We start from the raw sequence: 277,643 nt of genomic DNA on the forward strand, positions 1-277,643 counted from the left end.
AATAAAAACGTCTGTGCCTTTATAGTATCATCTTAATGCATCTATAATCTCATCTTCTTGTTTATTACTATAAAAGAAGACAATAACCGTTTAACGACGCAAATAAAAGTACAGCGCAAGTGTTTCCATTCTAATATGCCAAACGAGCGATACGTGCCAGCCACATTTTGCGACCATTTGTTCGGGATCAGTGATTTTTAAAATATTCAATTAAACAATTCAAGTCACTTGTTATTTCCACTGCAAAATATTTTATATACTTTAAATTTTGTTAGTTATAACTTTTTTAAGGCATAACAAGTTATTACTATTTTATTAAATTGTTTTAGAAGCTTTACGCCTTTCTGATCATTGTGCTATGCATTTTATACATTTGTCTCTACCTTAATACATTCAATTACATCATAGGAACGAGTAGCAGTTTTTAAAAATGAAAATACAATAAACTATTGCTTGATTCTGAAAATAGATTTCCATTGTAAGCATAGTAAATCATTTATTAAAACCATGTCTTTTACCGAAATTTCTTTGACAAATAGCAGAGATGTAAAATATATAGAATTTAAATAGAATTTTTCTTTAGCTTTCCGCAATGTTTACAAAAAAAAACAGGCAATTATATGTTTGTCGAAACAATGACACTGTTCTACAGTGTTCTATAAAAAAGAAATATAAATTAATGAGTTAATCAAGTCTAGACAACAAAAATTTACACCAACTACATTGGTTTCTTTAAAAAGATGAATTTTAGAACTTTCAAAACAGTGCAAAAATCTTTTTTGCGCTGGAATATTTTCAGAAATTATCGCGAAAATCTCGCTTCATTTTTAATTAATTAAAATTTAAAAAAACCTAACTTTAATGTGCGCATTCCCATTTTCCAAGGTATATTTGCATCAAATTAGGTAATTCTGCATCAAACAATCTTGCCAGTAGAGTGCGCACATAGTCACACATGCGCGCGCATATACTCTTCTTAATCATTAGTAGAGATTAAACATGAAAACTGTCTGATAATCTTTCTAGTAATTGAAAAGAATCTGTAAGCAAGTCGCTAGAATGCACAATTTTCTTGCAAACGCCAACTCTATTGGCATTTACCATTTTCAGTGCTAAATTGATTTGAAGCCTTTGAATTTGACAATAATAATTTTCTTTTAAATTTGAATCAAATCACCAAAAATTTAAAAAAAAAAAAAAATTGTAATGTTTATATTCATTTTTTTAAACGGAAAACTTTTCGGTGAAGTTGCAAGCTGTAGCATTATCCAATCGTTTTTGTAATGTTTTCTGCCCTATTTTAATTGTAAATGCTTTCCTATGTTATTGAAGGGGATAAAGAATATAGTAGGCATTTGATGCGATTTGTTTATCACTAGCATTATTTTTGTGATAAAATTATCAAAATATTCTAAATTCTGTACATTGAACATCCGTAATGATAATAGTTATTATTATTAATCGATAGAAGTTAAACTGATATATTCGATGAAAGATATTTGCTCGTTGTCTTTTTGAGGCTTTCATTTATAATTTATATCAGTTTCTCAAAATTGTGCGCTTATAATGTTTAGCAAGTACTGATTTTATTTACTTTTATGGGCGCGCTCTGAAATCAATTAATTTTGGCGATCATTCGAAATTATTTCTTCTGTAACTTTTCGATTGGATAAATCGAACATCGGTCACTTAAACATACGTAGGAACGAAAAGAGAGGAAATATATAAAACATTTGAATGACGATAAACATTTCTGAAATTTCCCCTAAATGTAAACGCAAGCTAACATAGTTCTTGGAAACGCACGGATTCTTCTTAAAGTATGCCGACGATACCCTTTGCCAAGCTTACTCAGTTTTTGCATCTGATTTCATACATGGAAGCAATTCATTCTAAGAAGCAGCATTATTTAACACCATTCTGACCTTTTGGTTAGTAATCGTGATGATCCGAATTACCACGCTTCGTCATTCTTAGCAGCCGAAGTGCGAAGTTTCCTTCATGAATCATGAGTCACATCTAACACTACGACCGCAGAAATTTCACGCCTCACCTGCCAATGTCACATTCAAAACTTGCTACATTATTACTAATTTCACCCCTTCTTTAGCAGTCGGATGAAATAAATGTATATCCGCGACTTTTCGGGGCGGAGCAGCGCATCTTCAGGTAATTTCATTTGCCAACATCCTTTGATACCGCCTTCAAAACTTATCCAAACTCCGCCTCTTTCCGTCTGTTTTATCCAATTGTTAATAGTCTCTTGCTGTTTTGATTCAACCGTGTAACTTTGTATCAACGCATGCGTGAGTTAAAAAGTTTCTCAACCTGCAATTGTGTTCGCAGGGCGCCATCTATTGGACGGGAATGAAGTTGACTTTAATTTAGTGCTGTGCAACAAATGATAAAATCGCTAATAGCAATGATTTACGACTCGTTCAAACAGAAAATTAAGTAATTACGCAGAATCAGTTGAATTAATTGCTATCGCTGTTGTTATTTGTTTTGAATTTTCCAGTCCCTTTTTGGAAGAACATAAAGTCGCATTATAACTAACTGCCGTAAAATTTCAATTATATTTAAATTCAATTTACCGTTTACTTATGTATCATTTTCCATTTAAGAGCTTTGCACCAGAGAAATTCGCATGATATTTCTGTGTTTGTTTTTAAAGCATACTTTTGTGTATGATAGGTGCTTCGTTCACGCTGTTATCTTTAAAATTTTATACATTTGTTTATCTATGGAATGAATCAACAATTATAATCTTGAGTGCAATTTACTGAGTAGAAATTGTTAATAGTTGTAACCAATGTATTAAGATTTCATGTTTTGTATTTTTCTTCATTTAGGTTCAGGATAGATAATACAGATCACATAATCGATGTGAATAAGGGTAACATTCCTTTTGAATATGATCAAGTCAATATCATTTGTCCTGTCTACAATCCAGGAACTAAAGAAGAAGATGTCGAAAGATACATCATATACAATGTAAGCTCTTAATCTTTACATTTGATTCTTAATTTTATATAAATTTTATTATTATTAGATGTATTCTTTATATACATATTATTACAAATTTATATATCTATCTGCTGATCTAAGAAATGTAATAAGATTTTTTCCATAATACTGGATTATTTCTTTAACAGGTGTCCAAAGAAGAATACGATTCATGTCGCATAACCAATCCAGCTTCTCGTAAAATTGCTCTCTGTGATAAGCCCCATCAACTAATGTATTTCACTATAACATTTCGATCATTTACTCCACAACCCGGAGGTTTAGAATTCAGGCCTGGTCAAGATTATTATTTCATTTGTAAGTTAATGCTGCGATCATATAATCTTTTAATAAATTATTTACTTTTAAGTGCAATATGCTGTATAGTATATGAATAGTATTTTGCAATTATTTAGGATAATATTTAGTGCAAAGACCTTTAAGGGGACAGTGGACTGTATTAGACATTTCTAAGAATTATTCTGTAAGGGTTATGAAATTCTGTATGCATATGTATTAAAATTTACATACGCCAAATTTCTTTTTAAAAAAACATTTTAAAGCAAAAAATATTATTTCCAAAAAATTTAAAAGATATATAGTTTTTAAAAATTTCAATATATTCCAGGTGATTTAATTTTTAATTTTTTTGCTAATTTTTTAGAAATATTTTTATGCACACTTACTGACTTTTCATTAGAATTTTGTTTTTCTGAATTAAAATTGACTTTTAACAAGCTAAAAAAAACATAAAATACATACACCATTTTCTTTTAAAGTTTTATACCGAAATCTTTATTTTCAATTTCATTTAGACACCTGGAACCTGGAATATCATTGCAAGAAAAGTCATTAAGATTTACTTTTTTTTTATCTTAATCCTTCAAATATTTATTTTATAGAACAATACATTTTATAACACTATTTTAGTAGAATATAATATATATTTTGATCATGAAACGATAAAAATAAAATTATTTTCGTCCAATATTGCTTAAAGTTCACTATCCTCTTAATCATACAGAATGAATTTTTATTATCTTTTGATAGTTTTGGATCTAAAGCCTTTTTTCATCTCAGAATCTTCAATACAATTCATAATTAGTTAATAGTTTGATACTTGTGTAAATTGTGATGTAGAAAAATTAATGCAATATGGGCATGACACCTTTTCATATTAGAATAATTATATTATGTTTTAAAATTGTTAAAAATCGATTCATGTTATCAAATAATAATACCCTTCGAGAGTTTTTCTTAAAGAATTATCTTAACAGCAGCAACAAAATTTTGATTATAAGAAATCATAAGATTTTAAAATGATGAATTTTTCAATTTTAGCAACGTCAGCTGGTGGTGAAGGGCAGCAAGCATTGGAGCAAAAAATTGGAGGACGCTGTGCGACACACAACATGAAAGTTATTTTCAAGGTTTGCTGTGGACCTCAGAAATGTAAGTTGAAGTAATTTGTATTTTAGTTTCAATCTTTAATTGTTTTTGAGAAATGGTGGAAGACAGAAATGCTGCCAATCATTTATTTTTGCTGTCATATTTTGTTTTCTATTTGCAATCTAATTATACATTTAAAAAATCCTTAAGGGTCTTTTACATGTGCCTCATTTCATGTACTTTTAGTAGCTTAAATGTGAAAGATTAATTAAATTCTTTTTAATTTTAACTTATAGAAAATTAATTTTACTGTGCATGTTGTTTTAGAACCTAAAAAAATTTCTCACTGTGTTTTGAAATTTCTTCAATTATAAAAATAATAAATAGTACTCATTGTTTGATTTTAAAGTAAATTTGGTTAATTTAAGCAGTTTTTGTGCAATTTTCTACAACTGCTTATTTATTCAAATTTATTTATTTATTTTGCAATTAATCTTATCTGGATGATATTATTCAGGGAATTGAGTGGGGCAGAAATATATGATTTATTGCATGAAAAATTTTCTAAAGCAAGATAAATTTTTACATATTTATATTTTAGCTGTTATAAAATGTTTTTCCCCTTATGTTTATTATTTTTTCAAATGTCTTAAATGAACAAAAATTGCATCCAATATAATAATTTAAATTTATTTTAGCTACTACCAGGGCATTGCCCAGTATCAGTACAACTACAACATCTGTTGCTCCTCCCACCACAACTCTCTTGCCAGAAAAATCCACTTCTATATATCGCTTCTACCGACCTACAATGCCTCCCTTTAGGCCACCCCCACCAAGTATCTATACCAGTAAATATCCTCCTGTCAAATCGTATGACTTTCCAAGGGAAGAAGAACATGGCAAAATGCCTTCTAAGAAAACAGGTAAATATTTTATTTTGATAAATGTAGTTAAGTTACAAATTTTCATTTTAATCTTGAAATACTGTTTTGATATCCATATCTTTTTGGTTGGTTGCTTATACCAATTTCATTTTCAGCATATACAAATTCGTTATTGTATTATTTATAATTTAAAGTACTGTTCCAAACAGATATCTTTTTAAAATTTATGTATTAATAAGGAACATCTTGTCATTTTTATTATACATTAACATCATTATAAATTTTCTGCCTTTTGTTACTGAATTTATTGAATTATGTACTAAAATGACAAATTACTACAAAATAAAAGCATTACATGAAAGTTGTGTCATCCTTATTATATATATATTTTTAGAAAGTTCTTTGAAAATTTCTATTTTCTAAAATAACTTGTCTTCCTACATAAATCATATCAAATGTATATCAGAAACATTTTCCCATTTAGATTTTCTTCCTTCTCCTTTAAAAGCAGCATTTTTAGCTTAGAAATAATTATCTAAGCTAAAAATGCTGCTTTTAATATATATATAATGAAAACTCTTAATTTCCTAGTTTTTATCTTAATCTAGCCCATATTAACTTCATTCTAAAAGGTTCTCATATTTTCTGATCTTCTTTGATTTAATTAGTTTTACACACACCATATAAAACTGCTTACTTCAGTAGTTTCTCATGCTCTAAGCGGAGAAATAAAAATCTTTAATGTTTTACACATTCTTTTAAATATACCTAAATATCTCTTTCCCAAGACTGCACATGTCAAAGAAATCCTTATCAAAATCTCATAGTAAAATTAATGAAGTGTAAAATGTTGTTCTCTTCTGTTCTTATGTCAATCTACATCATGACACGTCTCATTTTCTTCTTCTTTGTACATAATATGCCTCTCCTGATGAAATAAACCAAAGTCAATCAAAAGTTTCTTCTTCTCGACTACACATCTGCTAAAAATATATGTTTACACACACAGAAACGTAAGTGAGCATATAATTACATAAGGTTCAATTTTAAGTAATTATTTGCATACTACCAAATCTTCATGAAAAATTAAATATATAATAAGTTATTAATCTTAGAAATACTTTTTGTTACATTTCTTTTCTTCTTTTCTTTTTAAAATTTATTAACTCTATTAATAAAAAAGATATACTTATAGGCATTTTACAGGACAAATCGTTTGATCTAAAATCTAAACTGTTATTTCAACAACTGTTTAAGTCATTTCATTTTATTTTACCTTCATTGTTATTCAAGGAGAAGTATCCTGTTTAAAATCTGTGTAATTACAAGGGAAATAAGAAAAGGAAATTTCAGAACCCTAAATAGTAGACAATAGACAATTTTGAAAGTTGCATTTTAATAGTATTATGATGCCATGCGACTTGACTATTAGCAACGATTTATATATACAATGAACAAAACATATATAAGGCTATTTAAAATAATGCTTTGATTCTGTCATAATTGGATGCTTAAATTTTTTTTTCTTTACAAAATTATGAACATTAATTTATTCATAATAGAATTAGAAAGGACAAAAATAATATTTGTGATGTACCAGCTAGTTGCTAAAATATGCTAATTTTTTAAACTATTGAAAATCAAAGTTTTAATTCATCCAGCACATTTAAAAAAATTTCTTTTATATCATACTCCATGTAAGTAAACTCAACAAGAATCATAAATATCCAACAAGTTTTGAATGAAGTGAATAAAATTATATATATATTTTTAATAAATTATAATTGTTTGATTTCTTATTGTGAAATAAAACTGTGTTTCTGAATATGAGAAATTGTAAATAGATGAAATTTTCATTTCTTTATAACTGTTTTCAGTTTATTATTATGATCTAATCTACTGTAAAAAAAGAGAGATTTTTATACTAAAATATTTTTCTATGAATGGAATTATATAGTTTTGTTTTATATCTTTTTGAATTAATGTATAATAATAAAGTCCTTCAAATTATATAGTATAGCTGGAGCATAGTTTGAATATTTTGATGCAAGAGGTTTTAGTTTATAAATTTAAGTACAGGGTTCTTATTCTCTTGAATTACATTTTAAAAACCAAATTTCTATTGGCTGGTTTTGCAAATTGAAGTATCTCAAGACTTTTTTAGTCATCATTTTATGAATGACATATAAAATATCTATATAGTTTACTTATAATTTAAGTTTTTTTATAATGCATATTTTGAATCATATATCACATTGTTCTAATGTATTTTTTCATCCCTTTTTCAGAAGACAGAGATAAATTGCCAAATGAAACAAGAGCTAAAAATGAGGAGTTGGTAAAGAATAATGCCAACATTGTGAAATTGCAACAAAACTGTGTTACGACAGTGGCTCTGCTGCTACTAATCCTTTACCAGCTGCTTAGTAGGTGAACTCCAGGAAGCTTCCGTTATGTAAATTAATTTGTAATTTTATGTATAAAGAGGAAGAGAAACGAGTCGAATATTTTCCTTGGCTGTGATAGCTGCAGGAAGCCTACTAAAAATTGCGGTTGAATTCATCATCTGGTCATGAACTTGTATACTTTGATATACAGTTTTATTGTGCTGAAAGTTTTTACATTTTCTTTTTATCCCTGGTAATGAAAACTGGTTTACAGAAAGGTGCAGTATGGCCTGCTGGCAAATTAATAAAACAAATAAAAGTCCTCTGGGAACTTTTCATTTAAATGTCCAGTCATTAAAGTGACTAAATCAAGAAAAATCTGTGATTATGATCTAGTTACTGGAAGCAAAGCAGCATGCTGCAACTTTTTAAATACATTAACAAAAAGAAATTGACATTTATTTATTATGTAAATGACCAATGTATAAAGGAAAAAAAAAGATGAAAAAAATTCTTTGCTTTCAAACTGGTTTTGATTTGCCATGTTGGGGATTGGAAATTAATCTGGATCCCTTTTATATCAAAGCATTTCCGTGCATCTCTACAAGCTAAGTCATTTTGATGCAACAGGCTCAGCTCACTTCAATAGTGTAATTATTGTTTCCTTTGTGTGACTAGTGTTTATGTGTTGTGGAACTGGAGCATTCTGTGTAGCTTCTTCAGTGTTACTCTGTGCTAAGTGATTGCTGAAATAATTCAGTGTTTACGTAAAAGTGTACAATTTAAAAATTTATATTCGAGAAAATTATATTATTATAGTTTATGCATGTCTACTCTGGAATATGCAAAATAATTTAATGTGCTTTTATTATGTTTGCTTCATATTTATCAAGATTATGATTTTTTTTTATTGCAAACAATTTTTTTTGTTTGCTTGATAACTTTTTTCCCCCCCGAAAATATTTGTTATTTGCATTAACAAATTTTTGTACTTAGTTGTAATTATGAAATTTTACAAAATCATACTTTATCATGCACTTCTTAAAAATTGGATTATAAATTCTTTTTTAAGAAATTGGAAAATTCTACTTAAATTTAAATAATTAAGATGCTTACATCTACCAAGACTAAGTCAATAATGTATGCATTTTAAACTACCAGTAAATAATACAATAACAAATTTTTTAAAAAATAACACCCAAATATCAAATAATTAAATAAATGGCTGATAATACCAAAACATGGTAATTCCATTCACCTCCTGGAATATATTATTGAAGATTAATTTTTCTCTATCTTTGTTACAACTCATTTACTTATAAAAATACCCATTTGAATTAAGAGTGATATTTAGAGTTTAGTAATTAAACAAGTCTGTATTTCTGAATAATTATCATGTTTTTTTCACTATTTTAATTTCATTACATTTTTTGATCTAGTTATTCAACTCCTTGATTAATGATTTTCAACATGTCTCCCCTCCCCTCAGTTACCCATAGTTTTAATTTTAGGATTTATGTATTTAAATATTTTTTAAGAATATATATTTGTAATGATAAATTATATTTTTATGTTTAAAGTCCCCCCCCTTCCATTTTACTCATCCCCCCTCCCTCCACATAGGTTGAGAATTATTATTTAGCATAAATTTTTAGATCTCATCCCCCCCCTTCTTTTAAATTCTACTTAATTTTCACCATGTTAATCATTTCATAAATTTGATAGTAAAAGTAATGTGCCAAATTTTTTCAACAATAAACATATAGCTTCTGGGAAGTGCCTTAATTAGCCATTAGAACAAATATTGATAGAAAACATTAGAACATTCCAAAATCATCTTTTAGAAATAGCTAAACATGTGCTAATGGTAAGGTAGATTTTATATAAATCTTTAAGAATTATATATTTTAAGACTGAAGATAATTAAAAAGGATTTTAGGCTTTGATGCTCGACTTTTCTCAATCTAGAAAGTGCCAAATTTATCTTGAGCCTTGAATTCTAAATTATAAAAATTATTACAAAAACCTTCCAAAATCTACAGAATTCCATAATTTTTCTTAGTAAATATCTTATAAATACATTATCATTTCAGTACTTTATAAATTTGGTTTGCATGCTACAGTACATTTTTAATACTTATATATCTGTGGGAAAATTATTGGTGTATATATTTGTAAAAACCATTGGAAGTAAATGTTTGTGAATGATGTCCTCGTCATTCCTTCGATGTATATGTACTTCCTATAACAATTTGCTGTTATATGTCTGTAACAGTTTAAGAAGTTCTATGGTTTGTGCGGCAAATAATCCACCATGTTAAAGAATGTTTGTGTAACATGGATAAATTTCGAGAAAGCAGTTCTTTATAATCATTTTTTTTTTTTTTTAAATCACAGATGTCTGGTATAATGTATAAAAATAAGTTGTCTCATGAAAGGGCACTTTTGAGGTGTTGAATAAAGAACACCATACTTGATGTTCAGTAAATGGTTTCCATAATTGTGACAATATTGCTGTTCACTGTTATGAATATACTTCTATGATGGATGCTGACAAATTATATTTGTGACTTGTTGAAATCTGTTGTGTTGTTTTCAACAGCTGATTGGGCTTGCAGTAACATTATAGGATTTTTTTTTTAATAGCTTGGGAAAAATTAAGTTTCAAAATTGCAGTTGTATAAGATGTCAAATAATAGTAATGACTGTTGATTATATTAGCTTTTGGTATTTTACAATTTGAATTAATGATACAGAGTAAGTGTCTGGAGGAAAAATTCAATGGAAATTGAGGACCCCCTTTTTTGTATACAGTATCTATTATCAGAGTTTAAAATGGCACTGTCTTTGATAATTAGGTATTTAAAAATAAAACAATATAGTTGTATTCATGTCGAAATTGTTATCTCCATTACATATGTCCTGTATCTGAAGTCACGTGATTTTGTACCAGTTTGGCATGGACATGTATGAAAACTTTTGGAACCTCCAACTTGAATTACTATTTACTATAATATTTATTTATTTCATGTTATATTTGCTCTAAATTTTCTCACAGTTAAAAAAAAATTAGTGAGAAAACCAACAATGATTGAAGAAATACTCTGTGGATTTTTAATTATTAACTTTTAAATTAAAATACAATATTTTATGAACATTTTCTCTTTGTTTATTAAAGGGGTATCAAATCTTTTTTTAGCAATTTAAATATTTAAAAAAAAAAACTTATAAATATTTACACTACATTCTTTGATAGAATACTTATCTGTCAGTAATAAATATCTTGTCAGAGATAATTGTTAATATTTGTGTATAAATTCATTAAATGTGTTGATGGGCTTGTTGAATATTTAATATGTGCTGGAGCATTGAAATAGATATCTTCCTATGAAATTGACTACTTAGGTTTCTGAGCTTGTTAAAGAACCCATTTTTGTTTTTGTGTGTATTGTATGTTTAGTTGTACATATTTCCAATTTGTATCCATAATTTATGAAATGTGAAGTTGAAAATGTCCATTATCTTCTGCCATATTTCTTGCTGTTTGTAACTTTGCATTTGCTGGAAAAAGTGAACGTTTTGTATTTCCTCGAACAAATAAAAGTTGTTTTCACTGTAATAGTTCATTCCTTTCATTTGACTCCTTTGCAAACTGTGCATTGTGCTGTGGATTTAAGTTTTGTACTGTAATAATGTACTTTTGACTGCTACTTATTTTTGATTGGATGATGGTTGTGGTATAGTTAATGTAATCACAGTAAGGTCATTATTATCTTGCATTGAGTATATTTTCAATTTGCAGTTAAAAATTGTGTTAATTTTTCCTTTTAGTAAATGAATCATAGAACATGTTTGACTAAACATTAATAGGAATAACAAATATTTTCAGATATAATCAGAATTACTTTTGCCTTAATCATTAATGCTCATTCTATTTACTAATCCTTCATGCGTGGATGTATTAGTGAGTGATGTAAAGAAACTTTGCAATAATGATCATTAGTGCTTTTATGTAATAAACAATCATATACTCTTCCCACTTTATTTTATCATTTTTTTAAAGCTTTAAATGTTTATATTTTACTATTACCAATACTGAATTTTAAAATTGATTAAAAGATAAACCACAACCATCATGCAACATATACAAAATATGCAGTATACAATTTGCAAATTTCTTTACAAAGTATAAATGTTATTGTTTACAAAAAATTTGAGATATTTAAATTAATTATAATCCCAAATTAATCTTAGAAAAGGGACATTATTGTTTGCATATTAAACAATAAGCCAAATGATTTATTTAAACAGAGATAAAGAAAATCATACATTAAAAAATTAACTACATTATTTCTTTGTTTCATATAAACAAAAAATATTATATATAGAAGTTCACCTTCAGTAGAAATTAATTCAATTTGCTAATAATAATCTGATGGAATGTCTCCATCAAAACTGTCTGTAGCAGATTTATTGTTAAGAATATGATGTGTTCCTCTTCTCAAAATTTAACCATTGGTGAAAGTTTAAACTGTTTAACTTCGAATTAACACCTAATTTTGCGAGATGTTGAAAAACGTTGAGGTTCAACAACGATATTTCATTTTTATATTGAATCCATTTAATTTATATTCTAATTAGTGTTGTAAAGCTTTTTACATTTGTATATGCTCTTTCTCTTGTTTAATTTTTTAGTTAAGAGACATTTATATCTTATAGGAAGAGTCTTACGATTTCATTTCATACAGAATGGCCATAGTATGTCATCTCCCGACTAATCGGCAAGGTTGCTATAATTGCTCTGAGTTCGATGTATAATGTAATGTTATTGTTTGGAGTAATTGTAATTAATAATTATTGAAAGAAATGAAACCATATTCCATACACATTCTACGGAAAATGTGGGTAGACCGATTCCACATAAAAATTTGATTATAAAAGTGACAATAGAACTGATATGTCAGTATCGCAACCAAATGGCGGGGGTGGGCAATCTTTATACGAATGTTACGGATTACACGGAATCAGTTACAATGAATTACATACAATTTTTTTGATATTCGAGAGGTATAAATATGCACTTATTAAAATGAATGGCATTGCAATATATAATTTACTGAAAGTATGGTTATTAAAGTATGAAAAATTACTTACCATCTCTTCATACTAGATGTTGTAGCGGTGACTTTCGGCATTTCTTTTATGTGGAATTCTTTGTATGTGAAATTTGGTTCCATTTTGTTGATGAATTTGAGTTTTAGATGCCTCCAAATATTGAAAGTTGATACATGACCACCCTATAAAAAATGAATTTTAATTAAAATAATTGATAAAAAGCTCTTGAAAGAAAATCAAGTTATAAAATAAGACTTTCATTCCAGGTAATTGGCTTTACCGCCGGCGAGTGAACTTTATATTCTTGAGGTGAGCTAGGTCTGCATAGAAAATAAAAATAGCGTATTCATAATCGCATTTTGATTAAAATCTGTTTTTAGTTATAGTTCCATTGCCAAGAACATATGAATTATGTAGCCAATCCCCCCCCCCCTCCTCTGTAAAAAAAAACCACCAAAGGTTAACCTTTTTTTTTTTGTATCTATTTTGCTTTTTACCAGCCTTTTACGGCCATAACAGAGTAAATTTCACCCTTTTTTGTCATCTAGAATTTTGAAAAATGTTCATTTGACTTAAATCATTGAAATCAAATTATTTCTAGATTTCTAATAATAAATTTTAAAAAAATAACCAGCATGGGTTGTCTCCCCAAAACTTTCTCGCATACTCTCTGAAAACTGTTTTATTCTAGAAAACTTCACAATAGTTACGCAGGGCGCACAATAGTTACTAAATATTAACCTTTGACGTGAATCTTATCATTTTTATTGAATCTTATTTGTGATCCTTGGCGAACTTTTTGGCGATTAATCCCTGCCACGGGGTTAAAAATATCTGAAAATCGAATTTGGGTTTTAGACACGATTTTTCCAACCGATTGAAACAAAAATCAAATACCAAATTTGATATATTTAAGTCTGCGTTTTTGTGGTATCGCTTTTGCATATTTCTAAAACTATAGACCGACAGATTGTCAACCACTAGCTGGATTTGGCCAAAAATTTAACAAGTGCCTACACTGTAGATGTCAAATTTGTGCATACCGAATTTTATCCTTCTTTCCCTCTTCGTTTTGTAGCTATCATGTGGACTTACATTTGAAAAGCTGGGTAGATAGACTTCTGAATTGATTTTGTTCAAAAATTGATAGAAATCTACAAATTTGGTGTAAAGATGTTATATTGAATTTCTTCCGTCTAGCTCAAAGCGTTTTGTCACAGACAGACGGGCACTTTTCAAAAATGTGTTTTTCGATCTCAAAAGACGTGGAGATTCGCCAAAATCTCGACTTCGAATATTATGATGATTACAATACTTTCTCTGTACTTCGTATACGAGAAAATCAAAACCGCGGTGCTGTAATCAAATACATATTCAGCCTTGGATAATACTAATATCTATTCCTTAGTAGCTGCCTATGGCGACCATCTGGTTTCGCCAGAAAGTTTTTTTTTTAATAAAATTTTTAAATAAATATTAATGTATCTTGATCTTTTAATAGTTTCTTCAGTAAAATATTTTTAAGTTTCAAATTTTTTTAGTCACCTAATTTATATTATTACAGAAACCTTACGATATTTTTTTTATTGCACTTTTTTTTTCTAATTTTCTATCCGCTGTTGTAAGATTTAAATTTGAATATGAAATAGAACGGGCGAAACTAAAACAGAACGAACAGAAAAACATTTTTTTTTTTTTTTTTTTTTCAAAATATGACTACAGAAAATCAAATCTTTCAACATTGTAATCTTATAAGAAACATAGAATATTTTTTATGATTTATGCAATACTTCAAAGAATTATTCAATACAAAATTCTCTGGTTCATCATAAAATTTTTAAATGCAAAAAGATTCAAATGATTTAAATGCAAAAAATAAGATTTTATTTTATTTCATTCACCAAAGGCACTTCTGAATTACGAAGTCTAAATTTTATACAATCTTCGATCCTATAAATTTTATTCTGTAAAATTATCTTATCTTATTAACGTTTCAATCATCTGCTATGATGTCTGACCGAGTTATATAGCGTTGAATATTATATTTTAGGACTATCAACAATTTCATAATTTTAAACAATCTTAGGGAAAATCGAAACTCTGCTTGGCATATTTTCTTCAAGATGATCGATGGAAAAGTCTAAAATCGCGCGTTTTTATAGAACGCATTTAAATTTTCATAACAGCCAGTTTTAATTGCAAAAAAGTGAACCTTTTTTTATTTAAAATGTTAGTGTCTTAAGAAGATTTTATTAAATACGACTCACAGAGCAGAGGATCTGTATAAAATCAAAATTCATAATTTATCAGAAGAGTTATTGATTTAAAACACATAAAATATAATTATTTCATTTTGACCATTTTTTTCTTAGATATATATGCTAATTAATCAAGTTTCAGAAATAAGCTATTAGGTCCTATTTACAGTAGATATTCTGCATATATTAAACTATGCATGCCTTAAGTAAAACTGAATTATTAAATTAATAATATAGCTATTTTAAAATGTCATAAATATTTTTTTTTCTTGAATTCATTTTTTAAATGTCGCATTTTATATTTAGGTTTAGATTACAGCAAGAGTTAACGTAATGGTTCAATTTGAGTTTTTGTCAACATGATGGCAACGCGATAGAAAAGTTAATATTTCCCGCCACTCATAACAAGCATGCGGAGTCTAAATTATATTTTCTTTTTGTGGGAAATAAATTGTTGGAAAATATGTCTAAAAAAATTTCATTAAAAATATAAACTTAATTTATAGGTTAAAATATTGATATCATTGAGAAGATTATTTTTGGTGTTTTAAGATCCTGTAAACATTAGTTTTGTGCTGCAATATTTTCGGAATTTGACGAGGAAAAAGCAAAAATTTCGCTTACTGTTGAATTAATTAAAATTCTATTTAATATTTCAAAAAAATTACTTCGAGGTGCACATTCCAATCAACCAAAATATATATGGGCCAAGTGTGGTAGCTCTAGTCATATGGCGTGTAGAGTGCCAATATATAAACAACAATCAAACAAAACTCTCAAATATACACGCAAACATAAACACACATTCATCTAATAATCTTGGAAAACTCCGGGCACTGATTGGCTATTTTCTTTAAGATGGTGGATAGAAAGGTGTAAAATCGTGTATTTTTATAGAATGGTGATATTCAAATATACCTAAATCATTTAATTTTAGTAATTGGTTAAGTTGATTATAGAGCGCCTCTTTTTTTTATTTAAAATATTAGTACCTCAAGAATGATTTGTTAATTATCATTCACTGGGCAGAGGATATATGAGCCGTTTATTTTGAAAGTGGGCAAGTCCATTTTTGAAAAAAATGGAGATAATGGCAGTTATATATAAAACTTGTTATGATCTTTTATGAGTAAAAAATTTATAGCAAAAATATATTTAGATTCTAGTATTTTGGAGATGGAAGTTTTAGCTCTTAACAGTATTGAAAATCTGTTTATTTTGAAAGTGGTGCAAGTCCATCTTAGATTGAAATTATATTTGACCGAATATATTACGGCAAAATTTAGCTCCGGTTGTTGGTCTATGGTGAAGGAAATGTGGCCGTTTAACATCATGTTTGAAATCTAGGGTGTTTCTATTTATCTATTTTTGATGAAAATCGGTGGTTGTACAGTATTTTATAAATAATAAAAAGTATATCTTAATTTTGTGTGTCGATAATAATGTTTACTTCCATCACCGATTATTCAGTCCAGTTACAACGAAATAAATATCATTGATCACAAATTTTTATTGTCAGGACATTCATTTCTACCGAACGATCGTGATTTTGGAGTGGAACTATCCAGTAACAATTCAATCCAGAAACCAGTTTCTTGCATATTCCCCAGGACTAATAAAATAATGCAAAATTATCGAAAACATATTAAATTTTTAGTACATGAAATCAAACATGGAAATTTATTTTCAACCCAACCTCTGGAAAAAGCGGTTTTAAAAAGAAAGAAAAATACCAATGGAGAAACTGTGAATTGATTAACTATATGCTGGATCAGATTTACAAGGGATGCACCATACAAAATGTTCAACAAAACTTCCATAGAACGAGATTTTGAATTTAAAATTATCTATTTGTCAACACAACGAGGAAAGAAAATAATTCCAATGAATTTCAGAAATATAAAATTATCTTTTATGTAAGAAAAAAGGAGATTTATTACATCTGAAAAATACAAGGATATGATGGATTTATTATCATATATACCTCCCGTTCATCATGAATTTTTTTAAAATGTTAAATTTTGAATAAAATTCAAATTGATTATACCTACATATAAACTGAAATATATAATTTTATTGAAATTCTTAATAAAACTGAATTGTTTGTTATATTATATTTTCTACTAGAATATTCTTGGTTTTGTTTCCTTTTTTATCAAATGAATAAATATTTATAAAAATTTGAATACTATTTTGTTTTTATTCTTAAAAAAAGACTGATGCAACTGAAATATTATTTCCCAGTTAAATGAATGATTGCAACAATTCTTTAATTTTGAAAGTGAGGCAAGTTCATTTAATTATAATAGAACTCTTATTTTTTTTAGTCAGCATTGTAAACACTATTGGATTATAAGCCTACATTATCTGGTACCACAAAATACAAAAAAATATATCTATTAATACTTACCAATATTTTTAAATTTATTGAAACGCAAACCTTTAAATATCTCGCAATAACAAAAAATGGACTTGCCCCATTTTCAAAATAAACGGCTCATATGAAAAAATTTAAAATTCCTACTTTATTAGGCTATTTATTGACTCATATAAAATATACTAGCCGCCTTTGGCGACCAGCCGGTTCGCCAATCTTAATGTTCGTTTAAATTTTAATAATTAAATAGGTTTAACCGGAGTTTAACCCCCTTCTTCGCCAAGTTGCGATAACGCACCAAAGCTGGCAATCTTTATTATGCACTATAATTGAACATCTGCTTCTTTGCTTTTGAACATTTCGCAAGGCCGTTGTTTGCGATTTTTAAAAATTTCGCCAAGCAGGGGATAAAACTCCGGTCGTACCATTAAACATTTTACGCAATTCCAACTTTAATAGATTCTTCAGCAAAATATTTTAAAACTTCAAATTTTGATAGTCATATAATTCACTCATAATATTATAAAGGCCTTCAGTTATAGCGTGATATATATCTCTCTAATTTTCTGTTACCCCTCGTAGAAATTATGCTTTAAATTACAGTGTAAATGATTAATCTGCAATTAATATAATATTTTTTACTGAAACAAAGCATTTTTTTTAATAATATGATTACTGATAATAGAGTCACTGAGCGTTTAAACTTTATGGTCACTAAAGAATATCTTTCTTAATTTATGTAATATCTCAAGAATTTGTCAACAAAAATTTCTCAGATTCATCATGAACAGATCGATTCATTAACAATGTTTCATTTTAAATGCATCAAACACTAAGAAAATAAAATGAATCGTTTAAAATAATCGGTCGAAAACAGGTTTAAAAAAATCTACTTAAAAAACGATGTACTTAAAACTATAAGCATATACAAAAAATATATAACTAACATAAATACATTTTACTTACAAAAGCATGCAACTAACCTAAAAATAATTTAAATCGTCCGTTGGTTGTCATGCCAACAATCAGAACAATGCGCATGCGTGGATTTTCTTCGCCAGTTACGTCAACGCAAATGCGTAAATTTTTCTACGCCAGTTGGGGTAACGCTATGCAGATTAGACATTTTTAATTTCCTTTATTCTGTGTTATTTTAATTCAAAAGTACTTCAGAATGAATCTGAAACATGGATTAATTAACAATGTTTAATTTTAAATGCATAAAACATTAAGAAAATAAACAGAATCGTTTGAAATAATCCGTCGAAAAATGTTAACCCTAGCCTAATTACTGTTGGGAGAAAAAAACAACTGATGCCTTACTTATTTGGCGATGGGGAAAATGGAAGATTTTTTTGGCGGAAAAGTTGGCGTTGGGAAAAATGGAAGATTTTTTTGGCGGGAAAGTTAGTTTTTAATTAATAATTGACTACCCCTAACATTTAGGGGGATGAAAAATAGATGTTGGCCGATTCTCATAGATACCGGATATGCACAAAAAATTTCATCAAAATTGGTCAAGCCGTTTCGGAGGAGTATGGCAACGAAAACTGTGACACGAGAATTTTATATATTAGATTTATTTCATTCAGACCATTTTGTTAGCAAATATATGTCTATTATTAAAGGATTGCAAATTAGATGTTGAGCCCCGATTAGAATGGATATCCTGTATATATTAAACCATATTTCCTTTAAATAAAATTGATTTATTGAATCAATAATAAAGATATTATAAAAGACCGCAGAAAATGTTTTCTTGCATTTACTGCTTAGAAAATACCATATTTCAAATTTATTTCATTTCGTACTGACACGTACTTATTTTCTAATTTGAGCATTTAGACGATGTGATGCATGCGTAACGTGCTCGTGCAGGTTAAATTTTATTTATATTCCATGCGAAATAAATTGCTGAAAAATATGGTTAAACTATTTCTTTTCAAAAATTTATTGAAAAGAGAAACTTAATTTATAGTTTAAAGCATTGGTATCATTGAAAAGGTTATTTTTTAATTTTCTAGATAGTATAAAAATCAATTTTGTGCTGTAATATTTTCAGTAGTTATCGCGAAAAAACACCGAAATTTCCCTTAATTTTTAATTGATTAAAAATCTTATTAAAAATTCAAACAAATTCATTCTCTAGGAGATGCACATTCTTAACCTCCAATGCATACATGGACTAGATTTGATAGCTCTAGGCCGAACGGTCTGGCCTATAGAGCAATAATACATACACTGTCGTTCCTACTAGGATTAACTTAGAAAATAAACGTAGGCAGTTTTGTTAATTGATGACAACGCTGAAGGAAACATGAATAACATATATTTAAAACAAAACAGCACAGCACAAACATTAAACTATTTTCTCTTTAGCCATATTTTCAAAATCTCTCTGACTGCTGTTGTCACTCCCGAACAGATAAACTTATGTCTCACAGAGTTTGATCATGACGCAACACACACATTAATCTTTATTATAAGTATAGATAAGAACATTTGTTTTAACAGTCTATATTAGTTTTTTTTTTAAATTCTTCGGCAGCGATGGAGAGGGCGTGTACTGCTAGAGCATATTTTCGTATAAAGAGGAACTAGCGAAAAGGTTCCTAAAAAGATCCTACATTTATAGAAAATGTCACTGATAATGAATTTCTCTCATCGAAAACGGAATTTTATCGTTGCAAAAGTGACCGTTTTGAAGATTAATATTTCTATCTAGATTAATTTAAAGCAGCACTCGTCTGTACAAATTGTTGTTGTTGTTTATTTTGGCACTTGCCACGGACAAGCCCGCTGTTGCGAAGACAGCGGAGGGGGAGCGTCTCTTGTTTTTATAGTAGCGCCAACTAGGGCCAAGAGTACGCCTTTGCTACTCACGCATCACTCATTCGCTTGCACAACCCCTTTTTACAGGAGGGCACATTCACTCATATCAAAGATAGAACAACGGAAGAACAACCATGCCCAAACCGGGACTCGAACCCGGGATGCCCAAATCACGGGGAAGATGCGCTACCCCTATGTCCTACAAATTGTATGTCTTTGAAGTGCAAGACTTAAGGCAGAGCCCTATTATGAAACTCTAGACATGGATCGCGCAGTTGTCTATGAAACTGTTGCAATAGTCCGTGGACTCCATGAATACTATATGGATGCCATATAGTATTCATGCACGTCAGAATGCGACATCAGAATATGTCAACGTTGACATATTCTCAATATTGTCGGTCTTGAATGTTGAATTCTGAATTGACTATTCGTCTCCTAGCATGAGAGTAAGTTTTAAAATGAGCGAAAATGTCGATTTCTGACATAATAACGTCTCGTCTTCTCAGTTTCTTTCTAGAAAAGAAAGGATGATGCTTGTCGGTTTGAATGGAGACCAAAAAGCGCCAACAAAAAATTTCGCCAAATTATAAAAATATACTCACGTGCATTATTATTTACTATGAAAAATTTTGAATGTGTAAATCACATGCTATATAGTTTAACGAATAAAATCGCCAGATTGGCGATTTTTTGGCGCTTTTTTGTCGTTACGACCAACAAGTATCGAAAGGATCGTATAATTTGAAAGATTGTTTGCCCTTTGTCTAAAATTGATATCAAAGTAAAAAAATTCACTTTTCTATTTGTTATGCCTTAAAAACATGAATTCAATTGAATCAATTTACAGCAAATTAAAAAGAACACATACTTTGAAATGAAAGCGGAACGGAAAATTCTATTATGAAGTTAATGACTGGCAAAAGCACGCGATTGAATATTTTGATGGATGAGTTTGAATTCCATCATAACATTTAAAAACTTGGTTAAAAATTATGTATCAAATTAAAAAATACTATGAAAATTCAGGAGATAATGTACTGAAATGAAACTGATTTCATTAAAAAAGTAATTTTTTGGGTCTTAAGATACTCAACGTGGTTTTGTCATGGTTTAATGACATGGTTTCTCATGTCATTAATTCTCAAGTACCGGCATTCTTTAGTGTACTATAAAGCATATTATTTTCATGTGTAGGACTGAAAATAAAAATCTAAACAGTCGTAGCATTCACGGTTTTGCCCAAGATCTACGATTTTTTACGGGAGAAAAGGAATAGTCTAAAGAGTTTGCTAGAAATCATTAACTCATAACTAAACACAAATATACAATAGCACAACACAGTCCAAGCATATATACATAGAGACACACGCAGAAAAAAAAAAGCAGCGTTTTCAATTAATAATGACATACAAGTAATAAATCAGTATTTAGCAACCGCAACATTACAAAGACTTCAGAGAGAATTCGTTGCGGTCTTTGCTCAATGACTCGTTTAAGCTGAGCTCAACTGACTTTCGTCTACGTGGCTTTGTTTTTATATTCCCGTGACAGGGCATAGAATGTTCTAGAACAAGGTAGGAACTCGAATCCAAATGGGGTTACCGCCAAAATGACCGAATATTCCGAGTCTTTCATTTTTGTCGTCAAGGTCTTGACACAGCATTCATTAATACATCTATAAAACCTTTCTATACTACCTTTATACATCGATACTACCTTTCTTACTTGGACAATGTATCAAAAATTCTTAATAATATATTGATTATATGATGTTTTAACTACCCTTCTCTTGGCCACTGGATAAGCAGAGTTATAGAGAAGTAGAAGAGTATTCATAATGGATATTAATTTGTGACAAATATCATGAATAAGAGCGAAATTCTGTAATGTGTATCCGTGAAAAAAATTTTTTGGGGGGAGGGAATTTTTATCACAGTAAATAATTTCCCGCCATTTACACCAGTATCCCTCTAGTTCTTTTAAAAGTGTAAATATTGTGACAATTTTGTACTCTTAATAAATTGCTATTAGCAGAAAGTACTATTACTATAAATTTCATGCTTATTTAACTGGACGTAATAAAACATCTTTTTCCAGTATGGTCAAACACATTGCTTTCGTTCCTTTAATTGTGAATTTTTTAAAGTATTTCTTATATTGTTAACTTCTATCGATCGCAATAAGTGAACTGTGTTTTCGGCGCAGCATATCCTAGGAAAGGATCTTGCGCCAGAAAATTACCACATCCAATCCAATCTACAGATCGCAACTTTTTAAATCAGGCACAACAAAGATTTATTTATGGTTCCATAATTTGAGAATTGCAATTTCGATATACAATTCTGTCAAAAGTATGTCGGTATAAGGACATAAAAAAATTCCGTGTACGAGTTCAACTTTCACTGGTGTGTTTAGTGTGAAAGTTTAATAAGCGAGGTTCAAGTTCAGGTGTTGTTTTAAGCCTCTAGTCAGGATTCAAAATTACAACACCTGGTCCAAAATATTTTTCAAAATGAAGTATTTGAATCTGGTAATTGTTTCACATATATCCTTTATTAGATAGTGATCATTCTAAGAAATTTATTTTAAAACTCTGCAGTCTTATAAATTAAAGCATATTCAGTGAATATTTTCCCCTTTATTAATTTATGCCACGGTTTCAAGACGTTTCAGTCCACGAGAAATCGCTGAGAGATATGAAAACGTGACGAAAATTCAAATATTTCTGCATAGGAAAATGACGCTAAGACTGCATTTTGACGATTTGGTGCACAAAATGAATGACATGCAACTGTTGGAAGGGGTCGAAGAAGATTTTATCAAATGCATTCTTAATTCGATGACGATGAAAGAGAAATATGATAAAACGAAAGAAGAACTCAAAAATCTGAAGAAAATTCTTGCTAAAAAGAAGAAAGAAGTTGGCGGACTTAAATCGGCACTCAAGACTGAATGGTATTCATTTATTATTTCATATATTCCTAATTTGGTACTTTTCCATTATACCGACGGAAGCGATAAAGTCGCCAATAATGATGCAACCAACGCCAAGCGGAATATCGCCGTTGGTAACCTTTTGCTTGGTGTGATATGTTCCGACGATTGTGAATTGTCGCCAAAAAGTCTGCTTGGTGAGATTTACACCGGTATAATGGAAAAGTACCCCTAATTTCTATATTTTCCAAGAAGCAAGATAAATGCTAATGTAATTTTAGTAAAGATGTGGTGACTAAATGTAGCTTAGTGGAAAGAGTTTAATGATTTCTAGAATCCGAACTTTAGCAGTTTTTGATTCGAAACAAATTTAGAATAATCTTTCGGTTGAAATCTATATTAATGCACGTCTTCATTTAATCGCCAAGATGGCATTTAAAATAAGCGAGCTGATTAAATCCGCTAGCAACTCTACGACCAATATTCGTTATTGAAATGTACATCTGCTACTCTTATTTAAAGAAAATTGAAAATTAAAAACGGTTTAAAAAAAATAGAATAATGTAAATGTGATTTTTTTAAAAATTTAATTTCTTTTAAGATTATTTTAAATAATAATAAGAATATTTTAGAATTACTTTAAAATGTATTTTAAAGAGTTTTTTTTTTCGTTTGTTTGTGAACAAATTTCTGAAGTTATTATTTTATTAAAAATCGTCTGTTCTCAAACTTTTTGTATTCATTTCAATATAAAGTATTCTTCATTGGATATACAAAGAATAGTCTTAAAAAATTGAGACTTACAAAAAAATCAAATTAAAAGATTAAGAAGTTAATTCTCACTGCAAATTAAACTTAGAAAAATGTAATTTTTAACACTTGTCTGTATGAATAAGATAAGTATGGAATATAACATTTTCTAGAAAAACAAATGCAAGGAAAAACAGCTTTGATTTTTAAAACATTTGTATAATAATTCAATAATTCAGCATTATTTATGACAAACATGGTTAAATATATAGAGGATATACATTTTAATCAGCGCACAATGGCCAATTTTTGAACCATGAGTAGTAGGAATAGGCATTTAATAACAAATATTGTCTAAATGATTATATTTTATGTAGTTTAAGTCAATAAATGTTCCAATGAATTACAGAATTTCATTTTTGAATATAAACTCTTGAGTCTTGTTCCTATTATTTAATCGAATAAAATATTTTTTTTAGACTACGACAAAAAAAAAAAAAAAAAGCTGCACCCTTTTACGACAAAATCTGATTTCAGTTATGAAAATCTGGATATTACTAATTTATAAAAACCCTCAATTTTAGACCTTTTCATTGACCATTTTGAAGAAGAAAAGCTAATTAGAGTACGAAATTTCCCCAAGTCTCATTGGCCTAAAATAATAAAAATATTGATTGACTTAAAATAACAATATCCTTCATAACTTGGCCTGATTATATCGTTGAATATTAAAACATTTTAAAGATTTTTTTATTTAAAAGTTATAGCATCAAGTATATTTTATTGAATATGGTTCATAGGACTGTTGGATTGTATAAAATATAACCTTCATAATTTTGAAGAAGTATATTTAATGAGTGAAACAAAATAAACTACTATTATTAAAGTTCATTTAAACCCTTTTAAAAATGAATTGCACAATGAGACAAAGAAATTTATGAATCATCGTAAAGAAATCATGCATCTTTGTAAAACTGCTAAAATTATATATATATATATATTCTGTTGGTATTTCTATAAGACTTCATGCTGAATATTTTCTGCTCTCAAATATATCTAAAAAACAAGTTTAATTTCATCAAAGGAAGAAAAATTTTTTCATCAGTTGAAATTTAATCACTTCCGTTTCAAATTTTAGGACAGATGATAAAAAAAAGTTCGGAAATGCTTAGTGTACAGAAAAGAGTAAAACTTTTAAAATAATACAATTTATATAATCATCTCAGTTTGAAGCTAAAAAATATCTTGCTAAAGAAGCAGTAAATAATTAAATAAAATATTTAAATAAAAATTTTAGGGACAAGTAATGCCAGCGTATCAGCTAGTCGCCAAAGACGGCTAACTCTCCAAATATTTAAGGGTATTTTTTAATTAATGGAGCACGAATTATCACTAATCTTGGATTTTTGGGGTTAACGGTAAGAGAGCTATCATAGAGACGAAAGTAAAAGCTGTCTAATCATAGTGGTATTAATAATTTAATATTTTTAAGATATTCATTTGGAGCCTCGCGAATATAAAAGCACCAACCTACGATTGTATTTTTAAGATATAATTTCTTTTTAGCTCAAAATTCAAAGAAGAAAGAAAGAAAACTCACCAAATAAAAGAGCAAAGAGCTTCTCTGGTATGTTTTCTAAATCTAAGTTATTTATGCATTCTTTAGAAAATTTGATTTTTACTTTTTCATAATTACATTTTTTTTTTTCTGTTTACATATGTAGTATAGCAAAAATCCGAAAAATTCGGAATGGAGATTTTGACGAATCTCCACTTTCTACATCTGCTTGAGTTCGAAAAACGCACTTTTGGAAAATATCTGTCTATATGTGACAGACAACTCGAAAACGCCTTGAGCTAGACGGATGAAAGAATCAATGAAGTACTAAATCCCGCCAAAGGTTGATATTTCGTAACTATCGCACGCCAATGCCATGCAAAACGTTCTCTGGTATAATTACTTATAATAGAGTACGCGAGAAAATATTTGGAAGACCGCTCCCGCTGGTCATAAGAGTTTCTTGAAGATGTTATGATAAGAAACTGAGCCCCTGAAAGGTGCGAATTAACGTTGAATTAAAAAAAAAGTTAAGGTTATTAGTTAAGGGGATAATAAGTTCCAAATTTCAAAAAAAAAATTTCCTTTGTATTGGGATTTAACGTCTTCACTTGTTTGGTATTTCGATAAGACTTAAGATTAGTGCCTAGTTATTCGCTAAGAGCGAAAAAATCGAGTGAATGGCTACAAGATATGGTAACAAGCGACTTTTAAGATTCTAATAAATTTTTCAACATTACATTTGATAAAAAAACTCGTCCTAAACATTTTTAACTTTGGCGGGCATTACATTCAAGCCATGCAGATATTTCTTTAGAAATTTTCATATTTGAGATACTCTTCGCTATTGTTTGCTTGTCCCGTTCAACACGCAGTAGCCAAAAACTGCATCAAGTATTGCAATCTGATCCTGCAAAACATTGCAATTTTTAACAGAAGTTTGCCTACTTGATACTTATTACATGTTCTTATAGTTTACAGGTTAAGAAAAAAAAAAGTGATTTTGCACCAATGTTTATGCTTGGTGACTACTGCTTACATGATTATAGTAGAAATATTTTATTGCTCGTAACAAAGAAATATTTTTTTTTCTTTTCAGTTTGAATTATCTCTTAAAAATCATTGAAATTGTGCGAGGAAAAATTTAAGGAGATTGTATTTAGACATTTTATTGAATTTGACCCAAAATTCTTAAAGCATATATAAGGTCTAATTGTAAGAAATTTTTTTACACAGTTTTTAAAACAATGTATATTTATTGATAAAAAAATGATAATATCTCTAATGCTGTCTGAAGTATTGTGAAATAATATGCAAAAATTTATTCGCTCTGAACTTATAATATCAATATTTAAATAAAAAAAAATCCAATTATATTGCTGATAAATTGTCTGCTTTAATTCTAAAGAATTTACCAATTTATGTCTCTTATTTTCAATATGCAAAAGAAAAAAAAACTCTTTACATTTAATATGATTTAGTTATTTTTTATTTAATTAACTTTTTAATAACACGAATGTTTTTATTATCAAATCAATGTTTAGTCAAGGGTACAAAATTTTATTTTGGAATCCATTTCACATTTTGCAGACGAAAAAAAAAAGATCCTGATGGGATGCTAAGTAATTACACTTCAAAAAATAGCATTATATATTGAGAATCCAGCGCTATTTTTGTTTATTTAAGAATTGAAAGGGCATTTGAAATGCTTGCAGATTGCTGAAAATATTTTTGTTACAAATGATAACTTTCTATGAATGGTCTAGTTTCAGTTTAAGAGTTAAATTGCGATGATCTAATGTGCTAATCTGATTTTTCAAAACTTATTACGGTGTTAAAATATGTTCGTACTGTTTTATGCAAATTACAGAAAGGTTTGCTGTTTCAGGTTCTTAGCAGCAAATTATAACAACAATTGATTCATTCGAAAAACAAAAAATGCGTTCTTATTTTAAACAGAAATTTTTATTTCCAAAACCAGTTAAACAAATGCGATGGGGGGGGGGGACTTACCTTAGTTGATAAATGGTTTGAAATACAGAAGATAAGATTAGAGATTAGAGAGATAAGATTGTCAAATTGGTGGCGACGCTTTCGTGATCCATTATACTGCTGTGGTGACTCTTTATAAGCCAGATAACAGCTACGAGACATGAGAAATTTCTTTTGTCTAGTGGTCTTGTTACTCGGCTACGAACCCAAAGGTTGCGAGTTCGATCCTCGCCTATCGCTAATAGCAACATTGGTGACCCGATGACGTGATACGCAAAAAAAAACACCTGCATACAACTGTTGTAGCGCCCTCTACCAGAAATAAATAAAATCAAAGCTGATAAATAATCAGCCAATAAAAAATGAAAAAAAAAATGAAGCTGATAAACAATCGGCCAATAAATAAAATGAAGCTGATAAATAATCGGCCAATAAATAAAATGAAGCTGATAAATAATCGGCCAATAAGAAAAAAAAAAATGCAGCTGATAAATAATCAGCCAATAAATAAAGGAAGCTAATAAATAATCAGCCAATAAAAAAAAAAAAATGGATAAGGCGCAACAGCCAATATATCACCACTAATAACAGCAAAAACAGGACAAAAAAATCGTTCGTCTCACCTCCGACGAACTGAAGGGGGAGTAATGTGGTGACTCTTTATAAGCCAGATAACAGCTACGAGACATGAGAAATTTCTTTTGTCTAGTGGTCTTGTTACTCGGCTACGAACCCAAAGGTTGCGAGTTCGATCCTCGCCTATCGCCAATAGCAACACTGCCTATCATCATCACAGTATGAAACGTTTTAACCGACTGAAGTGGTCTCCCAAAACTTTCTCGGATACTAACTAATAAACTAGTTATGCCAAAAAACGCCTTGCCTGGCATTGGCGTACAATAGTTACGAAATACTAACTTTTGGCGTGAATTTGGCATTTTTACTGAATCTATCGTGGCATCCTTGGTGAGTTATTTGGCGATTACTCCCTGGCATGCCGTTAATAATATTCCAAAATCGAATTTTTGCTTTAGATACGTTTCTATCAACCGATTGAAATAAAGATTTGACATAAAACTGCACTTATAGTTGCAAAATCTAATACCAAATAATATATTTAAGTCATTGCGTTTTTGAATTACCACGTTTTATTTTTCTGAAAGTACAAACCGACAGACAGTCTATCCTTTGATAAATTTGGCTGAAAATTCGATAGGTGTCTATTCTATCAATTATAAATCTGTATACCGAATTTCATCTATCTAGCTCTCTTCATTTTCATGTTAATTTATATTCGAACAGCCGGACTTCATTTGAACAGATTTTACTGAAAATTCGATAGAAATCTGCAAATTTAGTTATGTGACCAAATTGTATACCAAATTTCAATTTTCTAGCTCAAAGAGTTTTTGAGTAATCTTTGTCACAAATGGACACTTTCCAAAAATATGCTTTTCGATCTCAGGAAGCTCTAAAAGGTAGAGACTAGTCAAAATCTCGAGTTCTAATTTTTTTACTATTACTATATTTTCTCTGTACTACATATAAAAGAAAATAAAAATTACGCCAAGTTTGGCGAATTATTGCTTTAATAAATGAAAATTCCCTAATGTTTGGGAGCAATATCTATTCTAGAATCTTAATATAAAAATTTAACCTATAACTCAAATAAGCATTTATTAAAAAAATTAAAACTGGAAAAGTTTAAAATGTTTTATGTTCAACATTATGAAATCATTACAAATTAATTGATTTAGAGGTAAATTAAATTTTTTTATACATTATTCATTTGTTTCCAAGTAATATTGTCACTTGAACGATTTACCGACAACTAAACAGATTGTTTAAAGCCGCTGGGAGTAGCTGGCAGGGCTATAAATGAATTTTTTACTCTAGTTTTCAAACAAATTTTCATAAAAAAAGTCCCCGTGAATTTAGAATATCAGGACTAAAACTGCTTTAACACTAAATTATTCAAATCATTTTAAATTAAAATAAAATAATTTGTTGATAATGGAATATTATTCATTTAATTGATTATGTTATATTCCACTTGATAAATCCAGAGAAATAATGGTTTTTAGTATTATATTTGCTTGAAGTTTGTTTCCTTATATCCTATCAAGATAATTAAATATTTTTATTTATAAGTAAAAAATCATCACTAATAATTATGGTATTTTAGCAAATAATTATCTATACACATAAAACGTTAACGTATGTAACACAAAAATAGAATTATTACATATTGTCACTTTTACACTTGCAATTATTAAACATTTTTCTAATTAATGAAGCTGCAAAATTTTATTAGAAGTGTTTTGTTGAATTCTTAACAAAACACTTCATTCACTCAAAGAAAAGATGTAAATAAACTTAAAAAATAAGTATGAAAGTTTAATCAAGGGCTAGAATTGCTGAGAAGGGATTAAACATTGCCAGAAGGGTAATGGCTATGTCTTTCCTAAGGGAATCGATGACATTTCCAAAACGAAATGAAAATTCCACAAAAATGATTTATGCGTTATATTACAATTCGGAATATTATTTTTATTGACATCAATTTCAATTCTATTTTATAAAATAATTTTTTTTAAATGCAATGCATAATTTTTAATAATTAATTTTTAATATTATGATGAAAATCACACTCATCCAATAAAACATTTAACCGCGTCCGTTTGTCAATATAAATGCCAAAAATAACATAAAAAAATACTTTTTTTGGACATTAATTCAGAAGTAAGATTTTCAATTTTTATTTCGTAGTATAGTATATAGTTTTTTCGATATTCACGTTCCATATTATAAATTGTTTCGCTTTTAGATATTCACGTTCGATATTATAAATTGTTTTCAATTTAATTCAATTTTTTCCATATTATCAAATAACAAAGTCAATTAAAAATAATACGTATTATATTTAACAATCTAAAAAGTTGGACACCTAAGACAGCTAGTTTTTTTTATTACTTCAGTCAGTTTTCCTACAGTAAGCATTAATAAAATAATTTAATTAGGATAAATCATTAACATGTTGATTGAGGTAAAAATGTGTTGAAATACGAAACTAAATGGACTAATTATTACAAAAGGGGCCTTCATAATGTGGACTGAATACGGTCGCAAATTGTCAAAATGACCACCACTATCAAACACTCTAAGGTCTAAATTAAAAGTAGAAATATATAACAAAAATTGTTTCAATGTTTAATGACATCCCCGTAGGAAACTGGAATGGCTTAATAACATTAAAAAATATATTTATACCAAGATAATTATTTAAAAAAGCAGAACAATGCCAAATACAATAAACAATAAGGAAATGACATTAAAAAATTAAGAACAAGCCAATGCATCTAAATACACGATGTTTCGGTTTCTCAGATATAGTGTTTTTCCTATCTGTAAAATATACTATAAGTTCCAAAATTAAACTAGTGCACCTTATTTAATTCGTATAACATGAAGATGAATTAACTTTATATTATATTTTGTTGCCATTTAGTCACAATTTTATTATATTATATTTGTAATATTTTATACAAAACTGAATTCAAATTATTTTTCAATATCGTTTGCAAAAGATTCATTTGAACTATATTCTTTTCTAAGTATGGATCATAACATTAATTGCTCACAATATTTCATTTGGATTTTCAATGTAAAATATTAACAATTAAATAAAAATAGTGTTAAGTATAAAAAAATTAAAGTAAAACTGTTTAAAAATTAATTTGATTATAAAATGATTAGTTCGATTATTTTATTTCATAACATTTTCTGCAAAATTGGATTAATTTTATTGTTCAATATCGTCTGAAAATGTTTTATTAGAAGTGTATTCTTTTCTAAGCAATATATATAATTACACTTACATTATTATATTTGATTATTTATAATAACTGAATAAAAATAACTCAAGGCGCATCTTTAAATTCGAAAAATTAAGTCTAAAATTATTTAATATTTCTAAATAATTTCTACAGTTATTACAAGCATTAAAATAAAATATTACAATTTTTATAACGTATTTATATTTTATTCCTAAAATAATTATGTTCTTTTAAACTTTTTAAGTATAAAATATTCATACTTTTTTTTTTGAGTGAAAATATAATAATAGTATATTATATTATTATTAAAGTGATTATATTGATATATATTTCCTAATTAAATATTAAAAAAAAATGCTTTATAAGATCAAATAAAGATTTTAAAAAGCGCTCTGTATGAATTGTGCTAACTTTGCTCAATGAAAATATCAAACCGTTTTTGATATTTTCAGATTAATCGAAGACATACAATTAACCTTTATGTTCATTTTGTATAGTATACCATACATACATTTTTATAAAAATATACTACCACTATAAAATAAATATATATAAAATATATAAAAAATATAAAATATGCTACCTATATACATTTTTTTTTTTTTTTGCTTTTCTTCAAAAAAGCAATCTTGCCACGATAAGGGTTAATATACAAGTACTCTTTCTCCTTTTTTAAAACTATGTAATAAATCTAAATATTCTTAATTCATTCATCAATTTAGTACAATGCGTTAGATAAATCAGCGATTTAATATCAGTGGAATTTATTTTGAGTTTTCGATTTTATTATCTAAACATTAATTCTAAGTTTCATTGAATTCAAGTTCGTATACATCATTAAAATATAATTTGCTTATTTTTTAGGAAACAATCCTAGAGGATGTGCGCAACGTAATATCGGGGCACAATACAACAAAAGCAGATCTATGGTCACTGATCGAATCCGCCAATAGCATATCATTTAATAGCAGTAACAGTCAGTAAATTTGACTTCTGAAATAGTGCGAAATGTGTTTGGAACTCTAGGGAAATAGTACCTGCTTTTGTTTTAGTAAAAGGTCTTTATCTTCCATAATAAGCAAAAAATATATCTTACTATTAAATTACAGAGAAAAATATATTAAATTTTTAATAAAAAAATGCATTGTTCTTTTTGATGACTAAAAGCTTTTATTTTTTTTCTCCAGGATTTTGTACATGAAATTAATGTATCTTCAAAATGGCAGATATTTTTTTACTGTGTTATAACAACATATAAAACATTTAGTAACATTCAAGGGTATATTAAAGAGTTCCATGACTCTAAACATCTGATCTGGCTTTGCACAGGGTTACCACATAATAACACGACATTTGGTTTCCAACGATAGAGATCTGCTGTCTTAAAAAAGCATTGTGTAAAATGCCATTCATAAGCTAAAATCTGGAATATATCATATGATTGCTAGTTTTTGACTGTTTAAACAGCATTTTAGAAATGAACTTGATGATGAATTAAAAAAACTCCAAGTGTTAACATGCTTTATTAAGATTGCAAATCTGTATTGCTGCATGCTTAAATTTGCTGCCATCTGATGACATTCCTCAGAACCAACATGGAACACCTACTTGCTATGCATGAATTAAATAGGTAATTTTTTTTTTTTTCATATTAACATTGTTACAACGTTTATACTCCAAAATTCTGGAATTTTAGTGTTGACAATTCAGAGCTTTCAAGGAGATTCCAAACCTTTTTTTGCGTTAGGATACATCTGTATTGTAATGATAACATATGTTGCCATCATGCCAACGCACGTCATGAGAAATCCCCGATTTAATCTGGCTATTTTCCAGAAAGTTAAATGTGTTGGATTAAAATTAAATCTCGTAAAAGCAGCCAGGACTTCTTGGTACACAGGAATATCCATAGAAGCTCTTTCTTCTCTGATAAAATTATCCAATTGAAATATAGTTTTTGCCGACTTTTTGTAAATAGAATCTGCGATGAAGTTCATACCAATCAAAGCTACCGCAGCTCGTCCGAAAGAAAGTATGATAACAGTAATCATTTGGTCGGTGGTTGCTAAAAATGGATTTAAGATTGATACTATTCGTATGCAAAGTATCACGAGTATCATCAATAACCAAACAGCAACTGGCAAGGAGAAGATTTCATCTAGAAGTTGGACATGTCTTGACAACTGATCGAACTTCGAGCAGAATTTTCTTATTTCAAACAACCTCGAAGATCTTTCTTTGTTGGAAGATCGATATTTCAGATGCTGAAACCACTTCTCACAGGTTAAGCATAAAAGCAAGTACAGTGCAATTATAAAGGTCAGGAATCCTTGAATAAAAAAGCATTCCAAACATGCATCCAGCCTTAAAAGAGTCAGTTGTTGGGTCTCTGGTAAGTTTAGTGACATATAGTCTACGAGGTTTACTGCATGATGCTTGTTGTATTCTTTCTCAAAGGTAAATATGATGTTTTGGGCCACAAATATCGCAACAAATATCCATACCAATATAAAAGTTAAAAAAATGCTTCTCTGGTGTTTTTTCTTAGCTTTTTCGCTTAACAGGAAAGCCTCTGCTTCAATTATTTTCATAAATTCACGTACATTTTTCCGCTTCGTCATCAAAATATCGAACGTGACGACCGTCACCCAAACAGTGACGCTTTCACCCAAGGCATTTTCATGTGCTTTGTTCCGGAAATACCAGCTGACATCAAATAGAACCCAGAAGTGATAACAAGCGAACATTATGCATGTCCATGTTTTGGAAATGATACTGGAAAATGAATTAATTTTATCCTCACTTTCTAAGTCTAGTCCAAAAAGCCGAAATGTTATCAACAACAGGTAGAATGGATGTTTAGATTTCTGTCTACCAACTTCAGAAGAATTGTCAACTGTTACACTGGTTGAATATTCCATTGTCTTTTGGTCTTTTTCTTTAAAACCTGTTTAAGGATTATGATAGAAATATGTTATCCAAGTAGGGATTTTAATAAATAACTGAATATTCCACTGTTGCTTTCCAATCCAAAGTCAAATATTTGCAGTTTTGAGTTTAAAAAGTAGAAAGAAATAATTAAAAAAATTTTTATACACATCCAGATTCTAAAAATAGTCGAAAGTAAATTCTTATTGTTGTTGTATTTTAAATCCTGAGACAGAAAATTTTAAACGACTTCAAAAACAGTAGAATATTTCTTTCTACCTCTATACTGCTATCGAAAGTATCATTGGTTTTGAATGCTCACATGTTTGCAGAATTATCATCTTCTTCAAATGCTGAAATATTTCTTCAGATTCTTAAGTCCAGTAAGAATTGAATCGAACTTATTAATAAAAGTTTTCATATGTAATAGGCAAAGAAGTTTGTTCATTCATCTTAAGCGATGCGAAAACTTCATCAATTAAAAATTTTCTTTTCAAAGGTAATAAAAAAAATAGCTCATCAAATAAGCTGCATAAAATATCATTCAGAAAACTGTGTTAAAAAGCAGAGCCATCTGAATTCAAAGCTAAACACACAAAATATCTTTTACAAATAACGAAGATAATATTAAGGTTTCTTATCTACTGATTCAGAAGTTTCAAAGAATCAATCTTACAATTCTTATATATTTTATCCATTTTTGAGATCAATGAAAAGTGATTCTTAAGGAGCATGTTTATAGTACATGCACTCTGCTTTAAAAATTTCACTAAAAAGTGCTATGAAATCGATAACTTCTGTGTAATCTGAAATTATGAAACCTCCGGAAGTGGTACAGTAAAAGTATTTAAGCTTCTTACCAGTCCATCATATCACAGATTCTTAAGTATTGGTACATTCCTAAAAGTAGTCTTATTTTAGAAAGTTTCACACGGTTGGTAAAATCAACCAAAGATTATAAAAAATCTACAAAAATTTCAATTAGTTTCGTCAGTTCTTTAGCAGATTGAAAATTCCATCAGATATGATATGTAAGTTTAATAAAAAAACCAAGAGCATTAATTTTAAGAACACACATTTTCGAACGAGGAAATCATTCAAACAGAAGACTTAAATCCCTTTACACGCGCAACGAATAAATGAAAAACCAAAAATGTTCTATAGTCTTAGTTCTTATTTAATAAACTATCAAGCATTCATCTAAGCTGTCTTATGATTGGCTAAATATTTTTTTCTTCAGATTTTACTTCCAATAAGAGCACATTAATACTTAGAATCTTCAGAGGCTAAAGGTTATCTTTCTGCGTGCAAAATAATTGATGAGCAGTAAAACATTCGAAAGAATAAAATATTATCACCATAGAAAACAAGTTTCTAGTGAAAATGCTATTTCTTTTATATAGGAAATACATAATAGCTATTAAATATGCAATTATCTGGGAGGTAACCCGAAATGTATCAAATTAGATACAGAATGCCAAACAACTGGATCAAAATCAATATTATCGAACTCATTACTGTCATTTATCTTCATTAAAATCATCCATCTGGTGTTTTGTCAGACAATGAAAATGCCCAATTCTATCGATTTAATGATTCTCGGTATCACTGAACTCTTTTAGAGCTTTTTAGCATTGCGTTTTGGGATTTCGCGTTTAATGTCCGGGCCGAATAATGTTACTCACATCATTACATAATATTGTTACGAAGTGATAAAAACGTATCCCTGACATGCCGACCTTGGCGACAAAAGTTGGCGACTTGGCGGGAAATTTGGCGGTCTTCGCGACAAATGTTGGCGACCTTGGTGTCGAAAGGAATTTTCTAGAAGACTCCAGATGGTCCCAACATTATATCACCGAGACCAGTTTCTCCTTGAAACTTGGAGAAAGTTCTGGGACTTTCTCAAGATTACGCCACTTCCTGTAAATGACATCACTTCCTTTGGGAAGGCTATAAAAAAAAGCAAGCACTCGAGACCGAGAGGTCTTGGAGGATTAGACAACAAGAAAGCTGCTGAACTATAGCAATTAAATGTGCTGCGCTATTACAATTGATTAGCGGTATTTGTTGTAGAAGAAAAATTTTGTAACAATATCTTTGAAGTTGAAAGGTTTGATCATATGAACAATAAATCATAACAATATTTAAGTCAGTATATATATACGGATAGATATAAGTAAGTACTTTATTTCCTCTGCAGTTAAAATTAACATTATAATAAAATTAATATTCATTTTACTTTAATAGTCAACTGAAATTTATAAGCGTAAACTGAAAATAGAAATAAAGGGTCGTATCAACTGTCATGCATTAATGAAACGTTCACGCAATTTTATTTGATAATAGTCTCAACTAATAATGAAGAAGAATTTGTGCCTACATATGCGTCTGTCTATTGATGCATTACAGGCACATCATTAAACACAGAAATACAAAATTTGGCATAAATATACTTTGAGAGGTAAAAATAAGCACTTCCTTGAATTAAAAAAAAATTATTTTAGTTAACTAAAATTGAGATCACGCGACAGCTTAGGAAACTATAATAACACAAAAATAATGTTTACATCATTTTACAATTCAAAAAATTGTCCTTTTAAATATATAATTTAATTAATGTAATTTTTTTTCTTGAATATGATAAGTTTTTGAATAAATATGCATATATTTGCGTAATTTTCAGCAATGCATTTCAACCCATCTTCACTGTTTCTTTAAATATTCAATATTTATTTATTTGCCTTATTGAAAGCTGAAGAAAAAAGAATTCCGATTCTAATGAGCATATGGGGGTTATTTTATTGCAAGATCCAAGATTTGTTCATTCACCGTGAAGTTCACATTCAAAATCTGAAAGTGAATTACCAATACCGCGAAAGACAACATACAGTTAGAAGGTGAATAATATATTGAGTTACGTTTTTAATGTCATGGGACTTGACTCCATAAGGAAGATGTTTATGCACCCTATAAACGAAAGTGTTCATGACTGTTAAAATAACGCAACTTTAACCCTCTGACTGCATAATTTTTTTAAAAATCACTATTTAGATGCGTTGTTTGCAAATAAGTTCAAATGTTTTTCAAACGAAGTGATCTGAGGCTATATGTTACACGATAATAATATGATATAATAAAAATCTGTAATCGTAAAACTAAACACTCTAAACTGCGAAAAACGGGGTGGGGGATGTTGCAAAAGTAAATGGACTGATTGCAAACACGCGGAAATCGCGGGATAAGGAATTGGAGGGTTAATGAGTATCGTAATATGTTCCTAAAAATATTTTTACGAATCTATAACATTATTTTCTTGCAGTGACTTTCATCACTGAGGGATTAACATATATTCCTAATGTTTACCGGATCAATGAGCCAGATCTTTGCTACGAATTTGGAAAATACAGGTTTTAGTAAATGTACAAGTTTTGGTAGTATGTCTATCAGGGCTCGAGATCCGGAGATTCTTCTGGAAAATATCCTGTCCTCTATTTGTAACAACGTTACATGCGCAAAAAAGCTAAATCGAGTGCTACTAATGAATTTTCTCTTTGGATTGATTATCACAGAGCAAGTCCTCTACCTTCAACCTGGGCGTTACTACTGCTTCCTATATATGTTGAGTTTTTACTAAAATTGATTTTTCTGTAGGCCTTGTCTATGTTTTTGCTACATATTTTAATGTGGAATAAAGCCTGTTATCTATTTCTTTTGTTGGACGTCTCGCCGTACACCAAACCGAACAACTGCAGTTACATTTAGTTGACCGTATCAGGGGCATCAGATTATATTTTGGAGTATTAATTTAAATAAAACATAATCTCGGAAACCCAGTAAAGCTGTCAAAGACAGTTGGTATTGAAATAAATGAAATCAACCGTTCCCCCCCCCCATCAACTTTCTCTCTGCTTTATATAATGTACAGTCAAAAACATTTAATATTTTTTACAACGAAATGTTTTCGAATGACTTCATTGAAATTTTATAGAAGGCATTATAAATCAATGATTCTCCAAATAATTTTTTAAATACTCACATTCGATAAATTTAATGCGTTTTGACAATGATCTAAGAGCAAGCTATATTTGTTCAGTATTTTGAAATTTTAAAAATTTGTCTTTGTATCATTTTGATTGCTGCTTACTCTTTCGTGATTTCCACATAATTTTAAAAATTTATTTAAACTATATATTGAATAATGTGTACATAAATTTCTTATTATTTTCAGTGACCAAAAAGTTATTTTACAATATAAATTAACCTCCATCGTGTCCGTATGTCATAGCATCGAATTATCACTTCTCAGATTTAAAACTAAAGTTAAAAGCTTCAGATGCTTTAATTTGTTACAAAAATTACATGTAAGCCACGAATATTTCATGTAATCTATGATTCTTAATTGTATCAAAAGAATATTACACCTTCGCAATTATAGGTATTATCCAATAATGTGATAAAAAATTGAAAAAATCACTTTAAATGATGAAAAATATACACATTCTTCGTGAACTTAAATGGCAATGTGAAGATAAGCAAATGTAATTATTGAAAATGCGTTTAATTCTTCCATTCCGATAATGACAGTTTTAACTTTAATACTTGACAAATACTTTGCAGAAATTGCTTTAATTCCTTAATACAATTTACAAAAAATCAACTATGAAGTGCGTATGAAAAAGCATCTTATTTCCAGATTTAAGTCTTAAATTTGAAATTAATCTTCGACATTGTTATATGCTAAATATATATTTATAAGGGGTGCTCAAATGAAAAGGTGCGAAACGACACTGTGGGTATAAACGAACACTTTATTCAAAGTATACACCATAGGCCTGGACACAACGATCTTATTGATAAACGTGCCGAAGGATTCCTATGTTCCCAGAATTTCTGTTGCCATGACGAGACCCAGTCCTTCACAGCGTCCTTGAGTTCGGCATTCGAGTTGAAGCGCTTTCCTTTCAGATGTTTTTTCATTGGACGAAATGCATGAAAATCACAGGGCGATATGTCCGGACTGTAGGAAGGATGGTCGAGCTGTTCCCACTTGAACTTGGCCAGTTCAGCGTGTGTAACCCGCGTTATCATGGAGCAGAACCACACCCTCCGTGAGTAGCCCCGGTTTTTTTGTTCTTGATGGACCTGCGTAGTCTCCGGAGCGTCTCACAGTACACATCAAAGCAAACGGTTCTTCTGTGCTCGAGGAATTCAACAAGTAACGGATCTTGGAAGGTGAATTCAAGGACTGGGTCTCGTCACGGCCACAGGAATTCTGGGAACAAGGAATCCTTCGGCACGTTTATCAATGGGATCTTTGTGCTCAGGCCTATGGCGTATACTTTGAATAAAGTCTTCGTTTATACCCACAGCGCCGTTTCGTACCTTTTCATTTGAACACCCCTTGTAAATCATACATTTTTGGGTTATATTCATATATATATGGATAAACAAAATAAATATAATTCATATTCCTTCCTAAGCTTCTATATTAAGATGGTCTCAAGACCAAATATTTTTGATTATTATAATTATATATGTATGTAAATAGAGAGAGAATTCTTAATTAAACAGCATCTATTTAAAAATTATAAGGGGCGTTTCAGTTATAGTCATGAGGCAATTCGAAATTTTCATTTTTAATAGTATTCTTTATGGATTAAGCAAACATTTTCCTTGTGATATAGTATGTAGATTTTTTTTAACGTATTGATTAAATTTTTATTAAAGTTTGCACCTAAACGAAAGGGAAAAGAACTTAGGAATTTTTCAGAAAGGCTGGTGCACAGAATGACGAATTTTTCATAACTTTTCAGACGATAATTGATTTATTAGATTTTATATATAATTTTTATATCAAAGACAGTGTATTCATATATTATTTCATTTAAGAGATGTTAGTAATGCGAGTCAAATTACCAGAATTACACCACACCGCCATCCCCCCCCAAAAAAAGCGTATTTACAAAATATACTCCATAAATTGACAAGGAAAAAAAATGCAAGTAAAATTTATGAAATGCTAACTTATTGAAACTATTAAAAAACACTGTATTTAAAAAAGCAAAATGAAAACGCCTGCTTATTTAAAACAATCCAAAGAAAAAAAAATATCAAATATGAAAGATAAAAGACTACTGTGAGGCGGATTTTCAATTAAGCATATTAAGTGGTTGTCTAGGACCACTAGGTCAAGAGAAGACCAAACAAGTTCGATTAAAAAGTTTTGCTTTCAAATGGGTAAAAAACACACATTTTATGAATTATAAAATATTTGGATAATGAAAGTGATCAGGTTCCTAGTATCGTCCTGAACCTGATTTTTAAGGATCTGATTTTATTAACTGAGTAATGGAACTACTCAGTTAATTAAACTGGACCTCTGTTTCATTATTATTGCATTTAAATCTAGAGTCATAATGGTTAAGTAAAAGGATATATATTCAAAAATTTAATAAATTTAAAAGGTTTAATTTAAAATAACGATATGTTAAAAATCTGTTGAAATGAGAAATTAAATTGGCCATCTTATCAAAAGTGAGGCCCAATATTGTGCACTGCATAGGATCGCAAAAATGCCTAAATCTACTTTTGCCTATAATGAAATAAAATAATAATCCGGTTTAAAGACTTTATATCAATGAACATTTTCAGATAAGGATTTTTTTTTTTTCCGTCCAACACCTGACTTCAAGTAACCCAAGAAATCCCATGAAATCCACGTTTGGGAAGAACAAATATTAACAATTTGCACTTGAATGGTGACTCTCACTCACTATTAAAGACAGTGAATCATTTTGGCATTTTATTTGTTTATTTTTTAAATTTTAATTGTTAAAAATACCTGCAAAATGGTAAGAAGATGTGGAAAATAATTCGGTAAAATATAAATAAAAACAATTATATATGTATATATTTATTTTTCGTAGCAGTGAACAAGTCCTCGTCTTAAGTGAATAAATATGCATCGAATTACTTTTCCAAGTGCAAAGAGTTAATATTTAAAAATTCAAATACAGTAAAACAGTTTTAAAAAATTCAATTATAATCTTGTAAAATTATATAAGGTGAAAATACGAACAAAAACATATGAAACGTTTTCAAACATGTACAGTAATTAAATAGTAAATATATAGCTTACCCTTGAATCTAGGTTGCGAAAATTCATATTTGAAAAATGGCGCGCATAAGACGGAAACACCCACAATATTAGTTCAGAGCGAATCGTCATCATCTAACTCAAGTCTGAAAAATCCAGCGCCATCTATTAACTTAAAATAAATCCAAAAGAGAAAAAGTGAAAAATAAGCTAAGTAAAAGCCGAAGAAAACCCTAAAAATTAGGTTGCTTTTGTTCTTTAATTAGTGAAAAGAACTTTTCAAATACTAATAATTTTTAAGCTTTTAGAAAATTAATTACTATATAAATTTTTAAGAAGATTGTTTCTTTTCTCTATATAAGAAACTTTATTATTCTATTTTTTTAAAATCCTGTTAAATAACAAAAAGAAAAAAAAATTGAAAAATGAAACAATTTCTGAAAATTTTGATATTAGAAAGAATAAAAAATACTTGGGTTTAATGACCTTGGAATCAAACGATTCTCTTATAACAAAAACACTTACCTATGTTTTTCTGTTAGAAATCAATTTTAATATCAAAGTAGGTTCCTTTTCACTTGTTTTTAATAATTTCATTTAATTTTAAATCTTTTAAATAAAAATTAATTATGAAATCCTAATTACCTACTTTTGACAAAAATAAGGTATCTATATATCTGAATTCATTTATTAAATTATATTTAAAAATTTTATTTGCACAGAAAAGGTAGAAAATATTAGCCAAAGCCCTCTTTGAAAAACGGCCTTTTAATTAGTATTTCTCTCAATTATTTATAAAAACTGATACTTTTATAAAGATAATTTTTCAAAATATTAACTTACATAATTCAACCCAATTAATTTTTTACCAATAATATCCTTATTTAAATACTCGCTATATATTATAATACACATTTCTATTAATTTTTCGTGTAATAAAATAGTTGAAAATTTTTCAAAACCAATAATTTTATGTTTACTGAAATTGACATCGTTTAAAAATTCCAAAATTTCTCTGGAGCTTTTAACTATGAAGGTATCCTCATTTCTAGTTTAGTTTCATGTACAAACAGACAATTTTCTGTAGAGTGAGAGCATTTATCGTCGGTAACATATATCATGATTTATATATGCTGATTAAGTTTTTATTAAAATTAGCACTTATATGTAAGTGAAAAGGAAATTAAGAAATTTTCAGAAATGCTTATAACATACACAAATGAGATTATTCATTTCAATATGATAATTTATTTTTTATTACATTTTAAATTTGTTTTTTACATCGAAATGAATATATTATTACATTAATTCGCTGTAGGTATTCTGGAAATGTGAACCAAACCACTAGTTACATCATTTATAAAGATCACAGTACACAGTTACATCAATAAAGCAAGTTCCATAATGTCATTTGTTATACGAGCAGAGTTTTTATACATATCTTAATAGATATCTGTTATCTTACAACATATAAAGCATATAATCAAAATAAAGACTATTTATATATTGATAAAAATTACAATTTCCAAACATAGTATACAAAATCTTTAGTTTAATAAGTTATTATATCTTGTTTTAAAAATTTTCAAAACAATATCGAAATAAAAACAATTTTTAGATTAATGATTCAAAATATAATCTATAGAATTTTTAAAAAAATATATTGTATAATTTCGTCTTAAAACTTTTTCATAAAACAAAATGCGATAGATAAGAATGTGAGATTTTATTAAAGGACGGCTGCTTAGTTCTTCAGCTTTAACAGTGTCTTTCTGGTTCATGGTCAAAAATAAGGCACTTTCAGTTTTTCTGTCCATTTCTTGCAAACAAAATCTAAAAAATAATTATCTCGTTGTGAAAGGCGAAATTGGTTTGAGAATCAGTGAAGAATGGTTTCATTTTCAAAACCTCCGGGACTTTCCAATGACTGTCCATGCAACGCCATCCTGTGCGGAGAAACAGGATAGTCATTGTTGGAGTCCGGCCTCGGAGAGGACAGTCCGGGTTCGGGGCTGTCTCCGGTCTGGCTCTGTGTTAAGAGGAACGGCAAGGCGTTGTGCTGGCCAAGTGAATGCTGTATGATTGTTGTTTTGGAATCTTTGGCACTGGTGAACATGGGCAGAGTTCTCGGGGTAGAAGCAGGTGGGTTTGGGTAGACATAGAAGTTGTGCCCCAACATATTTGCTTCTGAATACTTAGGAGACAGACTGAAGCCGGAATCATCTGAAAATAATTAAAAATTAAGAAACTTTAATATTTTTTTATAATAAATACAAACTGTCATGTTTTCCAATGTGATATCCACCAGGAAAATAAAAGGAACAAATATCTACGCTAACAATCATAAACCATGTTCTACGTGCAAATTTATGTGAGGGAAGAAAATATAATGCCAACTGTGGAAGGCACCATACAATCTGGATCTGTAGACAGCACACAAGTAAACTTTATTTGTTGGGAATGAGTAGTATCAATTTGCTAATAATACATTATTACAAGCCATGAACATTCCAATAGAAATACAACCTCACAACACATGACATCATATGTGATTCTATGTATCTTATGGCTATAGAAAGAGCTCTACGTATTTAACTATGAATTTTAAATGCAAAATTTCATTACACTTAATTCCGATTTCTGGTGCTTTAAACTAAATTATATTTAGATTCATCGATTACTTTTAAGTATAGTAGTGTGGTGAATAGCTTATAAGCCAGTTAACAGCTACGTTAACCGAGCAATTGCTTTTGTATCGTAGTCATGTTACTGGGCTGCGAACCACAAGATCCCAGGTTCTATCTTCGCTCATACCCATTCGCCACATTGGTGACCTCGGACAATGCACCTTCAACCTTCGTACAGCTGTTGTGGCGCCATCTACCCACAGCAACCAGAGTCGTCAGATTCACTTGACGCAGCAACCACTCACTCACCCACACACGCTTTGCCATAACGCTTGGCGCTACTCAAATGGGTACAGGAGCATTAGAACCAACAGCTAATACATCACCACTCAACAATCCTATCGTTCGACTCACTGGAGGGAGAGTCTGTGGTGAATTGCATATAAGACAGTTAACACCTACGCTGCCCAAGCAATTGCTTTTGTATCGTGGTCATGTTACTGGGCTACGAACCACAAGGTCTCAGATTCTATCCTCGCGCATAACAATTCACCTTAGTATTATCATATATGGAATTTTTGGTGGAATGATATAATTTTCTAAACCTTTTGTTATACATTCAATTTGAATTGTCGCTAAAAATAGTAAGAAAAGCATTTTATAAACGGATATGCACTGCCCATTTAAAAATATCGAAGCATTGAACCACAAGGATCAAATAAAAACCACAATAGAATTGTTGCATTGAAATTGAAAAATTTACGGGCTCACAGAGAATAAACTAGTCTTTTAGACGTCCAACAACCTTCTTTAAACTTCTTCGCCACGCACGCTAAGAAAGGCATTTGGACTTGACGGATTAAATATGTATTAGCACTATTTGCAAAGCAGTTTAATTGGTGAAATCCAGATTCGAATTTGGAACCATCCAGTTCTGAAGCCAGAGCCTTGCTATTAATCCTCGGTATCCTCGCAATAAGCCATAAAAATGTATATTGATAATTATAATTTAATGTTTACCCTAACATGTTCCCAATGATACTCGAGAATTACAGAATATATTGTAATCCAAATTAGAAATAAATAAATATAAAGTTTAACAACAAACATGAATTAAATGGAATAAAAAGAAGGAAATAAATAATTTGGCCTAAAGATTTTATCAAGCGACAATCTCAGACAGGGTTTAAACCAGAGATTTTTTCTGTGAGGGATTTGATTTTCGTCCAAGTATTAATCTCTCGTGACCCGAAAATCCCAAGAAATTGAGATTTTTGAAACAAGAATTAATATCAATAAAGCAGACAATAAATTACAGAATTATGATAAGCAAAATATTATTTCAAAATTCAAATCTTAGCAAAATTGAATCGAACCGAAAGATTGCAAAACCACTATTCAAATTATCAACCAAAAAAACATCAATAAAATATAAAAGCGAAGAACATACCAGTTAAAAGCAAAAATAATCCAAAAACTTTTATAAAGAAAATTAAACTTGTCACTGCAGACAATTTAATTCATGCTTGTTTTTAAATTTAATATTTATTTATTTCAAATCTGGATAAGTTCATTTGTGTTTTAGATGTAGTAGCACTAGGGCGCTCTAAATACAATGTATCTTTCTTTTAATAATTTCCTCAGGAAATATTTACTTTTGAGTTAGTTTTATAAAAATGTGCTTTAATTTTTGGTTAGTAATATCTCAGAATATATTTTAAGTGAATCTGATACAATATCATGCTTTTTTTTATGGACATTTCGAAAGGGTCAAGAAAGTAAAGTATAAAAATTCAAGCAATTCTACATATCAAAAAGTAAATTGAAAAACAAATATGTATCTTAATCATTCTTATTATAAATACTTTTATTTTACGGAAAGACTTCATTAATGTCCTCGATTAGGTCAATTCATGGATATGCCATAAATCCAAAATATTCCATACAAATTGAAAATTTAGGGTCGTCTTGGTTTAAATTTTCAAATTCGCATCTTATTGCTATATGTTTGTATAGCATACCCAATCTAAAACCTGATCATGCAACTAATGTCACTTGATGAACGGTTAGTTCATATGATATTAGTCATACGAATTAGCTTCACTTCAAATACAAAATAAAAAATAGGGCTTAATGGCATTAAATTTCTTATATATCTCAATAAAGTACAATAAACACGGATCGAAAGCGAGTTTTTTGAGCCAGACATTAAGAAAGGGCCATTATGATCACTGATTTCCTTCTCTATCAGACATTAGAAATAAATTTCATCAATGGTGATATTTATATAGAGAGAGGATTTGATTTCAGAGGTAACGGTAGCAAATGGAAAAATAAGGAGGAAATAACGCGCGAGTACTTATCAGGAGTTTTAGCGAAAGATTTTAGAAAGTAAATACTAATATATTCTAAAAATAATGTTGAGATTTCTACACGAATAATTTTTAAGTGCATTTTCACCTCATTTAATTCTAGAAACCTTCCCATATTTTGCTTACTATCGCTGTTTAATTTACAGTTATCATCATTTTTGTTTGTTTGTAATTTAAAAGGCACAAAAACGTAAAAATATCTTTAGAATTAAATTTTGTTTCGGGTTTGGTGTGGATTCATATGATCCTGAAATTGCGCAACTCACACATCTCTAAATTTGAATAAGTCTTTCGAGAAATGAAATAGAAGAAAGGAAAGAAAGGGGTAAAATATGATAAAAATATTTTAAATAAAAAATGGTTTTTACTTAAACAGATAGGATTTAAATAGTATTTGAGAATGTGTAACAAAAGTTTTAGTATAAAAAAATCACACCATTATTTATAATAAATACCAAATAATCCTTGAGTCCGATGTAACAGTCGCATTACTCTATCTTCTCTTTTGGATAATAGATGGCGGTGCTTGATTAGGTACGCATCCTATAGTGCACTGTGATTGTTATTATAAGGAAATGAGATGCTGTTCTGTTGAGGTGCGCACATTAATGTCTTGCCTTTCATGTTTTGTGTGAAATGTGATCATTAAAGAAATGTTCCTGACAACATACGTCCTCTTGTTTCCACTGCACGGATCATAATGATTTTCATTCCACCACGCCATTATAATACTTTAAGGCTAGCGTGCTCGTTGTAAAATAAGTGATAGGGATGTAAAAACCATTCGTTATATTAAAAAAATAAAGAAACGAACTAATACTATAAAAAGTTGTTATAATTTCTATTAATTTTTTCAATTTTTCTGTAAATTATTAAATAAAATACAGAAATAGTCAAAATCGTTAAGCATCGAATGCAAAGATCAAGCTAGGCTAAGACAAGACAGATAAATCAAGCGTAAAATAAAATTATGCAGCCATATTTCGAACTAAAAGTTCAAATTTTTTTTTTCGTTCAGCTAATAGCAATGGCTGTCATCAGTCTGACGGTGCTGTTACGCCTTTTAAAGGATGGGAATTAGCATTAGTTTCACCGCTTCCTACATGTCAGGGACCAGAACCAATCGATAAGGTTTGAGTGGTTGTTGATAACTATGGAAGTCCTTGGACATAAATATTATTTTTAAAGGTTAACATTTAGAAGTGTAGATGCTTTCGCCCGAATATGTCTCGGGACAATTCGACGCGATTTTGTTTCATGCACTTGATTTTTTATTTTCTGCCATTCATTGGATTAGTTTCTTCGTTTCAAAAGCGTACTGGGTCATGACAAATTGGATAGCGAAAGACGTTACATCAAGTACTTCTGCCTGTTTCTTCAATAATAGAAACACAATCAAAAAATAATCTTATTTTGAAACATTACATTCAAATTTGCCGAATATTTCAAGCTAGATTTTTTTTTTTGATTAATTCTCAATCCAAGCACTTTATTTTTACTTTCTCATGTACGAAGCATATTATAATTGTCAGAAACAAACGAACTTAAGATTTTGATTAATCTCCATATTTCAGACCCCCCCCCAGAGTTTGAAAAACAGATTCCTGGCATTTTGTTTGCTTGTGAACAAGATAAATAAAAAAAATGTTTTGAACTAAATGGATGAAATCTGATATACAGTCTTTTACACTAAATTTATAAATTTCTATATTAAATTTTGAACGAAATCCATTCAGAAGAAGTCTGTCTGTTCGGCTACCTTAATAATATAACTTAGCATGATAACTATAAAGCGGATAGAGCTAGATGGATAAAATCTGGTACACAGATTTACTATCTAAAATGTAGATACCTGTCAAAATTGGAACCAAATCCTTCAAGGATTTGAATTTCTGTCTATTTGTACTTTCATAAGCATGCACATTCAATAACTGAGATACGCAGTGAAATTTGTTATGTGATCTTTTGACTACAATTGTAGTTTTGTGTGAAATTTTAGTTTCAAATGATTGGAAATAATATAGTTTGGAATAACTGGTTGCCTCTTTAACACAAATTTGATTGTCGCGTATTATGAACTGCATGTTACGGACTAATCGCCAAAAGAAATAGGCCAAGGATCACATGATATATTTAGTTAATATGCTAAATTCATGCCAAAGATTAATATTTCGTAATTATTGCTCGCCAGTGCCATGCAAGGTATTTGTAGTCTCACTCAAGCTCCACAATTTTATGCAAGGAAAGGAAAACGGGGGGGGGGGGCACTTTTATTAGAATATCTGCGAGAAAGTTTTGGACTGAGTACTTTTGCTGGTTTTCCGTCAATTTTGATTTCTTATAAGAGACCTAAATGAATATTTTTGAACATAATTAAAAGCATGAAAAATCTTTGCAGATAAAAAGGCAAAGAATAAGGATAATAATAGTAATAATAAAAAACAAAACCTTTTAATGATGATGATGTCGTGTCCGCGTTACCACGGAAAGAGGGTGCAGTAGCTTCTGAGGGTAAAGACCCCTGAGCACCCGAGGGCAGAAGTCTGACTTCTAGCTCATATGAAGATGAAACGCATACATTCGCTTGCACAATCCCTTTTTACAGGGGGGCACATTCACGCACCTCACAGATAGAACAACAACCCTGCCCGAACCGGGATTCGAACCCGGAACGCCCAGATCACGGGGATCACCCAATGCCAGGACGCCGGCCACAAAACATTTTAAACAGCCTTTATAGAATTTGTAAATTTTTGTTATATCCATATTTGTGTGACTATTATCTTATTTTTTATTTACTGAAATCAATGCTTTACTTTTTTATATAGTTTTTTTTTTTTTGTTTACATTCATTTTCCCCACAGATAAGCCTTTCCTTTTCCCCATATTTGCTTCTTTCTTAGATTATATTCTAAATGCTTAATAGAATTGTGAACTAATTCCAACATATACATTTCAAAACTGTTTTTGCAAAAAATAACAGAAGAGAATTAAAATAACATTTTTTTTTAAAATTATGATTGGCCTGCATTAGTCCTTGCTCAATACGAAAACAATAAATCAATCTAAATTATTTATAGTGCAATTGTTCAAAGGCGTCGATTGTTCAACGAATTAGAGTCGCTTCATTTCGGCACGCCACACTACACACAGTTTACAACACACACTTAATTCTTACTAAAAAACTGGCCTGTTTCAATACTCTTTAGCTTCTTTTCATAGAGAGAGTCATTACTAGAAGAAAAGGGCGGAGAACTTTAGTATTAAACAATCAAAACAATCATATATCAAAAGTACCAATCTTATAAATAGCTAATACGAAAATGTAATTTTTAAATCTTTCTCTTATATACCTTAAAAAATAAAATTATGTTGCAAAAACTTCAATATCATAATGCAGTCTTTTTTATAAAACACTTTGTATCTGATGCAATTTTCTATTTCTGAACCTTTAATGAAACTTTGAAATTGTGTTTTGTTAAAAATAACAAGAACAACAAATCTTATCTATTGATCGCGAATTTTTACAGTTGTACCGAGTAAACAGAGGTTGCGAAATTGTGCTTAGTATTAGAAACAGAAATAAAAAATTCATACCCCTACCCAAAATAAGCTGTGTTGAAATGACAAATCAGACTCATTATTAGAGTTTGTTAGAGGATTTTATTTTTATTTGTCAGGGCAAGAACATTGGTCAGGCATAAACGGTTATTCAGAATTCCAAATTTTAAAGATCTGCAAACAAGCAAGAAAAGTTTTTTTTTATAGAGTATTTAGTTGAGGATAAGAAGCTTCCGGCATAGTGGTTGATTCTCGCCAACCTGGTGGGTACAGGAAAAGGCGGGGGTCGGCTCCTCCCGTCGATGACGGGATGTACTTCCCAAGGGAAGGGTTGTACAGTGGCCCTTGAGGGCCCTTAAGCCCTTTTCCAATGACCCGTGCACGTCTGGAGACAGGCACACTTTCCCCTCTTTTCTCTCTCCTGATTTTCCAGAGTTCTTTGATGTCTGTTAAGTTTATTGACAATTTGCGGGTAACTGCTGACTGACATCCACAGGCGAGAATGGTCATACAATGGGTCAGTTGACGATCATCAGAACGCGGCTTTAGGACTCAACCAAGTTCCCGCCAGTGTTGGTGTTGTAGCGGTCCGGTCATTCAAATTATTCCATGTACCTTCGGGCAGGTCGGAGTAGCCGGTTACAGGTTTATTCCCATACAGATTCATAATGAAGTAATAAGCGTTTATTTCAGCATATTTATGCATTCTATGTTAAAGCAAGCATTGCATGTCTTGTAGTCCAGTGCTTAATTTGCTTGCAAAATGGCAAAGTTAATTGACGACGAAAATTGGGGAAATCGATTGTTGAGATTGGGAAGTTTGTCTAATTTATAATTTATAATATCTTTCTAAAGTGAAGGCGAAGGAATCAGACAATCGTTGATCTACGGGACATGATCTTTCAGAAGAAAGAAAGATTTGCAAAAGAGCTAACTTAGATATTTTATTTAGAGGCAATGACTGGAGAACCCAATTAAAGGTTATTTCCACTTTTCACCCGATTTTATAAGAAAAATTCCCAATTTTATTTGAGAAATCAAATCATACAAGAAACAAGAATTTACCAGTTACTTCTTGCTTGATGGCTGGCCAGGGTTGTTTAGGGCTGTTGTCACGTTCCCCCCGCATTTCTGATGCCTTTGGCTTCCTCTTCCTCCTTTGGATGTTATCTTTCTTCATGGTCAGAGGGCGATTCAACTAAGGAGGAAAAGTGAAAACTTTTGCATAAAAAAAAGAGTTAATTAAGTACTAGCCGCATTAAGTGACCAACTTGTTCGTCTAGATTATTGACTTATTAAACGATTCATTTGGAACAATTAAATCATACAGACTATCTATTTGGTGATGGTTAAGCGTGTTTTAGCGTTTGTTAAACTTTCTTCTTGACGTCTATTTCTTTATTTCTGTTACATCTTGTTTCATCTGATTTAATGGAATGCCGGCCTACTACAAAACATTTATTATAATATTTTGTAATTTTATTATTCAAAAAAAAATTGAATCAAGAGCAATAATAAAACATCCAGTGAAACAGTCTGAAATGTCCACATAGTGATTTGTTTATATTTCGTCGTTGCTATTCAGAATAAGTAATAAGAATGATATATATATATATATATATATATATATATATATATATATAGAGAGAGAGAGAGAGAGAGAGAGAGAGAGAGAGAGTGAATAAGACCTCGATTATCCGAGTTCAATATGATAGGATAATCGAAAATTCGATTAATAATATTAGAATTTTAAACCAAATTTTTAAACCAAAATAATCATTTTTTCTTTCAATAAAAAGTCAAAATTATTTATCTTAAATTGTTAAATTAAAGCAGAAATGAATAGCATGTATTAACTCTTTAACAAATTTTTATGAAATTTTTTACTTCTTCAAGAATATGCATAGAATTTGATGCTCCACTATAGAAGTGCTAAAAAAATTGAACTGCAGTTATCCTTTTTTCTCCTCTAAATAATTTCTTGAGTTATAAAGAACCATTTCCCGTCTTTCATAAGCGTTCTCACCTTGAAAACCAATTTCAAACCAACTTTAATACCTTTTTCTACAGAATTCTGTAAATAATGAAAAACGAAGTTCGATTTGTACGATCGTTTCGAGTGAGAAAGATTTTGGTTAATATAGGTCCGTATAATAGAAGTTTACATTAACAAACTGAATTCATAAAGAGAAATGCTTTAATTACCTATAATATGTCTAATATAAAATATTTTCCGTTCTGAAGTCTGTACTTATTGGATGCTTTGTACTGGAATAATTAATTTCCCAACAGTTTATCCCAAGATTTGGTAAGATTAATGAGTTTTTTTTATCATTACAGATTTTGATTATATCATGATACTATCTGTTAGGCATATAAATAACAATTCGCTCTATTTTAAAAATATTTGAACTTGTTTGCAGACGTTGCATCCAAGCAGTGACTTTAAAAAAAATCAAAAGTTTGAAAGTTAATGTATTTTTTCCTGAGAAAGTTTTATAATTAAAATTTTTGTTTTTCTTTTAGTGTTACAACCAAAACCATAGTACTCTCATGATAGAATCTCGGCATAACGATCAGAGAATCGCGGGTTTGAGACCCGAATCTTTCAAAGATTCTGATGCTTGCTAAACCAATAACAATCAAGCATCCTCTGTTGACCCCTTCGCATACGATGACGTGTCTGATACGCACATTGAAGGAATGAATTTTTTAGTTTTTATGTCTGCAATCAAGCGGTAAAATTGTATTTAAAAATGCAAAAATCATTTAGAAACGCTTCAGTATCTCAAATACTCTTTATAATATTGTAAGAATCAAAATAACAATAAATGCCCAAAATAGGATGTGTTATCTAATTAGAAAGTTCAATAAATCAGATGTTAATAAATATGTTAAGGGGTTAATGTGGTGTGGAAGTTGGAAGAGAGCGATGATAACTCGGAGTCCTCATTGCTTTGCTATGTTCAAAATCCATTTTAAAATAGTGTTATTGTTGTCTTAAAGCGTAATATCTAACTAAACTAAAATCATTACTGCTGAATGATTTTTTTTTACGATTGAAAGAGCTTAATTGCAGTTTCTGTATCAGCAAACACGAACAAATATGTTGTTGCATATTTGCCGTGGTGACAAACCTTAAAATATAATTCAGTTTTCTAAGAATTCATATTTTGATCCCGTAATATTGTTTAAAAATAGAAAAGATTTAGTTAAAACAATAGAAAATACGATCTATGATCTTTTAAAGTTGCCTATGTGGTTATATATTTTTTCAATACTTTTAATCAGAGAAAAATTAGCAATAGCATTTGGGATTTATCAATGAAATTGCAGAAAAAGAATGAAACTGCAGGTGAAATGGTTAAAAGAAAAACAAATTAATTCCGCGAGGGATGTAAAGTTACAAAATATTCATTCGTAACGTAATATTTGCAGATAAAACAAACTGTATTGGTGCAACATCCAAATTCAGGAAGATCCATCTGTCCATCTGTCAGACTGCTCGAATTAAAGCGAACACAATTATAAAATGTATGGAAACAGAGGAATCAAACTCGGTACATAGTTTTAGCATATCCATATGAAAGTGTCAAATTTTGAACCTCAGGGGGGGGGGGTAATGAAGGGTTGATCGTTAATCGTTCTATACATTGGCATATATGCAAATGTGATAATTCAAAAATACAACGAACTTATATGAATAAAATTTGGTACGTAATGTTATTAAAATTGTTATGAAACCAAATTTTGGTTTCATTATGTGGCTTTCAAGAGAGTACGCGAGAAAGTTTCGAAAAGACCAATCACAATGGTTTTAAACATGGTACGTGTAATGATTCATGTATCAAACTAATAAAAATCATTTATCAATAAAATCCCTCCTCTCTAACTAAATATATTTGCTTAAATTTATTTTGTCACTGTACAGTATTATGATTGTTACATTATCTGGAATTGCTCAAATGCTGAAAATATTCTAGTAGTTAATGTTCGCAATTTGAATAGATGGATTTTATTGACGGGAAAAAGGGCCTTTTGATAGAGATATGAGATAAAGTAAGATGTTATATGAATATCTCTAATGATGTTACTCATTGTAACTGTGATATCATGAGAATTTATACCAGAAATACACATTGATATAACATGACTCCTAATTTATAAAAGATCAAAAATAGCTTGCATGCATATGTAATTAATATATTACTCACAAATATTCATTGGAGAATATTTCAAAAGGAATAATTAAGTGATTAAAAAAAGAAAAGCATTTGATCTTTTTGATGAAACAAAAAAAGGAGCAAACGACAGGTCAAAGGAAATTGTTCGATTATGCAAATGCGATTCAAAACTCAATTATCACGATTGAATAGCAAATGACATATTGATAGCGTTGAACCGAAGTAAGTTAAATGAGATTGCCACACATTGACTGCTCATTAGTGCGTTCAGTCATTCAAGACTGTCACAATAGACAGTGACGATACATGGACAAGATAAGAATATCTGGTAATTCTTGTAAGATCCTTTACAATATTTGCTTCAGGGCAAGTTCCAGCTCAAGAAGTACTACGACAGCTTATCTAATATCTTCTTATAGTATAATAAGACTTTTTTCTGAATTGTCTTGTGTTTTTCTGCTGTTCTTGTTTAATTAAATAAACACATACACAGAATCAAACGCTCCTTTCTTACTTTCTCCTATACAAAGTATATAGAAAGTATTGCAATCGTCATAAAATTCGAACTTGAGATTTTGATGAAACTTCACGTTTTAGAACCCTGAGTTCGGAAATGCATTTTTGGCAGATGTCTATCTGTCTATGACAAAGATAGATCAAATACGCTTTGAGATAGAACGATGAAATTTGGCATTTGGTTTTTACACCAAATTTGTAGATTTATATCAAATTTTGAGCAAATTCCGTTCTAAAGAAGTCTCTCTTTTCGATTGTTCAAATATAAACTAGCCCGATAAGTGCAAAACGGAGAGAGCTGGATAGATAAAATTCCATACATAGATTTACCGTCTACAGTGAAGTCACATACCAAATGTTGAATCAAATCCAACAAAGAATTGACCGTCTGTCGGTCTCTACTTTTAAAAACTTATAAACGTGATAACTCAATAAACGAAATGATTTAAATAAATCAAATTTGGTATGTGATGTCTATCTCAATCGGTTCTGGATAAACGCGTCTGAAACCCAAATTCGATTTTTGGATACTTTTAACCGCATGCCAGAGATTAATTGCCAAAAAGCTCGCCAAGATCACACGATAGAATCAGTAAAAAAAGATAAATTCAGGCTAAGGGTAAATATTTCGTAACTTTTGTACATCAATGCCATGCACTGCGTTCATTGGGATAACACCCTTAAGTGTACGCGAGAAAATTTAGGGGAGACCTCCCCCACTGGTTTATTGTTTCATGTTCACTCTGAAATGTTTCTTAATTTTTGTGAGTCATGTGTTTTTAATTCATAGTTTACGTCAATGGGAAGCCTTGTAATATAAAAAGGGAGTTCAATCTTAATAAGTATTGAATTAATTATTTTTATTTCCTGGTTAGGAAATATAAAAAAATATTGCAACTGTCCTAAAATTTTACCATCACAGTTTGATAAATGTCCCACGTTTTGATAATCCAGTTTTGAAATTATATTTGTTTGGCAATATTCATGCGTGTACTAAAAATCTACATGGATAAAATTAGATATATTATCTTTACTAAAAATTTGCGGATGAACATTCAAATGAAAACTGCCTGTTCTATGCATAAGAGTACGATGACTCACAACCATAACATGCAAGAGATATGATGTTTAGAATGTTTGTATTATGTTAAATCTTTAGGTCTATATCAAATTTTAGAATAAATCTGCAATGGGAAATCTGTAATCGATTTTTGAATTGAAAATGTGAAAAAAACACTTGTAAGCTGGAGGATATGAAAGAGTCGGGTGTAGTACATTCTAGATTTTCTTAATCTATAACAAAAACAAAATTGAAACTTACTTTATGAAGCTTGAAATATAAACCGCAAGCATTGCACACTGGCTCTCCCTGGTTGTTTCTTCTCCAGAGAGAAGTGTTGGTGGTTTGGCAGTTTGAGCAGTACAGACCCATTCGCCGCGAAGCAGACTGGAAGAGAATACAAACATCTGAAGAAGACAGAACGCCTAATAATATGAACAAGCTCGTTGAGATTCATTCAAAAAGTGCAGGGTTCCTCTTCAATAGAGGACCCACTATTAATTTCTAAATTCTTAGTGATGGAATATACTTCCCGTTTGAAAAATGCTTTAAATAAGGAATTACTTTTTGTTATATTTGTATCAGTAAATAAATTTTGAATCTTGAGGAATCTATAAAGTAACGATGATCTCTTCGAAATGACCTAAAATAACGAAACTCAATTGTAGGTGTTGTCGTTTCAAATTTTGTAGCATAATGGCTGGATTTAGCAATATTATGCCAAACATATGATTGGGTCATAAGCAAAGAGTGAAAATCTGAAAATCAAAAATAAAAGGATGACCTAAAACAATGAAAATGTCTGAGTATAAATAATGATAAAGTTAATAAAAAATATAAAAGCCGCGAAATTTAGAAGTGAAGATAAAAAAATCGATGGCCTTAAAAAAAACTAAAAAGGTTTCGACGTATATGTTCTACCACCAATCGACCAAGCTAGCACAGCTATGATATTCAAAGTTTAATAACGGCTAATTTTTATCTCAAAAAAGTAGAAATATTTTTCATATAAGATGCTAGTTGATCAAGATTATTCTACTAATTAAAATTAAATGATTATCTTTTACAATTTAAAAAAATTTTCAAGCATGTATCTATTATTTATCTTTGTTCCATTTTAAGCATTTTCCCAAGAGGAAATATATGTCTACCTCTAATGGTTTAGATATTAGGTATCGATTAACAACTAGAGTAAACGCTCTGTATATTTATGCTGAAATAAAAAAAAAAAGAACGATCATTAAATGTTTACAATCATAACTCTTCAAAATGAATTGAGGACGATTGCTCAGGTGATTATTTCTCAATAGCTTAGTTGAATAAACTACATTCGTCTTTGATATGATTTAAAATAAGCTGTAAATCTCAGACTGAACTAATTTTACATTTATTTACACCATCTGTCAATAGCAAATATCACCAACAGATGAATAACGTAAAATAATATTGAAGGAATTAATATAAGTAGAAGCTTAAAAAATAAGGGTATTTTGAAATTTTATAATTCTCTTTCTATGAAATTCTATAATTTCTTTATTTCTATGCTTTATTTGGAATCTATTCAGTGGATGCGCAGGAATGGGCATTCAGTTTTGAGCTAACTATTCTTTTTTTTTGTGTGTGTGCGTGTATGTGTGTGTTTGTGTTTTAAGAGGACACATACTAAACGATGATTATGATAGAATTGAGTACAAAATCATCGTTTCCAACATTAGCAAAGAATAAGTTTCTGTCAAGCCTTTGCGGCAAAACAAGAATTACATATTACAAGAATACATTGCAACAATGGGAAGAAAATGTATTTGTCAGGCTACCAGACACGTTTGAACTATTGAAATCTGGAAATCAAATCGAATCCTCTAAAATAAAAATATAAATAAAAGTGAATGAATGACGATATTTCTTTAGTGACAATAAATATTAGTTTTATTATTAGCGAATTTTAGATCAGTTCTCAACTTTTGTTACTTGCGATACTACGACAAAGAAAGATTTCTTATTTAATGCTTATTAAATAGAAAGAATGCAGTTACAGAATGAAACTGAAACACTTTTTAATCATGGCTCTTAATATTCATACGGTACACGATATTTTTATGAGTGGATACCCTTATCTGAGTTTCGTTGACAATCCGGAAAAGGCTATTTAATTTACTCATAGAAATTAAAGCGAAGTGACACCTCTGTTATAGTCTGTGTATTTTCTGTAGGCAGTTCAAGGTCACATTTTCTACCTCGTTATTGGTTGTCTGGTACCAGCAACGCGGTAGAAAATGTGACCTTGAACCGCCTATAGAAAATACACAGACTATAATAAAAACAACTTCTTTTGCAAGAAAAAGTATGAATTGGTCTGATGCTTAATAAGACATGTGATTTCTCACTTACCAATCTTTTCTGGTTTTTGACCACAGGCCTGTTCATGCCGTTCATGCGATGGTAGAGGCCGCAAGCGTTGCAGAGATAGTGTCCCGTGCCATCTCTCCTCCAGAGGGGCGTCGATATAGCGCCGCAGTTCACACATTCGCGACTTTCGAGGCCGGTGAACAGATCGGAATCGCTCGCTGGGGACGCTGAATGAAAAAAACATACTCACTATTTTACAACCGTTTCGACAAAAAGCAATTTCATATTATTTATAAACCAAAAAACAAGAACAGCATATAACATACATTTGGTATTTAAATTTCAAAATCAAAATAAGAAGTCAAAGAAATTATTTGTTCACTTACTTTGAATAGCATATAATTTTTTTTTTAAAGAAATGAAATCTGCTATTTCAAATTTCATGTGAGAACATTATTTTTTTAAGTCACGTGATTCTCGTTTTCTTCTTTGTTCGTCTTCGGGCGATAACTTCTTACGATGCTGCCCTTTATATTCTGCCCGTGTGTTTTGAGACTTCAAAAACCACAAGTCGAAACGACATCATGTTCTCGCACGATAAAAGGCAAAACAGAAGCAAAATAAAAGGCAAAAAAAGGCTACTACAGATAGACTTGACTATTCATTTAAATTAAACTATACAAATGGATTCTGAAACATTCGCCTTTGAAAGAATCATGAACAGAACCTTAAAAAAAAATCCTTTTGGAACAAAATTTACTAGCCTTATTCGAATCGAGTTTCTCGAAAAAGTAAAAGTCATGCTAAAATCAAAACTTAAGAAAGGAAAATGGCATTCTTTTCGAGGCTTTCTAGAGGAGGTTCTGCTCAAATAATCTGGAGACATCGTTTCCTTCCCAAGGAATGTCATCAATGAAGGACGGAGAAAAAGGACAAGTTAACTGTTTCCTCAGTATCGCTACAGGCATCGTTGGAAAGTATTACCCATACATCAGCAACTACAGATCTCCAATGAGAATTACAAAGAATGAGAGTACTAAAATATGCTTCTCAGCTTAATTCACTCTTAAAATTGATTACATTCTTATCATGTTGAATATCGCATTATTTTCACATGACTTGCCCGTCTTGCCAACATGAATTTCTCGTTACACACTGAATATTTTGATGAAATATTAACTAGAACAAAAAAGATAATTTATATAGTCATTTATGTAGCATTTATTTTACTGAGGTGACCGGTGATCCCTCCCCCCACAGTGTTTAAATTCAATCGTCCGTTATATTTATATGTTCTATATGGCATTAATTTCTTAACCCCATTTTAGTAACGATGATAATATTGAAAAATTTAAAAACATTGAACATTTGCTCGAAGTACATGTTTTTAGTTTGTTTCACCGTTTTTAGTTTGTTCTTTGTTTCACCGATCATTGGTGATCCCTATGGCTCTAAGAACAAACTCAATGCCACTCACCGGTGATCCCATGGCATTCAACATGTTAATGAGGTTATTTGTTAACATGTTATTGAGGTTAATGAGGTGCCCCCATGAGGTTTCTCAAGTGTGGAGATAGTTTTTTTACCTATGAGAAAGTGTATTGGTAACTAAATTTTGACTGAATTTCTACCAAATTGTAGTTAAAGGCATTTAAAATTGTTTCTATAGATTATAAGTTTTCTTTGTGGGTCAGAGGTTATTCAAAAACTAAAAAAAAAAGTAAAAATCTGAATAGTCTCTCTGATTTTAGATATTTTATTTCCATCGCTTGCGTAAATAGTTTTATTTAGGTTTACTGATTGAAATGTTTTATTCTTAAAGCCTGACATATTAAATTCGGACTTAATTAAGACCAATTTATATCTCTAAGGGATACATTATTTTCAGACGCCTTCTGTCGATTCAGTAGACATTCTTCTTGCATCTGTTATAATGATTCTTTTGTCTTTTATTCGCATATTTGACTTTATTTACCAGGTTCTGAAAAAAATTATTCTCACCGTTTTCTAATTCTATCGCTGGCACTATTTCTCTACTTCGAGATTAAGACTTTTTGTTATTTCTTTTCCAATAATGAATTAAAGTGAGTTGAAGTGCTTATTCGGAACAAAACGCTTGGGGAAATTTGGTTCTTATTCTATTAAACACCATCATAAAACGATAGAATAACGTAAGATCATTTCAACCTTGTCATTTTATATTTTGATCTGATTCTTTCTTTACAGGAAGAAACTCTTCATCGATGAAAAAATGAAGATGTCCATCTGTAAGTTAATTGCATTCGTGCTAATTGCAAATTGCATTGTATGAATGCTAATTGCATTCAAATGTGTCAAATATGGACGAGAAGAAAAAGATTGGAAAGAATCTGATCTCATCTTGCTTCATATTATGTAATAATTTGGATTGCAAGGACGCTTTCATACCTTTCAGCTCATGAGGATATCAATAAGAAAAGATGATCCAAATGGTATTTTCATTAGTTTTACAAATTTTAATTATTTGACAGATGTTTTTTAATAATTAGAAAAAGAAGAATAAAAATTCATGTGAGAATTTAATTATTTTCCTTAAAATTTCAAAAATTGTTATTTGTACGTGGAAATAAATTTTTCATAAAATTAATTGCAGTTTCTAGTTTGAACATACTGTGATAATTTGACATAAAAATTCATATTCTCCTGTGAAAAAATCTTGAATTTGATACCTCATTTTAGAGTTGAGGTAATTTTTAAAAACAAAATGCAGCAGTGTATTCTAGAATAAAATGCATATAGTGCAATTGAAAAAAAAATTATTTTCATGAAATAAATTATCATTGAGGTAATGCTGTTTCCCGAATGGATTTTCTTTATAACATGCACTAGAAAATCTTTTCTCAAGATTTGGATAAGATTTTTTTGAAAATTTAATGGCTTATGCTAGACCATTATCTAGATTATTTATCATTTTGATCTTAAAATCGTTTTCTTAACTATTAAGTCATGATTGAATTTTTTAGTAAAATGCGCAAACACACAAATAAATAATTAGCATTAAGAATATTTTTATTTCAGTCGAGACAAAAAAACTTTATTAGTCAGTTCAGTTATCTTAGTTTATCCGATTTTATTCGTACAGCCTCAAAAGATTATATTTATAACTTCATCTGAAAATTTATACTACTCAGAATAATTTAATTTGAAAAAAAATAAATAATAAATAAATCACGCTATCAACAACTAAATCGGCATAGGAAATTTCAGAAAATGATAACATTGATTTCAGTGTTTATATATAATATAGATACAGTCTTTTTACAAACTTAGATTTATCTTTACAAGATAAGCTTTCATATGCTTACAATAATTTCGTTCTGAACTCATTTTTGAGACAAAATATATAATATTTAATTAAAAGTTTAAAGCTATTTTAAAAAAAAATTATTTTATCACATAGTGCTTTTAAACGACTCACAAAAACAGTGTATACTTCAAGAAAAATATATATATATATATAAATCATATTTATTTAAAATATTTTTTAAACTAAATATTGTTAATAAGATGATCAAAAATTTCCATTAAAAATCTTCGTATAAAACTTCCAAATAGAATCATATCAACCTTTGTCATAAAAATGTGAAAGCCCCAGAATCAAAAATATTTTTCTTGAAAATAAATATTCCAAATTAACAAAAAATGTTCTTATTGAAATTTATAAACTATCCTTATACTTGGTTTTAATAAATATTCTGGGTGAATCGGTCTGTCTCTTAGCTCTCTACAAGCAAAGCTTACATATCTAGTTGTTTAGTTAGCGTTTTACAATATAAACCTAGTTTAGTCTTTTAAATATTTGACCTTGAACTACCGTTGACCAAAATATACTTTGGATTGAAGCAATATGTAATATTGCTTCAATATTTCTAATCATCTTATAATAGTAGCAATATTCTTAAGCGAGTTTTAAATATCTTATTTAGAATTTTAAATAATTAAAAACAAAGCGAGATTTCGGCGTTTTTCCACGATAGTTTTCTAAGATACTGGTGTTCAAATAGTTCAAAATTCAAAATGATTTTAAGCCATTTTAAAATTTAAAAAATTGCCTTTTTAATGATACAAATTAATTTCCGTGCAATATTTTCTATATTTCTAAATTCCTAAGATTACCTTTTTTGCGCAATTTTCAATAAAAGTTTTCATTTTTGCAATGGAACCATTTTCATTGTTTTATCAAATATTTAATTGTGTGGTTTCCTTTCATTGTTGAAAACGTAGGAAGAAAGATTTTGTCTGCAGTTTACGTAAAGAACAAGAAAGTACACTTGGGTATCGCAAAAGATGGCATTCATTTAGAAGATAGACATCTGTACAGTTATCTTAAATTTATATCTGTACAGTTATGTTTAAATTACTCCATGAAGTCATAAGACTTAAGGTCATCAGAATCAATACAAAGCATATGTATTTATTACTAAAATAATACGCTGTTAAAAAAATACGGCTTTATCTTCTACAATATAATGTTTAAAAATATTTTATTCAAGAAATCATGTAATTCAGGTTATGAATAAGAAATTTTATTGAAATTTAACACAATGAACATTCTTAGCGAGCCAGTTTATCATGTCAAAGACACATGTATAAAATGGTGTGTACGTGTCACTCATAAAAATATGCAGAGTTTAATGAAATTGTGTGTAATGATCTCTCAGAAATTTATATCTACCCAAATTTAATGAAATTTAATCCACTTGCTCTTCATAACAAGGGAGAAATAAATGTTAAATTTCAGATATCAATAAAAATTTTAGTTTTTTAAAAATAAGCACGATTTCAGCTCTCTTCAGCAATATCTTCCGAAAATATTTCCCTCACAAAAATAATTTTTTGTACCATCTGAAGATTTAAAATAATAATAACAAAAATAATAATTTTTAGTAATACTTTTTTTAGTTGTTGCTTAGTTTATTTTTTTTTTAATTTTAGCTAATTTTTTAAAATATTTTTTATTATTATCAAAATGCTACGAACAATAATAAAAATCAAACTAATTTAATAATTTTGTAACGGTACATCTGCGAAATATTACACTCCGTATCATTCATGTTACGATAAGTAAAATCTTATTTCATCCCAATGATAATTTTTTCATAACAGACGATATATTATCTTTTTTTTTTAAATTTTTATTTATTACTAGCTGCTTTTGGCGACCAGCCGGTTCGCCAGTATTACCGCTCGCTACAATTTTCAATTAAATATTTAAAGTAACTGGTTTCTTAATAGATTTTCAAACAAAACATTTTTAATCTTCAAATTTTGATAGCCATACCAAACTTATACTGTTGTTTAGATCGTTTCGTTCAGTTTACTATATATATTTTCCTAATTTGTTGACATTTCCGGCAAAACTTCAACTTTAAATTAAAGTGGAAATGATGAAATTGCAATTAATATAGAGATATTTTTTAATAAAACCAAGCGTTTTATTTTATTTATCATCTTTATTGTTATTTATTTATTATTATTATTATTGAATATGAGTATTGCAAACAGAATCGCTCGGTATTTAAGTCTTATGTGAACTACAAAATATTTTTCATAATTTATGTAATATCTCAAAGAATAATTCAACAAATATTTCTCAGATTCAGCATAAAATTCAGTTTTTAGTTTTGCTTTCAAAAGGATTGAAATGAAATCAATAATAATATTTTGTTTCGGCCTATAAATATATTTCAAAAATTATGAAGTCTAAATTTAATGCAGTAAGGTATCATATTCTGAGAAATATTCTGGACACACCAATTTTAAATAAATGAATGAATGTTTCTATTTTCCACGATCAACTAAGACTCATTTATGAAGTTTTGAATGTTAAAAATTTAGAAAAACTCAACATTTTCATAATCTTAGGCCAATTAATCTTGAGAAACCTGTGCGCTGATTGGCGGATTTTCTTTGAAACGATCGATGGAAAATATAAAATCATCCTTTTTTTTTTATTGAATAGTGATATTCAAATTTTCCTAAATCAGTCAGTTTAAGTGATTGATTTAGTTGATTGGAAATTAACTCTTTTTATTTAAAATATTAGTGTTTCAAGAACATTTTGTTAATCGTGATTTCAACAGCAGAAGCTTTATGTAAAATCAAAAATTCGATATTTATTAGAGCATTTATTAAATCAAGTTACATAAAATATAATCATTTTCCATTTAGACCATTTCAGCAGATCTGTGTCTTACTAAAGGTTTACAAATTAGCTGTGTGGCCCTGATTTGAATGGATATCCTGTTCATATTAAACAAAACTTGAATTAAAATAAAATTGATTTGTTGGATTAATAATATAGAGTGTGTAAAAGATCATAAAATAATTTTTCTTGAATTATATTTTTAGAAAAAATAATATTTCATATTTTTTTCATTTCCTACAGACACGTGCCGAAAATTATATTTTTGCAGATTTCATTTCCAAAAAGATTTAATTTATTTTTAATTGGAGCTTTAATCAATGTGATGGCAACACTTTGAAAAAAGCTAATTTTTTCCCATGAATGTGAAACGTGCTCGTACAGCTTAACTTTTATTTTTATTTTGTACGAAAAAAATTGTTGAAAAATATAGTTAAAATATTTATTTAAAAATTCATTAAAAATAGAAATTTAATTTTAAGGTTAAAAAATTGGTATCATTTAAAAGATAAATTTTTGATATTTAACTTCATGCAAAAATCTTTTTCGTGCTGTAATATTTTCTGAAGTTATAGCAGAAACACACCAAAATTTCGCTTAATTTTTAAATAAATAAAATTCTAATTAAAAATTCGTAAAAATAACCCCCAGGTGCACATTCCCGGCCTCCAAGGTATACACGTGCCAAATTTGGAAGCTGTAGGTGTAATGGTCTGGCTTGTAGAGCGCCAACACACACACACACACACACACATTGAGCTTTATTATAAGTATAGATTTTGTCTTCGATGTTTCTTTTTGTAAATATTTTTGACAACGTTTTTATTCATTCCACAAATTGCAAATAAATAAAAAAACATTTTAAAGATGATACTTTTTTTATTATTCACCGAATTAAAAGATATCGTTGAGTTATTGTCAACGAATAATAAAAAGTAATACTTTCACCCGATTCTGCATTTTCCTGTTTCAGAAGTATATCTGAACAAACAAAGATATGGTGTCTTCTGAAATTAGTTATTACTACATTGTTTGTTAATATTGTATGCAAAATTCCTAAATTAAACCAAAAACAAAATTAAAATAGGTACTTGTCGGTTGTAACGGCGACCAAAAGTGCCAAGAAAAAATATCACCAAATTATAAAAATATACTCAAGTGTATTATTATTTATTATGAAAAATTTTCAACTTGCGAATCACATGCTATATATTTGACGATTGAAATCGTCAAACTGGCGAAAAAATTTTTTGTCGTTTTTTGGTCACCGTTACAATCGACAAGCACCTTAAAACATAATTTCTAATTTACCCCAAGTATCTGCTTGCTAAGCACTCTTATGTACCTCTAGGTTGAAAGCATTCTACTCTTATATAATATTATAGACATTAGTGATTTTTCATTCGAAACATTTGAACCCATGTGAACTGCCTGCCTCTGTCTGATTTCTTTCAATTTAAAATAATTTAATTCAGCTTTAACCTCATTATAGTATCTATAAAACAATGGTTTTGACCCTGATAATGTTGAAATGATAGAATATTAATTAATTTTATGCTGTTTTTAGTAAGTATTGTAGCACCTCTTTTTCCCTTTGAGAAGAGAGCGTCCCCTTGTGCCGTTTTACAGAAGACAAGCAGTTGGATCTCATACCTGCATCCTGAGGTCGACTTTTTTCCTATGCGCAATTCTTGAGCTAACACCGAAGGCTTTAGGCTGGAAACCGTGGAATCCATACTGTTTTCTTTAACCTAATTTTCTATGTGTGTAGTAGATAAGTGTTTGAATTTTATAGTGTAGCTGTGTTTATGAAGATTAAAAATATTGTATTTAAAATCGCGCAGTACTTTAGAAAACCACAGCACACCCACTATAGTATATAATATTTATTTTCATTGATATTGAATGTAATATTTACTCGCACTGTTACAGGATATAATAAGTATTTTCATTGATATTGAATGTAATATTTACTTACACTGTTATAGGATATAATATTTATTTTCAGTGATATTGGATGTAATATTTTATTACACTGCTATAGGATATAATATGTACTCAGACTGTTATAGGATATAATATTTAATTTCATTGATATTGACTGTAATATTTATTTACACTGTTATAGGATATAATATTTATTTTAAAACAGTTTTTAAAATAAGGTATAATATTTATCTTAATACTGTTTTAAATATTGGATATAATATATGTCTATATAAACTTAAAGACAATAACGTTTGTTAACTATATGCAGGAAAGCAAAAATGGCAAGAACAAGTAACCACTCTCAAGTAACTAATATATATGTTAATTGTTTCCTCAACAAAGAATTTTTAAGCACCAAACTGTGATAAATATTAGAGGTGAGTTATTTTAATAATCAGCTATATTTCTGCTTATTATATATATGAGCCATTTGTATGAAATGAATAAAATAATTTCATAGAGTAATTAAAAACAAAATTATCTGGGTAATTTATCTCTGAATTGAATTTTTTATTTTATGATAATGTAAATTCAAGTAAATTGAGCAAGAAATAAAGGGAATATTTCTTTCTTAACTTTCACTAATAGAATAAAATCATGCGATTAAATATTTGACGAAATTATTCAATGTTCTGATCTCATTACAATGATGAAAAATATCGTAGGGAACATTACACAAAAGTTTTTCAAAATTCAAAAAAAATTTCACTACAACTAAGCTGATATGATCGCTATTGCAATTTTTAAATTTTAAGATGGTGCTATTATCATTTTTATCAATACATTTCGGAAGTTATCTCGAAAGTTATTGCAAAAAATGAAAGATTTCGCTTAGATTTGGCTAGTTCAAATTTCATGAAATCGTTCCGCTCCACTCTTGAGATCAAATTTTGCAGCTCTAGGTCAAATGGTTTAGCCTGTAGAAAGTCAGACACACACACATACATAAACACATTTTCTAATTTATTATTCGTTTTATTTTTAACTTGAAAATGTTTATAAGTTGGCATGCTATTTGTGAATAGAATTATGCGAGATGCATTACATAAAAAATCGTTCTAAATTCACCTAAAGAACAGACCGTTGGATTTAGAGCTACCAAATTGGGCACATAGTTACTTCTTGGGTGGTAAGGGCTAAACCAGAAAGGAGTTTTTAAAAATTTTAATTAGATTTTTTAAAATTGAAATGATAGGCTTTTCCTCGAAAAGAACCTATCATTGTACAAACAGTTTTTACTCCACTTTAAAATTCCAAAAATTAGCTTTTCAATAAAACCCATTTTTATTTCCGTACAATTTTTTTTGCTAATTTTAATACTTTTTTTTGTATTTCACAATAATATTTTAGATTATTTTAGTTATTGCGTTTGCATTAGTGCATTGCAATGATAGTAAATATATGTTTTTTGTGGATACTTAATCATTACAGCTAATTGAGATTTAATTATTGTGTTTAATTACTGCATTTACACATATGTACGTTGCGACGATATAAAATATATTTTTATGGACATTTAATCCTTACAGCAAATTAAGATTTAATTATTGCGTTTAATAACTGCGTTTACACAGATGTGTGTTGCGACGATATTAAATATATATTTTTAGTGGACATTTAATCATTACAGAAAATTAAGATTTAATTATTGCGTTTACACATATGTGCTTTGCGACGATATTAAATATAATTTTTATGGTCAGTATTTAATATATACGACAATATTATATAGTCAACGATATTAAATATATATTATCGTTACAGTAAAGTGAGATTTAAGATTTAAAAACGAAGTAAGAATGGGTGAATCAAGTCTGAAACATTATTATCCAAAGATTTTTTTGGACTAAAAGTTCCAATCGTTTTTAAATTATTGCCCATACAGTTTTATATACTATTAGTTCATATGCGTTCATTTATTCATAATAATTATAAAATTATTTTTTACTACATTTCTTTCAAAGGTTCGTTAATTGCCACATTCATTCTAAGAAGAAAAAAAAAAAATTTTTTTTTCATTATTATGAGTGTGAAATATTTCATTTGCAATAATCACCAAGATTACTTGAAATTTTGTGAAAGCATCTTTTGTATTATACAAAAACGGAATGAAGATGAAGAGTTTTCAGCATCCCCGATAAAATTTGAAAGTGTTTTCTGTAGTATTTGCATTTGACGCAACGATGTTATCGAAATGCAAGAGAAAATTGGACTGCACATCAATAAATCAACGAGTATAGCTTTCATCATGATAACATTGTTTACAAAATGGAGGAGCGATAAAGCTATAAAAAACGATATCGACACTGCTTTTTCGAAAAAGAAGAACAGAAAAAAAAAAAATGAAAGAGTGTCTTATTGATTGTGCCACACATCCGACCTCCAGGTCCGTATCTGGAAACATGACTTTGGGCTTTTAGATCAGAACGTGGATTGTCTCTATTTTCGGTTTTCAAATGTCAGAAGTTTGGAATAGAACTTTGGTTGCCCTTCAGTATAAAGTTTCATATTAATCCAATTCAATTTAGCACAAAATTATACATTTGCAAGCCAATTTCAGTGAAAAATAATCCGACATGGGAGGTTTAAAAGGAAACAAAAATTATTCATAGAGATATTTTTTTAAAATAATGGAATCTTTCAGTAAATTCTAATTAAAGTAGTGGTAGCAGACTACTTTAATTAGTAATTCTAATTAACTACTACTTTAATTAGTAATTCTAATTAATTACTACTTTAATTAGTAATTCTAATTAACTACTACTTTAATTAGCAATTCTAATTAAAGTAGTAAAGTAGAATCTACTGAAATATTCGATTATTTTTTTAAAAAAAATATCTCAATGAATAATTTTTGTTTCCTTTTAAACCTCCCATGTCGAATTATTTTTCATTGAAATTTACTTGCAAATGCATAATTTTGTGCTAAATTGATTTGGGATTAATATGAAACTCTATACTGAAGGGCAACCATAAAATAACTTCCCCAATTTCGAGACATCTGCAGCTAAAACTAATGAGCGGAATGAAGCCAAATTTCACAAACAGATTGTGGTGTCAGAAGGAAATAAATTCCTTTGGTGAGGGGGGGGCGATCTCCTCCAAAAGAATTGCAACTAAAAATAGTTGCATCGATAGGTTGATTTCGGCATTGTCAGAAAAAAACTGCTGAACTAGGTAATTATAAAGAACACAAGGAATATAAACAATGCAAAATTTTATTAATGTTCTATAATAACATTATCGAACATTAATTAACATAACATTACCGAACATTGATACCGAACATAAATTTCATTAATGTTAGGTATCATGATTAAAAAAAACCTGATACCGAAATGAATGATATTCAGTATGAAATTTAGAGATAATATTCCTTTATTAATCATCATTGTGATTATATTTTCGATATGTTGATCTTATCATTATGTATAAAATTTTGCATAATAAACTCATCTTTTCAGAACTCATTGGTACTTCTTCCTTCTTTAATCTTCAGATGAAATTTGGTTTTATTTTGGTCTCTAGTTTCTGCAGCAGATGTCTCTAATGACGGTAGGTTATTTTGAAACCACATTGTTCAAGTAATTGTAGCTGCGAAGTTATATTAATAATTAAGAAGCAGAATAATCGGAACAAATTATATTTTATTGTAGGAAGCTACAACCATTTGCTGTATTTTTCACTGAATTTAAGATTATCACGCGAACTTTTCCCCCCCTATTTTCATGAATAGTTAATTTTTGTTCACTTTCACAAATTTCTTTCTACGACTGTTTTGCATCGTCTGCGTGGCTCCGTAAAATTAAAATACTGAGCAACTTATAGCAAAATGTTGTTTAATATATTTATTCAGTTTTTATTGAAAATAAACAATTAAACAAAAGATTTATAACAGAAAATATTGAGCCATTCTATTCACCTCACTTTTTTTAATGAAAGTAAAAACTGCTATTTCGAGAGTTCGTATTTTTGAGCATTTGCAAAATAATATCTAAAAAATACGTAAAATCATAAATTCATCTTATTCAATACATTTATTAAGTGTCTATTAAAAAAGCAAATATTGAAAAATTATTTTTATATTTGATTAAATTTTCTTTGAAACAGTGCTTTTGCATATACTTAGATATTTATGAACGGAAAGGTGATATTTTAAAAGCTCTTAAAATTAGTAATTTATGTTTTCAAACATCATTAATATAAAATTATTATTATCTGCACCACTTGGTACTGCAGTATTTACTTTAAGTAATAAAAACTGTTGATTCCTAAATTAGTATTTTTTTAAAAAAAGAAAACCTACTGAACGTATCATTTTTACATTTATTTTTATTTGTGTTAACGAAAAAGAATATATGGAAGTATAGTATTTTTCAATATATGGATAATGATTTCAACTGATAATATATACTAAAAGAAAGTGATATTAACAAGCAAGCTATAGCTAGAATTAAATTGATTTAGCGGAGAGTCTGCAGAACATTTAAAATAATCTGATAATCTGCAAACATTTTTAGTACCAATTATGACGTCTATAAGTTTCATTTTCTTTTATAAATTTTGAAATATTTTTCGTATTTTAAAAATGATAAAAACATGATGAATCATTGAAACATGTGAAACATTTTAGTTTATAAAAAATGAAACGTGGTGAAATCAAAATGTGAATATGAAATGTGAATGTGAAACTGCAGTAGAGAAAGACGCCTTCAAACTTATTTACTTATTTTTTAACTTTTTCTTGCACTCCAATTTCTTAACTCATTATCATAAAACTTTTAATATATATATATTTTGAAATAAATTTGATGACTTGATATCCATACCTTTCGCATCAATAGATTAATTCTTACAATCCGTAATGAAATTTATGTCCGAAATTTTGTTTTCAGAATATTCAATATGATTTCATAATTATTTAAGATTAAAGTAATATTACCTAAGCAAAATTTTCCTTTGACGGTATTAAAAAAACACTTTCTCTGTTTGGTGATGAAAATTTGAAGTAGGAATTCACTCTAGTATGGTGAAAGATTTCATATGTTTTCATTAAAACTATATTTATTATATTCTTTAAAGGACAGATAAATTCTCTGTGCTTAATACTGAAATACTTACTTAATACCGCATTTATGAAAGAATAAGTGAAATTTTTTAACCTTATATCTCAGATTTTCTAATTCCAATCGCACATTAAATAATGTTTTATTGCAGCTATCGTCCCTTTTTTCCTTTATACATTAGCAACCAAATCTTATGATGAATGTGACGTCATTGAACAGTGTGATATAATGAATAGTTAAATGATCATATTGTTTGTCATCTGGCTATAATGTGAATTGACTTTAATCATTTTATATTCGTAAGCAAATATCGTACCTTAGGAAACAATACGTCACTGCACATTATCATCTTACTTTTCATTAAAAAAAAAAAAAAAAAAAAACTCTTTTTCATAAAAGTGTATTTTTTAAAGAGAGGAATTTTTACGTTTAAATTTTCTTTAGATACATATCAGACTAAATTAAAAAGATTTTTTTTTAAATGAAATTTTGTTGCACAGATAAATAATAAATCTTCTGCGACATATTTTCTGTAAAAGTACTTTTATGAATTAAATCTACTTTTTGACACTGCTTATGCTTTTCATTTAAAAAAGTGTTTCTAAATTATTCAGATTTTTCTAAGAGTAAATAAATTTAACTCTATTTCCACGTACCAGAACCATATTTTTTTTGTTAAAAAAGAATGTTTTCCTTTCCTTTACTTTTCATTAGCATTATTATTTTCTTAAAAGGTTAAAAAGCCAACTAAGTAATGTCGATATTCCAGAATGACTTTTATTAAAATATTTAATATTAAATTAGCCTAATTTTGTTACCTAAGAATATCTGAACTTAAATCCACAAACGTATTTTCTTGTTTAGAAATATTATATATATATTTAGGAGAAAATCAGGCCGCTAATAGGAAAAAAAAATTTCTTTTTCGAATCCCTGTAATAAGATGACTCTTGATAAAGTCTTTAGAGTGGATTAATTTTTTTCCGATTTTATTCCTATTTGTTTAAGCACTTTAATCTTCAGTAATCTGTGTTTTTACTTATAATTTATGTTGGGACTAGTATATTTAGGAAAATTGTAATATCAATATAAAGCTAAAAGAATGAATACTTACCCCCTGCCGAGTGAGATAGCTGCACTTGAATGTTCTGTGCTGTATCATATCCTGGCCAGGTGCTTAAATCTGAAACATATGAAGATGCATGTCCTGACACACTGGCTCTGGACAGCATGCTTGATCCAGATATAGATAGAGGTAATGGGGAGGATTTGGGTACTAGTTCTTCACCCACTTGTCCCCACATCAGAGAATTAACATTATTATTATCGTGGTTGCGATAAGCCGATAGCCCCAGCAATTTGGAAGACGAAGCATTCACTCCAGTACAGAACAGTGGGCTATTAGTCGGAGTTACAGGATTATCGTTGCTATCAGGTAAGTGATGATAAGTAATTGATGGATTTGTAACAGCATGCAGACCATTGGGATCGATTCCCAAATCACGTTGAGTAACCATAGGTGTTGGTTGGAGGTAATTAATAGTAGATGTTGTTAGGATACTTCTCAAAGGCAGATTTTCGACAGCAGTATCTGGAGAATCGTTGAGATTTGAAAGCGTCCTACCAAAGTCAGAAGACAGGTTTGTGTACCCCAGCCTTTCGACGAAGATATCTCTTGGTGAGGATGGACTTCTTATGTGCGGAAAGGAATTGTGGGAAGTGCCAGATAAGTCCAAACTCAAACGATGTGAGAGATCCGTTCCGTGGTGTATAACTTCGGAGGATAAGTCTTTGTCGTGGATGAGAGGCACTGCTTGATGTTGAGCATCATCTTGGTCATGATCTATGTGTTGGAGGTCACTGTCTAGACCAGTTCCAGAGTGCAGAAGTTGACGGTGGTGTAAGACAGATGAGTGAGCATCAACGTCAGCATTGTCTTGCATAGAAGGCTCGTCTGATTGTTGCAAATGCACTAAATGGGATTCAACATTAATGTCATTGCACGAATCCATGCTTTGTCGATGCAATGCGTGTTGCTGCGCCATTTGAGACTCTGGATTATTTTTTTCTGAATTTGGAAGACTCAAGTTATGAACATGGGGTTCGTTGTCTTTTGGGGAAGAATTGTGACTCATTTGATGCATCTGAGGTGAAAGATCATGATTCTCTTCTTCACGTGTTTGATGGTCGCCTTTGTCATGGGATGATAAATTTTGACTTTCTTGATGAACCATTGTTGGCTGGTGATTCTGCAAGTTAATTAAATGTGTGACGCCATCGCTGTCCGTTATGGAATATTGATGCTGGATGTGACTTAGATGGGCGTCTTCTTGATTGTTCCCGTTTTGGATATGCTGATGGGAAAGAGAAGCGATATTCTCCTGAATGGAATGTTCATAATGGCTATTCATCGAGGAAGATCGAGCATCCAAATCATTTTTAATCTGTTCTGAATTGGAGTGATGGAAGTTCGTGTACATGTGATCTCCATGGCGTAAGTGAATATGTCCAGAGTTTCCAGAATGGGCAGGAGGATGATGAATATGAGGCTGCTCATCACGGAAATTCGAATGATGATCTAATGATTTGTCATTAGAAATAAATTTATGGTAATGAAGATGCTCACTCATATTAGTTAGAGTTGCGAGATGCTCAGAGTGAGCTGAAAATGCTTCTTTATGCTTTGAGTCGTTATCAGATGACTCTCGCATTTTTTCAGAACCAGAAGATGAATCATGGTTCATCTCCTGTTTGACTGCATTCTCTTGTTCATTGTTGGATCGATCCTCGTTTGTTTCAGCATCCTCCTCCTTTCTTTCAGAAGATATCCTTTCTCTATTATAAACATCAGAATGAGATCGAGCCATTTTTAGTGCTACTTCCCGAACGTTACGTTCTAGCAAACACTCTTTAAAGCTTAAAATATTCAAAAATCAAAAGAAAACATTCATAATGTATTGATGCTAAAGATTTCTTGAAGATATCAAGCTTTGTGACTTATTAGAATTTTGCTTCTTATTTTTGCATTGCCAAAAATTATAAATTAGAACTCGTTGTAATGCATTATGGTTGCCATTTCAGGAAGACAAATTTCGACTGAACATCTGTTACATTTGATGACGCAAACCAAAATTAGAGCTTTAATCCAAATGAACAGAACAAAAAGTGGAATAAAATTCTTTCACATTCTCTCTAAGAATTATTACATACTATTCTTAGCCATTTAAAAAAACTGATAGCTAACCAGACTTTTTGACGAGTATACAGAAATCTTTTAATCAGCTGTGTCAGTATTACAACGATGCAAATTTAGCTAAAAACCAATATCCTGGGGGTGTCTTCTCAAAATGATGCACCTATAAGAAGAAAGTGTTTATCAGTTATTTGCAGGTGTTACCAGTTCTCGTTGATAAGAGTTTTATCAGAGTACTACTTGAAATTCTGATAATTTAACCTAAGATTATGATAAGTTACTCGAACATAATTAAAGATTCAACACGCAGCATTATTTTATTTTTTTGTATTGTTTGTTACGTGTCAAGTTTCACAAGTCGTACTGAAAGTAACGGCTTAACAGACTTGTCAGATTTATAGCAATTTTAAAGATCCAAATGTTTTAATAAGAAATTGAAATTTTAAGAGAGCTTATAGCAGTATATATTTATTCGTACCAATATTAGTACAACTATGTTACACGAATTGTAAGGAAGTTAGTATAGTGTCTTTATTTATATATGTTAGGAAAACAAATTACGTAGAATTAATAAATAAATGACAAAAAAATAATTAGAAATCAATGAAATGTCAAAAGCCTATTATTCTTCAAAGAGCAAAAACATTGAATTCATAAACCTTGATATGATATTATCTATGCCATGGGATTTTTAGCTGCATTATTAAAAAATAGTTGCCTCCAAGCGAAATAATTCCATTGATTTTTTTGCCAATGGCATAAGGTTAGTAATACACAAAAATATTTATTAGAGAATATGCGAGAAGTATTCGGGAAGACCAATCACACTGGTGACATTAAATTTTTCTGACATAATTTATAAAATGCCATATAAAGAAAATATCATGGCAGCGATGATTGGAGATAAATGGTATGCACGAAATGCGCTAGCACAATGTAGATTCATTCATTTACTTTTTTTATCAAACCAGCGTGCGTTGTCTCCCCGAAACTTTCTTGTTTACTCTCTAATAAAAGTATTATCATTTTTATATCTCGCATAAAAGTTGTGAGCTTTGATTAAAGCCGTGTTCAACACGAGTATTCAGATTTTTATTTTCAGAGTCCCCCGCATGACAATTTAATATCGTCACGCAATGAAGAAACCCAAGCAAGGATATCTATTTGTTGACTGATTTAAATCAAAATCCGACACTGAAACTACGGCTTTAGTAACAAAATCACATACCAAATTTCATTTATCTAAATCGTTGCTTTTTTTGTGTTCTTACATTTATGTGCATGTGAAAATATAGACAGGAAGATATAACGTAGACGACATACAGGCATAAGGCGAATTTCGCATAAAATTTGATGCGGGCCTATTCTTTAAATGCCACATCTGTGAATTAAATTGTATCTCTGGCTCTTCATGCTTTGTTCTAAACCTCTCCACTGATAGTCGGACAGACAGACTGTTTTCTTGTGAATGGACTTCATTCAAAATTTGTCAGAAATCTACGAATTCAATGTGAAAAATCTCATACTAAAATTCAATTCTTTTGCTCGAAGCGTTTTTGAGTTATTGTGTTTTGAGTTCATTCAAAATTCGCCAGAAATCTACGAATTCAATGTGAAAAATGTCATACTAAAATTCAATTCTTTTGCTCGAAGCGTTTTTGAGTTATTGTGTTTTGAGTTCATTCAAAATTCGCCAGAAATCTACGAATTCAATGTGAAAAATGTCATACTAAAATTCAATTCTTTTGCTCGAAGCGTTTTTGAGTTATTGTGTTTTGAGTTCATTCAAAATTCGCCAGAAATCTACGAATTCAATGTGAAAAATGTCATACTAAAATTCAATTCTTTTGCTCGAAGCGTTTTTGAGTTATTGTGTTTTGAGTTCATTCAAAATTCGCCAGAAATCTACGAATTCAATGTGAAAAATGTCATACTAAAATTCAATTCTTTTGCTCGAAGCGTTTTTGAGTTATTGTGTTTTGAGTTCATTCAAAATTCGCCAGAAATCTACGAATTCAATGTGAAAAATGTCATACTAAAATTCAATTCTTTTGCTCGAAGCGTTTTTGAGTTATTGTGTTTTGAGTTCATTCAAAATTCGCCAGAAATCTACGAATTCAATGTGAAAAATGTCATACTAAAATTCAATTCTTTTGCTCGAAGCGTTTTTGAGTTATTGTGTTTTGAGTTCATTCAAAATTCGCCAGAAATCTACGAATTCAATGTGAAAAATGTCATACTAAAATTCAATTCTTTTGCTCGAAGCGTTTTTGAGTTATTGTGTTTTGAGTTCATTCAAAATTCGCCAGAAATCTACGAATTCAATGTGAAAAATGTCATACTAAAATTCAATTCTTTTGCTCGAAGCGTTTTTGAGTTATTGTGTTTTGAGTTCATTCAAAATTCGTCAGAAATCTACGAATTCAATGTGAAAAATCTCATACTAAAATTCAATTCTTTTGCTCGAAGCGTTTTTGAGTTATTGTGTTTTGAGTTCATTCAAAATTCGCCAGAAATCTACGAATTCAATGTGAAAAATCTCATACTAAAATTCAATTCTTTTGCTCGAAGCATTTTTTGAGTTATTGTATTCATAGTCAGGCAAATAGGGAAAACGACAAAAAAGCAACTATACTTTCCAAAAATGTGTTTTACAGACAATCGAATTCGGCCCTGACATACTTTAGAAATTAAAAACCGATTTTTTAAAAGTTTGATTAAAATAAAAAAGAATTCTGGAGTTTTCCGCCGTAACAATTTAACTGCCGTGCAATTTCCTCCCCCCCCCGGAATTTTGATAGTTTTTCACTTTTTTTGTAAACGAAGTGTATAAAGAAAACATACTGCAAACGCCGAAAAATTCGAACTCGAGATTTTTACAAATCTTAAGACTTTTCTGAGCCCCCAAAATCTCCGTAACTATACCTCCTTGTCTATGAACACAATAACTCAAAAATGCTTGGAGTTGGAACAGATCAAATTACACGAAATTTGTATATCTACATCAAATTTGTAAATTTCTATCAAATTTTGAACAAAATGTGTTTGGAAGTCTGACTATCTGGATGTTTAATAAAAATTGCCTTTTAGTTCATTGATTTAAACCGAAAATTTGACGTATAATTAGAATCTTACTAACAAGCTCACATACCAAATTTCATTTATCTAAATCATTACTTTTTTTTAATTCTACCAAGTTTTATTTATCTAAATCATTGCTTTTTTTTAATTGTTATACTTACACGCATGTGGAATTACAGTTTGATACACGGTTTGCCCTTAGGCAGATAAGATTTGAAATACGATAAAGATCTTCTCTTTAGATATTAAATCTATGCATCAAATTCTACCTTTCTATCCCTTTATGTTTTGCTGTTATCATGTTCATTTTTTGTAGTTATCACTTCACTTTTCAAAATGTGATAAAAATCTACAAATGGATTATAAAGATTTATGCTAAATTTCATACATCTAGATTCAAACAATTTTGGGTTATCGTATTCAAGGACACGATAAAAAATTTCAAAATGTATTTTTTTAAATTCAGGAGTATCTGAAAATGGAAATACGTCAAAATCTCAAACTGATCTTTTTAGCGATAACATATACGAGACAATTTATAAATTTTAACAATACTAGATGTACGAGAAAGTAATAATTAAATAAAATTATTTTTTCCAAGTTATCGTTATTATTATTTATTCCTAAGCATCAGAAACGTCATCTCTCACACTTGCCTCGATCTGCAGCTCCATTATATCAGTTTCGAAAAATGTGTTCGAATCTTAAAGGGGGGGGGGGAGGATCGATTATTCCTGGTGAATAGATAAGCTTGTCCAAAGTATAATGTGTTTCGAAAGAATGGAACGGATAATTTCTAATCTTCTATCACAATTACCTTCCCCTTACGGCAATGAATGAATGTGAAAGAAGTTGGTGATAACATGTTGTGTGTTTAACAGACTCAGATCTGTTGGATGTGTGTTGGACATGACCCATAAATATTTTCATCCGATAATTTGAAAAGAAAAGAAATATTTATAGAAGAATCGAACATGTAAACTTACATATCGTAGCATGATAAATGTTTTTAAGCTTGCTTCGAACCTATTTATTTTATTTTCAATATTTACTTTTAATTGCAAAGTAGTAATAATTTGCATAATGAATAAAAATGTAATGGTATTAAAGTCATAACGTGAGGGAGTATTAGTTCAGTTACTAAAGAAATAAAAAAGTATTGTTCTTAAATATACTTCGAAAATATTTTTAACAATTTATTAAAATTAGAAAATAAAATTTTACAAAAATAAAATTGATGCACTTAAAACTTTTTTTGAATTTTAAAATGGTTTACAAATAGTTCTTGTGCAATTATTTGCTTCAGAATTAGTGAGAAAGAAAAATAATATTTTTATTAATTTTGAACTAAGAATTTAATTAAAATTTTGAAAAGTGCTTTCTTAGCGAACACTCAGCGCCCAAAGATTAATTTTAAATCAAATTTGATGACTGTAAGTCCAACGCTCTGCCCCATAGAGTGTTTTGGATTATTATTATTTTTTTCATTGTAGAATTCAGATAATTTGTCAGTTTCATATTTGTGGGAAGAAGGCAATATTTATTTGATTTTTTTTTTCGAATCCGCAAATGCGAAGATTTTTTTCAAAATTTATCATATCCACTTTGTACTAGCGTCCCATATTATTTTATTAATGAAGAATTATTTAAAAATTTATTAAAATTAGAGACAAAAATCATATGGAAATAAAACTGGTATAGCTTAAAAGCTATTTTTTTTTAATTTTTAAAAAGGTATAAGAAAGATTTTTATGTAAAAATGTAATCTAAATTTAATGAGAAAATATGTTAAAATTTCATTTAATATTTAAGTATAATTCCAGTTAAAATATCGAGATAATTTTTTTTGTTAAGCATGTTCTAGGTGCCAAATTTTAGAGTCCCAGATTTCTTAGTTTGCCTGTAAAGCATCTTAAGTTATTTATAGGATTTACCTTTAAATCGTTTGGAACGATACCGTATGTTGCATTATAGGTCATAATTAATACATAATTTATTAACAATAATTTATCAATACATAATAAAAATAAAAATAAAAGTGTAGTTTAAAATGTTATATTAAAAGGATTTTTACTCTTTTCCTTGTGATTGGTGCCTCAAAAATCTTAAATTCTTATTTCACTTTTGAATATTTAAATTCAAAATTTTCTGAAGAATTTTTTTTTCTTCTTTCCCACTTAATAAACGCCGTATAGATTAGCTCATTTTTTATATATTTTTATTTAACTTCTTTCATGTTTGTATATTTCATTTTTGGAAAAATGAAATTATATAATCTATTTTTCACTCTCTTTCTGAAACAGTAGAGTTTTGCAATTATGCATAAACAATGTGTTTCCGAAGACAGCAAAATTTTTATTACTTTCAGAATTCATACATCAAATAAGAGTTAATTTGAAGCAAACTTTGAGAGATGCCATCAAATAAGAAATACTAGGAAAAGAATTTGAAATATTAAATATTTATTTATAAAATGAATTATGTAATATATTCATAAAAATAGAAAATAATTATTAATACAATGGAAAGAACAAGCATGCGATTACGTAGTGTAATGTTATCTATCTGTAATCTTATTTCTGGATGCTAATAGATGGCGCTATATGTGCTTATTTAATACGATCTAGATGATAAAATTTAAGTAATAAAAACTAATTTTGTTTATTTATCAAGAACATAAGTATATATGAAGAATCCTTACATCTATTAATAACTTTCTGCCATATTTTGAACGAATTGACGATATTAAAAATTATTCTGTTATGCTTATTATTTTAAATAGCGAAAACAATTCGTTATTATTATTATTATTTGTAAATTAAAAGAAATAAATTCTAAATATATAGGAATCTGAACATTATTTTTTAAAAAAAATTCTTGACTGGATTTTTTTCAGCTGGCATATAATTCCAAGTAATATTACGAGTTTAATATTATTACGAATCCTTAATTTTTATATAATCATTTGGCTTTTACGTCATCATCTTTTCCCAACTAATCTTATTGATTATGTAATTTGATACATACCGATTCTAAAGAACTGATATACAGTGGCTCAAAAAATTGAGAGTACACCTTACTTTTACTTCATAAATCCGACTTTCAATATAAATAACACATTACCGGGAAGTACAAACATGATTTTATTTTTACGCATAACAAATGGTTTAATTTAGAGTAAAAATAAAGAAAAATCAACGAAAAATTTCTAAATTGAAAATTTTCAGAAGCATTTTAAATAAATATACGCAGAATTTTGCCTCAAAAAATTGAGAATACACCTATAAAATTCTTGTAATATCTCGCATAGAAAGAAAGTGTCAGTATTTAGTTGCATGTCTTTTGACTTTTATACTGACCTCTAAACGTCGTGGTACCGATTCGACCCATTTCTGGTAGTATCTGAAGACATTTTTACCCCATTCTTCTTGCACCACTTGTTTTAAATGGGTTTTATTTCTAATTTTCTGTTTTTGGACGACTGCTTCGAGTGTGGCCCACAGATATTCAATGGTATTGAAGTCGGGGTACTGTGGTGGTTTGTGTAACTGCTGTTTACAATGAAAAAGACACCGCATTTTGACGTTACGTGCATTCTGTTTGGGGTCGTTGTCTTACTGGAAAATGAAATTTCCATCTAAACCCAAATTTTTAGCACTTTCCTTTAGATTGCTGCGAAGTATATCCAAGTAAACCGTATCATTTATAATGCCATCTTTAAAAATTAAATTTCCTACCCCGGATGAAGCCATGTAACCTCAAATCACCACGGAGTCACCATCATGTTTAACTGTAGGACGTAAATTTTTTGGATACAAAGTAGTATTAGGCTTTCTCCATACAGTAAGATGGTTGTCACTGTCAAAAATGTTGAGGTTTCTTTCATTACTAAATATAGATTTCTTCCAAAGGTTATTGGTCTTCAATTGATGAGTTTTTGCAAACTTCAAATGCTTTTTCAGAATTTGCAAGCTGGCGAACGGTTTCTCTCTAACAATGCTACTTTTATATCCAGCTTGTTTAATGGCATTTAGCACAGTTTCAGCACTTACACTTCTGCATATGATTTGAAAAGTTTATGCAACAAGTTGGATGAACCATATGGTAGCAGCAATCTAAAGGAAAGTATTAAAAATTTGGGTTTAGATGGAAATTCCATTTTTCAGCAGGACAACGACCCCAAACAGAATGCACGTAACATCAAAATATGATGTCTTTTTCATTGTAAAAAACAGTTACACACACCACAACAGTACACTTGACATCAATGCCATTGAATATTCGTGGGGGATACTCGAAAAAGTGGTTCAAAAATACAAAATTAGAAACAAAACCCATTTAAAACAAGTGGTGCAAGAAGAATGGGCTAAAATATCTTCAGATACCACCAAGAATTGGTCGAATCGGTACCATGACGTTTAGAGACCTTTATAAGAGCCAAAAGACATACAAATTAACAGTGACACTTTGTTTCTATGCGCGATATTGCAAAAATTTCATTGGTGTATTCTCAGTTTTTTGAGGCAAAATTCTGCGTATGTTTATTTAAAATGCTTCTGAAAATTTTTAATTTAGAAAGTTTTCGTTGATTTTTCTTTATTTTTACTCTAAATTAAACCATTTGTTATGTGTAAAAATGAAAACAAGTTTGCACTTCCCGTTAATGTGTTATTTATATTGAAAGTCGCATTTATCAAGTAAACGTAAGGTGTACTCTCAATTTTTTGAGCCACTGTATATTAATCAGCGATATGCGTTATCAGCTCTTGAATGCAAAATAACTTATTAAAATCGATTTTATATTTACATGAAATCGAATATTTTTCTCTCTTGCAGCAAGACAGTTTCCGCCTATTTTTAACCTAGAAAATAAACTTTGATATAAAATATTATAATGCATCAAATCCTCTTATCTTCTAAAGTATTTTTCCCTTAATTAAAATGAGAATATCAGTTGAATCGAGAGAATTTCAAAAACTGTTGATGATAATTTTCGCCATAAGTTATAAAAATTTAAATAAGGATACAGAATTCAATTACACTTTACTAGTGGTATTTAAATAAAACGGTTTAAAATATCTTTAATAATTTCCTTTCAATAGAAATGACAAAAGATCAAATTCAATTTTTAAAAATTAATTATTTATTTCACAGCACAAAATCTTCCGTAAAACCATTTTAACACTTTTCTGTATTTTGGAGCAAAATTTAAAAAAAATTATCAATTCTTTTGCTTTTCTATAGCATTTATAAAAAAAATGGTTGCTCGATTTTATTTACGTAGAATCGACAAAGAAATCCAATTGCATAAAAATAATATTCTAAATTATTGAAAATCTGTTAATTTTGGGATCTATACCGGAAATTACATTTTCGCATGATATAATATCAATTCTTCATATTTGTTTACGCAGAAGTCAAATATGAAGAATTATAAATATGATGGATAAGTGGTGATTTTTTAGTAAAATTATACATTATATTTAAACTTTACATGAATATTATTGTAAATAGGCTGGTGCACTGATATCCATGGTTGAGAACCTGCGTGAATATAGATGTTAAAAATAAATTGCATATTTTTCAGAAGTAACTAAAATATTTTTATTGGAAATCATAGTTCAGCAAACTCACGACGGTGCACATCAAACGCATTCCGAAAAAATAATTAAATCAAAATATGAAAAAAAAAGAAAAAAAAAAAAAAAGAAAAGAAAGAAAGAAAACATGTTTCAAAGGTTTGAGGTTTTTTGTTTGTAAAAAGTATTGAGACTAAACTTAACAATATATCAATAAAAGTAAATTGAAATTAAAAAATATATGCATTTGGATTTACATTTTCGAAACAAAAACTAATTTCCAAAATAATCGTATTGATAAAAAGTCGACTTTGTAGGCATTAGCAAACTGAAACATAGGATTTCATGATACAATTCAAATAAATAAGAAATTAAATTTGTACATTTTTGTGCAATTATAATATTATTATTGAATTATTATATTCAATAAATTAACCAGATATAGTGATTAACCCGTAATATTTTAAATCGGTTTCTGATATTTTATCTAGGATGGAAAAAAAAAATATCGCGATTTAATCTGGAATTTGAATAAAATGTTCTGGATTTCTCTGCTTTTTATTTAAAAATAAATAGTTTGCGTTAGAAAAAAATTATCTAAACTACTCGAGAAAATATTATCTAAATATTATCTAAACTAATATAAAAATTTCTTTTGAAAAATTATCTTTCCATTATTTACTGTGAACAGAATATGATCAATGTTTAGAATCCAGAATGTCAAAACATCATCATAGTTCCTTTTCGAATAGTTTCTATTGTAATGTTTCTAATATCTCGTTGACAATGTAGACAAATTCAACTGTCTTGAACCAACCGATGCAGTACTGTCTTTCACTATTTATTAAGGAGTGATATCTCCTCTTCATCAGTACCTAGAGTATTCAGAATTTAAAATCTGGGAATTTGGTCAGTCTTTGTTCGTACTACCGACATATTTACAAGAATTATTTTATGCGCTCAATTTAGATTACTTACAGAAAATAATAGCAAAATCTTTAAGAAATTATTAAGAAAAATATGTAAAAGAAATTTTTCTTAAAAGAAATGAAGATATTATAGATGTTAGGTTGAAGCAGCCAAAAGATTTTTTTTTAAATAAATGAATTTTTTTTAAATAATATGATTATTTTCTAAACTAAATTTTAGATATGCTAAAAGCTTGGAAACACATATTTGTTATATTATCTAGATTTTTGAAATTGTTATCAATCCTACCAAAAACTGTTTCCTATATTGACAAAAAGCGATAACTAAAAACAATACATAGAATCAATAATTCATTTTTTTTACTTGCAAACGGATAAAGTAGAGATAATTTATTCCTTTCAAAAAGGTCGTATCAAAATTTGAAGAAAAGTGATTATCTCATTGAAGCTGATCGAAGAGAAACATTTTCATATTTCAAAAAGTTTTATTAGATGAAACATTTATAAAGAATGATTTATAATAATTTTAGATATGCTAAGAGCTTGGAAACACATATTAGTTATATTATCTAAATTTTTGAAATTGGTATCAATGCCACCAAAAATTGTTTCCTATATTGACAAAAAGCGATAACTAAAAACAATCATAAAATAATACATAGAAACAATAATTCATTTTTTTACTTGCAAACGGATAAAGAAAAGATAATTTATTCCTTTCAAAAAGGTCGTATCAAAATTTGAAGAAAGGTGATTATCTCATTGTATCTGATCAAAGAGACACATTTTCATATTTCAAAAAATTTCATCAGATGAAACATTTATAAAGAATATTTAGTTATATATATATATATATGTTTAGTTAACATATGAATGAATTACATAATTTAATTTAGTACTATAAACATGCATGTCAGTTTTAAATCCGGTACTCATACAATGATAGAAATCTTTCCAGCAAAATTTCATTGTATGCATGCACGTAGCTCCCAAATAAAACTGAAAATAATTCTACCATTGCTTCATTTATAATATTATGAAATAATCTTATTCATTTTCTATTTTTCCCCTTAGGTTTTATGGATTCCATAAATCATCGATGCATTAACCCCTTAACAATGGTTCCCTGGCTTGTTTCGTGTACGAAATAACTATATTTTTAAACCAACAAGTGAGAATCAAGTCATTCGCAGACGTTATAATTTGATATATAAATTACTTAAAATTCCTGAAGAGTTCGGAGGATTTTAATTGAATCAATACGATAAAATCTTTCAAAAGCAGAAGATTTTATCCAATTTGATAATTATACATAAATAACTACTCGAATAAGCTCTTGTGCAAGCTAAGCCTGCTACGTGTATTACTGTGTACCAATATAATTAAAACCCATTATTCTTCACAAGTGAAATGCGCTACAAACAATTTGTAATCGACTTCTTCCGAATGGCAAAACATAAATGCTGAATTTGTATTTTCATTACCTTCGAGCCTACATATTTAAGTGAGCAATTGTTTTTAGCTTAAATTTTATTAAATGCAAATTTATAAAACAAATGACTAATGCTTACTTGAAATTGTGCATTAAATCAAAAATGATCACTTACTGCAAATTGAACGTAAAGGAATTGTTTCATTCCCTTAAATATTTTGCTTTTTTCATGATCTAATTAAATGATATTTTCCATTTTGAAAATGTGCTGTCTTATTGATTCAATAAAGAATTTATAGAATAATTAAAAGTTTTTGCGGATAATGTGCAATTTTTGAATAAAATTATAGTGTATTTACATTATTTAAGTAATTATTAGCTTATAATTTTGGGAAGCGATAATTCGATGCTTTATGATGCGTAGGCACGACGGTTAAGAGGTTAAGAAAGGGGACTTCAGTTCAGTGATCGCAAATGGTTTCAACCAACTGTTGAATTATTCCTTTCCTTAGAGAAAAATATAACTAGATAATAAAATAACTTATTTTGCAATAATGTTTAAAAGTTTCCGTAACTGAAAAAAAATATTTAAAATTATCTAGCAGATCATAAATTATTATGCGAAGAATTATTTTTCACCAATAATCTGGTATTTATACCTATGATCACTGTTATAAAAAATTTACGAAAGTCTCGTGCTGGATGTAAAACTTTCCCCTTTTTAACGAGGGTTATGATGATGAAGTAAAAATAAAAATGAATTTATATTTCACAGTTCTTTTATCCAGATCAGAAATATCACTTTCTTATTAATTATATGGATGATAACATGACAAAATATAGAAAAACTTTGTAGTATTGATTATCTAGATGCAGATAGATAGAGAAATTATTTTTAATTAGTTTAAAAAAATTAAGATATTTCGGGTGAGTAAATCTCACAAAAAACTGCCGATGAAGACTTATAAAATTATTTTCATTCCATGAATTATTCTTTTTTTTTTTTTTTTTTAAATTTTATTTTGTGCTAGCAATTTCTCGGCTTTAACACCTGTTGATGTGCATCTACAGTTCTATTTGAAATTCAAGGGAAAAGTCATTATCTATAATATATTAAGGTAATTAATTAAACGTATAATTTATTTATAATGCTTCGTTCATCATATTAAACGTTCAAAAGAAGCAAGAAAAATTCAAGAGCACAATTATCAAAAATAATAGCAACTCAAAGCATTTCCTTAAATATATAATATTAAATAATCAACTTGGTAAGTTTGTAAAATACAAAAATGAGAAAAAAAAAGTGAATAATTATCGATATTTTTAATAATACTTTTTAAGATATAAAATTGAAAAAATTTAAGAAAAACTGAAAATTCTCACAAATATGCATGTACTTGCATCATATTACTATTCTGAATTAATTAAAATTATCAGATTTTTCTTTCATGGTAACTCAACTTTCATTCAAGTCATCTTTGTTCTGTGGACTATAAAAAATTACAATAAAAGAGCTTTTTTATCATTTATATTTACATTTCGCAATTTTTTCCAGCAGACTTAATCTGCTCGTGGCTCAGTTATAGAAGTTAGCTGTCAATTTCTGCACATTTAATCAAGGGGCTTATTTCAATGAAAGATCTCTTCGAGAATCTTTTGATATTAGAAATAAGTAATACACTTTGAATATTTCAAAAAGATTTAAAGGACATAAGAGAAATTGAACTGAATAGCATATTCTTATGGACCACAAAATTCTCTAAAATTTTATCTGTAATTGATATACAGAATACCTTTTCGATTCAATGAGGTAGTCTTCCCAAAATTTTCTCGTATATTCTCTAATAAAGGCGTACTTGCGCGTTATTAAACTCTTGCCATTGAAGAAAAATCGTCATGAAATAGTTTACTGGAGCGTGATCTTTGGCGATTAAATTTCTGGGATGCAGTTAATACACAAACATCGGAAAATCAAATGTGAATTTTGGATGCCTTTTTTCCGACCCATTAAAAGCAAAATTTGGCATCGAAATACAATTGTAGTCACAAAATAATGTGTTAATTTCACATATATTAAGTCACTGCGTTTGAAGGTTTGAGTGACCAAGATTTTAAAATTATTGTTTTGTTTATAAAATTAAACGAAAGTACGACAGAAGACATAATTCATATAATTAAAAAAACGTTTAGAATAGCGCGAAATTGTTTAAAGTTGTTACAGAAAAAAAGCATATAAAAACCTAAATATGTTTATGAAAACTACCGAATAGACAATAAGAACACTATATAATATCATTACTGATTATCCAAATTAATAGCAGCATAAGAACTGTTGATTTTAATATTGAATGTAATATTTCTGAAAGTTAATGAATCCTATAAAAGAGTGATAAGCAATTTAAAAAATATTTTGGTAAGAGCAATAAGAAATTAAAACTACTTAAAACAATTCGTTACTTTTACTGAATCTTTAAAAGTATTGCCGAATTTCACATTATCAAAATGCCATTGTATTTCGAATTAACTAACTTTCCACTTTCATAAGAACTATAGACAAGGAATTCTCCGTAATTATCTAATACCACATAGATTTTGGAACGAATTTTTAAAGTTAAAATGGTATTCAAAAGACATTGCAACAGTCATCTGACATAACTGGATACTTCGAAAATTCGAATTTCTATCATGAAGTTGATGCCAGATTACATCATCAAAAGTTATATCTTTGATAACAAAAGAAATAATCTTGCTATAAAACCGTAACAACCTAACCAAATACAGAAGAACAAATATGCTAGGTACCTGTTAAACCGAACTGGATCTCCATTTGCAACTGATATTCGAATATCTCCACTGAATGAAGTCCGTTATTTAATTATTTACCGCTTCCTTGGTTCTTGAGAATTCTCATTAAATTAATTAATTGCATCATGTTCAAATAACAACTCCCCTCCACTCGACTTTTCTCATCATGGACACATGCCGATGCTTGGACTTCAATCTTCTCAGTTGGTACGTTAGACGTAAGACGTCACAAGTCAAAGATTAAAAACTATGAAATGGTCAGAGGAGATGGAAGGGGGGGATGAGGCAATGAGAAAGATCAACACAAAGGTCAAGAACGGCGACGATTAACGAACAGCTAAGCAACATCTCAGCCTATACCAATACCCTAAAACCCCAAATTCTGACAATTCTGGACGATGCAGTTTTTTTTCCTCCTCCTTTTAATTATTTTATTTTTTGTCTTTTTTTAGCTTTCGCTTCATGAATCTTAGTCGTGGTTTACACTTGCAACTCATCTTAACTCTCGAGATGGTTGAAGTAATGGCCACCGGGAGGTCAGCCCGCTAAAAGACGAATGTAAACACCCATAGGACACTCTCCCCCTTCTATGATGCTTTTTTATTTTTCTCGTTTCTGCAGTCTACAATCTTCCATTGCCATAAGCCATGGTTCCGTCTTCCAAACCACCCGATTATCATCAACTACGTCGATAGAGGAGAGAAGTAGATAAATAAAGATTTTATTGGATGGGAAATGGCTTCGTTATGGGATTTTTTTTTTCTTCCTTCGTAGGAAGGAGGTGGTTTTTATGATAAACATTTATCTTAACTATGTTTGCATTCTCAAACGAGCACCGCATACACGGTGGCTGTAAGACCTCAGTGGAACATGCAATCGACCTCCGTGTTTGAAGAAGTCAGTAGGGCCAATTTAAATGCTCTTGAAATTATAATTCCCTATTTGTGCCAAAGAAATATTCATTTTTAATTCTTCATGTTCAAAGAACGCATGGAGTAAATGTTGTAATCAACAAAAATCGATTTTTTGATTTAGCTTTTCATCAAATTTCGAAGTTTTAGTCTCTTCGAGTCCGAAAAAAAAAAAAAAAAACGTTTTGTAGCTATATCTGTTTTTCTGTGCTTAGTGTTCTACCTGTTTAATAATACGCATGTGAACATGACAATTCAAGAAACTCAATGAAATAGATAGATGAAATATATAGTGGTCCTTGCACTTAAATTGTACAACTACATCAAACTGAATCCTATTTACCAATGTAAATATTTATTTTTAAAATTTTACTAATTTCACAACAAAATTATACGAAACAAGAAAGCACCTTATTAACAAAGACTTGACTCGATCGCGTGTTATTATATGATATTTTAATGGACCAAAATAATACATTTAAATATTGCATTTATTTATCTTCAGGATGTTGTTCTGTACTAAGGAAGTTACGCATACATTTTAGGTTATTGCAATTATTTACATAAGTTTTAGCATTCTGTGATATGAAAATAATAAATGCAGCTATTTGTAAAGAAGTTATTGCAGCTCGAATTAAAAATAAAATTTTTAAAGATTATAAAAAAGAGAAAAATAATACAAAAGTTGAACTATTAAAAGGGGCATTTTATTTTCGTATTTTAATTATACCTAAGCAATGCGATTTTCCCTTAAATTTTTTAAATAAAACTGATATTTTAATGATAATTACTTTACACTTATCATAAAACAATAAATCTAGTTTTCTGTCGTAACAAAAAAATCTTCTAAAAAGATAGTTTTCTTTTACAAAATAAATCCGTTACGATGGTGGAAAATTGAATTTCGTATCAGTCCCACAATTATCGCCGGTCATAAAAACAGAAAACAACAATAAACTCTGTGGAAATATAATATTGATGAATTGGTATGATTTTTACAGTTGTGCAATTCGATATTCTTTTTTATAATTTTGTAAAAATATAAAGGAGTTCTAAGAAAACAAATTATAATTTTGGATAAAATTACAGAAGTTTATAGATGCAAAAAGTAATTTGATGTTATAGATTTAACAAATTTGATGCCATAAAAATTATTTTTCATGCCAATTTTAACAGGATTTTTTTTTCAAGTTTGGATAAATTTATTGAATTTTTAAAATTGCAAAAAAAAAAAAAAAAAAAATCCTTAAAGAAGGGTTACATAGGTTAACATATAAAGGTTAAAAATATTATGGATGCAGATTTGAATTTTTACAATTTTGGATAAATTAACTGAATTTTTTTAAGGATTTAAAAAAATTAAAATGGATTTACAAATAATTGTTGCTGCAAAAGAAAAATAATTTCAAAAATTTATAAGATATTTATACGCGCGGTTTTATATCAGGATTTTTATAATTTTAGATAAAATTACCCAATTACCCAATTTAAAATTACCCATTTTTGACAAGGCCTTTTTAATGACATGATTATTTAGAAGTAAACGAGATGATTGAGATTAGAACACAACTCATTTTTTTAATCTTAAAATCGGATTTTTTAAAATTATTTCTACTATCAGTTACTACTACTGATACATCTTTATTTGCAAAAACTATAAAAGTTTTATTTGATCATTACATTCTAGTACTAATCATATGTACAATTATTAATATTTTAAAAACTATTGTATAAAAAAATAGTAAGTACCCAGTAATTAAATTAATATTTCTTTTACTGACACTTAAATCACTTCTTTATAATTTGTTTCAGCTTTTATGTTGCTTTGTGTAATGATAAGGAAGGTTAAATATCATTTCGATATTTCATGCATAATCTCTTCTTTATTTAAATATATATTCACAACCGTAATAATTTATCATGTAAATGTAAATGTGGTCAGTTAATGGGTCTAATTAGTTAGGTATAATTAATCTATTTACCATCGATTTTTATAAAAATTTTGATTGATTCATTTAGAACATTCGATAATAAATAAGTATTTACATCGTTACATTACAAAAATTTTGATTGATTCATTTAGAACATTCGATAATAAATAAATATTTACATCGCTTCTTTATGTGCAATAATAAAAACGCGTTTCTCTTGCTTCTTTCTATGGTGTATAAACTTCGTGAAAAAAACTAACTTTTATAAGCTTTATCATATAAGCATTGATTATTTTTGTATGTAAATGTAATGTGATCAGTTAATGGGTCTAATTAGTTAGGTATAGTTAATCTATTTACCACAGATTTTTACAAAAATTTTGATTGATTCATTTAGAACATTCGATAATAAATAAGTATTTACATCGTTTCTTTATGCGCAATAATAAAAATGCATTTTTCTAGCTTTTTTCTATGGTGTATAAACTTCGTGATAAATTCCTTTTTATAAGCTTTATCATATAAGCATGGATTATTTTTTAAAAATAAATCCAGAAGAGCATTTATAGAAATTTAGAAGGAAAAAATCAGCTACTTAATCTTTAAAAAAGGAAAGTGATGCAATTGCATGAAACTTTTCTCAGAAACTTTTTTAAGCATTTGAAAATTGGTCTTTCTTTAATTCAATCTCGCCTTGATTTCTTTTTTCATTTGTCCATCTGACAAATTCATTTTTGAGTCCACAATTTTTTCCTTAATTTTCTATATGGTGCCGTCTATGGATGATTGCAAGATATGATTAATATATACTTATCGTTATACATTCTTATGTTTCCACTGTAAGATATTATTTATTTTGAAACTTTAATCAAATATATAAAACCTTTTAAAGCAAACTTACTAATTATTAATATTAGTGTCATGATTTCCCCCTAGTGTTATTTCGTTTTTCTCATATAATTTCATTTTTAGATTTATGGTTTATTTTATTATTACATTTGTACCTTTTAAAATTTAATATAAACAACACAGCCAAAAGTCGATTTTAGCTCTCGAATCTCCAACGGATAAACGAAATTGTCGTATAATAAAACTCATAAATAAAATTCTTCTAAAAGAATGCTTATTTTCCGATTTTTTTCAAGATCTCGAAGCTGTTAACATACCAACCGCTATCTTCATTATAAAGATAATTGATATAAAATGGGATATCTCTTTGAAACTTATAGATCTATTTTCTTTCATAAAAGTAAGTACCTCTTCACTTCGATAAGAGCTTCCAGCGCATGAAAATAATTTCACTATCAAATATCCCAATATTTTTATAATTCAAACGTTCCAAAGAGAATACATGTTTATCTTTAAATCAGTATCTTACCGGATAAACATTATCTTTATTAGCATTAGATTGTTCTATGTTTATGGAGAAATGATCAAAAAAAGAAGGTTAGTCACATAAAATGAAAAAAAATTCAGATAAAAATGAAAAATTGCTATCTTTAATTGAATTATTCAAAACTAGACAATAATTTTATTAATTTGGAAATTTTTGAAAATCAGACATAAGGTATGTTTTTTTCTCATTAAGTTTGTCATTAATAGATTTTACACAGAAAGCACAAAAAAATTCGTTTTGGTGCCTTTAGTTTTAAAATGGCATCAAAATAAAAGTTTATTTAATATTTATAAAAAATGTAATAGTTGCTTCAAAAGTTGAATATTTCTAATATAATTGATTGCATTTTAATTTCTAGCATACGAAAATTGACACAGAAATTTTAGTGACTATTAAAAATTCATTGTTGAGATTTTGATGGTATTCATATTTATTTAAACTTCTTTTTGTTTTAATTATTTTATTTGCTTTTTGGATTTAGAAAATGCATTTTTTTCCTTATGTCTGGCCGATCCTATTATGCCTTATATTTTTATCTATTATGTCAAGTTGTATGTTTATGTTCATAGCCTTGGGCAAAGATTTATTACGAGTGAAAATTCTATTTTCAACGGCAAGGGAAAAGAGAAACTACTCTTTTTTCAGTTATCAAACACGATAGAAAGTATTATGTATTAAGCATGTATTTTATGAGGTGCATTTACTTGAAGTTGTAATCATACCACAAATCTGACTCCGCTTGTTATTTAATATATAATTGCCCATTGTATACTAAGTTGTGACGTCAAATATTTAGCATTCTTATGTATGCGTAATAGGTTTCAAAATTAATACGATACTACGCATTTAATGTGAGTCCCTTGAGCAAAGTTTGAGCTATTAATAAATACAGTTAGTCACTGTTACTGGTAAATTACTAGATTTGTATTCATGCTATGATAAATTGCTATGATTTTAATCAAAACATATAAGTGACAGATTTTTATAGATAATTTGTCTTTCTTTATAAAGTTTCTTTTTGTCCTTTAAATATAAGTGTTTTTTTATGATTATAACTATTGTATGAAATTAACAAATTAACTATCATATAGATAATTTGGTGCAATTTCTCAGTTATTTGTTAGTTGTCTACTTAATATGAAATTAAACTATACCTTATACATCAAACCACAGCGATTTGCTCTGAACAAAATTTAAACACAACTATAATTTTTTTACATAAAATTGAAAAAAAAAATTGTTAGACTATAAGTTATACAACTCATATGCATACATATGTGAGTATTTGCAAGTCAAAATATATGTAAAAATCAGAAATTGGAAAGTTACATTACACTATTTTAATGTCTCTACTTATCACAATGAATGAATGAATATCACAACGAATATAAGATCAATTTTTTTCACTTATATGATATAAATTTACATTAAAAAATGTACTAAAAAACTCTAAAGACAAACTCTATAGAGATAACTCAAAGAAGCATTCCTCTTAATGATATCAATTTTAAATTAGAAAAATATTTGTCCTTGATGAAAAAAATCAAGTCAAAGGTGTGTACTCTTTCATTAACTTCAATTCTAATTTTCATTTGTATTTTTGAACTTAATATTGCATTTTTGTTTCCTAAAATGTAAGTCAGTCAATAATGATAATTTTAAGGAATTAATTTAATTGCTTACTTTAAACGTTGGATTCTTCATTTGTAACAAGAAATATTGTTATGCTAATTAAAGTATTAATAATAAAAAAGAATTAGAAGATGATGTATTTTCTATTCTTTTGTATATATATATATATATATTTGAAGTCCGGCAAATTTATTTGAAAAAAGTCTTTTATGTGCATCATTCAGTAACTTTGATCGGAATTCTTTTAGATAAAAGGTCACTTGGAAAAAAATTCATTTGTTACTTTTCCAATCATTGTTTTAAACATACATGCAGTAAAATTGCTTTAACTACGATTCGTTTTGTCATTAAATTTTTACCCTTATTTAGACTGAAAAAATGTTGTAAAACATTTCATAATTCTTTTTTTATGATTATTTATTATAAATTTTGTAAGTCGCTTGTTTGCAAGCTTTAGAAGAAAGATTTATGATTGAAAAAAAGAAAAAGACAAATAAAAGTAAAAAAAGAAGTAAAATTAAACGCTCGAAATAAAATGTTTAGAAATACAATAACTAGATTTCATCGCAAGTAAATGGCATTAATGCATAAGTATAAAAAATAATTTTATTTCTTTATAAAACAAAATAAAATTGCTAATTTTTTTTTAATTGCAGGAGAGAAAACATTAAAAACATTTAAAAGAAACATTTTTTTTTTTAAATTTTTGGTTTTTTATATATATTATCTTGTATAGTTTTATTTATTTTCATAAATAAAACTGTTTTAGATATTTTGAATAATAAATAAGAGTCTTTCATTTCGTTCTATTTCACTACTAGATAAATCCAAACGGTGTAATTAAAATTTTTATTATAGGAATTTTGGATGAAAATATAAATAGTATGTTGAATTATTAGGTTTATTTCAATAGTTGCTAAGAATGTTCTTCATAACTCTCTTTCCAGTGTAAATGAAATTAAAATGACGCAAATATTTTTGATTTTATTGCAATGCAAGTGAATATAAAAAATGGATTCTTTTTCTTTTAATTTATTGATAAATGGAAGAAAGAAAGAATCCAAATCTTCTGAAGGACGGGGGAAAAACAGCTTGAGAAAATATTATGCAGTAAAGAGTTATAAAAACTCATGATATTTAGTATTTAAAATAATAAATTTTAAAATTGTGGATAAAATTTCACGAGAATAGATTTCAAAATTAAATCATTCATTTTTAATAGCAATTATTCGTAGTTTATCAGTTCTCGAAAATAAACTTTTAAAAATATGCTTAAAACATAATGAATTAAGCATTTAAATATTTAAGCTCTCTTTCAACATTTAAGAACATGATAGCTTAATTTTATCAAGCGATTCTGATAAAATCAGTCAATGTCACGTTATACTCACGTGATACACATCACTACTGTCTCTATTTTGCTATATGCTGTGAGCTGACATTAAGCTTCAAGAAACTTACTAAATGCTGAAATTGGTGAGATGAAGATAGCATTTTCTCCATGAAAGCACGAATTAATATTGTTGGTTTTCGAAAAATGATTTATATAAATTTTTTATTAGTATTAATAATCTGTTAAAAAATTTATACACATACTACATCATTCATAAAGCATTATTCATAAAGTTCCAATTTGAAATATGTTGTTATAATTTTAATATGAAAATAACTTTGGATTTAAAAATTATTCTTTATTCGTTTCATTTTATAAAGCAAATTTTAAAATTTTCAGATTAGAAAAAGAACATTTTTGAACTAATAGACTAAAAATATGAAAATGAAGTATAAATTAAATCTAGAGCAATACATAAAGTAATTCATTTTACCACGTTTGGAAAAATATTTATCTATCGTTTTCATCTAAACAGAAAAGTAAGAATTTTTTTCCCTTGAGAAATGTTTTTTTTTAAATCTAAATTGCCCAAACGATTTATTTAGTTTATCAGCTTTCTATATTCAATCAATATTTATTATTCATTTGCTTCAACTAAAGTACAATATCATTTATAAAAATGTTCGGTTCGTTAAAAAAAGACTGACTTAAAAGAAAATATTAAAAATCGAAATATTGTTTAAACATAAAGTCTTGTGACTAATTTAATTATGGTTGCCATGTTCAATCTACAATCATTATCAAAAGATTTGGAACACTAAAATATTTCATGAATTAACGATATTTCCGTACAGTTTTCCTGCCTTTAATATGTAAAAGTTAAATTTTTGCAAACTAAAGTATTAAAAATTCATTTTTCATATCACAAATATATCACTAGAGAGTAACAATACTTAAGATAATTGTTGATATTTTCTTAACCAAACGGAATTATTTAGTATTTTTCTTAAATTTTGCTTTCTTTAATGTCCATTTAAAAGTGTTCACCCACTTTTTGACTAAATGGCAAGGAAAACTACACAAAAAATGTTCATAAAATAAAATATTTTGAACTTTAATAATGGTTATTTATAAAAGTAAATTAAGTAAATATTAAAGCAATTAAGTAAATATTAAATATTTTCAGAATGCATATTTAAAAAAAAAAAAATGTGTAAGCATATAAAAGTGAGAGAAGAGTGAATTGCAAAATGTTCTCTTCACAAAGAGACTGTTATCATCTTACTTTATCTGCTAACAAGAAATATTATTAAGAAAAATATTTGGCATGTAGAAAACATTTTCCTTTTCCTTTTTTTTTTAAGAATCAGTCTAATGTCACCAGTCTACAAAGACGAAAATCATTTTGAAATTAACAAATGTTTTTATAGCTTTTTGGATTGTTGCATACTGAAAAAGTAATTAAAATTTGCGTCACATACTGTTTTATCAAAAACCACTAGTTTTATGTATATGAATTCTGTATATTTCAATACAATATACAATTACTGGCATGATCCTATTAAACAAATGAATCGATTTTAAATAAATATCTGGAAGATCAAGCTTCGTTCGGCATTTTTTTTTTATAAAATCGTAAATAAAATCCTATCCTATGGCTCTATTAAAGTTATATGAGAAATCTAATTGAATTGTATATCGAGCATGAGTTAGTTATATGAGAAATCTAATTGAATCTAATTCAATTGTATAACTGGGGGATCGAGAATGAAAAAAATGCATGTACTAACCACTACATCTCTGATACGCTTATGCAGTTCCTGTATAGCCACGTGTCAATATTAAGTTATAGAAAAAATTTGTGAGTAAAATCACGAAGAAAGACACCTATACAAATAAACTTGAAAAAGCAAAACTTTAAATATGCAATTTGTTCCAAATCGTTAGAGCTGTTTCCGTGATATACGAAATAAATAAATTTATATGCATATAGGAATTGCTCGTTTAAAGTTATAAGATTTGCTTTATACAGATTTAAATGAAAAAAGGGCAAACTAATAATTATTTAGAATTTTCTTTTAAATTGGTGAACTGTTTATACTACATAACAGTACACCCAAAGGGAAACAACATTTGGTCACAAGCCTGTTGGTGCATGTCTGTTCTCCTATCCCATTCTCCCTCATTTCTCCTTCATTTTCTGGAATTTTTTTCCTACTCCTCCATCAATATCTTTCTTAATCCTTTTAAATTAATGAATGAAAATCTCTAAATGATAATAAAATTTCGCATTCAGAACGCTAATTGATTGGTTGATATATATGTATGTACGTATGTTGGTATGTACAAAGCTCCCACAAAGTAGTTACTTGAAATTATATGAAAATATTTCAAGGATGGAATACCAGCTAGATGGCAAATTATTGCTGGATTTCGAACAAAAAAATCCTCAATACGTTCACAAGAACAAAAGTAAAAAAAGATGTTTTGAGAAAAAGAGAAAATTTAACAATTAGGATGTTTGTAACTGTTTTCGTAAGTATATATATCCTTTAAAGTGGGCATTAAGTCGTTCACGATTGATCGGTGGTCCACCAAGACATTTTGAGGTGACCGCCTTTACTAAGACTTAAGACGCGCATACTAAAAGAAGCTAATTGTTACATTCGTGTATTTCTCATTTGGCAATATAGATAAAATAGCATTGTGAAAATGAAGTTTTTCTCCATCAAAGTGGCATAATTTTAAAAGCATCTAATTCAGAACCTAAGAATAACTTTTGGAATCTAATGGATGAAATAAAGTATCTTATTTTTAAAAAGTTCCATACCATTTAACATCGTTCTTTGACTCTACTTCATATGAGAATCTGTATTTTCAACGATGAATATAATCATATTGTTCGCGCCTCACAGACAACCACTTAGAATCAGTGCAAGATTAGCAGCTAGTAATTATATTCTGAAATATTCAAGGTTGGCGTACAGTATGCAGACTAAGTCGTCTACTAATTATAACAATAAGAACTAACTTTAAATGAAAATGATTTATTTTTTAATGCATTTTGAATTGTTTGATATTAAATGCATCATCTGATATTATATTCGTGGCTGTTATTATTGTGCATGTATCTTACTATTATAATTATGTTTGTAGTTATGTAGTTAAGTACATATTCCGTATTTATTATTAAGTTATCATAAATATTGTAGACCTACGCCACTAGGTGGTCCACAACACCTTGAAAAAATTAGAAGTAGCCAGTACCCTGGAAAAATCTGTCCACCCTTGATTTAAAATATGGTTGGCATAGAATATAAACGGAAAGTATATATTTTTGGTACGCTGGAATAAAAATATATTGCTGAATGAAAAATCTTTTGCTTTGAGGTATTTCTTTCATGCTTAATTCCTTAGACAAATTTCCTTATCTTCAGAATATATAAATGATCTCAAAAATTTAATATTTAACAGGTTTCATTAAGAGGAAACTTTTTAAAATTGTAAAATATTTAATGTGAGGAACATTTTTACATAGTTCAGGTTATTTGTCATTTTGTCAAAAGCTATATACTTAAAATAAAAATTTAAAAGAAAAGCTACCAAGAAATGTAATTAGATATCCAAATAACACTATTTAATAGATAAAAAAAATTATTTACAAAAAGTTATTTTAAGTGTAACAAGTACCTGTGATAGGTATTTTAAACCACTGCTAAAAATAATTTTCTAAAAATGAAATTTAGAAAAATATCTTTTATAATAAATATTGATTTAAAGAAAATAAGGCATAAATTTGTCTAAAATGGCCACTTGTACTCTTAAAGTCAAAAATATTTGTGAAATTATGAGACATTTTGAAAATCCCCAAATTTAGTTTAACACTTTCTAGGTTTAGGCTACTAATATTCAAGTTACCGTACAGAATAGTTGAAATGCAAATTATGAGTAAAATACTGTTTTCATGATCGATAAATTTTTGAAACTATTTTTCTTTGAATAAATTGGTGAAAATATTGGTAGAAACTATACAAAGATAAGGCACATGGCGCCTTTAGATAAGATAAATAAAATTATCAGATTAGATAAATCAAAAATTCTTTGAGTATTTAAATTTTTAAGACATAAGAATGAATTTTGTTTGATTCATTTTTTTAAAACTTCTGCTCAAAGTAAAGATTCCAGTTTACTTTTCGAAACTAACAAAAGCGAAAAATTTAATCTTTATTATCTTCAAACCAGAAAATTACTATTGCATCGAATATTACTCTACAGAAAATTGACATAGTTTATTTCCTTAATTAAAAAAGTATAAATTCATTTTCTATGCTATATTAAAACTTTTTTTATAATTATTCATGATGTCTACCTTTGAAAAAAAATTCTGATTTCAATAAAACGTACATTTCCTATTATTATAACATTTTCTTTTGTTTTTTTTTAAAGAAAAGAAAACTTAAAAGCAAGCATCAATAACTTCGATTTTTTTTAAATCATTAATTCATTGAAGGAGGTGTGCTCTGCAAGATTTAAATTAGAAAATATGATTTTTTGGTAAAAAAAAAATGTTTTTATAATAAAATGATGACAAAGGCTAATAAATTTTTTTTCTATTATTTTAAATCAGCTCTCCCCTACTTGTTTCTTTCAATGTACATTAATATAAAAAACAGGATTGATTTTAGGGGTATGCAGCTTGTGCGGTAGCACATGGCACTTACTGCGTGCCAATTCCTAATCATAAATTTAAAAATTCGGCTGCATTATATGACAAGAGCAAAAAAAAAAAAAAAAGGGGGGGGAAGGGAACTGAAACCACCAGAAAATGTGAATAAAATCGATTAGAGTATTGTGCTTCCTAATATGTAGGCCAAAAGGAAATAAATAATAAAACAGTATGATTGTAGGTTGTCTTCCTAAAACAATTAAATCTTTTACTAAATTTGGAAAATCATAAAAAAATTAAAGCAAAAAATTATGTATCTACAGATATACACCAAAAGATTTTATTTATTTATTGTATAAAAAAGCTTATATTGGGTGTATGAATATAACTCCGCCCTTTTTCAAGTAAAAAAAGACACATTTATTTGTTGTAAAAATTAAGGATCGATTTATTCAAAATATTTCGCTTAGAAACGACAACATTTATCCACCTTTCAGACAAAAACGAATTCTGCGAAGAAGAAACCATCATTTTTAAATAGTCTAAATCATTCTTTGTAAGTTGTATTCGACGGGGCATTCTCACCATAAATGTCTAACAGCTACCGATGCGTTTCAGCCTCGATTTTCTTTGCAATGACATAATGTAAAATACTTTCCCCAAATGGTATAATGGTATATTTAGTATAAAACTTGACCAAATATATATAAGTAGTTTAAACGACATAAAACACCAGTATCATCAGTATACTATCTATCAGATAGTATACTGATGATAGATACTATCATATCTGTCATTTTTAACGCAACATGGTTTTTCTTTTAACACTTCTGCTGAATTTTAAAATAAATATTAAATTGAAAAAATATATGTGTACTTTTGATACTAAGTTTAGAGATATATATCCATATACGATAAATACAAGAGGGGAGGGGGTGCACAATAAGGCACAGGGCGCTGAATATTCTGGAATCGTTCCTGTCTAAATCCCCATGTAATTTGTCTTTATTCCTAATTTATGCCTTACATATAAAATTAAAATCTTCATAAAAAGGAGACTAACTGTGAAAATTTTATAAAGAATTATTTTACTATAGCTTGTATACATTCATTTAATATTTTTAAATTCGGTGAAATTAAACTATTCATTCAACTTTCGTAAAAAAGATAAGTATATTTTAGCTCAAATTTTAGCTCAAATAAATAGTTTTTATTTATTTATTTGTTACATGAAAATTGTCTTTGGTATAAGCAACAAGCCATTTGCAACAATTTCATTCTAAAAGAAGTACTTGAAGATTTTATAAATCGTCTACTTTTTATCGCATCGATTCTCAACAAATTTTAGATTTTGTATGAAAAGTTTCGTATTGTTCAAATAAATGTTAGAATTTTGAATCTTAACTGAGTAACAATAAAATGTCATATTTATTTTATATATTACAAAATATATTTATTGGGTTGTTAATACTTATTTTATTATTTTAAAGATGCTATTTTACTAGGAACAGAATGTACTTACAAAAAAAAAAAAAAAAAAAAAAAAAAAAAAAAAAAATTAAATCCATAATAAAGAAAAAAAGTCTCATTTAGGGCTAATTAATATTTTTTAGAAATCATTTTGCATTTTTAAAAGGTATGCGAAATAATTTAATTAATTTTAAAACTTTTTTTAAAACTATGAAATATTGATACTAAAAAAACATGAATTAATTGAAGATGTTATTTTATTTTTTTAGAGTATTTTTAGAAATTAAATTGGCAATACAGATACAGTCTATGAAATATGCTACAGAAGTAGATAAATAACATCTTAATCGATTACATAGATTATCTTATTTTTACCATTTTTATTTTTTCTCTTATTTCTTAATCTTTTTATCTGTCAATTTTTTAAAAAAAAATTTGCTCAAAATTAAGCTTTTACTGCCACCAAAATTTTTGAATAAATAATTAATCAAATTCATATATTAGTTCCGTGGAAATTTATTATAATTTTTAAAATGGCATTCTATAATCAACGCATGAATATAAAATGTTAATTTAGAAATTATAGTATCAGTTGAGTATTTGTCTGAAAATATCAAACAACATTGTATTTCCAATATTGATTTATTTTCCTGGTATATGTCTTGATACGTTGTATTTTATATGCATTATAAGCTTTGACAAGTTTCAGTTTTGGATTTAATTTAAAGATTCAATTAATTAATGCTAAAAAATTGAACTATAAAATGATTTATTTTTAGTCATTAGTCAACAACTAGAAGATTTCTTTATAAATAATAGTTTGGAATAAATTTTTTGTTATATCATGCTAACATTTTAGTATATTTCAAACGATTTAACAAATTATGTTTTAGAATTTTAGAATTATCGAAATGTACACCGACTAATAAAGCAGTTAGATAAAAAAATAATTGTTTTCTTAAAATTTTTAAATATACAGACTGATATCAGAAAAAAAATCTAACAAAATTTTCAAAAGAAAATGTAGAAAAAAAATTTGCTAAAATTCAATTGAATTCACTAAGTCTATCAAAGTTTTAGAATATTGTTTAGAATAATTCTTAACTTACTCTTTTATTCTATCTCCAACCACTAACTCTATTCAATGCTGAAATTCTACTTTAAAGTTCTAGATAAAATAATAAATATACATAGATAAATATAAAAAATCCAAATGATTAAAAACAAAGTATGATAAAGTAAATATATGATAATTATTGTAATTATCATATATTCTATTTTATAAAGTTATTAAACTTAATGAAACATTAATTTACAAAAAAAATCAAATCACTAAAACGTTGTTTTTATTAAACTAAAACTAAAAATAAATTGATTAATCATTTTAATTACTATTTTCAGCTAACTTTCTTAATTATCTTCAAAAAATTAATTTTTTCCATTCATAAGAGCTTGAGTAAAGACTTGACTTAAAATTCTAAATTGGATAACTTTTTTTTTTTTTTCGAAATAAATTTCAAATTTTCTTCTGTAGGAACTTTCAAATAAAAGATATTGAACAATTTTTTTTTCTTATACCTAAACAATAACTTTATCTCAGCAACTTCTCCAATGTTCGAAACAAAAATTATTTCTTCTAACTCGACTGATAGAGTCTTGCTATAGCATAAAAGCAAGAAAATGAAAAGTTTTATATAGATCGCATGGGTATTTATACCGTTTGTTCATGCTCTTTCTTTACTAGCTATCGATTCAAATTTTCTGATAGGCTCGATAGAAAATTTGTCGAAATTTTCGATAGAAAATCATAGAATGTTGATTGTGTGCTAAAATGTTGATGATAAAAGATAAGAATTTTACAATTAGTCAAAATACCTTATCGTTTTAGAATAGCTTAGTGACTATTATACTGCCTTTCTTTTTTAATACTGTGCTATACTGACAGTACTATACGACGAAAATATATTAATTTTTAGATAAATAATAAGTAATTATAAGTATATTTCTAAACTGCTACATTATGAATTTAAATCTCCACATTTTTAAAATAAATAGTGATAATAATTTATTATTATGTTGTTGCTGTTGTTTCGTATGGCACTTGCCATGGACAAGCCCGCTGTTCGAAGACAGTCGATTTAAGCCTGAGGGGGAGCGCTTCTTGCTTCTATAGGAGCGCCATCTAGGGCCAAGAGAACGACTTATCTACACACACGTCGCAACCCTTTTTACGGGGCGGGCTTCATTCACGCATTTCATTCACTCATCCACAGATCGTAATTTAGACCTGAATCAGAGAACAATCACCCCTGATCCAGTACCCTGAGTGGTATTACTCTCTACATGGAGGACTTTGTGACTACGACAGATTTAACGCGCGTCAGTCACCAAGCATGCGGGGAATCTTTGGCCGGTGGGGTTCGAACTCGCAACCTAAAGGACGCGAATCCAACGCTCAACCAACCAGGCTATCCCGGCCTTTATTTATTATTATAAAAACATTTAATAATAAATGCAAATTACATGAAAAAAACACATTTATCCTTGATTTTTTTTATACTTCTCCGAAATGTTGTATTTTGTGTTTAGTTTCCTCGTAAATGAAAAGAATCACCCATGCATCACTCTTTCTTTAATTAAATACAAATTTTGTCATTGAATCACAATTTTGGTGAAAAACTCTCATTCTAGAATTCATGCAACTAGCTTGTGGTATTTTTGAGTTAATACGTTCACGTATACTATATGAATATATATATGAATACATATAAATACATAGCTTTTGAGTTATTATGTTCATAGACACTCAAACGCAAATAATGATAAACTGTCTAATTCAAACAATGTGTTTTCTGAACACGGGGAATCTGGAGTGTTCAAATTAAAATTTCGAAGTCGAATTCTTCAACAATTACAATACTTCCCCATTGTACACTTTGCTTAAGACAAAGTAAACATAAATTATTAACTTGTGACTATAAATTCTTGTTTCCAATAGCCCAATCTAGTTTATACTGAATTGTAGATTTCGAGCTTAATCTTAAGAAAAATATTGTAGTCGTGCGAACAGCTAAATTGCTGAAATCTTTTATTAAATACTTTAACGTTCTCGTAGAAAATTCTGAAGAAAATTCATTTTATTTTTATGCAATTAAAAATTATAGTATAATTTCCTCGAAACTGGCTAATACAATTTCATTTTAGATATTTTAAGTTATTAAATAATGTTGTTTTACACTTTTACTATTTTTGCGTTGCTTTAAAATTTTTGTCAGAAAGAAATGCGTGCGAGGCGTTCCTCTCCCCAAGAAAGAAAGAGAGGGGGGGGGGAAGAAAAGATAAAGAAGTCAAAAATGGACATGCTAATTATTATTAAAAAATTCATGTTAATTATTATCACAGATATTTTGGATAATATCTAACAATTTTTTTGATAATAATTAACATAAAACACGGCTTTTTTGGACAATATTTAACATGAAACACAGAGTGTTAGATGATAATTAACATGAATGAATTGAAATTAGTTTATACAAATTAATTATTTAATTAAAAATGTCTAATAACATATAAATATACTTTGGATATCTTACTCAATTTGTATATGGACCAAATACTTTTTGCTACAGTTTTTCACCATTTACCAGTTAATGGATTAAACGCAAATATATATATATATACTTTATTCAATTTCAATTTCTTATTGCTTGGAATTGGAAGGTATTGAAAATATAATTGCTTTCTTTAAATAATGATTTTCATTCGACGACAAAGCTGTTTTGCCAAATGTATACAAAATTTGTCAAATCTCTAACACAGTCTTCTCAACTATCAAATGTACTACACTCTGAAAATATTTCAATTTTCCCAATAAAACTTTCAGAATACTTAGTTTTTATTTTTTCAAAAGATATATTTAATAAATATAGGTTATTTTTAAAGTGGTAGTTTTATATTAACCCGTAACTATTGATATCACTACATAAAATGAAATATTTCTATTCTAAGTATCGCATTTAGTACATCTGTCACGTGGAGTGATTCAACTCGTGGGGAGTTAGTCCTTATTAAATAGCGTACAAGGATTAAAAGGAACTAACTCGATGATGAGATAAAAAATAATGAATCAAATTATTGAAAGGAAAATAATCCATTGATATACAAGTAAAAGTAACAGTCACTCTTGGAAAGAAATAATTAATACAAAATTACTTTGATATCACATTTACGTTTTTAACTTTCATTTTTTCTTGATACTTTTTGTTGGTTCCTAAGGATTTCCAGAGTATTTTTACCTATTAAGTGGTTTCCCATGAATTGCGCTTCCCTCTGATTTACATTGCTCTTCCTCTTATCTCTCTAACACATGTGATTCACACCTACTCGCTAATGATTCACATCTAATTTGACTACCTTTTATCTCTCTAACACATGTGATTCACACCTACTCGCTAATGATTCACATCTAATTTGACTACCTCTTATCTCTCTAACACATGTGATTCACTCTTACTCGCTAATGATTCACATCTAATTTGACTACCTCTTATCTCTCTAACACATGTGATTTACGCCTACTCGCTAATGATTCACATCTATTATCTAATTTGTTCACATCTAATTTGACTACCTCTTATCGCTCTGACACATGTGATTCACACCTACTCGCTAATTATTCACATCTAATTTGACTACCTCTTATCGTTCTGACACATGTGATTCACATCTACTCGCTAATTATTCACATCTGATTTGACTACCTCTTATTTCTCTAACATATGTGATTCACACCTACTCTCTAATGATTCACATCTATTACCTAATTTATTCACATCTAATTTGATTACCTCTTATCTCTCTAACACATGTGATTCACACCTACTCGCTAATTATTCACATCTGATTTGACTACCTCTTATCTCTCTAACATATGTGATTCACACCTACTCTCTAATGATTCACATCTATTACCTAATTTGTTCACATCTAATTTGATTACCTCTTATCTCTCTAACACATGTGATTCACACCTACTCTCTAATGATTCACATCTATTACCTAATTTCTTCACATCTAATTTGATTACCTGTTCTCTGCTACAGTTAAGAGATAGCAAAGAAAGAATCGTCTGATTAGATTGGTCAATCGAACCACAAGCTTAGAACTGTGGCAGAGAACTTCTAAAAGAAGGGTAATATTTCATTTCAGTTACATTGGAGAGGGAACAATTTGGCATGGAAAATAAGATCTCAAACGCTAAAACGCGATTTCTTATACATATTACAAAACTCATTCCTTTATAGTTGATGCTTCTTTTTTCTAATATAATGAATTTCTTGATGATGGTATAATGAATTTTAATTCTTTCTGATGGCATAGTAAATTCTATCGAATGTCTTTTCTGCTTAAGCATATGTCATATTCTTCGATATAATGTAGAAAAAAATGATTCGTAAAAAATCATGTAGGTTTGTATCAATTCATTGAAATTTGTAAATAATTAGAGCTAATTAAAATGATTTTTGTTTGTCTTTAATAGGTTCTTCATTGACCTTTTTAATTTTATTGCTTAAATCCACATTATTTTGTCTATGGATTTGGTTTTCCCGATATATGCCTCATGACTAGGGTTTGCAATACCGGTATACCGGGATACCGAATACCGGTATTTTGAGCCATTTGTACAATTTTGTAATACCGGTATTCACAAGTTTAAATACCGGTTTTTCGGTATTTTCTAGAAATTTTTAAAATTGTCTCCACTGTATGTTCAGGGATCGCCAACATGACAAAATAGCATACGTTTTTGTTTTTATGTCTCCCTAACGGGCAAAAATTAATTAGCTAATTAATGGCTTAATTAATTGCTTAAATCTAAATTAGCGAAACATGGATTATCCCTGAAAGCAGAAATTGTATCCATAACGACTGATGGAGCAACAGTTGTGAAAAAAGTTGGAAAGTTGATTGGTGCAAATCAGCAATTGTGCTATGCACATGGATTCAATTAGGAGTAATAGATGTATTATACCAAAAAAATAAAGAACAGAAGAATTCAAATACTGTGGATATAGAAACTTCAGATTCCAACTTTGAAGAGAGTAAGAGTGTGAATGATATTGACAATGAAGATAATGACAATGTAATTGTTGAAGAAGATATTGCTATTGAAGATGAAATATTAACCTATCAAGAATTGCTTCCTATAATTTATAAAGTTCGAAAAATTGTTAAGATATTTAAACGTTCCCCTATAAAAATGGATATATTACTAAAATATATACTAACTGAAAATAAAACAGAATATATGTTAATATTAGATTCTAAAACACGTTGGAACAGTTTACTCCTAATGATGGAAGCAATTTTTGAAACTGAGAAATCCAATTCAAAAAGCAATAATCGACTTAAACCTGTAAATTAATTTTTCAGATAGTGAATTCGACTTAATATCCAGAACTATATCAGCTCTACTTACAATAAAGCTGACTATTGAGGCATTATGTCGGAGAGATTCTAATTTATTAACAGCTAATGCAACAATAAATTTTATGTTGCAGTCACTGAAAGAACAGCACACATCACTATCTGAAGAATTATATATTACATTGAAAAATCTCACAGAAGAAAGGCATGCCGAAATAGAAAATGTCTTATGGTATTTAAATAATTATAATGATTTTAAAAATGAAAATAAAAAAGAAGAAAAGAAAACAACCAATTCAAATCTGATAAAGTTTAGAGTAACTTTTCTTAAAACCTTTTACCCACAAACCTATCCACATTCAGAATTCGGTTCAATTATCGAATATTATTATGTTTATTTTTACATAAAGAAAGTAACTCACTTTAGCTAATATATTCCCACAGAATTATTTTAATACAAAAGATAAGGATAATGTAAATGTAAAATGTAAATAACATTGTTTTTATAATTTTTAATTTAATACATTCTAAATAATTTAAGACATTTTTGCATAAGAAATAATTTTTTTCAGTCAGTTAATTAGTTATCAATATCAAGTAATTAGATAATAGAAATTAATTTTTTGCAATCACAAAGTTTTCTTAATTTCAATTTTTTTACTTGATTTCAATTTATCTAAAAAATATTAAAATATTGAGAATTATCCTCAAGGAAAAATGGATCAACCTTATATCCATATGGATTTGCTAGTTATCTAGAAAAATAAAATATAGTACAGTTTGTTTACATAAATAATCGGTTTGCAGTTAAAAGAAATATAAAAACATGAGAAGATGAAACGTGTAATAAATATCGTTTTAGAGGAACATTTCAAGGCTTTATGTTAAAAAAAAATAAACTTTGAAATTATAAAATTTCTTTTATTTTTACATACTGATTATGGTAAATATTGAATTTTTAACCGTTTTATGTAACCATTAATGAACATTTTATAAAAAAAATTAGGTACATATTCTTTTGAAAACAGTTTTATCAAAAACATAACTGTAAAATATGAAACAATGCATAATATAGAACTGAATTTGAGCGTACAAAATAATTTTTTTAGTAATAGTTTAATTTTTTATAGTTTACGGAAGTGTGAATTATAGTTTTGAAATGCAGAAAAGGTTTTATTTCTGTAAAAATAAGAAAAAGGACTTAAACTATAGTTAGCAAAAGAAAATAATTTCAACAACCAAGCCTGCCGGTTTTTAAAAAAATCAATTGATGGCAGTTTTTTAATTTCCCATTTTTTTTTAATAAATATCCATTTGCACTTTAAAAAATTATAAATAAATGGCGGTTTTAGTAACCTAAAGAGTTTTTACGGAAAACAAAAAAAAATTTAAAAAAATATAATTTGTGATTTGTTTGTCAAGAGATGCATGAACAATTTTTAATTTGAAATTTCTTTTCAATGTTCGTTTAAATATGATTTATAGTTTAAGCCACAGAAATGTTTAAAATGATTGCATTATTAGTTTAGCTTTCTAAAATGTGAAATGACGTATATAGAATTACATTAGTTGGATTTAACTTTTTTTTAAAAACACTCTTATAATTAATTTATAAAATCATTACAAATAATGCAAATTTGTAAATGTATATAGAATATATAGAATTTAAATCCATCAGCGGCTGAGCTTATACAAATAATTTTGAAAAAAAAACCCAGTAAAAATTATAAACAAATATATTTTTTTCAAATTTTTCGTTTAATGTTCAATAAAAATATTCTCAAATATATTTCAAAATGAAATTAAATGTATTCAACTAATTGGATATTTCTTTCATTAATTTTTTGATATAACTGAAATGATCTAACATTGTATGTATATGTTTCAACTTTTTATGTGCAATGCACAAATCAATGTTTTGAATACAAACAGAGCTACATAAGGCAAGTGAAGTATTTAATGTGTGCCATTTAATAAATGGGCATTAAAATCAATCGAGATTACTTTATTTTACATTTAAAAAAAAAATTCTTATTTATCATAATCTCCACACAGTTTTCATTAGAATCATAGTAAAAGTGTTAATTATAACAACACAACGTTATATTTACGCCATTGCACTTCAATTTATGATAACTAGTTATTTATAAACTAGATAAAAAGCTTGTCGCATTCATCAACTGCATATATTTAGAAAATTATATTCATATTATAATTTGGATGGGGATAAATTTTCTTAATTGGAACAATTATTGAAACACACCATTCAAATCACTTACCGTTTTAGAAAAACTACTGCAGAACATGAATTGAATTCTTCATAATTCGAGAAAGTTTTAAACATTGAACCATTACGAAAAATTTATATTTTTGTGATTGACCATAAACAGCTAAGAGGGACTAAAATATTCATTTTTTTAAAGGTATTTAGACATCTTGAAACAATATTGTTTTTTCAATTTCTCATTCAAAATCCATCTTAGTTACCACTGCTTTCTGTCTTAGTATCAAGTGTACATGCATTTGGTTTTCATTTCAAAACTGCCTCGCTCAAAATAGCAGTCGAGTCAGTTGAATGACTAGGTGGTTCGAAGGCACAGTTTTCTCCGAGCAACTCTAGACCATTTCCGAGCCTAAATTCGAGCTAAATGACGTCCTTGGGGCAAGCTGCTTCCGCTGACCGGACACCGAGACCGGGCAGCCTTTTCCGCTGACACTTTATCTACGGTGGACGGCGGCTGGCGGGAACGACCAAGAAGCAAACCGGTGGGAAACTGCTCGGCTATTTCGGTACTTTTCCTATTTGTTGCAATTATGAATGAGGGGGACAATATCAGTTCTTGACCAGTTAACTGTTTTCGACGAGTATACTCGTCATGGAAAAAGTACAACATTTTGAGTCACCACGAGTTTATTCGTCAGGAGTAATAAGTAGTGACAATTTACAGTTTGAATTATAATTTTAGTAAAAACTCAACCAAATTCGTAAATTTCAAGATGTTTCAAATATTTTGAGGCCAAGTCGAAATCAAAGGAACAAATAAACGTTTATTAATAATTATTATAAAAAATCCCCGCAAATAATATGAATTATTTTTCTTAAAAGTATCGATGTGCTGTATTAATCATCCCAGAAGCAATTAGGCAGCTATAAACTGTTTTAGACTATTCAATAAGTGGCGCGCCTGGTAATAAAAACCTGGATGAGGATCCTTTTGCATCCTTTTTGCATGTTTTCAAAAGGCGGCATTTTCTTATGACTCGTGTGCTGATTCATCCAATGTTTTCATCCAAAATAAGCCGTGGACTACCTACCAATATATAGTTCCATTATGTGTTGTACCATGCTTTACTCAATAACATACTTTAACAGCAAATTAAAATAATAAATTAATTTTTTATGCTTCTTTTCGTTTATATGCAAAAAAATGTATGTTAGTATAAATAAATGTGATTATTGATATAAAAATAAAAGTCATTTCATTACAATATAATTTCACATTACATATACTCTGTGTTTGACGAATATATTCATCATCGCTAAATTTTTGCGACACAATTTAGGTATGCATTTTCCGAAGAGATCGAAACAGTTAAATGGTTAAAAGAACTACTTTAAAATGAACATAAAAGTCATTTCCCATGTTAAATCATCCTCAACAGGTCTTCATCCTCAGTAGAGGATGTTTTAATAATGGAATTTTAAAAAATTTAATTTGCAAAGTGAACTCGCTATTGAAGGATTTATTGGAACCTCTGGAGTTGTTTTTGAGAGAAATATTTTGTAATTAACTAGTTGGTTTTTGAGGTTTACAAGATTATATTACTTGGGACGACAAATGCTTTTCGGAAGAGAATGATCCATTTATTTCAATTCATTAGTCGAGCTAATAAGTAGATTTAGATATTAGAGGTAATATATTGAGTTGTTTTTGGATTACCGTTCATAAATTTTTTCAGTTAATTTTAATTTGATTTACAATGATGGTATAGACTGTTTCAGAGTATTATATGGTATATAATATTTCTAAGAAAGATTTTAAAATTCAGTAATAAGAACATTTTAAGACGATAAGTCTTTCGGTCTCTTAATAATTTTTAAAGCACAACGCATGGGATAGAATTCTAAACGGCCTCAAAATAATTTAGAGAACTCTTTGTAATTGTAATAGAATTGATAAAATTAATTATATTCTTCTACTTAAATTAAAAATGTTCACATTCATTTAAGAAAAATTTAATTACCCCCCCCCCCGATTAGATAACTGATCTATTCTATTATTCGACGCAAGGGTCATACATATATACCATTGTAGCGAAGAGGTTAAAATATGTCAGTGAGATTTTGTATATAGAGCTGAGATGATAAGACATAATTATTTTTCAAAAAAAAAGGGGGAAGAGGGAATCAAATTATTATTGATTAGAAATTTTAAATAAGAACAATAAAATTAATTTTTTTAATTTGTTCAAATTTCGACATTAAGCGTGCCAGTATCTTTTTACAAAGGTAGACTTAAAGTCGCAAACAGTAAATCTCGGTCTGTGTGAAAGTATCCAGTTCAAAATCACGCTGCATGCAACTAACTTAAAGAAATAATATCAAAACTGAAACTAAACACACACACAAAAAAGCTCAGAATGATAATTCATGACGTTTTGGGCACCATTTCTGAAGTTATCATAAATCGGCCTGATGAAACGACGATACGATATCGGCCGCATTCTATTTATTCGGCCCCCGCTATCATAAATGGGTCTCGAGTAGAAAACCCGCGACCAACACACGCTTGCAGATCGCCATGTTGTTTCCGATGGATCGCTGATACTGCTTCAGATTCGGTACCGATTGTGATATCTATAACAAAACATATAAAACTACGAGTCGGCCTCCAGATAAGTACAGTAACTGCTGCAAACGATTCCGAACCGGAGGTTATTGTTGTGCGTTCTCATGCTTCTGTTTTGATAACTTTTAGGACATCTGCCTGCTCAGTGGTTTGTTTCCCACTTTTTTTCATAAACTTTAGAAACATAAGTTTAAACTATAAAAGAATTTTTGTTTATTTAAAAATATTAAGTGTAATGAAAAGCATTTTTATGTCTATTTTTTGAATAAATTAAATTAAATATTTATGCTTTTACACAAAAATGTCCAAAAATATGCGTTTAAGATACAGTGACTGTTAAAAGTATTTTAGGAAAACTGTGATATATTTTTAAAGTTAATAATAATAAATAGTATTTTATGTAACGCATTGAAGTTGGTTCAAATTTACATAAAAAATGAAACATGTTAAATTCAGTAAACAATGGAAGTCTCGACATCCATAAAATGATAACTAGCTACCAACTGCGTAATTCCGTTCAATTAACATATAAAGAGTGGAAAAACGTTCATCAGATGTCGTGAAAATATATATTTATTAAGGAACTTAATTTTGACTTTTCCCTAAAAAAATTTCGAATTTGTTTTCTTTTGTTTTTAATACTAAAAGCTTATTTTTTGAAAGAAAAAAATTCCATCTAACTCATTTTAATTTATATAATCTTTATGAATTTGCTGACTAATTTAGTTTTTACAGATTTAGTAAATTTGATTTATATACAATCCTTGTTAAGAAATTTCAAACTAATGATTACTGTTAACAGATTTTTTTATATCAAATTATCTTTAGAACTGAAAACTTTCTTTGTGTAAGAACTTAATTTTAACTAGGATGAGAACTGAGACTCTCTTAAATTGAGTTTTAATTTAAATGTTCTTTACAGATTTTGTAAACAAATTTAATTTTCGCGAGTTTATTAAATTTGATTTTAAATTCAGGTTTATCCGTATCATTTACATTTGCGGAAAATCATTTCTGAAAGACATTGCCAATAAAACAGTTTCTGCTCTAAAATATTTTTTTTTTTTTTTTTGTTGCTACCAGAACTATGAAGAAAAATTATGCTAATGTAAAATTTAGTGACTACTTTTAGTTGCATAAAGAAATTCTTCAAATGCATTTTTTCTTATATTAAGAACATTTATATAAAACTAGTTATAAATTATGAAGTTGCCTTTTTAGCATAAGAATTTTTGAACTAAGCAATAGATTTGTAATTATTGTTTGAATTAAAAAGGTTTTGATATTTTCCCCCGTATTTAAATATCTTTCTAAAGTATGAATTGTAAGAAAATTTCCATTCAGCTTTTTTCAGCAGCCATCTCCAATAATATAAAATTGTTATACAATATGGAGAAGTCTTGCGCTATATGAGTCAGATTCAACGAAAATTTTTTTCAGTATATTGTTTTTTTTCCCGTGATACTGATGCCTTCCTACAATTTAATACGGTCGAATATTTTTAACACTAGAAAAACCGATGTTAAATTTATAACTAGTTTTACCACACTCATCAAATTGACGTTTTTTTTTTTTTATCATCTTGGCTTCTATTATAACTTTTGACTTAGTTTATGTAAATAAAAGAATATAATTTAACATTTAATATAATAATAAAATGATTATTAATAAAAAATCCATGAAAAACAGTTTGTATTTGCATTTATAGGTTATCCAATTAGAGCTTTTAATTCTAAATTGAATCATAATCGGAATAAAATAGATCCCATTATAACAGCTGCCTAACACTTTGGATCGATCAATATAATTTCATATGAAAAATGTAATTCAATTTTTTTCCAAGAAATGTCTGAAAGCGATATACACGTATATAAATACATATTGATGTCCATCATTGCATAGATGATCCATAAAATATTTTAAACTTCGAAATTTCTAAACCCATTATTTTGAAGGGTCTTGGTATGAATAAGTACAGATCATACTGATTACGGAAGTTAATATGATTGAGTGGGAATCGAATAGGAATATGTAATGGTTCTTATATTTCATTAAAAGTCGTCGTAAAGTTCTAGAACAATACATAAATTATATCAAAACTTTTATGCATGAAATTTGAAAACCATCAAAATGACCCCCTAGGTAGTTCTAGTCTTAAGCATCTAGACATATCTTCTATAAATTAATTATTTCATCCTCAATGAAGTATATTCATGTCAAATAAAAATCACAATACTTAGCACCTCTTTTCTTTCTATAGGATAGGCATAATGGATTTCAAAATCGAATTCATGTAGTTCCTTTGAGGTGTTTCGCGTGATTCTTGATCGAATCCGTTGAATTTTTGAAATTCTTTGGTATCCGACACAGGTCTCGAACTTTCTGAAAAACAAATGGCATGGCTAGAGGCCATCCTAAGCGATCCTTTGTCCCCTGTAAGGGCGTGTCTGATTTCTGTCACGTAATCTTTTCCACTAATGTATAGCAGCTATTCAAAAGATGCCCTCTAAAGTACCTAAAGTGTGTTTATTCCCATGTTTATAGAAATCTTATCTTCACCAACGCTGCCAAGTCAAGCCGAAAATTGAAGACACTTAATGCTTATTCACTTAGCAGTTGTTGACACCTTCAGTAGGTGAAAGAGATGTTTGGAGCACTTGCTTCCTCTCGTAAAGTTTCGGAAAAGCGAAACTTGAGAGCAAAAAAATCCGCCCAATTGGCATTTCTTGGTGAACTTTAGGAAAATGAATCTCTTGAAACGGGTGAGAACTTTAGTTTGTGTTTATCGAAAGTATCAAAATTCCGCTTGTCCTATAGGAAATTTGGCAGTTCTTTTGAACGAATCTCAGTAAATTGTGCTTCGTTAACACTTTTTTAAGATGTTCACAGACACATTACAGTCCTGCAAGATTACTAAATCACAGCATATAAAATTTCGAGAACATTTATAATAAACAATATATTCAAATGAAGAGCTTTATCAATCAAAATATGTTAACATTTATCGCGGGAGATTGTCCCTGAAAAATTGGTTATTGTCTGGAATATCTAAATATCTGGATCAATATCTAATGAACTCAAGTAAACGCTTAAATGAATCAAATCTAGACATACATGAAATGCATATAATTTCTTCGTTTCTTTTTCAGTATATTATTTATACAAACGTTACATAATAAAATATTTTAGGGCACTATAACGAAATTAATACTTTTTTTTCGAAAATTTCATTGAAATTCAATATTTTGTTTGAAAGAAAATATCTGCTATCAATATAAATTAAAGTCATTGTGGCTACGTTTATATATACGTTTATCTATATGAAGGTATGCATGTTTTATGTCTTCTAAACAACAGGAAATTCAACCAAATCCAATGAAATTAATCAGAAACTAACCAAAATTTTGCCTTTTTCCTTAGTAACTTCGGAAGAAATTACTAAAACTAAAAGAAATGTTTTTACTCATACTCAAAATTCAAAATTTTGCTTTTTAAAAGACATAAATTTCATTTCTGAGCAATTTTTACTTCAATCTTTATACTTTTTAAAAAAATATTTTGAAGACCATTTTAAAATTAGAAGACAAAGAAAAATTACTATTATTTCATTACTATTTTTCAACTTTCTCTTTTATTTTATACATATCTTTTCCCAATTTTTCTATTGATATTAAAGTAATTTAAGTTGAATAAAAGCAAACGAAAAACACCCTTAGGTGAAGGAACAAAAAGTAAAGCCTAGTGAGCGAATGGAGCATTTTCAAGGGCTACGATATCAGGCTATGAGAAATTAACCGGAATTGTGGATTTTTTCAATAGTAATTTCGAAAAAATATTTCTACATCAATCTACAAATTCAAAAAATTACCTTTTCAACTATACAAATTTCATATTTGTGAACTTTCTTCAATTACAAACAAACTTTTTAAAAAGAAAAATATTTAACACAGCGTTTTGGAATAAGAAAACTTACATATTTCTTTTATTATATAACATTGAATTACTTTACCATTAATTTAAAATATCTTCTTTATTTTAATAAACTTCTTTAGAAGCTGTTTTTGCTCGTTTTAAAGAAATGGTTTAAAGATGTTAAAAAGAAAATTGTAATTTCGGTTAGAGAAGAAAATGAATAATAATGAAATATTAGTTTATGAGATACAAAAACAAATTAAATTGCGAAGCTTTCATGATATGAGAAAAAGACGTCTTTCTTAATTATTGTTCCCTACTTAAACTGAAGAAATTGACAGAAACTCGCTATTTCCAAAGAATATATATGCACCTACTTCCAATAGATCATCACAGTTTATAAAATCTTTACAAACAAATACAAAATATAATTAATACAAAAAAAATCTTTATTACAAGTTATATATTGTTTGAAACACTTAGACTTTTTGAAACGGAAAATTACATTCCGTAGTTTTTGCAATTAGTATTTTCAGATATTCATGTAGATTCTGTATTTAATAAATTTTTATTATATTTTTATATAAAAGTATTACTATTTTTTTAACCTTAAGTATTGAATGCACTCTTTCGTAACTCAGATTGATTTTTTGTGCTATTTAAGTAAGCTTTATATATTTCATTTATACAAAATGAAATTTGATGCCCTGGGAACTGATAAGACATTAAACCGGTGATAAGGTCACGGATGATAGAGACAGGAATCATTTTCGGTTAGGATGAGGAGGCGCCACAGTTTGGATTGCATCCCCCCCCATCCCTTATCGCAAGCTTCCGCCGTTGAGGTCTTCAATGCGTAACTACGAAAGTGATGATGCAGGATTTAGTGGTAAATCATAGGTTTAAGGTTCGACGTTATCAGATGCTAAATCCGTTTTAAAAACTGCAATGGTGGTCTGCGTAAGCAATAAATTTCTCAATGGAACCAGAACTAATTTTATCCACACTCTTTGTGATTTTAACAAATAATACAGTAGCCCTACAACATTCAAACACCGTTATGATACAGATATTTGGCCCAAAAAGGCTATAATACAGATATTTGGCCCAAAAAAGCCATGATACAGATATTTGGTCCAAAAAGGTTGTGATACAGATAATTGGCCCAAAGTGGCGAAAAGGACATGTTGCACCAAGGAGGATACGAGAGTCAAAGGAGTGCAATGCCAAAGATCTCCCCCTTATGGCCTTGGTTACTATGTTAATTTTGGTTTCAAGCACAAGGATTAGATTTGTCCACATTGAAGCAAGCTTATGGTTTGATCTACAGCCCATGAAAAAAATCCAAATGGGAAAAAATATTAAATAAGTAGATACAAAGGAATGTAGATCTTAAAGATAAAGAGAAGAATGTGATATATCTGAATTTAAATAAAATGATAAAAAAAACAATGACTTTGAAAAATTAAAAATGTTTAGTTAAAATATTCTCCCATCAAATCACAAATGTTTGAAGAGGACAAATGTAAAAATATATGATAGCTGAATCTTTCTCGAAGTGGCCACTGAAATGGTCTAAGTCAGGATATTCAATTTTTTTTCAATAATTTGGCCAGTTTTAACTGCAAAAGACTGAAACTTTTTTTCCGTTAAAATTTTAGTGTGCCAAGATCATTTCACTATTAATTAATATAAGGATTGGAGTATTATATAAAGCTAAATATTTTTTTAAACTTTTTTAGCAATACATTTATTGGTTCAAACAACACAAAATATAACGCTTTACGTCATTTAAAGAATTTTTTTTTCAACATGAAGTGTATACCTGTTTCTAACAATTTAAAAATCAGCTATTTAGCACGATGAGAATGAATACCCAGTTTATAGTTTATCGTTGTGTAGCACTATTAATAAAATCAAATTTAATAAAAACTGGTTTGGAATCCCATGCCCTTGTTAATTTTGTTCTGTACTGACACAAGGAGGTAAAATATTTAATCCTTTCAAGTCTGATAGGATATTTTAGTCGCACCATTAGGTAGGTGGCATATATTTATGTAGTACCATCTTCACAAAAGAAATACGTGATATCTTTAGCTATGGAGCTTTGTTCATAGTCAAATTAATGGCATTTGAAAGAAAGCTCATTCTTTAAACTCATGTTTATTCTTGAATCACTGTTATACTCGCAAATCTTTAAAAAAATTCCTCCTTGAATAACTATTTAATTTTATAAATAAATAGATGAAACTTTGAAAAAAAATTTCAATTCCGATTCCAGAGATTCATGAAATCAATTTTAGATTTAATGAATTATTTTCAAATCTTTAGAAAAATCATTTAATAATTTTTTGAGAATATTTTTTTTTAATATGTGTACTTTCAGAATTAATAAAAACGCCTTATTAATCTGCATACTAAAAAAAATAGTTTTTGATTACTTTTATTAATTTTTTAAACATTTCGCATTTCAAGCAGATTTTTAAATAACTATTTTAGGATAAGAATCTAGAAAATGTTAGTTCTTAATTTCTGTTTAAATAAACAATATTTAAAAACAAACGTTTCTGTTTTTAAATATTGAATTTTTGATGTAATAATCGAGAAAATTTCTTTACAAAAAATATTCGACAACTGATCAGATGAGTGATAAAACTTAATGGCACAAGAATTTCGTTTATCGATGCTGTGTCGATTAGGAATTTTAGTTTCTTGTATTTCAGAAATCGGAGGCTATTACTAACAAAACTAAATTGGCAATAAGAAAATCATTAAAAATTTTTAAATGCTAGTATTCGAATTTCATTTCAAAACAGAATAAGTTCTTTTTTAAAAAATAAATTTTCTATTTAAATAATAACAAGGCATAAATAAAGCATGTTTGTAGAACTAGAAATAAAAATAAATAGATTTAGAATAAAAATTTTATGAATGCAATTTCTACTTAATTTAAGAAACTGTTAATTTACTTAATTTAATATCTATATTGATAAAATTAGAAGTTGGTTTCTAAAGTCTATATGGTTTTTTTCTCTTAAACAGCTGCTACTTAACCATTACTATTACTGAATGTAAATTTCGAAAAATGAAGAAAGAAACAAATTCTGTAAAAACTTCATTTCTCTCCTGTATGTTCACGCAATTTTAAATAAGTTGAATGTTATAAAAAGAATCAAATGAACAACACAGTGATCTATATGGTTATTCCGTTTTGAATTTTAAGAAAAACTTAAGATAATTAAACTCTATAGAACAATTTCAAACTATAAAAACACAAAGCAAAATTCATGTCAAAAATAATATGTAACCACAATTTATTTGTCTTCTTACTCAGCCTACAAGTAAATCTACTAATACAAGTCAATTAACAACTATATTTTACTATTACAGAATTCACTTCCTTTCACAGAATTCCCTTCCTTGTACAGAATTCACTTCCTTTCACAGAATTCCCTTCCTTGTACAGAATTCACTTCCTTGTACAGAATTCACTTCCTTGCACAGAATTCACTTCATGATAGTTTGGAATCAGATATGAAGAAAATGCATTCTTTTATTAAGATGATAATGCCTTTATACTGACATATTTTCTGTAAATTACATGATAACAGGGGAGTGATATTCCCCAAGCTGTTCAATATTATATATTGCATATAATAACTGCAGGAAATTTCATAATATAAAAATCTTTATGGACAGCAAGCAGTAAAATCTACTTTTTTGGTTTTGTCTGGAGCGAAAGGATAGATAATTTTTTCCTTACTACCATATCAAAACACACGAACGGTTAAGTAGACAAAATTCCCTTTTATAAATTTGGTCCAAAACTTGAAATAAATTCACACATATAAGATATTATACGTAATTTAATTCTTTTAGTTTTAAATCATCTTATTCATTTATACATGAACAGAAAGTTCACAGTAGATCTTCGATTATGCATATCTCTATAACTCGCAGTTTCTGTTACAAAGCTGGTATCAAAAAATATTTTTTTTTTTCATCGTCATCGAACTTATCAGAAAATGGTATCAAAATTAGCATTTTATCCGAATTTTTTCTGGATAAAAGTATTGTTTTCATGACATTAAATGTAAAAGAATAGAACAATACAAATGTTCCAAAATTTCAAAAGCAACTCTTTTTAGGCTTCTCATCAATTGTAAACAAAAAAAAAATTCTTATATTAAATTTTGAATTAGTTTTCATCTGTAAATTATTTCCTTATTTTTCCTTATTTTCAACTTTTATTTAGCCTGTAATCGTTTTATATTTCATTTTGTTTTAAAAGTGCGTATGGCATCTTAACTGCGAAAACTTTTCAGCACTGTAAAGAAAATTTCCACAATTCTTAACGTTCTTCAGTGTTGCATCGCTGTCAGTACTTTTCTGAGCTAAAAGCTGTACTGATAAAAAAAAGTTAGAATAGTAAATGTAAGTTAAGAAGAAGAAAATGGAACAAATTAAGTCAAATGGAAAATACAGAATTTGGAATCCCTAAGCGAAGCGGTACGAATTAGGAAACTATTAGAGACACCAAATAATTACCAAAAGAATTGAAAGACATTAGTACAGTAACTGCACTAATGTCTATATTTACAGCCTAAGCTGTAAATATAAACTTCACATGCAAAATCAAATAAATAAATATGTAAATTTTTGCGGTTTTGGTGCTCCAATACACGAGTCGCCCCTAAGTATCATGTTCGTGTTCACAGAGGTGGACAGAATAGATAATAGACTGTACATAAACGAATTTCATTCAAAATTTAGTTTTAAAAAATCTAGAGATCTGATATTAAAATTATATACAAAATATACTAATTCGATGCATATTTGAGTTATCATACAGATAGAAAAAAAGGATTGAGTCTGGAAAAAAACACGAAGAAAGTTATTGCTTTCCTTTCCGATTTAAGCAGATTTAAAACGTCTTTCTCAAAGTAGAAACCTTTTGTCGATTACGATTCTTTCTCTTTGTAAACTTGATTAACCCTTTAAAGGGCCATTTTTTTCTAGTCATATTGTGTTAAAATATTTTTAGGCTTGAAATTAGAATAAGAAAAGGGATTCATTTAGCTTATTAGATAAATTTAATTTCATTCATTAATTAATTTGGTTAATTAATAATTAAGAGGCAAACCAAGACACATCATTTTGTGTGAGGTAAAGAACTGAAGCATGTAAGTTTCTGTCTCTTTCTAAAAAAATTTGTCTGAACTTAAGCCAACCTACATCATTCCATACAAAGATTGATAAATTTGGTGGGAAGCATACTTCCCACGGCCTTAGAAAGGGTTAATAAGAAAGTAAAAAAGTTGGATTGGCCATGAAAGCAATTTAGACAATCCTTTGGCAGAACTTCACTGCTGTAATATACATACATCAGTGCGCCAATGATTTCTAGGTCAGACATTACACACAGAGAATACAATTCTCTGTTTGTGTACACATGCACACTTTGTAATATAATATTAAAAGCAAATATTTTGAAACAGTATTTTTTAAATCTAAATGTTGTATTATTGAAAAAACATATTAAGTTAGCTTTTCTGGATAATTACCATAATTTTTATGAAATTCAGATCTAAACTTACTTTTAAAAAGACAAAAGTTTCAGCTGTTTTAGAATCACGAGTCCCTTATTAATTAAGGGGAATTCCCACGAGTAATTATTAATCCCTTATCATTGAAATAACGAGTCCCTTAGAAATCCAAAAGTTACAAGGAGTAACTTTATCGATTAATGATACCATAAATGTTTCTTAGATTTAATGAAAGATTTTTGTCTAGTTAAACCACTTTCATTCTAAATACAACGTTTTATTCAAAAATGAGCATATGGAAATGATATTTAAAACAGAATTTTGTTCAAAAATGTCAATCACTTTTAAATAAATTAAAATCGCATCTGGTATTCTTAAACTGGGCATGATGTTATGTCAAAGTTTTCTCCATATTGCCAATAAGTGGAAATCTTGACTATACATATATTATTTTTTTCACACTTCTATTAATATTTCATCCTCGTCCATATTGCTCTCATTTTCGTGGTATTGGTTTTAAAACAAACGAATAAAATAAATTATTTAGTTTTTAAAATTGATACCTCTTATCTGTTGTTACATTTATCCAGAGAGATATATGATGGATTAGTTTGGGGTAAGCGAAAGATAATTACCGATATCAGGCAAACATATAAAATAAAAATAAATAGGAAATATTTATGAAACCTTACATAGCAGTTTTCAGCTGAAATTCCAAAAGAATTTTGTTTCAATCTTGATTTTATAAATGAAAATGACTCATTACCTTGTGAGGAGATGTTAGCGAAGAACAAGTGTAACTAAGAGAGAAGCCACTCAAAGTCTCCATGTCGTTCACTTATACTGAATCGTTGAATGAGCAACGATTTTCTTTATGCATTTTCGTGGAAACTAAGTACCACAACAAGCTTAAATCATGTTCGGCATTTAAGACGACATTTCAAGAAAACGAATGCCTTCTACTGAATTCAACGATTTAATTAATACATCACAAGAATAGTTTAAAGCAATTATTGCAGAATGTTTTAAAAAAATACTTTTAAGATTTCATAATTAAATTTTATATTAAATAAAAGTATAAGCATTAAGAAATACTTATTTTTAAACCAAGAACTAAAATATAAAGAAAAGAAATAAAATCATTATTAAGAAATAGTTATTGGTATCATTAACCTGGTAAAAAAAAATTAGAAATCAATATTCAAATCATTACGAATTCAATTAAGAATCAATGTTTATAAAATAATTGTTATAACATCACTTTGCTAAAAACAAAGATTTGCGTGTGTTTGTGTGTGCGTGTTGCATGGTTCTCTCAACATGACTAGTCATTTGATTTAGAGGTACCAAATATAGCCAAAATATATCACAGAAGTTGGAAATCTGAACAAACAAATGATTTAAATTTTTTTTAATAAATTTAAACTCAAATAAACTTTGAAGTTTTTCACTCAACTTCCGAAAAATATAACAGCACAAAAATGACCTATGCATCGAAAAGAGACCTTAAATTCAAAACATTATTTTTTCTTTGATGCCACTTTAATTGCCACAAAATCATTTTTGACTAAATTTAATTAATTTTTTTTGCAATATTTTAAACGGATATTATAGGAATAGATTTCATATTTGTAATGAAATTCAAATCCCTTTCATTTTTGAAACAAATATTTAATACTAGATTTTTTCCCATTATTGTAGGTCCAAAGCACGAAGATCAGATTTTTTTTCGGTATTGAGATTTTCTGTTTAAAGCAGGCTTGTAATAAACTTTTGAAATTTTGTTGTTCTTATAGCAAAAGTTTAATCTGAAAAATAATATTGTCAATAAGTAATAGTAATGAAATGTCTCCATATTTAAGAATTGAAATCTTTTCTGTTATAAAACTGGATGTATAAAATTATATTCTCACTTTTTCCTTATAGCTGAGATTTTCTTATTGTAACAAAGGCAGTTTTATTGAATTACCAACTGAGATTTTATGTAAATTAAGAAATGTATTCCGTATGTTTTCTACTCTTGTATTTTTAATGAACATATCTCGATTCCAAAAGAAAAGTATTGGATTCATTAATATTTAAACGTCCCAAATTATAGCACAAATTTTTGATAAAATTACAACGAAAAACAATTAGTGTGGAAAATTGAACAATGCAAAAAACTTCTCGGTCTGAAATTTAAAAATATTTTGCAGAGGAAAATAATAAAAATTAAGTAACGTATAAAAAATGTAAATGAAATTTTTACCAACCGCTAATCCCGGAGAACTAATTGCTCGTCAAAGACGGCTAGTTAATAAAAGAAAAGGAATTAATTTTCAGATCATTAAAGATAATCATTATGAATAATTTTATTTTTTGATGAAAAATCAAACTATTTAGAATATAAAACACTAAAAATAATGAACATTACATTTCTTATCCGAAATTTTTTCTTTAATACTTATCAGCAAAACTTGACGAGCAAAATGACCAGCGTTTATTCAAGGCGCAATGCCAAATCCACACATTATATTACGACGTTTTTTTTTTTTTTTAATTATGCTTCTGCAATGCAATAATGCGTGAAACATTTCAAATGTTTGATTAATTAGCTTTTCAGTTAAAGGATGTTATATGTGTTATATTTTCCAAATATTTTAAAAATTATTTAAAAAATAGTTTAAAATATTATGATTTTATTATTATTAAACGAATTATTTCAATTTTAAATGGGATTTTTAATGTAACTAATATAATTTTTAAAAGTCTTTTATAGTTTATAAAAAATTATTAAAATATCTCTTTCTTGTTGAAATCAAAATTTTTGATAAGTAAATCATTCTGATTAATTACTTATAGTTAAGTTAATCAAAATCAAAACATTCCTGTCAGAAGATAAAAAATGTTGGGCCTTAGAAAATTAAATAAGAAACTCCACCACCAGAAGATTTCAGTTTAATTAAGAAAAATATAATTCTTAATGAAATCCTAGATTGAATAAAATATTATTATTTAAATTAACAGTTACTAGCAAATAAATAATTCAATTTAATAATAATTTACATTATTATTAATTAATAATTATTATCTCGTATAAATATATATTCTCAAAACTGCAGAGCAAATTATAATTTCAGAATATGATCAAAAGTCTTTTTACATATTACTCACGAAAACAAAATTTCACTCTTTTACATTCAAATTTTAAAAAAAGAATTATTAAAAATTGTTCCACCTTTCAACTTTCTTCTTTGTCCCATTTAACTTTCAAAAAATATTCCACAATACCATTTAAGAATATAAATTGCTTTATCAATATCGTCTAAGCATCGTGCAATAACATTTAAAAACAAAAAAAAAATTAATCCGATACTCTGAATATGTATATAGAAAATAAAATGAATAAAGGACACATAGATCAAAGATAAAAATAGAAAATCAATTTAATAAACTTATTAGCAATATTTCAAAGAAATTATTCAAATTTTTATGACTTTCTGAATTATTTTTGTTTCCTCGTATCCGAAGTATAGAGGAAATATAATCGAAAGAAAAAAAAGAATCGAACTCTAAATTTTGACGAATTTCTACGTTTCAGACGCCCCTGAATCCTAAAAACATATTTTTAGCCTTATGTCTATCTATCTGTGAACAGAATAACACAAAATCGCTTTGAGAAAGATGGATGAAATTTGGTATATGGACTTGCGAACAAATTTGTAGATTTTTACCTACTAAGCAAAATCCATTCAGATGAAGTTTGTCTGCTTGGATGTTCGAATACAAGTAAGCTTAATAATTATTGAATATTTTTAGAGAATCTTTCAAGAAGGGAATAAAGAATTTTTTTTTCGTATTTGTTGTTAATTTCTATGCGAACAAAGTTACCACACCATGCTGCCTTCCAAACATAATCGAAATGAAATTAAATTTATGCAATTTGGAAACTTGACAAGCGTAAGATTATTCAATGCGATATTTTATAGGTAAGAATAAAAATAAAAGGAATTTTCCTTTAAATTATGAATTTAACAGTTTTTTATTAAATTTCTTTATTAATTTTGATTTCGAAGCTGAATTCCTTTTTTTTTTAATTTACTGGATATTCTTCTTTAATCACTTGTTCCATTGCCATTTTACCTCTTTGCCATTATATTCAGTAGCTTCGTTCACAAATGAGTGAATAATTTTTGAAAAATATTGTTGATTTAAAAAAAATTATTTAAAGAACAATTTCTGAGATTAAAAAAATGGATGTGATTTATGTATGAACTTTCTCAACAACTGGTTTTTAAAAACTAGCGATTTTTAATTTTATGATTTGTTAAAGATAATTGTTTGCATAATAATAAATACATAAACCTATATTACAAATAATAAAATCCTGCTTTCCAGTTTCAGTGAATGCTTTGAAGTTATTAAAATTCAATGCCTCAAAAGACTATTATTTTTCCTTTTCTATGGCATATATTTTAAATGACTCGTTTAAATTATTTGCAAATATTTCTTCAAAAGAGTTTAACGCAATTATCGACTGGACTTTTAATTGTTAATATATATTTTAATTCATACATAAATAAATAAAAAATCTACAAACTTTGTTTGAATTTCATTTTAAGTAAAATAATTATTTCATTTCAAGAATCATCATTCATAACGGGAAATTATTTTATCATATAATTACCAACTGCCAAACCGTCTGTCAAATAACTAAAATTCAGGTACTTGAATTTAATTAAATTTGGTCTCCAAGTTTATTTTTTAAATTTTCATAAGATTAGGAACTGAATAGGTAACATAAGTATATGGGTTATTATAGTCTCAATAATCATTAAAATTACAATTAATAGCTCATTATTATTGCTAATAAAATTTCAGAAATATATATTATATATTTCATTATAAAAATCGCGAAATTAACTCAAATATTTACAAGTTATATCGTAATCCAAATAAACCTGTCATCAAAGTGACCCAAATCACATTTGAAATTCTTTCACAGTTTCAGTTGGAGATTTATGTTTTACCATACTATCTTTAAAGCAAAATCTGATAAATTTAAGACAGATTTCAAACCGCAAAAGAAGATGGTTAGTTATTCGGAGCACATAGATTCTGTGAATTGCAATCTCCCGTGGAGTTGCTTCTAAATTGTGGGTATTATTAGTTTGTGCCTATCTTTTGTCGTCCTTTCTTTAGCTGTTATTTTCAGAATAACAGATATATATTTAATTAATGCTATTTATTAAATAACCTCAAACTTTGAGAAAATGAATATATGAATAAAAATGAAAAATAAATAAAACACATTTAAAAAAAAAAAAACGTATCTACCTTAATTTTTGCCCCATTTTTAAAAAATTTAAATTCAGGATTCTGCTTGCAGCTTTACGAATCTTTAAACAGAAAAATCAAAAATATTCCCTCTGACTTGTTATTCTGCAGAAGCAAAACATCTTATTTTTTTCTTAATTAGTAAGAATACGTAAAGGTTTCTAAAATTATTAAAAGATGTAAAGTAAAAGTAATTTCACAATTCAAACTTATATAAAATCAATAAAAAAAATCGATCATCTTCGGCAATTTTACTTCATTTATTAGTTTCATATATAATTCATTCATTATATTGCATTTACATTATATTTATTTGTTTCATTCATGTTAAAATTTATTATATTCCATTGTGAATATAAATTTTTTTAGCATAGAATACGCATAGAAATTTTTAAAAGAATTAAATTCAATAACTAGTTCCCTATTAAAATAAATTTATTAAAGACATAAATTCGAAGACAATAAGAATTTTTAACAATGCACCTTTTGAGTTTTTAATTTTTATATGCATATATACATCTTTCAAGTGATTTATAGTTCAAATTTAAAGTTCTGTATTTGCCAATTTCTCAGTGAATGTAATAACATGTAAAATTAATAATCAAAAATTAAGAAATTGCATAACTCTAAAATAATAATAATATCCTAATCCATCTGATAATATCCAACTTTACATAAAGCAAGAACATATGAAAAATAAAATCTTGTACATGTGAATATAATAAACATGATACAAAAGTTCATATTAAAAATGAATAAAATATATGAATCTAAATATTAACATAAAACATTATATCGGATTTAAAAATTTATTTTTGATTGCTCTTAAATATATAGATAGAGAGGGGGTAAAAATATATAGCTTTATTTTTGCTTAACAAATTGAATTTTTGCAAAAGAAAATGACAACTAATGAAAAAAAGGAGCTTTTCAATAAAAAATTTTGACAAAAACTTTTTTATACAAATTTCTTGCTGTAATGTCACTTCATTTATGTTTTTTCCCCTTCATTTTTATCACAAAATGGTTTTCTTCATTGATAAATCTGAATCTTATTTAACCATAAAATTGAACTAAAATAATTATAAACATTTAGCATTTAAATCCGAATTTTCCAAGAAAATAAGCTGTTTTTATAAAATCACAGTTCAACTTGATTATATGGAAAAAAAAAAAAATGTATCAAATTTCGTATTTTCCCTCGCTTTCGAAGCTTGATTTGATTTGGTATAGTATTAGTAGTGGTGTCATAATTATTAATAGTTTAATTAGTATTAGTAGTAGTGATATAATTATTGACAGTATAATTAGTATTAGTTGTAGTCATATTAGTGGCGAAATAATTATTTTTAGCCGCATTGTGTCAAACATATAACAAAAGAATTCAAATAGTTTTAAAACATAGAAAAAAATGTAGGATAGTTACAATTTTTAGCACAAGCATATTTAGATCTTAAAGCAATATGCTAGAAAAAATATCACCGAATGTATAACAAATATGTGGTTAAACATGATTTAAACTGATTGCCTTAAAGATTTAAAAAAATGATGACTCTAACGTTTAAATGACTAAAAAAATGATGACTCTAAAGTCTAAAGACTTTTAAAAAAGTCTTTAGAGATGTACATTTACCAAAACTTACATATCCAGTTATAGCGAATTGAAGAAGCTTAAATGATTATAATAAAAAAAAAGCATTTATTTAAAATATCGAACTCAGTGAAGTCAATGCGGTATGTTGCACAATTTAAACGCTCCATTAAAAATATAATAAGGTGTCAAGTTTATAATTTTTATTAAAAAAATCAGCTGACGACTAATTTTTAGCAGAATCTTTTTCTCTAATGTCGAATTCATTTACAGACATATTTTCCTCTGCTCTACCTGCCCCACCCCCCTCAGAATCGAAAAATTCACATAAAAAATAACCAATTATTATATTAAAAATTCTTATTCAATTATTATATTCAAATTCATATTTGAAAATTAAATATTGCTCTGAGTATTTATTCAGATTTTCTGATAAATCTGCAGATAGAAATTTTATTGATTCAATTTCTTTGTAAATGTATTTATAAATCAACACTAAAAAACTACACAATTTTTAAATAGGGCAGCAGAAGACAAAATAAGAAATTAAAGTTTAATTCAAATAATATACATTCATGTTCAAATATACAATAAATTAATCAGACTGCAGCTTTATTCCAGTTTGTCTCTTCATTAAAAATCAAATATAAGATATTTCTAATAATTTTACAATTTTTGAAAATTGCACAATGCATGAAAGAAAACATGGATTTTTAATTTGTCAGCTTCTATACCCTCTTTGATTTTTTTTATTTAAGATGTAAAGTTTATATTAATTATAACATAATTATAATTAATAACATAATTATAACTAAATAAAGAAAAATTAGAAAAAAAAAACATTATGAAAATTCTGGAAATATATTAATGTAGATATTGTAAGAGTACTAAAATGAAATAGAAATATTATTAAAGGGATATTTCCATTTTAAGTAACTTCCCATTTAAAATGTGAGAATCTTAACTCTATGCATAAATATTAAGCAGATTTTAAAAGTAGTATATTTTTTTTAATTAATTACACTAAATGATAGTAATTTATACTTTTTCTCTTTCATGCAAGCTTAAAACTTGAATGACAAATCGAATGTTGCATTTATAAATTAAATGTATTTTTTTCCTTCATTTTTAATTTTTTATATCTATGAAGAATATTTTAATATTAATAAATTATAAGGACTAAGTTAATAGTAATTTTTTCCAGTTATAGAGAAGCTATTTCATTCAATAATTGTGACATGAACAAGCTTTTTCAGAAATATGCTTTAAATAATCGTTTTAAATTAATGCACAAATTTTTATATATATTTAGAAACAGTTTTTAAAAGTATTTTTCAAATATTCGTAAATCAGTAAACTCGGTGTTTTTTTTTTTTTTTTGTTTTCCTTTTCTAGCAACTGATGAGATTTCTATAAATTGGATTATTTCATAAATTATAAAAATAACTGATAACAAAATTATCAGTTTTATATTAATCAGATATGAAGTTTAAAATTTATTTTGACATTGACTAAAACATTTTTGGTACAAAATAAAATATGTAATTTCTGCAATTCTGACATTAAATTAGTCATTTTTGAGACAGAATGTTGAGATGGAGTTTGATTTAAGAAATCTATATATAAATGCAAAATATTAACTTCTAATCAAGACAAAAAAATTAAATACACATAAATAAAAACGACTAATTCAATATAAACAAATCAAACTAAAATTATTTCAAAAATTAAATAAGCTCTCTGAAACTTTGTACACATACTATTAATATTCAAAATTATAAAATTCAATTTTTGAAGTAGAGATTCAAATATTTTTAATAATAATTAAATAATAAATAATAATTATTATTACTACTAATAATAAATAATAATTAATAATAATAATTAATAATTAATAATAATAATTAATAATTAATAATAATAAATAATAATAATAATTATTATTATTAATAATAATTAATAATAATAATAATTAAATTTAACTACGATTATTAAATATGCATTAAAATATCTTTTTCTCTCATTTTAAAATTTTAAATCTCATTTCTCATTAAAAATAATAATTAAATTTAACTACGATTATTAAATATGCATTAAAATATCTTTTTCTCTCATTTTAAAATTAGATGATTTCAACTTTTATAATAATTTCTTGTTCTTTTCATTGCTATATTTTTATGCAAGTGTCAGAAAAAAAAATTTATTTTTAATTTCAGGAATTTTAAAATTTGATATTCGTAAAGCAGATGACACATGATATAGCTTGAAATTATTCAAAAATTTATACAATAATTTTTCAACAGATTGGCAAGTCCTGCTTATAATTAAGAAAATCCTATAAGCCATACTGAAATGTTGATAAATGAAATCACTATGAATCTGATATATTTTGATGATATATGGTCTTGAACTCACAACAAATGCAATCTTCTAAATAAAGAAATAATTAAAATGCATTTAAAAATAATGTTAAAATTCCAACACTTCTGTAAAATAACCCAAGCCTTTTTCCAACCATGGGAGAAAGAGGGATCTACCCCCCCCCCCTCATCAAATAGTGAGGACACCAATTATAAATAAGTATAAATAATTTAAATAAATTTAAAAATAATGTAAAAAATCCAACATTTCTGTAAAATAACCCAAACCATCTACCAACCAGAAGAGGGTGAAGATCTGTCCCCTCCCCTCATCAATTAGTGAAGACTCCAGTTACAAAATATCTTAAGCAATTATTATTATCAATACATTATTATCTTTAAAAAACAAAAATTAGTAACTCTCACAAATTTTTACTTCAAATTATGATAATTTCATACTAGATAAGTTTAAATTCGAAATTAAAGCACTCGAACAAATTCGCCACAAATAGTCGAAGATAGACAATCATCAAGTATTTATTTCTATTTCTGATATCAAATAAAAACAAATCCAACAGATTTTATCACAAATAATTATAATTTCAACATTGTCGATTTCTAATATCATCTTTACAAGCTCAATCTGTTTTGTCGTTAAATAGCCGAAGATAGACTCACCTTCTTGAGTTTATTTCCAACTTCAAACTTACGAAACAACAAACGTAACTTCCACAAAATCTTATCTTAAATAATAGTAATTTCGCAGTGTATTTACCAGATTAATTCGTGTTTGTCGTTAAACAGACTGTTCCAGACTCACCTACAGCCTTTGTCGCCGTTCTTTGCAGCCTGTTGCTGCCTGCGGAAGAAGGGAATGACCACACACTCTGGGACTTGCTTCCGTTTCCCAGACGACTTCCTCTGCGTAGAGAACGCCTGCTTGCAGTGGCAATCATCGAACACTATTTTCTTTGGCTGTTGCTGGACGTAGTTCAAAGTTCGAGGTCCCAGGGTTCATTTTCCAAATTTGAGAGGGTGCCGGTTGCCTAGAGATTGCTGTTGGAGATATGGCCCGTGACCACCTCTCTGCTGATGAAATTCTTGAGAAATGAGAACCTAATATGATCAAACTTAGGAAGAAACCTCATGCTGGTAGCATACTAGACTTTATGTTTATTAAAACATTATGAACTGGTGATGCTGTACAAAAAAATGTGTATAACCGGCGAAAGTAGTCTTATCACTCATATCTATACACATATGAAAAAAAATTATTTATAAAATGGTACGAATGGAATAGAGATTGAATATCACGATGTGAGGTCAGAATTTGTTTGCTAATATTTAAAAATGAAAGCAGGATTTGTTTATTAACATTTAAAGATAAATACACTAAGGCAACATTGTGTTTATTTCTAAAATAAAAATAAGGCATTAATTGTCATTTATCTCCTCAGGAATAATACATATCATAAAACGCCATTATAACCTACAGTACACTAGCAATTATTCATATCTGTTTCTAACTGCATGTTGTCTTACATTTCTCTTTCAAAAAGAAGCGTATTTCATTCCAAAATTAAATGAATGAGGCCTATTTAAAGTCTATCGTATTAAATTATATCTCTTTTTACATTCAGCTTAATATTATTAGACTGACATAAGAGCCATTTAGAGAGTTCTAAATAATTGGCACTTATTGATTGGTTATATGTTAGCTGACTGGTCTTATTTGAATATTTTTGAGATATTTTGATTCAGAAATATTGATATTTTCTCATGGGCGTTTTCTCTGTTTGTCTTTTTATGCACTTCAAAATTGCTCTTAGATATAGAAATGGGGCGCTGTTCTTTATTATTAACACACTGTCAGCTGGTAACATGAGTTTCGCTTAGAAAAGTGTTATCTATTCTGCTTTCTATATTATGCTTAATCGACTTTTATATTTGTTGCAAATAATTCATAGTCATAATTTATGCCTATAGATGTGATGGGTAAAAGATACCTTCTAAAAGTATTTAAAATCCTCTGGAAAATCTTAAAAGGGATATATCTTCTTTCAACTAATATATGAAAAAGAAGTAAATGTTGTGCCACTTCGCTTTCCCATTGGATATATTGCATATATTTAAGAGTGGAAAATGGCATAGACAAAGTTCACATTTATCGTAGATTCATATGCAAATTACTCAGTTACTAAATTTTAGATTTTAAAAAATATGTCTCCTATTTATTCATTATATAGAATGTTATAGGAATTGCTTGCGAGCACAGAATTCTATATGGAACTTATTTCTTTAAATCCTGAACTACTTATGTTCAATAATTCAACATTCATGTCAAGTTCAGAAACTTCAAAATTTAATGGAAGATTTCACCAATTTGAATCGTGTTCGCTTTTCTACGGTCATGCCTTTGAGAAAGAAATGGTATCGATTCTCGGGATACCACAATCACATGACAAACGTAACTGTCCATGAGTTTTACCTGTGCTGTAAAGTCACAGTCTTATTAACTCTCTGAATACTGAAGCAATGCCGTACATGGAATGCTCTTATATCCTCGTGAAACTCAGAAGAATACCAGAAGTCACTGACTGAATACTTGAAATGCATGCTTTGCTTGTTAGAGTGACTCTCCGAGAAAAAAGAAAGAACCGAAGCCATTTCTTTGAGTGAACACTGTTTATTGATTTCTTCTAATACTTCAAGAATACAAGTGATCGCTGCACTTTTTAAGGGAGATTTCTATGATCTTTTATAGAGGAAATCAGGCATTCCAATATTCCAAAATTCCAGGCCTCCGACGCTCATAAGAATCTGAGGTTTATTTGATTCCGTAAATGGGGTGTTGGAGTTTAATGAGAAGGATGAAAGACTTGCATATAAAGGTTTTTTTTTTTTTTTTTTTTTTTAATAATAGTAGTTTTCAACTTTGTATTTTGAACTTTAATTACCATATCCATTAATAAATTTCAAGTTAAATTTAATTATGTATTACATATTGATATTTACTCTGAAAAATTAATTTTCCATCTTTTCCTTTTTGTGAATATTTAATTTATTATATGAAGGTCAAGATTAGTTGTAATTTTTTATTCACTTCATACTACTGTCAGAATAATCAGGCTTTTTTGGGTCATAGTTGCATGCTTTTTTTAATTTCCTTCAACTGGCTACTAAAATTTGAAACATGGTTTTCAGTCAGTACATATATATGTATATGATATCATCAAGTGCCAATGTATTTTTGGAAATTCGTTTCACCATAATTCGCAATTGTTTATTTAAATATCTTGCAGTCATATTTCGACAGCATTCAGAAGTGGTTTCCCTAAAACTTCCTCGCATCGTGGTTGGATCTAGCCATCCTTGTAGGTACACTAAAAGGTGAAGGTCTGATTGTTCACATCGATGACAGGACTTATTTCCTTAGGGAAGCGTTGTACCGTGGCCGGTGATCGCCTACAACCATATTTTCCACCAGTGTTGCTGTAGCGGCTGTCCTGTCTTTGAAGTTTTTCTATGTGCCTTCCGGCGATTCGGAGTAGTCAGTTTGTGATTACTAAATCTATCGTGAGATTTTTGATGATTTTTTTTATGGGTTAATTTTATGCACGAGATTTCAAATACTTGAAAATTAGATTTGTGTTATGAAGTATGTACTCTTTTACTCCCAGTGATTGAAATGAAAATTTGGCATAGAATTACACAAGATAGCATAATAAGTTTCATTTATTTAAGTCATTAAATTTTTGAGCTATAGCGTTTACATGCATACGAAAGCACAGACAAGACAGACGAGCAACCACTTGATGAATCTGGCTCTTAATTTGATAAAAATTTTAAATGTTAAGTCTGTGCAGCATATTTCTCTATTTCCTTCTATTTTGTAATTATAGTTTCACTTGTGTTCGAACAGCCTGCCTTTTTCTGCTACTACAACTACAAATATGATGTAAAGTTTATGTATCTAATTTCATCTGTCTAGTTCAAAGCATTTTTGACTCAGTTATCGTTTTCACAGATAGGCAGACAGACATAATTCCAAAAACGTTTTCTTGTTTGAATGTTCGTTTTTGTTTTTTACTTACAGAGGTATAAAACATGGAGATTTGTAAAGACTTCGAAATCGCATTTTTTTTTATAGTTAAAATAATGTCTCTCGGTATACTTCGAAAGTAACTACTGTACATTAGGCACTTTTCCCAAACTCCGGTAAAAGAAAAGCCATTTCATGGGATGGACAAAAGCCCCATTACGGTGGGATCCTTAGGCGGTCCTTTAGGGCCACCTAATGGTAACACTGGTCTCACTTGTTTCACTTCAAATATATCATCTGGTAATGAATTAATTCTAATAAAAAGGTGAACTTAAAGATGAGAATAACTATATATTTCTTAAAATCTTCGATAAAAAAACTGAAAATATTCTTCAAAACTATAATTTTGCTGATTTTCGAAGCTATAGCTTTGAAAATTCTTCAAAGCTATTTACAATGTTGTTTTTCCTGTAATTTTCTAAACTAATATATTTTGCTTTATTCTCATTTTCTCGAATCGAAATACTTAAAAAAAAAATTATTTTACAAAATTTTAAATTCCGAAATTCTGATGAATTTCGACATCTTATAACTGTTTGAGCACGAAAAAAATCAATTATTTAAGCATATTTCTCCGTATTATGGGAACGGACATATTCATAAATGCTTCAATTACACGGGTGAAATTTCGCACACGCTTTTTCACACCAAATCTGTTCGTTAAGTGTCAAATAAATTAAAAAAGCAACTTTACTAATCAAACATTACAGTTAAATCATATTGACCTTAAGGTATGTAATGTAATTATTTTATTTGGACCATGTTCATAAAATTATTTTCTACCTATTAAATTCAAACAAAAAAAAACACTTTAACTTTACAGCTGCAAGGGATTCCCACATCTGTCAGTTTGTAATAACTGTAACTTTAACGTCTTAAACTGCAGCCTAAATAATTCATTAATTTTGATTCTAAAGTCACTACGAAAAACGAAGAGTCCTTTGTCTGCACCGTTAAAACGCCGTGAACTTGTTTTTTCGACCTTTTTTACTTCATATTCTTAGAAATGACGTTATGCCACATTTTTCTCCCACTGTCATGGCTCGGACTCGCTAACAATATTATCGAAAAATATAATTAATGTTCCTCTTTAATCACTCAAGTTAACAATAAATAAAGTTATGACTCTTTATCAACAGCTGCTAGTATGTGTTGGTGATAAGGCTAAACTGTTTCATCAGGAGCTGCAAGATTTGGTATAAATATATATTAGAGGCTAAAAAAGTGCAGACGTAGAGATTTTTTTTTCCAATTAAATGAGATGTTGGAGTTTTTCCGCAATAACTCGCAGAAATATTATACAATTCACACAGTTCAACATTAAAAAATAAGCATTTTAATAATACCAAAAAACCATATAAATTTGTTATTGTTTTTAAGATCTTTTCATTTTACATAATTTTCAACAAAAATTTCATAATCACAACGAATTTCAAATTGTTTGCATTATTTCAATAAATATTTAATCGTCTGATTTTGTTCCATTGTTAGAAGCCAAGGAACACAAATTCTGTGTATTATTTACACTGTTCAGACAAGGAAAAAGAATGTGAAAAGAGATCACGAAAGCCAGTTTGCAAGCAGAAGATAGGTTATCCGGACAGTTACGGTTTTAACACATAACATTTTTATTATGTCACGAGATAATAAAAATGTTTCCAGTTTTAAAGCAACACTAAGGCTATTTTGGGGCTTACCTCGTAGCGATCAGATGACGAGGACGACACCTGAGCTGGCACCCCCTCTCCAAACTTCCACACCACACCAGAGGGTGGGAGAAAATGTATCCAATAAACAGAAAAGGCGTCAGCTTCAAATAACAAGGCTTTAATGCTTGTAATAATTTGATGCTTTATAATTTCTTTTAAGGAATCAGGAACAACATGTGTAAGAGATTTAACTAAAGTTGGAGGAATATTATTAGAGAACAAGCGGATTGCCAAAATTGGCTAGTCAAAAAAATAAAAAAATGTTTTCTTTATACATTATGTTAAAAATAGAATTTTCATTTATATTTTTATTTCAAAGGGTTCGCAAATTTTAATATGTAAATATAGTAATTAACATTTTAAACATAGCTCTTAAAAAAAGCAATTGTTTTAATTTCTTTTATTGCTTGCATTAAATAGTCTAAATCTGATTCATACTTTAGTGCCCTTAATTTTTAAACCCCCATTTAGTTTAATTCTTTCCCCATTTTGTTTTACCTCGTACTTACTGGATAAAATTTTATTTCATTTGTTATATGTTTTTTTAAAATTTTTATAATGTTATATTTTTTTCAACTTTCTACTAAGTCATATTTTTTAAGCAATCATTTATTCTTAGCGTTTCCTTATAAAATTTCGGTTTCCTTATATCTATAATCAATTTTTATAGATACTAGATACTATGGTATTATTTTTATTCTATCGTAAAATATTTAACCACATATTTCATTGATATTTAAAACACTTAAAAGTTAAAGTTTTATACATTTTTAATTTTGCAGTAAATACAGTTTTAATTTAAATTCAAAAGTATGAATGATATGATCAAATTTTATAATTTGTTTATATTAAAATGTTGGTATTGTTACGAATTAATAATATTGCTTTCCTGCGCAGTCTCATGTTAAGGAAGACAGTTTTACAGACTGCTGAAGGATGGATTCTGAGTCAATTCGTCCCGGCCTTGGTGACGACTTTTGCCACGAAAATAAAAGACCCAAAATATTCAAGAATCTTGGTGATATCTCTATTAGGACTCTAGAAGCTTCTTTGTCCGGTGAAAGCCGAGAGATAGTCTTGAAGAGTCAATTAAGTTGATCTCGTGAGAAATCAACAGTAGAAGTCAAGTCGAGAGTGAAAGAGAGTAATTGAGTTCTTTCTGAAGATTTGAGCTGTTGCATTTATTTAATATTTTCTGCTTGTGTGCTGCTTCTTGTATACATTGCAGGTGTTTTGCTACTGCGTATTAGGGTTTTCTTGTAGAATAAAACGACATTATCCATTACCAAGCTACTGAATTCATTTACCGTACATCATCCAAGAGATGTTGGAAATTTTACATAAGAGTATTCATTCCTATTATATAATTTGGTATATTCCAATAATTCCTTGTTCTATCAGTTTCACATTTACTTTCTTAACTGTAGTTGATCAATTGCTATTGCATGCAACAACAAACCATTTTTATGTTGTTAAAGTATGAAACATATCCATTAAATTCATTACTGTAATGCTCTTATGGGCAAGTTTCAACTCAGTGAATACACTAAATTTCATATTTTTTCGGCTTTTACATTAAAATTTTTTGAGCAATGGCCGATTAACAACAAACAAGTAAATGAAACAAGGAAGCAAACAGACACCAGATTCCTAAATTGTGTTACGAAATTTCCGGGGTTCGTTTGGATAGTGGAAATTATATGGTGTGAAGAACGCTCAATCACCAGACGGCAGTAGAAAATAAAATAACGACATTTATTTACACGAAGACACACAGGACAACACAAAGACGACAACTATATACAGCACAGAAGACGATTATCTTCAGCCGAGACGTGCAGCATACAACAAACTCTACTGCAGACAGTGGAACACAGCTTAGTTCAGCACTAGCTTCACTCCGTCGCTGCTCCGCTTATCTCCGGAAGGCCACTTCTTTACTGTCGTTTCCGACTGCTCTCCGACTCCACTGGTCCACGACCACTCTTCTCTGTCGCTTCCGACTACTCTTCGACCTGGTTCGAGGCTCGAGTCCCCAGCTATAGGCTGCTCCCTTTTATAGGTCTCAGGAGGCGGGGCTAGAAGCCTCTCAACCAATCAGGAACGTTCGAGGCGTATCTCCGTTCCTAGTGGACGGATCGGGAAAATTCTTGATGTTTCGGGTATAATCTATTTTGGCGCCAAGCTCTAGAACCTCATGAATCCGACTATGCTGGGAAGCCGCCTCACAGGTTCGTAACAATTGCAAGGTTGTGAATACGAATCACAAGACCTGAAGTTTCAGCTAATCTTTCAAGAAAATTTTGAGAATACAACAAGCATTGGTATATACATTACCAAGAAATTGGCATTGCCCACCATTTAACTTCTGAATAGGTGGTAGGAAAAAGAAATTCCCAATCTAGTCATCCAAGTGTGAATTTAAATCATGGGTTTTGTAAAAATATATAATCCACCATACTGTTGCTTGTTTTTTGAATATATAAAAATTATACTCGCCGAGTAATTTATCACGAGATGTGCCTAATTAAGAATAATTTCCAATTTTTCTTACTTGTTAACCTGTTGCTGCCATATTTGGTCTTTCACAGATATTAAATTTTCATTTAATATTAAAATGCTTTATTTCGAAAGCAGGTTCAGAAAAAGTTATTTATTACCAAGCAAATTTCAATTTCTATTAAATTCATACTTTTCACTCTCATCAAAATTGTTAAATTTAAATACATATCTTGCATATTCAAAGTTTAACAGCTAAGATAGGCAATACTCTGGATGAACAAGCTGGTCATCAAATTCGGCTAATACTTGATAATCTTCACAATAAACTATTAAAAAAAAGGAGTCACATTCTCAAAGCGTTTTTAACATTGCGTTGTTATTCACGTGAAGTAAAAGTCATATTTGGTCTTTCAACTATTCCATTCAACTTCAGGGGTAACTTTTAACACATTTTAATTCAACTATTATTTATTTTTCAGGAATTTCCACTCATGTGCTAGTAAAATATAGAAAGGGCAAATAAGTAAGATATGTTTGAAATAATACAAAATTAAGTACAAAAAAATCCATTGACAAGTAAATATTTATGATAACATAATATTTAATGAAATTCATGAAATTAAAAAAAAAAAACGAATCATCTTGCAAACGATGAATTGATTCTTGCTTATGCATTGAAACTCATAACACTGTGTTGGGAAAACGATAGCTTCCAGCCAGTGTAAAAGATTTCTGCTCTATCCAGACTCTGTTTAAAAGTAATAACAGATTGGAAAAGGAAGCTGAAGTGAAATGGCGAAGCATGTTATAGGTGGCTCCATCAGGATTAAGACACTTTTTCAATTCAAGATTTCTAATTCACATTTGCATGGGAAAGTATTTCGAGCGATAAAAAGAAAAGCCACCTGTTCCAAGCCACCCTTAATGGCACGGCAGTAACATTATTATTAAATCAACAAGCTAGTTTAGATCGTAGCCTCAACGACTTCCGCTCAGTGAGTCCGCTGGAATATTATCCCACGAAAAAGTAATCCCTGTCATTATCAACATTGTATACTATTTAAAGAAAGAGATCACTATCATATAGATCATCACAAGCTACAAAATTTAGCAATGACATTAATGCAGGAGAAATAAACAATCAAATCAAGATAGTGGAAGACCTGAAGATGAATGGAAACTAGTTTTTTCTTCTTATTAGTGAGCATATAGATGCAGTTATTAGATACAAACTGTTTTATCTACCGTAAATGAGATTTTGTGTAATTCGTTATCAAATGCTATATCCGTTAATATCGCCGATTATAGTAAAAAGTGGAAGACGCTGGTCCACAAATATTGTTGATAAATAGCATCGTGAGGCGGTAATAAATATAGCAGATTGTTACCAAAGTTCATACAAATACTTGTTATTTTACTTCTGTACAAGCAAAATCCTTCTAGCTTCATTCATTTAGCCTTTATTTATTTTTCGTTTTCAGATTTTTAGTATATTTTTTTATTATAGTCGAAATAAAAACCTGCATTACCGTCTTCTTGCTCATAATGTGTAATTTGTACAGTTTAACTCTACAGTAAATACTACATAAATACTTTTTTCTACCAATTGCAAACGATTGATTTCAGAAAAAATACTTTTTTTTTTATGATTTGCTATCAAAAATTTATACTCTCATGTTCATAAATTAAAGATTATGACAGTAAAAATTAAGATGAAAAGAATCAAAAAGTGTGCTCTAAACATATAGCCTGTTTGCTATAAAGTAACAGAACAAAAACATGTGATCTATAGTTCTGAATTAACCCTTATCGTGGCAAGATTGCTTTTTTGAAGAAAAGCAAAAAAAGAAAAGAAAAAAAATGTATATAGGTAGATTCTCTACGCTATAAAAAAATCAAAAAATAAATTAAAAAATCTAGAATGTCATGTGTTTAATAAAACTGTTAAAAATTATTTTATAGTGGTAGTATATTTTTATAAAGTTGTATGTATGGTATACTATACAAAATGAGCATAAGGGTTAAATAAGGTAAATTCTCTGAGGACGATAAAAGAATGTATGTCTAGAAAAGCCATAATTTTTTTTATATTGCTGATTAGCTTGAACCTTGCTGCGTATTGAAAGACAGACCGTAAGCATCCATCAGAAGATTGCCACAACAAAAAGATCTGGTTCATTAGTCATAACAGAGAAATTTCTCATGTAGTTATCATGAAAAAAAAAAAAAGGTTTTTAGAATTTTGAAATAAAAATACGAAATGGATTTAATAGAAGACATAGAAAAGATATAAAATCAGTCTGTATAATATCCATTAGACCACAGCCATAACAAAGCAATCTAATTCGAAAGTCATACTAAAAACTTCTCATATAGTCATCACGAAGAAAAATACTTTCTAGAAATGAGAAATGGATTTGGAAGGAAACATCGAGAAGATACAAAAAAGTTCGTAGAGCATTCATCAAAACAGTGCCATAACTAAGATATCTAATTCGTAAGTCATACCAGAGAACTTTCACATGTACTCATTATGAAGGAAAAGGGTTTCTAGAAAAGTAAAAATGCGAGAGAAGATAGAAAACAGTCCATACAACATCATCAGAATATTACATTAGCTAAGGACTCTAAATGTGACTATCAAAATATTGGGACCTGTGAATAAAAGTGACATTTAAAAATGGGCTTCGTAAACATTAAAAAATATAATCCTAGCTACCAATTTTTAATGTAAAAACTATAATGAGGTAGCATTAGTGAAGTTGTGTATGGCATGAAGTCTTGTCAAAAGTGTAAAATGTCAGATTAAATTGTAGTAGCCCGATTATCTGGAGCAATTGTGACCAAAACATTCCAGTTTTTAAATATTTCTAGAGACACGGTATCTAAAGTACACCCAACACGACAAGGCAAAATAGTGGACGGAAGAAGAAATTGAAAGAAAGAGGCCCACGGGTATCGAAACGGATTGTAATATTGTAACAAACCTGTAATGCTGCTTCCCAGCACGATTGGTTCAATCACAAGAAAGACCGTTTTATGATCAGCTCTGTCGGGTGTCACGACAGTGATCTCAGAGCTTGACAACCATTTGGCGACAAAATAGATATTACTGGAAACTTCGAGCTTCGAGAATTCAGCCAATAGGAATCGAGATGCGCCAGATTGGTGCAGAACCTTCTCGGCCCGCTTCCCGGAATTATAAAAGGTCGGCAGTCTCAAGCCGCAATAATCAACGAAATCGGAGTCGTTTATCCAGTCGTCGAGAGGATAACGAAGCAACGATGGAATAGTCTGGCGAAGTGCCAGCGTTGTGAATCCCAAGCTATTGCTGAACTGAGCTGTGTATCGAGTCCTGGTATTTATTTTGGAAGCAGCATCGAGTCCTGTGAGGAGTAGCCAGTCGTGTAGTAGTGTGTCGGTAGCTGGATGCAGCTAAAGCGAGGACATAGTAGAGAATTGCAGCCGTTTGGAGAGACCGTAGAGTGAAGCTACGAAGATTCCCTCTCCTGCTGAATTCTGTCTGGCCTCTTTGTGTGCTGTGGCTGTTATTACTACCGTTTACAACATGTAAGCTACTGTTTGTTGTAGTGTACTGCTGTGTGTTGCCTGCCTTCGTCCCGGTTGTATATATTTGTCTTCTCTGTGTTAGTGTCTTCGTGTAAATAAAAGTCATCGCCTGTTGTCACTAAAGGACTGTTTATTATTGCATCGACCATAAAATCTAGAGAATCCCAAACAGAAATAATAAATCCGCAACAATATCTATAAAGAACATTACGGCAGCCAAAGAGACCGCGGAGCTCAAACATCATCTAGAATCTCCAATGTCAATAACTGCAGCCACAAAGTATCTTCTCAAAGAACATTTACGACAAAGTAGCGATTCCCGAGCCACTTCTCACAAATGCCAATGCTAAACATCCTCTACAGTGATGCCATAACCTCAAAATTTGGTCAGTTGATAAGTGGAAGAGAGTTGAGTTGCACTGTCAGACGAATTATCTTTCACCCTTTTCTCCATAACAAGAATGTGTACGTTTGGAGGCATTTGCATAAGCATATGATCGTAATGGCCTCCTTTTATCAGGTATGGAGATGATTTGTCATGATAATTTAAGTCATGTCGTCGTTTTCTACTAGTCCAATCGTAACCCTCAAAGGGAGGGTTTTTAAGGTGAAGTATAGAGAAGTCATAATTTACCAGGTGCATCCTATGATGCAAATTTTGCTTCCTGTAGGAGATGGAATTTTCTAGGATGATAATGCTCCTATTCATGCAAGGGATTTGTCCAATCGTGATTTGATGAACACGAGGACGAAATGAAACATCTGCCTTGTCCGTAACACTTTAACCATATTGAACTGTTATTGTTTGTTTTAGAGTATTCAATCCGGAATCGATATCCGACACCAGCATTTCTCAAGAAAACTTTCACATCTCCATGAAGAATGGTACTACACTCCTTTGAACACTATTCAGCACCTGTATAATTCGATTCCTAGGCGAATCCAAATTGTATTATAAACTGACGGTGGCCCCAAGCCTTATTAATACAGATTCTTTTACATTCATGTCCATAAATTAAGGATAATGCAAGTTCAGGAAAAGAAAGAGTCAGAGGCAAAACAAATGCGACTTATTTGTAAAGCCTATTTATTAAATAAAAGATAAAGAGCAAAAAAGATGCTATATGTTTGATATCATTAATAAAAATTGTGCCTTTTTGCTCCCTGCAGCAAATTACAAAAACCAATATTACTTGGTTGTTACATAGTATGTCTCCCAGACGATGCAATACAGTCCATACAACGCCTAGACATGCTGAGTATCAAATTATCGATCTGATCCTCGGGAATATTAAACCACTCATCAAGCAATGCTCTCCGAAGTTCCGGTAGACATGTAGGAGGTGATTGACGGGCTGCAACTCGTCAGCCATGCATGTCCCACACATGCTCTACTGGATTCAAGTCTAGTGAGAATGATGGCCAGTCCATACGGGTGATATCCTCCGATCGAAAACATTCGTTTACGATGTTTGCACTGTGAGGACGGGCGTTGTCATCCATAAACACGAATTCTGCGCCCATGACGCCCTGAAACAAACGTACATGTTGTTCCAGAATGACGTCCCGATAGATTTGGCCTGTCAAGGTTCCAATTCGAACATGCAGGTCAGTTCTGGAGCCCAGAATAATTCCTCCCCAAACTAGCAATCCTGCACCACCGTAACTGTGTCGTTCAATGATGTTCTCTTGGTGCTAACGGGTACCTGGCGCTCTCCATATGAAAGTCCGGCGAGAATCAGACTGCAAGCTAAACCTGGAATCGTCGGGAAACCTCACATAAGCCCACTGTTGCAGTGTCCACAATGCATGGTATCGACTCAAGGCTAATCGCAGGCGACAGTGAGTTGCAGTAAGTGGAACACATCTGACAAGCCTACGAGCATATAGACCAATCTACCCTAAGTGTCTGTACACGGTATACCTTGAAACTGTCGTACCAGTGGCTGAAGAGAACTGACGAGACAGATCTGATGCTGTGCTCCGTCTGTTTCTTTTGGCAGTAACTGCCAAATACCGGTCTTCATTCGGCCTTGTAACTCAGGGACGACCTGTGCTGTAACGTCTACTCACATTACCATAATCTTGGAATCGTTGCCAAAGCCTGGAGATGATACTCTGGACGATTCCGAGTTCCTCGGATACTTCCAGCTCTGTACGCCCACATTCCAGATGGCTACGACGTAAAATAGTCCAAATGCGCCCTTTGTGTCATAACTATGAGGTTATTGCACTGAAAGACTTATAAAGCGCTTGCAAACAATTTGACTTCTTTGCTTGTATTTCTTACATATCATTCTCTTACACTCTCGTGATTGTGACGTTGTATCGGAGTCATCTGGTGGCTTCTTGCAATTTGCATATGATTTTTCAAGATATGTGTAGTCATTTTATGGGTGATATATGTATTTTAGAGTTCGATTTCCGTGTAACTCTGAATTATCCTTAGTTTATGGACATGAGTGTAAATATCAGTAATACTTCAAAGTAAGTACTAAAAGATACGCTTTGCAGAAATTATTCATCTTATGTTCGGTGGCTTTCTTAATAAGCTACATTCTTCCAATCCTAGATTCGATATTCTGCTTACGAACCCCTGGCGTAACTATCGGAGGGGGAAGAGATATTTTTACAGGGGGAGGGATTATGGATACAAAACATTAATTCATTTATGTCACATTTTAAAACAAACGTGAGAATGACAGCTATTAAATCGCGTATTCTCATTTCTCCAAAATAAAAGAACATCACGTCATCCAGAACTTTGAAAATAAGCTTCTGCAACAACAAGAATTTTTGTGGCAATTATAAAATTGTGATTGCTCATTTGCATATTATATTTTGAGTGATAATAATTAAAATTCTTTTTTTTGCTATTGATTCTTATTATTATTCTTTGCTTTTTTCTTACAAACGATGTAATGTATAATAATTTTATTTTCCAGGTCCTTTATTCTGTTAAATAAAGAGCATCATTTACTATACTCATCATTGCTACCATAAAAAGTTTGCTTTTTGTTAAAATTTAGCTTCATAGCTTTAACTCCTAAAGTATAGAATACGTAAAAGTCGATGCATGCCATTTTTATTTTTTTAATCTTTATATTAGTAACATTTTCATTTATAAGAAGAGTTATCATTTGAAACAAATTTTAATTGTGAACGTTTATAATCAGATTTAACTCTGAAGTATTCATTTAAAATCGTAATAACTCTCAGTCTCCTAAAAATAAAAGCAAAAACTAGAAAATGGTATAATTTTTCTCAGGGTACAAAATTAAAATGCAGGAAAAAAATATTGGCAACATATTCTTAATTGTGTTCCCCTGAAAATTCATGGATGTCTAAGTTTTTTAAATTGTTAAACATCAAATTCACAAAAAAAAAATTAATTACAAAAAAATCAAATGTCAGTATTTTAAAACAGTGTTTTAAACACCAGCAATACAATTTACAGAAATGAACTAAACAAAAGACACAAGTGGGCCAAAATTTTAAAAATTTCTGGAATGGTGCATGTGTGTTCATTTTCGAGATATTACCCGCACACTAACAATTAATCAACAAAAAATCGCCTAAGATGTTACATTTATTGTAACCAACGATAAATCACCAAAGCTATCGTCTTCGTCTAACATCTATTTCCCCAACGACAAGTAATTAAGCTACAAGTTCGCTAACATCATGGAATGAATACACAAACTCCTCATTTTTAAAGCAAAAATGTGAAGTTCTTTTTATATAATTTATTTTCAACAAGTATTAAAATTATAATTTTCTAAAAATAATTTTTATAAAAATTAAATTAAGAAAGTTAATGATACTAATATCAAAATTTGAATAAAATGGCACTTGAATATTTTCTCTTGTGGGGCATCTGTAGAGTAAAAAGGATATTTTATACAAAATACTCAATGAATTAAAATAAAGCTTATAAACTAAAATACTGTGACAAATAGAAAAATGCAATTTTAAATATACTTTTTTCTTTTCTTTTTTCAAACTTATTATAATATTAGCAAGTTGGTTACTTTTATTAGCTCTAAATATTGAAACTGCTGGTTTTAAACTGCATAGATCTAACGTTTTGACAATTGCATTACATTTTTGATAATTAGCATATTAATCATTACATTAAATGAAAAAAAAAAGTCATTTTTAAAATCAAGTGGTATAAAAATTCATCAAATCAGTTGCCAAACATTTAGAACAAGTATTTGATGTACAGATGAATATAATTAATGTGCAAATGTTTGAAGAACTTTAGAAAAAAAAACTATTTGGAATTTATTTCAAAAAAAAAAAATTATAACACTTATAGCATAGGAAAATGAATTACACAATGAAAAAAAATTAGTTCAATAGATGACTTGCTTACATTGCTTTACAGATTAAAAATTATAATATATTTTATTTTGTTAAAAATATGAACCAAATTATTACAATATATGAGTCTTTAAGTCCAATCAAATTTTGCAGATGCAAGACAATGTGATCTGCAGTAGTGTCTAATATTTCTGGTGAATTTTGAGGAGTGCTTCCTTCTTAATTTCTGTTTGGTCTATAAAGACAAACATAATTATTTTTGTCTTTATAGATGAGATCTTCAGCCCAAGTTTGCAATGATTCAAATAAAGTGAATGGGATGACCAACCAATTCAGGCATATCTGCTAATTATGTAATTACCGATTTATTGAAACAGCTGTTTAACAAATTTCAACATGAAATGGAAGAAGAATTTTCTAGAATTTTATTGTTAACATGTTTATTGCAACAACAGGATTAGCCCACAGTATCATAGCATTTTCAAGGGAAGAAAATAGACTGACAGACTACAACTAATTGCAACAAATACTGAATCCAAAAGCTTTCCAAAAACAGCATGCAAGTTGAATGCTCTATTCTGCAATTTTATATATTGATTTGTCCTAATAAAGTGAAATGTACTTCATCAATCTACAAAACATTTTGAATCTATGATTCAATATCATCAGTTTTGAAAGTTAGTTTTTCTTCTAGAGCCTTCATTTCAATTATAATAATTTTGTATATTGTTCTTATAAAATTTATTTATAATTTTCAATTATATTTTTCCTCTAAATATTAAACCCCTTTCACATTTAGAGAAAAAATTTATATGATTGATAAGGAAGAAAGTATTCACATTCTTCTTATATTTTGAGATGGACTGGATCTGAAAATATTGGTTACCAAGAGACAATGAGGCACACACATCTACAATGCTTTTATTCAGTCTTTATAATGAATTAGTAAAAAGGTTTCAAAAATGAAACAATTGATACTAAAAGATATAAATATAGCTTTTTGTAATTATATATATATATTGAAAAACAGAATAACTTAGAATATAAGAAATGAACAAACGACCTATATTTTTTAAAAAATGTTTGTTTATATAGCCATTTAGCTCAAGAATGGTTTCAAATCCCCCCCCCCCCATTGATGTTCTCAATCGGTATAGATCTTACTAAGATCCAGTGAAGCAGAAACATAAAAATTCTGAGTTAAAGATCAAAAACAAACATAATTGTAAGCATTATACAGAAACCACCTCAAACATAATGATTATAAATCTAGAAAAAATATGCAAAAACATCTTCTTTTATTGGGAAAAATTAGTTTATTAATTAGCTATTATTATTATTGGGCATATAATCCCTCAAATAGTCATCAGGGACAGAAAGGATCCAAAATTTGTTAAACATTTGTATGTTTATAAATCATTTTGATAAAAGAATAAGTCAATGGAAATTTTAATATTTGACGATATATTATACCAATCTCATCAAAACAGTCAATTGGCTTATTTCTCAAGTTTTCGCTCAAAATCTTAAGTGGCATCTACATCTAATACAAATTTGATTTTAACTGTTGATAAGAATTTGATAAGACTATTTGTTGTATAGCAAGATTTCTACTTGGCCTATTTGCTATGACCTATACATAAGTCTTTATTAGATAATCTAAATAATAATAAATTTTTAAGCATAAAAAATTTTATATTAGAAACTTGAATATTCATTGAAATTATACAGTTGACATAGAAGATATAATGTATCATTTTATTTCTTCCAAATTCAAGATTTGATTCTTTTAATTTATTTTTTTGCATGCACCATTTTTTTACATGTACTATGTTTTTTACATGCACAATACATGAAAATTAATACTGGTTCAACAGAATTTGCTTCTAAACTATACCACATTTCTTAGAATGGAGTTGCACGATTTTTTTAAAATGTTTCCCATTGAATACTCCCCCCCCCCTATCTTTTTCGGAATTAGGTGCTGACAACTTCCAGCAGAAAAATTCTATCACTACACATTATTTTTAATAGTTTAGAAATTCAATTCATAATTAATAGCCTCTCTCTTACAGAATGAGCCTGAATTAAAAATATAGCTATTTACATAATAATTATTATTATTCAGTAAATTTTAAGGAAATTACACATGAATGACAGTAATACCTAGGTTTGACAAGAAATACTGAAGAATCTGAAAAAAGGATGAGTTAAAATTATTACAAGCCTGACACTGTTTCGCACAACACAAGCAGTTTAAGAAGACATAATACAATCTATGTATTCAAATTTCTACCATTTTTACATAATGATTATTTATCAAATTGAAGTATATAATAACTTTATTGGGACAATAAAATTTCCTTCATCATTACAGATGGTTTTGGAATTGAAATATGGTTAATTAACATGATAATGTTTATAGGCAGGATATCTTATGTACAAATTGTGTGATGCATCCTACAAAATTCAAAATATCATTTAAACTGCTCTATACAAAATACACTGGACCACAGTAATCAAATTAAAGAGATAATTATTTCATAGACAATAAGTCCCCCCCCCCAAAAAAAATTCTAAAATTTTTATTAATACTTAATAGAAATTTTCTAAGTTAAATGGTGCATATTATTACATAAAAAATATATATCCATTTAAAATTCAAAAATCTAACTCTTCAGTGATACCAGTTTTATTTCCATACAATTTTTTTCACTAATTTTAATAAAATTTTAAAAATATTTTTAATTAATGAAACATTATCACGTTGCATTGTTTTAGACTACAGATTGGAATCTCTTTTAATTTTTTTATATATAATATGTTCATATCTTTTCTAAGAGAAAATTGATAATAACTTTGTTCAATAAATGCTCTAATAAAAATAATAATTTATTCACATATGATACAATATGAATAATATAAAATCTATCACCAATATTTTGCTTTTTTGTTTTTTCTGTTGTTATCTATAGATGGTCCTTTATTTTTCAATCTTCGCTGCTTTTCTTGAATAAATGCTAAATTTCCTTCTGTTTTTTTAAAGTGAGGATCTGAGGGGTCCAAATTAAATTCCGGAGAGGTATAAATTGCTGAAAATCGTTCATCTTCGACAAACTATTGAAAATAAAACAAGAAATTAAAAAAAAGAAAAAAAAGAGAGGACACAACTAGATATAAAAAAATGCACACTTTATGTTCTTATTCATTTAAACATACACAGCAATTTTGTCTTCGGAAATCCTTATTGTTAATGTTCAACAGAATTTATAGAACACATTTTTTTTTCTTCAATTATTAATCATTGAATTCTGAGACAAAAGTTTTCTGAAAATATGAAAAAGTTTAAGATAAAGCTAATTAAGTATGTTTAGTACAAACATGAAACTCAGAACTAAACTAAGAAATGATGCAGAAAAATTAAGCTGAAGAGAGACGGATTATAAATAAAAACATTTACAGCACTATAATTCCTTTCTCCCCAACCAATAAGTTAAAAGAATTTAATTACATGTAATTGTTCTATTAAAAAATTAAATTCAATTACATTTACTTAAAATATACCATACTTCACACAGAAATATAAATACATGATGATAAAAACATTTCATGAAAAATATGATACTTTTATATAAATTTTTTGAACAATAAAATAAATGAATTAAAATCTTACATTAAAAATATAACGAGATTCACCAAAACCAATATTTAAAAACATAAGCCAATATAACATAAATATAAGTCAATATATAATTATTAAATTTCTTAATTCAATTGTTTCATAGAATAGTTATTTCATGAAATAACTCATGATTTAGTAAAATTTCATTTTTTAACAACAGTGCACATTTCCATTACAATGCTTATAAAGAATTCTATGAATGATTATGTTTAAAAGAATAACTTCTTGCCTAAATATCTATACCTATTCAATGTATTTTCCCTTTTACACTCAATAAAGCCACGATTTTAAATACATGCATAATAAATACCTTGAAATCTTGTGGTCTTTCAGGTTCATCCTTCTTTTGCTTGTTTTTCTTTTTCTTCTTTTTAGAAGATTTTTCTTGGGTTTGATCTAATACTTTCTTTGAATCGGATATTAAGTACAATTCATCCTATTGTAAAAATAATAAATGAAATAATTGCTTAATCTAAAAATTATTAATAAAATAATTGCACTACATCTTAAATTAAATATACCATTCAACTATTATGATATCAATCCATCTTTCTTTTTATCTATACAGCCAAAAGAAACATAATTCATAATATTAGAATATTTTTTATTGACATATATTACTAAATTTTAGCATATATTACTAAATACGTATCATAGCATTATCAGTTCAGTTCATATTCAGTTTTTAAATTGTAATTTTTGCTGTGAATACAAAAGAAAATAAATAGAAAGACAGTTATATTTTCTTTTCTATCAGCAACAAAGATTTATTTTATATATATATATATTGATAGACATATGCAGCAATTTCATTAGAGGCTAATTCAGGAACCATTAAATCTTTTGGTCACTAAATATCTTTGATTAAAATAAATTTCCTTATTAATAAACTCTTTTTATTTATATTAGAGGCTTACAAACTAATAGTTTCGACCTCAATTAACAATGTTGAAATAATGCTATTTTGGGACCATACAAACTTCTAAAATACAGGCTTCCACCTCTTTTTTTTTTTTTTTTTTTTTTACATTAAACACTGAAACTCTTTCCCAAATATAAAGATGAATGTGTGTGTTGATACTCTATAAGTCAGGCTGTATAACTTACAACAACCAAATTTGGCACTTTGGAAGGTGGGAATATATACCTTCAAGCAATTTTTTAAAATTTTATTTAAAATTTCAGCTGATTTTTGCCATTTTTCTACAATAACTTCTAAAGACATTACTGCACTAAAATGAATTTTACATTATTTCAAAATTTTAAAAACTGTCTTTTAAATGATATCATATGAATAATGGAAATTTTTCCTGAATTTTAGCAATTTTTTAAAAGCCTTTTTTGCATAATTCTTAAAAATAAATATATCATTAACCTGAAATTGAAATCATTGTGTCATCAAATATTTAAAAGTATAAATTTCTTCTGTTGTTAAAATCTAAAGAAAGATTCTGTTTAATATCTGGGTAGTTTACAAAGCAAATAAAAAAAAAAGTGGAGTTACATTATCACAAAATTTGGAAGATAGATAAACCAGATATTTACATTTTTAATAATGTTGTAATGTTATGGGATTGGCTTCCATAAGAAAATTCACATGTACAATGAAGAGAACATATATAAGGTAATTAAAATAACACAGCTTGAATGTCTGATAATTTGGTAGAAACATGAACAATCTATGTATATCTAATTTATGGTGAAACAATTTAACTAGAATTAACGCATTTGATATGACACACTTTTTTGAAAACCATCCCCAGAAGATGAAATCTGCAATTCAATATCATCGCATACATGGAGTACTACTCATATTTTTGATTCAGAAATTCTTTGAAATATGATGCAACCTTGAATGAGTTAAATATAACCAATATAGCTGGTAAACTAGCCGGTTATCAAAGGCAATTACTGATAAAACTTACGATAATTACAATATTTTTTTGAAAAAGTTGTTCTACATATTGTTCCCCCCCCTCATTTTAATGCTTCCTTTTTCTATCCAAATGCATATTTAGTCACAAAGAAATATCCAGCTAAAATGTAACTAAAGCCAATGGAAAATGATCATGTGTGAGAAAAGTTTAAAATTCCAATTTATATAAATAGTGCATATTTTTTCTCCTTTAAACTGATCTAATGGATCATTTTTAATTAATTTTACTGCTATTACAATGCAACTAAAATTATGGAGCAATAAAAATGAAATTCAATTTTGCATATTTTTTCAACATACTCAAATCGGCTAAGTAAATTTTTTTTCTACAATTCTAAGCATACCAAACTTTGTTAAAGATGCACGTGGTATTGATATTCTATTGATCTCCATCAAATTGTTTGCATTGAAAATCTCAATATTTAAATCAGATGTTTGTTTAAAAACCAGATTTAATCAGTCATTTAGAGATAATCTCATTTTTATTTATTCATTTTTTTTTAACTCAACATAAGAAAACTTTTATCTCTGCTAAAAAAATTGAAAACTATAAAAAATTCAATGAATTAATCTAATTTCACATTTTCTTTTAAATATTTATATATATTTTACACTAGACTTTAAAACAAATTCCTTGCCCTTTCCTTTTTTCTACATACAATATTGCTAAGCATCCAATGTAATTATTATAGTTGTGATATCTTAAACATCAAATGAGACACTTTATTCACTTGTGGAATGCATGTTTTTATAATGAGCTATATAATGAATTCAAAAAACAAACTTTTCTTTAAATATATAAAATTTCATTATGCAGAATATAAATTATTAGTTTCTACAACTAAACACTTATGCCAAATAATTAAAATACTTTTAAATATATTCAGATTATCTAATTATGTTGATAAAATAATATGCCTTGTCTTCTACTGTTTATTTAAATTTAGTTATCATAACTTATAAGTGTTCCTTTATATAAATGTATGTAAATCAATCGGGGAATTAATAATATTCCTTCTTCATCTTAAGCCCAAAAAAAAATTTTTTTAAACCTAGAATTAATACATTTAAAGAAATAATTAAAAAAAAAATACTAATACAGTCTTTGAAAAAAAATGAAATAAACAATAACAATTAAATTTAAAATGGAAAAAAAAAATTAGATGAATAATAATGATAAGAGTAATAATGTTAAAAAAAATTAATAATATTTTGAAAATTTAATAATAAAAATAATGTTTCAGTTACATGTCTTACCCCTAAATTTTTCATTTGAACTAAAATATGGTAATCATTGCAACACCAAAAAATTAAAAACATTTTCCGATTATGTGCATAATTTTATGAATGTATCCATTCAAATATTAACATTTTTAGCCAAAAAAAATATATATGATGAAATTTTAAGAGCAAATTTAAAAAGAAAGGAACAAGAGAATGGAGGAATTAAAAAAAAAAGCAATGCACAATTTTTAAAGCTTCTCTAAATGATTTGTTTTGTAATTATTTAGAATTTTTTTTAAAAAAAGGAACTTAATATTTTTAATAAATTAAAATTATACTTACTAATTTTTTACTTTCTTCTTTGGCTGGTTTTTCATCTGAAAAGATAAAACAAAGTTTGATAGAATCACACTCAAAACTATTTAGATATTGTATATAATTATATATTATAATAAATTATATAACTAAAATTGCTATTTAGTTATATGCATCAACAAAAAAAAAATTGTTTACAACCAAATCATAAAATGAATTAAACAAAAAGTACAAACCTGTAGAAGCATCAGAATAATTTTCATCAGATTCTGAATTAGAACCTTCTTTATCCTGTAACAAATAAATGGTGAATTTTAAATAATTTGTGCATCTACTAATTAAACATAGCAAATCAAAAAATGTGTCTTGTTTTAAGTTTAAATCAATGATGTATGAATTTGTATTTTGTAATTAGTATAGAGAAGGAATATATTTAATTTGATGTAGGACAACAGCATTTTACTCCATACTGATTATGGTGCAATAAATTAAACCTCTTTTGAAAGAAAGCCTTAAAATGACATATATATATTTACAGAACTCCACAACATAATAATATAGAAGCTTTTGAAATGCTTGCCAATAACTTGCAAGTATACAAATATCAAGAAAAAAATAAATAATAAAGATGTAGAATACCAACTGTAAATATATATAAATCACTATATCATTCAAAATTATATATATAATAAAAGGAGAAAAACTCTATATACCTTATATTCTAATGAAACAGAAATATTTAAATAATGGGTTTCCTTTTTACAGTGTTATGCTTCACCATTCAGATTTAATGAATATTAAAATAAACCTCTTTTATTACTAATTCATTTTAATAATATATTTATATTATGTGCAAATAATTTAATTACAATATATGTTCAAAATAACTTGCAATGTCACTTTCAAACGATGCTACTAGTTTGTTTATAATTTCTTTTTTCTTAAATAATTAAACTCCACTCCACTAAGAGGTATGAAACTATCACAAGTTGTCTGCACTCACATTTAGTTCAAAATTCATATTCTTTCAATATGCAAGATATGTTTACCCTTTAACAATTTTTTATAACTACAATTTTACAAATTGTAACTGCATTAAAAAATTTCTAAATATTACGTAAATATTAGAATATAATCTTAACATTAAGTTACATTATAATGACTGGATTTTATCATTTTATCAATACATTTAATACAATACATTCATCACATAAACATTTCATTCAAATATATCAATTCATCATGTTCCTTATCATTATTGATACATAAGTGCCTAATGTATTTATTAATTATTAACAAAATATTTGCATTTAACCAACATTTTTTTTTTTTTCAAAAATTATATAACAGTATACCAGAAATTATATGCTTGATATCAAAACTTACTTTATTGACTGCATTCTTTTGCTGCTTTTTTAATTTACGCTCTTCCTTTTTCTTCTTAATCATTTCATCAAATGGATTTTTGGGTTCTTCTAATTTCTGTTTAACAAGTTTTTCAGTCTTCTCCTTCAAATCTATGCAGCAACAGAGAGACACAAATACAAATAAACATAACTGAAAAGAGTATTTATACATGGTAGTATAATAATGTGATTTAACAATGTTATTTCATTTCAAAATGATAATGAGTATATATTTATCAAATTACTTAACCTGCTACTACATTTTAATTTTCATACTGACTTGTCAATAACATGATAAGAATAGATTTTTCAGAAAAAGTTAGAAAGACATATAAGAAAAGCTTTAGATGAAAAGAACAGATCTTTTTTAGATATTTGCATAAGTTGCATTCATGTCATAAAATATTTGAATAAATACATAATATTTGGAGTTTGTATAAATTTATAAAAAAGTTTTACATATAAATAGCAAGGATTCAAACCTAAAAAGGGTGAAAAGTTTGATAGATATGCATATTTTTTGTAATATAACAAAAGAACTTTTTTTTAACTTCAAATTTGAATTAAAACATACAATAATATATTGGAAATAAAGTTTTAAAATAATTATCTATATATAACAAGCATCTTGCAGGAGAAAGAAAATAATGAAAAATTTATAAATAAGTAAATAATTCCATTCTTCTTCTTCTTCTTCTTCTTTTTTTTTTTTTTTTTAACCTTTAGATTTTTACTAAAAAATTAAATTTTTAAGAACAAAAAGGCTTGATTATTATATTAGAAATTTTTTTAAATTTATTATAGCTTATAATTGAATTGCTTATAAATCAAATATTTTTCTTTTTCTTTAAATATAAATAAGAATTTATAGTGTTTACACACCAGGTTGCCAAGAAATTTCCATGTCATATTTTTCTTCCTCTTCCTTTCCTTTTTCTTCTAATGACTGTAGAAGTTCTTTATACTTGGATATTCGCTCATTTAACTTCATTTTCTTGTCTTCTGGGAAGTTATCTGCCTGTTCCTCTACAAGAAAATTTTCAAAGTTTAGACACTGTCAAGTTGTATAGTCAAACAAGCAATAAATTTTACACTATTTCATTCACAGAATATATATATATATATACCTGGGCTGCTACATCAAACCACCTGCAGATTTCTTGTTAATGAAGGTCAAAAGAATGGATCATTTATAATCAAGAGAATGTCTTAATGCATATGACTTGAGGAGTTTTGAATTGCCTTAATGGTACAGTGAAATATTATATGATTCTCATATTTTTTTTAATATCTTAAATTCAATTTCATAGATTGAATTCTTATTTCAACATTTTTGCAGAACATTTATTATGACTTATCACGTGGACTGAGAAATATACTTTCAACATAACTATAATTTCCATTGGATACAGGGTCCATTTATTGGAACTATTCAATCTACAGAAAATATTCTGACTGAACTGTTTTGTGAGAATTCATCAAAACAAAAGTTAGCAGTATAAAGTAAAATAAAATTTTACTTTTTAGTAAATGATGAACAACAACTGCTAACCCAAAAAAAATTTTAATTCCATTTGCTACTTCTTGTTTGTGCAAAGCCCATTTTTCAATAATTCCCATTATAAAGGGTATCTTAATCCCTTTTGATTCCACAACTTGAAGCAACTTCACTCATACCAGAAATTATTATACTTCTTAAAATCTAATAAATAATTTTTTTTATACTAATGTAAAATGCTTTACTTATTTTTATCTAAGCTATACAAAAACTTCCAGGCCTTTTGCAAAAAAGTACTTAGAATTTATATAGGGCCTTTAAAAAATAAATCTCCAAAAGTATTCAGATTTGAAAAAGTTTTTAAGTCCCTACCACTGTTGAACTAAATGGCGATTTTTTTTTTCTTTATTTGACTTGCAAATGGAAGAAAACACTTTTTGTAGTAAAATCTCATCCCTATTTTAAGAGAGAATTTTATTTAGAACCGAATAAAACTGGAACAAAGATTTTTGCAAATAATTTTTATCATAACATTTTAATGAAACATAAGACAAATTTTTATGTGAGAAAGTGTAAGTCATTTTAAGTGAAAAAATGTAAAATTCTCAATCATAAATATTGGTGAAGATTTAAAATTATGACACAATACATTTCCAAATTTGTGAAATATTTACTATCTATTAAAATTCCAGCTGAACAGCAGTCACTTTATATAGATAGAAAAATGTAAGTAATATAGCAAGGGGGGAAAAAACAATTTTCATTTTCTAAGTTGCAACTGAAATCTTGTAGATTGCCACATTTAATGAATTATTGCTTTAAAATATTACTTGGACATATCTATTAAATATTATGGATAAAAGAGAAATGAATTTCTATCACCCATAAAACAGATTTATATCTATTTTTTTAAAGTATTTATTGTTTTTATGATGCCTATTTTGTCTAAAATGGTGGGGAACAATAGCCCAGCAGAGAATTTTAAGAATATTCTTTCAAGTTCTGGAAAAAATGCAACTTTCGATTTGAGAATTTTAATTTCATCCCAAAGAGATTTTAAAATACATTTCCGTTCAGCTGAAATTGCTATAGCGCATGAATGCATCTCATAATTTTGACCTGTAATTAAATGAGCTTGAGAATTGAACCAGCGCTGACTCTTCTAACATCTAAACCAAACTTTAAAGAAAGTATTTAACCCCAAGATATTTAGCATACACAATATATACAAATATAATCAACTTTTCTTAGAATATGATTTTAAATGTAAAACTGTCTATTCCAAAGCTGAGGTTCTGATACTGGACTATGGCAGCTCCCAAATGTATTTCAGAAAATTTTTCATATTAAACTTCCTTTATCTGAATCTAACGTTTCTTTACCTTCACTTTCACCTGATGATGAAGCTAAATAATCTTTAATGTCTTTTTCAATGTTGTCTGGCTCTTTAAAAGCTCTCTCTAGAACTTCTTGTCTCTGAGGATCAGTTTCATCCCATGTAAGGTCCACTTTAGCTTGACCAAGTGCTGTGCTTACAAAATATCTTGGTCTATACTCAGATGGATCAGGAACTTTATAAGCTTCACTAACTGGCTCCTAAAGTAATTGCATTAATAAAGTAAATTAAATATATAAAAGAAAATAAGACAAATCTTTATTTTCAAATCTATCGTTTATAACAATTTCTCCATAATTTAAACAACTACAATAATTTGTCAATATATTAACATTTTATTTTTAACAACAGCTAATATGCTAATGAAATACGATATTACTACAAAATATGCATCATATGCCAACTTTTGAGATGCAAGGTTGAATTATTTGGCTGACTTCTATTTGAAGAAAAAAAAGAGGTATTTTATGTCAACATTGTGTTTGCTTCTGTAAAGTTCATTGAAAAGTACCAAATATTTAGATAAACATTTAGAATTAATAAACTTTTCCTCCTTGTTTAGAATTAATAAAGACATAAGGAATTAAACATCTTTTTACAGCTGACATGAAAATGTTATTAAATAAAATATGATAGTAATTTTTTTAGACTGAAAAAAAGGAAAAGGTAAAAAATTTATATTCAAAGCTAAATTGAAGGAATAGTTTTAATTTGTGCAAAATTTGACAATGGAATGTATATCAACAAATTATTTTAAAATACAAAAAAAAAAAAAAAAAAAAAAAACCATATGTATTTGGAATTTCAAAAAAGTTATAAAAGGAATTTGCAAAGTTAACATTAAGTGGATACAATTTCATTCTCATTATTTTAAAGGCACAAAGTCTTATTACTAATAATTTCAATGAAATTCTTTTTTTTTAACAACCTAATGTTTCTAGGACAGCAAATTAAATAAACTAAAAAATATCAATGATTCTATAACATATGTACCACTTATGAACATTTTAACTTCTGAAATAAAACTTTTCTTTGTTCTAGCCAATGACAACAGATAAAAATACAAATAAAGTCATACTACATATAATTACAATCAGTAAAATAATCCTAATTTACTTAAATATAATTGATACATTTGAACAGGCTTTACTTAAAATAAATATTCAATGGAACAAAATTTAATATTTCAGTGAACATTTATTCAATTTTATAACTCTTTTTAATGAAATATATTAAAAAATAATTATATTAATCATTATTAATGCAGCCATTTAGTTTTCTAAATAAGGGAAGCATTGATTAAATTTAATGAAACTTTTTATTAGCAATTAAAAAAACAATATCTATATTTGCACTGATTATTAACTTTACATGTACCCAATAATTTTGATTCTATAATTTTCAAGTTAAAAAAGAAAAATTTTAATTTTTTTTAATTTAATCACATTTTTGTAATCTTTTTATATGTGAATAATTTAAAAAAATATTTAAATATGAATTTTCTGCTGAATATGAAAATGGGAAAAGGTTCAGATTTAGTTAGTATTTTGTCTAAATAATGGATTGTTTATACTTTAGCATTACTCCCACTTACAATTAAAATAATATCAACTTATAATCTCAATTGATTTAAAAATAATTTTGTACTTACATGGTCAAAAGTCGTATCATCTGGAATGAAACGTAAATCAAAGCGTACTGAACTACTTTCAAATTCTTTACCATTTAACTCCACATACAAATGATCTGCTGTTTCAGGAGAATCACAATCAACAACTGCATAGTAATACTGTAGCCTTTTAAGTTGATATTCCCTCAGTTTCTCCCTGTGAAACTTGGCTTTTTTCTTGTCCAGTTTTTCTTCTGCTTCAGGATCTAAAGTCTCCTCTACTAATTCTGGTGGACCATTTAACCTTTCGGTTTCCATGCGCTTTAATCCAAACTCAGATGGATATATCTAATATTTATAATAATAATTATTAACAAACAGCACTTTTAATTTTCCCCTAAGGAATTAAATACATGCATGATGCAAACCATGTTAAATTTAATATATAAGCACATAAATTTAGTTTTAAATAGATTTATAATGTTAAATAATTTAAGTAAAATAAAATTAATTAGAAGAATCATTAAATTAATTTAATATAACAACTATTGATTACAATTGATTGAACTAATTGATTTGATAAAATTATACATTCTCCAGCAAGGGTTTTGTTTTGTGTCAAATTCTTTTCCTTTCCAGTTCTTTGAAGGATTATCTATTCTTCTCTTTCCTCCAGGAAAGGATTATCAAACAGACAAATGCCTAGAGGCCCTCAATTTTAGAAAGCATTAAGGTCTTGAAAATTTTAAAGCCTTTTTTTCAATATGATTTAATTTTGCACTTTCAATTCATTTACAAAAGTTGTGTACTTGAACTTAAAATAAATTATTGCTTAAATTTCAGAACAATGTTTTCGGGATTATTTTTTTACAATTTCAAATTTTCTTCCAGATAAATATGGACCACTTTTTTCTTTTTTTTTTCAGTTGGTTAATTGATTCATAAGTCAACAGACTTAACAAATTGTGCATTAGAATATTTAAAATGTGTAAAAAATATTTCTGGCATTCTCCTTGAGATTACTATCAAATTTCAATAGTGGAATTATTTTATACATGAAATTCCAAAACCAACCCTCTTAAAAGTCACTCATAATTAAATTTTCTGTTATTTCAGTTTAGAACGATATTACTTAAAACTATTTATATAGAGTTTAAATAAATAAATAAAAATATCTAGCTTCATATGCTGAGAACGGAAAGAGAAGCCAGAATCTTGCATGTCTAAAGGGTTAATCTTGTCCTGCTTCCCTTAATCTAACATATATGATATTTAGATACAATACAGGGAGGTCACAGTAACTATAGGGAAATTAAAGACTGTTTCACATTAGCTTTCTAGAGGAAATGGCACCAATAATATAATGATACAATAATTGTACTAGTCCAGATAAAAAGGAATAAAATCAGCAATTTAATTGCTTGCAAAGAAAAGATTAAAGAAATTTGTTTCCCACTATTTCAAAGAGTTTATTGCTGAGAGAGAGAGAGAGCAAATAGTTTAAAGCTGCATCTTAAAATTACTAAAAAAATTCAAACATTAAATAAAAAATAAAAGATCTACAGACATTTATTGAATATTTTCCATTATGAAATAAATGAATTTAATTCCTTCCACAACTTAATTAAAATTAATTAGCATAATGGAACAATATAATATTTGTCGATACAAATGGTATTTTCAAATACTAGGTTTTCTATGTAAACCAATGCTCTTCAATCATCTGTCATTTAATCTAGCTGGAATGATATCATGCTTAGTCAGAGTAACAATGAAAATATGGGGTAAAAAAAACTATGAAAAAAAAAAACCTTTGCTCCAATTGCTACCAAAACGACTCCTAGCAGACTGATAGGACTTTTTTATGTTATATCACTATAGAAAATACAATGCAGAAGACTCGCAGAGTTATCTATGAAAATAGTGGTTGCACTGAAGATGGTTGATATCCTTAATTGATGTAAAGTGAATATGCCTGTAAAAAATATTCTGTTTTTATCAACACTTACACATATGTTTTTGATTTATCTGCTTTTAATGACTTTGTTTTACATTATACAACTTTTTACTTATCATATTTTACACTACATGTAACATTTAAAAATATTATTTTTTTTTTTTCTTCTATAAATTTCTTTTTTTTCCCCTCATCAACACTGATGTTTCTTAATTAGATAAAGCTATACATGAATCTCAGAAGTTAACACGTTCATGGCTACTTAATTTTTCATAGAATACTAAGACCCAGCAATCAGAGATGCTTAAATGATGAATGTGTAAAATTACACTCTGCTTCAATCAAAATGTAAAATTTCAAAATCATCACAGTAATATATGTATATATATATATATTACTGAGATTATTTTGAAATTTAATTTAATCCTAATTAATTTCCAAAGTTTTATCTTAATTCAGCCCATATCAACTTCATTCTAAAATGTTTTCTTATTTTCTAATCCCTTCTACCTTTTTTTATTTAATTATTACAACAGAAACTCTGTAAAATTGCTGACATTGTCAAGTTCCCACACTCAGAGTGAAGAAATAAAAATTTGTCAATCTAACACATTCATTTAAAACATCCCTATAATTCCCTCACCTAAATCAACACATGTAAAGAAATGTTTATCAAAATTTCATAGTATAAATAACTTGAGAAAAATATTTTTTCTCTCTTTTTATGCTCTTTTGCTTTTGTGCTGTGCTGTGAATGGACGCCAGTTTAATCTTGCGTCTGTACATAAATTATGCCTCTCAGGATGGAATAAAATCGAAATTTAAAAATTAATAGTGTCTTCTCTCTATTCAACCAAGAAACTGCTAAAAAAATATGTGTGTGTATATATATATATATATATATATATATATATATATATATATAAAGACGATGTTTGTTTATGTGTATTCTCTATAGTCTAAACAAATACTCAAATTTTGCATACAGATGTATCCTAGGAGGTTTCATATAAATCAACTAAATGGTTATTACTTTTATTAACTAAATTTCTATTTCTGTCTCGAATCTTTTCCTTTCTTTTCCTATGCTGATGAAGAAAGGCTGCCAATTCTTTTCCCAAACAATGCAAGAAGGCCTCATGACGTGGAAAATTATTCGTACATGTGCAGTGTTAAACTATTTTTCCTGTTTAAAGAATTTTAGAGACTGTACTATTTACTTTTTTCCAGCCAAAGAGACAAGGATTACAAAGTGTTTCCCTTGTTGTTTCAAATGCTTTTTTTAGTGCTTTATGCACGGGCAACACCACATTGTTGATTAATTTTTCTGATGTTCTTCTGAATTAAATTCAAAAAGAATAAAGAAAATAAAAAAATTTTAATTCTCATGGCCTCTAAATGCTAAGAAAATTAAATTTATTTTGAAGCATGTGCAACGTGTTACTTCCATTCTTAGTTAAAACAGGAATATTAAATTTTATGAAGTTTTGTAATGTTTAGTTATTTAATATCTTTTTTTAATATTAATTTGAATATTTAACATTAATTATGATTTTGCAACCATATTCTCTTCTATTAAAAAGTTTTTTTCTTATTTTTAATTTAGTAAAATAGACATTGTAATTCCTTATAATTTGCCTTATTTCTTTGATATGGATATTGAGGAATTAATTTGAATGACTTTGATGTTGATATCCTCATAGTAATAAAAAGTTCAAATATTATAAGTATTGAAAAAATGTACACATTCAATAGCATTGACCTTGTGCAAAGTCAGGTATATCAGCTAGAATATAATATTTCATAGCAATATGAAGAAAAAAATGGTAGAAAGACCTACTTTAACAATTTAAATTACTTGATTTACAAATAAATATGGTATTGTACAATAATGTATAAAAGAATCTTACTTTTATTGAATTAACAGTACCACCAGCTGGCTTGAATGAATTGAAAACAGTAAATAAGTCATCTGCTCGAATTCTATCCCAATCCATATTGCAAACTGCTAGTCTTTTAAATATTTGATCTGTATCAGGAGCTTGCTCATGCCATTCTTCCCAGTTATGATCAAATTCATCGGCTAAAAAAATGAAGCAATTTCATATTTTGACAAAATTTAAAGCCAAATAATGCATCATACATCCAATATATGATGCATTATTACTACAGGATACTATGCACTTCCACCACATTTAAAAAGATTTTGAATAATGGAATCTGATACACCTGTATCTAGAGAAATAGACATTTGCAATTCATAACATTCATATCTCTAAGAGTTATTTATACTAAACCAGCTTGTATAATCAATAAATAGATTTAAAATAAAACATTGCCAGTACTAGTGAAAAGATAAATTCTAGGAAGAAATACTTGAATAAAAATATCAACTTTTAATGTATCTGTACTGTAAAATAGAGTATAGTGCATTTTCTTATAACAGTTAAAAAGTCATACATTTTTTAACATGAATTATTGGAAGCTATGCAGTATAGCAAATTTATTAACAATAGATTCATGCGTAAGTAAGTTCCCTGTATTGCAAAATTACAATGTGTTATATTTCCATATAACACAGTTAAAATGCTACAATTTAATTGTATTATATGGGAAGCTACTGTACAGCGACACCCTAGATATGAGGAGAAGGAAAATACAAGTATTTTCATGTTGTTGTTGTCGTGTCTATGCATACAGTGCTAGTGCAAAAGATTAGAGTCCTCCAAAAGCCTTGGTGACAAGATATGCAAGTTCTGGCTGCGATGGCTGTGGAAGATGTCGATTGAAAGAGGGAACCGATAATGGCCTGAGAGTCAAAAACATGATCTGGAGTTAGTTGTGAATAGGGACAGTACTCGCAGATGGGATAGGATTTTATATTGGTTCGTGAGATCTTCATGCCTTTGAAATGTCCAGTACGTAACCTAGCTATTGTAGAGGAAAGGTTTCTTGGACAGTTTAGATTGGGGATTGTTGCCTTGCTAAGATGCTGGTTGTAGATCATTCACCTAGCGGCAGCATTCGCATCTGAACAGGTGACTACTTGAGGTTGGTCTTTGTCGCGTGCTTCCTTTGCAAGGGCATCTGCACATTCGTTTCCCTCAATTCCAATATGAGCTGGGATCCACTGGAGAGTGCAAGGTATATTTAGTAAATGGAGAAGGGTATTAATTTCTTGCGTTACTGTTGTTTTATCGTTATATATGGCTTCAAGTGCTGATTTTAAGTCTGAGAAAATCACAATTTCTTTTATTGAATCGTTTAGAGAATGAGAGCGAAAATAGGTAACAGCCTCTTTTATAGCGATTAATTCGCTTGTGAAGTTTGAAGCAATTTGGCCAGTGGGTATTTTGAGTTATAGTATTTTCATTGCATTCATAATTTGTATTTATTCCAAAAATTAATTTTTGCATATAATAAGTCTATATACTTTTTTTTTTAATATTCATTTACTTTCACAGCCAATGTGTTTACATGCTGATTTTCAAATTATGCCAAGATTGCCAAGTTGGTGCTTTATCACAGAGATAAAAAAAAAAAAAAAAAAAAAAAAAAACCCTTCTTTTTTTCTTGATTTTGTTAATTCTTGCTGTGTATGATGACACATTTCCCCTCAAACTAAAGTAAATTGTCTACTATTAATTAGGATTAATGGAGGCTCATAATTGTATGTTTGTATAACTTATTTCATGACTATTTGAAATCAGCAGATAATAAGTAAAGTACTTATACTGCACTCTTATTAGGCATTTATACTTTTTAACAATGTCACTCTTAATGCAATGGTAAAATTTATAATCACTTAATACATAATTATAAGGTAATACTAAATAAAATAAACCTTACGGTCAGCAAAAATGTCATTAGTGGTATCTGAATCATCCGAGTCATCTGAATCAGAACTGTCCTCTTCAGCTGAAGCATCTAAAATGAAGATAAAAAAAAAATATATATTTAACAACTATTTACCTTCCATTTTTTATTACTATGACATTTAAAAAATACTAGTAGGGGAGGGAGGGGTAACTTTTTTATATATATAAACTCTCAGTAATTGAAAGTTTACTTGATATTGGAATAGTTGAAAGTTTCACTGCATCTTGAGTTTCTGGTGACGCTTTATAAGCCAGATAACAGCTACGAGACATGAGAAATTTCTTTTGTCTAGTGGTCTTGTTACTCGGCTACGAACCATAAGGCTGCGAGTTCGATCCTCGCCTATCGCCAATAGCAACATTGGTGACCCGGACGTGATACGCAAACTTCATACAACTGTTGTGACGCCCTCTACCAGAAATAAATAAATAAAAAAAATGAAGCTGATAAATAGTCAGCCAATAAAAAAATGCAGCTGATAAATAATCAGCCAATAAATAAATGAAGCTGATAAATAATCAGCCAATAAAAAAAAAATGGATAAGGCGCAATAGCCAATATATCACCACTAATAACAGCAAAAACAGGACAAAAAAAAAAAAAAAAAAAAACGTTTGTCTCACCTCCGACGAACTGAAGGGGGAGTAATCTGGTGACGCTTTATAAGCCAGATAACAGCTACGAGACATGAGAAATTTCTTTTGTCTAGTGGTCTTGTTACTCGGCTACGAACCCAAAGGTTGCGAGTTCGATCCTCGCCTATCGCCAATAGCAACAAGTTCAATAATATGCAATGAAACTGAACAACAGGTTTAAAATTTCATTTACAATTTTGTTCAGTTCAAAAAAAAAATGCAACTATCAATTCTATTAAAATGAAAAATATTTACTAGTTGGTAATTATGAACATCCAGTGGATTCAACTGAAATTCTATTATGAAATTCATATGAATATATAGAATGATGAATTCCTTAGTTATCTAATTTTTTTAATTTATTTTAATATAAGCATTGATGTTTTTAGTATTGAATTTTTAAAACTTATTTTATTTCATGCCTGATCGAAACTTTCAATTTTTTTACAAATATATTTATTTCAAGATATATGCACGAAAATAAATTTTACTTTTGTTTAAAAAAATTAAATAATTTTCCAACTGACTGTTATTTAATTTTATAAAGAATTTAACCTATTCTTGAATTTTCAAGAAATCAGGTACATATTTTTAATCAATTCTAATACCATTAATCAAAAATAATTCTAACCTTACAAGTTTATTTGAAGCAATTCTTTATTTTAAAATAGATAGTATTAAATTTGATTTTGTTCCTAATTTCATATAAAACATCAAAAAATTAGTGAACAATTTTGATATTATTTTTCTGTTTCTTCATGTCAACATTAAATAGTCTCAACAACACGATACTTAATGATTTCTCAATTTATTTTTAATTATAATACAAATAGAATTACAATAAAAATAAGTGAGAGAAAGAATTAAAGAATTTGTTTTCTCCTAAGATTTGATATGTGAAGTTTCATTTTGCAAAGTGCAAAATATTGCATGGGTTAATGTGCATGTAGGGAGTGCAATACCGGTATACCGAAAACTCGTATTTTGAGCCATTTGTACAATTTTGTATTACCGGTATTTACAAGCATAAATACTGTTTTTTCGATATTTACTAGAAATTTATTAAATTGTCTCCACTATATGTTCAGGGATCGCCAATGATGTGTGGAAGTGCTTAAATCTAAATTAGAGAAACATGGATTATCCCTGAAAGAAGATATTGTATCCAGAACGACTGATGGAGCAACAGTTATGAAAAAAGTTGGAAAGTTGATTGGTGCAAATCAGCAATTGTGCTATATTCATGGAATTCAATTAGGAATAATAGATGTGTTATAGCAAAAAAATAAAGAACAGAAGAATCCAAATACTGTGAATATAGAAACTTCAGATTCCGACTTTGAAGAGAGCGAGAGTGATATTGACAATGTAATTGTTGAAGAAGATATTGCTAATGATGATGAAATATTAACACATCAAGAACTGCTTTCTATAATTTATAAAGTTCGAAAAATTGTTAAGATATTTAAACGTTCCCCTACAGAAAGTGCCATATTACAAACATATATATTAACTGAAAATAAAACAGAATATATGTTAATATTAGATTCTAAAACATGTTGGAAAACAGTTTACTCCTGATGATGGAATGATTTTTGAAACTGAGAAATTCAATCCAAAAAGTAATAATCGACTTAAACCTGCAAATTAATTTTTCAGATAGTGAATTCAACTTAATATCTAGAACTGTATCAGCTCTACTTCCAATAATACTGGCTGTGAGGCATTATGTCGGAGAGATCCTAATTTATTAACAGCTAATGCAACAATAAATTTTATGTTGTCATCACTGAAAGAACAATACACATCACTATTTGAAGAATTATATATTATATTGAAAAATTGCACAGAAGAAAGGCATACCAAAATAGAAAATGTCTTACAGTATTTACAGAATTATAATGATTTTAAAAATGAAAATGAAAAGAAAAAAAGAGACTAACCAATTCAAATCTGATTAAGTTTATAATAAACTTTCTTAAAAATTTTTACCCACAAACCTATCCACATTCAGAAGAATTTGGTACAGTTATAGAAGATTATGATGACACTAATGTCGATAGTGAAAAGGAATTGTCTCTTGAACAAAAATTAGAATTATCGATAAATAAAAAAATTTCAACAAACCAAAATACAATACAGAAATCACCTATATCCAAATCCATCCGACGAGGAATTGATTTATTTGAAGATGAGGGATTTAGAAGTAAATACTTGGAAAAAGTATATTGCGCATTGCTAACAGTACCACCAACTAGCGTAGATGCTGAAAGAGCATTTCGTGCAAAATTTTGTGCAAAAATTACATTCTAGGCTAAATGGCAGTATAATTGATGCATTATGTTTTTTAAGATCACATTTCAAAAATTTGTAATAGTACCACAGAATGAATAGTGATATTTACACTTTTTTGTGATTTAAATAAATAAGATGTTTTACTTTTTTGTGATTATTTACATACAGTTATAATTTATAAGTTACAAATTATTTTTTATGATATTTACACTCTCTAATAAAACAAAGAAACACCTGTGTTTTCTTTCTTTTTCTTAAATTTCTAATACCGGTATTAAAACCAATATCAAGATCTAAAAAAAATACTGAATATCGGTATTGAACTTTCAGTCCAATATTGCAAATGGCAAAATGAGCCAAAATTTAGACAAATTCTAATTTCACAATATACATCTCTAATGCAGTCAATCTATGCTTATATAATATCATAATGTAAATATCCTATTTAATTGTGGAATTCATTCCACATCTTAAAAAAGAATTAAAGACTAGTATCAAATCATAGTGCAAAAAAATAATTAGATCGTTTATGGCATATACAATAATATTTTCTATATATCATAGCAGATCAGAAATAAAATACTCAAATATTATATAAAGAATTTTTTTAAAAAAATATCTTCTTTGAATTGATCTACAAATAATACATACTTGACAACTTTCCATCAGATAAATCATCAGATTTTTTTGACTTGAGATTTTCAATTTTAACTTTTTGTTTTTGAGAAAGTTTTTTATTCCTTTCAGCAGTTACTGAATTATTATTCAAATTCTGTGATTCATCTTCTGAATTAACTGATCCATCGTCTTCTTCACTTGAATCTGTAATATTATTCGAGCTTACAGCATTTTCAGGCAAATCACGAATTAGTTTTGGAGTTATTGTTTTCTCTTCTTTCAAATGTTTTGATTTTTTACCCTGCAAATTTTTTCCTTCAGTTTCCAATACATCAAATGGCTTATCTTTTTTTGACTTTTCATCTTTTTTAATTTTCAAAGGAGATGCTTTTTTTCCTTTTGTATCTTCCTGTTCATTTTCAGAATTTTCTGAAGATTCTTCTTCACTTGAATCCTTTAAATTATATAGTTTCTTCAGCTTTTCAGAATTTGAAAAGTTAACAACACGACCACGTTCATCAATTCTATTATTTCCTTTAAATTGTTTATGCCTCAACAATTTTTGAAATCTTTTATCAATTTTAACTTTTTGAACATTTTTTGGAATGTCCCTACATCTCGGATCTTTAACCAAAGATTGAAAACGCTCATCTTCCATTTTCCTGCAAATTAAAATAGAAAACTTAACATGATATTCAAGATTTTAAAAATGAGTATTTTTAACAAATAATTTAAAATATATATTCCAATTTTTATAAATAAAAAATACAAAGGTTCAATAAAATTCAAAAAGAACCTTAAAAATATAACTTTTTTTTTACCATGTATTATTTAATATTTGAACTGTTTGTGCATCAACTACATACTAAGTATTAATAAAAAAAAAAAGGGAGGGGGAATGATGTCATGTTTATTGCAACCAATTAATTAATCAGCAAAGATATTAATCTAATCAGCTAAAATTTGACTATGTTTGTCAATGACATGTGATTAACCCATTAAGTTTACCAATGCCATACAGTTAAATCAAAAGTTTGCTAATGGTATGCAGTTAATACACAAATATAAAATTTTAAAATGCAGTTGAGAATAAAAACAATTTATTTACATTAGCCGTCACTATTTCTTAGCAACAGAAATCATTCATCTGGCAAACAAATGTTCAATTTATGTAATGGAGAGTAACTCAATATTCAAGAATAAGATGCCTTTTTAGCGATTTGATTCATTTAATTTAACACATTGCTTTAAGAAGCAACATATATAAACAGGGATGGTCTTGTAATTTTGATCAAATGATCAGAATCATATCTAGGTAGGTGCAATTCCATTTTCCAGAGTTTTACGAGTGAAGTAAATTATTAAACATAGATATAAATTTAGCATATATCCATAATCAATGAGGATTGTTAAAGGAATCTATACCATAGATCAAATTTTGCAATTCTTATCCTAACTCTGTATCATCAAAGTACAGAAATATAGTTTTCAGAAGAATCATTTACAATTGATAAATATAAGCAATAGGTAAAAAAAATATTCTTTTCAAGCTCCCCAATAGCGAGCTGTTATGTTCCTGCAACAGTTACAAAAATACAGTATAAAGAAACAACAGTTTTAAAATGTCAGTTTTTGGTTAGAAATGCTGTATATAAAATTTAGATGAATACCAAGCACAACAAATGAATACTTTAAAATTGCATGTTGCAACAGTATATGGTGAATTCAAAGTGGATTTTAGTTGCAGCTAAATTAATGAGAAATTATCATATTTGGCATAAATATTAGAAATATTATTTCTAACACTGCAGTGATCTGTTTGGAAAAACATGCTAAATAAAATTAATACCATCATCAATAAAATTAATTTCAGCTTAAATTTTTTTATCATAACTAATAAGTTCTTTCTTATTAATATGAGTTTACAGCTACTTTTTAAACACAACAATAAAAGTTTAATAAAACTCGAAACAATACTTCTAGTTAATATGCACGCTGAAAGACTTCATTCTGCCAATTTAATTAGTAGGAAAAAATTTTTAGTTAAAAACTTTTTTATGCATTGCATAGATCATTAATTTAATGTCTGTTTCAATCGAAGTAAGATCTTTTAAAAAGAAATTTTAATAAAAAATAAATTTTTTAGCTACAAAAATGAAAGACATTTCTTTTCTTTAGTTGAGAAATATTTAAGAATTCTAATTAGCCAATCCTGAGGTAAGGCAATTATTCATAACTGTTAACTTGTATAACAAAAATGTATAAATGCCTCATTCCTCCTAAAATTAGTCATCATAATATGATGCGACAACTATTCAAAACTATTCCAAGCATCCTAACAGAAATGTAGGACGTAAAACGAAAACAATTTACCTTAATCTGAAACTTATCCTAAACTTCATGCTTAAAACTAATATAACAATTCCAATCCATCAGCATTATTTATATATAAAAAAATTCCGTTATTTATAAATTATGAAATTCTTAATCAATTCTAAAATTTATAACTACTTAAACCAAGAAAATATGAGGTAAAATACGTATATATATAGTATACGTATATATATAGTAGTAAAATATATATAGTATTCAGTCAAAAAAAATTGTTTGTCATCAATCTGAATTGTAATAAGAATATTCAAATTAAATAACACTACATAATATTGAGAGTCACCTTTTAAAAATAAACATGCTATTTTAAACTTACCAAGGTCACGTTTAAAATTTATGCTCTGCAGAAAGTTTATATCCAATAATGGGAGAATTTAATTTTTCCGATCGGAACTATAGCGACCACATGGCTGAACAAAAATAACGGGGAGAGAAGAAAACATTTTTGCTTCACTTCACTTTTCCGAGAGGTTATCTCTTGGTTCAGTGTTTTGATTGGCGTAAAATTCGTGCCGACAGTTTATCTTGCAAATATTTCCTCGGTTTTTGCTTATAAATGTTTCTTTCTCTAATTCTTTTGTAGAAATCTATAGCGTTTGGTCGATCCTGATGAAATTTAAAACACGTTCTCTTAGAAATGGGAAAGTTACTGTCAACATTAGAAAAGTCTGAAAAGGTTGTTAAAAGTTAAGCGTTTATATGTTGTTGTTATAAGCGGTGATATGTTTCAGCTGACTTTTAAATGCTCTTTCTTAAAAATGGTTTTTACACGTTCTTAAAACTCAAAACATAATATTTTTTCGATACCAATTTCATATTTGTACACTTTTTTCCCAAATGTTATAAAATTTATAGTAATGATTTCTTAAAAAAAATTTTTACATTTTTTACTTAAATAATTTTTCATATTAAAATTTTTGAAAAGTCTTAGTTATGATGCAATTTACACTTCTTTCATACAAATTAATTTCCATCAAATCAAGAAATCGCATATTTTTTACCATGTTATAGTAAAATACTTCCTCTGGACATTAACCTGAATAGGGATGACGAATATTTTCAGAGCGGTTATTACGTAACCAATATCAAAAAGTCACAAATACAAGTGATCAATACTTTTCAAAGAGGGGTGTGATTCAAATCCTTCATACGATCTTACTGATGATATTTCGATTACAGGTTTTGGATCACGATAGAAACTAACAATCGATACGATATCACTGAAATTTGCCGGAGCGGTGACGATACGATCTGTCCAATGGAGCTCTCGAAAGAAATCTGTGATTGGATTGAAAAGTGAACGGACCGGTTATTGGAATTATCGTATCGTATCATTGAATTGCATATCACTGAAATTTATCGGAGCGGTGATTTCACCGGAAAGTGCGAGGCTTCACTGGAAAGTGCGAAGTCACTGCTCCACTTTACGGGAGTGACCGATATTCGTATTTGATGATGCACTATTCAATACAGATCATTTTTAATTGCTCGTGACATGATTGACTTTGATTACATGTACTCTGTTTACTGCTGGCGCCATCTATTGGTAGAATATAGGACTAAAGTAAACATTTTAAAGAAATGACATATATTTTTAACTCATCTTTTCCAGAAAATGGTTTATCGGGATGCAGGAAGTCGCTCACCGCTCGCTTTCCAGAGATCAAGTGAAGGGTCGAAGGTCGAGTTCTTCTTTTTATCTCCGCTGAAACCGGTTTCTCTTCTTCTCGCCGCGTTGGCATTTTTTCCGCGCTAGTGGCGAGCCGCTACAGGTTCACTCTAATAAATAAATTAAATAAATAGTTTTGAGAAAAAAAAATAAAATTTCAGAAGTAATCTGAAACAGATAAATTAATTCAATCACATGTTAATTAAATTAGTAAATTAAGTATTAATTACAATTAATAAATTTTATATTTAATATTAAGTAATAATTTTTAATTAATAATATGATTAAAATAACAGATATTTGGAACGCATGTTTAAAAATAACAATAGCAATATTATTTGTTATTCAAAAAATCGTGGATTATGCATCTCTAAACCTGAATGAGGATTCGTTTATACCTTGGTGCATAAATGCATTTTTTAAGTTAAACATTCACAATAGATTGATTTTATTAACTTCATAGTTTTATTAAATAATAGCAGAGGAAACTTTTTAATAAGCGCATTTTATGTTAATAATTTAACCATCAGTATTCAGAACGAATCAGCTAATCGCCAAATGTAGACTAATGACCAATATAATTAAACTTTGCTCAATTGAGTATTTCATAGTTTGCTTTAATGAGGTTACTAAAACAATGTAACGTTTTTATAGTATCTTCGAACAGTCTCGAAATATGACACGTAAAGACAGAGTTGCAGGAAGAAAGTAAATATTTGATGCAGATAAATGGAATGGGAGAGGAGACGAAACAAACAATAAAATCCATTTCATGCTCAATATTAAGAAGAAAACAGAAAGGACTAGGGATGACGAATATTTTACAAGCGGTTATTATGTAACCAATATCATAAAGTCACAAATACCAGTGATCAATACTTTTCAAAGAGGGGTGTGATTCAAATCCTTGATACAATCTTACTGGTGATATTTCGATTACAGGTTTTGGATCACGATAGAAAGTAACAATCGATACGATATCACTGAAATTTACTGGAGCGGTGACTTCACTGGAAAGTGTGAAGTCGCCGCTCCATTTCATAAGAGTAACCTTGACTTTCCGATATTCGCATTTGATGATGCATTATTCCATACAAATCCTTTTTAATTGCTTGTGACTTGACTTTGGATATATTCCGTTTACTGCTGGCGCAATCTATTGGTAAAATATAGAACTAAAGTAAACAATTTAAAGAAATGATATATATATTTAATTCAAATTTTTCAGAAAATGGTTTACTCTAAGAAAGAAATTAAATAAATAGTTTTGAAAAAAATCAAATTTAAGAAGTAAGCTGAAATAGATAAATTAATTCAATCACACGTTACTTAAATTAGTAAATTAAGTATTAATTGCAATTAATAAATTTTATATTTAATATTAAGTAATAATTTTTAATTAATAATATGATTGAAATAACAGATATTTGGAACAAATATTTAAAAATAACAATAGCAAAATTGCTTGTTATTCAAAAAATCGTGGATTATGCTTCTCTAGAAAAGACAAAACTGAAGTATGCAATTTACACTTATTGAAAAATTAAAATTGTGGAAATAAAAGCGCATCTTATGACAACCATGGAAACAATTATCTTCATCATCACAAAACCAGTTCTCATCTTATTGCAGATGAAATCGAATAAAAGATAATAATAATAAAAAAAAGGAAAAGGAGGCTAGTTGGATGACGAGACAAACCTACTGACAGCAGCCTTTCTATCAGTATCGAATAAAAAGAAACTGTGAATCATTTCAATATCTTCAACAGAATTAACAAATTTAAAAGAAAGTCGATATAGAAGATCCAGTTATTTCGCTTGAAAGTGTAAATATTTTTTAGAATACTTATCATACATATTGGAAAAACATAAGTAAAAAAAACTTGTGATATTTTTAGGAAAAAAAAAGTTTTCACTAAAATTATTAGCCAAAAAAATTAACGAAAGGCGAACAACAAGAACGAGGATATTCCATTTCTCAAGATCCAAATATATCCTATACATGCAAGCAACTCTTTTCAAATACCACTTCTTGGTATTGATCTGAGCTAAATGAATGGACGTACTCTATTATAATGTTGTAAAGTCTCGATCCAAAAACAGGTAGCGATATGATCAAATTTTTTTATTTACAGCTTTATTACATAAAAACCACTCTTTCTAATCTAGGTTAAATGAATGATGCTATTTACAACACGAAAATTACACAAGAATAGTTCCTCGAACCATTTCGAAGGAAACAACTTTACAAGAACAGCTAACAGGCTGTTGGCGTCTTAGGCTACTCCGGGGGTAGCTCTCGGAATCCACCGAATTTTCTTCGGGTGGAATTCTACGCAGAGGTCCGATTCACACGAAGCTTCTCCTCCTTGGTTCACACGAAGCTCCTCTCCGTCTTCTTCCGAAAAATCTCACCTTTTATTTTCCTCTCAGACTCCCTGTTACCCAATCACCGTTCAGAACAACCTGAATCGTCTCTGGTCGCCCGTGGGAAAATGTCCATTGATGATTCACCCTCCACCATGGGAAAAATGCAGGACATCTGGAGTGTTTGACACTGTCGCCTTTCGAAGACACGATTTATTTGCCTGGGAAACGCACGTGTGGTTCCTTATCTGGATTAGCACTAAATGGCCAGATGACCGTACTTAAAAGGAGGGTCTTCCATTTGGCAATCTGGAGGCACTTAACACTGTGGGAGTTTCGTTGATGAAGAATGGCCCGGAATGTACATTATCGAGTGTGGGAAAAAGAAATGTCACAGTGGTCACCCAGGAAGAAGCTGATTCATTACAACTCTCACCCCCTTTGAAAGGGGACTTTTGTCCAGTCTTGGACGAAAGTCACTACTGGGTCGTGGAACCAACTATCCCTTCTTAGAGGCAATTATACAATACAAATACATTTTAAAAAACAATTTACATTAAAACACTATTTACACATTAAAATACCGTTTACACATTAAAATTTATCACTAGATTTTCCTTTTTTTTAAAGGTCACAGCGGCTCAAACCATCAGCATTCTGGTGCTTACTGCCCGGTTTATGTGTGACAGTATAGTTGTATGGTTGTAAAGCCAATGACCATCTCATCAATCTAGGGAAAGCACATTAGATACAGATTCATCATGTTTGCCAGTTTTTGACTGAGCAAAGAACATGTGGGTTTGTTGAACAGCTTCTGCTCTTAGTTTCGCCTGCTGGGCTGGTGTTAATTTTCCTCCAGGAACCAGCACACTGGCTTGTGGTCTAATTCCAATTTTTTGTTGAGGCTGAGGTGCAGCTTGAGTAACAGTTGCAGGCCCAGGTCTCCGAATAGGTGGTGGGTAATGTAAATTAGACGCTGCTGCTGCAGCAGCAACAGTTGGAATTTGTTGATGAGGAGCATTTCTTACAAAAGTTGGAAACAACATTTGTGGAGCTCGAATTGGATTAGATTGCAGGTGATTAAACTTTTGTTGTCCAAATTGAAAATAAGCCTGCTGTGACTGTGGAACTGAATACTGAGAAGTCTTTCCAGAAGTTGCTGTCATACGATTAGTAGGAAGAGCACTCCCTTGAGGCTGTCCATGTTTGCCAATCACACCAGTAGTGGACATTGGGGGAACAGCAATAACAGGAGTAGAATTTATTGCAGTAGACACTGCAGTACTAACATTAAACATGTTGCGATTTGTAGACACATCAATTGTAGGTGATCTGGTTGCCGAACGTAATGAAGCAGAATCGGGCACAATGTTTTTCATCACATTATTAGGAGCCTTGTACTGATGCCCTCCTGTCCCGCTTTCTATTCTCCTTGCTTTTCCATCCCCTTTCGCGTTTTCCCCCTTCTTTTGTGAACGAGTAGTGACAGCATTCACAGTGGCAATACTGATACGTTTGTTAAGTAACTCGGCCGTGGCGTTACTAAGAAGGTACATTCCTTGATCGAGAGATGAATCAACAATAGCGGCCTTTGTGACGACCTCCCCGAACTCTGGGCTATTGAGCCTTACACGTGCCAGAGGCAAACACCTCAAATCTAAGTCCAATGGTTGTTTCACCCAAATTACCTCACCGGTAAAATCTGCATTACTGACGTAATTTCGTGTAACGATATCTACGCTGGCGCCTGAATCCCGGAGAATTTTAATTTCCGATCCGTTAACGGATCCTTCACTTATATAGGGAGCAAATAATTCATTTTCGTGCGCGCTTCCTACGTGATTTATCTGCTCTGTCGGTTGATTCTTTTTTAATTGAGGGCAGTTTGGCCTTAAATGCGTCGTAGACAGACATTCATAACATTGTAATTGTTTCCGCTGATCAAAATTGTCTCCCCTCCAATTCCTTTGTGGGGCTAAATTCCTCCACGATTTATTTTCATTGGGTTTAGCGTTTGCCATTCTTTCCGTCGCTTTATACTTCTCTTCTTCCTTAGGCGAAAACGGTCTGTTTCTCTCAACCATTTTTCTTTCGGGGAATTTTACAAAGTTGGATTTCGTCCGCACCGATTCGTAGTGGTCTAGTTTCTCGGCTAGAACAAAAGGATCTACGAACTCCGACCATACGTCTAGAAAATGGTCTCTTATCTGGCTCGGGACGCGTTTTTTTATCTGGTCGGTGATTAACAATTTCTTTAGCCCGGTAAAATCCGTTACACCCGATCCCGAAAGCCAACCATCTAAGAAATGTTCCAGATCAAAAATTAATTCCTTCCACAATGCGTTCGGTTTTTTCTGATGGCTCACGAAACGCTGCCTATATGTCTCAGTTTTTATCTTAAATCGTTCCAGCAAAACTTGTTTAATATGCTCGTAATCCTGAGCTTTGTCTTCCGGTTCTTTCGCTATGATGTGAGCCAAATCTAACGGCAATAATGACAGTAGTTGAGAGACCCATTCAGCCTCGTCAATCTCGGCGGTTTTTAATTGCCTCTCTAGTAATGTCAGATAAATTGACATATCAGTTTGGTTACTATCAAACTTAGGCATTAAATGCTTAATATCTCTTCGCGGTCTAGAATTTTCATTTCGGCTTGAATGTGAGCTATTAATTTCCGAGGAATTAGATATTCTTAAACGCTCCAACTCAAATTCCCGTTCGCGCTGCCTTTCAGCTTGTAATTCTGCCTCTACGCGCTCTTTCTCTGTTTTTCGTTCTTCCACTATAACTTCATATCTATCTTTTACGAAGTCAATATCTGGGAACTCTTTAATTTTCCTGATCAGATCTACTACTTTATTTGAGGGGTCAGTCTCGATCCCTAATTCTTCCGTCAGGGAGAATAAATCTATTTTTAACGCTCTGTTTAAGAAAGCCATTTCTTAATTTAATTCTACTTACAAACTGATTAGCTATCTTACTCTCAAAAAAAAAAATATTTTAAGCTACACAAAACTCAACTGATTTTAAACACAAGGAACTCCTTTATGTATCAACAATACACATAAAACACAGTTGATTTATACAATACACAAAATAAATTCTATTAACTATTTCACCAGTTTTGAATAATTTACTGAAATCAGCAGATTTCTATTCAACTAATTACTGCAAACTGTCACACAATTTTTCATCTAATACACATTCGAAAAAAGTCAAAGTTATCATTCATCGAATGCATTTGGTTCAGCCACTGAAACCTGTGGTTACATTTAGCATTTACAAGTTAATTAGCATCTATAATTTAACATTACTTCTATAACTTATTAACAGAACTTGTACACCAAAATTTTAATCTTTACAATTAGTCCCAACTAATTAAAAATTTCTTTACTGCATTGCTTTAATAGCCAATTCTAAAATGCTACACTGAAATTTCAAATTTTACTTCAGTGACCGACAGTTACTTTTATAATAAATTTACTGCCTCTAGAGAAAGGAAAGTTAGGAAGCACTCACCGGTGTGCAGGAGACTCGGAACACTTCGTCGGTTGGTTGATACCAGGTTGGAGGTAGAGGGAATTCCAATCGAAGTTGAGTCCACTCGTCGAACTTGCGGCTGGAGAATTCCTTTCTAACTTGGGTCAGTACGCTCTTGCAGCTCAGCGATTCTTCCTCGCTTTGAGTTCCACTCGTCGATCTTGAAGTTGGCAATTACCACGCAACTTTTTTAAAAGTAACTTTAACCTAGATATTGTAAGTTTTCTCAGACTAGAAATCTCTGAGTCTGAAACGCAAGTCCAGTTAGCTAATGATAGCTTACCGCGCAAAGTTCTATCAACACCGCTGCCACCAAATATTAAAGCTGTAAAGTCTCGATCCAAAAACAGGTAGCGATATGATCAAATTTTTTTATTTACAGCTTTATTACATAAAAACAACTCTTTCTAATCTAGGTTAAATGAATGATGCTATTTACAACACGAAAATTACACAAGAATAGTTCCTCGAACCATTTCGAAGGAAACAACTTTACAAGAACAGCTAACAGGCTGTTGGCGTCTTAGGCTACTCCGGGGGTAGCTCTCGGAATCCACCGAATTTTCTTCGGGTGGAATTCTACGCAGAGGTCCGATTCACACGAAGCTTCTCCTCCTTGGTTCACACGAAGCTCCTCTCCGTCTTCTTCCGAAAAATCTCACCTTTTATTTTCCTCTCAGACTCCCTGTTACCCAATCACCGTTCAGAACAACCTGAATCGTCTCTGGTCGCCCGTGGGAAAATGTCCATTGATGATTCACCCTCCACCATGGGAAAAATGCAGGACATCTGGAGTGTTTGACACTGTCGCCTTTCGAAGACACGATTTATTTGCCTGGGAAACGCACGTGTGGTTCCTTATCTGGATTAGCACTAAATGGCCAGATGACCGTACTTAAAAGGAGGGTCTTCCATTTGGCAATCTGGAGGCACTTAACACTGTGGGAGTTTCGTTGATGAAGAATGGCCCGGAATGTACATTATCGAGTGTGGGAAAAAGAAATGTCACAGTGGTCACCCAGGAAGAAGCTGATTCATTACAATGTTTTGAAAGATCAGAATGTCATTTATATGCTGTCATCAGATGTATTTCGAATTAGGTAGCTGCCTAGGACCGCTAAACTGAGAGGGGATCGCAAGTAAGTCGATTAATTTTTTTTTTTTTGGTAGCCAAATATATAAATTCTATGAGTGATGAAACATTAAGCTAATATCAACACTTAATCGATTATAGCGGGCAAGTTCTTATATATCTCATTACATTTATTTAGTTATCGGAAATTTATAAACATCGCACCTCAGCTTCAATAATATTATGTACAAACGTGGATGTCGACAAGCTGGAATAAAGATGAAGATTTGTGTGTTGTTGCTATACAGACCATACCGTTTGACTGATAATTACTAAATTTAGCACATATATCTTCTAAGTTGGGAATGTGCAGTTTTGGTAATTTATTTGAAATTTCAGTTAGGATTTTAATTAAATTGCATTTTGGAGTCATTTAGCGATAAATTCTAAAAATATTACAACACAAAAATAATTTTTGCGACTTCTATTTAAAAAAATTAACCTTCTAATGATACTAATTTGATGGTATTAGAAATTATTCCTGAATTTTTAGGATTCAGCCCAAATTTTAACATATTTTTTTTGTCTAATTTCCAAAAATAAATAACATCGTAGCCCTGAAATTTAAACCGTTTTCATTGTTGCATTAACCCTTTGCTCTCGGAGAGTGCCTCTCACTCATCATTAAAGACGGTGTATCATTTTGCATTTTACTTATTTAATTGTTAAAAATATCTACAGAATGGTAAAAAGATGCAGATACCTTTTTTTATAATTAATTTCAATTAATACAGCTTAAAACAATCTTTTTTAGTGTAATAAACAAATCCACGTCTTAAATCAATAATTATGCATCGAATTACTTTCATATGCATGAATATATTACAGATCTCAAAGTTTAGAAGAACGACGAACCGGATATTTACGTTTTAAATAGTACTATGACGTTATAGAATTCATGTACTCATTAAGCAGAACTTAAGAAATGAAATAACAAGGCTTTGATTTCAGAATTACAAATATGATCTAAACGATTTGTCCGAAATCAAATGGAACCAATATTCTTGGCGAACCATCTGGCGAAATAAAAACCTATATTATCATGTCTGTCTGTTTCTGTGAACAACTCAACCTAAAATAAATCCTTAAAATATTAAATAAGTTAATAGAGTGTAGCTAAATTGGTCAGTGATTTAAAAAGAAAGAGAGAGATCGAGAGAGATTGTAAGAGGAATATCTCAGACTAAAACCACAAAATACCTAAATTCGTCACTGTTCAGCTACAAACCAGTTGCTATAATTTAAAAAAAAAAAATCAAACTGTTGCAACAAAACAAAAAAAAAACATATTGAAGTAATTAAAAACTTAAAGTGGGCAACATGTTTATGAGCGAGTTGTGGGAACAATTCTATATCTGGCATGCTAGAATGCAACTTCTTAGATTTTATAGAATTGCTTGAAAGATTTAACCCATTCATGAAACATTATCTGGTCAATTCTGTAGAACTAGAATAGCGCTTTTCATTTATGTCAGGGGTCAATTGATTTCTGCTTTGACTAAATTAGTTTTCTTAACTTATTATTTCCACTTCATGCATTTCCCAAATTCTTCAGAAGGAAACCATTTCCAATAATTATCAGTTCTTTAAAGATAAATGCAGTGCACAAGAATGGTATTCGTTTGAAAACGGTAAAAGATTTCAAAACCAGAATTGAGAGCGCATTAGCAGGGAGGGTAAGAATTCTACAATAGAACTATTGTCGAAGATATAGAAATGAGAAGATATTCAACGAATACAATTTTAAACACAGTATAAGAAACTGTGAATTGATTTTAATTTCCGGGGATATTTCAGCATCACCTTTTTCAAATTCATTAGTGATTTTATCGTACATATTTTTTAAATTTCTCTTATTAGGTGGAACACATTAAAAGGGTATATAGAATTTTTTCTTTTAAATGTACAATTAAAAAATAAGGCAGGGATGCCATCTCACATATGCTAAATCCACAAAATATCAAAGTTAATTTTTATTTAAAATACGTGGAACCGAAATCTAATCGATTAAAAATAAAGTTACTTAATTTTTATTCATTTCAGTCACTTAAATTATTTCTTATTCAATTTAGTTAGATCTCCTTATCAGTAATGTGAGAGATATATTCAAATCCAACATAGATGGCGGTATACATTCGCATCCCCCCCATATTATAGAAACGGGATTTCCTTTAGTAATAGCAAAGAAAGTAACCCGATTTTAAATATAAAAGAAAGAGGGGGCATTGAGATTTTATGGAGGAATCTATTTCATCTATTCAATTATATGTCTCGTTTTTTATTCATTATAGTCATTAGTAGAAACCGAAACTTAACGCAACACGAACAATCCTGTATCTTCTATATAAAATGGATGTCATTCATAAAACGATTATACTCGAATAAATTCATTTACTTAAATGTTACTTCATACACCGATAAAGATAGGCATAAAATTATATTCCGATATAAATATTTTACCTTCATTTATACCAATTACATTCACATTTTGATTCTATTCTAACAATATCGACTTCAGCGATCACCGTCACCTCTGCAAATGTTTCTAAACATTGAAAACAAGAAAAAAAAATGAGATCATTTTTAACTAAACTTATATCTGAAACAGCCATTTTATTTTAATAACATTTATACCCCCCCCCCCACTACAAAAGCTTGATTCTTACGCTAATGAATTTGCTGAATAATCTGTTATTTGATTCTAATTTAAATAAATTGCACACGAAATTTATTTTATAAATTTATGAAACAATTAGTCATATTTGCACTGTGGATAGAATAATTTAACTACTTCTCAATATATATTCTTAAAGGCTCAGGACAAAATATCTAGTTCCATAAACCGCGCACCATTAAAGACATAAGGTTTAATTTGCCTATATAACGCACATATATTAGTATCAAAAATTCCCATTAATTTATATCCTTAAAATCATTTTAAAATACTTAAATTCAATGAACTTCCGAGTTAAAATGTCAAGAGTACGAAGAAAGTTCAAATGAATCACCCTTTTCATCGCATAATTTCCATTAATTCGTACTGTTTAATCAGTTATATTAACTTCCCATTTTAACACTAGGGTTATTTTGGGACGGACTTCGTAATTTTGAACCACTGTCAGATGATGAGGACGACACCTGAGCTGAACCCTCCTGCCCCTTCTCCAAACACCCACGCTACACCAGCGGGAGGATGGTTGGCCCCGACGGATTTAACGTGAACCAGACCCACTTACATGGCGACCCTTCAGTGGAATTGGGTTACGAACCCGAAACCCCTTTAATTCGTACTGGTTTCAAGGATACTACTGGATTTATTGTCGACTAGAAGACTGGGAATTTTTTTTCACAGTTGAATGCATAACTGTAAGAGTATTTTAAATTTCAATAAACAAAAACAAAAGAAATTAACATTACTGTTAACGCATCGACCGTCATACCGCACAATTTAATCCAAATAAGAAGCAATTAAATTTGCAACTCTCAACATCTACAAATTCAAGAAAACCTTCATTCTACTTTACTTAAATCTAACTTATAATTAAATTGTTATTAAACTGCAGCTTAAGAGCCTTTAAAATAATAATAAAGAACTTAATTGCGTTGGATCGTTAGAACAGCAATGAATTGCTAAAATCATTTATGTCTAATAGATGAATCGTGATCATATTAAGGTCAAAATTTAGACCTAATTCTTAAATTTCTCATTTCCCTTCTGACAATTCAGATGTTCACACCACTAGAAGAATGGAAATTACAATGTTTGTAAAAATAATGTCGATTGCACACATAGATTAAGTAATGCGATTAGTGGACTGCTAATAATGGATGGATATAATGTTGCTCAGTTCAAGCCCATTAATTAGAATTTGTAGTTAAAACTTTGAATGAACATTCCCAATTTATGCAATTTTTCGATACAGAGAGCTTTATTGAACCCTCTTTTGGCGTAAAAGGAAAGATAGACTACTTTTGATAAGCAGATAATATATTCAGCTACTCCTACCTTACTCACTGTGGAAATTATTTTAATAGCGATATTTAATTAATTGAATTGAATAAATTAAAATTTATTTAATTAGTTGTATTTAGTTATAATCTATAATAATAATTATCCAAGTCTTAATACCAGAAATGTTTTTTTTAATTAAGTTGAAAATAAGTTATATAATTAGGAAGGCGATCAAGAATAATTATTTTAATGTCTAACTATACTGCTAAATATGGGGGGGGGGGAATCTAAATTTTGATATTGTTAAATGCTATTAGATTAAGAGAAAAAGACCATGGTGCAAAAAAGGGCTCATTTTGAATGATCACTTTTTTTTAAAACATGAAGCACGCTTAAATTGTGTAAAAATCAAGTTAAAGCTATAATAGACTTTTTAAATTTTACTGAAAGTTGCAACTATGGTCTTGCATTTAAATGGCTATTTATGGTAGGAATGATTATAATTAAATTGTTAATTTAAAAAAAAACATTAGTACAAATAATTTAAGAAAAATTATTTTGGCATTTATAATTTAGTAAAAAAATTAACGAACGCGAATTTAAAGACAAAGAATTAATCTTTTGAAAAGGAAAATTATCATTACTATTCTTAGTTCAGTTTAGTTATATTAACGTTCCATTTTAAAGCAACACTAGAGCTATTTTGGGACGGATTTAATAATTTTGAACCGCAGTCTGATGACGAGGAGTTGGCTACCCCCTCCTTCCACTCCACACCAGCGGATGCATTTAAATTGCCCCAGACCCGCTTACACGACGGTTCTTCAGTGGAATCGAGCCACGAACCCGAAACCCTCCGGTTCCGAACCCTAGACCTTACCACCAGGCCACTGTGACCCCTCATTACTACGCTTAGTAAGATAAGGCAATCAATTTATGTGGAAATTCAACATAGTATCGAATGTTCCCAATTAAAATTCCCTTTGGTGTATGGAAATAAAGGAACACAAACAACAACATGCACCTACCGACCACACAGCAGTCGCATGCCAGCTCATAAAATGGCGTCTGGATACGAGAGATGTGGGTTCATGATAGCCAACTAAAGGCTAAATATCTCCTTTTTCTTTTGTAGGAGGAAGATGAAATATTTTCTTCTTTAGTAAGTTAGAAACATAAGATTAAGCAACATAATTTTAGATAACAGAATCCAAAGTCTTTGTCAGCTACAAGTCCAGATTATTTAGTTCTTAATGAAATATATGTACCAAAGTTCTTTTAACGTAAATCACACATCAAAGAGAAAAGGTGAAGAAAAGTAATGTTCAAAGAATCCATAGTCTCAAGGGCTTGTCAATGTTGATAAAGTATTATCAATACTTTCATTAGAAGTACAGTTTGTCCTTTCAAAAATTTAACGGGAATCCTTGATTATTGCACAAATGACTTCATTCTCTTGCAGAATGTAATTTTTTCGACAAATATTTCATTTTTTCCCATCTGAACAGCCGCTTTCATCCAGTCTCCAAGCAATCAGATGCTCATCGAGGAATTTGAAAAAGAAAAGAGGCTATTAATAACAATGTACATAAAATAAGTCAAAGCAATTTAATTGAAACATATGTAATGCCGAGTTTACACTGGCCATAAGACGGCCAGTAGGCAGCGCATGCGTAGAAAGATTCAGTCCATGGCAAGTAATTGTCTCAACGGGACAACATGCCGCTGTATTTTTTTTTTTTTTTTTCCTTACTGCACTTGCGTTTGTAATTTTTTTTTTTTTCTTTTTTGCTTCGGAAAATTGATCACTTATTATAGATTAATTACGACATATTTTGTTCTTTCTGATACGAGGTTGTGTATGTGTGCGTTTCATTTTATTTACCATTATTTTTTCTATAGTTTTCCAAATTTAGGCATGTTGTTTATTTTATTATTTTCATTTTACCATGTTTCTTTGTGTAAATATTCATAATTTTAATACGATACGCAGTGAAAAAGAAAATTTTAGGGATGCCAAAACGGTAGTTTATAGTCAAGAATGGAATGTCTGAATCTATTTCATGAAATTGTGGCAAACGTGAATCAGTCCCTTTCTACGCATACGCTGCCTAATGGCCGTTTATAAACCCGGCATAATGGAAGGGAAAAACAAATTTGCTTCATACAAAAGAAGCTTCTTCTGAACTGTTATTGACGCAAGTTTCTGTTGTTTGCACTTGTTATAATAAAAGTCGAGAAGCGTAAGGCTTTTAATAATTTTTTTTATTAAGTACCAATTCCTCATAATGAACAAGATTAACCAAATGAGCCAATGACACATACGGCTCTGATTTTGTTTCGTTAAATACTTTAAAAAAAGATATTTATTTAATAAGACAGATGCAATCGCTGTAATTCTTGAAAATAATTCTATGAGCGGTATTTTAATTACAGGTACATATAAAAGTAACTTTTTTTGGAGTCAAACATATATAAAATTAGAAACAGTAATCTTCCATCGGAACTAGCTACTGTTGGAGCAAAATACATACCTTTTCAGGCTGATTTCATATTTAAATTCAGAAAGTGTTACAATCAGAATAACTGATATCGAGAGGAAAATATGTTAGAAAAGTGAAGTAACCCATCTTTAATGTCAGACAATGCTGCTGGGTCATGGATATGAAGTTATCTCTAAACGACTTGACTGAAATTAATGATAACCAACTTTTCCAGCTAGTTCCCAAAGGTGAATAATTTTGAATAGATTGTTGAAAGTGTATTTTAATATACGTTTTGAAATTTTGTTCCATTTTAGTTAAAAATTAATTTCGCAAGTAAGCAATGAACTGTTTAGAGAATGATCATTTTTAAAATCAGCTAATCTTTCCTGCAATATAATTAGATGATCAAAAATATATTATTACTTTTATCACTTTAAAATTACTTGACTACTTACTTACTAAATTGAATTTCTTAATGAAGCAGAGATGTTTATTGAATAACTTTCTGAGATATTTCCAAAACTTTAGAAAACATCCAGGAGTATACATAAGATTCCAATACTGTACGATTCTATTTTTTATACTCATATTATATATAACATACCATAACTGGTTTTAGTAAAACGCTTTTGAATTGTCTAAAGCTTAATCCCTTCAGTTTCAAATTAAAGTTTAAATTTTACGGGAAACAACAGAAAAGTAGGCATAGTACAATGAAAAGAGTGGTTAAGTTTCTAAAAGAGCACGAGTTACTATCAAAAATTGAAGCTTAAAAATATTTTACAGAGTACGCCATTAAGACTAAGTTACGTGAAATATGTAATGGAAACTTTTAGCAATCATTAATTAAAGTGAACTAGGGGCGGCTAGAAAGTAATAAGAACAATTTCTGGGCCACTCAGTTATAATTACTAAATGGAATAAAAGCAAATTATTTCATTTTTTTAAATATACTTGTGTTCATACTATAATGACCATCTTTCTTTAAATTCACTATACGCTCAGTATACTGAATTTATACTCCATTCTGAATCAACGAGGATCATTTTCTAAAAAAATGTTTAAATGTACAGAACGTTATTCTATATGTAATAATTATTATTAAAATATAATTTAAAATCTGAGGCAGTAAACCTATTCTACGCTTTATACAAGAAAACTGATCTCTGCTTAGTAAATTGATTGATCACTTTAAAAGTCATTTTCTTGATAAATATTTTCTTTGATTAACAAAATGTTAAATCTTTCTAATTGCATTTAATCATATTTGAGATAGAAGTTACGGTCAAAAAAACAAACATCTGCCAATTTTCAAACTTATTTTAACATTTCACCTAATAATCTAAATATCTGGAGATAAAAAAAAAATAACTCGTGAAATTCAAAAAAGATCCATCTGATCCAAAGAGGTGAAAAAAAAAATCCATAAAAGCCTTTAAAAAAATATTAATTCCGAAGGCGAAAAAAAAATCTACACTCAGGAGCTTCTGCAGCAAAAAAGCAGAGCCTCTAAGGAATTCTGCATAAATAAACTATAAACTATTAAAACAACCTCCTTACTTAAATTTCAGCACTCTTTAAAGTTCTTGAATAGTCTAAAGAAAGTGATTCAACCCTATTCGCCAAAAAATTAGAGTGCTTCTACCCACAGGAGTCAACGCATAGACCCAACTACCACGTAGGGAATAATAATTTTCAGTACCGACACCAATATGTATTCAGAGCAGCCAAGTCCATAGAAGAAGCACTATTTCACTGAATTTGCGACACACTGAATTTGCGACTAAAACCAAATTAAATCCTTCCGAATCAATCTGCAATAAACTGAAATAGATCACAGGATCTAATCGTACATCATAGCATAGAAATAAAAGAAATTTTACTTTCATGGTAGCAGAGAATGTTGCCCTTCACGGAGTAGCGGCATGGGCTCAAATCTAATATCACGAGAAAATGATTTAAATACAGACAGTTTTTACTCAATATTATTAGAACCTACAGTAGCACTCCAATTGCTGCCCCCCCCCAAATAATGGCAGAAATACTTCCGCTTCCTGTTAAAGTAAAACAAGAAAAAGAGGAGCCGATTAAAAAAGAGTTGTACTCTAGATGGTGTAAATTTCAGCTATCAAGATTAAGAACAATTCAAATATCTCACAACATTTATCCAGAATACTTTAACTTGAAGGATAGAATCTTCTTGAAGGGTTATATTTCAAAATAACCCTAGAAGTGTGTTCAGGCAGCTCAAAATTTGATGATAAAAGTAGTTGTGCATTCGAAGAAATCATTTTCTTTGTAAAGTGGACAGCAAAATTAAACTTATTCTATAGTTTTTTAAGCAGAGTCTACGATGGGTCACCACAACGAAAAAAGTCAGCTATTTGGGCGACAACGAGTTTGGTTTCCAGATCATCAAATTCTGTTACTATTCTAAAAAAGAAAACTCAAATGGCTCTTATTAAAATCCCTCATTCCAATTGGATTAGGTAAAAGCGCATGTAGGAAAAATGGAAGATGAAATGGCAGCCAATATTGCAGAAACAGCGACAAAAGAAGTATGCAAAGTTCAATCGCCAGCTATAAAAGGTTTCCTAAAAATTTACTCCTATAGATTTTATTATAACAGATGAAAATCGGAATAGGACAAAGGAAATAAGGGAAGATTAGTTACACAATTATCCTTAATGCCTTCAAAAAAACAATAGGCCAGACAAGCAATACAATTATCTACAGCCCATAGACCATTCAAAAGCTGTTCAAAACGTTTCAAATTCGAATCAACTGGCAAATGCAGCTGCAGAGAGAAGGAAGGACCCATGAATTATGCGACTAAAAGTAACTTAGAAATTATTAAAATTATTTTAAAATATGAAAGGTTAAAGATTAAAAATTATTTTAAAATATGAGAGACTCTCTTCAGATATCCTTTAAATGTTGTAGATAATCCCACACTCTAAACATAAACTTCACCTAATTCTCCATTTTCAGTATATTGTCTTTATAAGATTAAAATTTTATACCCTAACTTATTAAAAACCTCCATTCAATTATTTAGCAACTACTATGCATCTTTTTAAATGCTATGTATGCTTCTTTTTTCCATGCAGAACCTTTTGGTAAGACAGCCTTTTTTATGCTTACTAACGTGAATTAATATTTTCGTCTTTACATTATGGAAATTGTGTGTTCTTTCAATTTGTTTTTTTTTTTTTTTATCTAGTGTATTTCTTATTTTGAAAATTTTGCACTTTATTATTTACTAGCCGTCTTTGGCGACCAGCTGGTTCGCCAATCTTAATGCTCGTTAAAATTTTAATAATTAAATATTTTATGCACTATAAATATTTTTAATTTATTAATTAAATATTTTTCCTACTTTAATAGCTTCTTCATTATAATATTTCAAAACTTCAAATTTTGATAGTCATATAATTCAATCATATTATAAAGGCCTTCAGTCACAACGTAATATGTATCTCTCTCATTTTTTGTTAGCTCCCGTAGAATTTATGCTTTAAATTAAAGTGGAAAGAATTAATCTGCAATTAATATAATATTTTTTACAGAAACAAAGCATTTTTTAATATGATTACTGAAAACAGAATCACGCCATTTAAACCTTATGGGCACTAAAGAATATATTTCTTAATTTATGTAATATCTCAAGAGTTTGTCAACAAAATTTTCTCAGATCATCATGAGCAGATCGGTTTGATTAATTAATCGGTTATTATTATTGATTAACATAAATACAATGTTTGATTTTAAATGCATCAAAAACTAAGAAAATAAACAGAATCGTTTAAAATAATCGATTGGAAACAGGTTGAAAGAAACTACTTAAAGAACGATGTACTTAAAACTATAAGCATATACAAAAAAATATATGACTAACATAAATACAGTTTAATTACAAAAGCATACAACTAACTTAAAAATAATTAAAATCAAGTCCGCATCCGTTGAAAATAGTTATCAACAATCAGAACACAATGCGCATGCGTGAATTTTCAATGCCAGTTATGGTAACGCAAATGCGTGAATTTTCAACGCCAGTTATGGTAACGCTACGCAGATTAGAAATTTTTAATTCCCTTTATTCTGTTTTATTTTAATTCAAAAGTACTTCAGAATGAATCTGAAAGATCGATTCATTAACAACGTTTCATTTCAAATGCATCAAACACTAAGAAAATAAACAGAATCGTTTGAAATAATCGGCCGAAAATATGTTAAGCCTATCCTTGTTAGCGTGGGGAAAAAAACCGAAGCCTTACTCATTTGGAAGAAAAAATGAAAAGATTTTTTGGCGGGGAAATTAGTTTCCAATTAATAATTAAAATTCTAATTAAAAATTCAAAAAAAAAAGGAACCCCAGGTGCACATTCCCGACCTCCAAGGTATGCATGTGCCAAATTTGGTAGCTATAGGCCGAACGATCTGGCCTATAGAGCGCCAACACACACACACACACACACACACATTGAGCTTTATGTAAGTATAGATATTTTCCATATTTAAAATACTTTGGATTAAATTAGAAGACAACTCGATCCGTAATCTCCTGCTCATAGGCTTGTAAACAAATTAATTTCTATTACTCATTCTAAAAGTTGTGTGATTAATACGAACTTATGTTCCGTAAAAAACTGTTCAATGCCCAAATGTGTGCTAAGTAACTTCAACGACTTCCAATCAACGGAGTTGTTAAAAGACGGCAACTATTAGAGATTTTAGCACTCGGCATATACAAGCCTCCCCTCGGAGAATAGTTTCTTTCTTTCCCACATAATACACCAGGCAAATAAGAAACCGGAAATATTCAGGTTCTGGATTTGTAGTAATAGTTGTGTCTATGTAACTATAGCTGCAATTCTATGTCAAATATTGATTTTAATCGATCAGAAGAAAGACATCCAAAATGCGAATTGGATTTTCCAACCTTCCCATTAATTGATTATCAGTGGTTAATCACCATAGATAGAGCTTTCGTAACTATTATTCGCCAACGGCATGCAGTTAATACATAAATACAGGTTTCTTTACTTATCAAGAAATACACAACTCTCATATGTGGGACACTGAAAATAAAAATTTAAAATATTCTTGGAGTTTACTGTTTTACCCAAGATCCACAATTTTATTATAGAAGAAATAACAGCTTTGTTAAAAAATATTTTAGAAAATTCGGAGAAATCACCCACGATAATTGACTAGTCAAACATCGCGCTTTAAAATAACACAAGGGCTTAAAAATGCAAATGCGGTATTCTGATTAATAATTTTGCTTATATATATATATTTTTTTCGGTTTGGTTCACTGTAAAATACGACATGCAGTGTACTTCAAAATAAACTTCCGGAAGAGATCATCATCACATAAACAGTCATTTTGTAAAATAATCTTTTTTTCTGTAAAAATATTGATCTATTTTAGCAAAAATTTCTTCTCAAAATGTAAAAAAGGGCTCTGTAAATGAAGGCCTTCAAGTTTCATGTTTAAACCTCAAACTTCCCTACCATCAACTGCACTGTTGAGCCTTGGGGGCGGAGGGGAGGGAGCACAGAGTCTTATAAAAAGTGGGCAAGTCCATCTTACAAATTTTATTTTAAAGATGGATATGTTGAGTTTCTTGAGCAATGAGAACTTAACCTCACAAAGACAGACCTTCGGAAAAAGGAAGCCGGAATTACAAAAGTATCTTTTGTTTGTTTGCTTGCTTTAATTTTCTTTGCAAGTACATAGTAGCTCTTAGACACGATGAATCTTTCGAAAAAAGTATCGAACCTGCAAATTTCCAACCCTGAAGTCAAAACAGAGTTTACTAAGAGACGGGTCTCGAGGTAAAACAACAAAATTTGCATTATCATGTTTTTATCTAAGAGAAAGGTTATCGCATCATATGTAGAAGATGTAGTAAATATAAAGTATCGGGAATTATTTTCCCAAATTTTTCTTATATACTCCTTAATATAGGCGTTTTCCCCCAGCATAAAAATTTTGGGCCAAACGCAAGGCTGTGAATGCAAGCAACGGTGCTCTAATTTTTATTTTCAGACTCTGTGCATAAGCACTTTGTTTAATGAAGAAATTAGAGTATGCAATTTGGGCACCTTTTTTTTTTCCAATTGATAGAAATCAAAATTTATCACATAACAATTTTAGAACTACGTCCACATAGTGATTAAGATGAATAAAATTCGTTAAGTTTTAATTATATCATTTGCATACTAAAACTGTGCACCAAATTTTATCTGTCTAGATTTTTATGTTTTGACATTATCGTATTAACTTCCTGACATTCAGGCAAATATACTTCCTCTTAATAGATTTCGTTCAAAATTTGATAGAAATCCGCAAGTTTGGAGTAAAGACCTCCAAATATATATACCAAATTTCATTCAATTAACTCAAAGTGATTTTGAATTATTGAGAATATAGACAGACATAATTTTAATAACATAGTTTTTGGATTTAGAAAAGTCCATCAAAATCTGGAGGATAAATTCTTTGACAATTACAATTCTTTTTCTTGTGCGCTTCTTATATTAGAAAGTAAAATATATTTAGAGCCATGTTTTTCAATATAATGAGACAATAACAGCCTCTTATTTGAATGATCTGTCTATTTTCGACCGTTAAGGAACTATAAACAAATGAAAATTCCTTCTCTCTTTGAGCTGGATGATCTGTCTACGAACTCGTCCCCGATTTTCGCATCTATTATATTGTACATAAATTAGATGTACATAGATTAGATTTTTATTTTAGGGGCATCGTTGGATAAAATCTACAAAAACTTTGAAGTGGTAGCGTGAGAATCACTGAAAAATTAAACATCTAAAAGTCGACATTTAAAAATAAATATATAAAAATTAAAAAAGAAATTTGAATTCTCTTCTGGTTGGTTAAAAATTTTTAAATAATGAAATGAAACGAATCTGATCTCTTGATAAAAATTTCAGCTATTAGGAGCGTTTTTTGTTTTTGAAATACAAAAATTTTTTAAAAAAATTAAATTCTTTACGTAAGATTTAAAAAGATCATGATTAACTTCCAAACATGTATAGAGATTTAAATACTTACCAGTTAATTTGGACAAATTAAATATTAAAGCAAAAGAATCTATTAAAATAATTATATAAACATTACTTACCTTCAACCGGAAAAACATCTCAGAGCATTAACTAAATTTCGGAATTACAATATAAAAATTTTGTAACGAAATCGCATTCTACATTATACACATGCAAACATGAATTTTTAACACAGTTACCGTACTGCACATGCATAAGCATAAGAAATTCTTCCTCTAATCAATATCACGATCTACCTGTGTCGTTCCGTCGGTCTTCTCGTTTCGTTGGAGGGATTCAATCGGCGCGACATTTCCTCAGAAGGGAATGCACCGATCGTGTAACATTGGTCAAGCGAGGACTTCTGTTCCTGCAACACGATTTATCGGAAGGGGAAGGGATGAAAATTCGGTATTTTACAAAGATGGAATGAATTTGAGCAATATTTTTAATGATAACGAATTATGATTATTTCGATAACAGCTTGCTTCAGTGGTTAGTCTTTGTAAAAAATTATTGAATACCCATTAGCGGCACACCAACATAGTGAAAAGGGGAAGGGAAAGTTCAAGCCAAGACGCATCAGGCATTCGCCCAAAGATCAAGTAGAGTTCCAAAAACAATAAAAAGCTATAAAAAAATTTTTTTGACATAATGATGAATTTTGATGTCAAGCTCCTCGTCTTCTGTATATCAGAATTGGAGATCGGGAGAGGGTTAGTTGGCTTCATTAACTTCTAAAGTGCATAAAATTTCATGGGGATCAGTGTTTCGAAGTAGTGAAAAAGAGTTCAACAATTTATAATTCTTTCAATTTGGTTGTAAAAGATCCCCATGAAAGTTTAACTACGCCACTAATGGGTTCATTCACGAGATCATAACTCTCCAGAAACAAAAACTAAACGACGGAATTATCCCTATTACAACCAAGGCTATACTAATCTAGGCATTAAATTTAACCAGCATCTTTCCGCATTTTTTTTTTTTTTTTTTGTCTAAAATTTACTTTTTTCAATTCACTAATTGAATGGAAAATATCATTTTGCACACTCGCCTGATGTACTTGACTATTTGACACTAAACATACCAACACTTAATGCATACCTATTCTAGCCGGTCAAATGACCGGTCTTTATGTTTCCTGATTGAATGTATGAAACATGAATGTTAGAAAAGAAATAAACAAATTAACTTCATTATAATTAAACAAAATTGTATATTATCATTTTCTATGTATTACAAACACAAAGCATTTCTAATTAATTGCTTATCGCATTTTTGACATAAGTTTCCATGGTACATTTTCCGCAAAATATTTTCCACATTTAGAATAAATTGATGATTTTATTTTCGTTATAATATCCTATTTGCCGTTATAATATCCTTACGTTGATAAGAATCTGTAATAGATTTAGGCATCGATCGTTTTGTATTTGTTCTTTCTTTTGGTTGCTCACGGGCTCCTCGAAAATCTACGGCAAGTTCTGCTGCTAAATGGAGTAAAAAATCTTGTCTCGAGATATTTTCGTCTGTCTTTTGCTTGTACAAAATCCAGGCATTTATGAAAGCCTAAATCAATGTGCAACTAACTCAATACAATACGTTGAATAGGCATTACATCATAATTTCTGATCCGATAACTTTATAAAACAATAAATTATTTTCCCGGTCAAATGACCGGTTAAGGTAGATAACGGTATGAGACAAGTATTACTGAAAATAAACAAAATACAAATAAAAAATAATAGAATATTAACTGAGTATAATTCTTAGAAAAAGTCATGAAGGCAATATGCAAAAGCGATAAGATGATATGCGCATTTTCGATGCAAAAGTTCATAATCGGTCATCTGACCGGTTATGGTATGTTGAGTGTTAAAAGCTGCTCTATCATAAACAGCCAAAACCAACTGCGGTTGGATATTTATAAACTTAGTGACATCAGTCGGCTTCCTCGTAACAGGATTTTTTTCCCCTCTCTCCTATTTTAGAATAGTGCTTCTGTATACTAGAAATTTTGAAGCACAAGGAAAACTGAACAAATGATACATGAAAAAAATATCCAATCTACATTTATGCCATTGGCTTCAACAAGTTCTGAATAAAATGGTGTCCATTATCGTTGTCAGAAGTCATTACATCGTTCCTAAAAGCATTCATTGCAGCCAAAAAGTACTTATGTATCTTAATATTTGATAATAATTCTTGAATTTCGATGATACGGGTATGAATTCAAATTACAAAACAAAAAAATCCGAGGATAATTCCCCCCTTTTTTAGTAATAATTTTGGTTTGATTTCAGCGGCTTTTTTTGGAAAAGTAACTTCATGAATAAGTATGAAAAAAAGTTATCGATTTTAGCAGAAGAAATATATAAGAAATTTTGAAGAGAATTTAATGACCTCAATTCTGGAAATTTTTTCCCCCACATTTCCAGCAATGATCAATCCCTTTAGAATTCCATAAAAAGAAAAGAAAAATGCCCTTTTGAAGTAACATTTCTATTTGATTTTGAAACGAATTTCTCGGCATAGCAAAAAATACGTTCCCATAACATGATTTTTTTTAAGTTAATTTTTTTCAGTTTCTTTCTACAATGTATATATATTTGAATTTTAATTAACATTTGAAATCGAACGGAATATAATTTCTTTCTACTGGTAGAAATGACAGATACGACAAAACTAAACGAGCTAAGTAAAATTTCTGAAACATCTAGAAAAAAAGAATGAAATATTACTTTTATTTGAATTTCAGGTTGATTCAATAATATTAGGATTGAAATGCAAAAAAACCTTATGCATAATCGATCTGACAATTAAAGTTCTGAAAAAATTCATAAATATTGTTGATTATTAGTAATATTTTACTCATGCCGATTAAATTATAAATTTCTCAGTGCCTCAAAAAATTACCAAAATGTGTTAGAAACCAGATTAACGTTATTTTAGTTGGTATAACTATGATGCGAACTGTTTTTGTTTGTTTGCAAAAACTGTTTAAGGTTGATAGGAAATAAAAGAATCTATGAATTTTACTTACAAATGGGAAATAACATTTTTAAGAACAAAGAAAGTAAATTGCGAGTTGGAAGTAGCCACAATTGCGTGTCGACCAGAAAAGATTCTCAAGAACAAATTTATTTTTTACTACGGAATCATCATTCTTTGTATCTTAACTGAAAGCAGTATTTAAAGATCACTTATCAATTTGTATTAAAATATTCGTAGCTTTAATTTTCATCAGAGTTATCTGGAACTATCTCAAATAATTGGTGCATCCTTTTAAATTAAAAAAAAGCAACAGTAAGAATGAATAAATTATTTGCCAACGGATTCTAAAACCTTCCGCCCTTTTGCGCATGCGTTAGGGTGAGCTAATTCGCCAAAACGGGTGTGACAAGAAAGATGAAAGGAGGAGATATTTACATTTAACAATAAAGTAAACTCGGATTACTCGTGAACTGAATTAAAATAATACAATCAGAAACAACACGATACTCACACAGACGTGAAAAAAAAATGAACAAAAAAGTATCTAATAGGGTGGAAATCAAGGTCAAAGAATGAAGAATTCGGAAATGCACTCATCATTCCGCGTCCCCCCCCCCCTTAGTGAGATACAATCGCCGAAAAGTGGTCGTCTCAGGATACTGAAACAAACAATATATTGTCTTTTTTCCACGAGCAGAGAAATTTATTTAATATAAAAAATAATGACTATTCACTGATTTTTAATTCGAATTTAATTAACAGATTAAATTATTGAAATATTTATATTTTCTTGGAAAGCATTAAAATTTTTGCGAAAAAACGGGAATGATATTGACAAACTACACGTAGAGAAAGATTAAACTATCTTTTCTGTATGAAAAGAAAATTAAAGGCTACATCTTCATAAAAGTATATTAATCATTGGTTAAAATTATCTCATCTAGGGAACTTTATATTAATATCATCACGTCCTGCAGCAAAAAAAATACTTTTTTCAAATGATTTATACTTTAACCTGCATGAATATGGAGACACATAAAAAGAAAGAAAATACCTGAACTGCAAAGTAAGACGACGTTAATTGTTTTTTCAAAAACTCCATGGGTTCAGTGTAGTTATATTAACGTCCTGTTTTTAAAGCAACACTAGGGTTATTTTGAGAAGGACCTCGCAATTTTGAACAGCGGTCAGATGACGAGGATAATGCCTGTGTTGGCACCCCCGTCTCCAAACTTCCACACCACACCAGTGGGTGGGCGTTTGGCCCCTTCGGATTTAACGGGCACCAGACCCACTTACACGAAGGTTCTTCGTTGGAATAGGGTCTCGAATCTGAAACCCTCCGGTTCCGAAGCCGGAACTTTACAGCAATCTCAGGCTAGGATTCAAATTTTTCTGTGAAAGATCTAATCAGATCTTATCCTTTTTTTTTTTTTTTTTTTTTTTTTTTTTGCATCATCGTTTAGCTACAAGCTCCCAAGAAAACGAATTTTTATTTATAATCAATGAAGTGTTTTTCCACTGTTTTGCGGAAACAAAACTTTTAAAGATAGTAAACTATCTGAAAATTTGTTTAGTAAAATTCATTTATTTTTGTTTAATATTAGATTTAAACTTATTTTCTCAACATGAACTTCTTAATTATTGATATAGAATATTTATAAGAAATTTTGCATGACTACAAGAAACTCGGATGTTTCCAATTCTTCTTGATAGAGTAGGATACCGAATCAAGGTTGTTATAAAGCTCATCTTTATCAAAAATTATTTATCATTTTAAAAACTATCACTTAGCCAAAACGATCTTAATGGATTTAATATATAAGGGAACTAATATACGCTTTTAAAAATTTGAATTCAAATTTATATAGCCCAATACTAAAATATTGTAGTTTCAGGAAATTTTCAAGATGAGATTTTATTCATCGAAAGGTAATAAATAGAATCAATAAATTTAACTTTATAAATAAACTAAAAAGCTTGTATCAGGGCGAAAAAAATTTTCATTCACTTACTTTAGTAGCGTGTTTTAATTAAAAATAATTAGCTAAAAGTCATCTGCCATTGAAAAAGCATTATTCATCATTTTTTTGGTTATATTTTTAATGACAACTGATACTTTAAAGCATAAATTAAAGTCATTCTCAACAAAATATTTATTGATTGCAACTAACCTGAACAACGCTTATAATGAAGTGGCAAAAAAAGTTTGCACCGAAAATAATTAAACGTATTGAATTAGCATAGACATTTGGCAAAGGATTGGAATCCAAGAAAATTATTAGATAAACTAAATTTTTTATAACTAAGTTTTAGTCTGGAATGGAAATATTCTCAATCATAGGACAAAGAGTATTTTATTTGATGTGTCACATCAACAGATCATCATATCATTAAGCTATTCCAAACTATTTTTCTAGAATATTTTTGTGAGGATAATTATCTTTGCTTGCATTCCTCTTGCGTTCCCTCAAAGATGTAGCTGTTTGCGTATAATATTTAAAATGCTGTCTTATCTCCTGTTATTCGTCTTTGTTTTCTGTATATTTATGCAATAAATGTATAGTCTAAATAATTCAGGATCAAGATTTTATTGCAAAAAAACAAAAAGAGGATAAAACTATAATAGAACAATTCTTTTTGCGTTTCATATTAGTGTGAAAATATCAAAACGCTGAAGATATCATTATAAATGTCGAATGAGCGACAAATCTACAGAATCAAATAGAATATCAACTCATTTAATTAAACTATTGAAATGGAACACTATAATTAGCTTTTTGACACGAATATTTATTTAATATCACAATGCTTAATTATAACTAATGCATTCTTCTCACTTTTCGGTTAGTGTCCATAAAGAGTATAAATATTATTTCAGGGAAATTTAAAACATTCTCAGCAAAATTCATCGTTTTAAATAAATGAAATTTTACACAAGACAGTTTTCAAAACTGTTTCTATTAGTAGTGTTCCAGAAAAAGATAATGTATTGAAAAACAATCAAAATTCACATTCAAAGATTCGAGGGATCTACAACCATTCTAAATTGTTTTCATTTTACTTTAAAATTAAAATTTAAAGCTAATTAACCCAGAATCAGATTTGTAAAAAATTATTATAATTTCAAGATCCATCGTGTTTTAATTTGTAACATGTTTTAGATAATTAAAATTTGACCAATTTTGCACAGAAGGGTTTTGGAAATAAAAGGTCTGAAGACAAAATTTATGATTTGTAAATACAGGCCATTTAATATGCATCCAATATTAGCGTAAGATGTATTATACAATATCTCCACGATGTTAGTCGATATGCATACCGTCCAATATCGTTAAAACATAGTAATACTGTTGTTGGATATTTTGCGCTAATGCGGATATGTCCATAGGATGACTAATGTTCCTACAAATAAAAATGATTGTCCTAATTAAAAAAAACTCACAACTAAAGAATAAAAAATACTGTCAAAAATACATTCTGAATTACCACGATGCCATAATTCCAGATATTTATCACTGAGTGAAAGCTCTTTGTTGCCAGTTATGGTTTTAGAAAACAAAAGTTTACGTTTACAACATTTTAGAAAAAAGAAGCAGCTGCATTTTATTTAAAATTATTGAATGAATATTATATACAAAAAATTACACTTCAAATTTCGAGAACGATCAGGTTGCTCAAATAGTTTTTCCTTTATTTTCCTTTACAGCTGAAATTTGCTTACTATAATTATGAGAAATTAAGTACATTAGAAAGTTACTCGTAAAATTTAATATTAGAAAAATAACTTTTTAGTCATTAAAATATAAATTTATAATGATTCAAATATTTTAAAATTAAATCCTTCTAAAAACAAAACCTCTTTGTTTTCTCTTTTCTCATAAGTTCATGTAACACGCAATTGCATCTCACAAATATAACAGAATTTAAAACAACTTTCGCCATGATTTTTTATCATGCTATTTATAAAACACTTTTTAAAAAGTTTAATAAATCTCATAAGTTTATAAACATTTATAGGTCTTGCTTATTTATTCAAATATATATTATATATATATATATTCAAAGAATATATTTAAAAATCCGTAAATTACAACTCAATTTTTTTTTCAAATGAAAAAAATTGACTGCCATCATTGAAATCTAAGGGCAAATATACATTAAGAATTTCTATTCATTCTTCTAGATATTATGAAATATAAATCAGCTAATAAAGAAAAAAAAATTAAATATTATATATTTATATATATATTATAATGAATAGGCTTGCATATAAGCTTATATATAATTTGAGCTAAATTTTTAAACAAGATATAGAAAGATTAGTTCTTAACTTCAACAATGAACTCTCCGTAACGAATTTATTGCTTATTTTTTTAATCATTTTTTATACTTATCAAGTTATTTTTATTTCTAATATGCTATATCTCAGAAGATTTTGAATATTTTTGTGGCAGTCAATTCTTTTAAAGGAGTTACACATTTTAAACCTTTATATACAAAGTATATACACACTTGTTTCAATATTTCAAATGCAGTTTTTAAATTTAAAAAATAAACAATTGACAGAAAAATGTCAAAAAAATCTGTTACAAAATTTTATACAACTTAAAGGGAGTTTATCAGGATTACTTTTTTTCCCTTTTTTCTCTCTCTTTTTTTTTTTTTTCCTCCTTTCTTTTTTCCTTTTTTTTTTCACTTTTTGTTTCTTTTTTTCTCTCTCATTCATTTCATTTTTTTTCTTTTTTAATTTTTTTTCTTTTTTTTCTTTTTCTTTTTTTCTTTCTTTTTTTCTTTTTTTTGCTTTTTTTTTTTTTTCTCCCTTCAATATACAAACAAAAAATAACAAATTTACAATTTGGACTCTTTCATATAGTATAATATTAACAAACTATGTTCATAAATACATAAAATTAACTGCATACAAACAGCTATCTTTCAATTTCAAAAGCATAGTGAAAGTATATATCAAACGATCTCACAAACTATTCAAAATGTTGCCAGAACTGTATGAGCTTTAGTTTTTTTTTTTTTTTTTTTTTTTTTTCGCATATAAGTGAATTGAGAATTATCTGTATACTCACATCCATACAGAAAATTTTCAAAATTTTAAAATGCCTCTTCCAATTTGATTTTAGAATTTAAGAATTTAGCAAAATTGAAATCTCAAAAGAACAGGAATTACTAGAAACAGGACATTCTATAAGTTAGGATTATACAGAATATTTTTTGAATGAAAGGCACAAGAGATTCTCGTCATTTTGCAAGTATATTCGAATTTGTCCAGAAATTCAGCCTGAAGTAATTACTTTCAGGGCAGTTCGGCTCATGCAGCTCATTTCAAATGATCAAATTAAGGTTTTATATTATATTGTTTATTCCTTTTCAACATAAAAACTATAACTGTCAGACTGAGACACCAAATACAATAATATTTCCATTAAAAAATTTGTAAATTTCAGTAAATAAAAGTGAATTATCTTAGATTAATAGAATAAATAATAATTTTTTTTTCTTAATCAAAAGTGCATATTTTTTTTTCTATTTTTGAAACAACTTATGCATATCTTTTAATCGAATGTTTTTCTTATTCTCAGCAAGTTAAAATAAAATTGTAATATTTACATATTTTAATAAAAATTTAAAAATAACTTAAATTTCTACCTTTTAATATTTCTAATTTAATTAATCTATTATTAATTTATTAATGATTATATCATTATTTAAATATAATGTCATGATATTATCAACAATTTGAAAATTTGCATAGAAATTTTACCAAGCAAAATATATTTTAGAAATATAAATACTGTTTAATAAATTTTTGCACCAATGTATAGACATTGAAATCTTCCAAGACAAATGTTCAATTAATATATGACAAAATTTTGAATTCCTTTTGGGGGGATTTCCCCTTTTTATGATGAGCAGTTTAAATTTTATATCGTCAGTTCATAAATGTCGTATTCATTATTTTACCAGACGATAAAAGCTTAACTCTGCTTATTCAATGGAAAATGTTATATTTTCAAAAAACTGCACCATCGTAGAATCATTATATAGTAATACATATATACATACATACAAACAGAAGTCATTATGCATTGACAATAATCAAATATGAGAAAACTAATAACAGTTGATAGGCATCATAACAATGTTGCACTGAAAGGCTATTGATGTAGACAGCTGCTTATCATATGAAATGAGTTGATCTCCATTTGGGATTCTGAAGAAAATTTGTAACAGTTGCCAGACGGTTTAGTTGATGAAATTTCTAAGCCATTTTCAAAGAAAAAACAGGCGACATCAGAAAGAAGCTATTTGATGTGTTAGAAATTCAAGAATCTATTGAAATACAGTCTTTTTTTTTTTTTTTTAATTTCAACAGTGTTGATGTAACAAATATTTCCTGCTATTCAGCAACATTTTGCAAGATATAAATTTTAGAATTGTATCACACTTCATTCCATTGATGTTCCGCCTCCTTAAGCCCACATATAGTACAGTAGTGGGAAGACTGGATTATTTGTTAATGGGCAAAATGACCGGGAACGATCTAGTAAGTATAAAGGTCATTTAATATTCAGGCATTGCAGACACAATGGCATTTATAAACCGGTGGCAGATACAATGGCCTAAGGTTGCCTTCTTCCATTAACTTCTGAAATTGTCTCTGCTACTCTGTCAGACCGATAACAAGAATTTCATCTGCATGTGCTAATCGTATCCATTGATAGGTTATGATCTGAAGTGTTTATTTGCTTCATACTCGATCTACAGAGATGATTTTGTTAGTCTGTCAGTGGGTCAAATTTCTGATCCATTGAGTACATATTGCCGAATAATAAGTTCTCAACGTAGAAAATGTCTTTGGTTTAGTTGAATCTTCATAACTCCAGAGAAAGATTTTTCTGGATGAAGAAAAAATCTGCTGGCTGCCTGGCAGGCACTCTTTGTTTATAATCTTGAGAGAGAATGTGATATTCTCTACAAAGTAATTGCGTGGGTACATAAATCAATCTCCTTCTCCAAAGGACACTTTCTAGCAGTCTATGCGACGGTCGAGGCTTGAGTTCAAAGGGGGTGAGCTTTGGCAAATACTTCCTCTTGATAGTCCCGGGAAAGAAGGAGATATCATCTACGATACCACTGTGTGAATAATAGATATCTTTAAAAGCATTTAGTACTTTCTACCAGTTTATTCAACTGTCAAGACTTTAGCTGAATGGGAGGTTGTTTCGGAAAGCATTTCTGGCAGTAGTTTATAGTCCAGAGAGAGAAGATCATTCATGATATAATTGCGTGGATAGTAATACCTTCATTAGCAATTTCTAGCAGCCTGTGCAACTGCCGAGTCCAGTGCAATGGAGGTTCTCTGGCAGGGACTTCCTATTTATAATCTAGAGACAGAAGATATCCTCTATGATGCAACTGTTGGGATATTTGAGTAGATACCTTTATCCAAAAGTATGCTGTACTTTCTAGCAGACTTTGTGACTGCCGAGGCTTCAGTTCAGGGGAGGCTAATCTATCCGACATTTCCTGCATTCAGTCCAAGAGAAAGAACAGATTCTCTATGGTATAACTGCATGGATATATAAGTAGATGCCTTTATCCAAAAGTACTTTCAGTACTTTCTAACAGTCTTGTTAGGCTTAAATTCAAGGACAGGCTTGCATAGCAAGATAAAAATCGAATTTATAAAGTCTATATTTCAGCAGACTTTTTTTTTCTAGGAAGAACACTATCAAGTCTGTTGAATTTTTATAGAATTTGTTATCTAGTTTTTTTTTTTTTTTTTTTTTTTGCGCCTGTACATGAACTTTGGATATTTATTCACAATACTTGTTACAATTGCATTATGAATTCATAAAGGACACAATTCAGTCTAGATTTCTTGCAATCCAGAAGTTTCAATTTGCCTAGGAAAAAGCAAATCCCAATGGGAAATTCCACTAAGAAATTTCACTTTTAGGTTGCAGTTTCCAGAACAGCAGTCAAACACATTCAAAGAATTTGAACATTAGGAAAACGCATTTTGATACAGATGCGTGGAATACATCAGCAATCATTGTCTTGTGATTTTTGTAATATTATTAAAACTTCTGATGCAGCAGTTTTCAAAAATACTAGCATTTACATCAACAAATACCAGTCTCAGACAATTAAAAGTTGTATTACTACAAGATATGTATTATACATGTATAAGCACTTAAGTTTCTAAAACTCGATTTAAAAGATTTTGAACTGCATATGACTTTTTCATTTTAAAGTTGGTACTTAAAACAAATATTTAAGAATACTTAAAAATACAATTTCTATGGTAATTAAATATAATATATAAGGATATATACAATTAAATTAAAAGATATTAATTATAAAGTATATCAAGCTTTTACTTAATTTTAAAATTTGGTAACCATATTACATAAATATCTTTCTCTACATTAAAAAAAAGTAAGTCATTTATACAATGTATAGCATTAAAGCAATTTTTCTTCCTTATTCTAATACAAAATGAGGTAATGTATTGCTTTATAGCAAATTGAGCATTTCTTAAAAATACTTTAACATAAATGTGAAGCACAGGTTTGAAATAGCTTACTTTTTTCAAAATTAAAGCAATGTCCGCCTTTTTTTATTATTATTATTTCAAGTTAAGCTCGCTTTAAGATTTTCAATCTAAGCTCATTTTTTATTTTCTAGCTAATCTTTTTTTTTTTTTTTAATATTATTTGGAGCGAAGGTGTGTTTTTTTTTTTTCCCTTCCAAAATAAGTTCACATTTTTTCTACTTTCGAACTTTCTTTTTTAAAATATTAAGCTAAGCTTGTTTTTCAAAATTGAAACACCGTTTTAGTTGCAAGCTTGCTTTTTTTTTTTTTAGTTGCAAGCTTGCTTTTTTTTTTTTTTTAGTTGCAAGCTTGCTTTTTTTTTTTTTTTTTAGTTGCAAGCTTGCTTTTTTTTTTTTTTTAGTTGCAAGCTTGCTTTTTTTTTTTTTTTTAGTTGCAAGCTTGCTTTTTTTTTTTTTAGTTGCAAGCTTGCTTTTTTTTTTTTTTTTTAGTTGCAAGCTTGCTTTTTTTTTTTTTAGTTGCAAGCTTGCTTTTTTTTTTTTTTAGTTGCAAGCTTGCTTTTTTTTTTTAGTTGCAAGCTTGCTTTTTTTTTTTTAGTTGCAAGCTTGCTTTTTTTTTTTTTTTAGTTGCAAGCTTGCTTTTTTTTTTTTTTTAGTTGCAAGCTTGCTTTTTTTTTTTAGTTGCAAGCTTGCTTTTTTTTTTTTAGTTGCAAGCTTGCTTTTTTTTTTTTAGTTGCAAGCTTGCTTTTTTTTTTTTTTTAGTTGCAAGCTTGCTTTTTTTTTTTTTTAGTTGCAAGCTTGCTTTTTTTTTTTTTTAGTTGCAAGCTTGCTTTTTTTTTTTTAGTTGCAAGCTTGCTTTTTTTTTTTTTTTTAGTTGCAAGCTTGCTTTTTTTTTTTAGTTGCAAGCTTGCTTTTTTTTTTTTTTTAGTTGCAAGCTTGCTTTTTTTTTTTTTTAGTTGCAAGCTTGCTTTTTTTTTTTAGTTGCAAGCTTGCTGTTTTTTTAGTTGCAAACATTCTTTTTGATTCTAAAAATATACTTTTATAAAGGTTTTTATTTTATGCGCTTATTTTTAATTTCAAGAGCTTTTTCTAAAGACTTTACTCCTCAAAATTTAAAAAAACCCTGCTTCTAGGAATTTACAGAAATACTCAATCCACTAATACAAAAGATATGAAAAATTAATGCAATATATCAAACATACATTGGTGCAAAAATTTCCAGAATTTTAAACATTATAATTTGGGGTCCCAGTCTTTTTAAGAAAGTAATTATACAGATATATTAACAAAAATTTTTGAAATACCAAAACTACAACAATAATTACAGCAAAAAATAAAACTTTTAAAAACATTTTATAATTTTCAAACAATTTTCTTTCAGTTTCAAATAATTTTAAATAAAACTTTTTTAAATTTATATTATATATTTAATAAACATTCAAAATGCATTTATATAAAGTATGAGTATAAAGTGCTTTTAATCAAAAATAAAATTTTATTATAAAGTCTAATTCTTTTAAAATAAAAAAATTAATATGATTGAAAAAGAAATTAATAAAACTAATATTCTTAGCAAAAATATGTATTAATAGATTTGAAATTTTAATGGATTTAATGAATTTTTTCGAACTGATCAAATGGCTTACTTCTTACATTATAACATGCTATTTGCTTTATTAATGCTAATAAATCAGTTCGCAAAACTAAATGAGCAACCTTGATATACATTTATTGAACATGAAATGGTGCAATCCTACTAATCAGAGTAGGCACAATTTATAACTATGGTACATTTATGGTATGTATAAAACGTCGCATATGCTGTAAACGTAAACACTGATTTTTTAGAAGTTAGATGATTTTCATATACAACTTGGTGTTTTTAGAAATAGAAGAATGCCTCTGTATAAGAATTCTATATGCGTAAGACACATTTAACAGAGGTATCTTTCCAGTACATTCCATATATGATACTACGACCGGTAAGGGAGGAGGACCGATTAAAATAAAATTTTTAGTGTTCACTACATTTAATTTTGACTTGAAATATAAATTTTTATTAAACAAACTTTTGCGTTATTCAGTAAATCATGGATTTGCGGAACATGAATATTAAGATTTCCTTCATCTTTTTGCAAGATAATTTACAAATGTGCAAAAAGCGCCTAGGTTCTAGAAATTTTTATCGTTATTTTTATATATGCAACTATAAAAAATAGAGTCGTTTCACTAAATATCACAAAATTAATATTCCCTTCTGTGCAAATATCAATTCCTCTTGAAATGGAGTTTTATATATGAAATGCAAATATAAGATTCAATAATATAGATCTTAATACAAAAAGCAATTTCTACTCAATTTTGATGTTTTGAGTGAAATAAAATTGGTATTTTTAACTACTTCATCAAATCATGGATGAAATTTGTTTCCATGCATTCATCATTTTCAAATTATCACCTAAAAGGGCACCAAGACTTAGAAAGAAATTATCACACATTCTTTAAACAAGAGTATATTTTATAGAACATAAATTACATTTAATATAGAAGTAGTATCTTTCAAAGAAATCTGATTCAGTCTTGGCATAAATGAATTATTCCGAAATAGAAGAACGCATAGCTATTTGAAGAATATATTATGACTAATAAAACATCAAAGCGTCTTTACAAATATTAAAAAAAACGATCCCTCATTTCAACGGATTTAAAAGCAAACATTTTACAATAGATATTAGAAGAGGAATAATTGTGTTAACCAATATTTTATAACCAGATAAATGTACCGATCTTTTTTAATTTGGGACTTAAAACATTCGGTGGCGTTTTCACTTATTGCTAAGGAATGCAAGATTTTATAAAAACATTTTAAGTGTATTTTTGCATCAAATTTTCGATTCTTTCAATTGTTCTTATTTCTCTCCAGAAAATTAATTAAAAATTTAATTGCCAATCATTTAAATTACCAAGTTTTTGTTAAATATAAAAAAAACTTTATGTACAACCTTTTGGGATAATTAAAGATAATCTTGTCGAATTTATTTAGTGGAGAATTTTTCAGGAGAGAAAAACCATGATAAAATTACTAAATAGAATCCTTGACACTTTTTTTCCAGTTAAACTTGAACAACGACCTAGAATTTGCAGGAGGGAGATATCGCTCACGTAATCATGTCTCTCCAATCGTCTGCTATTCTAAAGTGACTATTCACATGAGTTGAATTCATCTGTAAATTAATTACTGCCCGACACTATTAATTGACTCTCAGCTTTTAATAACTTCTGTGACAGGCCATAGAAATTTCTAGAACAAACGACTGAACTCGATTCCTATCGGAGCTATCGCCAGTATACTTGTATTTTCTGAAATTTTGTAGCCAAAAACATCAAATTCGTCTCAAATGATCGCCAAGTTAGTTGCCAAAGCCGAAAATCATCGATTCGGGATACGTTCTGCATCCATTAGGTCATTTGTATAACCATTTTTCTTACCAGGAGACTTACTACTTTGGAAAGCAAATATAGAAAGAACATTATTTTTGAGCTCAAGATTGCCTTTTTGCAAACTAATTGACAACAAATGGCGCAAGATTACAAAGGTGTACTAGTAAAGCAATACCTCAATCATAGCAACGATGTTATGCAATTGTGAGTAATATGCAAAATTATAATCTTCATCAATTCAACATGTAAAAAATTAGGGAAGGTTGATTTTCTTTGAATTCATCGCAACTGAAATCTTTAAATTAAAAATTCCAAGATGATGGGCAAAATGGCATTAGTAAAAAAATCCAAACCGAAATATAATTCAAAATATGGTAATTTCAAAACAGTAAAAGAAAAGTAAAGCAAGATTTAATATTCTATATCGGATTGTTTAATGGTCTATATTTAAGCATCACGAAATATCTTTTCACAATGCCGGTGTTTGTAACATGAAAAGGACCTGAAAATGCATGAAAGGGACATGAAAGGACACGCAACAGTAATAAAACTTTCCTTTTTGAAGTTCTAATTTTTATTTATTACGAATTGTATTATCAAATCCTACCATCAAAGCTTGGAAAAAAAAATCACTGACCATTTTATGACACCATTTAATGCAAATTGAAATAACAAAACATATCAGTAAATGACCAGAAATAAAAGCCTCTCTGCTTTTCCCTTGTTGACCTGCTACGCAGTATTTCAAAATGCCATGAAGTTAAAAGAATTTAATTTGTATTTTTTTACCGATTCTATACGAAAAATATATAGTATATAATTATTGCAGTATCTCAGGAAATATATATCTTCTATAAATGCTTTTGAGTTCAATTCCGGCACGATTTTAAACATGAAACCAGCCACTGCTGATCATTTATTAACTTAAAAACTACATTTATATGCAATACAAAATATTAATTATTTTTACTGTTAGGGAAACTTTGATCTTTCCTAACTATTCTCTACAGTTTTGTTGCACAAAGCTCAGTATTTGATTGTTAACTTCATTACTTACCATACATTTTTGTGATCAGGATTACGACCTATTACATTTCGCTAGTAATCGATTAGTCTGTAGGCCGAGATGGGCAGCATTTTAGGCCTACATCCTAATCGAACTACAGAAAAAGGAATATTTATTTGCTTATAAAATGCATGATGATTCATAGGATTTTTAAAAATTGATGTCCTAAAAGTTTGCTTTAAAAAGCATGCTTTTCCTGCATTGGAAATGTCAAAACCGGAAAGTCAAACCTGAATTTCATTTTGTACAAATTCCTTTTTAAAGTAGATATCTGAGAAATAAAAGCGGAGTTTCCAAATTCGGAATTTAAATATTTATATAAAATATGTTTCATTTTCGTATACAAAACTTTTAAATAATTAAATGCTTAAATAAACATATAACCTTCCTCAATAAAAACGCCAAAAAGAATTTTCTTTCGACTACTTCATATTTCTCTATTAGCCCTGTTAATCAATGACAAGAATTCAATTTTCACGAGTATATATGTTTCTTGCAAGTTAACATGAGTAAAGGCTGACCAAAAAATTCTTTCCTGGATAATTAGTTTTCTTCATTCACTAGCATAATTTATTGCAGCTTCAATATTAATGTGCAAAACTACGGTCGGTAAAGAGCAAAACTTCTCTATTAAAAAAATAGGGATGTTACTCAACCACTAAAGCAAGCAGTATATATGAACTACAGTCATGACCAGAATGTCTCATCTATGATTCAAACGAATCCTTCAGAAGTTTGAAATATTATTAGAACGGAGGGGCCAAATTTCCTTTCAAAACAAATTTCAATACATTTATTCGTTGGAAATCCCAGAACCATACGAGCCCAAACTTAATCGCTTAGTTAGATACTGGTTTAAGATGCTGAAATTATTGCTGGCATTTGTCAGATATGTCATTAATTCTTATTCTTCCTCCTCTCACTTTTGTCGTTAAATTTGCAATTTAGTAAAAGCATTTCAGTTTGCAAACACAGAACTTCATGAAGTCATGAATTGTTCCAAACATAAATGCCTTAAGAAAGAAAAAGAATGATCAGCTGAACAATAAAATAATGCAATTTATGCAGCAATTGATTGAGATATTAAAAATATTATAGTGTTATTACATAAAAGAAAATTGATATCAAGAAGGATATCATTTGATTTTGAAAACGCTGAAATTCACAGAAATGTGTTATTCCTGAATTTAAATTTGCTAACACAATTTTTCTATGTAAAAACACCACGGACATTTCAGCCTATTATAATATTCAGCGTTTCGAGGTAATTGATTGAAGTTCCGATAGAACCGTAAGGTATTATCCTAGATGTGTTAAATTTAGTTAACAATGTGTCAAGGACCTGCATAATTTCATAAAGGCCACATTTTAATTCTGCATAGCTACTAACTTCAATTTATCCTAGGAACAACAACAGTTGCTGCTCAACTGATAAGCGTCTATCTTAGATCTAAATTAGATTCAATAAAGCATCTATTAAGAAAGTTTGCATCGCAGAAAGGCCAATTTCGCCCTAGCTCAAGGAATCAATTGCATTGCTTTCAATAATTAAAATAATTTATTGATCACTTATTATTAAATGTGAAAATACCCGATTTAAAGATGCAAATTAATTTTAAATGAAATTTACCTCTACAAATAAGATCTTGTTTCGGAAATTTAACCATCCTTAATTAATAGGGTAATGGAAAGATAATATAACTCTACCAAATATACAAGAAATAAAAGGCTCACGATTCTTGAAGGTAAATTGTATGCAAGTACTTTTTATTTACAAGTATGTAATACTTTTTCTGAATATAATAAAAATAATGTTGGCCCTCCATTTAATTTAATTTTGGCACAAGGTATTGCCAATAGAGAGTTATTGTTGATTTAATATTCGCAAAAGTACCAACGGCCAAATGTATTTTGAAATTGCGATTGAAACTTAGGAAAAGGGTATTTTTTTACTTTTGAATCACAGGCTCTCTAGAACCTATTTTATATCAGAAATACTCTATTCAATAATGAAATCGGTACAGTCAACGCCTTTATGAATCGACAATACAATCCCCACATCATTCCAACCAACTGCATATAAATAAAATGCATGCTCAACTCATTCACTGCCGCGTGATAGGTGAAATTTGGTGATCTTTCCATTTTTACTTTCCGCGGAATCAGAGTACAGTTTTGCAAGGCAATAATCTTATAAAAGAACCATAAAAATCTGCACGGATTCTTCTAAAGTAGCAGACACACAACAGAGTTTATAGCGTATTGCCTTTTCAATTTTTCAGAAATTACTAAACATCTCTTTTACTGCAATACTGAGATGAAATTTTTAAGTAATAAACATTGCAACAACAGCAACAGCAAATTCGAAATAAAGTTTAAGATCTAAAGTACGCAGGAAAATTATCTAACTCACAAAGTTCGATAAGCTGGGCTAGCCATGTTTAAATAGAAATTATTTATTATAGAATTTATTTTGATAGCTATGTGCGTGTGTATGAGGAGGAAGGTAATCAACAAAATTAACTGCTGTATATTTTATGAAAGCGTTTGTAGCACCATTCATTTTCTATCTATGGTTTTTCCTTTATGTGATGTTTCGTAATATTTACATAATAAAATAAGACCGAGCGCCAACTTCAAGACTATTAGATTCAGCGACATCGCCCATATTTCATTAAACCTTGCCTTTCAAATTGAAATAAACTCAGACACAAATTTTTTTTTAACGAATAAATTTAAAATTTTACTTTTTTTGTCAAATATAAGCTTTTTGTCAATATAAATTTTTATTCACCTAGTTATGCAAGTAATCTCGTTCATACCCAGAACATCAGAAGGCAGGCGAAAAAAAGCAATACTCTAAGACGAATGTTGCCTAAAGAGTGAACTCTTCTCAGGTTAAGCCGTGATTGAAATCTGCGCAGTTTGATTTATTGTTTATCCTTAACCTGTTATTTAACTCGTATTCTATTTGTTTCCGTTAGAAATATTTCGTCGTATCCAGTTAACAGGTTAAAATGAATTCGAAAACACAAAACGGAATGCGTTGGTAACAATTCTAATAAAGATTTCAGCTTCTTTGTAAATTTATAGCGTTTCTTAATCATATATTAAGTAATTATTTTTCAATGATATCTTTTTTGAATTATAAATTTTGTTGTTAATACAGTTTTTATACTTTTATACTCTGCAATATAAAGTTCTAAAATAAACTTGCGAATCTTGATATTTCACTCGCAAAAATGCTTGTTCCAAATATCGTATTTATTCAATGCCTTTTCCCAAATTGTTTTTAGAAAAACAGCTGATGTAGGGTACTAAGCCATGCCTTAAAATAAGGTTTATTTTTTAATAAGAAATGAACATCGTTTGAAAGATCGTTTATTACATATTAACAGGTAGTATAAATCAGTAATCATGACACGGAAAGCATTGGAGGATTAAAACTTTAAGGCATAATTGCTTTCAACAGGCAATCAAATTTATCCACTTCATTTAAAATAATATAATTTTCATAAACCATAAATGTTCATATTTTGGTTACAAATTCACTCGCTTTTAGATACAGATCTAATTTAAGTAAAATTTTTGAATTGAAACTGGGAGGATGGATGCATGTTTTATGGAGCAGTCTAAAGTCACTGGCAGTGAATGAGTTAAAAATGCTTTAACATTCTGATCTTAGACTGTAGTTCAACGTCTTCTTTTAAACTCTACACTTTTAAGCTCATTCCATCTTTGTGAAATACTGAATTTTCATCCCTTCCCTTCCGGTAAACCGTGTTTCAAGAACAGAAGTCCTCGCTTCACCAATGTTACACGCTCGGTGCATTCCTTTCCGGGGAATGTCGCGCCGATTGAAGCCCTCCAATGAAACGAGAAGATCTACGGAGCGACACAGCCAGGATCGTGACACTGATTACAGGAAGAATTTCCTTATGCTTACCCATATGCAGTAAGATAACTGCATTAAAATATTCACATTTGCATTATACAATTTTAAATGAGATTCCATTAAAAATTATTGTAATACAATTAAAAAATGCGAAACCCTTTGCATTCCAATGGCCACTTGATAATATGAATCGATTCCTACAACTGTAAAAATATTTTTTTAATTTATATTTTTAGTTTCCCGTGCAATTCGACTGATTTATGTTGTTTTTTTATTGTAATGTATATGTGTAGCTAGACTTTAAATCAGGACTTCCTAAAAAGTTTTTTTACGTGCAATCTATTTTAACATTTATTCAACTGTTTCGCAGTGCCCGTTTTGTATGTGTCTATATATCTTGCTTATTTCTGTCGTTTTTGTATTTATTTTGTATTAGTTGCTTATAACTGTATTGAGTCTTATTTAGAACTTTACAATGATACATATTTTTCTAACTGTTGATTGAAGGTTGCATCATCTTTCTGCTCCTGTAGAAAGTCCCAAGTCTCTTAAATATATTAATTTCAGTCTTTATAAGGGAAAATTATAGCCTATGATTCTTATTGATGTACTTTTTTACGACCCACGCATTTATTTAAGGGGACAGTGGACGAGTTACACTTTTGGGAATAATTCAGTCAGGATTATGAAATTTTTTTTTAAGCATATGTATTAAAATATAAATAAATCAAATTTCTTAAAAAGCACTTTAAAACGAAATATATTATTTTAAAAAATTTAAAAACAGATAATTTTTTTTAATTTCAAAATATTCAAGTCGACTTGATTTTTAATTTTTTTCTATTATTTTTCTCTTATTACCCAATGTAAATTTATTTGGAACAAAACTACGTAGGATTTTATAATTCCAATTAATGCTAATTTTTTAGAAATGTTTTTATGCACACTTCCTGAATTTTCATAGCAATTTTACGTTTTCTTTTTAACCAAAATTGCCTTTTAACGAAAAAACTCGAAACATAAAATGCATACCTCATTTTATTTTAATGTTTGACCGAAATATTTATTATCAGTTTCATTTCATTTCTTCAAAAATTAAGATACTTGTCACACTTTAAAGATATTTAAATCTAATTACAAATCATTTTGAGAAAAGTTATTAAGATGTACTTTTTTCCTTCTTAACCCTTGAAATATTTATTTTATTGAATAATACATTTTATGATACTATTTTAGTTGAATATAAACATATTTTGGTGAAGGAACAATAAAAATAAAATTGCATGTTTTTGTCAATTTTTGCTTATTTCAAAGTCCACTGTCCCCTTAAACCATAAACAAACCGACTTTTCCATTAATCTCTTTACCAAAAAAATGTAGTTACTCTTCTAGTTTTTTTTCTTACAGGTATTACCGTAGTTGTTACAGCATAATTTATCGTTTCTTGTACCTGAATTGGGGCAATAGTCATATCAATAAGTCATTTACTTCTGTCTCTTGACGTAGTTCATCGGAGATTTTTATTGCTCTGCAGAATTTTATTCCCCTGATTCATTGGACAACGCATTTCAAACTACTAGATTTATTTATGCTTAATTAAAAAAAAACACATGTAGGATCAAAAACCATATTTTTAAACAACTGGACATTAATTTCCTCCATATTTCTCTTGTTATTTAAGTGTCGGGATAAGTTCCCCTTCCTAATCTCAGATGGCTGATTCCCGTTGTCTTGAAAGTCATGCAGAAAAGATTTTTTATTTTACTTGGCAACCAAGAAAAGGAGACGTTCACGTGATTGTGAACGATCAGTAGCTCCTGAGAAAAACAAAACAAATTTATTTTAACAACCAAGCGGAAACGCAGCCAGTTTCTTGTGAAATTAGTATTTTATGAAGAAAATAATTTTTATTGTCTTTAAGAAATATTCGTAATCGTGATATGGAATTGCTTATAGGAAATTGTACAAAAATAAGGAGTATTCGATGTGAATAAATGGATGTGTATTCAAAAAAACTTTCCTGGATTTTTTCTTCCGTAAATTTTTCTATTTTTTTTCAAACAGGAGCACAGGGTATGTGCTCAGGAACAGAGTATAAATACTTCGTTAGGGAAATGTTCCCTGTATTCGACACTAAGGATATACAGAGTAAAAATCTAATTACTTTATCTGTAACAGATGTTAAGATGAGCACTACGGCATTCGACTTCACAGCAAACAAATGCATTTTAAATGTATTTTTGTTAGCGCTACTATTTCGGCAACTCATCCTGCTACGGAGGTCTCCTGACATTAGGCCAATGATAAAGTTCGTTAAAATACAGCAGGAATTCTTTAAAAATATACAAGTTGTATAAAATATTTAAGATGATTAAAGTTTATAAAATAGAAGATTAGTATTTTATGCTTTTATAGATTGCTATCAAAAATTTAGTTAAATAACAAGAAACAATTTCAGCTGAAAACACGAAAAAGCCAAAATATAAGTCAAAGAAATTCCAAGAAACCGATTTTGGTATTTTCAATATAAAGTAAGAAATTTAACGAGTCATCTATTTGCAATATATTTTTGAATAATACTAATTCAATTTTTAAAGAAAGCTAGTTCTTTTTTGCAATCAACTACCTTATCCGTCGTGTAAATAATATTAATTTAAATAATTCATCCTCTTTAAATTTCAGTAACTGATAACCTGATTAGCTAACTGATGGCTAAATTCTGGTTGATTAAACTACGCTTGCAAAATGACCAAATCTAAGGATTTTCAGGTTTTATTTTAAAATACCTCTCGCAATTGGAGGGCTATAAAAGACAAGCAATCTTTGATGAGCTTTCATATGAAAAAATCTCTGAATTTGGCGAAGTTGATACTGTTGCTGTGGTTGAGGGAATAATTTCCTGAATAGCCATAACCTCATGTATAAATGCTATCTTTTTTGCTTGCGATTCATTCACATTTAAAGTTTTCCACTTCAAAATCGACTGAAATAATTTAAATGAGATTAAAATAAAGTTGTTTAGTGATTTGGTGGGAGATTGGGTACAAATATAGCTAACAAATAACTGCTTGGTATAGTCACGAAAATATTTTTTAATATTAAAAAATGATTACAACAAAAAAAAGTACAATTAAAGTGTCATGTGAAATTTGACTTTTCAGCCATTTTATTTCGAGGTAATAATACATCGCAGCTTTCATTTAACTCTCCTACATTATTACCACTTTCACAAAGATGGATATTAAGGCACCAGACAACATGCACAGCAAATCTTGGACAGAAAAGAGTTCCGAATTCACAGTTTTTTCAATCCTAACATGAAAGTAATAAACATTTCTACGTTAAATTTTTGGTGCCAAATGTACTCTAATTTAGAAATTTGTAAAGTGACATACATATCACATATGCATGTTGAGCAATCATTTTTGAAGCTGATGTAATGATAAAATCAATAACTAGATAATATTCAAAATAGCTGTGATTTTGAAATTGCCAATCGAAATGTTGCAAGTTAACATTCCTTAATAAATAGTAGAACTGAAATCTTTTCTGAATACGCACTGGAATAAAAGGGTAGCTGACAATGATTATAATATGAAGTTTCAAGAACTTTATATTTAATAATGCTTATCTTTTTTGAAAATCAATGAAGAAAATAATTACAACATGAACTTGTGAACTGTCACTTTCAGTTCACAGTATTCTACCACTGAGCCATTCAGACCGCGCAAAGTTAGAACAAGTTTCGTTACAATATTGTCTTCGATTTAAATCTTTTTTAGGCAATTTTATACTATTTTTAAGACCTTATATTTATTAATCGTCGTTTTTTAAATTCCTTGCAGTGACTGAAATGGTTTCACGAATAGCTGAAATGGTTTCCAGAGTTCAATGGCGCGAACAACGGAATTCCATCTAAATGTTATGTAATCTATGAATCATCTTAGAAGCTAAATTATTAAGTTTACAAGTTCTTTCAAATTAAGAGGGAATTAGATTTCAAATTGGTCAAGATTTCGATTAAAGCGTTTAAACAGATTAGATTTTCTTTAACATCATTTCTTAATATTATTTGAGGATTATTGGAAAATTATTCTACTTTATATTATGCTGAATAGTGAAAACGTATGCATCGAATGAAAACGCAATTACGAACAACAAATTTCCTCTTGATGAAGATTAAGTACATTTATGCAATTTAGATGTCTCTTGTTGATGACATAAAAAGGAAAATTCGAAAATTTTGCATAAATAAAAAGCGATTTAAACACTATTTTAAGAACTAATAAAAAAATTTAAAATTTTAATAGATTATGTTTAGTGTTAGCAAGCGATGTATTTAGTTTTATTTAATGAGAAAATTTACATAGTGTATGACACTTCATTATCACAATGGCCATAAGGAAAGCAAAGAGCATAAAAATTGCATCATCATAATATACATTCAAAGAAACAATTCAAAATACTCACTTTACGCCATAAACGGCATTTCATAGTTCGAAGTATTTGCACATAAGTACTTACCTTTAAGACCTAAAGCCGTTTTCTAAAAGTAAATATTTTTCACAAAAAAACATGAAAAGAAAAACGTTCCACAACACATTAAAATTATTTGAAAGTAAAAAAATGTTCTACCAAATGAAACATTAAAATTAGACAAACTACGTTTCATAACAAAAACGCCATTATGACATTATTATTTTCATTCAAAATCATATTCGCTAAATTTACCGAGAGTTATTTACTAAAAGAACACATTTGTAATTTTTCTTATTTTAAAACTTTATTTGTAAAATAATATAACTTTCTAACCAATTGGACTAGTTATAATACACGTATTCAATAAGAATTGAAGTAAAATGATAGTGTAATCTCTCCACATTTCGATTTGCTTACTTTATTTGATAATCCAATTCATTTAAATTTGTCACGTTAAAAACATAACGAGAATCTTTTTTCTCAGTGAAATGTCATACATGAATCCCGTTAAAATAAATCTTAAATCAATTTTTGATTTAAGAATTGATCAAGTTACTAAAAATTAACTTGTCGACCAATCTATTAATAAAATGTGTGTATGTATTGGCGTTTTACCGACCAGACTTTTTGATCTAAGATTCCAAATTTAATTCGTATATAAATTCGAATAGTAAAAATGCACTACGACACGATTTTTTAAAAATTTTAATTAAAAATTAGGTTCAATTTGAGAATTTCAGCTCTAACAAAAACATCGCAACACAAAATTGTCACTGTTTCGAGATTCTAAAAATTGTCTTTTTAATGAGCCAATTTAATAAGCCATGCAAATTTTTCCTAATTTTGGCTAATTTTTAAAAGTATTTTTTGCTTAAATTCAAACAATAGATTACATTATCAGCTTGAAATTCAATCGTTGTCAATGTTTCATAAAATATTTAATCGCGCTATTTTCATTCATTGTTGAAAGCTGAAGAAGGATTGTCTTTCGTATCTGTGTAGTTTATAAGACGAAAGAGAGAGGGAAACTACAATGCCCCAGTATTTAGAAAATAGTGGAATCGCTCTAGTAATTTTTATCCATTATGCATTTCATTATACTTTAGTTAACCATTATTTTCTGCTTTGAAATATTAAGTTTGATGTTCTTCCAGTAATTTAGTGTCGACATGCGATATACACGGCTTCGCGCTCTGTGTCCCTAAATTGCTTATGGACTGGAATAGGATAAAATTGATTTAAAAAGCGCGAATCCATTGCCTTTCGATCATTACATATCTGAAAGATTGCAATGACCGAAGGCCGGAAACACATTCTCCTTTTACAAAGCATAAATACTATAATTTTCATTATCTCAATCACCTGCTCTAGATCAGCCTCTGCGAGTCTTTAACCCCTTAACCGGCTTGCCCGTACGCCATGCGTGCATCGATTTCTCATTTTTATACTTTTAGTCAACAATTAAGCTATTAATAAAATTTATAATGCTATACAAAAATTACATAAAGTAAATATCTCAAGTGCTCTATAGGAATTCTCAATTGAATCAAAACGACAAAAAATTCCCAAAAATAACAGATGATCAATTTTCTTTTTTTAATATTCCTGTACCTGTTAAAATTCGTTACCGGTAAGTACATTATGTCTGTCTGAACTCATTAACTCAAAAAAAAAAAAAAGTTGAATGGATGAAATGTAATGGTAAACTTTTAAAAATGATGGTAAACTTTTAAAAATGATGGTAAACTTTTAAAAATGATGGTAAACTTTTAAAAATGATGGTAAACTTAACAACTTTTCGTCGGATTAAGACTCAGGGATGTCTCATCTCGTGTTTTACGACAATATTATAATCAACAAATGCAATGAACTAGGCGAATGAAATTTGGCACATAGTTTTACTATCAGAAATGTAGAATTTTGGGCCTAGTTTCTCAAGGGAATGACTGTATTTCCGAGTATTTGAATGCGCTTAAAAAAAAAAAAAAGGGTTAGCAACTAGATAATCAGAATTTAGTACATGAAAATATGACCAGAACTGCACCGAATACTGGACTTAATAATTGACTTAAAGGCAAGCATCTAAATGTATAATCGATTTTCTATTATTACATAACATAAAAAATACACAACATATTTCACTACACGCTGAAGTTAGGAAAAGGAAAAAAACTTATGGTTTTTTGCAGTGACTTTCCAAGTGTTTTCACCCCACTCACAAACCTCTTGATATGTAGCAAAGAAAAATGAAAACCGAAAAGGTTTGGTTTAGGTTTATATACATGCGTCCCGTTTTATAGCAGCACCATAGTTATTTTGGGAAGGGAATCGTCATTTTGAACCACCACCAAATAACGAAGACGAAAACTCTACTGACACTACTTCTCTAAGCTTCTGCATAACTTTAATGTACACCAAACCTGCTTACATGACGTTTTTCAAATGAATCGGATCTCGAAACAGGAATTTTCTGATACCAAAAAAATTACTAACGTGTAGTGTAGTTGTGTAGCCTAACAGTGGTATATTAGCTAAAAATAATCACGAAAAGGGGGAGTCGATACTGTTTATATATAGGTTCTTAATGGTGGAATCATTAAATAATTTTAAAAATTATAAGTTAGCAAAGATTGCACTTCACGACAGTTGATTTAAAACTTTGTATAATACACATACGAGACAAATTTTAATTCTCAATAAAATTTGACCGTAATCAGGCCACCTCGTAAAACGACACTCAGTTACTCCGAATTTCACCCTTTCTATATAACAAATTAATCCTACCACTAGATTATTGCTTTTTTAGAAACTGCAGCTTGATATTAATAGTAAGTTATTGCTTCACATTAAAGTAATCTACGAAACCAGCGTCACATTTCACTCTGGACACTAAAGGATTACAGTGCAAAGGTCTTATTCGAACTACTTGAAATAACTGGATTTTAAAAAATTAGGAATTCAATTGCATGCCTCCATTTCTTCACTGAACAATGTAGAATTAAATGAAGTTGGAATAACACTTACACTGATGAAGACATGAGCTGTCGAGAAACATGCCAGTTTCGAAAAACTCCATGCCTGAAAACAATGAATTTCATGATTAAAAATGCAAATATATTTAATTAAAGATAAACATTTTTTTAAATGCGAACGCTTAGACTCAAATCACTTAAAAGAAAGCAGCAATTAAATTTAATACAGAATGATATTGGCGATAAAAAATGAATCGAACATAATGCAGGAAAATAGAAGGATCACGAGCCACTCTTATGTATCTGTCGTACCCTAAACTCAAATAACTCGTGTTAAAAATTCGTGATATGTTTATCATCTTAAAAAAGCTATAGTTTGAGTTTTTATTTTTACTAAACTCCTGGATGAAAAGTTAAAAAAAAAAAAACGAAAGATTTCTTGAAATATTAGTTGCATAAAACGTACAGGACAAAATTTTCAGAGCATTTATTTTTTAATCTTCTATATTTGTATACAAATTATTTTTAAAAATTTTAACACAGAAGGCCTTGAACATACACACACTAAATTTATGTCGATTGCTATCACATTACTAAAAAATCCCCACGCAAGAATAATTTTGGACTCTTTCCTTTTATTCTGGCCATCATTGCTTAGCAGCACGCTGTCTTGCTACCGCACACATCACTCGCTCACGATACACTGAAATGTTTTTCCCTTTGCCACAAGAGGGCAGCACAAGTGACAGGTCGGAACAGGCTTTAAAATCAATTATTCAAAATAATTCTGATTACAAATCTTATCAAAATTGTTCCGATTATCTTATTTTAGTAATTTTTATCTTAGTATTTAAATCTAAATTACCATTTTTATCTTAGTAATTAATCTTAGTAACTTTTTTTAAAACAATGTTTAAAAAATGTACCGCAACTGTCAAAAATTTCATCTCTTTTGACTTCCCCATCACATCAAAGAGATGACTTTCAAGTCAAATTTAATATGCATCAGATCCAATACATGTTGGAAGTTTGAAGGAATCGAATTTCGAACCTGAACACATGTAGTTATGAAGGCTTCTTCAATCCCAGTTACCAAGCCCCTCCCTTCGTAGAGTAGAGACGATTGCTTCCAACCCCCAATAAACCCATATTTTACTACGAATGAATAAAACTTATTTTCATGATGGTTTATCAGTAAAACCTTTACTTATTTTTTCTATACATCACATATTTTGGTTGGAAAACAATCCTGAGAGTGCTTCAACAAAATTGCTTTAACTTTTTATAGGGCAAAATTCCGGGGCATTGACAAATTTTTTTTTAGTGTTATATCATGATAAATTGTTATGTAAATACGAAAACAACAAAATTACTTTGATTTGTCATTTAATTTATGAAATAAAGGGTGGTAAATATACTTACCAGAGATCGTTCAAGGGAAACTGAAAGTGGTAAGCATACTTACCACTGAGCGTTAAGGGTAAAAAAAAATATCGTATGTTCACTAGTAAATATAGTTGCCACTTAATTTTAAGTAATTTACACAGTTTTTTAGTTGAAAATCTTGGAATTATTTGGAATTCAAATTCAGTAATGTCTTGCACTAAAGTTTGAAGCTCATTTTGCATTTGCGAGATTGGCTGGGCTGATTGGTACATTGCGTAAAAATAAAACTGTTCCAGTCTGACGCAATTTTATTAAAAACATCTTAGTCGTTTTGCTTAAAGAAATAAACTAAAATGCCTTAAATTGCAATATTCAAATAATCAATACATGAAAAATGAAGTCAAAATATGCATAAAGTCATTAACAGGTATATTCCGAATTTTAAGAAAATCCAACTGCATCAACAGTTTTCTTTTTCAATTTTAAAATTGAATGTTTAATTTAAATTAAATAAATTCAACAACAAATAATGATAATTAAATATTAGAATACCTTAGATATAAGGAAGACAACACAGTGGTATTGCATTCCTGAAAATTTTTTCTAGAGTTAAAATTTAAGGACAAATGTTGGAACTTAATGTCTCTATTAAAACTTACAAATTGAACGGGCAAATAGTAGCAAGCATATTTACCTCTTTTGAATATAAATGATTTTTAACTATTTTAACTAACTTTAATTTATTTTTTATTTATAAAGGAACCTCAATCGAATTTTAAGCATCTGATTATTCTATCATTTTACAATACTTTTATGGGCTCTAATAAAAAGTATTTTGCGGGTGATAAGAATATTATATATATGTAATGATATTTTAACTCTAATTTCAATTTAATTAATTTCCAAGATTTTATCTTAATTTAGCCCATAGTAACTTCATTCTAAAATATTCTCTTATTTCGTGATCCAATTCCACTGTCTCTACTTAATTCAAGAGAAGCTTTGTTAAACTGCTGAATCAGCTAAAACTAACTTTCCCACACTCCGCGTGAAGAGACAAAATACCGCTGATGAAGCAAATTCTTTTTTAAAATCTCCCTGTGTTTTCCCCTGCCTTCTCCGCGCGTGTAACGAAAATCCTTATCGAAATCTCATAATACATTAGCACTATGAAGAAACATTTTCCCTATCAAAATCATAGGTTATATAATACGAGGGATAAAATGTCCAAGAGTTTTTCCCTCATTCCTCTCTGTTTCGTTCTGTGTGTTCATCGCTTGTACATATGCTTGCTTCTTCAAAAAGAAATAAAACGATGTCACGAAATTAAAAGTATCTTCACTGTCTTCAAAACTGCATTCTTCTTCACATAAAAAATGCTTACATATTTATATATATATATATACCAGACAACTAACTATAAAGAGTTAATGCAAGTTGGAATAATAATAAAAATTTGGATAATTGTAAATAATTGTAAAAAAAAAATGACTTAGCCTTAAAGACTATCTAAAAAAATTTGAAATCTTGAAAAATACTGGAGTGCTTAAAACTGTTAGCACTCCAGTAGTGTAGAGCAAAATAGCTCATGCTAAATTTGTCAATTTTTTTAATTAAAAATTCTAAATCGATTTCGTTTATTTTTCCCAAATTCAGACATCCTGAGTGGACAGTATTGCAGTTGGACTCTAACCATCAGCTATTCGTTTGAAATAGCAGTTAAAGTGAAAATATAGCAAAAAGGACATGAATTCAAAAATTAGGATGTCACATTTACAGTCCACTATTATTACCTTCAAAGTGAAGTCAAGCAATAGAATTTCAAAATTAAATTGGCTTTCCTTAAGTTTCAGACATACTGAAGTATATTTTCAACATTTTTTAGGGGGGGGGAGATAGTAGGCAAGCTAAATTTTAAATCAGATTTGTAATTCCTAAAACTTTAAAAGGAAAATTTATTTTAAAAAATTCAAACTTGAATATTTTACCTAAAATTTTTACTTTAACTAAAAATATGTATTATTTAATTTGATAATTAAAAAAATTCAATATCTAAAATTATCGCGAATTTGTATGCCAGTCGAATAGCACTTTGACACGGGGAAAAAAATCCATGATAGCAATTTAATTGATTTACATTAATGTGGTGACTATATAAAGCAGGCAATTAATCTAAAATTTAAAACTTGAATAGGAAATCTATAGATATTGAAAGGTCTGTATTATGAGCCATTGATCATTATGAAAGCTTAATTATATCAGAAGTAATTTAAAACGCATCAATTCGGATTAATATTTTTAATTCTTTAGAATTTATGAGAATAGAGCTATATGAAATATCATTTATGCTTAAAAAAGAAGCATCTAATTAAAAAATTTAGTTTAATTATATTTCTGCCGAGTTTTAACACATTACGAGGGCTTTTTGAGACGGATCTCGTGGTTTTGAACCATAGTCAGATGACGAGGCTGACACGAGTTAGTAATATCTCACCAATGACTCCTTTCTTTTTTCACGCCTCATCAGCTGGAGGATGTTTGACACCGAAGGATTCAACTATCACCAGACTCGCTCATATGCATGCATGAACATTCTTTGGTAGAATCTGGCTTCGAATGGAGAGCCCTTAAATCCCGACGCCAAAATCTCAACCTTATATTACAAGTCGGTTTAATTAACATTCCAAAATAAAGACAAAAAGTGCAGTGAAATAAATTCTCAAGATGAAATGAGATTGTGAAAGTTTCAAATTGTTGCGAATTTTCAAATGTTCTACTTATTTTATTAGTGGCTCAGCCAGTTACCTGATTCAATGTTTGCAATAAATGTAACTTTGTCATAATGATCCCTCAGGAAAGTATTTAAGAATTTTAATTTTTGATAGACGCATAACTTGTACTATTTTTGAAGACCCAACTTTTTGTTTGTCCTCATGCATCTGCTATATCTTTTTGTCATCTCATTTACAGTCTGAGTTTTAATCTAGAACTTAAAATTATTAAACTTTAATTCACCCAGTGACTTGCTTATGTTATGGAAACATATTCGTAAAATATATAAAGGAAAAGAGTACAATTATTCAACATCGGATTAATTTTATAATTTTTGTAACACCTTAGAAAACATTTGTTTATTGCTTCATTAAGAAGTTTCGCGATCTACAAACAATATGAAAGAAAATCTTTAAACTTAAACAGTAATAGATTTTTTTTATGTTTCATATCAAATCGCATGAAAGAGACGTAGTGTTTAAAAATTATCAATAACTACCACAAAAAATCCAAAATTTTATTAAAAACACTATAACAAACCTACGCTGTATGCAAAAAGTCAAATTTTCCTACATTGCCTATCAAATATAGAAAAAATCTCTCGTATAGTAACAATAAAAAGAATATGAATTTCAATGCAAGAATAAAATATCACTGCAATATTATATATATTACTAGCCGCCTTTGGCGACCAGCCGGTTCGCCAATCTTAATGTTCGTTTAAATTTTAATAATTAAATAGGTTTAACCGGAGTTTAACCCCCTTCTTCGCCAAGTTGCGATAACGCACCAAAGCTGGCAATCTTTATTATGCACTATAATTGAACATCTGCTTCTTTGCTTTTGAACATTTCGCAAGGCCGTTGTTTGCGATTTTTAAAAATTTCGCCAAGCAGGGGATAAAACTTCGGTCGTACCATTAAACATTTTACGCAATTCCAACTTTAATAGATTCTTCAGCAAAATATTTTAAAACTTCAAATTTTGATAGTCATATAATTCACTCATAATATTATAAAGGCCTTCAGTTATTGCGTGATATATATCTCTCTAATTTTCTGTTACCCCTCGTAGAAATTATGCTTTAAATTACAGTGTAAATGATTAATCTGCAATTAATATAATATTTTTTACTGAAACAAAGCATTTTTTTTAATAATATGATTACTGATAATAGAGTCACTGCGCGTTTAAACTTTATGGTCACTAAAGAATATCTTTCTTAATTTATGTAATATCTCAAGAATTTGTCAACAAAAATTTCTCAGATTCATCATGAACAGATCGATTCATTAACAATGTTTAATTTTAAATGCATCAAACACTAAGAAAATAAAATGAATCGTTTAAAATAATCGGTCGAAAACAGGTTTAAAAAAAATCTACTTAAAAAACGATGTACTTAAAACTATAAGCATATACAAAAAATATATAACTAACATAAATACATTTTACTTACAAAAGCATGCAACTAACCTAAAAATAATTTAAATCGTCCGTTGGTTGTCATGCCAACAATCAGAACAATGCGCATGCGTGGATTTTCTTCGCCAGTTACGTCAACGCAAATGCGTAAATTTTTCTACGCCAGTTGGGGTAACGCTATGCAGATTAGACATTTTTAATTTCCTTTATTCTGTGTTATTTTAATTCAAAAGTACTTCAGAATGAATGTGAAACATGGATTAATTAACAATGTTTAATTTTAAATGCATAAAACATTAAGAAAATAAACAGAATCGTTTGAAATAATCCGTCGAAAAATGTTAACCCTAGCCTAATTACTGTTGGGAGAAAAAAACAACTGATGCCTTACTTATTTGGCGATGGGGAAAATGGAAGATTTTTTTGGCGAAAAAGTTGGCGTTGGGAAAAATGAAAGATTTTTTTGGCGGGAAAGTTAGTTTTTAATTAATAATGGACTACCCCTAACATTTAGGGGGATGAAAAACAGATGTTGGCCGATTCTCATAGATACCGGATAAGCACAAAAAATTTCATCAAAATCGGTCAAGCCGTTACGGAGGAGTATGGCAACGAAAACTGTGACACGAGAATTTTATATATTAGATTAAAATTAGAGGAAATGAGTCGTATAGCATTTGTTTTTTTTTTGTTTTTTTATGTTGCAAAAAACATTTTTCTGCAATATTTTTTAAGTTATCGAGGGGGGGGGGACCGGAAACAATAAAATGTTGCTTAACTTTAATAAAAATTTCAAAACTCTTTGCGAGGAGCACATTATTTTCCGACTTACATTTGTGTAATTTTTTATTTCTAGTTCAGCGGTCTATCCTATAGAAAGTCAACACACACGTTAGTAGAGGTTTTTATTTTAATGTGTAAAAACTAAAATTTGTATTAAATTTTCTCGACTTTTTGAATTTGGACTTAGTTTTAGATTTTTCCAAATGGAATTAAGGAAATCTAGTCATTCTGATTTAAAGACTTCTGCTTTCTTTCTCTTTCGTACTTCTCTTTAGTTTTTCATATTAAGAGGTAAATTTTCCCTCTGTTTATTATTTATCGAGCAGTCATGATATGAAAAATATTCTTATTTTGACTTCAAATACAAATAAATAGCAGCAACTAGATAGGATACATGTTTTCTCATACACGAAATATACAAAGAATGCATTGTAATAGTGAAAAATTCATACTTTATATTTTGACGAATCTTCAGTTTTATATCTCTCCGAGTTCAAAAAATACATTTATGGACTAAGATCTGTCTGATAGTCCGTGAACACAATTAAAAAGGACCTCATTTGAGATATACAGGTGAAATTTGATATGCAGTATTTACAACAAATTTATCAATTTTTTAATAAAATTTTAAGGGAATTTGATTGTTTTAGTTTAATCATATTAACGTCTAGTTTTAAAGCAACACTAGGCCTATTTTGGACGTAATTTTGAACCTCGATCAGATGACGAGACAACACCTGAGCTGGCACCCCTTCTCCAAATTTCCGCACCACACCAGCGTGAGGACATTTGGTCCCGATGGATTTAGCGTGCACCAGACCAGCTTACATGACGGTTCTTCGGTGGAATCGGTCTCGAACCCGAAACCCTCCGGTTCCGAAGCCGTTACCTTACCACCAGGCCACCGCGACCCTGGATATTCACTCGGAGGAAATATGTCTCTCCCGAGTGCAAATGAGAATAACAAAAACAAAAAGCCAAATTGGTAAAATTTAGTGTGCAATTTTAGAAGTTTAATTGTAGATATGTAATAAATATATCAAAGGGCTAATTCAAATCATGCGAGCCTCACGCTAGCATGAAAAAAATTACTCGATAACAGCCACTTCGATGAATGAAATTTGGTATGTAATATTTTTAAAATTGTTGTTCTATGCCAAATTTTATTTTAAAATCAATCAACAAAAAGATAATCAAAATACATATTCGTTTTCTTCCTTATAACACAAGGCATAAAACACTCATATTTGAAATTCTGAAAATAAATAATCTGAGATTCGTGATGCTCATGGCCCGGTTCAAAGTGTATTAATTTTTATGCTTGGAGAAGAGGAATACTTCTTTTTGTATTAGAAAGTGCGAGAAAAAAGAAACCCACCCTCGCTGATTAAAAGATAATATTTCACAAATAAAAACAGAAAAAAGTAACTGATAGACGAGATATGCATAAGTGCGAAGAAGATTTGTTCGTAGCTTTCGTTTATTTTAAGAAATCTCGTTCATTTGTAGCTTATATACCGCAAGAGAAAACAACTCTCAAACTGACTTTTTTTTTCGCTACTTAGCGACGTATGATAAGCGCATACCATATATTTTCTCACAGAATGAAAACAGATTGATTTGAATTTGGACTGGTGCAATTCTCATACAACCAGAATTCATTAAATATAGCTAATATAATTCATTCATTCATAAACAGAAAAACCATCTCAATCATTTTGTTGTACAGCATTAATAATAAAGATGTTAGATTGTAATATTATGTACAGTAAAATATATGAAATATTAAAATCAAGGATAGCACATTTTGAAAAGCTTAAAATTTAACTGCGAAAGACATTTTAAAATCCAAGAAAAACAAATATAATACAATATGAAAGAAATGTCACCCAAACGCCGTAGTATATAAATCAGGCGTTAATTGCGATCGAGAGGTGGACCGCCAAGACATTTTGGGGTGACCGCCTTTATTAAGGCCTAAGAAGCGCAAATAAAAGAAACATTTATGGAACATTATATTCTCTTTATCTTTTGAGGAAAATGAAGTTTTTCTCCTACAAAATGACAATTTTAAAAGCACATAAGAATAACTCTTGGAATCTAATAAACGAAGTGAAAATGTCATAATTTTAAAAAAGATCAATATCATTTAACATCACTGTTTGGCTCTACCTCCCTGCGCGAATCTAAATTAAGACAACATAACGCTTCCGCCTCACAGACGTCCACTTAGAATCCAGAGCAATATTAATAATTATACACCGAAATATTCGAGTTTGGCGGACATTATGTGAGCTAAGTCTTCTACTAACTACAACTATAAGAACTAACTTTAGATGAAAAGGATTTATTTTTTAATGTATTTAGAATAGTTTGATATTGTATTTGTGACTATAATTATTATGCATGTATCTTGCTATTATAATTATGTTTGTAGTTATGTAGGTAAGTACATATTCCGTATTTATTATTAAGTTATAATAAATATTATAGACCTACGCCACTGGGGGGACCGCAACATCTTAAAAAATTAGAAGTAGTCCATAACCTGAAAAAGTCTGCCCATCTCTGATATAAATAAATTTGACAAAAATGTTGACGATATGAAAGCGAATAAAACAAACGAAAAAAGATAGTTGATATGATTATCATTTGTTTTTTAATGCATATATTACAAAAGCCAATTTAAAAATTTAAGAAAAAAGCATTTCCTCTCATGATTTCATCTGCCAGTAAAAGTAAACAGAATTTTCAAAGCATTCTAATCAAGGAAACCATGGGATGTTTATGAACTCTGTTAGGAACAGCGTATCAAAAATTAACACATGTTCGCAATATACCCCAGCTGCTTCTCATGAATAATTATTTCAGTGGACAGAATGGATGGACTTTACTTGCATCATTTTTTCTACATGCGAAACTAACAGTTGAAATTCGATTTATACGCCAAGAAATGTTATTTTATGACAAAGCATACCAAGCAAAATCAACGAAATTTATTAGGAAAGACAAAACAAATGAAACCGTATGCGAAAGTATTATACGAAATAAATGTACTATAACAACGAAAGAATAAAATTAGTGATTCATAGATATTTCAAAGAAAAATAATTTACAAAATGAGTTTCTCTCTTGGAAACACACTTATTGAATAAAGCCTCTTTAAGAATATAAGATCTACTTTCAATTAAAATTTCTAGTTTACAAATGGAATAAAAATTAATTTGTCTTTCAGGGAAGTTATTTAATAAAGTCTTAACCTCAAGCAGTTAATAAATACAGTGATCATATTCAAAATATAATAAAAATCAGGAACTAGAATTCTTCAAAAATAATTTTGTAAAAAAAGCACTTAAAAATTAATATTCACTATTAACTCGTATGTAAAAAACAGACAATTTCATTTAAATAGAGGCTAAGAAGGCTATATTATTTTTAAAAAACGCCACAAAGAATTCTTTTGTTCATTATTCCTAAATTACTGCATAATAGTAATCCATTGCGTAACTCTGCGAATTAAGTTCAGGTTCTCAATGAATTCTCTAATTTTCTGGGCAGTTTAAAAATATTGATCCTAATATCCAAAAAATATATATTTGGACCTTAATTGTATAAGTACTCAAAATAAAAATAATAGAGAACATTAAATTCACTTATAATTATGCGACAAACTGAAAAAAATCATATACCAAAATAAATTAAGTTATAAAAATGGACACTTACTGATAAAACAAGGAAAACAGTTACTTTATATCTAATCATTATTTTTATTTAATTTGTGCAATATGAAGGCTAAAATAAAAAACACGAAACAATCGCCAAATTAAGTTTTCAAAAGTGATAAATTGCCAAATAATGCATTTTTAACTTATTCCTTTGTTAATATTTGGTCAGTTTTCTACGATTCAGCGCATTAAGGTGGAGAGAGAATTTTAAAAAAGTGTCGTTAAAAATAAACTTGCATGGATTCATAACTAAAGAGAATCAGTACATTATATGTTGAATAAAGACTTTAAATATCTACACATACTCATACAAAACATTAAACAAGAAATACATCATTAATATTCAAAGTGTGCAATAAAATCATGATTTATCTTACATTTTGTTAAAAATTTGATCTTAAAATTTGATATATTACAACATAGTATAAAAATATTTTTAAAAACTAAAATCATTTCTTTTATATCAATTTAATGCATCTTTTTTTTTATTTATTCATCGCTTTAATCCCTTGCAAGACGTATAATCGAAGCTTTACTATATATAAAGATAAAATTTTAATGTTATCTAATTCATAATTATATCTTTAAAAATTGCATTCAGTGAAAAAAAATTTTCTTGTCTAAAAACTACTTATTAATAAATACATCAGTTATTCTTTATACGTTTCATATTTAAAAAACAAAATCAGGCTTATTACTATAATTATCACAGAATCTGAACAAGAAAGATGCACAAAACTTGAACTTACCTAAAACAAATAATACAAACTGATGTATGCAACAGTTTTTGAAAGTTGTGAATGTACCTTTTTTTGACACATCCTTTCAATATTTAAAGACGCACTTCGATGATTTGTTGTTAAGAATTAAATTGTAGTCATTTTTAAATAAATTTATAACTTATAATTTCTTTCTTTTCTTCTTCTTCTTTTTTTCTTTCAAATCAATTTGAAGATCAATAATCTTGAGGAAGACGCAGAATAACGAATCCAAATTTCACTCACAAAAAACACAAGAAAAAAAAAACAAAGAAATTTCGCATTCTAATACACAAGCGAATTAAACCATCTGTCCATGCTTTCCACTTCACTTACGAAATCCAAATGAAGAACAACGCACCGCCATTTCAAAAAGTGAATGCGCGAGCATACGTGACGTCAAATTACTCATTAGCATACTATTTTCAAAAAAAAAAGAGCAAATAGCTATAGAGAATGGCAAAACGTAGTAAATATTTCTTGTTTACAATCCAATCATTTCTTTTTATTCATTTATCCGATTTGTTTATTAATCAAGTGAATGCTTATCGTCATATTTTCATATGGAAAAGACTTGAATGCGAAAATCAATTCAGAAACTCCGGTTTTGAAAGCATCGTTATCAGAACTTTATTTTCAATTAAATAAAAAGAAAGAACATTTAAAGAGAGATATTCATTACGATTACAATGTTTAAAACTTGCGTATCTTATACAATACAATCATAATTCATCTCTTCACAATTACAAATTCTTAATTCTGATCAAACCTTTATGACAGGAAAAAAATTAGTAAGGATATGATTTAAAAAATATGGAGTTTTATCATTTCAACAACGTTTCGGAATTAATTTAGCATTAATTTTCAATATTAGAGCTAGTTATTTTATTCTCGATTCTTAACAATCCTTAATCACTGCCTCAATTTATTAAAATTTGCATGTGATTAGATATATTAAGTATCAAAAATATATTCTTATATAATTTAATATAAAGTATCAAAATTATATTATCAAATATATAATATTTTTAAAAATAACTGCAAAAAATTTTGGAAAATTATTTAAACTCGAATTAAATGCTCCGATTTTTGAGAGAGGAAATCAGTTATTTCATTCGAATAACAGATCAAAAATCTCATTTAATTCAAATTTATTATTTAAAATTTTCATTTTGGTTGGGAATGCATCATATATATATATATATATACAAGCAATTTATTATATTTGAAATAAGATTCATATTTGAGTTAACATCTCGTGTTAAAGCCATATGAGAATTACATGAGAACGATGAATTGAACAGAGCTCAGCTGACAAGTATGGCATATTGGAATGACCCCAATATTTAAATTTCCAAAACGTAACAGTGTATACGGGAACATCTGATTCCCATTAATAGATGCACCATGGCTCATTTTTGACAGATGGTAAATCGATCTCTTTGGAACTTGAACCCGAATAAGAGTACCTTCGATTTTGAAAACGGGACTTCTACCTTTCATTCTAATACCATGAGGATATTCGGAATACAATACTTTGGTTTAGTTTTGTTATATTAACGTCCCATTTGAAGCAACACTAGGGCTATTTTGGGACGGACCTCGTCATTTTGAACCGCGGTCGGATGACAAGGACGACACCTGAGCTGGCACCCCCCTCTCCACAGCACACCACACCAGCGGGAGGACGTTCGGTCATGACGTATTTAACGTGCAGCAGACCCCCTTACACTACGGTTCTTCGTTGGAATCGGGTCACGAACCTGAAACCCTCCGGTTCCGAAGCCAAGAGCTTACCACCAGGCCACCTCCACCCTACAATACTTTATAATACATTGCGTTTTGCAAATTTCGATATTGGGGTTTTGTCAATATGCCATCCTTGTCAACTATGTTCGGTTCAAATTTTCATTTGTCATTTAAAAAAAAAATTTACGTTCTCGTGTTCACATACATATAATCAGACATAATGCCAAAAATGTGTTTTCCAAATTCTGGGATGCCAGAAACGAGGAGATTCGTCAAACTCGTGAGTTCGAATTTTTTGACGATTACAATATTTTCTCTTTACATTTTATGCACGAGAAAGTAAAAAAGAAATATCTTAAATGAATGAAATTGTATGTATGACCATGTTACTAAAATTGCCATTTTATTTCAAATTTTATTTGCAATTGTTAGGGCAAAAGGTATTTAAAAGGCATACTCTTTTTGTTCATTATAATATGATGTCCAAAATGCTCATGTATAGGAATATGAAAATAAAAATCCGAGCACTCATGGTGTTCAACAATTATAATGTGGAGAACCTCTTTTTACTTTCTCGTATACATAGTATAAAATTTGAGATTTTGAAGAAACCCGACGTTTTGGAACTCCTTGAGTTCGAAAAACATATTTTTGGAAAATGCCCGTCTGTCTGTCTGTCTTGACCAGAAAACTCAAAAACGCTTTGAGTTATATGGTTGAAATTTAGTATATGGTCTTTACGCATAGTTTGTAGATTTCTATCAAATTTTGAGGAAAATCTGTTCAGAGGAAATCCTTCTGTCCGAATATAAGTTAACACGATAATTACGAAACACAGAGAGATGAATGAAGGGACAAAAATCCCTGGTGCTTACGATATTCCTTTTAAGATACCTAAGATTCCCTTTCCTAAGTGTCAACAAGTGTCAAATAAATTTCTATTAAAATCTTATACCGGAAGAGAATAGTATAAGATTCTCTGAAGGGAAAAATTTCTATCACTTTTTGCTCTTGTATCATGATGTAGACTGACACATCGTTTTTTTCTCTGTGCAAGTTATGACTTCCGTAGTAAAATAAATCGAAGTTAAAATTTCAAAAGTTTCTTCTTTTCGGCCATGCAATTACTAATATATATGTAACGTCGGTATGAACGATTCGTTGGTGGGGACATCGCAAGCACACAGGATATTATTGAATGTGTTGGACAGTGCAATGATCATCGCGAGTGCAACATCGAGCAATTTTTATAAATAAAAGTTTCCCATCGTCTCCTTTCTGACGTGAAAGTGTCTGTGCTGTAATTGCATGCGATTTTTACCTACTAAACGTCGTTTGCGACCTTACGATCGTTGGAAATTTTTATTTCTTTGATGTCTACTATCTCTCCTCTTAATTTTTCCTGTAGAATTTGACAATAACCTCTGCAAACATCGGCACCGACGTTGCTACAATGTTTTCTGGTGCCTATTTTAGTTTTTCTTGAATATCTTAAAAACTCCACAGTTTACACACTACAAACTTATATCGAATTTAAGGGTGTAAACTTCCTTACATTTCCATGCTTTTAATTTTCTTCAAGTTTTTATATTTTTGCAAATAAAGGTTCTAAACTGCTTTTTCGTTTTCAGTAATTTATGACACCCTGGCTCATCAAATTGGTATGTTACTTATATGAAAAAAGAAATTAAGAATGTGCTTTTACTTAAAAATTCACATTTGTAACATCATCTGTTATTTTTTTAATTAATTTTTTAGTTTCTGACACTCTATATTTTTGCGATTTTCATCTACTAAACGTCATTTGGGACCGTATGTATAATGATTTTTTATCCCCTTGATGTCTACTGTCACCTCTGAATTTGTCGATCTGATTCGGCAATACCCTTTATATCCGTTTTAGAATTACTAAATAACAAAGAGTATTAATTAATAATGCAAACGATTTCCGAAAGCTCGTACAGACATTCTTAATATTAAAATAAAACGATAAATTCATTTATTAAGAATTGCCAAATAAAAAAATTATCTGAATCCTTTGAAGAATATGATTTAAATATTTTTTTTAAATAATTTTAATTACTCAAAATTAGATACAGATTCAAATTTAATTCGTTAAATCAATAATTACGACTATTATTACTGATTTAAAGATTACTAATTTAATTATTTTGCGCTTTCAGTTTTGATAAATCCCTAAAAAGATGTTTATAATTAAAATAAATTTACTCAGTAAGAATTGCAAACGAATTAATATTATCTTTTCATAATTCCCGTTATAAATACTACTAGAATGCTTTTTAGCAATTAAAAAAATTAAAATATAATTAATACACTTAATTAATTTTAATCGATATTTATTAGTCGGTTATTTTTAATTTAATATTTCTTCTTAATTTAGTTATAGTTTATGAACTATTCAACAAGCCTAAAAAGTACTAAACAAATCAGCACTAAAGTTGCGAGAAGATTGATGGTTTGGGTTATCATATTGGCGACAAACTCGTGGCACGGTAAACCAAGATTGAACCATTTCTTTCTTAATATATTATACGATATATTTAAATAATTTTAATCATTTTAAAGCATAAACATATATGAACTTAAAAAAACAATTGACATGCAAATTATTTTCGTTTCACAGAATTAGAAACCAGAAGTATACCATCAGACTAAATTTATTATTTATTTATTAACGAAAGGATAAACATAAAAAAAACATTATACCATCGTAAAAGGTGATTTTTTTAAAGCAATTACATTTAAATTTAGCATTCCAAAAGCAAATAAATAAAATTTGATTAACATTTAAACGATTAATTAAAGCTTCGTTAAAAGGCCTGTTCAACGTTTTTAAGTCTAACCTATAATGGGATTTATACTTTTAACAAATTACTCATTTTAATCAACCTATTCAAACAACTCCAATTTAAAGATTGATTGTTCAAAAATTTTAACAATCGGAATCATTGTGACAAAAAGACATCAACAATAACAAAGTATAACAATGTTACCTGAAATAGGACAGTTTCGTATATTAATTAGATCAAGTTTTAAACAAAGCATTGCACATTTTCTAAAGAATATTAAAAATCATTATTGTTAAAATTCACCAATAAAAGCATCTTATATCTTTAACAATCAGAATCATTGTTGCAAAAAAACATCATCAACAACAAAATACAACAATGTTACCTCTGTTCTGTATTTTATTTAGAACCAGTTCTCAACAAAGCATTTCAAGTATTCTGAAGAATGTCAAAAATCATTCTTGTTCAAATTCATCAACAGAAATGTCTTATATCAACCATCTCGAAAGATCGTGGTCATAATATTTTTGCCTCTGATTAATTCGTAAAAATATCCTCTTACAACATTTTGGGGGCTGCGGTGGTCTGTTTGATAAGGTCTTAGCTTCGGAACTGGAGGGCTTCAAGTTCCAGACCCGATTACGCGAAAGAACAAGTTGTATAAGCGGGTCTAGTGCACGCTAAATCCTTCAAGGCCAAACATCTTCCCGCTGGTATGGTGCGCAAGCTTGGAGAGGGGATGAAAGCTCCAGTGTCGCCCTCGTCATGGATCAAAATTACTTGGTCCGTCCTAAAATAACTCTAGTGTTGCTTTAAAGCGGGACGTTAATATAACTAAACTTAAAGTAGTTCGAAAAGTTTGAAACTTCCACTTCATTCCGAGACAGAAAAGAATAATTTCTGCATTCTCCAAAATGTAGTTGGATATACTTCAATAGAAACTACTGAAATTTTCTTGTCTCTGCGGAATCCGAATTATAAATGTGAATATCGATGTACAGTACGCGACTTTATTTTTAAACTGATTGATCTTCTTGTAAATTTATGTTTTCTACGATAAGAAGGTGAATGGAGAGGACAAGTCCCCCCCCCGATTCTGAATGGAGGATGAGATTTCTTGATTAAAGAGAACTGCAACCGAAGTCTTGCCCCTGAAGGTAAGAATTCAGATGATATTTCCTTAGTTGTGTTATTAATATATAATAAAATTAATGATGTGAATTTGTTTTCAAAAATTTTTATCTATGATCTCTTTTTGCAGTTAACCTGAAAGTGGAGGGAACATGGTCCAAGAAAAAATGAAGATCTGTAATTCTTTCTGGGTACAGGACATTCAGCATTCTTTAGGTCTCTCTTGTTTAGGTTAAGTCTTCAAATGATTATTTCTTAATTAATAAGAATTAATATTTTCCTTATTTCTAAAGAAAATTATTCTGAAAGTTTTATGCAATGAAACAATGCGATTAATTACTGAATTCAAAAATGAAGGTTTTAACAATGAAAAAAATTACTGAAAGTAGAATCACTTTCAACAAAATATGAAAATATTATTTGCGTATAAATTGTTGCTCGAAGATAATAAGAAACAGTTTCAAACAATGTTTTTTTACATAATCTAAATAATATACAAAAGAAACATTGTTCAATTTCATCTAGGAAAGCAGTATTTTCATTTCTAAACTGTAAAGCTATGGGTTAGAATTTTCTAATTCTGAAAGATTCTCATTAGATAATGAAGCATGTCTAACTTTTATAATATTTTCAGATAAGATTAGTGGTGAATTCTTTTTGTATGTAATGAGATTTCAATAAATTAAGTAGAAAAAGATTTAATTTTAGTAGCTGAATATTTTTTTATTACGAGAAAACTCTTTTTAATCTTGATCTTCATATTGAACTGAGATCAAAAATGCGAGATTTTATTTTGTAGTACATCGTAATTTATCTCATTTGAGGCGTACTGGTCTTTGATACACTTGTTATGAGTTTAATAGATTAATTATCATATTATTTTTTAGTGTTTTATTTTCATATAGCTTAGTTAGTATTTTGTTTTAAAATTAATGCATGAAAGCATTTGATATTATAATTGCTTTTCTAATGATTATGTTTTATCACGTATGATTGAATAATTTCATAAAATTTCTTTAATTATTTGAAATTGTTATTGATAGTTGAAACCAATTTGTGAACAATTGAAGAGTTTTTCAAAATTTATCTAAAAATAGACGGTTCTAGTCATAAAAATAAACTTCCCCTCGTAACTAAACATCTGGATTATATTAAAATAGCATTCAAACACATTATACAAGTATCACTTCTACCTATAACAAGTATCAATATAGAAAAATCTTTTATCGTACAAATTAACCATTGCATTGGAGTACTAAATGTGGTGAAAACATTAAGTTCCTCGGTGAATAGGAGATACACAAAAGGTACAACGAATGTTAAAAATGGGAAAAGGTTCAAAAATTTATTTTCTGTTACTGTGTCAAATGGGATTTTAAATTTGACAATAATGTGAAGAGAAATCTTCAAATTGTTACCAAATTAATGACTGACAAGAATTGTTTTATGGTATAATTTATCTGGTCAATCATTTTGATTGGCGAATTCACACTTTTTTAACTACAGCCAGTCACCCCGTTACCACAGAACTAAACCGTATAAGCAGATATTCTTGTGACTGGCTGTTATGCTCATTAACTATCCAAATTTTTGTATAAGAAATTAACGGCCAACAAAAGTCCAAAGAAACTTCAAACTATTGGCAAAAGGCTGGAAGTCTTCCCCATCATTTCCTTTCATATTTTTAAATGTCCAGGGTATTGTAGTATTGCGTTAAAATTGCTATTCATAATGAATCTTCCACTAATTTCTTTGAATTCGACACATTCTGTTATGTAGTACTGGATTGAGCTTATTTCCCCACATATACATATGTTGTCTTGCATCCTTCCGAATCTGTAGAAGTATTTAAGAAGTCGTCCATGTCCTGATATAATTTGCACTATCATCGGATGGGCAAGTTGATATTGTTGGCACCTTCGGTGAAGGAAAGAGAGACCCTAAACTATATTTCAGCATTTTTTTTCTAATTAAATTGTGTATCCATACTGCCTTATTTGCATTTTGACGTCCGTAAAACTATTTGTCTGCTCCATTTTAAAATAGCTATGTGTATATCATGATGACAGTGATATCACTGGATATATTTTATATATAAGATTATGGTTTTTTAACGATGAGAAATGTCTGGCAAAATTCCATCTCCATTTAGAATAACATACGCCAAAATTACTTTTAAAATACTGTAGAACTTCAGAAATTCGAAAATATAACTAAGAAGGAAAACGTAATTTTTAATTTAATTAAGGAAAACATAACAATTTTTTAAAGATTTAAGGAAGGATGATATATTTATCATCTTTAAATTTCTTATTAGATAATAGAAAATCATATTCCCCATTATGAGCATGGTGTGCTTTCGTATATACCGTCTATTTCGTATATTCGTATTTCTTAACTTACGTCTCTATTTAGTGAGGAGAATCACTACTAATATTTGGCAGGATTTTGTCCTGGTCTTGCTAACCGAAAAGTTTACTATAAAAAACTTTTTTTGTTAATATTTGGTATGATTTATAATTTTATATGACCAAAAGAACAAAATGTTCAGTTACAGAAATTATAACATATTAAATGTTGGTAATTCTGTAGACATTCTCTATTTGATAAGCTGTTATACTTTCATCAAAACACTATTAGTTTTCATTTTCAAAATGAAGCTCAAAACAGTTTAAACAAAGGATAACATTGTCGATAATAGAAATTAACTACAACAGAATGAAATATTGCTACCTATAAAACATTTATTGTTCTAGTTTTTGTTTAGATTTAGTTTTGAACAATGGTTTTAACACAATCTAAAGAATATTGTTAAGACTGAGGGATATTGTTCTGAGCATTGTTGTTAAGATTCATCCTTGGAAAAACATCTTTTCTCTTCCATCTTGTAAAATTGCAGAGGACGCATTTTCTGCTCTGATTTTTTAAAAAGAAATTCCTCGCATAGCTTGGTGAAATGTTTGTGAGCTTTTTTTCGATCAAGGTTAGTGAAGAATATCTTCTACTTAAACCAAATTTTTATAAAAGTCAATGACAAATATTAAATTAGGTCCATTAAGAATGTTTCTTTTTCTGTATCTTTAAAGTTCTTTGATCGTCGATCTAAAGATAGAACATTTTTTTGCTTTCTCTCAAATTTCCTTCACAAAATTTTTAATATTTTAAAAACAACATTGTATTAGATTTTTATTTTTATTTTAAGTGTGCTTAAAATAAAATACGAGAATTTGTGGTTCATAAAAGACTTTATAACAAATGAATTCAGTCTTATAATACTCCTTCCTGTTAATCAGTTTCATTTAATTCGTATCTTTATTTTAATACGAAATATGTTGAAATACTTGATAGAAGGGTTTTATTTGCAATACTTTCTTTCTTTCATTTTTTTGATTAGTTTAGTTTAGTCATATTAACGTCCCGTTTTAAAGTAATTCTAGGACTATTTTGGAACGGACCTCGTAATTTTGAGCAGCGGTCAGATGACGAGGACACCACTTAAGCATCTTGTATCATATTTTTCATATTTATTATCATATTTACTTTATCAAATTTTTATTTCTTTGATGTCTACTATCTCTCCTCTTAATTTTTCCTGTAGAATTTGACAATAACCTCTGCAAACATCGGCACCGACGTTGCCACAATGTTTTCTTCTGCCTATTTTAGTTTTTCTTGAATATCTTAAAAACTCCACAGTTTACACACTATAAACTTATATCGAATTTAAGGGTGTAAACTTCCTTACATTTCCATGCTTTTAATTTTCTTCAAGTTTTTATATTTTTGCAAATAAGGGTTCTAAACTGCTTTTTCGTTTTCAGTAATTTATGACACCCTGGCTCATCAAATTGGTATGTTACTTATATGAAAAAAGAAATTAAGAATGTGCTTTTACTTAAAAATTCACATTTGAAACATCATCTGTTATTTTTTTAATTAATTTTTTAGTTTCTGACACTTTATATTTTTGCGATTTTCATCTACTAAACGTCATTTGGGACCGTATGTATAATGATTTTTTATCCCCTTGATGTCTACTGTCACCTCTGAATTTGTCGATCTGATTCGGCAATACCCTTTATATCCGTTTTAGAATTACTAAATAACAAAGAGTATTAATTAATAATGCAAACGATTTCCGAAAGCTCGTACAGACGTTCTTAATATTAAAATAAAACGATAAATTCATTTATTAAGAATTGCAAAGTAAAAAAATTATCTGAATCCTTTGAAGAATATGATTTAAATATTTTTTTTATTTTTTTAAATAATTTTAATTACTCAAAATTAGATACAGATTCAAATTTAATTCGTTAAATCAATAATTACGACTATTATTACTGATTTAAAGATTACTAATTTAATTATTTTGCGCTTTCAGTTTTGATAAATCCCTAAAAAGATGTTTATAATTAAAATAAATTTATTCAGTAAGAATTGCAAACGAATTAATATTATCTTTTCATAATTCCCGTTATAAATACTACTAGAATGCTTTTTAGCAATTAAAAAAATTAAAATATAATTAATACACTTAATTAATTTTAATCGATATTTATTTGTCGGTTATTTTTAGTTTAATATTTCTTCTTAATTTAGTTATAGTTCATGAACTATTCAACAAGCCTAAAAAAGTACTAAACAAATCAGCACTGAAGTTGCGAGAAGATTGATGGTTTGGGTTATCATATTGGCGACAAACTCGTGGCACGCAAAACCAAGATTCAACCATTTCTTTCTTAATATATTATACGATATATTTAAACAATTTTAATCATTTTAAAGCATAAACATATATGAACTTAAAAAAACAATTCACATGCAAATTATTTTCGTTTCTCAGACTTAGAAACTAGAAGTATACCATATGACTAAATTTATTATTTATTTATAAACGAAAGGTTAATAATAATAAAAAAAACATTATACCATCTTTAAACGTGATTTTTTTAAAGCAATAACATTTAAATTTAGCATTCCAAAAGCAAGTGAATAAAATTTGATTAACGTTTGAACGATTCATTAATGCTTCGTTAAATGACCTGTTCAACGTTTTTAAGTATAACCTATAATGGGATTTATACTTTTATCAAATTACTCATTTTAATCAACCTATTCAAACAACCCCTATTTAAAGATTGATTGTTCAAAAATGTTAACAATCGGAATCATTGTGACAAAAAGGTGTCATCAATAACAAAGTATAACAATGTTACCTAAAATAGGACAGTTTCGTATTTTATTTAGATCAAGTTTTAAACAAAGCATTTCACATTCTCTAAAGAATATCAAAAATCATTATTGTTAAAATTCACCAATAAAAGCATCTTATATCTTTAACAATCGGAATCATTATTGCAAAAAGACATCATCAACAACAAAATACAACAATGCTGTCTGAAATACATCTGTTCTGTATTTTATTTAGAACCAGTTTTCAACAAAGAATTTCAAGAATTCTGAAGAATGTCAAATATCATTCTTGTTCAAATTCATCAACAGAAGTGTCTTATATCAACCATCTTGAAAGATTGTGGTCATAATATTTTTGCCTCTGATTTTCGTAAAAATATCCTCTTACAACATTTTGGGGGCTGCGGTAGTCTGTTTGGTAAGGTCTTGGCTTCGGAACCGGAGAGCTTCAAATTCGAGACCCGATTCCGCCAAAGAACCGTCGTGTCTAGTGCACGCTAAATCAGTCAAGGCCAAACATCCTTCCGCTGGTCTGGTGCGGAAGCTTGGAGAGGGGGTGGAAGCTCCAATGTCGCTCTCGTCATGGTTCAAAATTACCAGGTCCACCCCAAAATAGCCCTAATGTTGCTTTAAAACGGGATGTTTAATAAAACTAAACTTAAAGTAGTTCGAAAAGTTTGAAACTTCCACTTCATTCCGAGACAGAAAAGAATATTTTCTGCATTCTCCAAAATGTAGTTGGATATACTTCAATAGAAACTACTGAAATTTTCTTGTCTCTGCGGAATCCGAATTATAAATGTGAATATCGATGTACAGTACGCGACTTTATTTTTAAACTGATTGATCTTCTTGTAAATTTATGTTTTCTACGATAAGAAGGTGAATGGAAAGGACAAGTTTCCCCCCCCCCCCGATTCTAAATGGAGGATGAGATTTCTTGATTAAAGAGAACTGGAATCGAAGCCTATTAATATGTCTCGACCCTGAAGGTAAGAATTCAGATGATATTTCCTTAGTTGTGTTATTCATATATAATAAAATTAATGATGTGAATTTGTTTTCAAAAATTTTTATCTATGATCTCGTTTTGCTTTTAGCCTGAAAGTGGAGGGAACATGGTCCAAGAAAAAATGAAGATCTGTAATTCTTTCTGGGTACAGGACATTCAGCATTCTTTAGGTCTCTCTTGTTTAGGTTAAGTCTTCAAATGATTATTTCTTAATTAATAAGAATTAATATTTTCCTTATTTCTAAGGAAAATTATTCTGAAATTTTTATGCAGTGAAACAATGCGATTAATTACTGAATTCAAAAATGAAGGTTTTAATAATGAAAAACATTATTGAAAGTAGAATCACTTTCAACAAAATATGAAATTATTATTTGCGTATAAATTGTTGCTCGAAGATAATAAGAAACAGTTTCAAACAATGTTTTTTTACATAATCTAAATAATATACAAAAGAAACATTGTTCAGTTTCATCTAGGAAAGCAGCATTTTCATTTCTAAACTGTTTCAGAATTTTCTAATTCTGAAATATTTTCATTAGATAATGAAGCATGTCTAACTTTTATAATATTTTCAGATTAGATTAGTGGTGAATTCTTTTTGCATGCAATAAGATTTCAATAAATTAAGTAGAAAAAGATTTAATTTTAGTAGCTGAATAATTTTTTTAAAATACGAGAAAACTCTTTTTAATCTTGATCTTCATATTGAACTGAGATCAGAAATGCGAGATTTTTTTTGTAGTACATGACAATTTATCTTATTTGTGGCTTACTGGTCTTTGAGACACTTGTTGTGAGTTTAATAGATTAATTAGCATATTATTCTTTTATTTTATTTTCTATTTCCTACAGCTTAGTTAGTATTTTGTTTTAAAGTAAATGCATGAAAGCATTTGATAATGTAATTGTTCTTCTAATGATTATGTTTTATCCCGTATGACTTAATCATTTCATAAAATTTCTTTAATTATTTGAAATCGTTATTGATAGTTGAGACCATTTAATAGTTTTTCAACATTTACTTACAAGCAGACGATTCTAGTCATAAAAATAAACTACCCCTCGTAATTGAACATCTGGATCATATTAAAATAGCATTCACACGCATTATATAAATATCACTTCTACCTATAACAAGTGTCAATATAGAAAAATCTTTTATCGTACAAATTAACCATTGCATTGGAGTGCTAAAGGCGGTGAAAACATTAAGTTCCTCTTTGAATAGGAGATACCCAAAAGGTACAACGAATGTTAAAAATGGGAAAAGGTTCAAAAATTTATTTTCTGTTATTGTGTCAAATGGGATTTTAAATTTGACCATAATGTGAAGAGAAATCTTCAAATTGTTAGCAAATTAATGACTGATGGTATCATTTATCTGGTCAATCATTTTGATTGGCGAATTGGCATTTTTTTAAACTAGAGCCAGTCATCCCATTACCCCAGAACTAAACCGTATAAACAGAGATTTTTGTGACCGGCTGTTATGCTCATTAACTATCCAAATTTTTGTATAAGAAATTAACGGCCAACAAAAGTCCAAAGAAATTTCAAACTATTGGCAAAAGGCTGGAAGTCTTCCCCATCATTTCCTTTCATATTTTTAAATGTCCAGGGTATTGTAGTATTGCGTTAAAATTGCTATTCATAATGAATCTTCCACTAATTTCTTTGAATTCGACACATTCTGTTATGTAGTGCTGGATTGAGCTTATTTCCCCACATATACATATGTTGTCTTGCATCCTTCCGAATCTGTAGAAGTATTTAAGAAGTCGTCCATGTCCTGATATAATTTGCACTATCATCGGATGGGCAAGTTGATATTGTTGGCACCTTCGGTGAAGGAAAGAGAGACCCTAAGCTATATTTCAACATTTTTTTCTAATTAAATTGCAGTTTGACGTCCGTAAAACTATTTGTCTGCTCCATTTTAAAATAGCTATGTGTATATCATGATGACAGTGGTATCACTGGATATATTTTATATATAAGATGATGGTTTTTTAACGATGAGAAATGTCTGGCAAAATTCCATCTCCATCTAGAATAACATACGCCAAAATTACCTTTAAAATACTGTAGAACTTCAGAAATTCGAAAATATAATTAAGAAGGAAAACGTAATTTTTAATTTAATTAAGGAAAACGTAACAATTTTTTAAAGATTTAAGGAAGGATGATATATTTATCATCTTTAAATTTCTTATTAGATAATAGAAAATCATATTCTCCATTATGAGCATGGTGTGCTTTCGTATATACCGTCTATTTCGTATATTCGTATTTCTTAACTTACGTCTCTATTTAGTGAGGAGAATCACTACTAATATTTGGCAGGATTTTGTCCTGGTCTTGCTAACCGAAAAGTTTACTATAAAAAACTTTTTTTGTTAATATTTGGTATGCTTTATAATTTTATATGACCAAAAGAACAAAATGTTCAGTTACAGAAATTATAACATATTAAATGTTGGTAATTCTGTAGACATTCTCTTTTTGATAAGCTGTTATACTTTCATCAAAACACCATTAGTTTTCATTTTCAAAATGAAGCTCAAAACAGTTTAAACAAAGGATAACATTGTTGATAATAGAAATTAACTACAACAGAATGAAATATTGCTACCTATAAGACATTTATTGTTCTAGTTTTTGTTTAGATTTAGTTTTGAACAATGGTTTTAACACAATCTAAAGAATATTGTTAAGACTGAGGGATATTGTTCTGAGCATTGTTGTTAAGGTTCATCCTTGGAAAAACATCTTTTCTCTTCCATCTTGTAAAATTGCAAAAGACGCATTTTCTGCTCTGATTTCTTAAAAAGAAATTCCTCGCATAGCACGGTGAAATGTTTGTGAGCCTTTTTTTAATCAAGGTTAGTGAAGAATATCTTCTACTTAAACCAAATTTTTATAAAAATCAATGACAAATATTAAATTAGGTCCATTAAGAATGTTTCTTTTTCTGGATCTTTAAAGTTCTTTGATCGTCGATCTAAAGATTGAACATTTTTTTGCTTTCTCTCAAATTTCCTTCACAAAATTTTTAATATTTTAAAAACAGCATTGTATTAGATTTTAATTTTTATTTTAAGCGAGCTTACAAAACGAGAATTTGTGGTTCGTAAAAGACCTTATAACAAAGGAATTCAGTCTTATAATATTCCTTCCTGTTAATCAGTTTCATTTAATTCGTATCTTTATTTTAATACGAAATATGTTGAAATACTTGGTAGAAGGGTTTTATTTGCAATACTTTCTTTCTTTCATTTTTTTGATTAGTTTAGTTTAGTCATATTAACGCCCCGTTTTAAAGCAATTCTAGGAATTCTATTTTGGAACTGACCTCGTAATTTTGAGCAGCGGTCAGATGACGAGGACACCACTTAAGCATCTTGTAACAACAATTTTATTGAGTATTCTTCTAAAATTTCGAATTTGTGATTTTATGCGAGCATTCCACTAAACACAAGAGCTAACTGCCCTTCCTTTGCAAGATTGACTTTATTTTCAATTAATGAAATTTTCTCAAATGATAATCTGACGTCAGAAATTTTTATATATGATGGTTATAATACAAACGTGTTAAGTATTTCTAAAAAATAATACCAAATAAAAATATCTCTCGCCATCATAAGAATCTGTAACAGGCATACGGTTTTTAATATATTCAGGTGCTGATGTTACTCAGTTCTACGACTCATGCTAATATTTATTTATCTTTTAAATCATTTAATTTTTATCATCATTTTAAGTTATATGCAGTGAATGGAACATAAATTCCTTGTCATGGAGTTAAAATTTAAATCTTAAATTTAGGATTAAGAAGAGAATTTCGATTTCCGTTTATATTGGCCAAAGTTGATAAGGCTGTAATAAGAGCTGGTTTCCTAGGTAAAGTTTTTGTTGTTATTCATAATAAACAATTAATCATTGTTCATTATTATAAAATCGTTATTCATAATAATCATTAATTATGAAATAATTAACCTGTCGTTTCCTAATGCAATCTGAGTTATGTGATGACAATGATTTTTAATACTGTTGTATGTACTTAAGGTTAAAATTCTAAGTATGTTAACTCAATACAACAGTCCCCTGGTTTAACTGAACCTAACTGATCAATATCTACATTTCAACATAATGACAAGCATTATATTACAACAAAAGGACCATCTGCTTATATCAAGGGTAGATAGTTAGATTTGAAGCGATCACAAGTAGCAAAACAGGAATTTAAATATATATTAGAAAATAATATTATGAGTACATCTAAATCACAATGGGCCAATACACTTCTCATGGTTCCTAAGAAAGAAGATTCTTTCTTACTGTACGGTGCTTATCGGCATTTAAATGTATAAACAATTTGGGTTCGTTACTCTCTAAACGATTTCAATCATATTTTTAAAAATACCAGAATAATTTCTAAAATTGATTTACATAAAGCATGTTTCCAAATCTCATTAATGAAAATGAAATACCCAAATCTGCTATTATAATATCTTTTCGACCTCTATAAATTTAAATATCATGAGTTTGGGTTTATGTAACGTACTACTACTTTTCAAAGATTTATTAATGAGGATTCAATTTTGTTTTTACATATTTGGATGATGTGTACATAGCGTCAATTACTGCAGGAAAAATAAAACTTAACTTAAAATTAGTTTTTGATGGATTGCCCAAATATGGGTTAAGACTTAATATTTCTAAATCTGTTTTTGGAGTTAATGAGTTAGAATTTTAAAACTTTCTAGTTACAAGTGAGGAATCAAAATCCCTTCCTTCAAAGGTTAAAAGATTTTTAATGTTAAATGGCCTGAGACTGTTCATCAACTATGTACTTTTTTTCAAATGATTAGTTTTTACCGTCTTTTTTGAAAAACTCTGCTAATACTCCATAATAATACCATAAATGAGATAAAGCTACTTTATAAGACCATATTAATATAAAATGGAATTGACACATTATTAATGATTTTTTAGGCTTACGAAAGACAATCTACGATGATATACATTTATACAACAGCAGAAATGCTACACGGAAAAGATATCAAACTTCCTGATATATTCTTTGAATTAAAAATAAATCATTCATGAACTAGAACTTTAAAAAAAAAATAAGTTACAAAAGTCTATGGAACTAATCAATCTAGAAGGATTCGACAAAAAGGTATTTCCGAAATATTTGAACATAAATATTTAATATCATCTTCTCAAGCTTGTATTAACATTGACAGAGTTTGGAGCAACTCGAACACCCATATGAAAGTCAATATTCGCTCATCAAAATATCTCACTCTTGGGATAAAGAATAAAGATGTAATTGTTTCGGTAGAGAAACTCAGCTCAAAATCAAATCAGATTTGAGACCATTCCGAACAAGTAAAAAATCCCTAAGACAATGTTATGATACAAAGACTGATATTATTTTATGTTCTTATATTAATTTTTTATTATTATTATTTTGATGAGAAGTATCATTTTTTTTTCTAACCTTTCTAATGTAAAGTTCCTTATTTGCAGGATAAGAAATATAACGACATAAAAATAATTAATTAATTTAACATAAATAAACATAATAATATTTAACTAATTTAACATAAATAATTAATTAACTTAACATAAATAATTTAAAATATAAATAATTAATTTTAAAGTAACTCACAAATGTTATAATAATTGTAGATGAGTTGAAAAATAAAAGAAAATATAAAAATTTAAGCTTTTTTTTTTTGTGGTTGACAATTGCTTTTTGTGTGTGTGTGTGTGTCGACAGATTTCATAAAAAATTGTGATTAGATGTCAGAAAATAAATGTTTCATGGTTCATTTTATGGTTTTAATATTATTATAATAAAACATCGTTAAAGTTAATAAGTTTTTATTTGCATTTTGTAACGTTGCTTAGACTGGAATGCAACAACTCAATGTGCCTTTCTCGAAAGAGTGCATGTTATCTTTGATTAATAATCTTAATTAACCTTAATCTTAAGAGTGCATGTTATCCTTGATTAATAATCTTAATCTTAAGAGTACATGTTTTCTTCAGAGCCCGACTAAGGCAGGGGCATACGAGGCAATTGCCCTGGGGCTCCACATCATTGGGGGCCCCCAAATCGAATAGAAATTTTATTTAACGTTTCCTTCTTTAGAAGAAGGAGCCTCAAAATACGTTTTTGCCCCGGGCCCCAGTTAGGCTAAGTCGGTCCCTGGTTATCTTTGATTAATAATCTTAATTAACCTTAATCTTAAGAGTGCATGTTATCAAAAAAAATGTTACAAATGTCTGAAGGAAATCTAAAAAAATCTTCATCAATACAGGAATGTTAATTGTAAGTTATGAACTTGAACTACTCGTATCATGGTTGAGTTTTCTAACTGATTCCAAAAATCTCCGTAAATCACTCAGAAAATTAGGGAAAGGGTGCAATTAATCTTGTAGGAGCCCAAACAAATACCAATTAAATCGTAGTAAAAACTTTTTATACCTTGGCATTATTACATTATCTCACACTTTCAAGTTTGGTCACAGCTTTCTTCTAATGAAATAATACAAATCAATAGCAGGATTTTTTAAAAATTATGCATCTGAAAAGAAATCTACCAAATCTTAGCGATAATTCTCATGCATGATTCTTATCGATGGGTTGAAGATTGGTAACAATAATTTTTAAAAAAAATTAGCAGAATTGTTTCGATAACATTAAAAAAAAGATAATTGATAGATTTCTAAAATTGCCATATGGATTTTAATAGTACGTCAAGTAGTTACATTCCCAGAATAAATCCGCTTTGATAAATTTTTTTATGCCATAATATTTGTATCAGTTAACCTAATTTAATTTCGGATATTCTTTTTTTTAATTTGTTGATAAAAATTAAAACAACCAAAATATATTGGATAAGTATATATCTGATTATATAATATTTTATGATTACAGAGTTAGCTATTTATGTATAATTACAATATATTGCAAGCATGAATGAAGTCAATTAGTCAATTTAAGTGTAAAAGCCAATAATTTAACTAAATTTAACTGAACAAAAAAAAATCTTTTTTTTTTCAGTCAAAAATCTTTTTGCATCTTTTATTTCTACAATTTCAAAAATGTTTCTTGCTTAACAATAGTTATTCCAAACTCATCAAGTAAATTTTTTCAGCTACTACTCTTTTTGAAATTAATGATCAATTAACTTAAACAATGGACGATATTGTTTGAAATGAAAGTTTATAGCAACAGAACGAAATATTATTACCTGTATGCTCATCTATTGTTCTAAATTGTATTTAGATCCAGATTTAAATAATGCTTTTTTAATAATCCAAAAATGCCCAAAACTGTTATTGTTACTTGTAAGCTCATCTATTGTTCTAAATTTTTTTTAGACCCAGTTTTAAATAATGCTTTTTAAATAATCTAAACAATGCCCAAAACTATCGTTGTTATGTTTCATCTTAAGAAAGCTTCAGTTCTTTGGTATCTTCAAAAGTTGAGAGAGAAAAATTGTTGGTTTTCATGAATTCCGAAAGATTTCTCTTGAATCATATTAAAATGTTTATAATTTGTTATTCAATTGAGGTTAGTAATATACGCATTTTGTATGAAACGAAATCTAATATATATATATATATATATATATATATATATATATATATATATATATATATATATATATATATATATATATATATATATATATATATATATATATATATATTTAAAATAATTAATATGTCTTGCTTTATCGATATTCGAAACGTTTATATAAGCTGCGATATTTAGTCTGAGACAATTTAATTGTTCCGTTATATTCATTTCTTATTTTGAACCTTTAAGTTGTTTTGTTGCTTACGGCATTTGTCATTGATAAGCCTGTTTTTAGTTAAGCCGAGTTTTAGCATCTTTTGTTTCAGTAGCGCCATCTAGGGCCAGGAGTGCGTCTTAGCTACTCATGCGTCATTGCACATGTGGCATATTTATACCTGCACAGCCACCATGTGCATGTTAAGTCTTCGGCGAGCGGATTTCGAGCTCATAACCCAAGGGATGCGAATTCAAGCCCTATCAACCAGGCTACCCCGGCCCCAAAATTGTCTTAGAAGTTTAAAAAATAATTTAAAAAACTGAAATTTTGACCAAACCAAACAAATGCTGCTAGAGGATACTGAGTGCATTTCAGTAAAGTGCACGTTTATATAAGCTGCGATGTTTTGTTTGAGAAACCTAAATTATTCCGTTATATTCATTTTTTATTTATTTTGAACCTTTAAGTTCTTTGAAGAAAAAAAAAAACTGAACTGTAATTTTGATTACAATGTGGCCAAACAAATGCTGCTAGAGGAGACTGAGTGCATTTTTTTTGCGAAAGATATAATTTATGAACAATTTTAATATTTTCTATAAAATTTGTTCCTCTTAAATTTTTATTAATTTTCAATTAAATGAAGTACATGATCATTACTTTCAAACTTTAGGCGTAAAGTATATATTATCACCATGTCATTTGCAATATACGCCTTTCATTCTTAAGCAGAGAATTAGTTTCATAATAGTATTAGAGGCTCAAAATAAGAAAAAAAATATCTAAAATTTATTTTGCAAATTTAACTCATGATTAACAAGTAATGCATAAAAAATTTCAAATATTTACTGATACCAAATGGGCAAATTTGATATTGCTCTGAAAAATAAGACAATTTTGTCAATGTTCATATTTTTTATAACTTTTTCATATGCAAATCCGCGTTTTAGACCTCCATAAGTTCGTAAAACACATTTTTGTCATTATATCTGTATGTCCGTTTATCCGTCTACCTATCTGAAGAAAAAAGAAGGACTCAAAAACGCTTTGAATGAATATGGATGAATTTTGGTATGCGTTCTTTACAGCAATTATGTAAATTTCTGTCAAATTTTGAGCAAACTCCGTTCAAAGAACATCTGTCTCTCCGGCATCATTTAGTCATCATGAAACGTCTTAGCATTGACTCTAAACGAGCTGCAGTCACACTGCATGAAACGGGTCCAGCTGTCCAACAAGCAAACCAGTATGTTTTAACAATATTGCATATAGCGACATTTCCCCTTGGTGGGGTGTTTATAAACTTTTTTTTGGCGGGAAAAAAAATTTTATAGCCTTCTTTAAACTATTACTAAGTTTGATAATATTTGGTCCAGTAGTTTTCCTTTTATGATCATTTCAAAGTGGAACTTTAATTATAACCACTCTGTACATTGTTAAACACAGAGGGAGCAGGAAAAAAAGTATCAAGAGCATTATTTTAATATGTGTTGGCACCCCTGGATCTACAACATACTGGTTTCCTAGTCCGAATTCTTCCCTTTTCTTAAATTTCATTATTGATACCTCTGATAAACAAGCATTTACGACTATGCTTTCAAATTATCGTATTCAACGTGCAGAGAAACAAAACGAATAAAATGATGTCTTTGCACTTCTCTAGAAAACTAAGCACTTTTAAGTTGCTTAAAAATGTTTTTTCAAAATTTAAGCATTTTTCATGATGCTACGCACCCTGTTCAGTTTTCCAACTCGTGCCATCTTCTTATTAGAACCGGATAGACATACTCTTATGAATGAACGTTGTTCAAAATTGGATAGATATCAACAAACTCAGTATAATGTCTATGTACTAAATTTCATCCTTCTAGTTCAAAGCATTTTTGAATAATCATAATCATACACCTAGACCATACCATACACATAGACAACACATAATCATACACCTAGACCATACACATAGACAATCATAATCATAGACCAAAAGCGACTTTTTGATCTCAACAATGTCTGAAAAGTGGAGATAATCGAAATCTCGAATTCAGAGTTGAAGATAACAATATTTTCTCTTTGTAAACAAGAAAATAAAAATGCCCATTTCTTATATTTTTTTAACTTTTATTTTTTATTTCTTGAAACTGAAATATGACTGTTATAAATCTAAGCTAGAATGAATACTGTTGATTTTTTTTTTTCAGGTATAATCGTCGTATGTTTGGGATTTCACTCATTTTTACTCCATTTTTTTTTATTTGTGTTTTTTAATCCTATAAGTCTAAGGTTTAAAAAAAATAATGAAGTCTAAAATGTACAAATGTGGGAGTGGTACAAGTAGATTTTGCAGTAAATTTTTCTTGTGATGAAATTTGAAATAATTCTTGATTTCCCCAAAAAACTTCATAAGTTAAATACTGATATAAAACATCTCTTCGATAAAGAACCTTTCAGCAGATACATAAAATGGAGGAACCAATTCATTCATTTAATTTTTAAGCGATTTGCCATCATTATTTTGTAAAAATATCAGTAAATAACACAAATGAAGGTTCATAGCAATCTAGCCTAACTCCTGTTTTACATACTAGATGTAAATGAAAAATTTTGTTTTGCTATGAAAGCACAAATGAATGATTTTTCACAAAATAAAAAGCTATCTTTTTATTATTATAATTTATTTATTTTCATTTGTCCATTCTTCTTCTTCATGAGCACAACAGCCACTTGCAGATCTTAGCTGCCTCAACCACGCGCACTTTCTATCACCCGCAACTCCCTTCCGGTTCTTTATCCTCGGAACACTCACGTCTCTCTCCACATCATCCAGCCATCTAGTTGGAGGTCTTCCTCTGGCCCGGGAGCCCATAGGATTTTTAAAAGTGAATATTTTGAGGGTGTTGTTCTCCAGATATGGCCGAGCCATCTTAACCTATTGCTCCGGATACTCAGTGTTATCTGTGGTTGCCTATAGAGTTTGTAAAATTCAAAATTGAATCTAGTTTTCCAACATCCTCTCTCTAGTAATGGGCCTAGGATCTTTCTCTCGAACATGTTCAGAGAACGGTGAGTGTCCAAGTTAAGTTCCACTTGCATAGAGAAGAACAGGCATGATAAGTCATTCTTAGTTTAGTTTTTCGACTGATTAAGTTGGATCTTAATTGTTTATTCAGTCCAAAGAAACATTTATTAGTCATTTTTATTCGGTTGTCAATTTCTGCTCTGAGTTTATTACTGTCATTAATAATTGTGCCAAGGTATTTGAAATGATCGACTTTTTCGAAGGCATGACCGTTAATACACAGAGGAACACTGTGATTTATAGTTAAGGACGGGAATTCCATAAATTTAGTTTGTTCATTAGTAAGTAATAATAATAAAAAATAATGAAATGTTCATTCAAAAAATAAATACTTTGCTATAGCTCCATTATTAGAAAATTCTAATTTCAGATTTAATTTTATATTTCTTCCAATATAATGCTCTTTGAAGTACCAAGACTTTTCGTACATGAGTGTATATTGCAAGTCCTGTTTTGAAAAAAAACCTTTTCTTTCTAACATTTAAATGTCTTAAAAAATGTTATCTACATTTAAAAAAAATTAAAAACAATTAGCTACTTAAATTTTAATTTCCATAATGCATGCTGGCCTGTAAAATTTTTCTCTATTAAATTTTATTGCATCTGAAGATTTATATGACCAAATTGTCTGCACCTAAATCATTTCAACTCTTCTTAAGAAATGAATAGATTCTTTCATCTCACTATTTGAAAATAATTTTGATTTGAATGCAAACTTGGGATACATAGAAACAAATGCTGTTACTCCTTGATTCCCAATTTTTGCTGCTTTATTTGTTTAGACTTCTTTTTTAAGTAAATATATAAGCTGTATAATATTCATGACTACATATAGATTGTTGCATAACCACATACCAATACAAAATTCATAAATCTACTATTTAAATTATTAAATTGCACATAAGACAAGTGTTTATTAATATGTGTCTTTTGCTGTATATTAAGAATATTTGTACATTTTTCAGTTACTATAAGACCATAAGTAAATATAGATTCAAATCATATGGATTTAAAAAACAGATCAATAAATTTTGCTTTTTTTTAGGTTATCCCCTCCCCCTGCCTCTTGAATAGATACGATTCTTTACAAAATTTTGTCAATATATAAAATCATTTCAAACAGAGAAAAAATTTTTTTAATAATTTCTGTTAACAAACTTTACTTCAACATTAATTAAAACACTAAATTTATAACATGGTCTTTTTTGTTAGCAGACATACTTTAGATACTTTTAAATCATAAAAACAATAAGATTTTTTTTTTTTTTTTACAAATAAGTTTTAGTAGTTGCTGAAAACTGAAATCACTCAATCATATTGACATACATAACTAGTTGTGTTCAGGAAATTGTTTTATAAGTCGATACATTTTTAGTTCAAATAAAATTTACCAATTTTGAGTAAAGCAATTTGTTTTTGAAGTATATATTGATGCAATGCTTTGGATTTTTCCCCCCTCCCTCACTGCAGTATTATAAAGAAATCAAATGAGACATCCATTCTAATAAGAATATAAAGCATGTTTTCTTATATTATAACAAAAGGTAATACAGCTGCAAATTTTGCAATAACATTCTCAATTTATAATTAAGCTTTAAGAATTAGATATCTATAATGCTTAAGAAATTGCAGCATCCTGAGTAGTTCAACACTCCATCAAAATTATAACCGAGGATTTAAGCATTTATAAAGAAAAGAAAATATCTGACAAATATAATAAAGAAAGTCACCTTTCCTGATTTACCCTTACAAATGGACATTTTCAAAATAGGATGTTCCTTAGTTTACCATCCTCAGCATGATTGACATTACATATATGACAAATACAAATTAGAATATTTTTTATGTAATACAGCAAAACTGATAGCTGTCTATTACAAGACCCTAATCGTACTGTAACAGACTCTGTACAATGAATATATTTTGGTAACATACGTGTTATGAAGCATCTATTCTTTTTCTCCAAAACCTGAGTCAGACAAGAGCATATTAAAGCTTTGCTGCAATTAACAATCAGTTCAAATTATGTTTTCATTCAGTATATGTAAGAAGTTATGCAAGAAGTAAGACCTACATGATCATCAGTATTTTAACCAACACAAAACTGCTACCTTGGATTCTATACTCTGTTTCACCCTAACTTGGCAGTAGTGTATATTCTAAGCATGCCGAATCGCAGTCGTCGTCAGGGGAACAGGGTTACTTTAAAGTACAAAGTTACTAGAAATGAAGATAACTGGCGAAACTTTATCTCGCAAATTTTTCGCCAAATAGTAAATATTTATTTACTTTATCATATTATCACTTTATCGGATAATTAATTGTTTCCTTATTTTCATTATTTTTTCAATATTATTGACACATTATTTTAATAAATCATTAAAGTTATTTCATTTCGTTTCACCGTTTCTCAAAAGAAAACAATATATCTTTCAATATTCTGTAAAGCGTAGTTCGGCTAATGTTTTTCGAAAATATATCTGTATCATCGTTCACATCTTTTTAAACTTTATCTAGTGTTGGGATCTCATTTCTGCGAAAAAAAATGCATGGATTTTTCGCCAAATACAGAATAATGTAAAATCATCATATTTTACAAGACCTGAATGTTTATCTACTGAGCAAGGTCGCTTCTTTCCAGGGGTACTTAAAGGATGCCTTTATTTCTTTTTTCAAAAGGAAAACTGTTCATTGCGAAACATCTGTAAGGTGCGAAACTTTATCAACGATTTGATTGATAGAATCTTAAGGGTTTTCTCGGAGTCGAGAATAAACATTTAATATGTTTTTACATGTTGCACTTTCTGTTGGTTTCACTCGTCTTGAAGGGTGTGCACAGCGTAGTCGGTGAAAACACTTTCTCTTTTTCAAACATTTTAGAAGTGAATAGAAATGACGAATCGAATAAATATTCACCAAACAAAACTAATAACTACTAATGCGATTAATAGTATCAAAAATATCAGCTGCTAAAAAAGCGAGAATAAAAAAGTAAGAAGGATGATAATGGTTGCGAACTGAATGAAGTTGAGCTGGCGGAGACGTAAAAGAAAAGCGCGCCAAATATTTGACCTTGAAGACCGGTTCTAGCCAAAGTGGAATTCATTATGTCAATCTTTTAGTTTTATTCGTTCGCTTTATTTACAAAATACTTAAGATGTAAGCACTTCTAACTTGAGAATAATTTTAAATACATATTGATAAAAAAAGGATTTCTGTAATCTATGATATTATTTGATAAATTTCAGCGCATTTTAACTATTTTAAAGTCGGAATTGATGGGGAACTCTTTCCCAACGCGGAGCGTCACATTTTCTACCTTTTACAATACTGCCAAGTTAGGGTGAAACAGAGTATAGTGAACTATTCACAGCATAAGGCTATGCTGTGAATAGTTATGCTAATTTAATTACAATGCACTCAAATTTATAAACTTACTGAAACTGCAACATTCTTTTCAAAAATTTTCATTGTTTTAAAATTAAAAGATCAGTGTATAAAATTCTTAGGCTCCATTGGATAAGATGGGCATGTATGTAACTCAACATTGTATCAAAACAGTACTTTTTAAATGTTAAAATAACTAATAATATACATGTGTTCATTCAAATATACACTTGTCACAAAATTACTTTGAAACAAAATTATGAGGTATCTTCAATGGCAAAAAAAAAAAATATTCTACATTTATAATTATTATTTTTCAGTAACCTAACTACCTGTTAAAATGAGTTTGTATTTAAAAGGTTGAGAAAAATTTTTTAAAAAATAAATTGTTACTTTAAATAGAACCTACATTTACTTAATGTTCTAGAATATACATAAATATAACTTCCTTAACTACTAAATTTCAACACACAAGAAAAAATTTGGCAAATTTTATATATTCCCACCTAGATAAAACTACTACATACAGATCATACATCAACTTATATAATCCTCCTTAAGTAGGCAGCCCAAAAAGTTTCTCCCACCTCATTATAAAGGTATCCAGTTTTTCTCCATTTGATTACTTGTAATATAAATATGTAATAAGCATCGAGCTTAGATTTACATATAAAACAAATGAATGTACTAATGAATAAAAAATAACTTAAACTGATAAATAGTTGGATCATAAAGGTGATGACATCAATTAATACTAAGACATATTTTTCAATGTGAGAAAAGAGGCTCTATTTGTAATAATTCTCAAAAACTGCTCTAAACATATTTCACAAATTTACTTTTTTGTTGATAATAAATAGTTTTATCTTCCAGTTTACGAGTATATTTGTAGCACATGTTCTGTGTTTTGATTATGGGCAGGTATCCAGAAGTAGTGAATGGAGAAAATTTAAGAGGCATTGTTTTAAAAGAACAGATCTTTGATCAATTTAACTACAACTCTCAATGCTCTAATACAGATATTACACAATCTAAATAAAAACACACACTTAGATAAGAAACAGTTTAATGAATATGAACATACATATATAATACAAAGCATTATGATGCAAATTCATAATTGCTCATGAAGTTAAAATCCTATGTCCTACTCTTCGTCACTACTCTCTTTTGCCTCTTTGGCGAGTTTCATTTTCTTTGCTGGATTACCTCCCTGTTTGGCATTGCTATTCTTGTGGGGCTTCCTCTCTGGGGGAAAAATGCATGATATAAATATAAAGATTTTCAAAGCAATAAGTTTTCCAACAATAGCCTCAAAACAATTATCAAATGCATTACAATAAATACTACTTACTCTTTTGCTTCTTATTCATCGTGCTTACGGTGGAATGTACTACAATCAATTTTTGCCCATTAATTTCAACATTTTTGTTGGCTTTGAAAGCTTCATTAGCATCTTCAATTTTTTCAAAGTTTATAGATGCAGACCTAAGAACAGTAAAAAATAAATAAAATTAAGTTTATCAAACTGGTCAATTAAAAAAAAAGATTCTACTCTTAAAGATCAAGTGTATCACAGAGCAGCAATTATCTTGTAAAACAAGTAAATGCATTCTGCATGAGTGAATTTCATATCCCAAAGGCAATTAAAGGCACGACCACACAAGTCGAGACTTCACTCAACGCTTTGGTTAAAATATAAGTAAATAACATGAGTTAAATATACAATACATATCAAACATTACTCCTAAAAACTTCACTGTCAGTTTCGAAGAATTACCAGCATTTTAATATTGATGTCTCACAGACATGGACATGAAGAAACATTGAAAAATCTGGCAAAAATGTTTATTAAAATATTAGAATTGATTTAATAAGCAGATAATTAAATACTCTTATTTCAAAATAGAATGCCATAAAGAATATTTATAAAACTGAGAAAACTACTAATACCAAGTTCATAAATATGTTGAGAACTGCAAAAATTACATCAACAATATCACAATATATATAGTTGCAGCTTAAAAATAAAACATAGGAAGATACCTAAATGATGGTGATTTGTTGAAGGTGACTTGATAAGCCTTAGGAAAGAACTCAGCCACTTGGGCTACTGTAGCATCAATAGGAATTCCAGTTACATACAATTTTCTTTCGTTAATCTTCGGTTCCAAAGTAGTAGGTTTCTTCTTACTTTTTTCACCAACAAAATCAATATTCAATAACTGGCCTCTAAATTTTTTATTTTGCAGTGTCTTATAATTTGCTTCAGCTTTCGCTTCTGAAGCGAAGCACAAGAATCCAAATCTAAAAGAGACAATATTCATAATCTTAATAACAATTATTTCGTGTTAGTTACAGAGTTGAATTTTACAATTATGTCGTGATGTGGTTCCACCATAATGTATTAAACATATAAGAGGTATAGCATCACTTTAATATAGCATTGTTTATGACACCTGCAGAAAATAGAACTACAGATGCTCAAAGTAATGCATTTATTCATTCACCAAAACATTTTATCTACAGCAATCTTTAATATTGACATATAATCTGACAATTTGGATGAAGCAATGTTAATTATTTAATAGTACTATTTTACTTTAAAACAAATAAAAATGAAAGTTAATTCATAAAAACAAATTGAAAATATCAGAGCTTTAAAGTTGAGTTAAAGAAATTCTTTAAAAAAATTCTGTATCTTTTTCTTTTTTCCCGCTTTACTACATCCTAAGTTTGACTAAAAGAAAACTGCACAAAATCTTCATACAAGGTATATTTTTTAGGTACCATAAACAAATCTCCAGCTTGACATCTCCTACATCTAAAGCTCACTATCAGGGCATTAGATTTTTTAATTTCCCCCATAGGATTCCACTTTTATAAACATTAAAATATGAAAATGAATAAAAGTCTTGACATTTTTTGAGAAACACTGAACAACGAAAAATACTTCTGTGGAAATTAAATCCAATATGAAAAATACTGGAAGATAAACTACAGACTTATTCATCACAAGACAACAGACAAATGGAATTTATATATTGGTTAAAGAAATTACAATATTTTCAATTAATGGACATTGCAAATTAAAAATTTTAACAACCTTTCTGCAAAAACCTTTGACTTCCAAAATTAGATAAGAATTACGAATAAGTCCCTTCCACACACACAGGCAACACAAAATACGAAGAGCTAAAAGCTACTAGCATCTAAAAGTTTCATGTAATTAAATTATTTTTTTAATCCAGGGTGTGTAATGAGAATTTGCCACAAAATTAAATACCTTTAAGCACATTAACCAAAAAAAATTAAGCACCATTGCACATTTATGTATAGGTGCATATTTTCTAAAGATATGCTTTCATATTTATAATGAATAATTTAATGAAAAAAATTAAGATTAATTTTAAATGTGCATGTTTTGTAATGTTTATTTCGTTACTTCCACAACATTTTCCATTAAAAACATGTGTTCTGACAAAAACGGTCATAAATGATAATTCTATCAATATCAAAATTTTTTTAATCAACTTTAATAAGATTAACAAAAACAATCAGTAATCTTCAATATTTCTTAAAATCAATAAGTAACTAGTTTATCTAGATGAATACATCATTTTTTAAAATAAGATAGTGTATTTGTATAAATTTTGTATTTGATTCCTATACATGTAAAAATAAATAAGATTCGACATGGCTAAGATGGAAAGTGTAAATTTCCTCTTGCAAAAATTCACTAGAAAAATCTATCATGATTTTTATTATAAAGGTACAAATTGTGTCAAGAACTAATTTTTCAAAAATTTTGAAGGGGAAAAAAAAAAAAAAACATTCAAAACAAATTAGTAGCAATGAAAAAGCCATTTTTCAAAACCCTTAAAACAATGGGTTTTTTTTTTTTTTTTTTTTGGTCTGTCTGTATGTATGTGCTTTGATGCCATGACAAATAAAATAAAAAATAAGTTTCGAAATTTCATACTCCTAACTTCAATGGTTTACGTTACTCAGTCAATCAGAATAAACCTTTATATCTAAAGAGATTTCATTCGAGAGGAGGAATAATTATGGAAAGTTTTTTTTAATCGACTAAAATACAGTACACCCTAAGGAATAGGTCTTAAATTCTATTTTTTAAAATTTAAATAGTAAATGCAGCACTTTTTCCTTAGTGAAAACTAAAATTTAACAAGATTGTTTCAGCAATTAATTTTTAAATGGATGGAGACATTAAAAAAAAACACTTCAAGTTAAAATATCTACCATGTCAGATTTTGTGCTATCAACTAATGTAATTACGTATCAAAATTACAATTTAAAATAATACAGTAAAATCTCTAAATAGGTTGTTCAAGAAATTGCCCTAAAACGACATATTAAAGAGATTAGTGATCAAATGTATAAAGGCTTCATTGCAAATGCGTTTCAAGCAACTTCTCCCCTAATTCAATATATCTCTTTTTCGCACAAAATACAACCTATTGTATTCTTATTTCCAGTTGATTGGACTACATATTCTTTTTTAATAATATGTAAAATGTTAAATATAAACTTACCAGGCATAGCAAATAAATTCACCAATATTTAAAAACTCTAAAAATCAAAGTTTGAATGCTTTTTTTTAATCACAAGCATGACATATTTGGTATTTCATACTAGATTTTCAGGTAAACTATTCTAATACTTTAATAAGTAAAAATGCAAATTGTTGAAGAAACAGTAAGAAAAAAAAAGGCCCAATAAGTGTTAATATGTGTTCGGAACTCTATGCCTATTTCACCCTGGATTCCTTCTTCGAATTCTCCTCTTTTCTGTTTTTTCTTTCCAGATACATCCAATAAACAAGCCTTTTGTATGTTTTCGAATAATCGCATTCAACATATGGGGTACAAAACAAAATGCTTTTTTCACACTTCGAGAAATTTAAGCACTTTAAAAAGTCGTTTTAAATGTTTAAAAGTAGTTTTCAAATTCAAGCACTTTTCATGATACTACATGCCCTATTGTTTATTCAGGCATAACTTTAAAATATATCTGCTTATTTTATAACAAACAATACTTACGCATGTCTAACATTTTTACGATTTGATTTTGGTATGATAACATTTTTAATATCAGGAGACAATGCTTGTAGTTCTTCAGTGGTTACATCAGTAGGTAGGCCACCAACATAAAGCATTTTTGCATCTCTTTCTCCTATTAAAAAAAAAGTAAATGATTAGATATAAGTCACTTTAAAATTTCTAAACAAAACCAATGAGAAAAAGCAGACTTACTTCTTCTCTGTATTTCAATAGACTGTGTTTCAGCATCTAAAATTAAAAATTTTAAAAATATTATAAATTAAAATGTTTTTCTGCAAGAAATTTTAAATAGCATCAAAAAAATTCTTCTAAATTCAAAACCATTAAAATTTTTATAGTCCACTTTAATAGTCACTGCTAAAATTCAGATATGAATTACATACTTGATGGGCTGGCTGCTTCTTTTTTTACTTCATTTTTGACAGGGGTCTTTGCTTTTGGTGTCTGAATTTTTGAATTTTCATTTTTGACAGGGGTCTTCTGTTTATTTTGTTCCACATTATTTTTGCCTTTATTAGCCTGTTTCATTTTTGGCTTTTGCTCTTCTTCCTCATCATCATCATCGTCGTCATCCTCTTCATCATCATCATCGTCGTCGTCGTCATCCTCATCATCTTCAGCGTCATCATCCTCTTCATCCATTTCTAGATCTAGATCGTCTTCTTCATCATCATCATCGTCGTCGTCATCATCATCATCATCTTCTTCTTCTGCTCCACCTATACACACAGATAAAGGATTAAAACAATTTTGCAGTCTCGTCTAAATCCTGTTATTAACTAAAAACTACAGTTTTTCTTCAAGACAAAAAAGCACTGCTGCATAAAATTTGCTTATTCAGCAAGAATCAGTAATATGAACTGACCAAAGAAAAAATTCAGATATTAATAAAGCTATTGGCAAAAACTATTCAATATGCTCCAATCAATAATTCTTCAACAGATGATTTTCGACAGAAAGGGAACGAATACTGTTGATTACCTTAATGAATTTACTAATAACCTTTTAAACTAATAAAGTTGAAAGTCAACTACCAAATTTAGCACTGATATAGATTGAAGGGTAGAAATATATAACTTGATATCCTTTTCTAAAAAGTGAAGTCTTCTGTCCACTCTCCATTTTTGCTATTAACTTTCGAAAGAATTTCGTATGATTTTCACATTATTTTAAAGTACAAGTACGATCATTCAAGGAGAATTTTCATTGCAATCTAAGCAGAAGTACAAAAAGCAAGCAAATTCTCATGCAATGATAATTACATGGTTCATTACAAAAATAATAATCCAAAATTCATTTTTAATTTAATTTTTGTTTAATTCCCCAGCACTGAAGAAACTAACAAGTTTGTCAAAATTAAACTTTTTGAGACTTTTTAATCAAATCTTTACTTGAATTTCAAATTGAGTATCAAACAATTTTTAAAAATTTCAATTAAGATATCGCAGGATGGTACAAGTAACAAAACATCCGCAGAAAATTCAGCACTTTTTAAGCCCTTTAGCCAAAAATAAATAAGCACCTTAATACCTTCACTCAATATCTATGTAAACTCGCATATTTTGATTTTTCCCCCTTTCAAAATACATAATTTTCATTGAAAAAAATTTTTAATACATATTTTATAAATTTTTGCATTTGACGTGTCTTCTATTATAAAATAACGAATCTCTTTTTGGCTTGTTGTCATTTCCAACAAAAAAAAAAATGTCATCTTTTATAAAGGTGGAAACATCAGACCACCTTCCACATCTTTTTTTTTAAATTACAAAATTACAAGTCAATTTGGATGGACACATTTTTGAAAATATTGACATTGATATAGAAACAGCATAACCAAAAAATGTAAGAATTCTTTATTGCATTTATATTAAAGCAGAAAAAAAAAATTGAATGCATTTAGGAAAATCAATATTTTCTCTTCTATTAAAAATGTTTCTAGAAAACTTTTTGTAATTAATACCCCCTCTTTCATTTTATTAATACAGTGAAATATCTTTGAATGGCCATATCTCTACATGACCGTCCACCTTCTTACCAGCCAATTTTTCACGAGATTTTTCAAACATAATATTAAAATAACCTTTAACAATGGCCACTGAATGGCCATTCCTTTTTTTTTGGAAAGTATACTCATTTTGAGCTAAAAGATTCAAGGTCTGGTTAAGGGAAATCATTTGCATCCATGATTTAGAAAAAAATACATAATATTAAATAACATTACAAATGCTGAATACAAAAGATATGATATTTTATTTAATATTGATAACTAAAAATTAAAAGTTTGAATATGGTAACATTTTTTTATTCATATAAGATCATGTTAGAATTGTATAAAAATCATTTTCAATAACTTGAATTTAACTTAGAAATAAATTTATCCATTGTTAGAAAATTTCTTATTCTTATTTTCACACCACTAAATATTTTAATAGTTTTCAGACAATAAATAATATGTTGTAATTTATAAGTAAACTGTATTTATTTAAAAACAAATTTCTAATGAATGTTAGAGAACTCAAAATTATCTGTAATTTCATCATAGTAATCCCCCCCCCATTTAAATTACTCAAATACCATATACCTTTTTTCTGCTGAGGTTTGCCACCTTTAATTCCTTTGAACTCCTGCAAGCCACCTTTTCCTTTGGCTGGTGTTGGAGTTTTCTTTCCAACTAAAGAATTATTCTTATTTGGTGTCTTGCCAGGGGTATTTTTTGAAGACATATCAAATGTAACTTTCTTTTCACTCAGAGACTGTCTCCCCTTAGGAGTTTTGTTTTGAGGAGTCTTCTGTACAGGCATGTTATCATCACTGTCGTCTTCATAATCTAGTTTTATTAAACAAGTATTAAACAAATAATTACAAGAACAAAAAGTTATAAGGTATGATATTAAGCCAGAAATCATTTTAGAAAATTATCTCTACTACTATATTTATGGAATTAATATACTTTAAATCATGCTTTTTCATTTAGTTGTATAAAGAATAAAACATTCAACTCTTTGTCACAGTAAAATTATATTTAAGATGAAAACTATAGAAAAATACCAATACAGCAGCTTTGTATACGAGTTTATAAAAGTTTAATTGAAACAATTAAGTAGAATTTAATTTTAAATATAATTGGCATATTTTCAGCACTAACACAATATCTCAAACAAATTTTATTCATGGAACTCTTTCTATACACCTCAAAAGCATGCAACATATGAATTATTATATCACTAATGATAACTATATGGTCTTGAATTGTCAATGATTATCACAATATATCCTTCTATACAGAATTTACTTACTGAGGACTTGTTTAAAATTAAAATATTTAGAATTAAAGGATATTACTGTAATTAAATATTAATAGATTTGGAGGAAAAAAATGAAAATAAAAATATTACTGACTTCCATTTTGATCAAAATATAACAGTTGTAGAAGTAAAAAATTTATTATCTTTTCAAGTAAAAGTAATTTTTTAAAAAGGGGGAAAGTGGCATAAATATGTAAATTAGAAGTTATTCTTTTACACAAAGAAATACATCTTATTGAATATAATGTTACTGTTTAAAAATTTTCCTAATTTATTTTAACCATGAGGATTTAAAATAATTACTTACCATCAGAATCATCCATGTCATTGAACATATCTGAAAAGTAACAATGGTTATTAAATAATGAGAAAGACTAAAACATGATCTTACAATACAATACTAACAGAGTGGCCATTATTTCTATTTGATTTTCTCTAACTTTACCATGTTTTACAAAAAAATTCCTGAATTTCTATCTAAAAATCTTCAAAATTATATCATTTCATCTTACTCCCTTTATCTATTGCAGATTAGTAGTACAAAAGATCATATATAATATGAGAGAAATAATCAATATGCCAAAATTATACTTTTTCTATTTAAAAATCAATGTGGAATAAATAAAATGTAATGTTTGGTAAAGCCAAGTCAAATAAGCTTTGTTTTTGTAAGCATCCTTTTTTATTTTTTGCAAATATGGTATTTATAATATAAAACACTGAAACAAGTGTGTATCTATACGAGTTATTAACCTAGCAATCGTATCTTAACTGTTTATCACAGATTTGTTCATAAAAGATAGTGATTACATGCACATTAGCAGAAATTTTAAGAATATAATCTGTTTATTTCTAACATGTTTTCCCCAATTCATGCTGCTTCCCTATATTCAAATTTAAGCTAAACAATTTCACCAATAAGAAAAAAGTTCAAACATAAAAAGTAAACTAGATGGAAGAATATTACTGAAAATATCATGCACCTTTAAACTAAAAAGAATATTATCAAAATAAAAGAATTATTCAGCAATAAAAGTATATAAATTTTTAGCCTGCCAACCATGGCAAAAAATTCACCTGTAAAATCAATGGCAGAATGTATTTGTGTTACACAAAGACATACGAGTCCTTATAGCATAAAAAGAAAAATGTTCCAAAAAATAAAATTTAAATAAAATGACAAGGATAAATTTTTAAGACGATTTTACAAACATTAAAGAAAAATAATTTCTTTTATAGGAGAAATATATGACTATAATTTAAAAAATTTAATTTGCCTCATATTTTAAAATTCAGTGCACTTTGTTTAACATAAAGGGAATTTAAGTGATTAAAAGAAAATTTTGAAAGATGACAGAAGCAATACATAAGAAATACTTCAAAGATTTAAAAATTTAACAAAAGCTTCAAAACTTTTCCCAATGCTCAAAGGGGAAAAAAAAAATGCATTCATAAGATTTAAAAGGAAATGCACTAATAAAAAATATCAACATGGATACTTCATGGATAAATTTTTAAAAAGAAATGTAAAGATAAATTCTAGAATAAAATACTAATATTTTTTATTAGGTTTTAAACTTTGAATATTAATAAAGTTCGTTTTTTCATTTTGAGAAGTAAAATGAAAATTTTTCTTTTTGAATTACAGATGCAAATTATAGAACACAAAAATTATAGAACACAAAAGCAAATTGAATTATAGAACACAAAAGCAAAATTATTTTCATTAATTATGCTGATAAACTTGTCATTATGAAAAAAGGCAAAAATATATCTTACAGAAAATACAGATATGATATTGCAATTAATTTTTAGTTTCCACTGTGGTCCAAATTACTTAATTGATATATCCATTTTTAGAACATGAACTCTAAACTGAACCTTAATTGCAACTCAATCTAGAAACAGTGAATTAATAATTTATAATACCATCAGACTATCATTGTAAAATTGTGAATTGTGTTTAAAATAGTAGTAAGGATGTAAATTCATTTGAATAATACACAACATCTTTGCCTGGCAAGTGTGAAGAAACCTACTTGGATTCAATTTCTGATTATCAGTAAATAAAAACAATTTTTATTCGTTGCTACATCTCATAATTTGCCTGATTGCCAGTCAACTGGCCATCATGATTAACATAAATTTAACAAAACTAACAAATATCTAAATTATTTTTATTCATTAAGAAACAGAGGAAACTTTGAAAATAAATTGAAAACAAAAATTTACACATAAAAGAGTAAGAATTAAAAAAAGAAAATAAAAGATCAGGAGCAAAAAAAATTACCAGAATCATCATCAGCTTCTTCAACTTGTTTCTTGCCTTTTTTCTTAGGCTGTAAATAATTTTTATGACATATATTAATGCTTAAATACATATATAAGTGAATAATTGAAAAAATATATGTAATAAATCTATCCAGCCCTCTTTAAAAGTTAATAACATTATTAGCAAGTATAGTCAAAGTTGAGTTACGACTAACCTGAAATCTACGCCATACAATTATCACACAAATACCATCTATGAAGCTTATTTATCACAAGTAATATGTACCACCACATTTCTGGATGGCATTGTTCCATTTCTTTTCACAAAATAATTGCCAAATAATAATCAACAAATAATTTTAAATAACATATACAAGAGCAGCCAGTTACATCCTAGTGTAGTATGCCTCCAACATGGTAACCCAAAAATTACATTGAAATAGTTTTCCAAATAACCCTTATACAGATTTGCTTACAATTTTTTCCTGTCGTTGAGTTGTACATCTACTACTATCACAAACATATTTGTAAAACATTATAATTAAGAATAGATAAATAAATGTCCATTAAATAATTTAGTTAAATTTTATAATTGAAAGTATTATTACTGCTAATAAAATATTCGATGTTATTTTTAAAATGAACTATGAAAAGGTATTTATCATTTTGCAATTCTTATAGAAATATATTATTCAAATTAAAATAGTATATTTACAAATTTTGTCAGGACAGAAAATAAACATCTGCTTGAGCATTTGTATCGTGTATCTTTATTTTGCAGTTTTTCATCGTAATATTAACAAATGATTCCAACAGATTTTTTTGCAATTGGTTGCTCTGTTCCTGGATTTCCTGTGATTATTCATTAAATCAGTGAATGTTCAATAATCCGATGTTTGACGATTCGGATTATCAGAAATATTATAAGGGATACTGTATTTATGAATTCAATGTCTATATTTCAAAATATGATATCGACAGAATGACATTTGCACCACTGAAAAGTTGTCCTGGTTTGTCTTAGTTTTTATTAATGGAAATCATTCACTGCTAAAATGAAGAATTAGCCGAACCCTATTAAGTGCATTTATTCCTTCAAAAGAAGTCTCCATCTCTGGTAGCAAAACCACCAGAAATGAATGAACCAGAATTTTTCCTGTACTGTTCTTATTATGCTCATAATGAGCAATCAAAGCTACTAGGTTCTTGACCCCACTGCTAACAAAGAAGAAAGACATTTTTTAAAGTATAAATTTATGCCGAGAGCTTTCTTCAAATGACAAAGGTATAGCATGCCTGATTTATTCCATCTCTTTTGGCTTATTTGGGGGAGGGGGGGGGGGGAATCCTCATGTTCAATGTGCTGGTAAAGCTAAAACTACTTTCAAATGATAAAAAATTATGTTCAATACAACGAAATCCACTAAATAGTTTGAGATACACAAAAATTAAAAATTTAAGCAACTAAATCTAGATGTGGATCAAATTTACTGTACAGTCACCCTTGGTGCAATTTTTTTTTACATTGGCAATAAATCTTTTTATATGGCAACCCACATCCGACCCAACAAGTAATTGCATTAACCCTATTGGTCAATTGAATGGCTGCAATTTTTTAATTTTCGTTCAACCACGTTGCACGTGTGCTTTTTTAGTCTTCAGTTCCTGCGTTCTTTTCGTGAAACTTTTGTGATGGCTGCTGCATGGGGAATGTCTGAGGTAAGGGCAAGAATGTTTTGTGAGAATGATGTTATGTGGTATGTTGAGAATGTTAATTTAAGGTATTTGTATGGATTAGATAAAGGGAAGCAAACATTTGAGTTTTGTATGAAAACGGGTTTGATTGCGGAAGGACACAAGTGTTGTAAATGTGGTAAGGATATGAAATTGGTTGAAAGGCACGATATAAGTGATGGTTTTGAGTGGAGGTGTAAATCTAAGGTGAAAGAACAAATGCATGATGTCAAAATGAGTGCGAGAAAGGGTTCTTTTTTTTTTTTTTAATTGAGTCGAATGACATTGAATGAGATTTTAGTTCAGGTATATTTGTGGGTGACTCAGAGTAAGGTTGATTTTAATATGCAAGAGAGAAAATGTTCTTTAAAGACTGTGTGTGATTATCATTCCTATTGCCGTGAGGTTTGTGCAGTAGAGATGATTGAAAGTATGAAAGTGAATGGAAGCGCCGTGACTGTTGAGATAGATGAAAGTAAATTTGGGGAATGTAAATTTAATCGGGGAAAACATGTGGAAGGTAAATGGGTGTTTGGGGAAGTTGAGCGGGAGAGGTAAATGTTTTATGAAAGTTGTGGATGATAGGAGACCGATTCTTTGTCGGAACCCGGAAGTATATTCTTCCGGGTTCGATAATAATTTCAGACTGCTAGAAGAGCTATGATTGCCTTTCTAATGAAGGCTTCGTGCATCTGCAGATAAATCATAGTGTGAATTTCAAGGACACGGATACAGGTGCCCACACTAATACCATAGAAGGAACGTGGGGAGCAGTTAAATGTGGTATACAGGCGAGCAAAGCCAAAACGCAATTAGATTATTTAGCTGAATATGTGTGGCACAAAAAGAACAAGCAGATGTGCAACAAATTCATGGCTTTCATCGATTCTATCATCCGCATTGACCCTCCTCAAAGAGCCGGAAGATGCAGCATCATCATCGAGGTAGAGGCGAAGTGATGTGGAAGGTAGTGAGGGGGGCAAGCGATAGCAGCAAATGGGAGAGAGGTATGTATATTGTTCATTATTAACGATTTCAGCAATTTTGCCGCCTTTTTTTTTACGCGGGCAACATTTTCACTACACTGTTTTCTTTAAATCTCAATCATACAAGAAGTCGCCATTTTGGCAAGATTTTGAAAAAGTTGCCAAGGGTGACCGTACAGTAAATTATCACCCTATATGCTTCTATGCACTTAATAGGTAACACTTAGACTTAAGCTACATTAACATTACCAATCTTTGGATTAGAATCTTCATTTACTACAATTTAGAAATGATCAAGCTTCTAATTATTATAACTTAGAAACCTACTTTTTACCAATCTTTCAAACTAGCATTTATCAATTATTCTAAATATCGCCAGCATAACCAAATGGTTTTTTTTTATCAGCAGAAATAAAATAACATGCATCCTCTCTAGGCATTTTTTGAACAAAGACATAGATCTAATAGCAAAAACTTCAATTCTAAATCACATAAAGCATAAATTATACATGCTGTTTTTTTAATTTATACAAATGTATCAAGGTATTTATATACATACAATAAGGGCATTATATTTAAAATCGGTTCTTACATAGTGAATTTACTGCGCTTCAAAAAGTTTAAAAACAAATCAAAATAAAATTAAATATAGTTGCATAATTGTTTAAAACACACAATGAAACTTCCAACAAAAAATAAGAATTGCTATTTCATTGAAATTGAGGCAGCTTTATAATACATAGTCCATGCCGGTATGAAAAACACGTGGACAATAGAATCTTAGTAAACCAAGGAAAATCACTAATAAGACTCAAATTAAACAAATTTCAAAAGTTACTTAACATTTATGCAATACGACTAAATTACTGACGATTCAGTTTTTAAATAAAAACGTAATCAAGCCAAACGAATGTTTAAACAAAATTAAAACGTTCAACGTCTCATAAATCCTAGTACACGACTTTAAACGTTTTAATGAAAACAATTGCACATAAACAATATTCCAAAATTATATGTAACAAACATTAACAATCCGATTGATTATTAAACACCAAAAACAGTTTCATTAAAAAAATGGATTACAATGCACGTGGTAGGCATCTTATAAAATTTCCCATTAAAAATCAAATTAAAAACAAACCTGGAAATTTTTTGCAGGAGTAGTAGCTTTTTTCTGGAAAACCATCTTGATAATTTTTATAGAAAAGTAAAAATTTACAAAATATTAAAAATTACAACAAATAATTCGAAATATAATAAGCAATCACCACACACGTCGGTAAAATGGTAGTGAACTGATGGTGCTGTGCGGCAAAAGGAATGAAATTGCGACTGTTGCCAATATGAATGTAAAAAGTTAATGTAACGGAATATTGCCACTCCACGAAACAGTGAAATCAATTAATAACAAAAACATTATTTATTTCAGCACAAAATTACTCACGTGACAAATGTCAAAAGCTCTTTTTTTTTTTTAATGTAGCTTCTGGCTTCTGAATCTCTGGATCTTATTCATGTATCGTTATCGTCATAGCCACATGATGGAAGGCAGTTAAAACAGTAGATCTGAGTTTGCGGTAGATTTGTATGGAACCTGTGGGTATTTATGTGGTATTTTGTTTATAATTTCGAATTACTTCTGCCAGTACTTTTTTTTATCAGTTTACTTCGAAACTTAAAAATAAGTGCAACTTTCTTGGATAGTTTAAAAAAAACTGCTTCCTAGAAATCGAAATGTTCCAGAATTACTAGCATCTCAATATTGGCAAAGAGTAATGAAGCAAGTTATAACTAATTATTTTCATTAATTATATTTCTAATTTTGGAAATATGTGGACGCTAAAGCCGACTTTTACAAGGTTTTCAAAACTATTGCGAACTAATTTCCTAGAGATTATTAGATTCATCTTATATAATTTAATTTTTGAAATTATTGATATCTATATTTTAACGTTAAGTAAACATAAATGAAGGCTTATTTTCTTATTTCTTTGGGATGAGAAATAATTTATTTATAATAATAATTCCCTAGCAAATATTTTTATATGCATTGGGGTATCCTATTCTTCTAGTATTTTTTCAATTGAATATGGAGCAATTATGAGAAATGAGAGAGAATAATTATTGATTTTTGATAATAATTAATAATATTTTTACAGAAGATCTGATTCAAAAATATATCCTTAAAAATAATATATTTTGAATTATGCATGCGTTTCCCACTATATAACATTTATTTAGTGCTTTAGTTTAAAATATATTGACTACTGAATTACTGCATCTTAGTTATAGATTGATTTTCTCTTTGTTATACTGCATGATTTAATAACATATTTGAACAACTTATTAAATAAATTAGGTAAGTTAACATTGAGATGAGTATATTTTTCAGATTAGTTGATATAAATGATAAAAAAAGTCGCACTTTTATTCAAGTTTTTTTTTTTTTTTTTTTTGCATTCAATTAATACTTTTTATTATTTATAATTAATTTTAAGGTCTTAGTTTTTAAAAATAACATATGTTGATATTTATGTATTGGACATTCGCTTCATTTGAGGAGGGGAGATTAAATTTCATTAATAACTTTTAAGTTTAAGTAGCGTTATTAATAAATGTTACAAAGTTGTCGAAGGTAATTATACTGTGCTGAGCACATAAACAAAAGTTTATAAAATTATAAGAAAACGAAATTGAGATACAGTTAAGCATAGCTTTTTAATGGTGTCTTGTAATTTATTAATAGCAGATTGCACAGCATTTATGTATAATAATGCAAAAAAGACATTAAATGGAAAACATTATCTTTTATTACTCATTATTTTCAAGGAAAATTTTAGCTGTAAAAATATTTATTGATTCAGTCTGAGAAAAAAATAAAAAATTTTAGCTATGCAAAAAAAAAAAAAAAAAAAAAAAAAAAAAAAAAAAATTAAGATAGAAATAATTTTCAACAAAAATAATAATTATATAATAAAGATTGACATGGAATATTAAAAAAATACTGATATCTTCAAGTAAAATTAATTTACCTCATCATATCTATGTTGCCTGAAATATTCCTCAGATTAAAATAAATTATGTAATCTTATAATGAGTAATTAGGCCAATGTTTGGTAAAAACAGCATACATGTATCTTCATAAAGTAATGAAAACAAATTGTTAAACATTACTAACATTTGTTAAATACCAAAATGTTACTTAATGTAGATGATTCAAAAATAACTTTTTTTCTAAAGAAGTACACTTTATAAAAAAAAGAATGTATAACTGAAAATGACTATAGGACTGAAGTTAACCTCAGAGTATTTAGCATTCTACTCAGATCTGGAAGGTGAGAAAAAACAGGTAAACTTTATTTATACATTATAATCCTATATTTATACATAAAACTTTATTTATACATTATAATCCTATATTTATACATAAAACTTTATTTATACTTTATTATACTTAATCCAAAATGAAATAACATCTGAACAACTTCAATAGCAAAAAAAAATTTTCATCAAAATGCATTATAACAAACATAACTTCCCATCTAAAGAAATCCAATCTTATCATATAGGTATAATGTACAATAATCTGCAATTCATGCCTATGTTTCTTTAAAAAAATAGCATGCACAAAATAATTAATTATCAATCACTAATATTACAACTGCGAGAATGTCCAATTGTACATCAAATATACCACGTCAAGACTTTTGAGCATGAAATTTTTTTTTTTTTTTTTTTGACAATGAGCATTAAATGAGTTTAAAATATTTATATACTAGCCGCCTTTGGCGACAAGCCGGTTCGCCAATCTTAATGTTCGTTTAAATTTTAATAATTAAATAGGTTGAACCGGAGTTTAACCCCCTTCTTCGCCAAATTGCTATAATGCGCCAAAGCTGGCAATCTTTATTATGCACTATAACTGAACATCTGCTCCTTTGCTTTTGAACATTTTGCAAGCAGGGGGTTAAACTCCGGTCGTACCTTGCGTAAAATATATTATAAAAATCTTCATCAAAATATTTTAAAACTTCAAATTTTGAGAGTCATATAATTCACTCATAATATTATTAAGGCCTTCAGTCATAACGTAATATGCATCTCTCTAATTTTCTGTTACCTCTCGTAGAATTTATGCTTTAAATTAAAGTGTAATTGATTAATCTGCAATTAATATAATAATATTTTTTACTGAAACAAAGCCTTTTTTTTTAATAATATGATAAACAAATATCCTTCGAACAAGTTAGCTAATATATAAAAATTCAATGACTCAGGATATTAAATTTTTCTTTCTACAAATGAATAAGGGTTTGCATTCAGAATTCAAGGTAACATTGTACAAATAATTAAATATTGAAATAGCACTATTCATTACATTATGTTTCATTAATCAAAGTTTTCATAGTTTATTATTATGAAACACATGATTGTAAAAATTATTCTTTTTGGATTAGTTTGATATCTCATGAGTAAAAAATTCTCCAGAATAAACTTGTCATTATTACATGTGTGATATTGTGACTAGTGTTTATAAAAGCACAAAAGAACAATTAGTGCATACATAAAAGTATACTTTACTGCACAGAAAAATACATTAACACAGTAAATCAATTCCTATAATTTTATTCCAAATTACCGATGCATTTATTTAATAGTGTGGTCAAAAAGAGCGTAAAATGCATTTTTTATAAAACAATATGAAATTTCATAGGAAGAAGGTATCTTGTTACAAACAGAAATTTAATTATTCTGTTGTTTATAATCTGAAATAAAGTTGAAACAAGTGACTAAAAACAAAAGAAATGAGCCTTGCAATAACAATATTTTATTACAAATTTGAATTTACAAGTAACAAAATCCATACGATATCAACAAAGAAAGAAAGTTAATAGTTCACTGCAAATATCCCAAAATTCAAA

At 28.8% G+C, this 277,643-nt stretch overlaps 4 protein-coding genes across 7 annotated transcripts in view; 1 reads left to right on the plus strand and 3 right to left on the minus strand.

Annotated features, from left to right (window-relative positions):
• The window catches only part of LOC129961601 (ephrin-B2a-like), a 537,603-nt gene extending 526,321 nt beyond the window's left edge, over positions 1–11,282 (plus strand). For both annotated transcript variants that reach the window (XM_056075106.1, XM_056075107.1), the window contains exons 2-6: positions 2,853–2,994; positions 3,156–3,324; positions 4,348–4,458; positions 5,094–5,321; positions 7,571–11,282. In XM_056075106.1, the coding sequence (XP_055931081.1) occupies positions 2,853–2,994; positions 3,156–3,324; positions 4,348–4,458; positions 5,094–5,321; positions 7,571–7,716 (796 nt within the window). In that variant the 3' untranslated portion in view covers positions 7,717–11,282. The remainder of the gene's footprint in view (positions 1–2,852; positions 2,995–3,155; positions 3,325–4,347; positions 4,459–5,093; positions 5,322–7,570) is intronic.
• Positions 11,283–42,605: 31,323 nt separating this feature from the next.
• LOC129956458 (GATA zinc finger domain-containing protein 7-like) lies at positions 42,606–132,563 on the minus strand. Of its 3 annotated transcripts, none has more exons than XM_056068356.1 (6): positions 132,436–132,563; positions 72,371–74,612; positions 58,060–58,244; positions 55,933–56,058; positions 50,977–51,109; positions 42,606–43,574 (listed from the first exon to the last, which is right to left on the minus strand). In XM_056068356.1, the coding sequence occupies exons 2-6, from the start codon at positions 74,121–74,123 to the stop codon at positions 43,231–43,233; spliced, it is 2,541 nt and encodes an 846-aa protein (XP_055924331.1). In that variant the 5' UTR covers positions 74,124–74,612; positions 132,436–132,563; the 3' UTR covers positions 42,606–43,230. The 3 variants fall into 3 exon arrangements, with proteins under 3 accessions (XP_055924331.1, XP_055924341.1, XP_055924322.1); XM_056068366.1 differs by lacking the exon at positions 132,436–132,563 and adding an exon at positions 132,294–132,427; XM_056068347.1 differs by lacking the exon at positions 132,436–132,563 and adding an exon at positions 88,273–88,461.
• Positions 132,564–150,695: 18,132 nt separating this feature from the next.
• Positions 150,696–173,116, minus strand: LOC129957503 (ESF1 homolog). Its single transcript, XM_056069836.1, has 12 exons — positions 172,982–173,116; positions 170,308–170,936; positions 166,697–166,774; positions 164,758–164,930; positions 160,933–161,238; positions 159,268–159,481; positions 157,270–157,413; positions 156,368–156,498; positions 155,218–155,272; positions 155,009–155,043; positions 151,817–151,942; positions 150,696–150,941 (listed from the first exon to the last, which is right to left on the minus strand). Exons 2-12 carry the CDS (start codon positions 170,930–170,932, stop codon positions 150,756–150,758), a joined length of 2,073 nt encoding a protein of 690 aa, XP_055925811.1. The 5' UTR covers positions 170,933–170,936; positions 172,982–173,116; the 3' UTR covers positions 150,696–150,755.
• An 87,271-nt stretch (positions 173,117–260,387) lies between these two features.
• LOC129961591 (nucleolin-like) lies at positions 260,388–274,051 on the minus strand. The gene is made up of 10 exons (XM_056075095.1): positions 273,863–274,051; positions 270,021–270,069; positions 268,038–268,067; positions 267,007–267,252; positions 264,806–265,141; positions 264,615–264,650; positions 264,402–264,534; positions 261,385–261,645; positions 260,693–260,826; positions 260,388–260,586 (listed from the first exon to the last, which is right to left on the minus strand). The coding sequence occupies exons 1-10, from the start codon at positions 273,905–273,907 to the stop codon at positions 260,486–260,488; spliced, it is 1,371 nt and encodes a 456-aa protein (XP_055931070.1). The 5' UTR covers positions 273,908–274,051; the 3' UTR covers positions 260,388–260,485.
• Between the last annotated feature and the right edge of the window lie 3,592 nt (positions 274,052–277,643).

The sequence above is a fragment of the Argiope bruennichi genome, chromosome 2 (genome assembly GCF_947563725.1).
Source record: "Argiope bruennichi chromosome 2, qqArgBrue1.1, whole genome shotgun sequence".
Classification (NCBI taxonomy): Eukaryota; Metazoa; Arthropoda; class Arachnida; order Araneae; family Araneidae; genus Argiope; species Argiope bruennichi.

Bases quoted from the DNA above. Each gene is read 5' to 3' on its own strand.
- LOC129956458 (XM_056068356.1), bottom strand. From the start codon at position 74,123: ATGGCTCGATCTCATTCTGATGTTTATAATAGAGAAAGGATATCTTCT. The intron at 58,245-72,370 runs GTAAGTATTCAT...TTTTTCATTCAG, and splicing joins GCTATCTCACTCGGCAGGGG to CGTCCCCAGCGAGCGATTCC. The intron at 56,059-58,059 runs GTAAGTGAGAAA...ATTCTCTTCCAG, and splicing joins TCAAAAACCAGAAAAGATTG to TCTGCTTCGCGGCGAATGGG.
- LOC129957503 (XM_056069836.1), bottom strand. From the start codon at position 170,932: ATGGAAGATGAGCGTTTTCAATCTTTGGTTAAAGATCCGAGATGTAGG. The intron at 164,931-166,696 runs GTAAGGTTTATT...TCATTTTTTTAG, and splicing joins TAATGACATTTTTGCTGACC to CCGATGAATTTGATCATAAC. The intron at 161,239-164,757 runs GTAAGATTCTTT...TATAAATATTAG, and splicing joins GTACTGTTAATTCAATAAAA to ATATATCCATCTGAGTTTGG.
- LOC129961591 (XM_056075095.1), bottom strand. From the start codon at position 273,907: ATGGTTTTCCAGAAAAAAGCTACTACTCCTGCAAAAAATTTCCAG. The intron at 270,070-273,862 runs GTTTGTTTTTAA...AATTATTTACAG, and splicing joins CTCCTGCAAAAAATTTCCAG to CCTAAGAAAAAAGGCAAGAA. The intron at 264,651-264,805 runs GTATGTAATTCA...TTTTAATTTTAG, and splicing joins AGAAGCAGCCAGCCCATCAA to ATGCTGAAACACAGTCTATT.